Source organism: Harpia harpyja, chromosome 6, assembly GCF_026419915.1.
Source record: "Harpia harpyja isolate bHarHar1 chromosome 6, bHarHar1 primary haplotype, whole genome shotgun sequence".
Taxonomy (NCBI): domain Eukaryota; kingdom Metazoa; phylum Chordata; class Aves; order Accipitriformes; family Accipitridae; genus Harpia; species Harpia harpyja.
In genome coordinates this window covers 52,939,846-53,191,565 of record NC_068945.1, presented here as the reverse complement: position 1 = coordinate 53,191,565, position 251,720 = coordinate 52,939,846, and the positions used below count along the sequence as shown (strand labels likewise).

General features: G+C 37.3%; 1 protein-coding gene and 1 long non-coding RNA gene across 4 annotated transcripts; one reads left to right on the top strand and one right to left on the bottom strand.

Moving 5' to 3' along the window:
- Positions 1-13,391: 13,391 nt before the first annotated feature.
- Positions 13,392-24,932, bottom strand: LOC128143404 (uncharacterized). Its single transcript, XR_008235743.1, has 4 exons — positions 24,849-24,932; positions 21,695-21,860; positions 20,644-20,768; positions 13,392-16,668 (listed from the first exon to the last, which is right to left on the bottom strand). It is a non-coding gene; the product is annotated as an uncharacterized LOC128143404 (long non-coding RNA).
- A 2,137-nt stretch (positions 24,933-27,069) lies between these two features.
- TBC1D22A (TBC1 domain family member 22A) lies at positions 27,070-230,024 on the top strand. Of its 3 annotated transcripts, none has more exons than XR_008235492.1 (13): positions 27,070-27,272; positions 29,830-29,886; positions 32,081-32,421; positions 33,162-33,341; positions 57,651-57,721; positions 62,793-62,921; positions 63,895-63,957; positions 71,791-71,905; positions 98,639-98,748; positions 115,027-115,102; positions 132,374-132,501; positions 137,362-137,471; positions 184,453-184,501. XR_008235492.1 is itself a non-coding variant. In XM_052789033.1 (13 exons), the coding sequence occupies exons 1-13, from the start codon at positions 27,211-27,213 to the stop codon at positions 226,860-226,862; spliced, it is 1,557 nt and encodes a 518-aa protein (XP_052644993.1). In that variant the 5' UTR covers positions 27,070-27,210; the 3' UTR covers positions 226,863-230,024. The 3 variants fall into 3 exon arrangements, 2 of the variants coding, with proteins under 2 accessions (XP_052644993.1, XP_052644994.1); XM_052789033.1 differs by lacking the exon at positions 137,362-137,471 and adding an exon at positions 226,734-230,024 and having other exon boundaries at positions 184,453-184,548; XM_052789034.1 differs by lacking the exons at positions 137,362-137,471; positions 184,453-184,501 and adding an exon at positions 226,734-230,024.
- The last annotated feature ends 21,696 nt before the right edge of the window (positions 230,025-251,720 follow it).

Genomic DNA, 251,720 nt, shown 5'->3' with positions numbered 1-251,720 from the left:
CATGGTGTTGCCACCTTTATTGTTGAAAATAGCTAGGTATGCCACACCCACAATTTCAAGGAACACTTTGTTTCTGTCAGTTGTATTGCCCTTTACATTTTTCAATCCTTCCCTCCACAAACACCTGTAGAGCTCTTTATATTGAGGCTTAAAGTGAAGTTTGTTGCAAAAGTCTGTTGTGAACATTAGTCTGCCAAATCCACTGCTGAGCAGCCATTAGCATCTCACTGGTTCTTTGCATTCTGCCAGCTACATCACGTGTTATCATCCCTCTTACACTTGGATGGTAAGATCTCTGGACCAAGAACATCCTTTTTGTTTTGGGTTGTACCACATCTAGCACATTTCCTTTCCATTATTTATAACCACTTCTGTAAGCCAGAACAGCTGTGTAGAAACCACAGCTTAATGCTGACACTCACAATGCAACAGAGACTTTTGCTGTTGATCCCCTCAGACATGCTCCAGGAGCCAATGGATGACTAATATAAAGCTGTATTCTTAAAAATATAACACAGGGGTACCTATTTATCATTTCTCCACTGGGCAAATTGGATATAATCCTTTATAGTCTACAGTCACCTGAATCAATATTCTTACGCTGTGATCCATGCTAGTTGAAGAAGTAAAAAGTTCATTCTTTTTACCATTCTTGCCTATGATTATTTCCTTTTATTCTTATTAATTTGACAACTTTTTTTGGCTTAGCTAAGGCTAAAGCCTTCAACTGTAAAACACAGAATTGATAACATATTCTCTGGTCTACTGGAAGCCTACCAAGGTGTACTAGCACCACTAGCCGGAATGGCATTTCCCATCCACATTTCTTACTTGTTTAGACAAGGAGAAACCACTTATTTCTTCCTTGCACACCATTTTAGCGTTACAGTGTTTTGGTCCATGATTTGGGATCCTCCGTGCTACTATAGGAATGTCTTGCAGGAATTCTTAGCAGTGCTGTGTTTAGTCTGCTCTGGCACTCGCTGGTAGTCCCCTGAGTACCAACATGTGCTTCTGTCCCTAGAAAGTAAAGGTCAAATTTGAGCTAACACAATATTTTTTTCAATCAGTTTTAGTACTTTATGATTTTCTTCCCTGACACTTAACAGAGAAAGAATTTCTAAAGGATGACTGGTTCGGTAGACTAAAGCACACGCATGTCAATTACTGTTTTACTGCTTATTACATAAGCCTTTAATTACCACTGAGGGGACAGAACTGCAGATGCAGCGATGCCAGTAAACCGCAGGATTTATAGCCTAAAATCTTGGTGCTAAAGATGACTGATCACAGGGCTCCACCCTGAGAAATGGCATGGTTGTAAAAGCACCTCACTTTGTTCACAGGTCCACAGAGGCCACAGTAACGGCTGCAATTGTAGTTAACTTGGGAACAATAATACATTGCATAACAAGTACAATTCACAATGTCAAATGGGAAGAATGCAGGAAGGTAGCACAACTTACAAGGTTTATCTCTATGACCCATTTACTACCTATCTAGCAAACAACATCATAACTTTAAAGCCAACTTTCTCTCCTCAGTGTCTGATTTCATAATAGGTCATTCATCTCAAATGACACCAAGCCAAGTGGTGCAGTTGATACTCTTGAGAGAAAGGATGTCATCCAGAGGGACCTTGACAGCCTTGAGGAGTGGGCCCATGCAAACCTCATGAAGTTCAACAAGGCCAAATGCAAGGTCCCATACCTGGGTCAGGGTAATCACCCCTATCAGTACAGCTTAGGGGATGAGTGGATTGAGAGCAGCCCTGTGGAGAAGGACTTGGGGGTACTGGTGGATGAAAAGCTGGACATGAGCTGGCAATGTGTGTTTGCAGCCCAGAAAGCCAACTGTATCCTGGGCTGCATCAAAAGAAGCATGACCAGCAGGTCAAGGGAGACAATTCTCCACCTCTACTCCACTCTTACGAGACTCCACCTGGACTACTGCATCCAGCTCTGGGGTCTGAGCACAAGACATGGACCTGTTAGAGCGGCTCCAGAGAAGGGCCACAAAAATGGTCAGAGGGCTGGAACACCTCTCCCATGAGGAAAGGCTGAGAGAGTTGGGGTTATTCAGCCTGGAGAAGAGAAGGCTCTGGGGAGACCTTATTGTGGCCTTTCAGTACTTAAAGGGGGCTTATAGGAAAGATGGGGACAGACTTTTTAGTAAGGCCTGTTGCAATAGGACAAGGGCTAATGGTTTTAAACTAAAAGAATGTAGATTTAGATTGGACATAAGGAAGAAATTTTTTTACAATGAGGGTGGTGAGGCACTGGAACAGGTTGCTCAAAGAAGTTGTCAATGCCCCATCCCTGGAAGTGTTCAAGGCCACGTTGGATGGGGCTCTGAGCAACCTGATCTAGCGAAAGATGTTCCTGCCCATGGCAGGGGGGTTGGACTAGATAATCTTTAAGGTCCCTTCCAACCCAAACCATTCTATGAGTCTATGATCTCTATAAAAAGTACTTACTCGTAGCAACTTTATGTTGTACTGAACAGGATCATTACATGATAATGTAGGCAATTAATTAAGGAACACTTCTAAGCAGGTACATATTTTTAATCAACAGGAGCACACAGGTATTCTTCAGCATGACTTGCATTACCAAAATATTGATTTAAATCATTGCAAACTTGAGCTATCTCTCTTCCAAATCTTTCAGAGGTGTACTTATTCATTAGTACCCTGCATATGATTTTTTCCACAGTGAAAATCAAGCATGTCCTTGTAGTATCTTGGCAGAAGTAGAAAGTACTGTGTATACAACCGTATCTGAGAAAGTGAGTCTAAAGTGAAAAAATGTAAAATATCTTAACCAAAGTGAAAGCTGGATAATACCCACGTAAGTGCGCCGGAGACCAATGAAGAATCATAATCTATCATATTTTTGCCGCTCTACTCAGTTCTGTGTTGGAAGTTTAGAGGGAATCACAGATTTTCACCAAGAACTCTGGAAAACACAGGTAGTCACAGATATGGGATGGAGCCTTTCAGCTGCTATATGTCCTGTGCTCCCAGGGAGATGGCTCCAGGCTCAAGGACTCCTCCATGTCCCAAGAAACATCTGCAGTGGTGCTCAATCCCAATGAGGGAAGAGAAGAAAGTTGAAGATCAGTGAAGATATTCCTAATATGTCCCTTGAACATGTATTAGAGCCAGCTGTGGTCTTGTCCAGTTGACAGCTAGTACAGAACTGAACCTTTAATCTCATTGCTCAGGAATTTAAAACTGGAACAAAAATCAAGAAAAGTTTTTTACTTTTTTTTTTCATATTTTTTGCTGCCCATTGATAACTATGAAATATTTCTTTTCTTCCACAGAGAGAATGCCCCAAGAAAGTTTGTAGACAGATGCTTGGGAATTATCAAAAATTTTTATCTTGGTGCATCTCAGGCAAATCGAAATATACACATGAATCAAATTCTGTTCTCAAGTACACACATGCAAGTCCCATTAGAACAGTGTAAATACACCCAAAGGCCAAATTTGGCAATTGAAAGACTTTTGGAAATTGGAAACTAACCAAGAAAGATAATAGAACAGAGGAAAGTAATTCATTTTAAATATCAAAATACTGACTAATGTTCTAATTCCTTTTCTACTTCTCAGCAAACAAAGACTAAAGCATGACTAGAATATTCTTCCTGCTGATGGAAAGAATGACATCACCTTCTCTAGAAAAATGCCTGAGCTATTTTAAAGCACTTCTATGCTTTTATCATAAAAGTTTAAATTACAGTTATTATTGGAAATGATCTGGAAAAAAGCAGTTTTAAAGGCTTGTCAAAAAGGATGATTGCAGTCCTTTATTCTTCTATTTTAAGAGACCAATACAGGAATCTGAGTTTTGTTATCTTCTTGATGGCTTTGCATGGTACACGGTATGTAAGGAGGTATATAAGAAATGTTTGCTCTGCTCTGGTAAGAATGCTTGAATAGGTAAAGTAGGTCTTTCCCTGCAGTGCTTGTAGGCAAGGATGACTGAAGAGGCAGAACTGAAAAAATGCTGGTAACATCCAAAAGTTTCTTTCTTCTGTTCGCCCCTCAACTATGTCAGTTGTTCTAATAAAAGAGTGTATTTCTCTCTGCAAGATATGCTTTGCTGATATTCCCAGTCCTTCAAACTGCAGAAAAATTGCTCTTTACCAGGCCAATGCAGACCTTGCCTGGAGCATGTCCACATGCTTTTTTGCAGAACCATGCATATGGACCAGTTCTCAAGAAGAGCTCTAAGGATGGTAACTCTGGGTAGGCAGACAATTTTTTATAGTTCAGGTATCAAACTATTATCAAACTATGTATCATGTTCAATAGTAACCTCCATCATATATACTAACTCCTATACTTACTGAGCGTAAGAACAGTAAGATTTTGTGAACGTTTATAACTCTGCCTGGAGACTTATTTACACAATTACAGGGCATGTGTATGCCACCAGCATGACACTATTGACAAATTTCAAGTGTGGGCTCCAATCTATGCAATAAATGAGTTTCAGGATGAAAGAATTGTTAACATAAAAATTTCTACCATCACCAAAGCAACATTTTTTCTCCTAACTCATTTTTAGACTTCTAGTTTGAGCCATTTTAACTGGATCTTTTTATTCCCAGAGTGCTTCTCTGATGCTCTGCTTCAGCCATATCAGGGCTCTTCTAACTTATACCAGAAAGTGTGGCCTTCATAAACTAAAGAATAAAGTAAGATTATTCTTCCATTTAAGATGGAGAGACATATTTTTATGCTACTTTTAGCAGAACACACTGTAAAACTACTAATCAACACTCCAGGTAAAAGTATAGGAAACCATAGGAAAAAAAAATTACACAGCCTGTGGAGGCAGTAGCAACAGTTTCTTTGCAAAGAGAACATAAACCAAACCAGAAGCAAGATTCTCTGAAACAGAAGAGGAAAATCTGGAGAGTATATTTGTCAGACATAAAGTAATCAACTAAAGGAATAATTTGAAAATAAAACAATCTCAATATAGAAACCATTACACTGGAAAATACAATTTACTTTCTTCAGTTTTGGATATCCTTATTAACAACACAGGAACTAAATAAAAATAGAGATAATCAGATTATCAGCGCAGGCAAATAAGTACATATGAGAAGCACAGCCCCATTATTTATCATGACACTCCAGACCAACTATTACCTAAGATATGCTTAGATAGACTAATTAACCTAGCACACAAAAACACATAAAGTACCTAGGACTTAGACAACCATGGAAGCATCTCTTCAAGCACCAACTACGGTCTTTATCATCTTACATAAAATAAAATAAGATAAAATAAAATAGAAATTATATTAACAGCAATGTCATACAAGAAACTCAAATAACTTCTTCATTTCCAAGAATCAGTGAACATATCTGTAGCCTCCCAATGTTAATAACTTGAAAGACCATAAACAACACAGAAATCAGAATGTATCTTTGAAGAATTTACATTCTTTAAAAAAGTTTTTTGACTCTGTATAGCCGCCAGGATTAAAACTCTAGCTGATGCACACTGAATCAGATGAAACATAAACCTAATTTATATTAATATTTTAAATAATTTTCAATATTTTTTTATCACTGAGGAAATGACATTGATGTGTTGTTTCTGACTAAAAAGATAATCATGCCTGTGATCACAGGTAGATTGAGCTCACGCAGAAGCTAGTGAAATGTCTAATCACGTTACCAAAAAGTCCTTCTGCTCCTTTCTTGACATTTGGAAGGTTTTTCAATGCATTAATCAATTTTTGCCATTGGGAACTTATCACCTATCAAATGTACCTTGAAACACAAACATTCACACCAGTCTTCTTGGAAGACATCTACTTTTGACCCGATATTCACAAGCTCATGCTTTTTTCAGTACTTCTACAAGACTACAAATAACTGCAGTTAAAGATGGATCTTGAGGTCCATCTTCTTACAAGAGCAAGAGATATTCTAAGACATAGCCACTATTTACAAGATAGCAGAGTTACTATATGAGGAAGAAGGATGCTCAGAAGGGCAAAGACGTTTGGCTAAACTACAAAAATCTGACGCATTAAATTCTCTCTTTCTTGTGAATACTGTCATTTGAAGTCAAGTAGCATTAGATCACAGACTTGACTTTCCTGAAAGTCCATGTTGAGAAATTCATGATTTATACTCAAGATTTATAGTTTCATATTTTCATTCAAACTATCCCACCATTTCAGTTTCAGTAGAAAAAAGCAATCCTACACAATACCTTTATCAGAACAATATTAATTCAGAAAAGATAAGAGTATATGAAATAAAAAAAATATATAGGTTTTCTCAATCTTATCAGTCTTTGGACACAGTCTCATCAGTCTTGTTATTGATTCGTTATATAATTGGAAAGTTCACAGGTGCATAAATTAGTATTTTAATAACGTCTACGTTTGCAAAGACAAAGATCCTGGTTGTAGATTCTTTTAAAGTTGCGTTTGTGGATTTAAGGTAGAAGGAAGGGGTTTTTGTCTTTAAATGCCAGTGTATTGTCTCCTTGAAACTGGTTTAATTAATTCATTTAATTTAATTAAAAATGTTACTTTCTGTGGTTCATACAATATTTTAAAAGTACAATATAAACCTAAAGTAAATGCTTAGAAATGCAGGTGAAGTTCTCTTACAAAGACCAAGATTCTGAATGGTCAGATCAAAGATGGATTGAAGCAGTTTGTCTGAATAGAGTAATTTTCACTTTGATTGTTTTTCAGCTGATTACTGTAGTAGAGATGATGACAGCTGGTATGAAGTTGTCTGAATCAGAGATACTAGAATGCAAATACATGCTAATACTTTGCATAAAATCTGCAAAGCAGAGCTATTTCCGCACTATGCCTTTTGACATCTCAGCACGCATGTTGACTTGAATTGGTGTCCTCTCTTTTTGATTTTCTAGTATCAAAATTAAATGGGAAACTAAGAAGAGAATATAAAATGAGACACAGCTACCCAAAAAAGAGGGCAATGGAGAACAAAGAGGATCTTTCATAACTGAAGTTCAATATTTCATTCTAGCAAACAAATATATTCAAGAAACTTTACTGTACCTGACTTCATAGTTGTTCAAAGGGATGCCAATCATCCTGAGGATGAATATGTTGAAAAGAAAATTCAAAGACTGAAGAGTAACCTGATAAACATTTGTAATCTGTTTGTCTTGCCAGGTGGCAATGGCTGACAAATTAATTTGGAGCACACCATTTTATCAGAAACATATTTAGAGCTGACTAGTCTACATGTCATTCTAAATAAAATTTACAGAAATTGTAGATTTTGATGAAAGTGATACATTTTCAAGATTGCACAGGATTTTAGTCAACCAGCTCATTTAGTCAGAACTACAAATCAAACTTCACTGCAATGCTTTGAAAAATCAATCACCTCCAAACCATCTCCAGACAGTTTAATACGAATAGTTTTGCAAAAATCATGACTCTGAAAGACATAATCCTACATCACTGTGGCTAAGAAATGACAATTAGGAGTAATCAATGTTTTGAAAAAGAACCTGAGTGCAAAGGAGCCATTCAAACCAATTGCTTTTATGGTTGTATCTATAAGAGCAAGTCAACAGGAAAAGAGATTACCTTGCTAATGGCAGATTCTTTCCCCTAATTAGTAAAGGAAATGCAATAATGAGACTTGAACTAATAACATATTCATATTAGATTTAGCTGTAAGAAACTTCCTCCTCCATCACAGTAGGGTGGGCGTACAATAAACCTATGAAGGGCCAGAACAGCAACTATAATAGAAACCAGAGAAGTAGTATTGAGTTGAAGTAAATATTCAATCTAAAGTGGACTTGTACAACTTGTTTGTACATTCCTCTTGCTTTTTTTAGCAAATTTTGAGACCGTGACTAGAATTCTTAGGACAGAAACTAATGTAATGCTATGTGTGTCTTTCACAGCCAGCAACCACTGGCTACTGAGAAAACATGTGTGACTTACTCACTATACCATATGGTTGATAATCTCAACATCACAAATCATTCTGGTTTTGGAAGGAAGCGTTTTGAAACACTGTGGGATAGAACATGAAGTGAGGAGAGAGAAATAGAGAAGTGTGCTATGGACTTTCTCAGTAAAAAACAGAAACACAACTATAGGCTTAACAAAAGCTGACAGTGCCCGACTACAAACAGGACAAGAATAGGAGGAGGTAAAACCCTACATCTTCCCTTTTTTACCAGCGCAAAACCCTACTCACAATGCACTGTTTCAGAAGACAAGCAATGTTGCATGTGGTTGATTAGAGAAATGTGCATTGCAGGGTTGACAGCAACATAGCTTGAAGTTGGGTTAAAACACACAAACTGTTCCTACGCAACTGAATCAATGCCAGCATGGCTCTCTGAAAACTATCAGATAAAAAGCAACACGAGTAATGACAATACTGAAGAAAGACACTAATTCCTTTCACTCTCTGAAGACACTATGACTAGAAAGTGTATGGGTATGCATGCAGGTATGCATGTACAGCCAGGTGAAAAAACATTTACCTGAATCTCCAAATTCACTGGGTAATAATGGTGTTAACACCCCACCCACTACTTTATGCTTCAGAGTAATGGCAGTATAATGTAGCTAGACTTCTTTACCTTTGAAACTTAATTTGCTAATCCTAAAAATCTTTAAAGTTTCTCCTTCCTGTGTTCTCCTCTCTGGTAATCTATTTAGCTGTACAGAGAGTATGATATATGAGAATAAATAATGCTTGCTTCACAGAAAGTGAGATACAGCCTAGCGAGATGTCGTGGTTTAACCCCAGCCAGCAACTAAACACCACGCAGCCGCTCACTCACTCCCCCCCACCCAGTGGGATGGGGGAGAAAATCGGGAAAAGAAGCAAAACCCGTGGGTTGAGATAAGAACGGTTTAATAGAACAGAAAAGAAGAAACTAATAATGATAATGATAACACTAATAAAATGACAACAGCAATAATGAAAGAATTGGAATGTACAAATGATGCACAGTGCAATTGCTCACCACCCGCCGACCGACACCCAGCCAGTCCCCCGAGCGGCGAATCCCTGCCCCCACTTCCCCGTTCCTATACTGGATGGGATGTCACATGGTATGGAATACACCGTTGGCCAGTTTGGGTCAGGTGCCCTGGCTGTGTCCTGTGCCAACTTCTTGTGCCCCTCCAGCTTTCTCGCTGGCTGGGCATGAGAAGCTGAAAAATCCTTGACATTAGTCTAAACACTACTGAGCAACAACTGAAGACATCAGTGTTATCAACATTCTTCGCATACTGAACTCAAAACATAGCACTGTACCAGCTACTAGGAAGACAGTTAACTCTATCCCAGCTGAAACCAGGACACGAGAGTATTAGAGCATTGCCTCCTAAAATGAGTTTCAAATGTATACATAAGTAGCTTACTCTTTGGAAAGGCATAAACACCTGTGGGTAAAGCAGACTTAAAATGAAACTCCTCGCCATCACTCCCTATCCCCATCCCACTTCCTGGACAGACACCAAAATGCCATGTTTGGACAGAAGCCATGGAAGCATTGGATTTCTAACCTGGTCTGATTTGTGGAGTTCATTGTTCAAAACTCTAGGGTTTTTTCAGCTTTTTTTGTTTAGCACACACCTGGATGCTGAACCCAATTGTGATCCAGCTGCCTAAACCAAAGTGCCTAAGGCCAATCCGGAGGCCTTTGGGTAGCCCAGATGTGTGCCTGGGACAGGTAGATATGACACAGGGCCTCAGAAAAGACCCACATGCTCTGAAGCAGCACTGGTAGCTAGGATGGATACCCTACAGCTACTCTACCTCTAAAAAAAGCACTAAATGCCTAGGTTTGGGCAATGGAATATCACTCTCCACATCTGGTAACACACTCTAGCAGGCAGACTTCAAGAGTTTTGTCACCTAAATCCTGGGATTAATGTCTTAGCCAAGGGAACTTCTAATGATTTAGACACATGTTGTCCCTTACTAGAAGTGCAATGAGCAGATCAAAGAGATTGGTGCTAAGGCTCCTTACATCTCCATTATATGAGGCTTGGGAGGCTTACCCTGATTCAGATATCGGCTGGTTTCCCAGGTCAAACATCTCCACTATGTAGGTGGTTCAATTCTCAAGAAAAAAGTGATAGGCATGAACTGGAAGACCTTTTGGTGGTATAGTCCACAAATAAGTTAGGAACCTATTGCTCCTGAAGAGCACTGCAGCACTTCTGGAGCAACCTTTCTGATTTAGTTTCCTTCCAAACAGAATCAGTTTCACAGGTACCACAACTGTCCTCAGAAATGAACTAATACACAGTAAATGGAGATAACCAAGGGATTTGCTTCAAAACTGCATTACTGCTCTGAACCAAGTTGCTAATGTAGACCTGGTTACACCGTATGTTCAAAACTTAGATTTGGCCCAGGGCTACTAGGCCAGACCACTTCCATAGTTTTATCAGCTTCACTACTTGGTGAAATAGCTTCCATGGTTTAGAAAGCATTATCTTTTTAAAAAAAACCCTCTCCTGCCTTTACTTGCCTTTGTATGTCACCTGAGGAATTTCCAGGCTTCAAATCTACATGGGCAACTGGTAAAAGATACCTCCTTTGTATCAAAGGCGTTAGAGCAAATCAGGAGTTGATGGCCACTACCTGATCTTTCATAGTTTCAAGACTGCATTTCAAGTTCCTGCTACAGTACAAATATTAGAAAAAACAAACAGGTTTCAAGCAAAATGATGGCTGAATTATAATGGCCTTAAGTTGATATCTTGGTACCTTCAAGACACAGCAGCTAATGTAGAAACCTTTTGTTAACCACCAAACTAAAATATCCTGGTTTTTAACAGTTTTGCAAAGGTGAAGCTATTATCACGCCTTGTATTAACCCATCTAGGATTGAATCTACAGAGACACCCTCTACAGCATCAGTATTTGACTGTGTAACTTATGTAATGATTTTTTCTTCCCCAGTCCACCAATAACACAACACGTACTGCTTATTTGTCCACTTCTACAAATGATCTTCTACAGCACCTTATATAAATCATATAGAATCTCTAATTCCTTTCATGTCTATTTTTTATTGAAAGATGTAATGGACAGCTAATGAAATGGCAGTTCTGTGAAATCAGAATCATGTTCATCATTATCATGGTCTCAGAGTCAAAGATGCTGTTGCCATAAGGAGGTAGGTGTTAACACGCTAACACCTGTAGCTACTTTTAACCCTGTGTGGAAGACTCCTCTTTTTGGTTTAGGAATCCAGAAGCATTAGCTAGCAGTGTGCTCAGTCGAATGTGCTCCTAGGATGTCTTTGAAGTATTATCTTACCATGCATCCTCCTTTTCACATGTTCCAGCTCACTGTATGGGAATTGCTTGGTCACTTCTGTATAGTCTATCCAAACCACACCTACTACCCAGTGCTGCTGGGACATTGTTATTAATGACTCAATAAGCATTCAATCAATCCGCCTAAAACTGGAAAGGTATCATGCTATTTCATTAAGAGCAGGTACACAGAATCCTCTCATTGCAGTTTTCCACAAGCGGGAATCCATGGGTGGATGCATCTTCTATGCAAAATCTCTGACTCATACAGGAGCATGGTAAGCACACAAGTGCTATGTCACTTTAATTTGGTGAAGAAGCTACTTTCATGCTGATGCAATAGCTAAACTGCATAAGCACATCAAATTTCAAGTTTATTTCTACCAATGAATTTGGAAGGCATAATGTATTTTCCTCTTTAGCACATAATCTTTTGTTTTCCTTGGAGTCATCAATATTTGAAAGCTGATAGTAGAAGCAGAAAATCAGCCTGCAAACTAAATATCTTGTTTAGAGCAGGCTACTAGTGAATGATCAAATCCTACATGAGTTTTTGTAGCCTAGAACAGTTCAGAAGTAAACACTGTTGATTGTTTTAGGGCACTGCCTAGCACAAATGCACAAAATAGCATGAACAATGCAGTCCCTAAGATGCAATCTCACTTGCTACTATTTGTTGCAGGGAAGTGGTTGGCTTGGAATTCTGTTGACCTTTATGGCGCCTGAGGGAAGCTCTCTCAGACAGCCAGGTCCTTCCATCATGCTTTGAAATTCGGCTTATTTCTGAGAGGCCAAGAACTTTCATCAAATAAATGGATGTTCAACAGATTATAAGATTTTTCTCTTGGGTGCAAAACGATGCAACTTTAAGAATGGTTCCATGGCTTGTCAGAACATGTTTCAATTACAGAAGCTTGCTTTATTTTATTACAATATTCTACCGACATTCAGCATGAGTGCTTTTTAATCGTTATACTTCTTCGTTCCATGGGCTGCAGTGCTGTTGACCTCTCTATATGGTTGGGCACTAGTCTGAACTGCAGCAGTGCAGTTCCCATGAATAGTCATGGGGATTCTACCTTTGGCACCCGTAATTATTTTGAATAAATATAGGAAGTGCTGGGCCTACCAACTTCACAGTCTACAATCAACATTTCTACCTTATACTGGCATTATCATGTGTTAACCCCTATAATGCCCTCAGCCTAGCTTAGAATAAACACATAGTAGAAACACCAAACTGGTGCAAAATGAATAATTAGAAAGGAAAGCTGTTTCTACTCAGACTTTATGAACACTTTTTTATTAATATGTATTAATTATGTATTAATCAATACGTAGTATGTACTGTTTAAAGAGATTAAAAGCTGCCTCTTACATAAAAGTACAATTTTCACTTACAGATTTGTTTTCAGCCTGCTTCTGTAAGGCCACTAGAATAAAAATAGAACGTAAGAGATTATATTTCTGAAAATTCTAGTGTGAAAAGACAATAATTCACTGCCTTGATATTAAAAAATGTAGCAAAAAGGAACAGAAGCACTGCACATCACTCAGTGCAGATGACTTTTATATTGAAGTCTTGGGAAGAAATTAATCATTGCTGTAAGTGGGCAGAACACAGCTGGGAGTGGCTGAATTGTGTTTGCAACCAAGGCAAGCTGAACAGCACTCTGTGAAGAAGCTCAGCTGGGTTCCTGAGCAGTGAGAGGCTGCTAACCATCAGCTTTTTAAAACATCGCAGTAGTAAAAGCCCACCAAATGGCTGCAAGAAAGTGTTTGGTCTCAGGCCCAGTGGGAATTTCCTCAGATTTCAAATAGTGGAGGCCATATGCCAAGATCCCTGCAGCACTGCTTAGCTTGAAAGTAAACAGCTGAATATATTTGGCACAGTTTTTACTACTGCTGCTCAAGCAGCTTTCATATGGGTTTGTATGGGCACAGCTATTATAGCAATGGAATTAGGAAGAATCCTTTTTTACGTCAATATTCTTTTGCTAAATCTCTGGAAAGCATGTATAGGGAAGATACAAACTGACAAAAACCCACTTAAAAATAGATAAACAAACATGCAGATTTTTTTACTCATCTCAAGCAGAAATCCCCCCTCCAATCATCCATCTATACATAAGGACTTCTGAGTGGGAGATACAGTAGGATGTGCTCTTCAAACTTCATGAAGGACTGTTTTTCTCCTTTCCCATATTAACATTTCTCAATTATAATCTTAACCTTGTCAATGTTGCAGTTACTGTAATAAACTGACTTTGCCTCCTAATACACTAATGCTACTATCAAAGTAGGTAGGTTCCAAAAAATGCAGATTCACATTAGCAGCCCAGTGGTCATGCTGACATGAAAAAGGCCAGGTTCAAACGTCATGCCAGAACTCTTCGGTCTTCAGCTGACTGGCACCTGGACATGCTGCAAATGATAATTGACTTGATCTTCTAGAATGGGATTATCAAAACATTACAGCACTGAGCAGTACCAACACACCTTCTCCAACAGCTGTTTCGCTGGCAGACTGCAGGGAGACCTCTTATCATAATCTCATAATGAGGTATTAATAGCAACCTCAGGGGGAACTGCTTGCTCTTTCTCGAAGAGGGATTATTAGTAACTGCAAAACTCCATTTATTGTTATGTACAGGGTGGAAATGCTGGTGACAAGGAAAGCATTCCCTAGATCCTCCTCTGCAAGTGGGAAGACACTCCTGAGCTATATGCTTGCTTTCATAGGAAAAATCATGTGTTGAAAGTCCAATACTTGGTCAACAGAAAACTGAAACCAAGACAGTGGGCTTTGATGATACTTTAATATGAGGGATAGTAAGAGGAATTTTTATTTTTGCCTGCTTAGATGAGGAAAAGCATTGATCCTGTACAAAATGATAGTGAGAGCCACTTACACAGTGATGCTACAATGAGTTCATTGTATTGCATAATAGAGGGCAAATGAAGTAGACTAATTGTAACAGAAAAGAACCAAGTCATGAAGCCCAGTCCTCTCTCAAAAGCACATAGGGCTATTCTTTCTTGTGGCTGCTATAAAAGTTCTCAGAATATTTCAGAGAAAAAAATGTCTTTGTTCAAGGTTACAGTCCTTAGAAACCATAATATCTGTATCTGGACTGTTCATAAAAATCAGTGTTTCTTAGAGCAGTGTGAAACCTTACCACCTAGGTTCAGTTTCTCCTAGGCATTGTATATATGTATATTGAGGCCTACCTGCCAGGGAAAAATCTATAACAGTGCAGGTTACATGAGCAGGTGGCAACAGAAAAAAAGGCTGCATGGAAGAATAAACATTCAGAGAATCACAGATGCCTATTGCTGGCTGATTTCTCTATGACTCCTAGGCCTGCAAAAGATCTCTCAGATATTGATCCTTTTTCCTTGGTATCAAAGAGATGAACAATCCCACTGAAGTTTGCAGGAGTTGATGGATGCTATGAAAGGCTTTTCACAACAGCACTGACAAAGTTGCTTGCCTGTTTCTTCTGCCAGAGGAAAAGATCATATGGCTTCACCGTTGAAAGAAACAAAATAGCAAACAAACACTGAGCAATTCTTTTAAGGTGAAATAAGTATTCAGGCTGCTCTTGCCTTCTGGCTGTAGAGAATCCCGTTGTTTCTGTATGAAAAGCAGGCTCTGCATTGTTTAGGTTTGAAGAAAATAAGATGAAGCAATATCTTTGTCAATAATTCTGAAGCTCTTTCTTACAATCCAAATGTTATAATCAATGTTTAAATAGTGGTGTATAACAGTTAAATTGAGCTAGAATGGACATGAATTCTTCAATATTTTCAGTGCCCCAGAACACAAGGAAGAACCAGGGAGCATTTTTCACAAATTAGACCTGAACAAGTATGATACAAGTGATTTGACATCGTTAAGCTTGCCTTCTGTCAAGGTAAATATCTTTTAGGTTTACTATCATAACACAAATGAGCAAATTATATTAGAATGACTCAAATTCATTCAAAACTGCACTAGGTACTGAGTTTTTATCAACCATAGTATAAACAGACAATTAATGTAAAAAGTGGTATGTACATCTGTCTATCATGAAAAGATGCTGAGTCATCCCTTTGTCCTCTTCCATATCTCTTAATGTTATTGGAGTCATTATTTTCCTCTTCAAAGAAAAAAGAAAAAACCTTCACAAAATAATTCCTTGTCGTTGGGCATATAAATCCTCAAATTGGGTTACTTAGGACTTGAGCCAACAGGAGGATTAAATGAGCCAACAGGAGAGTTAAATGAAGCTGCAATACATAGCAAGGTAGTGTTTTTCCCTCAGATGACGGGCTATTCATACAGAGCTACAGGACTTCCATGCAGCCTTTCTGCTAAAGCCATCCCTGACTGCATGAAGAGGATACAAAAAGTCTAAATGGCTTGGCCAGCCCTTTCTTTTTTAAATCCATTCCACTCATGTACTGCATAATCCTTGATCATTGTATATTAGTGGTCTTATCCAAAGTGATGTCGGTTTAGCACTCTGAACAACTCTAATCTCTTCCGAGACTTGTTTCTCAGCAGAGAGCTGAGCTTGTTTCAACGGAGAGCCCTTTAGCTCTAGCTGTCCTGCCTTTCACAACACATTGACCCAGAGGCATGCGGCTGTCCTGGTTTGGCTCAGCTGGAGATCCTGAGGCAGACACGGTTGACAGCACTGGCACTGCAACCTGCCAGGGAAGCTGGCTGGGGGCAGACGCAAGGACTGCAGCACAAAACACTTTTGCAGTCAAGCTCCTGTGGGGCTGCCAGCCCTTGCACCCCACACAATGCAGCACTCCCAGGGCTGTGCGGTCATATGGACTAAATGCTAGACTTGTCTGGTGTTGGCAGCAGGAAAAAGGCTAAAACCTTTTCCTCCCTTCCCCGCTGAACTGATTGTTGGTATGTGAAGCGCTTCCTTCATGGACAGTATATTATTGAAATGGCTGAAAGGCTGAAGCCTAACGTGGGCAGAAGGTGCAATTTTTCTTGTTATCTGAGGTTGGCAGACACATATTTACAGATGAATCAACTCAGTTTCCTAGGCAGAGAGACAAATCCAGTCCCTAGAGCTTCATACCATGGGAAATGCTTTGGAAAATGTTCCAAGTGGTCCTTTATCAAATAACAAAGTGGTTTTGAGCCAGCAGCTCCTCATCAAAGTATTGATCCTTTCCTGACATTACAACATCTTGTTGAGATGATGACATAATGTTTCCAGTGGAGCCAAGGGCACCTCAGTCCCTCTCCAGACACGCTTGAGCACACTGAAAAGAGCAATGAGATGCAGAGTGCTTATGAATAGTCCTCTGCCTTCAAGAAAGGAGAACCTGAATGCAAACAAGGATTTATTAACATAAATGCTTCTTTCACATTTTGAGATGAGTGAAAACAAAAGCACATAAGCTTCAAGCTTCAACCCGGCTTATAAAACACAACAGAAGATTTCCTAAGCTAAGTTAGATAGATACTGAAAGGTTACTGAACAACAAGGGTGCTATGAAAAACATCATGGCCAAACCCAAAGCCTACTGAAGGCAGTTTTATCCTAGATCCATCATTTCTAAGCATTAGATGAAAACTGACTTCTATTTCTCTACCATAATAATCTCCTCATTAATTTTACTGGCTTTGAGCATACTGCCAACTATTAGCACTGAAATAAAGTGGACATTTTCTTCTATTGTGCAGTGTGTAACAGACAGAAAATTGGCTAATATAGCTGCTGCTGTGGTGATTTATTCCTTCACTGCTCCCATATGTTCACACTTCAACTGGCTAATTATTTAAGAGCTCTGAAGAAAGAGCCTGAGTTACCTTTTCCAAAGGAAAAGGCCCCGATACAGACCCCCTCTCATGAGCCATGTTACAGATGGAGCAAACTTTCCTGACTTCTCAGTGAAGAGAGAGCACATTTCCAGACAACAGTTTAGATCTTAGCTGGACTAAAAACTATGCAGAGGTGGCCTTCTTTCTTCACCTACACAAACATAGGAAAGCCCATTTTTAGACACAGCAATTTAAATAAATTTGTTCCATTAAATTTCCTCTTGCCACAAAGAAGAAAAGCCCACTATTCTTGGTGATACTCCAACAAAACCACATTGTAATTTGATTTCTATATAAGATTAAGCATCTGTATCTAATGTGCATTCATATATACACATATATACACATGCAATGTCTAAAACAATGTAATGTAACTGTTTCTCTATTGTAGAGAGTTTAAGTAATACAAGCCAAAAGAGAGATAAATAATAAGAAGAAATTCAAAAGGGAATAGCTTTGAGAGCAATTCATAGGTTGTGCAGCCCAAGGGACTGTTATGATCACCTCATCTGATTTTCTGTACAAAGAACATAGATTTTTTCACACAGCAAAAACCTCAATCAAGCCCAACGAATTGTAGCTGAAGTACAGCCTATTTTTCAGCAAGATATCCTGTCTTAATTTAAAGAACTAAACTTATGGAGAAGCTCCTACATCCCTTACCCAATGATGCAACTGCTTATCTTCCCTCTTTAGATAGTATTTCCCCTTAACTCCTTCTAGTATTAATTTCCAACCATTAAATCGTGTTGTGACTCTGCTATGTTCTTTAGTAGCGATTGCCATTATCATTATTTGCAACTCTCAATTTTTGCCTCCTACAAATGCACAAAACCAGTGATTTTGAATTTTTAGAGCATTAATAAGAATTTTGGCTAGCATTATCTGAGAACTGGTACAAACAGAAGTGTACCACATACTAATTAATATAAATCATAGACAACAAAGATTGTATGGGATCAGCTTGATATTAATAATATTAATAATTGTAGTATTATTAATGTGGGAACAAGAATACACTATGACATGAACTATGAATTTAAAGTTTCTGTCATGCAGTACTTACAAAACTTTATTTTTCACTATTAAAGAAATTCTTGGCTTTTTTTGGGGGGGGTTTTTTAAGGGTGTGTAAAAAAACAGGCAAAGGTTTGTCTAGTAGAACCTATATGTTCTTCCCTCGGCTATATTAGTTAGTCTACTATAAGATACTATCTCCTTGAGCAAATCTTTCCTCTCACAAACTGAAGCCAAAAAGGAGAAACACAGAAGTTTTTAAGCTTCATTAGTATTTCAATATTGTTCCTGTTCAGCAGCCCATGGCTGATTTTCAGAGTTAGAGAGACTTTTGAAAAATGATGCATAATGTATTTATTTCCTCTGGCTACCTGTGAAATCTTATTTTAATGACCATGCATACTAGAATTATTACCACTATACTTCAGGATTTCAGTAAAAGTGATTAATCCGTTGAGCTCTTTCTACTTAAAATGGCTTTAACTTCCGAGGAGCTGCCTGTGATTGCCTTATCATTTTCTCTTCAAAACTCAGGGACTCTGGTGGTTTTATGTCAGTATTCTTAGTTCATTTCTTGCACTAAGATTGCCAGTCCTAAAACAACTGTCAAGACCATTCAAGTGAAATTGCAAATTTTCATTTCAAGCTTTAGAAGCTATGCTGTTCTTTCTTTTATTACTTTACAACATGATGCTACATGCTGTGTTATACAAGAAAGTGATATGAATAGCAAAATACTTAATTCTTACTTTTTAGTCTGAGTTTTCTTTTTTCCCCTTAGCTGAAAAACTTGTACTATTCCTACCCCTTTCTCAAAAGTAACAAGGTATAAAAGAACAAAATTATGCAGGTTTTGATTTTTTTCCCAGTTCCACCAACATTCTTAAATTTGGGAAAACATTTATAATCTTCAGCTAATGAGTACTTTGTAAATCCAATTCACTAACAGAGTATATCTCTTGGATAAGGAGCAGCAACGATTTAAAGGAAATGTATAAAATACTTCATTACCTTTAGCATATCTTTTCACCCAAATATCTGGAGTTACTCTCATTTTCTTTGCAATATAATTTTGCTTATGTCTCTTTCACCAAGCTCTCAGCCCCTCTGTTGCTAAATCATAAGCCTTCCCAATGCTCTCACTAGTAAAACGGGCAGCTCAGCCAACAGCGTTACTGCAGGAGCACTCAGTACTCTTGTCTACTGAAAGCTGTGCTGGAAGGATCCTGTTACTAGAACTCCAACTGCAATATCTTCGTTATACTCATCACTCATGTTTACATTTGCTGTCATTCAAACAAGAGCATACACAAACCACAAAAACAGCAATAAAGATTCAAGTAATAAAGAACAATTAATGAGACCTGATATAGACATACCTCTAAAGTAGCAAATTCCATTCCTCTTTAAGAAAAAGAAAACATGATTTTGATACAACTCACTTGAATAATACCTATAATGTATTATACTGAAGATATTTTTGGGAATTATATCTATGCAACACACTGTAAGGCCAACTGTGAATTTATAGTCTATCCTGTATTTGTCACTACCTGAACTCACTCTACCACTAATACTTTTCTACAGAAATTGTATTAATAGGATTTCAATACTGAAAATATGTGGAACACTAAGGAAGAAGGGAAGAAGGCTGTTTTCAGTTTAAATGTACATTTCAACTGCTATACAGAGAAGCTCAGAAATGGATTAAAAAGCAAAGAGTAAAACGTAATTACCTTATAATATACATTTGGATCAAAGAAAAATTAATTGAGAGAGAAACGGGGTTGAATAGCATGGTAAAGGCTTTGCTATCCTCAAGAAACACCAACAAAAACTAATCCCTCATACAGACACAAATGACATGAAAAAGGCACTAACGGTGGCTTTGAGGCATGAAAAGAGAAGTCAGTGGGACACTTAAATTAGATATAGAGATCCAAGGAGAAAACACAAAAAGAATTGCAAAAAGCGCTTGTGATGGAGCTGGATGGTCAAAGACAAGACTAGAGCAAAAAAAACCCCACCCAACCAAACCCTGCAGCAGTCAGTCATGAATATTGTCAGAGAACAAATGTATGCTGTCAAGATAAACTGTAGATGCCAATTAACACACAGCTTGATGTGTTCTAATGCCTGAAAATATCTGCTGAAGATAATCCATCAAAATTTCTGTGTAGTATCATGTCTCCATTCTTCTTACATACATGGGAGGAGTTAAAGATTAACTTCTAAATAGCTTTTTTTGAGCAAAAAAGGAAGGGGTCAAGGACATGATTTATGGTAGTGGCATGCCAAATGCAATGTATCCATGTTGAATACATCTTCTGAGAACAATGGATCAAACAGGAGAAGAAACACAGACTGGCCAGGGAATGAACTAAACGGAACATGTCTTTTATAGACTTTTATAGGTCTGGAGGTTTTCAACACTGAAGAAGACTCAAAGATTTACATACCAAATCATCAGAGGTTGTTCTAAACCACAGGTCAGAGCAGGTCAGTATCAGCAGTCACAGCAGCAGCAGGATAACCAAAAAGTAAATAATGCTGAGAAATACTTCTCTCCATGCTGGTGCATTTCCTGAAATTTGAGATGAAGTTGTCCATTAGAACCAAAATGACCAAAACAGAGACTGAACCAAAGCACCTGAACTCTGCTGTTAAACTACTTCTTAGAGTTACAAGACACTTTGCTTCAGGTACTTTCTCTGAAAAATTCAGTAATACAAACTTTACAAAGAAGAAAAAAAGTGAGGCCACTTAGCAAGATGAGTGTGGCTGTTCTAAAAAGAAACCTAAGGGATCCAAGAGCCCTACTTACTCTCATACTACATGCCCAAATCTGGTTTTGCACTCCAGTTAATTACAGATGATACTTTTTAAAAAAATAAAAGCCAATTTGTAGATTCAGAAGAAAAGCTCCAGACACCCATCTTTTACATTCTGCCCTATTTCATGTCCAGTTTTTACATTAAAGCAACAGTAGGCAGTTTTGCTATTTGTTATGACTTTGGAAAAAAAGTGGTTCTGTGTCTGCTCCAAGGAATTGCCTACTCTTACTGACTTTAGAGAAATGGTATTGCCTACTTCCTCATCAAGCCACAGTAGGAAGCAGGTCTTCTGGCACCTCCAAAGCTCTCGCAATAACTTGAGAAGATCTTTTAGTTTGAGGAAAAATCAACTAATGCTCCAATGATTTTGCTTTTCACCTTGGTCTGACAGCAAGTTAAATGTGAAGTTTATAAACTGATTGCAATTGTAGAATTTAAAGAAAACAAATTACTATCAGCAATGAACAGAAGAGAATTATCATGGCTCAGAGCCAAATATGCATTGATTTATGTCTCTGTGTTTGAAGTTCTGTCATGCTGCAATGCTATGTTTAAACCTTCACTTTATGTACTGGAGGCATAATAAGGTGGAATTTCAAGGAACTAGAAGTATGTTGGAAAGAGGACCCGTTGCTCTTGCCAGCTTCCCTGTCTTCTACCCAAGACTTCCACTTACAAAGCATCCTTCCTCCTCCGAGTCATTTAAGCCTCAACTGCATATTGCATCAGACTTCAGAAAAGAGCAGTTTCATGTACTGGTCTGCCAGTGAGCACGCACTCCTTGGACACAGACTGCTGTTCCAGGCTACGCCCAACAGACGGTGTCAGATTATGAGTTGATGCTGTGACACAGATAAAAATAAAACTAAAAACCTTCACCTAAAAATGCATGAAATGTAAACATAAGCACTGTTACTAATATTTTAGTGAATGACAGCTTTTGAAAACTAACCACATCGATCACTCTTCTAGGAGAAACAAGAGACAAAGACATTTACCCAGAGACAGCACAAATTTATTTATGCTCTTTTCTGTTTCACAGTCACCTTTCACTGTTATTGAATTCAAAGTGTGAGTGTGCAGAATTCCATACATGTGCACTACCAGCGTAAGTGTATTTTGGCAATTCTGCTCTTATTTTCAAAATCTTGTTCAACTCATGCAATAGGGAAGGTGACTTACAGAGAAAAAGTTACAAAATGCTATGATGACTGCTTGTCTGCAATGATGACTCCTCCTGGCTATTACTCTCTCATGTTGATTCCTTCCCTGTTTTTTCCTCTGCAATTTTCTGGAGAAAAATTGCACTGCACTGAAAGAGCTGTTGTGACTATGTGATTTGCTGGACCATGTCTAACCTGTTTCAATCTAGCTGTTGGCTATCCCTCTTCTTTAACATCCCTTTGCTCTTTCTTCCATGGTTCTACGTGACTACTACTCCCATTTATGTTACCTTGCCCTGTGTACCAAGTACTGTACCCTCTGGGATTGTTGTCTTCCCTAGTGTAAGTGGCTCCCTCTGTTTCTACTACCCTTTTCTTTTTGTGCATGTGCTGGTTTTGGCTGGGATAGAGTTAATTTTCTTCACAGTAGCTAGTATGGGGCTATGTTTTGGATTTGTGCTGAAAACAGTGTTGATAACACAGGGATGTTTTACTAATTGCTGAGCAGTGCTTACACAGAGCCAAGGCCTTTTCTGCTTCTCACCCCACCCCACCAGCGAGTAGGCTGGGGGGGCACAAGGAGTTCGGAGGGGACACAGCTGGGACAGCTGACCCCAACTGACCCAAGGGATATCCCACACCATATGACATCATGCTCAGTATATAAAGCTGGGGGAAGAAGAAGGAAGGGGGGGACGTTTGGAGTGATGGCATTTGTCTTCCCAAGTAACAGTTACGTGGGATGGAGCCCTGCTTTCCTGGAGATGGCTGAACACCTGCCTGCCCATGGGAAGTGGTGAACGAATTCCTTGTTTTGCTTTGCTTGCGTGCGCAGCTTTTGCTTTACCTATTAAACTGTCTTTATCTCAGCCCATGAGTTTTCTCACTTTTACCATTCTGATTCTCTCCCCCATCCTACTGTGAGGGAGGTGAGTGAGCAGCTGCATGGTACTTAGTTGCCGGCTGGGGTTAAACCATGACAGTTCAGAATGATGGTTTTGGGTTAGCTTGCTTGGCAACTTCACTCCCTTTGCTCAATTTTATTTTGAAGTACTGCTTCTTCCATGATATTTACAATAAAGTAGATGATGGGTAAAATGGCTTGGTAGAAAGGCGTGGACCAAACAGAAAGAGCGATCAGCCACCACAGAAAGCCCTGTGTGCTGCATTCAGAAGCACTTCCACCAGTTTGTTAAACAGTAAAAACATGTGCAGAAACTAATGCTTCAACATGGAAGTGGCTCATTTGAATTCAGTTTAAATTTTTTTTCCTTATTGATTAAAGCAAACAAAAAATGTGTATAGAGAAACGTAGTATTGTTAGCTTGTAGAACAGTCAGTCTAAATGACACCTCACAGTTGCACCTACATTACAGTGTGCTGCTGACACAGCGATGTAAGGATAAGCATGAAAAAGCACACTCCCTAGCTTACACAACTTTATCAGCAAATCCTCCTGGTATGAGTGTAGCTAAGTTAGCAGGGGAGTGCTGTTGTCAGCTTAGTTAATTATGTTTAGCATCAATCTATACTTTCCCATGCATCATCAGAAAAGCTTCTTTTCCCAAAATACACTGCACTTCCACTGAAAAGTCTACCTGTGTAACCATATCAGCACAGCTATATCAGCAGATCTCTACAACAGACGAGCTGAAAAACAAACTGGTATAACTGAATGTCCGCTGAAACACCTGCATATATAGCTCACCAGCTATCACACTAAATAAACAATGAAGTGTCTACTTTGTTGAAAACATTGCTAGTGCAAGCTACAACACTCCTAATTTTGATCAGCCAAGAACATGGCTACGTTTCTACATTTTAGAACATACAGAAACTTCCTGGGCATCGTCAATAACACTTACCAACTGTACACAGTGACTTGATTCTGAAAAATGCCCATGAAAAATAAAAGCAGAGGAGAAAGAGGAGAAAACGAGGAGGAAACAAAAGAAAAAAGCCCACAAACCTCTCATTGGCTCAATACATTATTTGCCCATGCTGGCAACAGACCTTTTCCTAACTGTAAATTCTTTCATACAACTTTGCATGAAACAAAACAAATACTGCAGTAGGCCTTTTAGTATTTCTTCTTGCTCTGAAGTAACAAAAATTCCCATGCAAGTGGTAACTGAAATATTACTGCAAGTTTATACTTCAATCCCAGTAGGGCGGAGCTTAATTAATGTAGCTGCACAGACTTTAAAATAGATAGTTCGGATGTTTGAAGCAGTGTAACTATAGCCAAGCGCAACTCAACATTAACCAATTTCCCAAGTTCTTATTTAGATTCTTGGGAGTGTTTGAAGACTATGCTAATCAGCTGCAGTAGGTGAGTCCCAGTGGTGAATGCAGTGTTGTTATACTCCTTGAATGACAGCACCTGAACACTGGCAGATCTCCTTCCCAAACACAATAAAGAGGTTGACAGTGGAATCTGTGTACTCCCTCAGCCGCCCATGTTACATTTCTGTAACCAAAAAAGTTAAGCAGGAACACTGCTAAAGTAGGTGTTCAGACCACCTTCTCCTTCCAAGTACTGTATAGCTGTGAAATTACCTTCTTATGATACTCTATTAATACCATTTTATAAGTCCTTTTCAAGGACACGCTCTTTGTGGTCAGATCACCTTATGTGATGGGCACAAAGAATTGTACCTAAATTACCTGATGGGGTCTTGAACGATTCCTCCTTCCAAATCCCTTCCCTCTCCAGAACCTTGGCAACAGAGGTTTGTGTCAGGGATAAAATAAAACACAGAATAAGGAAAAAATATAAAAGTTAATAGAAAGGGAATTAAAATTCCTTGCCTTCTTGAGAGTCAACAACAGAGAGGGCCCAGTCCAGCTCTAGACGACTTCAGCCCAAGGGTCTAAACTGGCAGCAGCTCTCCACAGCAGCAGAGAGATTTTGTGACTGTGTACTTTCCAGTTCCTCTTGATACAAAGGTAGCTCCATTTGCAGGTCACACTTGTTCATGTGAACAAATGAATGCAACAGTTGTTTCCAGTATAAAATTCTGCACCACCCTAAAAACTTAAGCACAATGTAACATATACTGAATATAATGAAAACTACATAATAGTTAAATTTGTACTGACTTCATTACGTAATTCAGTAAAACCTCCACTTCTAAAATGAACCAGAAGTTCCACATGGCTACACCAGACTGACACAGAAGTTCAATGGTGTTACTTCAGGATTCAGGTCAACTGTTACAAGGATGACAGATGGTTTAGGCTATCCAGGCTGAATCTAATGAAGTTTCCCTTTGAGAAATATGAACAATGAGCAAATAAAAAGAACATATTTTCAACATCCATATTAATGCTAATGATAGAATGTATCTTTTATGGATTTATCACTTTTTTGAATGTCACAACTGAAAGTACCTCATTTTGGTATTCTAATAGCAACAGGTCTAATTTAGATTTAAATTTATCTAGCTAATACCAAGCAAAGTTCTACTCATGACCTTGCGGGTTTCATTTTCACTTTAGCTAACAGATGTAGTTCATATTACATTATGTTTCTTGTGTATTCTATTAAAGCTGCTGATACTCAAGGTCACGATGCATTACAAAAAGCCTACAGGTCCCGAATCTGTAAGAGGGATCCTACTTGAAGGACACAAGTAGAGAAGATGATACTACGCATAGCATATTTATCTATAAGTAGCATTGAAATTACTGGGACATCAGCTTTCACTCATGGACAGTGATCTAGCAAGATCTGTGAAACATTTTATTTTTGTCAGTTCTTAGAAGGTAACTGCTAAAGTAAATCCCAAAGCAGGCAGAAATCTTCATTATTTTTTATTCTTAATAAATAACTTACACATGAAATACAAACGTTGCGTTGCAGGTCAGGTTTTGTACTACATGCCAGTTTTTGAGTTAATTATGGCAGAACGTTCCCTGCACAATCTTTGACATATTAAATTAGTCTTGCATTAGGATGCAGCAAAAAACTCTGTAAGTCAGCATTGTTTTCTCAGGTGCCATGCTCCAACGAGTAACATAAAACCTTACCTATTTTGTTTGCAGAAGTGATGTATCCTTGGATCAGAATTGCTGAGAACTCTACAGATACATATAAAGACCCTCAATCTTGTATCATCTCAAAGCAAATAAATGAAGTGGATACAATGATTAGCTAAGTCCAACCTTCAGGAAAACTTTAAAGCCGAGAAACATTAAAGCGCCCCCCCCCCCAGTAGCTGAGTAAATAATTGGAAAAAAATAAAGTGGAAAAAATCTGAAAATCTGGTGTATTTTGTTATAAAACAGTGTTAAGAGCTAACTTGATTGAAGTCTTGTCCTCTTCAAATGACGTCTCCTTCCATTGACATGGCAAGTTTTGCATGTCTTCCTGGAGAGTACTCTGAATTACTCTTTATGGTTAAATCAAAAAGGATTAAAACCTGACAACATCATACTCGGAGTACCACGAAGTAAAAACCGACTTTATAGGAATGCTTTAGTTAATCACAGACAGGAACCAAGAGTGAGTCTCTGTACCGTTGCAGGCTGGTACCTCACACACCACGACAAGGCCAGGGGAGCGATGGGACGGGACGGGACGGGACGGGAAGGGGAGAGGCTCCCTGGCGCCGGCGGCCTCGGCCTGGGTTCACACAGCGGCGACAGGACCCGGCCAAGGCTCCCGGCGCCAGGCACCGCCGCTGCCAGCTGCTTTCTCGCCGCCTCCATGACGGGAGGGGCGGACCGAGCCGCCACCGCGGCAGGCGCTGCCCCAAGGACCCGCCCCACCCACCGCCCGACACTCCCTCGCTGCGATTGGCCCAACCTGACCCACCCGGCAGCACTCTCACTTCTGGTTGGCTGAAGCCTCCGGGCCGCCTCGGGAGGCGAATGAGGAGCGGGGTTGTTTCCTGGTCCCAAGATGGCGGCGCTCAGTCCCGTTCCTGTGCGAGGGAATGGGCGCGAGTGAAGCCTGAGGGAGCGGGTCGGGGCCGTGCGCCGCGCCGTGCCGCGCGGCGGGGAGGGGGATGAGGTGACGGCCGCCATGGCGAGCGACGCGGGCAGGAAGCAGTTCTGGAAGCGGAGCGGCGCGAAGGTGCCGGGCAGGTGAGAGGGCCCGCAGGAAGGCCGGGGCCCGCGGGCGGAGGCTCTGCCCGGCGGCCGCGGGCCCGTCCCGCCGCCAGCTGGAGCACCGGGCGGCGGGGCGAGCCTCCAGCCCGGTGGTGCCGGGCCGCGGGGGAGCGGTTCTGCCCAGCCCGGCCGCTGCTGCCGCCGCGGGGCCCGTCCCGCTTCCTCGTCTCCCCAGCGCCGTGTTCCTGCCGCCTCGGCCGCGGGGTCCAGCGGGTCCCCGTAGGTCCTGTGCCCTGCGTGGGGAGCGTGTCCCGTCGGTCGCTGCTCGTAGCTGGGAGGCTCCGTCCCGCCCTCGCGTCTCCCGTCAGCTCAGCGCCGGGAGCGTTTCAGCCTTGGGTGCCTCCGCTTACCCGATCGCAGATCGCTGGTGGTCTCAGGAAGCCTTAGTTATAACTTGTATCAGAAAAGTTGTTAAATAATTGTCTGCACGCGCGTTCCCAGCCTGATGTCGTGGTCAAAACAGTTCATCTGGTTTTGGGGATGTGTTCCCTGGAAAATGCTGAATGGGAGAACCTATTTGTGGCTCTTAGCAATGATACAAGTTATGATGTTTTGTGACTTGATACGAGTTACAATATCTTGAAATACTACGTGGAAGACTGCACTTTATAGGCATATAGCCATATTTTAGTTTTTGCTTGATATTTCAAAATACCAACAATTTCTCAACTTTCTTCCTGAAGTGTGAACAGCAGACCCAGTCATTGTATCATTGTTAAGAGCTACGAACATGTTCTCCCAATCAAAATTTTCCAGGGAATACATCCCCAAAGTCGCATTAACTCCTTGACCATTACATCAGGCTGGGAACACATGTTCAGGTGTTTATTTAACAATACCATTTTCTGCTTCCATCCCTACACTGCTCTCACAGTAGAGTAATTTGGTTTTGTGTGTTCTTTTTGTAAGAATGATGTGTGTTCTTGGTTCTCAGAGAACAGTAACTCTATACTTCATACCATTTACCTGAATTCAGCAAAATAATCCCGCTCATTTAACTTCTTTCATTCTCAGTTACCCATAAGCACTAACCTGTAGTGGTTTTGTTTCTCTGGTTATAAACTAACTCTTTCAGTCTGACTGTTCTTGTCTCTCAGAAGTTATTTTGTAACTCTGCTGATTCCTTTGGGGGTAAAACACTTTTGACCTTCCTTGATTACACAGGGTCTATGAATAGTTGCAGGCAACTGCAGGCATGTGGAAAAACGAGGACACTGGAGAATGTGCTTTTGATTTTTTTTTTTTTTTTTTTTTTAATGGTGTGGAGAGCATTGTTGCTTTATATTTGGGTGGATTTCCATCATGGTCATTCATAGAGCGTCTGAAGGAAAAGGCAGATTCTATCTGTATGCCAAAATGGAAGGTGACAACTGACCCTCACGTGAGCGCAGAGACTTGACCATGGAGTGTATGGTGTACAGTCATGTAGAAAGACTGGTGGTGGACTGATGTTTTGATTTGCATGGAATCACATAAATATCGATAGAGTTTATAAACCACCACTCTCAGTCATCTCTAGGGCTAATTTCACTACTGTTAATACTGCCCCTGTAGTATAAGTCTACGCCTCTCTTGAAATTTGTTATGACTACAGTCTTTTTGGCTTGGTTCTATCTCAGGTTTACTAAGGTTGGACTTATTTATATTTATGGTCTGGAGATTGGTTTTGATTTGTCAGGAGGGCATGTTTGTTTCCTTTTCTGTGGTTTTTAGTACAGGCTTAGGCAGATGTTAATGTTGCGTATGATTTGCTCCTCTTACAATCAGAGAGTTTTGTAGTAATAGTTTCCATTATGAAGCCACATGTAAATCTTGATGTATTTTCTATGGAGTTTTTTTACTTATGAAATAATTTTATAGCTGAAAACTGGGAGGAAATGAAGTTTTAGTTTGTAGTTTTTATTATTCACACAGTAACATGCTATTTTGTAATGTTAGAGATCGTAGTGAATAATTTGTCTTTGGAAGCTTATTTATTTCAAAGCATTTGGTTTTAGTACTCCCATGGCTTTTATTCTCTAACATGCCATCTTTTGCATTTGTCTTTAAATTTATCAGCCTTGTACTGTAGTAATGGTTAAGAATTGACTGGATGGATTTTGGGTGACAAGGGTATATTGAAGATTAAATCTTTACAGACATTTCTTTGAGAATATTTATTTATTTTTTTTGCAAGAGATAAATGAAGAAATGATAAATCAGAAGAGAGAAAGAATTTAAAAACAGTGTAGATTCTTATTGTGGAGTTAACTTTTTTTCCTTGTTTTAATTCCTGGTCAGAAAAATAAGTCAGCCTAAGTTAGTCTAGGCCTCAAAAAGAGTTCCCGTTTGGCAAATCTATGATTTTTATTAAGTTACTTTTTAGTATACATTTCAATTTCAGCTTTGTTATTTTTAGTGGTATGTGGGATTCTTTGAAATGGAAAACACTTGGAACGTTTCAGTTCTGTTTATTATTGACTATTTACTTAATACACAGAAAACCCCCAAATGTTTTATTATTTTTGTCATAACTCTCTTTCTTTTCCTTTAGTATTCAACATGTGTATGGAGCTCAGCATCCGCCTTTCGATCCATTATTGCATGGAACGTAAGTTAACCTAATTTTTAAATATTCCAGGTAATTTGGATCTCCTCTGCCTTCTCTCCTCTTTTTTTTCCCTGTTGACTATAAAGTTTATTGTTAGTCTTCCTTTTTCAGTTTTTGTCATAATCTTGACTTCTCTGTTCAAACTTCTCTGTTGTGACTTCCTGATAACTTACCATATTGGGAGCAACAAATGAGCTGTTCAGTTCTTAAGTAACATAGATTGCCAACTTTTTTTATCTGTTTGCAGTGTCTTATAAATTGGAAATTGTGTGGTAAATATTAACCTTAATTTAGCAGATGAAGCTTACAACTCAGGTGTAAGCAGCTTTCCTGCATGCAACTCTGTTGATGGACTGGCTTTATTTGTCTATAAAAGGAAAGAGTCAGGTTGTGGTGTAGATCATTTTGAGGCAAGGGTGGGCATTTTGCTTGTGAGTGAGAAGACAGTAGGTAGAATAGATTTTACAGTGATTCAAAAGTTTATTACCTTAGATGATGATTATTGGAGATAAGAACACAATATCCATGAAAATGGCAACATTATGTTACACACTTTTAGTAATCAAATAAATTTCATGCTGATAACTCAGAACTAATGCAAGTGAATGATTTTTATCTCCTTAGGGCTGAGGTGTTTAGCAAAATGCTGCATTCTGACAGCTTCTGCTTTTTATATTTTGCTTTATTGTCTTTTTTTTTTTTAAGGCAGTTTGTTTTAAGCTTTGTCAAGGGCGAAGTTTTTTCTGGTTTATTGGTAGATTTCACAGCTCCTTTGAAACCAGGATTGCTGTTAAAATGTTGGTGTATGTGAGAATTTTGGGAAAATTATATGGCCAATGAAATGAATGGCCCAAAGTGGTAAGGGCAAAAGATAATGTTAGAAGGAAAAGTATTGGCTTGGAAGGAGGTCATACTTCTAATAGCTTTTTTCAAGGGCTGGTTTGAAGTGGCACAAGAAGTAAACATGTGCTAGTTAATTTTCAGATGATGCAGAGTTGAAGGCAATTGAAACGTGTGCCCTTGAGGACTGAAGAAAAAGGAATGGGATGAATTGGTTCAAAATGTGGAGTTTTACAGAGAGACAAAAAGTAGAAGCTTATCGCTTGATATGATGAGAGAAGAGGAGAAAGACCTTGCTATTTTAAGCAATGATGACAAGTTTGGCGAAAGTGTCAATGTTGTAGCACCTGTTAGGAAAGATATTCCCTGTAATGCATAACATAAACATTACTAACATTGTATGAAGACTGTGCGAGAACTTTTTCTGATTTCCAATTCTGGCTGCCTTGTCTTAACACAAAAAAGGTAAACTGGCACAGGCAGAAAGACAGGGATGGTCAGAAAGGACAATGAAGTTAATGGCATTAACTTTCTTTTTCTTTTGAGAGCAGACTGGGAAACTGTCTCAACTTTATGCCTTATTTAGCTGAAATCTGAAGGGAGGCATGATTGCTTTGCATTACTGTAAGTAAGAACAAGTGCCAAGCTAGGGAGGGATACTTGGTTCATCTCTCTTACACTGTGTGTTGACAGAGGGACAAAAGTACACTTAGGGGTACACTTAGACTAGTAACTAGAGGAAGTAACCTGCTTATGAGAAGAGCAAAGTTCTGAAGCAAACTTGTGCTGGAGTGCCTGAATGGGGAGGAATGATAGATTTAATGAGTTTTAAGGTGAGACTTGATTTGTTTATGGCAGTGATTGTATTACGTGATTGCTTATGATGACTTAGGAGTAGACCTGATTACTTGATTACTGCTCCTGTGTTGTTAAGCAGTAATTGCATTGAAAGGCCTGAAATCTCTACAGAAGTTCATGAAGCAAGACAAGTGCAGTGTGTCCTGTCTATCTTGTAAACTATTCTAGTATTATTCCTTTTATTTGACTTTGGGGTTGGTCTTTTTTTGTTTTGTTTGTTTGTTTTTGTTTTATTTTTTTAAGACAAGAGAAGGAAGGATTTGTTCAGCTTCTATTCAAAGTCAAGAAGAGTCAGTTTTTACCTGCCCTTGTTCTCAGACATATTCAGCTGTATGTTATCATGGGCAGATGTAGCAGTAACATGAGTGGAGGGAGATAAATATTTGCTACCTATATAATGTTAAGCATGGACTTTTGGGCTTTTTGGCCCTATCCATAGTGTTTTGCTTACTCCATTGCTAGTTCTCTAAATACTGTTTTATTTATTTTTGAACAGCTTGATAAAACCAGGTTCAAAGCCACCTACAACTCCAGTGAAACTAAAGAAAGTCAGCACTTTCCAAGAATTTGAAAGTAACACAAGTGATGCTTGGGATCTTGGGGATGATGATGATGAACTCTTAGCAATAGCTGCTGAAAACTTAAATACAGAAGTGGTCATGGAAACAGCTCACAAAGTAATTCAGAATCACAGCAAGCTACAAGAACAGCATAAATTTCAGGAAGAACATCTACAGGAGGAGAAACAAGTAGAATCTGCAGAGCTGTCTTCAGTTGCATATGGTGATAATAGGCTTGTTAAATCAGTCAGTGAAGGTCATACATCGAGTTCATCAGGTATGAAAAAGATCTTGAAAATCAAATGAGGAGAGCTATAATATTTGCCATTTAAGAGATTAACCACTTCCTAACCTTTTCTTAATACCACAGGAAAATATTGCTAATCAATATTGATTTATCTGAGAGAGATACTGCGTGCTATACTAAACCGTAAAGCATGTGTGCGAGAAACACATGGGTGAGGGAAGAATTATTAAACTTTTTTGTTTGCAGCCTTAATAAATCCTCAATTTTGGAAGGAACGTGCATTGTTGAATGTATTTTAATGGTTAACTGCACCATGATGTATGCAATTAATAGTATTCCTACTATTGTGAAAAATTGTTATTAAAATGCTACTGTATAAAGTATCTTGAAAAACTGGAGAAAACCATGCATGTTTTATGTATAAACTTTAAAGTAACCAATTGCAATGATTTCCCAGTTTTTTGTTTTTTTTTTTTTTCTTAGAATGGTGAGGGGGATAGAAACAGCTTTCAGTAGCACAGAGATTTTAGAAATCAATTAGCCTTGCTGTTAGTATGACCTCTAATTGATGTGTTTTAATTGTGGAATACTGCTTGGAAGAGGAATTCTCTTCCTCCTAAATCCAAGTCATTTGAAGTCCAAACTTGTGCTGTACTTGAGTTTACATTTCTCCAAAACATAATTCTGTTTTAAATTTACAAATTAAATTCAAGTTGTTAGTAGCCTTTGCACTAGCTGAGGCTAACTGTTACGCTTCTTTTTCCCTTCAGATAATGCTAGTGAAAATTCTTCCATGCAGAGATCACAGTCCCTGCCACAAACTTCCACACCTCCCTTGGTGAGTGGAATGGCAGACTATAATACCTCAGTTACTCCTGCATTAACTGAAAGAGAAGCATCCCGATTAGACAAATTTAAGCAGCTACTTGCTGGCCCCAATACAGATCTTGGTGAGTATTTCTTATAGGAGCTATGAATTACACTAAATTATTCTTTAACTATAAAATTTTCCTGTTTGTTGTACTGTTCTGCCTGATGGTTTGGTTAAGATCTAATCTTTTCAACATTTAGAGCTGATCTTGCAAAAGAAAGAATAAAATTGAATGCTTGTAGTATTCATGCTTGTAATATGCAGTTTGCATACACCCTACTAATACTTAAGGTGTTAGATGGCTTCTTGTTCTTTTCTTTCTCACATTATTTCTTCCTACTGGACTAATCTCTGGAGAAAATCCAAAGTATAATTAGCTGTGCTTAGTGTTAATGCCTGATAGTGAAACAGCATGCAGTACAAGAATGATTCTCAGGCTTAGAAATATGAATGTGAAAAATGATGAGACGTGAAAGTATTACTGCTTGTCTACTCAGTGAGCATTCCTCATGTTCACAGACTGATACAGTAGTTCCGTGTCTCATCTGTGAATGCTGACATGTTAATGTGAAAACAAATATATTGTCAGATAACTTGACTGTTCCCTCTGTGCCCTGGATTGTAACTGCTGAATAGTAAATACAAGTGCTGAGAGGGTATCACAGAATCAAATGGCTTTGTATCCCGAGTGAAAATCTGGAGCGAGTAGAAATAGTACACTACTATTTGGAGAACTTGGCTGGTTACTTAGAAGTAGGAGTTTATGTCAATAATTGATAAAATGAGTTTTAGTTAAACCATTCTGGAAGATATCTACAGGAAACCCTTATGGAAGGAAGTAGAAACTGCATGTTTGCAGTTCTTGAATTGATGCTTTCCTGCCTTGTAGTTGTCGTGAGACTTCTTCAATATAATGTAGTCCAAGTTGTGGCTTTTTTTTTCTTTCTGCGCTGTGTCTTATTGTGCTATATGCTAGCGAAGTAGAACTACAGAAACAAGACTAGCTAGATGAAACTTAACACTTCAGTGAGTTATAGGACATTCTTAGAAAATGCAACTGTGAATAAACTCTGAGGTGTCAAAACAAATTACATATTTTATGTAAGCTTGAAAGTGGTAATCAAATATCACTTTTTCTCCCTTTGATCCAACAGATGTTATGAGCTATGTGATTGTGACAGACATGAAAACTCATAACTTTTAAGAATGCTGTAACGGTAGAAATCTTTGTTACGTAAAGTTATAAAGTCAGAGGGAAGACAAAGTTTAATTTAAACCTATGCATTTCACTTTTGCTGTCTAATTAGATAAGAATACTTTCCCAGTAGATGCAATTTAGGGATTCGAGTAAGATATTTTGGAAGGGAGTGAAAGAAAATTTCCACTCTTATCAGGAGTGCAGTCACCCTGACTGTGATGAGAGTTTAGTCAATGTTACTTAAAAAAACTGTTTGTTTTTTTCCCTATTGAACTTTCTAAGTCTTACACAGAAATATACATAGGAATATGAAATTTGAATATATTGCTCTTGATATTATTAAAATGTGAAAAATATCTAATAAGCTCTCAATATTCTTTCTTGTAGATATCACTAAATAATGCCTTTTCTATGTCTGTTTATAGGAAGCTTGTCCTTTCTCTTGCTGTACAAACTGTGATGAGTACAGAATTTGAAGTTGTGTGAATTAGAAGTCCAGTTTTGATTTTTTGTTACAAACTTTTTGACTTCTGTATCTGGGATATATCCAGTAGCATTTCCTAATAAATCGTGTATTATTTATAGATATTTCTTAGTGAAAGAAATGAACTCTTTATTGATGACACGCAAACTCTTGATGATCATGAAGCTGTTGGTAGTAGGCCATATGTGATGGTAGAGCTTGGACTACATTATATGTATATATTAGGGAAAGGGTGTGTATGCATATATACATATGCAAACATGTATATGCATATGACCACATGTACAGTTCATCAGAATCTGGTGTGTGCATGTATGTATGCATTTTTGGGAGATGTTTGGCTTAGTTCCCTGTTACAATGAATTCTATGTTTAAAAAGGATTCTTGATTTATAATGACAGTAGTAGCCTGGCAAACTGTTGTGGGTTGTGTGTGGTGGTTTGGTTTTGTTGTTATTGTGTGTGGTGGTTTGTTTTGGTTTTTTTTCTTCAGAGTAATACTGTGAATGGACTAAGGTAGAACTAGGTTACAGGCTTCAAGCTAAGATTTGTAAGGAGTAATGAAGGCACAGGTAGCTATTCTGTTGCAGCTAGCTCATTCTCTTTGTGTGTGTGTGTGATGTTGTGGTATGTGTGGGTCTTTGTATTGTGTTAGGTCCACAGATAGTTGGGTTTTGTTTGTCATGATGAATTGAATTACTGAGTAGTTGTCTTGGAGACATTTTAGCAAATATTTCTGTTCATTTCTGCATCTAATAGTGTTGGTTTTGCTTGGAAGTAGTAATAGCTTGGAAGTAAAGCATTTCTGTTGACTTTGTTTTCTTGATATAGTTTTGCATATTGGTGAAAGAGATTATGCGATGAGTCCTTTCAAAGCAATATGAAAATAAGTTAATCTGTGGAACTGAAACAACGTCATGCGCATTTTCAACTCGAGGCTTCTCTCTTATCATAATGTGAGAAATCAACATAGACTAAGAACACAAATTAATACAAATGACCTTGAAATCCTTTCAGTCACACCTGAATAATCATTATCCTATAAAGGCAGTGTAAAATGCAATGTTAGTCTTGTATGTCAACTAGAGGTTGTGAAAGAGTGTGTTCTTTAACAAGAAAACTCTCAAAAAGATGGATTATGCATATAAATTTGTAAGTGAAGATTATTTTAGCCATCGAAGTCCACTAATAGATTTCGGACTTGGGTTTGGTCCATAGGTTGGATACTGTGAAGTTGTAGAACCCACATATTTCTATCAACCCCATCAAATTATACACTGAGCAAAATAATATACCAGGTATAGACTGCTATTCGGATATGAATCCACTGGTAAATATTACATAAATATATCATGACAGAGTCACTTTCAAAGTTTCTGTGTTCAGTTTTATCCAGCAGATGCTTATACACACTATTAGTTATTAGAGTGAGGCACAATCTAAGAACGTGAACTAGGAAAGGAAGAAAAAAAACCACCCCAGAATTCTCAGAATATAAAAGAATTAATACTTTTAGGTTACTTAGGCTCTTTATTCATAAATAAGACTTATTTCCATGGCTCAAAGGTGCCCTTAACTCATTTTTAATATTTTGTAGAGCTGAACTAATAAACTCACTCTTGTAATTTGTAATTGCCCTTGTAGTTGTTCTGAGTCTTCCCTTAAGCCCTCCTAACACGCTTTACTTCTCTGTCCTGCAGGCATTTTTGTTGTTTGCATGATAAACAGATGCAAATAATATGCCTTATTTCCATTTGGCACTTTTTGACTGTTGCTACGCTGTTATTACCTCTAATATAAATGGGGAAAGTGTAATGTGAGTTGGATGTCAAGAGTAGTTAGCTATATGAGAAAAACCCTCAGTTCCTATAGAAATGTTACTTCTAGGTGTATGATATGTGCTGCAGGAGAGAAGTATTCAAGAGCCCTGACAATATACCTTCAAGCAGTAATATAACACAAAGAATGGGGAGATAATCTCAGGAAGTTAAAATTAGAGAATGAAAGCTGCTAAACAAGCTGAACCATGTTATGGCAAGAAATGTGGGCTAGTGGAAGGAACCTGTTGTCAGAAACAGTTTTGGTTGGAGAGGGACTTGAGGTCTGACTGCTGTCAGTTAGATCATATTGAGGTATACTGGGTGCAAATTGAGGAAGCAGGATAGAACTGGAGAAAGCAGTACAGCTGTGTTTGGTAGACAGCTGCAGAGTAGACTGTAGGGCCTATGTGTTTGCATAGCCTCCTACTCCTGTTCCTGCACGCCAGGTTATTCAGCGAGAGCAATTTATGCTAGTTGTTTTGTGCCATCAACCTGTGCTTATGCTTGCTTTGCAGTCAATTTGATGTAGATTTACTTCATTTCAGGCCTTGTCTTTCCTTGTAATGGACCTTGCGTTACTGAATGAAGATGGACTCTGTGCTTGCAGAATCTTCTGCAAACAATTGGTTGCTTTAAGAGGCGGCAAGGGGATGGGACTTTAACAAAGCAGCATAGGGAGTGTCTCTGAGAAGAAATTTCTCTTTTTATCAACAGACCACTGTTTACATATTTGAGAGGGACAGTGCTGTTATGTCTGTCTGGTTTCCAATTTAAGTTTAATTCTATTAAATTTGTTAGACTTGTGTTTTTAAGTAGCCTTGTACAATGTCTTAGGGAGCTGTTTACTATGCATATGCAATGTAAGGAAACTGTGTTGATAAAATTGGACTGACTTATAACAACAAACAAGTTGTAACCTCAGCATAGCAGATATATGATGGGTTTTGTAATATCAATTTAAAGAATAGCCTATTCAAGCACTTCCTTAACTCCCTCTTCAACTAATTTTCTGCTTTTTTTACACACATGTAGCTAATGAGTATGTAATTGGATGTCAGAAACATGTATGTTTAAATCAAACAACAACCAACAGTAAGCTTGGTATACTGTGTTCTCTTGATTTAATAAAGCTTCATAACATTGTAATGCTACTGTTACGCAACATAGCATGTTATCAAAATTTTCAAAGAAAAAACAGCTCATTTCTTAAGATGTAAAGCTGTTCTGCATGTTAGGGTGACTTTTCTTTCTACTTAGTCACAACGTATTCCAAGTTGACCAAAATAACATATTGAAGTTTTAGCATACTACCTTGGTAAAAATAATAGAATGCCCTATAAGAGCACTCATGGAAATGGTAAAGCATTCCTATCTTAAATTTACTCATATTGCTGTATCCTATATTCACCTTCAAAAGCTCTGTTTCATTGCACTTTTTTTAAACTCAACCTATTTCTCTTACTCATTCTAACAAAATCTCTAAAAAGAAAACCTTTGCAGAGAGCACTACAAGCTGCTGAGTGGGGTGCTCTCTCCTTAGCCAGTCCTTTGCTACAGAAGTAGTAGATAATGTTGTGAAGTCTTTACAGAACATATAAAGAATAGCTGAGCCTTTGATTAATCTGATAGCAAAAATTAATTCCGTAATTTTACAGGAATTACAAATTGTGTAATCTCAGATTATCTCATAACAGTAACTGGTTGCCTCTGTGTACTATAATAAAAGAATTCTAGGGTGGTTCTCTAGCAATGAAACTTAGAAAGAAAACTTATTAGATGTGTCTTTTTTTCCCATCACAGTGGTCACCCGTATTGTTGCAGCAGCTTGAAAAGTAGGATTTTCCTATTTGTGCTTACAGTTGTTTATACATTCTAGATGTATATTAAACCTGATTAAACATAGTAATTGTCTTTTATTTATGGTTCATAAACATAGTAGTCTGTACAGCAATCTGTTATGTCCTTTAAAACTGTTTGCCAAACTGATGTTATGGAAAATTTTCAATAACTTTACAAAATGTATTAATTGAAATGAATGTGATTAATTTTGTTCCTGGCTTCATTAATTTATCTGCACTGAACTGCATAGTGATTTCTCTCTATGCTCCTAGTCCATCCATATCAATTAGAATTTTATTGCCCCCTGCAGTTTTGAATTATGTAGTTGATCACATTAGTGCTTATTCTTCTTCCAGTTCGTTCATATACAGTATAAAGTGAACATGTCCTACTGCTGCTTCAAGTGACATGCTAATAGTCATATCTGTCTTTTCAAACTATTATCACCAAAAGGCGTCCTCTCTGATTCCAGTTCTGTTCTAGTTACCTAATCTGCAAAACATGCTTGCCTTTTCAACTAATAAACAAGACTAATAAAAAAAGGTCAGTACTCTACCAGTAGGTTTTGGAACATCTTTTTTTTTAATTAAAAGTCTTATGAAAGAAATCAGTGCTAAATATCTGTAAATGATTCCTTATATTAATTGCTTTTTTGCAGAATTAGTATTTTGTCTTCCTATTTTCTATGGCTTGGTCTCATAACTTGTGGTTTCAGGTCATAATCAGCATTTATTCTGATTACTGTTTTAGTGGGATATTTCAATTTAAAGGTATTAATTTATTATTTTTAATTGTAACTAGGTGGTGATAGGTTCTTGAAACAATTTTGAGAGGATTTTGCATAGTTTGTCTCCTGTGGATGTATTTATCTTCTTTTGTGAAGATATTTGACTGACACAGTAATCATTGCATTACATAAGTGTTGACATTTTAAACTGGTTTGCTCTGTATTGGATCAGTCTTTAAACTTTTTTCTTTTATGAACTTTTTATTTTCTTCCAATTTTTCCTCTCCGTTTTCTGTACCTTCTCTGATCTCAGGTTTTCAGTGTTTTGTGGGTTTTTTTACGGTTCTGCTTTTACACTCCTATTTCCTAGTATTCAAAATACCAGTTAAAGTAATTAATTTAGTAATTTGGGACTGCTGTCAATCCACTCATCCCCCGACCTGTGCTGATACTTGTGATTGCCCCAAGCCAGGTGCAGGACTTTACACCTGGCCATGTTGAACTTCATGAGGTTTGCCTGCGTGCACTCCTCAAGCCTATCAAGGTCCCTCTGGCTGCCATCCCTTCCCTCTAGTGAATCAACTGCACCACTTGGCTTGGTGTCATCTGAAATTTACTGAGGGTGCACTCGATCCTGTTGTCCATTTAATTGATGAAGATATTAAATAGCATTGGTCCCAGTGTGGACCCTTGATGGACACCACTTGTTACTGATTTGCACTCAGAATTGAGCCCTTGACTGTAATTCTTTGGACATGGCCATTCAGCCAATTCCTTACCCATCTAACAGTCCACCCATCAAACTTGTATGTCTCTAATGTAGTGGGAAGAATGTTGTGGGGGACTGTATCAAAGGCCTTACAGAATAATTGTAGTTGGAATCAATACTTTCAAGTAGGAGAAAATGTAGATTTGCATTGTTTTCTTTTAGCAAGGATTTGTTAATTTTGACTTGAGCAAAGACTCCTTCCTGTTCCATGTTCTAAACACCACCTATCATTGAATTAAGTTTTTACTGGGGGAAAAAAAAAAAGACTAAGACTGAACAGCTGCAGATCCTATTAACAATAGTCTTCCCCTTTTCTCAGTTCTCAAAAAGGAGCCTGTACCCTAAATCTTTGCCTTTTTTTTTTTTTTTTTTTTTTTTTTTTTTTTTTTGTCAGGAGCTTTGGTATTCAGATATGACTCAACGAATGGATATGGGACATTGTGGACTCCACAGAAGAGCCCTAGTTCTAAGGTTCTGGACTTCTTTCAGGAAATACTTGCCTATAAATTGAGGATCTCTTATTTGATTTTTGTTAATATTAATTGCAGCACCATGGCACAGAGAGTAAAACTGTTTCTTTTTGTGCTGAATTTCACAGAGAGCATTCTAGGTTAAAACCGTTGATCTGAACACCACTCAAAAAGAAATGTGCTCTTAGCACAGTCTTTAAAACTCCCATGTTATACTCATGGCAGTAGGTTCCTTTCAGCAAGAGTGGAGTTCTGTACTAATTCTGTTTCCAAATGGGTTTGGATGTAGAGCATTGCAGTGGGACCATAAGTTCAGCTGATGCGAAGGGGTTACTGTTTAACAACAAAAAAAAATAATCCCAGAATTATCATCCAAATTCGTGTGTACACACAAGATTACCTTGGTAGTTACCACTAACTGATCATTGAAAAAAGTAATTAGACAGCATTCTACTACAAATTGCAAAATTCATTAATTAAAAGTTTTTTCATGTCAGTTGAAGTTTTAGCTGAGTTTTTAGGAGATCATATACCTCTCGTTGTATTGATTGGTGATTAGGTGTTCAAAAATCATATTTAAGCCTGAGCCATGTGGTGGACAAAATGATTCAGAGGGATGTTTTACTCTGGATGAGCTGGGAGAAAGAAAGGTACTATATGATGAAGTATTCTCGTAGGATTTTTGTGTGTTTGTTTTTTTGTTTTTTTTTTTTAAATTATTTTTCTTCAGTGTGCTGTCTCCCTTCCTTTCTGGATAGCATCATGAAAGCTGAACTTACACAGGCACTATGTGAAATTGCATTATCATAGTAAAAGAGACTTGGGTGAGAAGTTCAGTGTTGCTTGTGGTAGTCGTAGACTCTCTGAGGGAGCAGCCTTGCCTGCTTCCCACAGCATTGTGCAGATGACACAGCAGGGGAGGAACTTATGAGGAATGGCACCAACAAGGCTTTTGAGAACTTTGAACTTTTTGTGGGCCCTGAAGCTTTTGAACATCAAGATTAGCAATTTACGTCTTGTAATGAGTGGTACATTCTGCCTGTAAGTCAGTTTACCAAGGCTCAAGGAAGTGTAATTCATCCTGTATGTTTTCTTGCCACCATCTCTTCCACTGCTAAAAAAATAGAAATGTAAGTTATAGTTAGTTACTTCATTAGCAGGAAGTCCAGAACTGGAAGATAGATATAAAAATATATGTAAAGCAGTTATTGCCTGGGAAAGTAATCACAGTGGAGCATGTTTCACTGCTGCCTTCCTGATACTGATTATTGGTTAGATATGCCCTCACATGTGTCTTAGCGATAATGGACAACTATGCTGGAGATGTAGTGCATGTTCGCAGTTAACTGAGAAAACCTTACGTGGATTAGAGTTTATGGGCTAGCCTTTTACACAAATTTGATGTAATAGAGATGGGAAATTAGGGAAAAGCTTTTAAAACCTGTCTTGAATGTTTTTTAAAAAAATGTAGCTCTTCTTGTTTTAATCGAATCTTAACTCCAATGATTGTATTGGAAATACTATTTTCAGTTTAGGTATAGATAAGGTTCTTTGACAGCTAGTTGTTTGTTCTTGGTTAATGCTGACAATTAAAATGAGAGTAAAAGGATTTCTCATGGTACATACTAGCAATTTTTCATTTTTTGTGAACTGTGAGCTAAGTTCAGCTTCTCCATCTCTTCTAGTGCTTGACCACAAACTGAAATTCAGGCTTGTAACCTCTCTTTCTAAATCTGTGAAACATTTAGGAGGAATACAGTACTGTCCTAGTAGTCGTCTTACTTTGAGTTGATAGGCAGACACTAGCTCTCCTTAGAGGCAGGAAATACTAAAATACCAGATGCCTGAAAGTGGCATGGAATGCACTATATTAATATGAACAGAAAGAGCCAAATTCAGTGGTTGAGGGGCAATCTGTAAACAATTTTGGATGACCAAGTCAATTAATTCATTTTGCAAGATTGCCTGCTTTTTTATTTGACTTTCCCAAGCTCAAATTTGAATGCATATGGAGGAAGTGATCCAAGAGTAGAACTGTAGCTCGTTAGGTGTATTCCATGTGAAATTCTTTCCCTGATCAGGATCTTCTTTATTTCATACATTATGGAGTTTATCAGCAGCTTTCCTCCTAACCCAAAGGTATTGAGGGAAATTATAAAAAGAAAGGAAGTCTTTGCTTTTCTTATGTGGTAAATAAATGGACGTTGTAGGTAGACCTACTGGTTTGGGGTTTTTTTTTTGTTGATGGGGGAAGCTCTCTAGTACTAGCTCTTGTGAATAATTGCATGAATTTTGTGGCTCGGTAATCTAGACGTGTATCTATTAATCCTTGTTATTTTAGTTGTGCCTTTCTTGTATTATAGTTTCACTATGAAGGACCAGTGTCAGATTGCATTTTTCAGTGTAGATATTGCAACAGTGGTCTGTGTTTTTTTGTTGTTTTTTGTTTTTTTTTTTCCAAAGTCTGTTTTGGAGGAGTCTTTTCTTAATAACATGAAGCTTTACTACTGTAATAAGTAAATTTATGCCTTGATTACGTGTTCTAAATGCATATGACTACTTGAAAAAAAAAAAAAGGTTTGGGGGGATGGAATACAGCTGACACTGTCCAAAAGTAAATAATTATTACTTCGCCGTTCACTTAAAAACTAGATCTTTCTTGTGATTGGTCAACAGACTGCAAAATTCCATCTTATCCCCAAACAGGAGAAATAAATACTGTCAGTTATTTCTAAATAAGTGGCAAAATTGTCTCCTTTAATTAACTGGTACTGTAAGTGGTATTTCCTATTTTCTCTATTTCTCTATAGAGAGATACCTTAGTTCTACTTAGAAGGTTTGTCAGAGACTGTTTGAATGGCTTTAATGTAAAAATAAAAAGAGTTGATGATGCACAGAAATTGAACGTTGGAAGAGAACTATGAAAAACTATAATGCCATTTAAAATCTTCTGCTGGCATAGTTGTTCTCCATTACTTATTTTCATAATTTACATTGCTGGCTTCAATTGTTGCAATTCTTTCTTAGCAGTTTTATTAATCTTCCTTTTGCCTTAGTTTTCCTAGTTTTCTGTTCACTTGCTTTCTCATACCTTCTAACACCAACCTCATCTACTTCTGCTTCTCCAACTTGCTATGTGAAATAGCGGACAAGATGTACTTTCCTGCTCTTTTCTCGCAAAGGTCCTGAAAAAGGTCTTACCCTGTATTTACAACATTGGATTGGACTTTATTTCCTGTTTTCTGCATGCATTCAGAAGAACTCTTTGTTCCATTGAGAAGATTAAGGGCAGTGTTTGCTTAAAAAAAATTTAATGAAGTGCCTAACAGAGCTATTATGCATTTTGGAAACCAGTTGCTCTGGTTGCCATAGTAATAACAAGCCCTCTATTAAAGCTATTTTCTATATGTACTGCCTGTATTATAACATGCTGTTGGGGGAGCTGCAGTTCTGTGCATCTATGCTCTTGAAAGAATTTTCCAGCTTTGTATAGTTAAATTATCCAAGGAATTTATGTTATAGGAACATAAAACATGTAAATCTAGTTTATCATATCGATTGTGGGGTTGTTCATGCAGGCCATCACTTCATGTAGCTGTTTACAGTAATCTCAATGAAATAACAGCTGTATCAAAAATGAATAATGCATACAGAGAAATTTTGAACTCCTTTAATATTTCTTGACCTATTTTTTTATTTATTTGTAACTGATAGAATGATGAGCTTGTAGTTCCAAGAAAAATACTGTAGACTTGGTTGTTTCCCCTCGTGTGTTTTAGGTGTAATGGGCAATAGCTCTAGTAATAGCTTGTGGGGTTAGAAAGCTGGTAAATTAATGGCATGTTTTCTTTGTAGAATACCCCATGAAGTATTTATGGAATATGAAGAATCTTTAAATCTACTGCAGCAAAAGGATACTGTCCTAAGATTTCTTTTAGAATAATTGCTTTCAACTTTTTCTTCTTCAGAGAGAGAAGTGTATATCTGAATGTATTGTAGTAAAGCAGATAAAACAATTTTTTCCAAAAGTAAATAAATTATATAAATTTGAAGCATTTCCATACCACATTATCCCTTCATAATAAGATATCCTAACCCAACAGTGTTTCTCCAAAAAATAAATGCTGTGTCCTAAGCAGAAGTGACAGTTGGCTAGTGCTACCAAATGGAAATATTTTTGGTCTAAAATCTATGGGGTTTTATAAATATTTTGATACTTATTGGTCACAGAATTATGTAAAATAATGAGACAACTGAAAGAGAGAGTAGCAACTGGGGTTCAAAGTGTTGCTTCAGAAAGTATCCTTTCAATCTGGGACAGAGTTTATAGGCAAGGTTTTACAAATACTGGTTTTGGATCTGGCTAATTTCAGCTCTGAATCAGTTGCTTAAACTTAATTCTGTGCTCGCATTTTTAACAAGTGATCATGTCTGTGATAAGAATGTTTAACAACTGCTCATTTTGAAAATAGTTGTTCTTGAATTTTAAGAAAACATTAATCATTTTGAAGCAAGGATTTTTTTGCAGTACTATCTTGATTGAAAATGTGTGTCTGATTGTAGGTGGCATTAAAACTCCTTTGTAGAAATCCTGTGCTGGGGAGCATGTTCTCCAGCTCATAACTAGGACATATGATGCCTTGGGAAATCTACAAGGGGAGAGAGTTAGTATAATGACAATAAATTGGAATTATGCTTTGACTAGGGAGAATGTAACATTTCAACCAATGACAAATAGTTTAATGGTTAATTAGATATTAAATAGAGGATGAGTTTCAAATATAAGCACAAGTACATTTCCTTAGTACTCAAAGTCTTGGTTGAGGATGGATTTCTGATGCCTGAATTTGAAGTGTTGCAAACTATGGGTAGACATATATAATCAAATAGGTTTTTATAAGACAGCAGTTTCCAAGTTTGAGACCTTCACACCTGTACTTCTATACTGCTGCATTATCTGCAATAAAAATGAATAAACTTACTGTGTAGTTGGAGTCTATTTGTACACTACACAGCAGAAATGTGGTAGCTTTAGATTCGTTCTGTATTTGCCCCTAATTTCAGTCTTTCATGTTTAGCTTTATTAGAAACAAAATTGAGAACACTTTAGTAGCCAAGGACTAATATGGGGAAAAAGGCATGCCCATGACATCACGGGTATAGAAATGCTTTGAATATTAAAAAAACCCAAACCCAAACAAGCACCAAAACAAAACCAAAAACCCCCAATAAAAAAAAAAAAGCCCTCAGCACTTTAACACAAGTCTTTTCTTCAGAACTATTGTGAAGGGGTGTCAGCTTGGCCAAGACACTGTTGTGAATGAAAATGGGATAAAAAAAGCTGTGAAGTTCAGATGAGCTTTTCTTTGGAAGAAAAACTAGAATTCAACCTCTAGTTGGTGTAAAATATTAGCCATTCCTACTGCTGTGTAAACAATTATAGAAATCCATTGTAGAGATCAGTAGTTAGCAAAGATTCTTCTGTTTTCCCCAATTATAGTTGCATTTGGATAGGTGCTCTAGGAATGTTCCCCTCAAAGAAGTAAGATCAAGTAAATTGGATTTTGTATTCATCCTTTGCCTTAATTATTAACAATAATTAAGTAAATATGTTTCAGAAATTAAATATAACCTGCACTTAGACTCTTCATTTTGACCATTGGATGCTTTTTCTGCCTTTGATGGTGTATAGACAAAGTTTTTTGATGGTTCTTTTCTTTTCTACTGATCTTCCTTCCTAAAGATGACCTGGAATAAGAGTAGAGTGCTTAGGTGTTAATGAAGAGAGAAAGGCCCTAGTTACACTTTCGCTTGTTGGAAATTGATCAGAGAAAGCTTGTACATTGTGTATTAACAGCAAGTAATATATACCAGGTTTATACTAAGTGCTGTAATATATAGTGTAAAATATAATTTCCCTTCTTTTGGATGTTATACTAAACTTTATACTAAAATGAAGTAAAGAACTCAAACTTCAAGGCAAACAGCTATAGTATTTTGGTATGCATACAGCTCCAGCTGCATCATTGGACTTTCTGTCTTTCAATTTACCTGCTTCATCTTAGCAAGTTATTTTTGGCATCTCTTTCCATTAGTTGGCATTCATCCTTTTGTTTTGTGAATCTATTGGAATAGTCACACATGATGGGGGGAAAAGACAAAAAATTTTCAGGAAAGGAAAGAAATGAAAACTTCTGCTGGTGGACAGGTTGAAGAGATAACAGATTTCCCATATAGAAAGCTGACAGAAGTTAGACAAGTAGTGCTTCTTTTTCCAGCCTCTCTCTCTCTCTTCCTCCTCTTTGTTGAAGATGTAGCATCTGTGGATGTAGGTGAGGACTATTCAGTCTCTTTGAAACTGTGAGATGGGTTCCAGGTTTGGAGCTTCTGTGGCTGTTAGGAGCCACGTGGGGCTGGTGACAGCTTTCAAGGCCAGACACTCAGGCATGCGTAGATAAAAACAAGGCATTCTGCTTTCTTGGATGCCAGAAAAGATTCAGTATCAGATGTTGTGTGAGCTGATGTCTTGTCTTGGTTCTTATCATGTCAAGGCTGTTTATAACAGCAGCATATCATACCTGTTTTCTAGCACTGTTTTGTCAAGTGTCTCGCTTCTGTTTCTTGGAAAGATACTGGTTTTAGAGGTCTAATCAAATAGTTTTTTCTTTGCATGACATCTTTGTGGATTTATTTGCTCTAAAGTCAAGCATCTGACCTCTGTCAGGCATTTCATATGTTTTTGTAGCTCTTTTGTGCTCTCAACAAATTCATTTCTAACTATTTGCTCCCTTAAGCATGCTGTGTGTTACATATTGGCCCACTATGGAACTTTTTTTAAAAAAGGTCTTTTTATCATGTGTTATATGCAGAAAATTCAGCCTTAAATGGATTTTCTGTTACAAGGTACTGTAGAATATGAAAGTACTTAGCACTTCTCGGTGAGAAAGTTAAATGTTTGGTAGGAAACATGGAAGGAAAAGGGAAGAACCAGGTGTTTAAAAGAAAAGCTAATTAAAATTGGATTAAAAAAACTGATACTGTGGCAACTTACAGACTAGAACTTGCATAGGCAGTGGAAGCAGGGACAAGTATCCTGGTAAGAGTATAGGGATGTTGCCTGGTTGTGCAGGGATGGGGTCAGGAAGGCCAAGGCACGGCTGGAGCTGAACTTGGCAAGGGATGCAAAGAGTAATAAGAAGGGCTTCTACAGGTATGTCAGCCAGAAAAGGAAGGTCAAAGAAAGCATATGCCCCTGATGAACACGCCTGGCAAACTGGTAACAACGGACAAGGAGAAGGCTGAGGTACTCAACCCAGAGTCCCGAGGAAATTGGCTGATGTAGTTGCCAAGCCACTCTCCATGATATCTGAAAAGTCATGGCAGTCAGGTGAAGTCCCTGGTGACTGGAAAAAGGGAAACATTGCACCCATTGTTAAAAAGGGTAGAAAGGAGGACCCTGGGAACTACTGACCTGTCAGCCTCACTTCTGTGCCTGGGAAGATCATGGAACAGATCAGATCCTCCTAGAAGCTATACTAAGGCACATGTTGGACAGGGAGGTGATTCGAGACAGACAGCATGGCTTCATCAGGGGCAAGTCTTGCCTGACTAACCTAGTGGCCTTCTGTGACAGAGCTACAGATGTCATCTATATGGACTTCTGTACGGCCTTTGACATGGTCCCCTGCGACATCCTTCTCTAAATTGGGGGGTATGGATTTGATGGATGGACTGTTCGGTGGATGAGGAATTGGTTGGATGGTCACATCCAGAGACTCAATGTCCAGATGGAGATCAGAGACAAGTGGTGTTCCTCAACAGTCTGTATTGGGACCAGTACTGTTTAATATCTTCACCAATGACATAGATGGTGTGATCGAGTGCACCCTCAGCAAGTTTGCAGACCACATCAAGCTGAGTGGTGTGGTTGACATGCCTGAGGGATGGGATGCCATCCAGAGGGACCTGGACAAGCTTGAGAAGTGAGCCCATGTGAACCTCATGAGGTTCAACAAGGCCAAGTGCAAGGTCCTGCACCTGGATTGGGGCACAACCCATGGTATCAATACAGGCTGGGGGATGAGTGGATTGAGAGTAGCCCTGCCAAGAAGGACTTGGGGGTACTGGTGGATGAAAAGCTGGACATGAGCCAGCAATGTGCGCTCGCAGCCCAGAAGGCCAATGATATCCTGGGCTGCATCAAAAGAAGCCTAGCCAGCAGGTTGAGGGAGGTGATTCTGCCCCTCTACTTTGCACTGGTGAGAACCCACCTGGAGTAATGTGTCCAGCTGGGGTGATAATCATGAAAGCTTGCTACTACACCTGATATGAATTCTTGCATAGCCTCTTTCAGTTGTAATGTGTGCCGTTTGTCACTGGCAAAATGCTAGTTAAGCTCACTGTAGTGAAAAGTTAGGACCAGAATTTTATATGATTTTTAGAGTAGTCTGAGATCTTGGAATTTTGGAGGACTGTGATGTAGGGCAGGAGTCCGTGTTGGTGCAGAAATGGAATTTTCACATACCCAGGGCTAATGGTTTGTGATGAAATTGACTTAACTCGCAGATGTGCAATCATCTGTCTATCTAACATTTTCTGTACTGAAAGTGATTACCGTACCACTTATGAAAGCAAAAACAGAAAAAAAAGCCTTGAGAAAGTTGAGAAGGATCCTGTATGACATGACAACAGAGTAGGAGAGGTTATCAAATACAATAGGAAGTTATTAAATACAATCCAAAAGGTAAAGTTCTGTGTCAAATAAGGAGAGTAGAACAGAATATAAATCCTGTCAGGGTAAATGCATGGAAGCATTTCTAAAAGAGAGTTTAAGAAACAACTTGCAAAAGGCATAAAAACTAGTGTTAAATGTTTTTTCTCAAATATGTTGGGAGAAGGAAAATTGCCAAAGATTCTGCAGGCCCCAGCAGGCAATCCAGGTGTAAAAAGCACACCCAGAGAGGATAAGGCTCTGGCAGAAGAACATAAATAATTGTTTAATTTGTGTTCAGCATGGAAGATTGTAGGGACGTATTCACTCCCAAATCCTACATTATGGAGAATTAGTCAGAGGATCTGTTTCAAATAAGCGTTATGTTGTAAAACAAAGATGTTTTGTCCTTGGTGTACATTTTTACTTCCCTGTCCAGTGCTGAGATTTTCTTCTAGAAGGAGCAGCCCTTTGAAACCCAGTGCCATAGGATATGTATGTTATTGTTCGGAATTACATGACAGCCAAAGCTATCCCTAATTAAAGGAAATGTATGTTCATTGCAGGATAGTGTCAGGAATGAAAACTGATTTCTCTTGAAACTTGCTGAAATAAAACATTATTCCTCCTTTCTCTTCAATTATCAAAGAATGACTCCTTAGTTCAGTAAGTCCTACAAATAGTTGTTTATATTTAGCCTAGAAGCGGAGGTTTCATTTGAAATAGTGTCATAATTTAAATTCTCTTTGTGAAAACTGTCTTTGCTTGGTCCTGAACATAGTAGGAAAGCTCAGCTGCATCACAGGATAGAAAGTTTTACTAGAATAAGCTATATTCCAATTTGTTTGTATAGTTCCTATCTTTGGCCTTAAATGAGTTGCTTAAGAGTATGTGGAATTTTTGTCCTGGATGATTTGTCACTGATTTAATCATATGCTCCACATTTCCGATTCTGACAGTAGATTTGCATCTTGTTTTATGTTTGCTTGTTTGTTTGTTGTGTTTTTTGGGGTTTTTTTTCCCTTCTCTTTACATGGGTTGTTTTTAGAGGTTAGCACCCATGTTTGTGCATTGATTCCTGTTTGGGTTAAGGGAGGAGGAAAAAAAACCAGTAAGGTGAAAGATTAGAGAGAGTTCAATGGGGTATACAGTTCAGAATGAGCAATTGATGTTAGTTCGAAGTAATAAAAGTAGTTTCTGAGTTGTAACTTGTTTTTTATTTTCTGCATATACTATGCTTATTACATAGTTAATAAATGGTGTGCTTGTGTGTAGCAGTAGCCAAAACTCAAAGCTTTAGCAAAATGATTGTGTAAGGAAGTAATAAACTGATGAATAAGATCTGTTTCCTTTCAGCCAGACTACTAGTGACACAAACAGATCAGACCAGGTAAAGCATGCTTGTTCATAAATACTGCATAAGGACTAGTGCAGCAGTATGATGCACAGTTGGAGATCACTTGCTTTTGAAGTCTTGGGACCTTCTTTGTTATTAAATCAACACCGGAGCTTATAATCATGTTCTGTGGTGGAGGAGAAAGACATATATAATTTGTAGATGTGTTTAGTTAAGGCAGATATTATCTCTTTTATTTATTTATTCATGAACTATACCAAATACCACTTTTCTAGTGTTGTTCATATTACGTGCTTACTTTGCCTTTACTTGTTCTGACTGATTCCTGACTTTTTGGGTTTTAGAACAATATAACCGGTGATACTGTTACTTATGATTTAGCACTTGGTAGCTTGGGGATTTACTTGACATCGAAACATGGGTGAAATTGAAACTTGTTGCAGATGCGTTAGGGCTGCAGGCAAATATCTGAGCTGCTGACTGCCCTGCTTGGAGGCTGAGCTAACTCCCTAGGGTGTGGAGAACTACTGGAGGCGATATGAGAAATTGCTGAACATAATAAACAACAGTGTGAGAAGCTGACAGAAGTTTCAGATGGCACCCTATGGGATGCCTGGATTTCACAAGTAGTAAAGGGGGAATTGTGTGAGAAATATCCAAACAGTGCCATTGCATGGAGGGGAGCACTGTGGCCACTTTGGAAGGTGCAGTGTTACAAGACCAACAGTGTCTAGGTAATCATTTCAGAAATACCAAACTTGGGTATAGCTGTAGCAAAACTGGGATCACTAAGGGAAGAAATAATTGGAGTTGATGGTTAATTTGCGGCAGAGAAAAGGAGGTGGAAGGGTGGTGGAAAAAGATTAAGTAATGGGAAAAATGGTAAGGTATCTGACCAGGTGCTGTCCGGGGGTACCTGTTGGGCAGCTTGTGCTTGATCATTGCAGCTGGAGTCTGACAATAAACTAAACCTGTTAAGACCATACAGTACAAGTCAAACCTGCTTCAGCTGCCAGGAAGACTGAGGGGAGGAGGACTTCCTTGGCTGGCAAGGGGACACCTGGGCGGGTGGATCAAGAATCCTGTTATCACTGGCTTAGTGCTTCTTCCAGGCCTGTTGTGGAGCCACTACTCCATAACACGATGGTGGCTCTGGTCATTCACTGCCTATAGTATTAGACTGGGTGGTAGTTCTTGCTTTTGACAGTCTCTTGAGAACTCATAGTATTAGAATAGTATCTTGTCTGCTTTTGTAGACTAGAAAATTGGAATTGCATGTAAATCAGATTAATGGATCCATCTTCTGGTTGCTTTGGGAAAATTGCTAAAGTTGCTATGACCTAAAACTGTAGCATAAATATGCTTTTTAATTGTAACACTGTTCTTGATCTCAGACATCTATTATGAAGTTGGTTGTTTCCGTTCTTTGGAATGCAAAGATTTTGTTTTAACTTGAACTTCTTGGGTAAATGTCTATTTAAGGCCAAGTATCAAGATCTTCTGAAGATGATCACTTAATGCCACAATAACATAGTAATTTCTCTGTTCAGGAATTCCTGTGTCCTTTGTTCTGCTGCTCACCATCTCCCCTCTCCCCATCCTGAAAAACTAGTCTCTCAAAGCTATCACCATAAAGAACAAATTCCCGAGAGCCAAAAAGCCCATTCCAAATAGTAACGTACTCAGACTTTTGTTCTGCTTTGAAGTAGCAGACTGTTTTTCATCTTTCCCTGATGTAAAAAAAAAAAATTCTATTTCTTGGTTTTCACTTCAGTAGTGTCCATCTTCCTGCTTTTCTTTGAAAGTCTCCTTAATGAAGCCTGTCCCTGTCCAGCTGTGTGCTGTACTTGAGCCTTGCTGTGTGTTGTGGCAGAGCTGTTTGCATGTTTTTTTTGTCATGTGTATTCTTGGGCTTTCTTCAGAATGCATTACAATCTATTGTTCATGACATCCTATAGCTCTTTGACTTTAGAACTGCTTCTTGTTTTCTGTTCTCAGTGTATCAGCAGCCAGTGTCTCTGCCATTGCACTTAATGCATCTCTGTGCCCAAGCCTAGGTTTTTATCATGAATGGACAATCCTGGGTGCCATTTCCTATTTAGTCTCAGTGAAATTCAGGAGTCACTTACTAAATATCAGAGAATTTCAGTTGCTTATTACATCTGTTTCCCATTGAATCCCTTGTGTTTGCGGTGACAGCATACTCATGATGAAGTATATTTGTTGTGCCAGCCTATGATATGTAGTTCAATTTAAACTTCACCCTTTCTTTTAATCAGTGTTTATAGTCTGTACAAGTTCTGCTTTCATTGTTTCTTTGAGTCTTTGGTTCACACTAAACTCTAGTAGTATCATATTTTTCTAATGCTACTGATATTCATTCTATGTTCTTCCAGTGCGTATCAACTCCTTGAGATGAAGAATAAGGGAGGAATTTATTGGGATACCACCAAATTCCTTCAAGTTATGTGTATAAGCATGCTTTCATGCTTCCTCCATCCATGCATATTTAGTGTGCAGAAGTACTGTGAGCTGCTTAATGTTTTTTGAAAGCATATGCTGCTGCTGCTGCTTATATTTTGCTTAGACTCTAATATATTAAAACTGCTTTTCCTGCTTTTGATATACTGTATACCCTTCATATGTATCTCAAAAAGCTGTGGAAGAATAATATATTTCTATAGTAAGTTGTGAAGTGAGACAAAAAAAATTCTTGTTTTGATTTACAATACAGAGAGAAGTAACGGAAACAATAGTTCTATTCAGTAACTTCCAAGCTGATGGTTAAAAACACGTGGATTTTATATTATAGAAAGAAAACTACTATAACATTACATAAGATGTCTGCTTGCTTCATAAGATAAAATACTTTTCTACAGTGGGATAAATCTTTTAAAAATAATATAATAAAAGGAATAATCATGTTTACAAATGCAAACAAATTTGAACTTTTAAAAAAGTTATTGGGTAAACAGAGTGACTATAGTTCATGACAGCAAAATTGCCTAAGTTAAAAAATTAATTTAGAATTAACTTGGGGTTACAATTAACTTGATACTTAAGACATAAAAAGCGTTCTTCCAACAAAAACTTCAAGGTAAAATTTTCTTGTGAGAAGTTTTTATAGCAGGACAACTGTGTTCAAAGTTAACTTTGAAATAAGGAGACCATATGAAAAAAATCTGCAAAATTTGCTGTCTAGACTTCATTTTTAGAAGCCCTATCAGCGGTCTGGTCTTTGTAAGTTAACAACAGAAAATAGCCCAATCTTAGGGAGGTAACATGACATCAAGAATAATCGCATTAAAACATATATCTTGTCTTTAATAATTCTGGTGTATTTAAATGTAGTTTGGTGATATACTGATCCTCTACAGTAGCTTGTCTTTGTGAAACTGAATAGAATTTTATTTTTCTGATGGGAGTTGTTGTTACAGGCTTTAGATTATAGAATAGTAATGAACATTTGGACTTTATGTTATTTTTTTCCTTTCTAATGCACATTCTTACATGTTAATTTTAAAACATCTGTGATGCAGAAAGTTGTAGTTAAATTTATCATTACGGTTTGCTATAAGTAAGAAAGCAAGAGAGCCTCAATCTCTGGGATTATTCTGAGATGAACAAAAAGCAGGTTCCTTTGAAAATATTTTAAATAATTATTTAGATTTTTTTTTTTAAGCTACAGTTCTGTTTTAAAGATGGTACCACTTTTTAGTTAATAATTTAAGGTTTTCTTAACTATACAGTGAATTCTATTGGCTAGCAATGAAGACAGGTCTGGAATTTCAGTTGATGATTTGAGGAAGGATACAGTTGAAATATGTAGGGATGAGGGCCACAAAGGAGGAAAATAAGGAAAAAGGAAGTCTGGAGAAGAGGGTGAAATGTATAAATGGGACTCAGGAGTGATCTGTAAGTAGGAAGTAGAGGTTAGGAAATTAGTGTTGGAAAGGATGAAGGTTTTCTTTTGGTTTTGTAGTCATGCTACTATCAAGGAACCTTGGTATAACAGTGAACTTCATCATTGTAACTACTATTTTGTATGTATCTCAGTAGGTGCTCCTTCTGAGGTACCTCTGTGCTTGGAGAAGGGGAAGTAAAAAGAGTTCAGTGCCTTGCCGTATCTAGATCTTCTCTGAACCTAAAGTGCCTCTCAGTCTGCCAGTTTGGGCTTCCCTGACCGAAGCTCTCTTGTGTTTTTTGTTTTGGAGCTAGGACTGGTAAAATGAGCTTAAATTTGTTTCTGCCTGATAGTGTATGGGGTTTTTTTTCCAGATTAAAGAGCAGGCAATAATTTGCCTATGCTAATTAGTAAAGAGGGAGGGGAAGAACTGTCATTACGATTTTTGTGCAAAGAATACTTGTGGTAAATGATCAGCATGTTGGATAGGGATGGACTATAAATAAGAAAGAAAATAAAATGTAGTCAGTTACAGTGAGTGTAGTTATTAACTCTGTATTATATTTAATCTTACTGTTAAAGACATGGATAGGCCTCAAGTAAAAGGAAATACAAGGCTGAGGAATCTTGTTTGCTGGAAATCAAATAAGTCAGTTCATATTTGGTGTGTTCTTGTACTTTTTCCTTTAGTATTTGGTATTCTAGTATTTGGATTGCCCAAAGTATATGACTGAATTTATCTTCAGTCATGTTAATATGATATTCCTAAATGGTTAGGTATTCTGCTGTTTTGGTACACTTAAACGGTAATACTTGTCTAAATATAAATTGTACGCATAGAAAATAACTTTGACTTATTTATGTACTCTTGCTTTAACAAGGTGTCACCTTGATGTCCTTGTATTTCTTCTATAGGAAAGATATAAATGGGTTCATTTAAAAAGAAAACTACGAACAAACCATGACTTTTAAGTCAAAAACATGTTAGGAGATTTTTTTTTTCAGTTTTTCCTATGTGTCAGTGTGGTTTGGCTTTTTCAAGGGTTTGAAATGTAAAAAAGAAAACCTGCTATTAATGAAACTTATTTTTGTCAAATACAATAGTATTTTAAAGCTTGTAGATGAAAGACAGTTTGATTGATGTTGTAAGAAAGTCATCCTTTTTCTTTAGACTGAATTCAAGACTTGTGATAGACATTCAATTTCATATGATAGGCTTTTAACATCTTGTTTCTTAATATCTGTTTTATTTTCTCTGCTTTTTCTGGGTTTCTGCTCTGGTTTGATCCTAATCCAGCATCTGGTCACTGTTTTGCTTGGATTTTGGTGACGTAGCCTCACTGTTCCAAGTGAGATCTCTGTGCAGCCACTATTGTCTTGGCTGAGGCTGCTGCTCAAAGTGAGAAGGAAAACATAACTTGTTGAATGTGTATATCCAGTACTGTAAAGCTTTTCTTACTTGAACAATTGTTTTGTAAGCCCATGTCTGTTTGGAATAGTCATGATTGGTTTGAAGTGACCACTGTAAAACCACTCATCTACCTATGACCATTGCAGTCTTTCATTTCTGCCTCCTGCCAATTTTCCTCTCTCTGTATTTTCTGTAAGAAAAAGAGATGGTAGTATGAATTCATTCAGCTGGAATTTTTTTTTTTTGCCATGATTTATTTCACTTCATTTTAACGCTGTCATCTCGTTTTAAGACAAAATAGATTTTACAAGTATCATTTCTGCTAGCATGTATCTAAAGTAAAAATAGGGCATCTTAATGATCAGGTAACTTCATACTGCAAAATCCAGGAAATCCAGGTTACTGGAGCTTTTTGTTTGCTTTAGTTGATGCTTCTTTGAGAAACTTTAATTCCTAATTAAGAAATACTTTTTTTTCATTAACTATTTAGCATTGATACACTTTTTAAATCAGATTCCTTTTTCTTGGAATATATTATATATTTTAAAAATAATGTACTGGTTTCAGTGGACTATGTTTTCATTCCTGGTTAAAAATAGTTGTGAATGTGTCTAGAAATCATTTGCTCTATGATAACGTACCACACCTAACATGATAATTTGTATTTCTTGATATTATAGATGCACATTTCTTTTAGAATTGTAGAAGGAGGGTGGGGGTGGGAGGATGAAGGCAGATGTTGCTAATAGGAGTCCTTGTCTTAACAAAAAATAAAGAGAATATGCATCTATAAATGACCAAAGTCAGTCAGTTGTGATATCCACTCAGAAAGTTCTTATTCTAATTACTTTCTTCTATGTTTCATTTTCTTGGGGTGGGTAGATCGACAGAATGTTTTTAAAGGCTTTGTCGAAGAATGATAGGGACCAAATTCACTGGAGTTGATTCAAATATATATATTATTAATTGGAATAAGTATATACAAAGTAAAATGTAGAATTTTGTTGTTCTATATTCTTTAGCAGGTTGATAATTTGAATTTGTGGACTTTTAACCTATATTTTCTACTCACAGCAAGAAGATAAAGAAAGAGAAAGAGCTACAAGTAGATATAAAAATATTGTTTCTTAGGGACACTGTTAAGCATTTTTGTCATTATATTTTCCATGATTTTTCTTCAATTTTTTTCCACATAATAAACAGTTTTCACAAAAAATGTGAAGTCCCACAGATCAGTTTAGCTGGGTATGGTATCTGACAAGCAGCTTTCAAGAACAAGGAGTACAACACGAAGAATGAGAATACGGCATGGGATTTAATTCCAGCATTCAGACATAAAGTATCATTCTGTTTCTGTAACTGCATATCTCATTTTTAATTAGGATCTGTGTAAGCATATTATACAATAAGACTTGAGTATCTCTTACATATGAACATAAGGCATGTATACTAAAAGTAATGCTGAGAAATACTCCAGAAAGTTACCTTATCACACTCAGAACCTATTATCATAGGTATCCCTATGGGTAGTAATTATCCAGTATTTTATTAATTCATTAGAATTGCCATATAATTCTGATTTCATTGGACTTTTATAGACATGATCATTGTTGTAAACAACTATGCTAATTTGAATATATCTGTGTATATTAATTGATAGTAGTTTCCTTAGTTCTCACAAAATACTTCTCTTTTAATAGAAGAATTACGGAAATTGAGTTGGTCTGGCATTCCCAAACGGGTTCGTCCAATTGCATGGAAACTTCTTTCAGTAAGTTGTATTTTTTTCTTCTTCTTCCTTTACATTTAGTAATAATAGTTTTTTCAAGCATTGCAAATAAGTTTGCTTGAGTTGTAATCTGTCAGTGATACTTGAAATCGTTGTGTCTTGTTGCTGAATTCTAGTGAAAGTTCTGTTCTTTTGCTCTATTTCAAGATTAATTTGTCAAACTGAAAGGAGGGGAATGAGAAGCAGTGGTAAATCATGTCAGCTGTATATCTTTATTTTTCAGCCTGGCTTTCTGTGAAAGAAAGGCTTATGTGATAACAGTGGGCTCTTTCAACTGATTTTGATGGAATGGTGGAGAGTTCAAAGACAAGTACGTTCTTACAGTTTTCTTGAAAATAGGCACACAGTAGAAGAAATGAAGCCTATCAGCGTCCTGTGAAAGGCTTCACTTTGCCTTCACATTAAAGTAACTACAAGAAAGGATTAACGGTGTACAGAGGAAAAACTGTGATAGGATCTTAAGGGGTTTTTTTGGCTGATTTTTCTATAGTGGTTTAAGACGAACAAATCTGAACCACTGTGGTCAGTTACCTTGTGGCATTGGCTCTCCTGATGTCAGACCTGTGAGTCAGTTCAGGCAGACAAGGTAATTAAAAAGCTAATTGCTTTTTTGTAGTGTGAATTTTTGGCTGGCTGAGGTCTCTGAACTTTGCCCAGTGGTCAGAGGATTTTGCAAAGGCAGTAGCTTGGGAGTAGGTTGACTGAAATACCATGGAACAGCACACGGAGGTGTTTCAGTCAGGCATCAGAGAAAAGCTTGTGGGAATCTGGGATTCACTGGGTTTGCTGTTACAGAACTGGATTTTATTAATCTCGGTGTTTGCACTGTATTGGAAAAGATTCTTCTGCAGAAATACAGTGTATTCCTCATAGGAGTATTTTTCACGTCAATCTTTTCAGGTATAATACTTGCAATGGCAAATGGTTGTGCATTTTAGCTGTTTTTTCTCTTCCTGTGGTTGGGAGAAGAACTTGTGAAGATGTTTGTATTAAAAAGAAGCAAAAATCTCATGCTGTCTACTCTCCAGAGGCTATGAGAGACACTTTATCAGCAAATCTTCATGCATTTAAGAACTGTTTAAAATTCTGAGTTATACACACAAGTTTAACACTACTGATTTTTTCAGAGAGTAGACTTAAATAGCTTTGCTTTTTATAGAATAATTCATTGGAGAATGCGAAGTATTTACTTCAGATTGAGACTGATTTCCAGTGACTGAAAGAGTCTCGCTGATGATTTCTACTAAATTTGCAGCTTAGTTCCTTCTAATGCTAAATGCAGATGTAGCTTCTTAATGGTGGATATTCAAATACCCTGCTGTAATTAAAATTAAACATGCAGTGTACAATTTACTGTAGTTCTGTTTCCAAAGTTGTTGTCTGAGATATTGGTAAAGAAAAGAGCATTTCTTTTTTTTCTCTTGAAGTTTAGGATGCCTGTTTTAAAACAGTCACAGTAAAAAAAATTATGGCTAACTCAAATTTGACTTCGAAACACAGTAAGCTAAAGCATAAGGATAGGTTAAGGTCTGAATCAGAGGACTGACACTGAGGTTTAGAGAATTGGAATTATGCAAAAGTTAATTACAGTCACTTTCTTACTTTCAAGTAAGAGCATGGACTTTCCATGAGCTTCAATTTCATTCCAGAAGTTGATTTTAGTTTAGTATTCCTGAGATTCCCAGGAATGGAGAAATTCCTAAGTGTGGCGTTCCCTTGTTCTTTTGTTTCAACCATTCCAGTTCAGGATCCACTCCAGTTCAGGATCCACTCCAGTTCAGTTGTTATCTTTGGCCATCTTGCCATATATCTGCAAAGAAACTGTCTTGAGGTTATTTTGTTTTACTTTAAGAACTAAGTGGATTTTTTTTTTGTGTAAGACACTTCCAAAAGTGTGGTGTGGTTTTTTTGGGGGGGGGGGGGGGGGGGAGAGGTTGTGGTTTGTTTTTTTTTTTTTCTCCCTGTCACCAAATAGCAATATTTTGAAAGTTCTCAGCTTTTCTTGTGTAACTCTTATTATGATTTCTTATTTACTAAGTGGTCCTCAATTAATAACATTCTGGAAACCCAAAGACGAGTCATCTAGTGATCATTACTTTTCTGTACTGTAAGGCAGCAGCTTGTTTCATCTTCTTTCCAAAGTGGGGAAGAAAAAGTCCTTTGAGTATTTGTGGTTATAAACTCCATGATGCTTTTCTCTAATGGTAATTCATTTTTAAGTCATGTTAGTTGTTTAAACATGTTACCTACTGCTAATGTATGTCCCAGGTAAGAGGGGGTAATGTGATAACCTTTTGTGCTATAAGGTGTACTGGGAGCTATTTGGGGAAATAAGTGTACAAAAGCAAAACTGTTTTGGTTAAAGATCAGTTGCAAAACCAAAAAAAGACCAGAAAACCAAAGAAACCAAAGCATAGTTTAGAGCTGAATTAAAAGCCTGGATGTGTTTGTTTTGGAATTATTCAGAAGTCTTACTTAAAAATCCCAAACTATGACTTATTTGGGGAACTGAGTACAATTGGTAGTATCTGAGGCAGCAGGTGATTGTCTTGTTTGTAAAATCAGCATTGAAGTTGGAAGTTTTAAAATATGATTTAAAAAATTAAACAGTTGAGATATTTATTACGTAGAAGGTTAATAATGTTAACATGTGTTTGATGAATACAGTTTTTCAAAGGGAAAGCATATGAAAATCAATATAATGCTCAGGGGCTGTTGATGTTATGCATGTCTACTGGTAACAGTATATAAAAAAATTACATAATTTATTTTTAAAATACAGCAATAATGTTAGGTATACTGTACCTAAACAGCTTGCAGAACTATTCAGGCTCACTTCTCTTATGAATAACAAAACTAAAGATATGGTTGCAAAAGCCTTTGGAGGAAATTAATGAATAAACGGATTAAACTCTCCACCAGTTTATTCCCTGATGATATGTTACAAGCCTTTCCAACTTTTAAAAATAAAACCTAATTTGTAAAGTGAACAGGAAACAAGACATGTCCAATTGAAAGATTACTTCAGTCTTTGAAACTGAATAATGGCAAAAAGACTTGCTGAGAAAATATTGGTATCCTTCGAACAATCACATTTGATCTCACAAATGAATTCTTTTCTAATCGAACTAAGATATCCTACAGGAAAAAAACCAACCGACTGTTGAGAATAAATGGGAGGCAGAATTCAATATTTATCTTAATACAAAACACTGGGACAGGATATTAAATGTCAGACTGAGTCTTGAGGCAAAAGTTAATCTGGTGTGATTTAAAGTACCTGGAACCAAACACAGGTCAGTACGTCTTGAAAGATACGCTTTCACCAAAGCAAGTACCTCTTAAGGTATCTGGAATGTAATATGTGTATTTTTTATTTTTCCCTAAATGTTGAGCAAACCAGAAGTTATAGAAGTAGGACATGATGTTGGATTGTTGCAGGAGAGTAATGGAACCTATATACTTATTCTTGGAGTGTTTAATTTTCTTGTATAATTAGCAATTTTAGCACCTTAGGTTTACCCCTTCCATTTTTGCTTGTAGTGTTTAGGACTGAATAAGAAAGTTGTTTTTGTAGTTAAAGGCACAGCATTTTATTAGTTACTTGCAGTGGCTATGGCTCATTGTATAAGTGCAAATACATGCTGCACTTCTAGTATAGGATTTTTTTGATGTTATGAGGATTATTTTTGTTAGGGAAACTTAAATCTGACACAAATTTCACTGCTTTACTGTGGAAGGAGAGCTTTTGTAATATCAGCAAGTAATATTTTAATTTGACTTGACTAGTGAATAATACGATTATTAGATTTTTCTTATATTGTGTTAGATGTCCAGATCTCTTTAAAGCCATCTATCTTCAGAATAATTCTTATACAAAATATTTTTTTAAGACTGCCATGTATGTAAAATCTGAACTAGCTTTCTTTTTTGCAATGTTATGGGATATTGGTGTTGATCGTTTGAAATCAAGCTGCTTACAAGAAAGCATTAACTATTTGTGAATATTCAGGAAACTTTTTGGTAGCCAGTTACATGAATAATGGTGTTTCTCTTAAGTGTACTTTCTATATAAACTGAACATTTAATAATATTCATGATACTTCCTTTCGTAAAATGCTGAAATAGTAACCTGAGCGTGTGTTTTTTTTAAATGGAAAGTAGGCTGAGATGACAGAAATGGGGAACAAACTGGACAAAAGAAGAAAATGAGAATGGACTATTTTTTTTTTTTTTGGCGAGCATGAGGGAAGATTGGGATTTTCAGATATATATAAGTTCAGTGAAGAACCATTCAGATATATTTTGTACTTAATGCAACAATGTATAATCCTGCATATCTGAGTGTGTCCATACCTTATGCAAAATAAGATAATATTTATAAATTGCTTTTGGGAAACGACTAAAGAAATATACAGCTAGTGCTCGTACATCTGAGAGCCCAGTCACTGGTGCTGTTGAGTCTTTTTCTGTGATGAAACTTTTAATAACCTCTTGAGATGAAACAAAAGCCTGAAGTTATTTTTTTTTCTCATCTGAAACAGTGAAATAAAGTAGCTAGAATGTTTTTAAAGCTTTTGAATTAATATTCCATTGTATTACAAGTTTAACCATAATGTAAACATATTTGCTAATATATATCATTTCTACTTGAAGGCAACTGAGATAATACGCATTTTGTTTAAAAATTTAATAAAATTGCTCCAATAATGGCCACATAGGAATGCAGAAATTAATGAACTCATATAGCATTACATTTATCTGAACTTATTTATTTGGTACTTTCTTTCCAGAAGGCAGACATCATCTTAGAATTCTTCATGAGAAATTGCTTTTTAAAGCTGGAAAAACTTGAAACTTTTTCTTAATAAAAGAGAAAAGCTGATTTTAGTAAGGTGTTTCATATCTGAACTTTTGTATCAGTTGGAATCCATGTAGGACTGCATGGCACTACATCAATTGATTAGCTTTCCTGTTACATGTAATCGAATGGCAGCGGTGCTTTTTGTAAGGCAAAGAGTAATATCCTTTTCATTTCACCGTTTTTTTTCAGGGCTATCTTCCTGCAAATGTGGACCGAAGAGAAAGCACTTTACAAAGAAAACGCAAAGAGTATTTTGCATTTGTTGAACAATACTATGATTCCAGAAATGATGAAAATCACCAAGATACCTATAGACAGGTAGAATGCCTATTGCAGTGACTTTTACCTACAGGTTATCTGCTAAAAAACTTGAAGAGATTATTTTTGAAGTTTGCTACTGTTTTTCTCTATTTTTTAATCTTATTTGATAGACAGCTCTCTAATTAACTGTTTTCCTATGGTTTAGAAGCAAAAATATAAAATATTTTGGTCTGAAATTTGAAATAGTGGATTTCTTTTAATGTCAGCTTTAGTCATGCCATGTGGTACTGCCATTCAGTGCTGCCATGGTTTTCCATTTAAGAATAGTAGGGTTTTAAAATCTTTCATCTCCTGCTCAGACCCTCCTTTAAATGAGTGAGGATAGACAGGGAGAGTGTAACAGTGACTGTTTCTTACTGGCTCCATACTTATGCTTAAGAAAGTGAAACGGTGTATGATGTGCAATAAACATAGGCGTGTCAAACTTTCTTGCCCACCCAGATAAGCAGGTAACTTTTCTTCAAGTTTTACATTAAAATGAATAATTTGTATTACTAAGTATAGACTAAGCAATACTACTTTTGCCTTCGTTAGGACAGAAGCAGCTGAGGTCGGTCTTTCAGCTTCAAGCTTCATCTTTAGCAGCAAGAAGTATATATAATAGTGTCAATTGAACATGACTTTACAGGAGTAGTAGCATGTATTTACTCATGATTACCCTGAGGTAATAAGTATTGCCAATATGAATATAATTTGCAAACAATCAAAATGTGATACAAGGATCCTAAAAAGTGAAAACAAAGTGTGTGTATGTATATATTTTTTTTCTCATTCATAGTTTAACAATGACTTAAAGATTTGGCTGTATGTTTTGAAATACAGTAAATCCATGTTACTCCAAAAATAGTGATACAATGGGATTATAAATAATACTGTAAACCCATAGGATTTACCTATGTTTTAACTATTGTGGTGTTTAAAAAGTGTACTGTTGCTTCCTTTTACAGTATTCTTCTTTCTGTCTAATTAGATCCATATAGATATCCCACGCATGAGTCCTGAAGTTTTAAGACTTCAGCCCAAAGTAACAGAGGTAAGAATGCTATCTAAAGATTTTTTTTTTGAGAAACCATTTTATTGATGAATCTAATATCAACATTGATTAATAATTAAATTGACAACACTTGCTATTGTGACTTCAGAACTAGCTTAAAGTCCAAAAAATAAGGATATACAAGTATAGGCTAAGAATAGCATTTTAAATATAAGTAGTAAAAAGAAAGGCATCTCGTTAATCTCCTGCCTTGAATTTGTCATTTTTTTTTCTTCAGTCTTGTGCCTTTGAGGTTTTTTTTACCTTTTTTTCTTTTTATGTATTTTGTTAATAATGTGTTTTTGAAGTAATCTAGAGCATAGTTCCCATGGTTCTATGTGCTTGTCAAAATCAGTCACAGTCTGGAAGTTCTTATCACAGTGTCTTCCACTTGGGAAATACTCTTATTGTCAATTCGTAGCATGACTGGTTTGTGTTCCTTATTTGATTTTGCTTCTTTGTAAGTTTTATATGTTGAGTATGCTATTTATATTCTTTTACTACTGTAGTAAATATACATCAATTGGTCTATATTGTTGGGTAATTGAATCCCATGGGGACTTCTCTTAGTAAAGTATATAGATCATAAATAGTATAGATGGTGTGGATCATCCTCTTTCAATTATTTCTTTTAATCCTTCAATTTCTTCTCCTTTCTAATGATTCTAGTTAGACCTTCAAATGTAGTTCCATGTAGTTTCTGTTGGTATCATTATAAAGCCACATAGAACATCTTCTGATAGTTCATTAGATGATATGAGAAGTTAAATGCAGAGCTAGCTTTCATTTGTTTTTCTGCTCTTGCAATTACTTCTGTAATGGAAGTGCTCCTCCACACATGTTGGAGAAATTGGTTTGAAGAAATAGCCTATTGCTGTTTTGAAAGAAAATGGTATAAAAATACTGCTTTCCATCTGCTTTCTACACAGTTGTGTTTTACCTGGGCTTTTCTAGGGATGAATCAAAGAGTAAAGTAAGAAAAATAAAGGGACAAGAAGGGGAGACAATGCCAGCAAGAAATAAACCATTAAAGAAATGAATAAGATCAGTGTCAGTGTTGTAGCTAGAAATGAGCCAATAAATGAAATTGGAGGTGAATTGTATTTCGTGGAAAAAATTACTACAGAAAGAAGAACGCTCAAATATTTCTAAGAGGAAAGAAATACTTGTGCTGTATCAGCAATAGTCTCTTAAATTATTCTAAAGATATATTTGCGTTCAACATGAAGTGGTGGCTTTTTTGGGGTGCGTTTTTTACTTCCTTGCATGATTAAACTGTTCTTAAGGTTTTAATGAACATCATCTGTGTCTCATGAATATGACTGTGGTTCAGATGTACAATTGTGTTTTTGTAGTTCTTAGTTTGGGTGAGAATAGCCCAGAATGATGATGGGTTCCCCCCCTGCCCCTCGTCTGTGTTTTAGTGAAGTAGAAATTAGAAGCTGTTTAACTTGGCTGGTGTAAGAACCTATGTATATTCTTGTTTTTAAAGGAAGATTGCAAAGTACAAAAGTCTTCAAAAAAGACTGCTAGATGGTATATTTATTTCTAAGTTAGCTGAACAATTGTAAAAACAAATTTAAAATAGAAATTCCAGGTAAACATCTTCTGTAGAATATACTTAATGTCCTTTCTTTTAACTAAATTACTTGGATGAGAAGTCAAGTAGCTTAATAAAATGATAGTAAGAAACAAAATATTCTCATGGGAGAATATTTTGAAGTAAAGTGTAATTTAGTAAAATGATGAGATTGTCAGATAGAAATAGAAACCTGTAGGATCTTGGGCTAGTTTTGTCTTTTTGTTTATTTGATTATACATGAGAAAGATATATGTCTGCTCTGAAGAGATGGTTAATACATTTCTTTAGACTAGATGCAAACTTAATAATAGTTTGTAGGAACACAACTTTGTATTTACCATGATATCTGCTTTTTCCATAATACAGTTAGAAATGATAGAGTAAACTTGTATTGATATTTAAAGAAGATACGGTCAAGGCTTTCCAACATTTGAAATGTGTATTTTTGCTATATATTTAGTGTGTTGGGAAAAGCATCCTATAATAAGACATTGAAAAGAATTAGAGTTACAGGATAGTTACAATCCCTTTTTGATTGAATGATTAACTTAGAGCTAAAGAGTTTATTTGGGAATTTGGAGAGTATATTAATGTGAAAAGGATAGTAGTGCAGTATTTTTTTACAAGCAGTCACAGCTGAAAGATTTTTTTTTTTAATAGCTGTATTATAATTAATCTGAAAATAGGCTGGTTTAATGAAAATGCTGACAGTCAACTTCAGAACTAGCAGATGCTCCCAGAATAAAACACTTATTATTTCTTGGGAGCAATTAAAATAAAAAGGAAATACTGTGCCTAGGTAACTTCTTGCTAAGTAAAATCTGGTATGTCAATAGAACTTCAATAGCAAATATTATTCAGTAAAGTTTCAATCTGGAATGCAGTTTTAGTTAATTTTGTGGGATCATTAAATACGTGAAATTATTTAGGTCTTTTTTTGCTTTTAATTGTCTTTTGGCAGATAAAAACATTGCTCAGGTAGCTTATTCTTTTAATGTGATTTATTGAGATCTCATTTGCAAGTTTCTTTTTTTTTCATAAAATTAGCGTTGGTTTCATTTCTAGTTATTTGTTAAACTTGTCCAAAGGTATGTTTTTCTAATGCTTCATTGGATATGTGCATCTTAAACACTGCCTTAAAATAAACATATTTTAAATCCACACTTTTTAGAAACTGTGATTGCTCTTGCAAGTGACATTAAATTATCTTCCAACACTAATAATTCTATTTCATGTATACAGCTCCTTAAAATAATTTAGTCTGTTCAATACAGCCCAATAACGCTGCTTGCTGATCATACTTACATTTCTTTAGTTTGAATGTTTAGTGACTTGAGCCGTGTAACAAGCGTAATTGAGCTAAATAAAGTAGATGGACATACTTCTCATTAGTGTGATCAAGGCATTGTACAACTAGAGTCCTGCTGCTTTCTTGTTCAAAAAAAAAGAAAAAAAGAAACCACAACAAAAAACAACTCACCCCCCCCACCCCCCCCAAATCCCTGTCCATACCTTATCGCATCCATCTTTCCTACTCCAACACCTTTTTTCTTCCCTAGTGAGTAGTAACGAAATGGATGGAAAAATGATAGAAAGCTTGGAGGAGTGAGATGTGACAGTTGATTAACACTTAAAAAAAAAAACAAAACCAAAGGTGTATTTTAATAATATTCTGTTAGTTGGGAGTGAGTGGTCTTGAGGTACAGAAGAATAAGAATGTGAAAAGGGTGGATAGCAGCAGTCAGTGGGATAAGGGGAAATCTAAGAAGTATTTGAGTTATAAAGAAGTGATAGTGATCTGATTTAATTTTTACTGATCCATCAGTATCCTGAACTTGACAGAGTCACAGGATTTTCATGTGTTAGATGTTTTTAGAGCTCTACTGATCTGACTAGATGTGTAGGCTACTGGCAGGATGGGCTTGTGTATGTCTTTGCCTTTGCTCCCTGTCTGACCCAAGGGAGTCAAGCCCAACTTGTTTGATGTCATCTTACAAAGACTAGTGCAAATGATGCTGGAAGGGTCATATCATCCAACTTTTCCCTTGTTTTCTCCTCAACCTTTCTGGGTTTTTGGAGCCGTACCTTAGCCCAGCCTAATCCCTTATCCTCACAGGGGATCCCTTCCAACTCCCAAGGGCTCAATGCAGACAGGGGCCTCACATTTACCCAGAGCCGAATCCCTTCTAGGGAGGGGGAAGACATCGCTGGTCCCAGGTGAGCGACAGTCACTTCCCCTTTTTTAAGGCGAGATGGCAAGAGCTATAAAGAAGAGAAGGGAATCAGAATATGGGTGAAAGACAGGTTTCAAAGGGTGGCATTGTGTGCAAGACTGTTATTGTGAATATTATGATGGGTTTTGTACATACTAATTTTTGATGCTGCAGAGATTTAGAATAATGATACCGCTACTAGGAAGAATGTTACTTAGAATGAGGTGAAGAGACTGTAGGTGACAAAGCTGGAGAAAAACGCTAGTCAAAAGACCAGAAACATAACGCGTGTGTAAACCTCACAATGTCTTCTGACTTCAATTTCCAAATGTTACTGTTCCAAAATTTTTGTTTTTCTTGGTGGTATCTGAGTCTCTGTTCCCAAAGAGCTTTTCATTAGGGTTAATGAAGCTGTTTTAATTTCTTATCTGAACTTGGAATTTGGTTTCTGTAATGTTTCAGTTTAGAAAAAGGTGTTCTGAGTCTGTTGTGTGGAAATAGCTCATTATCATATGTTCCTTTTAAAATCAGTTTAAAGTGTTTATTTTTTATGGGGGTTACGTGGATCCTGAGTGGGGGGAAGGTAATGTTGGAGCAAGGACTTAGAGGACTGGGAATAAATAAATAGTGGCCTTCAAAGAGGAGGAGAGGGGAGTTGGAGGTCTTCCCCCATATAGTTCAGTCAGGTTTATTTTAAAGACTAATGACTGTAAGTTTAGGTTTAATAAATTTGATTAGTTGCTGTGGAGTAGTCTGTAATCTATTACCAATTTCTGCTTTATGTTTAACTGAGTTGTGTTGAAATGGATAGTACATGGCTGTGTAATTCCCATCTATGCTTGCATAGTATGGGAGAAGTAATTTCAAGTAACCAACACAATTTAAAAATAGTTTATAAATTTGTCCTAATCTCTTCTTCCCCCTCCCCTTACTTGGAAAACAAGAAGCAATTTCTCAAAAGCTTTTGTGATTAAAGGTTTGGGGGCTTTGGAAGTCCTCTGAGGTGGCAAAACCCACAAAAAATTTAAAATCTGCATTTAAGCTAATGGATTCTTCTCTTTATGTATATGAATATAGTTCTTACTGTTATCATGAATGAGAGTTAAATTCAAAAGAGAATAATTGTTTGGTAATGACATCTTGTGAGATGTAGTGGTTTCTTGTAGAAAAGTAATTCCAGTTTCTGTTGCTGATTTTGAAATCAAGAAGGAAATCTTTTGGGGAAGTGACCTTTTTAGTGAGTCCTATTTGAACACAGTGATGAGTGCTGCATAGAAACTTAAATCAGTCTGCCTTTCAGGTTTTCAGTGCTCATTTTTTTCAATTCAAAACAGTAAATGAAACTTTATGAAAATGGGTAGAAAATTGAAAACACTATTTCAATGTGTGTTTGTTCAATTTCTGATTAGATGCATTTGGGGATATTAAAGCTGATGTGCCAATCACTGAGTGATCCTTCCTGCTCAGTAGTAATAAAAAAAACCCCAAACAAACCCAAACCCAAACAAAAAACCCAACCCTCCCCCTTAGTTTTAATACCTGGATTTTAAAAATGCTTTGCAATCCACAGGCATCTCAATTTGCAATGCAAACTATGTATATTATCAGGTTCTAAGGAAAGAAAAGGTTGGTGGTATGAATTTGGGAGTCGTTTGACTTGAGACATGGCTTCATGAAAAACACAGAATTTTTACTGTGGATATTTCGATAGCTGTTACTTACTGAATTACTGATTTTTTTTGTTTGTTTGTTTGTTTCTCACTGTGCATATTTTGTAACTCCATCACACTGGGAGTTTTTTGTTTAGCCTAGTGTGTAACACTATTCTACATTCAGCGATTGGTATTTAGATAGGTTTTTCTAGTCACCTCTATCTGATACTTGTTTTCAAGAAAGTTATTTGTATTTGCAGTATGTTAAACATGTCCTTTATTTGAAGTGAAACACAGAATGGTAACACTGATAATACTGAAAAACTAATGTTACTGAAACTAGAAATGGCAACTGACAGAAGCAGGAAGGATGGCTGTGAGCTAACCAACCTAGACAGATTTGCAGTTTTCCAGTAATAGTAAAAATATGACATAAACAACTGTAATTTCATAAAGGTATAATTATATAAAATGTGAAAGCAAGCTGTAAATGGCAGAACTTAAGGTCTTTATACAGTTATTGATAGACAATGCAACCCCACTGGTTATTGCTTGATGGGCAGAGGTTAGTATTTTTTCAGTTTAATATGCAGTGCATATTAAAAAACATGAGGAGACAGGACTAGCACCAAGAAGAATTTATAGCTAAAGGAATAAGCATCTTGGCTAATGAAACAAGAGGCTTTTATGGAGAATGTGCTAAATCATTACCTCCCTTTCTGCCTAATCTTTGCCCCAAAACTGAAATCACACTGAGCAAAAACTGAATCTTAATTGTAGCTGTAATGAATGAGGCACGAGCTGTGTTAAGGCTTGTGTTTCAGTGCCCACCAAAGCTTTTCATATTTATTGTTGGTGACCATCTCCCTTGTTCTGTGGATTTTCAGCATGCCAGGGAAACATAAAACCTGGAGATGAAGGAAATTTGATTCTCAAAAGAAAGCCTGTGGGAGAAAGGTAGATGTTGATATTTGGGACTTGTTTTAAAAGCGAAAGGTGCCAATCTGTTTTGGCTTCAGGTAGCTCATGTGGAAGCCTGTGATGGGACTTTCAAGCACCCAGATGCAAGTCATATATACTTAGACCTTTCCTTACTTGAAAATGACTGCAAGAGGGCTTTTAAACTAAAGAATAGTATTTTATTTAGGATGGAATTAGAATAGTCAACTTCTTAATCTAGCAAAAACTTGAAGTGAGAATGAATAGAAATAATACAGACTTCATAAACTAAACTCCCTCTCCACACTGCGTCCTTTCAGGGCAGGTCTTTTACGGACTTTCTTGAAGCCTGAGCATTCATTGACTTCTGGGGTTGCAGCAAAGTATGCAATCTCCTTGGGGTCCTTACAAAGTCTCTCATTTTTTATTAGTATTGAGGCCCGATGCTAAGAGCAACATAGTCCTTTGGTTGAGCTCTCCTTTCTCTGCTCCAGTTAGCTGCCTCTGTGTTCTGGCTTCTTGGGCAGACCTTTCAGGGAGAGAGCAAATGTTCTTTTGCTTCAGAAGATTATACCTGATTGAGTACCAGTAATTAGGGCAAAGCACGTAGAAGTTTTCACACTGCTCCTTATTTGCAGCATTTTAAAGACACGTAGCATGTTCAGACGCAAATAATGGAGAGGAAATACAGCTTATCACAGACCTAAATTGTGTCACAGAAGTTCTGTGATTTCCCTGCTCCATACTCTTCTCATGCTGTCCTTCCCATGATCAGGTATGTTGTGACCTTAGGAGCTTTTGCAGATCTTAGGCAAGGTACAGTTTACAGAGTTGAGGGGGTAAGGTTATGCGATACAGCAGGCAGTTGCCTTATTTCTACATTTCCTGATTTTTATCACATCTTTTTATTAAGCAGTATACATGCTTCTGAAGTCTAAAACCCCACACTGCAGTATTAGGCAAGCTAACTATTATGGAATCTCATTTATGGGCATGTTATTAAAAAATCTAAGCTATACAAAGTACTTCTTTCTGTTATTTAGGAATAAATAGAATTCTATATTGATAAAATACTTCTTTCAAAGCGGTGAAAAATCATGGGAAGATGATTTAATATTTCTGTCTCTTGAGAAAAGAGGAATTTTAGCTTACTGGAAAAGCTCCAGGGAATAAGTGCTACTTTGTAACTAGTGTAACTGAATTATATACTAGGTTGGTTTTAACATGTGCTAATCCCTGAAAATACTTCCTTTTGAGGAACTGGGAAGCTTACTTGGCACTGGAAGTTAATTCTCAATACCAGTGTTCATTTATGCGTTTGTATGCATGTTTTTATACTAGTAATTCTATGATATTAAATTTGTCCTTGTATAATTTTTAAGTGTCTTGTTTAAAATGTGCTCATCCCTTGATAAATTATCTGATAGTCTCTTTAACTCTTTTTCAGATCTTTGAAAGAATTTTGTTTATCTGGGCAATACGTCATCCAGCCAGTGGATATGTTCAGGGCATAAATGATCTTGTTACTCCTTTTTTTGTAGTCTTCGTTTGTGAATATATAGGTAAGATTTGTCTTAATACCGAATTATGAATTGGTACTGGTTTTGGAACAGCATCTTCATTTTAATCTGAATAGCGATTTGGATGAGCTAATCAAAGCTTAATTTGATACATTAATTTTATCGTAAATTTTTGTTATTATAAACCTGTATAGCTCTTTTAAAATATATACTGAGCAGCAATCAGATTTTGTGTAAGTAGTCAGTGGAGTTCAGGAATCTTTCAGGTTTTTATTCCAAACAACTTCCCCCCCAACAAAGAAAAAGCCAAACAAAACCCTCTGTAGAAGTTGCAGACAGTGTTCTCATTTTTCAGGTGTGAAAGCAGGGGAAATAAGCACAATCTAGGATATGCTTTCATCTCGATTTCTAGTTAAGAAGTGTTCACCACTCCTGATGCTTTTTTCTTCATAGCTGGTTTTATTCTCCTTTCTCTCTTTCTCTCTTCTAATTCACATTTTTTGTGAAAATTTCAAATTGTACATATGAAGGGACCAGGTGTTTAAAAAAAAAACAAAGCAAAACCAGACAACAATGACGAAGAAAAAAACCACACCAAAACAAAAAAACCCCCATGAAACAAGGAAACCTTTTAAATGAGTAGTGGGGAAATTAAAGTAGAGGGAACCTATTAAACTGAATCTGTGACTGAAAGAATGGCAACCTGGAATTAGGGTCGGAAAATTAAGGCAGCAGTAATCAGATTTCTCTGGTTAAGAACTCTGCTTTTCTGGGGCTTACAACACTAATACAATAGTAGTGTAAACAGCTGTATTTCTGTTGAGTTTGTGGCCTTATATGGGAGTATACTTTTTGAAAACTGTTTTATATGGCAAACTCTGATATTAGTTAAATGCTCATCTCTTACTAGAACATAATTCATATCTTAAATTCATAGATTAGTATTTAAGTCTTTATAAATATTAAGAGTATGGCTAATCATTAACAATAACTCATTGATAATTTGGTATAACTATGGATATAAAAGGTAAGGTTAAATAGTATAAATGACAATGTTCATCTGGTTTGAATTAAAACTTTTTTCCTTGTATTTCTATTTGTCATACACACATACAATGGAAATACACAACGCTTGTATAAAATTGCACAAGACGTCTGGCTACTTCAGTGAGGCTGTATATACTGGATTCTTCCTACCTTCTCTATGTGAGATACCCATTGGTGTCTTAATCCAGATTGATTAGATTTAATGAAGGACAGATTATCCTTGAGTGGATGATAGACTATCCATTTGCTCATTTGCATGGCAACACCTCTGTTGCTTTGTTAATTTCTTGTTTCATAGGGGGACATTTCATTGCTAAGCAACTAATGAGAACTACTGCTGCTTTCTCCCTAATCATCTCTTAAGTAGGGTAGAGGCCTACTCCTGAGAGTACTTGCAGTTTCTGCCTTTTACTCCCTCATTTGACAGATAATGAAAATGTTCCTAATGATCCTAGAACAGTAGGGTCTCTAGTAGACTTTAGGGTTGTTAATTGAAATAAGAAGTTCAAATGAGATGTGATTAGAGAATTGATATTCCATGTTAAATAGACCATTTAATTAATATGGTAAATAAGTTTGTCTTTACCACCAACTTACATTTGAAGACCCTGGTGATTGTTAATGTATTTGCCAGTTTGTCAGTATTTTTGTATCGGAAAGCATAGCTGTTCCAGTAAGTGTCCAGTGAAGAAAGACAAAACTCAAAACCTAACAACCGTTAAAGATCTTTTGCCGCTGAAAATGTATGAAACTCAGAAAACTGTGTTCTGGAGGCTCATTTAAAAACTAATATCTATGTAATAAGAAAAATACTAAAATGAAGGTGTTCTCTTCAATATAGTAGTGGTCCTGGCTAAGTGCTACCAGCAGTTATTTCCCCCAGTGACTTGAAAACTTTCTAAGATTTGTCTTTAAATAGCTTTTTGATTTGAGTCTTTCTAATATATTCAAGTTACACTGAGTGATGCATTCAAGTTTGAATGAATAAGAGTGTGCATTTTACTTAAACTTGAAATGGGGACATTAAATTTATGAAGTACCTCAAAAATCCCAAGATTTGTGATAGAATTATAGAAAGATTCAAAACTCAGACTATGAATTGTGCTCAAGTAATTTAGATAGAAATAAATGCAGAATTGCAGAAATTTCCTACCCAAAATGTTTAAGCTATTAGTATATTTAATATGTACTCTAGTAATACTCTGTATTTACCTTAGATTTTTACTCTAGATCTTCTTTCTTGCTCTGATTTTAAGTAAGTATTGGTTTGTACCTTAAATTGCTTTATTTGTTACTTTCTTTTAACTGTTGATTTTTGGATTTTTCTCAAGTTAACTGAAACCTTTGTGTTGCAGTTCTGAGTCACTTGGGTCCTCATTCATGCCATTGAAAGTGATAATGCCTTTTATTTTAGGTTCTTTCTGTAATTAAAAAAAAAAAAGAGGTCCTAAAGGATTATTAAAGATTAATAATAAATTCCTATTATTGCCAATGCCATTAATAATAAATCTGTGCTGGTTAGATCATCTGACAGTATATGCTGATAATGTTTATACACAGTTGCAGTTTTGTCAAATATTCTGGTGGAAGGAAAGCCATGTTTATTTTAGCTTTATGACAACTGAGAGAGCCCTTAATCCTGCATAACAAGTGTGTGACGTATTTATTCTAGTCATGGGAGTCTTTCTGCTCTGCTAAAGACATCCAGAAACCATTTGGAGAAGTGTTGTTAAAGAACTTTTGAAAATACAAATGACATGTATGGAAGTGATAATTTACTTGCCTAGTAACATTTTTTCATTCAAATCTGAATGCCAAAAAGTACATTTGTGTGTCTTTTTATAAGGACCAAAGTCATAGATGTTTTGATGGTTTAGTATGGATTGATGGATCTAATTTTAGCACATAGGTTCACACAGTTAGAATAGGTTTAGTGACTGAATGTAGGAATTGAGTATGTTAAATGTTGAGAGCATCCTTTCCACCAGTGTATGATGAAAGTGTAATTTGGTAATGTTTCATTAGTTCCCACTCTGCAATAAAAGCAGAATACTGTAATATTTTCAGCAAGATAAAACTTGGTTATCAAACCAAGCCAGGAGAGGCACAACCTCAATTAAAGAAATTTCAGAGGGGGTATATACTGGCCCCTGCTGGAATACAGTAGATTCAGAGTAGAATTGCTGGTCTAAATTAGGAGGAGAAGGAATTTAAACCTTAGGTTTCTCATACCCGGTGATTGTGTGTGTCATTCTCAACTTTTTTTTTTCTTTTTTTTTTCTTTTTTTTTTTCCCATGAAAAATGCTAAAGATCTGTAAGCTTATTCTACCACAATATAACAGCTTTGGAATTTCAAATGCTAGTGGTATGGGAAAACTATTTTGTGCTTACTTCTAACCTCCTATGTGACATAGCAGTGTTAAAACGTACGTTGTCAGAACAAATGCTACTTACTGTCAGGACAGTTTTTCTGAAAGCTCTGTGTCTTTGTAGCATATTAGTTTGTGTCGAAATTAATCTCGTCCATGTGGATGCAATTCCAGAGGCTTTTTTCTTAATGAGATAAGGTATACCTTATGACTGCTCGTTGTTCACTGACTTAATGTGGACAAGGAAGTTTTGCACTGGATTGCAAGTCCTATTTCAAGTTGCCCCACATGTTGCTCTCTTTGTACACCTTCTTGTGCTCTGAGTTCCTGTTGTACGTTGTTTCCAACTATTAAGTTGTGCTGCACAGTTGCTTGCTGTTTCTTGCGCTCATGGACTCAGCTACACTTCGCTACATCTGACATTTCAGTACTACATCTGCATTTCAGTAATTCACTGGGCCTTGTGTGTATGCCTAGAACCACAGAGAGGACCTGGATTTATTCACCGTCCAGAGAGATGAAAGCTCAAGAGAAACACCATTGCAATAAGGATGCATGTCAGGCCATTGCTGAGTGGAATGGCTGTTTGAAATCACTTTAAGACCCCTAGCAGTGGTGAATCAAGAGAAAATTAGGAGTTAGTAGGAAGTCAAGGGCAGAAAATGAACACTATCGTAGCATTTCATCATTTTATGTCGGATAAAGAATGTCAAGAAAAATGAGGCTGCTGAAGACTGGAATGGCGATTGGGATATTGTCTGCAATCTTCTTGCAATAGAGGAGCTTGAGACAATTTGAGGATGCTTACAAGAACTCATGAACTGAAAACTTTGGAAAGAGGGGTCTTACCCTTGTAAGTATTTTTCTTGTGATCTTAAATCCTTTTGTAGAAGGCATTAAATGCAACTTCTAGTGTTTTTTAAATTGATACTGCCATGACTTCATGGAATAATTAATCCAGGCCCAAATCCTAATGGGATTGGGACGGCATTTAGTCCCAGACCAGTGTTACTATGAGAACATAAAGGTTCTTTAGTCCTGGAAAAGCCATCATCTGTCTATAGCTCCCTTGCTTACCTTTCTTACCATTCCCTCTCGTATCACAGGAAGTCTTTCTGTCCTTAAAATGAGATTTCATGCTGGTTATTGCCTTCTTCCCTTCCTTTTCAGCATATCTGCTGCAAATAATTAAATTTAAAACTATTAATTTTTTTTCTGCAGTTTGTTGAATGCTGTATCTAAAATTGTTATTTTCATAGTATAATTGGAGTAATATTTCAGAGCTTTGTATCATGGCTGTATCTGAGGTAATTCCTCAGTGTTTATTTATAAAATATGGAAAAGTTGTCAATTTAGTAGAGATTTTTTTTTTTTGCAGGAGAGTTGTAATTTTTATGCAGTAAGTAAATCTGTTTAGAACGTACATGTAAAACTGAATTTCTGAATGATGAGGCAGTAAGCTAGAGAGCAAAGACTATTAACCCACTGACTTCAGAGAGCTGCTAGGAGATTTTTCCTATACTTGCAGGGTTAGAAGGTAAATTTTTGTTTAGCATGCATTATTTTCTTTACAAGACCAAGCTGAAACCTTGATTGCTGCAGTATGTATATTAATCTGAGATAATTAGTCCTGCTATCTAAACACCTAGACCTTTCTTACTTAGTTCCACCAATTCACTGGTCTTTGGAGAATTTTGAATAGGGCTCGTGCATTGGGTTTTGATGAGATAAAGTGGAAAAGGTATAACACATTTGTAGTTATTCTACTTAGAAGAGACTGAGTGATACTGAAGGAATGACAAATTGTGTTGATAAAATGGAAGTTAAACAAGGAGTTGTAACTACATTAATTGGATGCTTCTCCCTCTTCCAGGCCCTTGAAGTGGTTGGAGAATGACATCCTTGCTGTATTCTGGTTTACCAGGAAAGAAATACTGGAAAACTTCCCAGGACAGAGTGCTCAGGAATATGAGGGATTTCTTCAGTTAGAGAGATGAAAACATTTTATTTGCAGTTGTTGTATGCTCTTGAACTTTTCCGATAATTTTGACGTTACGCTTTATAACAAACTAATACTGTTTTAATGCTTTTCTTTCTTTAAATAAATACATGTTTTTGAACAATACTGTATTAAAATGTTCTTATTTACCCATTTGTTTGAAATGATTTATGAAGCTTATACAAATTAAATTTGCATAAAAGCACTGACATGAACCATAACTGACATTTTAACATTTTCTTGCAAATTGTAAAAGTATTTAAGAAAATATTTCCTCATTTTTTAAAACCATTGTAAAACTTGCATGAAAAACTATTCAAAATAATTTAAATCACTCTTGTCGTATGAAAATTCAGTGCCACAAGTTCCATTTGATCACATTAAATTTTTTCTCCTTAATGCAAATCACCAGTAATGTAGTTTCCACATACAAAGGAATATTTCAGTGCTGCTTCTTAATGATTTCCATGACTTTTTATAGTAATACTCACGACATCAGTGAAGTTGACTGAAATTCTCATAAACATGAACAATACTCTATGAAATATTCTTTGATAATTCAATGGAATATTGTTATCTGTGTGACTTGAGTAGGCAAGGAATGAAGAAAGCTTACACAAAACTTTTTTGAATTGAAGTCTTGAAAATACCGAAAACCAAATTCCATCTTCTGCATAAGTCCAGAAAACATTATACACATTCCTCTGTAAAAGATCTGCAACATACACGAGCCGCTCAGTGATCTGAAACTTCTGACTTACCTGTCAATTCTTTTTGAAGCACTCTGCTTTCACATATTATGAAACAGTTATTATATGCACACATACATATATGTAACTATAACATGACACAAAAATTCTTCAGCGTTATCTTAGCTTGCTTTGAGATAATCACCATTCACTTTTTCAGTTTCTAGGAATATGTTCCGCCACTCTCACGCTGTTGATGCGCCAATCTATTGTCCATTGAAAGTATTTTGAAAATGTTGCAGGGTAGCTGAAGAGAGGGAAGACTGTGATGAGTAAGATAAACAGCAGTTGAATTTGGTTTTACACATTGATGATTCCTGCTTTGTATCATGGAAAAGGTAAAGAAGGTCCGTAAGTAAACAGAGACCTGTGTTGTGCCCATCTGCGGTGCTGAGGATTGGTAATTCCGTACCAGTCTTCTGTGCTGTGTGGCAGCACTGATTTTGACTGCAGTGGGAAAGCAGCTAGAAATGGTAGGTGCTAAAAGAGAATTCTAACAGGGTGTTTCTTAACTCATTATTAAATAGACTTTGTGGAGCTAAATCGTGTTTTATCCTATTTGTTTCTTACGATTTGGCTTGTTCTACTTTGTTTAGGAGCTTCCTGAGATGCTTTTATAGGTCTCATTTCCTCCTTACATCTTCTGTTTTACACCACCTATCAGGTTCCTCAGCTGGAATTCAACCATTCTTTTCGTGCGGAAAGTACCGATTGCCCTATTTTTAAGTCACTGCAATTTTTAGACTCTGACGTTTATAGACCTGTTATAATTGATCTTTGTGAAGAAGCAGTGTATTCTGAGAATTTGTAATCACTTTAAAATACATGCATATCCTTCTGTAATTCAGAAGGTTGTTTGTTGTTTTTTGGTTTTGGGGTTTTTTGTTTTTTTCCTATTCATTTAAATATTTTTCAGTTGTAGTGAAAAAATCCCAAAGTTCCTCCAGGTAAATTACATTGCATCAAAGGAGACAAAACCACAGACCTAAATTTTAGTGCTTTAAAAAAACCCCTTAGCACTCTTTTGAAGCACTTGGCTAGATTATATTTTTAAATTGTTCATTTGTTTTTATGTATGTCTCACTTAAGAAAAATGAATCATTCACTATGTCTGAGCAATTTTCTTATTAATATACAACATAGTTTTTTCAGGCCTATTTGGGAAAGAAATCTTACTATTTTACATCCTTCTATTCACTTTAATCAAGGAGGAGAATTCATATGAGATGGACTAGCAGTGAATTGTTTGAATTGTTTGTCAGCTAGCAGTGCTTGCTATAATATACTGCTGTGTCGAGGGTTGGTTAATAAAGCAGCATATTTGGAGGCATTGCAAACAGAACTGTGAGGAGAATGTGGATAGTATTAAGAGGACATCTCATGCATAGTTTATGAAGGGTTAGGGAATGAGAGAGCATGAAGGCAGGCAGATATTTCTGCACGACGTGAAATGGAGAGGGTTGATTAAAGGGGGCTAATGAACTATAAATTTCCTTTAATCTTTTGATCATTTTGTTTTTGTGTTTGGAGATTTATTTTAATTATTTACCTGGACAAATTAATCTTTATCTTTCAGCATGACTTGTTGGAATATTAATTTTTTAGTTGCAGTTTGACTAATCCTATTGTAAGCACTTTGTTCTGGCTTAAGAGTTATATAACTATTTCAGTTAAGAACTATTTTTCTATGTAGTTAAAATAGTAAAAGCCCTAATGACTGTAGTTGAACTTTACCCAGGTATGGACTTTGTGCGTGGCTTGCTAGTGATAGAGTTTATTCTCTACTGTTTTTCCATAGTTGCTTAACCTACTGGAAGTCAGTGGTGGCATTTGGTATCAAATATATGAGTGAATCTGCCTGCATAAGCTCTCTCTTAGTCTGCTTTGGTCAAAATGAGGTGATTTACTTATTTAATCAGTTGATTTTTGGCTAATTGTACCAACCCCAGTAGTGCTACTGGCATTTTTTGGAGTATAGTAAACTTGAGAAGGTGTTAATAATGAGCAGCTGAGCACACATCTACAGGTAACTGTTTGGTGTAGTTGGGTGATAGTATATTGCCACGTATTTTTTACTCATTAATATATTTGATTCCCAGTAAGGGCTTGGAACTGCGTGAACTACATTCTTATGTGCTGTAGAATTAATTTTCTTCCAGATCCCATTTGCTGTTTCAAGAGATCAGTGTACCCTGCCTGTTCTAGCTTTGTTTCACTGCTCTTTAAACTTAACAGTGGAGCTGCATATTTGAGTATTTCAAATCGGGTTTAGTTGGACAGAAAGGGGTTTGCTTGCCGTGTGCTTAGATCACACAGCTAAATCAGAACTTGCTGCTGTCAAAATTGGGTAGCTTTGCTTTTTCTTTTCCAACCCCAAACGTGCATTCCTGTCTTCTCTCTTTGGTCACCATTGTCTTTTCTCTGGCACAGTGGGTCAGTTCAGTTAAACTGGCAGGAAACTAGCACCATAATAAAATGAATAATTGAACTTTCTGCTCTCATCTCGAGGATCAGAGATGAACATCAGTGCTGATGTGGGGATAGGAGCATGTTTGGGGAGAAGGGAGAAGCAAGATCTCTGTTTAATGCCAGGCAGCTCTTAGACTGCTTTAGCTGCATTATTAAACTTCATGATTGTGATAAGTCTTTGAACTCCACTTATTTTTTGCTTAGCACGTTAGGGAGTACTCATAAAATCATCTCAACAGACAGATATTGGGTATGGCAACCTGCTTTTTTAGTATTTTTACTTCCTAGTACTGTCTTGAATGGCCGGCCATGATTTATTATAATAGACAATACTGTTTTACAGAATCAATCCTTTTCTGACTCTGTGTTTCAATTTTGATTTCACTCTTTTCAATATACTGTCAGATTTTGAAGCTAATTATAACAGTTCATCTGAAATGTTGGAGGCATGGTTGCATCCAATAGACTTCTTGGAAAAAGATTTCATACTGACAGAACAAGTTTTTATCAATAATTGTGATAACCAAGCACATTGAATATAAGTTTTCTAGTTACCAGTTTCAACTTCAAGACTGATTAAAAAAAAAAAAAAATTGCAACACAGACTTTTTTTTTTTAGTCCCCCTGAAAATTCCCATGCAAGGTGGCAAAACCTAAGCTTTGCTTATCATATGTAGAATTGTTTTTAATGTTACTTCCGTCATGTTTTCTATAATCTTAGTTTTTTTTAAGTAATTCCATAGATCTTTGTAACCAAAGTGTTCGAAGTCATATCATACTGATGGGATGGAGAAAATAACTCCAGTCATCTTCATGACCTCCATTGAAACAAAATCAAGTTCTTGAAAATCCATTCGGTTAACCACACAAATTGCAAAATCAAAATTCTTATTCTTATGGACTGGCATATATTGCGAGTTTGAATAAAGTGTGGGCTGTGATAAAATATCTTCTTTAGTTTGATTATAGATGTATAGTAGTAGTAGTGCTGAGTATTTAACTCATAAGGGTGTGTTGAAGAAGTAGGATGTATCCTCAGCTTCACTATCTGTCAAGGAAAAATTAACGTATTTTAACCAAAACTTTTTTGTGGATACTTTTAAAAAAGGTTCCTATCTATTTGAAGTGGAATAAGCCTGATTAAAGTTAGAATTCTCTGGCTGCAGTTAACAATTGCTGTCAGAACTGAAAGAGAGACATTAAAATTATTCCAGTAAGTATATCCAACTGCTTAATTGTCTGTTATTTTTAGTTCTCTGAGAGAAAATTAATATTTTGAGTAATGGTATTCATTGCTCATAGTGTCTTACGAGTTTCTGTTTAAAAAACAAAACCCAAAACCCCTGAAATTTTAAAGTGTATTAGTCTTTCAGACTTTTTTTTAAGCTTTTAGATTGTATTCAAAGAAAGGGCAATCCACATAACTAAAGCATAGATTCTTGAATGTTAATATTGAATGAAAAAACCCAGTACGTAAAGTATATATGAAAGATGCCCTTGCAAAAAAAAAAAAAAAAAAAAGCCTTTAACAGGGAGTCTGTCATCATGTTGTTGTAGAACTTAAAATATGTGCAATTTTGTATGTTAGTAGAGTTACCAAGGCTGTCAGAATTCAGCTCATGAAGCCAACACTGTATTTCAAGTCATAAAATGTACAGAAGGAAAAAAACCTAAATCCAGGACCTGTTGAAAAATAATAATAATACTTCAGTTTTATTATTAAATGAACTTCTCTGTTGCATTATGAATCTAAATTCAAGTTTAGATGATAGGGGAGAAAGAGCAGCTGTCACAGTTGTATTAATCTTCTAGAGTTTTATGAAGCTTCTCTGTCACTGTTTGCATCTAATTTGAAACAGTTTGCCTTCTATTTTCAAAGAGTAAAGTAGACTTTACTAAAACTTAATAGGATTGCTGCATTGCTTTGTAATGTTACTATTTACAGTCTAGAATGGTATTTTTTGATTACTCAAACAATTTTCAGATAATGCTGTCTGAGTTTTATAGTTCTGAACTGTTATATATTCAACATATCAATGCAGATTATGCAAATTATCAAAATATAATTCAAGATGACAGTTTGGTTTAACATTTTTTTTTCATGAGCTTCTATTTGATAAATAAGAGAAGTACATATTTAAGTTGTTTTTCTTTTTACTTTGGAAAGTATTTTCTGCATTCCTTTGTGCTTATACTAATTTTATAATGTCCTAAAACAAACTGAAATGATGTATTTGTCCAAGAACAGTTTTTCAGTGTAATCTTCCTGATTTTTTTATCTGATGCAATTTGATCCAATTTTTGTAAATAATAAGTGTAAAAGGAAAGATGCTTTCACCTGTTTTAAAAGCTATTCTTTTGCTGTTCTGAGTCAAATTAAATATGGTAATAAGAGGAATAGAAAAGTTAGACAAAATGGAAAGTGGTGGATTTGTACTAAGACTACATTAGAGGTTACTCAGGTATTTCAAATTTAAAAAGGTAAATGATTTCTTACGAATAGACGTTCACATGAAAACTTGTATTAAAAAGTAACTTTCCCTTTTTTCAGGAGAAGAGGGGAAAAATGTAAAAATATGTTTATAAAGATAAAAAGAAAACCCTGCAAATGTCCTTTTTTTTTTTTTTTTTTTAAATGTCAGCATTATTTTTGTAGGTCTTTGAATAAAAGGAAAGGACTTTTATGTACTTAAGAAGAAAATATCTGAGTCGTTCAGACTTGTCATGTTAGAAAATGCTCTTCCTTTTTCAGAGTGGCATCTACATACTAAGTGGTGTGCTCTGAGTCCCAAAGCTGTCACTTTAACCTACCTAAATAAGTATTTCAAAGCAGTGATATATCTAATTATCATACTGCAATATTTTCATTGAAAGTGTAGTAAGCAACAGTTGCTGTATTCTTGATCTGTGTTTGGCTGACAAGCTTTAAAAAGAAGTGCCTAAAGGGATCCTTTTAAGAAAGATTGGCTACAGAGAAAAGCTGTAAGAGCAACTATTCAAGAAGCAAACACCTGCTATCTCAAAGATTAAAATAAGTGTCAGACAGAGGATTTATCAGACTTAACTCTTTCTGATGACTGGTAATAATTACTTCCAGGTACCACTATTTGAATACATTGTTTTTATCTTAAAGATGGTGCTGTATATGACTGGCATTCTTGTTAAATAGAGAATTAAATGAAAAGTTTTGATCTTTTTCTTTGTTGACATAAGATAGTAACTGAAAAAATGGCAATTGCCATTTCATACACGGTTTTTTGAATCATTTATGTCTGTAGGTGTAAGATTACCTTCATCTTCCTACTCTTCCTAACATAATATTTTGTCCTTATAGAAAAATTTCTTATTGCTGTTATGGTAAAAGTAACTGGATGATATTTCCTTAAGCTTACAGCTTCCTGCTCTCTGTTCTGTTCTCCACATTATTGTGAGTGGAGGCATCTGCACGTGGGGTTTGAGGTTTTGGGTTGGGGTTTTTTTGTTAATCTTTGTGCGCATGCTTCTGTATCATATGAAAGAAGAGTATGTTGAGAATACTCATCAGTATATTGCAATGTATGGCCCAGCCTCCAGTTATTGTTCATAGTAAAGGTGTGGTGTGAAGACTTTTTTGAAAAGCAGAATCAAAATTTGAAGTATGGAAAGGAGTTTATAAGCCAAGGAAGTTAAATCTTGTAGATGGCAGTCATGGTTTTACATTTTAGAGGAATAGCCAGATAGAGACTTGAAAGTTAGTAATAATTTCTTCAATCATATCAGTACCAGGAAGCCTATCAAAGAGTCAAAAAGTCTGACAGAGGTGTGAAGGGAACCTGTGAAATGTCACCCCATAGCAGGGCAGCTGTGTGGATTCTGTGCTTAGGTATTTGCTGTCAAGAAGCTTTCCAGACCCTGTATTATGGACAGAATTGGAGAAATTCTTTTGAATTGTTGCTATAAGAGATGTATAGAACAAATCTCTAAATTAATAAGAAATTTCAAAGGTCAAAGGGAAGTAATCAAAGGTTTTAACAAAATTAAATTAATGTTTCTGTAATGTGGTAATAGCTCTTTAGAGACCATGAAAGTAGCTTTTGTGTCTGTAAACTTGTCTCGTGTTCTTCTCCCTAATTAATCAGTTGGTGTGACAAGATACCTGTTCATCCTACAAACCCTGCCTTGCTTTTTTCTGACTATGCTTTTTTTTTTTTTTGGCTATATGGTTTCAGCTCACAGAGAGATTCATCCAGTCTGAGTTACTCAGCATGCTACTGTCTGTATTTTACTAGAGGAAGTCTTTAGGACCTTTAAGTTTCATTAATTTAATTTTATATTGTGATTAAATGCATGAGTTATAAAAATGCTGAACTAGCATAATTATACTAGTTTGTTTTCTATTTCTGCTGGTAGAGTAGAATTGCTTCTTAGACTACAGGTTGTCTCTGCTGTCGGTTCTTCCTGAAAGTTTATTCCACGTCATTTTACTACTACCACCACGCATTTCTGTTCTCTCCAAGAAAGTCTGTGAGGTCATAACAATTGCTCCATTGGCTATGTGATTTTTATTTTATTTTACTTTGCTTTACTGTACTTTTATTTTGCTTTACTGTAATTTAGTGTACTTTTTACTCTTACTCTTACTTTTACTTTTAAAGCATTGTTCACTGTGTGGGTGATGAGGCACTGGAACAGGTTGCCCAAAGAAGCTGTGGATGCCCCATCCCTGGAAGTGTTCAAGGCCAGGTTGGATGGGGCTTTGAGCAACCTGGTCTAGTGGAAGGTGTCCCTGCCCATGGCAGGGGGGTTGGAACTAGATCATCTTTAAAGTCCCTTCCAACCCAAACCATTCTGTGATTCTATACTGTTCTTCAGATGGAGATCCACGATCTTGCTTGTCTTCTACTTCAAGTGCCTCGGGTAGTTTAGGGCTTAATACAGATTTTCTTCTGGCCTAGTATCTAACTGTACTCTATATTAAATAATATTTTACATTTTCATAAGAAAAAACAAGCTCAAAACTTTTGTCATCAGTAATCAGAATAAGTAAGTCAGAACTAGTCTTTTCTATTGTTTTTAAGTATTTAAGGTTTTCAGCTGATTTGTTTGTTAAATCACACACAGTCTTTTTATATTATTCAAGTATTTACTTCTAGCTCTTGTTTGTTTTTATTTTCTCTGAGGTATGCTAAAGAGTACTTGAGGAAAAAGGATTTTTCTTCCTCATGTATATAAAAAAATTCTGCTAAGGAAAATCTTGGTTTAGTGCATAAGACAGTGTGTTTAGGTATATAAATATGATTACTGATGTGCATTTTAATTATCTATCTTTAAAGTTTGTGTGGCATCTGTATGTATATTTCTAAATTTTTAAATGCATCTGTCTGAACAAGATGTGTTATTTCATAATGTTTAATGCGCACTCCCAGAATTTTAAAAAATAAGTGAATTTGATAATATGAATGTTACCTTAAAAATAATGCATTTCTGTTAAGTTTCAAATACCTTTTGTGGTTTATATTGTCTCATTTTTGAAGGCAATTAAGAAACTAATAGACTTCTACTGTGAAGAAGTAGTGAGAGGTTAGTGAAAGATATTTTATTTGAAACTACAAACTGGAAATGTTGCCTCATGGGAATAAATGGAAAACAAGATCTTGAATAATGGTAGAAGCAGTAAAATGAAATTGAAGAGAAACCAAAAGATTTCTGCAGGTGTAAAAATGAAAGAATTGTGAAGAAGGAGAAAGTTAATTACAATTAATATAACTATGGGAGAGACATATTCCAAAGGGAGCAGCATATTTTAGTTCTGACTTGTGCATTCGTTTTACTCTCCCTATGGTCTCCATATAGTTATAATTAATGATCTTTCTATAGTGAAGCAGCACAGAGGTGCAGATCTAAATCTTCTCAAGCATGCTTTCCAACAGACTGGGAAATTACTTTAATGGCTTTTGGCATCCAAATATCAGAACTTTGTGTGTTTATTATGAAGTAACTCACAGGAAGAAAAGCTAAAAGAGAAAGAATTGCTTAAGGAATGATAACATGCTATATGAATGTCAGGGACGTAACTTTCAAATACTGTTGCATAGATCATTAGCATCTCAAAAGCTAAGAGAAGGTTTTAAAATTAGGTAGATCAGTGCTTTAAACATAGTTGTAAAGAGCTTTTTTGTCTTATTTTAAATTAGAAATATGGTTAGTTAATAATGTTTTATAGATTTCAAACCAATTCCAATACAGTTTTCAGAAGTCTGTATGCTGAAACTTTTTAATTTGGATAGGCTGCTTTTAGTTTAAATGCAAACCTTTTTAAATCATAGGAATCAAAAAGTAATTGGGCTTTTTCATCATCATGGGGATTTTTTTGCTTGTTTTTAATTTGGGAAATCTGAGATTTTTAATGTCTACTTTAAGATGTAGAAAACAAATTACAAAGCAGAGGTGAAAAATTAAGTACTTAAGCACAATAACCAAAAAAAGGAAAAAGAGTAAGTTTTTTTGCAAAACAATTTTTCTTCTATATGGTTTAATTGCCTTATTTCATAGAAACAGAAAATATTTAATGCTTTTATAGCACATTAGTTTTGATAAAAAACAATACTTTTAAAAAAATTTATTGACTTATGAAGGAGAGACCTTATAGCAGCCTTCCAGTACCTAAAGGCGGCCTACAAGAAAGCTGGAGAGGGACTTTTTACAAGGGCCTGTAGTGCTAAGACAAGGGGTAATGGCTTTAAACTGAAAAGAGGGTAGATTTAGATTAGATATAAGGGAGAAGTTCTTCACTGTGCGGGTGGTGAGGCACTGGAACAGGTTGCCCAGAGAAGCTGTGGATGCCCCATCCCTGGAAGTGTTCAAGGCCAGGTTGGATGGGGCTTTGAGCAACCTGGTCTAGTGGAAGGTGTCCCTGCCCATGGCAGAGGAGTTGGAACTAGATGATCTTTAAGGTCCCTTCCAACCCAAACCATTCTATGATTCTATGAATTGTATTCTCATCAAAGACATTTCTGACCTGATTTGTATGTTCTGTCCTTAGTGAATTATGAGATAAAAATTTACTTTATTACGGTACAACTCTAATTTAAAGATACTACCTTTCTTACAGGAAGATAGGGGAAGAAAAATCAAGAAACCATACTCTTATTTTTGAATAGATGGAGCAGGTTTTTCTCCTAGAGTTTGTAGCATGTGTCATGATTATTTCTTTATCTGAATGATAAAAACCTATAACAGTGTGTAAAAAGTATGATTGAATCTCATAAATAAAGCAAGCCTTGTGGCTTTTTTGCCACAAATGCATGTGTAGCAGTTTCATTAGGAAATTGAAGATCACAGCAGATTAAGATAGTTAAGGAATGCACTCAACAATTAAGCAATGTAAGAAGTAGTGTTGCATGTGCAGTCAGAGTTCATTCTCCTCAAATATGCTTTTTTTTAATTCCATATATGCAATTTGTGCTAAAAAGTGCAAATAATGGATGGTACTTATGTTCTTTTGTAAATAAGGCAAGAAGTCTGTAAGGTGCATTTCTTTATTAGCTGTGGATGACGTGGGAGATTACAAAATAAGGAAAGATGTCATTTTGATTAAGAAATTTGACCAATATTGCATAGTTTGAATTTGCAGCAAACTGCCACTATCATAGGCTTGTGTGTACCATGTCACTGAAAAAGTTATTTTTCCTGCCATCCATGTTTCTTTGAGAATTTATTTAGTTCTTCAGTTCATGACAATAACAGGTTAAAGTAAAAATTTCTTCATGAGTGGGTGAATTTATACTTACATAGAGTTATTGTCTTATGTAAATGGTTGCTGAGCTTACTTGACACGGTCTTTCATCACTGAAAAAATTAAACTTCTGAATTTTTAGAAGTTGTTATATTTACATACAATGTCTTGGATAATTTTTATTACTTTTTATTTATCCAAGTTGAAGTTGAACCTTTAGCCTGGTTAAGTTATCCAGGTAATTTATTAAACATATTACTTTTTATGGGTGTATTGGCTTTGTGTGGCAAGGTTTTGGTAGCGGGGGGTTTACAGGGGTGGCTTCTGTGAGAAGCTACTAGAAGCTTCCCCTGTGTCCGACAGAGCCAATGCCAGCTCAGCTCCAAGATGGACCCGCCACCAGCCAAGGCTGAGCCAATTAGCAATAGTGGTAGTGCCTCTGGGATAACATATTTAAGAAGAAAAAAAAGTTGCTGGGAGACAGAAACTGCAGCCGGAGAGAGGATTGAGAACATGTGAGAGAAACAGCCCTGCAGACCCCCAGGTCAATGCAGAAGGAAGGGAGGAGGTGCTCCAGGCCCTGGAGCAGAGATTCCCCTGCAGCCCATGGTGAAGACCATGGTGAGGCAGGCTGTCCCCCTGCAGTCCAGGGAGGTCCACGAGGGAGCAGATATCCACCTGCAGCCCAGGGAGGACCCCACACAGCAGCAGGTGGGTCCCCGAAGGAGGCTGTGACCCCGTGGGAAGCCCATGCTGGAGCACGCTCCTGGCAGGACCTGCGGACCTGTGGAGAGAGGAGCCCATGCTGGAGCAGGTTTTCTGGCAGGATCTGTGACCCTGTGGGGGACCCATGCTGGAGCAGTCTGTGCCTGAAGGACTGCAGCCTGGGGAAGGGACCCACGCTGGAGCAGTTTGTGAAGAACTGCAGCCTGTGGGAAGGACCCACATTGGAGAAGTTCGTGGAGGACTGTCTCCCGTGGGAGGGACCCCATGGTGGAGCAGGGGAAGAGTGTGATGAGTCCTCCCCCTGAAGAGGACGAAGCAGCAGAAAATAATGTGTGATGAACTGACCGTAAACCCCATTCCCCGTCCCCCTGTGCTGCTGGCAGGGGTAGGTAGAGAATTTGGGAGTGAAGTTGTGCCTGGGAAGAAGGGAGGGGTGGCGGGAAGGTGTTTTGAGATTTGGTTTTATTTCTCATTACCCTAGTCTGGTTGATTTGTAATAAATTGAGTTAATTTTCCCTAAGTTGAGTCTGTTTTGCCCGTGACAGTAATTGGTGAGTGATCTCTCCTGTCCTTATCTTGACCCACGAGCCCTTTGTTATATTTTCTCTCGCCTGTCCAGCTGAGGAGAGGGGAGTGATAGAATGGCTTTGGCGGGCACCTGGCGTCCAGCCAGGGTCAATCCACCACAATGGGATTGTTCAAATGAGTTCTTTTTGCCTACCGTTTACATAATTATGTGCAAGACAATTTCTGGTTTTTTATAGTTTAGGATAAGAAGTATTGATTTTCAGTATTTCTTAAATTCACCCTTGCATACGCAGATACATAGACTGTTTTTTAATCTTTTAAATACATTTTGGCCTTTAATGTAGTTGATTTTTTTTCCCTGTCCAATAAATAATTCATTTTAAAATTCACATTAATTTATAGATTCCTTCTGAAGGCTCTTCCACTTAAAAAAAATACAGTGGTAGAATGACTCTCTCTAAAACAGCCCTGTAATCAATCCCATACCTTAACACAGGCAAGACCTGTGTTCCTAAGGCTTGCTTTAGACTTGTTTGTCCACACTGTGATTTACTCTTATCCCATTCCTGCTGTTTTGTGCTCTGCGTGTTTGTGTATATGCACATACATAGGCTTGATGGTGTAAAAAATTAAATTATAAGCACAAACTAGGTAATTAAAAAATGTGATTTGGGAGACATGTTCAACCTTTAATCTTTCATCTTTCATTTCCTATTCTCCAAGCACCTTTTGGATTTCTCAGGAAACTCCCTTATCAGGCTTTCTAAGAAAATGCTCATCAGCATCCTGTGCTCATCATGCATACTGGATGCTAATTACTAGTCCGGTAATTTGGTGTCACACGCACCACTTCTCCGTGGCCATCTGTTTTGGTTGAAAGCAGCAAATGTACTGATGGGATTATTCTTAGAAGAATTTGTGCTGAATGTTGTATTCTTCATTATTGCTAAAATAAGTTTTTAAGAGCTGTCATCTTATAAACTTTGAAGACTCCTGTTTCACAATAATGTCATACTCAAAGATTTGGCTTATACCATTTTTTCTAAATGTAATCTGCATTTACTGGCCAGATTTCTCACCTGTGTAAGAGGTTGTCCATCTTGTATTTGGTATTATGCAAGTTCTGTGGGTCAAAGACCTGTTTGTGCCACCTGGTTTACTTAGTTCTCTTTCGTACCCTGTTTTGATGGTAGAGTTGTTGAAGTAGTAAAGATATTTTTCATCTTTCTCATATCTGAATTGTTGAGCAGTAGTCTCAGTCTGCAGCCTATGAGGAATCAATATCTTTTGTTTAATTTGCAACATGAGCTGAGAATTTCCCTATTTTTCAAATAAACTTATCATTCTTAAAAACAGGCCTGTTTTTGTGTAGATATGTGCAGCAGGTTATGAATAGGGATTAAGGGCATGTTCTGGACTATTAGTGTGCAGGGGAAAAAAAAAATTGCCATTAAAATATAGTCTAGAAAAAGCCTGAGTAGAAAATTCTTACTGGCAAGCATGTAGGCCCACTAAAGGAAGTCTCTCAATGATTTACTGATTACTGTTACGCAGAATCTGGAATTAGAGAATAAGTATATGAAGTATATGCTCTTTTGGGATAGAAAAAATTAAGAGTACTTGCAGGCTCATATATTAATTTTTGATGAACATAAAAATAAGGTCAACGTAATCAAGCTTGCAGTGTTTTTGGAGATGGTGATTTACCTTGTTCTCCAGGTCAAAGGAGGTTATATAATTCCTCATGTGTAGTAAAGTTATTTAGAGAATTAATGAAGTAAAATGATTAATGTTTAAAACAACATTCTTATGCTGATGTATAAAGATATTTATCTTTGTTCTTATTGCATCTTAAGGAAATTGTAGCAGATCAACAGAAAACAAGTGTAAGATTATTAACAGTGTTAAACCAGACAAGTCAACAATACATTGTCTATGTGAGAACATGAATGGTAATAGGGGAATATTTGAAATGCAATAAGGTCGTGTTTACCTAAGCCTGGACTGATGAGCTGATTGAGTTCTTTTAATTTTTTTTTAATTTTACCTTTGTGACTGCAGTATCACAAAGGGAAGTTTTTACTTTGGTAATTAATCCTTAACAGCTCAAAAGCTATTTCTATCAGATAAATATGTAATTAGGATTTTTTCAATGAGAGATGTTGATGTGGTTATGTACATATTTAATTAGGTAATTGTTACTGAATGAATTTACATTTAAATGCTCTATTATGTCCTGATCTCCTTAGAAAAACATTGTCTTAGTGCAGCTGTTACTGAATAGCTGTTTCATAAGGCTTTTTGAAAACCGAGTTTGAAGTGGAATAAGTAAGATCTAGATGTGGAAATACTACTGTGTACCTCTGCATACAGTCGTATGTGTATAGTTTTGTACACTTAGCTGGTAACTTTTAGGTTGGATGTTGTATCTTCAGATGGACCTAAAGTAGATTACAACAAAGTAAATTACAGCAAAGTAAACTTTGTACAGACAAGTACCTGTGCATGTACAGTCAGAATTATTTCCTTGCACCTCTGCAAAAGCAATATAATTTGGACTTGAAGTATATGGTAATACTTTTTATATATTAGATGAGAAATATATTTACACAAATTAGTGCTAAAAAAAGAACAATTTAAGGATGTTCAGAGAATTAACTTTTCTAATGTTTCGCTGTATTTTTTGTATTGGGTATATGTAAAGAACAATCATAATTTACTGATGATCTTACAGTCTGTTTTGGACTTCAGCAGTGGATCTTATACCATCATTCATTTTGTCCCCTACCTCCCACTCCAGTGAATTCATCAGTTTTGCCTGATTCAGAGTGCCGAGACACCATTTCAAGATAAAAAGCTAAAATTAAAACATTAATAAGCCAATTAAATGTCTGTTTCATTAAAAATTAGTTTCCTTTGAAAGAATATATGCTTTATTTGACAGAGATATTTTTTGTATGAGCTTGCTTAGTGTAATGAATTAGTAAAACCAGCAAGTTACATTCATTTCTTTCCTACTTTGTAAAGACTGAGTATTGGTGTTGGTGTAGTAACAGGTTTAGAGAAATTCTGAATGCAGGTTGCCTGTTTGTTGGTTGCATTTGAACACACTTGAATGCGGATGGCTACTTGGATGCATTGAAAGAGCTGTTAGTTACTGTAGCAATATCATTAATCCATTTTAATAATGTAATACGTTTTTGGCATTTTAGTTTTATTTCAGGACAGGATTTCTTCATAAATAAAATTCTCTCAAATTAAAATTTTCTCATTCTTTAATGCAAAAATTTCTGTTGTATGATTCCATCTGTCTGTACTGGCAGATGTTTTTACCCATGATCTGTACTGAAAAGGTGAAAATCAAGCGTTTTTAAGAAGAAATAAGATACATCTAAAAGGCAGAGATCAGATACGAACTTAATTTTAACATTTTGAACAACTTTTACCAAAATCATCAATTAGGCTTAATCTCTTATTAAAACCTATTTTTAATGGAGGCAAGCCATTATCATCTTTTTAGCATGGTTATTTTCTACTGTCATTGGAAGAATGAATCTGTAAGTAGTTGTAAGTAATTGTTTTATTTTTCATTTTATCCTTATGTCTCTGCTTTTGGGAGTGGATCCAGTTAAAGCTGTTTAGAAAAAGTTACTCTTTCGCACTGTGGGAAGTTTCAGAAGCATACACTGGGAATGAGCAAAAGAACAGCTAATACCATGCTTACAGCAATGCACATATTCAGATCAGCATGTCATTGACTCCATGCTACAGCAGTTTTCCTCCAGGCAACTATTTTACTGTCTTCTACAATTACATAGATAACATGATAAAGATCTCCACAGGAGACTGAAGAAAATGAGAAATGCTGCTGTTGGACTTTGTAATCGGGAAATTTTATGCAGTGATCTTTTTTCCCCAGATACTGATACATGTAACCATTGGCCTGCTGTTTTCCCCCATATTCTTGTTATTTAATCTTTATATTACTGTCCATTCAGATTTCACTCATTGAAAATAAATTTCAAGTTATCTAAAGCCAGAATTTGCAATTCTGTTTTCAAGCACAAGTCTTAAATTAAAATAACCATCCCAAAAGTACAAGATATTATTTTCGCTTCTTTTGTTGGTTTGTCCTGAAATCCCTTCCGCTCTTTCTTTTCTAAACTTCTCTAGTGTGTTTATTTCTTCATCCAAATAAGCCAAAAAAAAAAAAAAAGTAACACGCAGCTTGATTGCTTTTCCCCTTAAAACTGCATGGAAAAAGAAGCACTTTGCACTATGTGCCTACACAAATAAATGAATGAATGTTAAATATGTAAACTGTTATTTTGCCAATCAAATGTTTCGTAATTGGAGCTTGTCATGAAAATGGATGGCCTTTTTTTTATTTCAGCTGTAGTGTGGAAAATGGTCATCAAGATATTCAGAGTCAGTTTTGAACTTCCTCAGTACAGTGCAGCAAGTTAAGGTGAATTAATGCAGCAGAAACCATTGCACATCACTGAGCACTTGCTTGTTTGGTGGCTTTTGTGATGCTGTGCCTTCTTTATTAGATTTAGCATCTGCATGGCTTCCACAGTGTAGCTCCTTGTTCAGCATACACCACATATAAATCAAAAAGTACTAGTTAATATAACATATACAAAAATATACAGCTTATCTGATCTAGTGAAAAATGTATTTTAATATATCTCTAAGTAATTAGATTTACTCTTTGAAATATTTGGTTGCAGAGTTTTAAGCTGAAGTTCGGGACAGTTGTTTTACATAGGATAAATACTACTAGTGTATAACTGAAATACAGTTGAGTTGTCTTATATTTAATTAGACTTTTTTTGTATTTCAAAACTTCGTTATCTGACATTAGAAGAGATGACTTAGTGATGCCTGAGAAGCAGAATAGAAATGAAAATTGGACTGGAAGTAGCTTATATATTTAAAGAAGATATGAAAAATCCTGAATACTTGTTTTACATTTAAGAGGCTTATGAAAATGCTAAAGATCAGTCAGTATAAGCCACAGAAAAGCATAACGTTCTTGGATGTTTCTTCCAAAGGGATAGACAGAACAAGAAAACTGGATGAGTACTTCCTACAAGTGCTATTTTTATTTCTGTAATGGTTGAGCTTGTGACTCTGTGACATTATATTTAGGGACTATGGATTCTTTCAGTGAAAGAATTGGATGGTTTCTAAATGCTATCTGTATCTTTTGATTTATAGGACCAGCCAAACTAGAGCAAAAAGAACCTGATAATAGTTGCCTTTATCCCCCCCCCCCCCGCCCCGGGGAATAATGAGAATTCTACTTAGAATAGTGAATTTCTGTGAGACCTATGTTCTTTTCAGAAGGGCCTGTCCTGACATCCTCTTTGTGCTTGGTGAAGATACCTGTGATGAAAAGTAGTTGGAACCATTGGAAGATGTTTCTTAAAAGCTATATTCTGTTTTCTGGGAAAAAAAAAATTAAAAAATTGTCTTTTTAATTTAATAGTCCTTCCTTATTAGAACAATTAGAATCTAGTTTTTCCAAAACATTAATGCTGGGGTGGCTTTGCTGTCCAAGTTGCTTCAGCCTTGTTTCTCCAACTGCTGTTGTTTTCTCATAGCTTGTCGTGTTTGCTTGTTGCAGGTAGTTCAGTCACAGGATAGGAAGTCTTTTGATGGGCATTTAAAGTTTCAGTTCAGCTAAGTTTAGACTTTGACAGTTTAGAGGTCTGCATTCTGAGGCAATCCTTTTAAGTTCAACTTATAGCTAATATTGAGAAATAAGATTTTCTTTGGATGTGATTAATCTGACTTATTTTAGATTTCTACTTTAGAACAAGACAGCTAATACTCCGTCACTACTTGTTTTTCTGTGTTGGCTGTGAAGGGAGGTGAAGACGCCCACCTTCCATGGTTATAGGTGTATCTTCAGCTTTTTTGTTGGTTTAAATCCTGGTATAAGAATATAGTGTGAAATGGTAGATTTTGAAAGAGAAGGACAAAAAAGCGGTAAGATAAGAAAGATGAGAAAGACTTCTTATCTTCTCTTTCTCATTTGTTATCTTTTCATGCCCACCTGCAGAAGAGTTACTGTGGTGTGCTATATGGTTTATAACTTCCTTGCTGTTCAGAAATGTGATAGCAGTATCATGAAAAGAAAAGGTGCTCAAAGGCAGGACATTTGCAAAGGAACACACTATCTAAGTAGTTGTAATCTGATTCTTTCAGCAAGTGTTTTGTGACACTTCAGGGCCTCTGAAGACTGCTTCTTTCAGGGGGAATAAAGTTCAATATATGTTTGTGTTTTATATAATATAAGGACCTCTGGTTCCTTTGTTGTTTTTTCTGTAGATATTGTAAGGCAGAGAGAGAATGGGTTATTCCTTTTTTTGCTGTTTAAAATATTAAAATGAAAATTAAAAATACTAACTATACTTTTTTTTCCACTGGGGCACTGGTTTATGAATATGTAATAAACATAAACTCTGTAACTCTAAGACTTTTTTGTGAGTTAACGTGTAGGATATACCAAAAAATTCGTTTCTGCTGTAAAGATACATCATTCATCTTCTCTTCTGGCTGGAAAAGTCTTTCTCTTCTAAATTAATAGGAATATTCATCCTTAATTTTCACTTCTGAACTATTAAAAAAGGCTTCTCTGCTGAAGGTTGTGGGGGTTTCTTTTTTGTTTTAAAATCTCAAGGCACATCAGGTTGGAGGTAGATAGATAGATACTTAATATTGATTTTTTTTTTTCACAGGTTCATATGAAACTTGTCATCTTAAATAGACTTTTTTTTGTTCATGTGAAGTCTAGTAAATTTCAGTCTTTCTGTGAGTAAGTCTTGTGAGTACTCTTAGTAATTTTTCTGTTAGTGGACTTAGTAAAGACCACGTTGACAATAATAATCTGCTACTTTTTCTAGACTTGGAGGGACCTTTCTGTTGTCGTCTTTTTGAGCTGTGGAACTGCCATTTCAATTTGGATTAATTTTGCCAAATGTACATCACCTTAGCTACTTGTCTAATCTGTGTTAGGTTTCTTCGTTGCTAGATGTTTTGGTTTTTTTCTTCATGTTGGTCTGCTTGCCTTCAATCCTTTCTTGTTATCTCCATTGTATTCAAGCATCTTTATCGTGAAAAAACTTTTATATTATGCTAGGCTTTTCTCTTAACATGCTTTTTCTGAAGGGTTAGATTTAATAAATGAAATGAACCCAAGTTTGTTCGAGAAGCTGTCTTTAATGAGGGGAATCTAATAGAGAAAGTGGTGGGAACTGAACAGAATGATGTTGGAGGGGAGTGTTACCTCCCATTTACTGCCTATGTTACCCACATTTTCCACAAAGCATTGTGCAAATTTGCTGTCCATTGCTGGGAGAGGAGTATGATACTGATTTCTGGGGGGGTCTGTCCTTTTTGCTGGGAGCAATATGCTGCTGACATTGGGTAAGGAGTTTCTTCCTCCTCACAAAAGGATCTGCTATTAAAAAAATTTACTGTTGCAGTCTGCTACTCAATATTTCTTCATTGTTTTGCAAGGCAGTGTTATATCTGAGTTTATTATATAGGGTATTTAAAATACGTTGGATACTTGTTTGTTGATCTTCTTTTAGAAACTGGGTTTTTAAAACTGTACTCCAATGCAAAGGTGGTATTCCTTTAATAACCAGTAAGTGACTACTGGTGCATTGTTTCCAGTCCTGCCACCTCTGAGATCATTGTGTGCTTTTATTTTATGGAGTCTCCGCTGCAATCCCCTGTTTTACTTACCAGGTTTCCCAAGATCTTAACTAATGTTTTAGTAGCACGACCTAATCTTCTTGTCCTACAGCTGTTAATATTTCACAATCCAAACCCAATGATCCCTTAAAAGATGCACACCCACATATAGACACCCAGTGCAAACAAGAATGCTTTGGTAACACCTTGCTACCAGTGTCTACTAGTATAGTGGTAAAATCACTGGTATGTTGAAATTATTTTATAATGTGTAATGTTCATGCTTATTACCAATTGACAAATAAGTGCTTTAAGGTAGCATAATCAAATGTGACAATCTAAAGATGTACTTAGGCTTCTGTAATGACATACTGCAAAGCTATGAGACAGATAATAGAGGAGTTTTAAGATATTACATATTCTTGGTTTTCTCTTACTGTTTATTCTATGCTACCTTGCAGTTGTGTAATGGAGGAAATTCCTTCTTTGGTATATCATACTCTGTTTAAGTAGAATCAAACACCTCTCTCTTCCGCACCTCCCCCCCCATGGGAAGAAACCAGGGCTGGGAAAGATGCTGCTTTGATTCTTATCTTGATACAGTAAGACACTGAGCTGCTGCAAGAGGGTAGCTACAACATTTACTTGGAGCATTCCCAGCTCCTGTTAAACTCTCTTCTGTGGCTGTATGGGAGCTTTGGGAGTTAGCTGGCAAGGCAGCACATTCTGTGTTCTTTTCAAAATGGATTAATTCAGATGCCATGGTTTAAAAATAAAACAATGTGGCTTAGGTGGTAAAATTTCAGTTCATAGTGAAATGTGAATTTCTTTTAACACATTTGTGTGAAAGACTCGGTTTCCATGCATTAGGCATCATTGGGATTCTGTGCTTTTCCGGTATTGAGAATCGGGGTTTTTGGGGGATGGGGGGAAGGAATCATCTGTTTCCTTTTGTCTGATTGCCTTCTGATTCCAAATGCTTGCCTGAAAAACAAATCCTCCTTGAAAAGCTGTAGTCAGCTTTCTAAATAAATTTCACTGGTTTTCTAAAAAGTATTTTTCAGGGTTTTTTCTTCTGTCAAGACTCTTTTTTGCATGATGCAAATATAGACATGTTCTGCAGAGATTGTTCATACATAGCTTGAGGACTCTTGAAGTGCTTCTGATGATCCTTTTTCAGGTGTGAAATGTTTAGAATGAAGTAATTTATTATATATTAATTCTGGTTAACCAGGCATGATTTGAGATTTTCACAGTCTGCAAGAAATTAAGTATTCATTAACATGTAAATCTATTAGATGACACAGTTGAGCAATAAATGATTCATTTAGTCCCTGTTAAAGGAAATGTACGTTGAAGTTTCTGACTAGTGGTGGTTGTCTTTGTTTTCAATTATTTTCCTCATCCTTGCTTTATTTATTCTGTGCACTTCATTGACTTGTCTTTCTCTTTTCCTGAAACAGAAGAAGAAGTGGTAGAAAATTTTGATGTTTCCAGTCTGCCTGAAGAAGTGCTGCAGAACATAGAAGCTGACAGTTACTGGTGCATGAGCAAGTTGCTTGATGGCATTCAGGTAAATTGATTTTTCCTGTCTGTAAGTAGTGGAGTTAACTGATTAATGTCACAGCTTCAAACTACTTTAAGGTTGTTGAGAAACAGTACATCTGTGAAAAACAGGGGAGAAGTAGGCTTTCCCATTGGAGAAATCTGCTGCAAGTTTGGCATAGTATTAAGAAAGGAAAAAAAAAATCGTGCCACTTCTTTCATCAAAATGTCTGCACGTTTCATTGTAGTATGGTGTTCTAGAGCAGAGTTGAAATCTCCAATTCTAGAGGCATGTTGCACACCTCAGTCACCAAGCATGGAGGATATTTGCTCAAGTCTCCCAAGTAAAATGGTCTCACTGAAGTGATGAAAAGCTGGCTTGCTTACTCATTTTTAAGTCATTAATATAGCAACCTGTAAACAATTGCTGTCTTAATAGTTCCTGAAATTATCTTCATATGTTTAAAACATACATTTAAAACTTGATACTTATGCTACTTCACAAAGTGTTTGAATTTTTTTCTATGTGGAGAAGCTATAAATGCAGGCACAATTTTCTGTTAAATGCAGCAAGTTGCAGACTAAGAATGGTGGATTTGTGTGTACATGTTCGCATTCGTTGGCATAAAAGTTTATGAAGATTAGAAGGATCTACAAGAAACAGTAAATATGTAGCTGAACATCTTGCATTTAGGTGAGGGAGGAATCCATATGATCTACCATAGATTAAATGGGAGTCCAAACATCTGTATTTGGTATTTAATGTACTAAAACACTTTGTGCTGCAATGCTGATGCACCATGAAGTAGAAACTTTGGACTTTTCAGTTTAAAAAAAGTTAGTTGAATTAAAATTTATAGGCTTTGTGTTGCAATAGGCATCAAATAATATTTATCTAATACTTATTTTTCAGATCTGTGTTATTTCAGATAAACATTTTGAATCTTGCTAGAAAGTAAAAATAGTCTGATTTTGTAAACTCAGAATATATGCACTCAAATAAGTCATTGTAAATTCCTGGGTTACGATGGGACCAAAATTGACCTTTGCTAGAAATGTGAAAGTTTCTGAAAGGTGATGATTTCTATTCTGCACTGGCAACAAAGAATTGTTTTTAGCAGTGTTTGGTAGGCAGATGTTTGCACTCAGGGTTCATTTGCTGCTTTCAGTGAGCTGATTAGAAAATCAATTACGGTTACAAATATTTAGCAGATTGCTGCTTCTTTTTTTTTTTTTATGTTCATACCTTCTCTTTCTGATTATTCCCTGCTTTCAAATGAACTACTTGTATAGTGTAGAGGATCTTTTCTGTGAAATTGTTTCAGCATTATTTTAGTGACAACAGAAATTGTTACAGGGATAGCAAAACTTTGGTTAATTTATTCCCAACATTCTCTTAAAAGATGAGGTGATGGACAAGTGCTTCTACTGTACGTATTAGGTTCTATCCTTTTGATAGGTCCCATGTAACTTTGTTTTGAAATGCTTTGGACAAATGCTTGAAAACTTGAGGTTTTGTTTCTCCAAGTGGTTTTAATGTAGCAAAGGCCCTGGGAGATTGATTTTGTGTGTGTGGAAAATGGCTATCCTCCAATCATTAATAAGTCATCATAAAATGTGAATAACCATAAAAATTCCTATGAATTGAAGCTGTACTTTTCAGTGAAACTAAATTAATGTTTTCCAGGTTCTTTATTTTGATGGCATTTTTTTGGCAGTTATTTCTTTCCTTATGGTACTTAGTATTTTTAAAAGTGCTTTAAAATATTCTTGCTTATGACTTCTATTTTAATATGAATGTTTCATTGGCTAAGGCATGTTGGCTAAGGCATATTGTGAATTTAAACTTGTAACAGAGTTCATTTTTGACAAAATTGTTATAAAATTGCGTCAACAAACTTAAGTCTTTAGCTTCTTTGAAGTTATTTTAAGTGTATTTCTCCTGGTTAAAGGTCAAATGAGTAGTAGCTCAATGTTTTGTATAGCATTATTGAAAAGCATGGTTTTCTTCTCACGGTGGTTCCTGTAAAAAAAAATCTGGTTTGCTTATTTCAATCCCTCAGAACTACTACATTTTAAAATATTTCACTAAATTTTAAAAAATATGTGAAAAGTTATAAAGAAAAAAGATGAGAACTTGAAATCTACTTGAAAGGAAGAAAGCCAGGTAAAAAAAATGCAAGCCCTCCAACTATTTTACCTGTTTCTGGAACATCTTGTGTCACAGGCTTGCTGCTTTGTTTTTTCTACAAAAGGAAGTTCAGAGATTACATCATTTCTCCTTAAAATTCTGTTTTCATACAAAACCATCAAGTACTGATAAGCAAAATATTTCTGTTAATTTATTTATCGATATTGGCTTCAATTTGTTGTTGGCCTACCAGTATTGGGTAAGTTTGAAGAGTGTACTTTGATAACAGTTTGGGTCCTGTTGTGAAATTTTTTTACTAATACAAGCTAGATATATTTTTTTTGTGTGTTTGTCTTTCCAATGCGTAAGTGTAATGGAAGAATGATTGTATTTGTATCCCTTTATTATTCTTACAGAAAACTAATTTCTTTTTCCAACCCATCCCAACAGTCTCATTTTCTTGATTCCAGAATTGTCAAAGGTGTTATTAAGAAATATGTATTTCTTGGTCGAGTTTTGCTACACCTAGTATGTGTCATTTCTCCTGTCCTCAGTCATCTTACCCCCCTTTCTTCTTTAGCTAATGTGACTCTGTGTATTTTTAATATAACAGCACATCTTTGAACCACAGGGACCTATGGAATAAAAGACAGTGTTGGCATTGAGCAGCATGACAATCACTTCCTGATATGCTTACAGTTCTTAGCTTAGAGGAGAAATAAAAAACTTGGTCAAATCATCTGTTGCTTTAGCAGCTTCACTTGTGCTGTTTTTTGGTGATCTGGGAGTTTCTATGCAAGTATGTTATTGGCTCCAGTTAGAGAGTTTTGCAGAACTCTTCCAGTAGTTAGTATTTGATATTGCACAGTAGTTTAATCTATCTTGTGTTCTCAGATTACTTTGCATCTTCTTTCTCAGTTTGTTCTCTCTAGTTATAGGCTCCTAAGTGGCTGCACATATGAGTCATCACAATTTGATTTAAATTTTAAAAAAATTGATTTAAATAGAAATCTAGGAGATTTTTTTAATATAATTTTGTCTTTCTCCAAGATGTCAGTTAATCTTGTAATCTGTAGCTGTATGTACTGTCTTACAGCAGTCAATTTTGGATGATGATATGCCGTAATGGTTTTCCTTTCCAGTGGTTCATGACTATGTGCTGCAAATTTTTTCTTTAGCTTTTGTCCCAGAAACTGTACGTCACTGCAATTTTTCATATTTATTTCAGGAAAACAAATGAGAACTTCTAAAATCATAAGAACATAGGATAATTCTGGTAGGAGAGGGCCTCTACGGGTCATCTAGTCCAACCTCCTGCTCAAAGTAGGGTCAGCTCTAAGGTCAGATCGACTTGCTCAGGGCTTTGTCCAGTTGGGTCTTGAAACCTCCAAGGATGGAGACTGCACAATCTCAGGGGGTTAACTTGATCCAATGCTTTATTGTCCTCATGTTGAAAAAGTTTCTCTCTATAGCCAGATGGAACACTTCTTGTTTGTTTATGCTGCTTGTCTCTTATCCTCCCACTATGCTCCACTATGAAAAACAGAACTCTGTCTTCCTGATAACATAGGTTTTAGCAGGCTGCTATTGGGTGCCTCTGAAGCCTTCTTTTCTTCAGGCTGAACAAACCCAGTTCCCTCAGCCTCTCACAGGGCATGTGCTCCGTACCTCTGAGCGTCTTGGTGACCTTTTGCCCTTACTCCAGTTTATTCATGTTTTTCTTGTGTTAGGGTCCCAAAAACTGGATGTGGTATTCTAGATGTGGTCTTGAAATACAAGAAATTATTTTTAATCATTACAGTAAAGGTGATTGAACTCTGGAAGTGTTTGGTCAGAGAGGTTGTAGAGTCTTGGTCTTTGGAGTTCAAAACCTGACTGCACGTGGCCTTGAGCAGCTTGCTCCAGGTGGCCCTGCTTTGGGCAGGGGTTGGGCTTAGATGGTGTCCAGAGGTCCCTGCCAACCTCAGTGATTCCACAATGAGTGTTGAGTGGGGGATAATCACTTCCCTTAATCTAGTGAGCCAGGAGGCTGCTGGTCCCTTTGCTGCCAGGGCATACCACTGGCTCAGACTGAGCCTGCTGTCTGTTGAGACTTCCAGGTCCTTTTCCACAGGACTCCTTCCCAGCCAGTTTGTCTCCAGCCTGTATTCTTGCAAGATGCAATAATGCTGATTTATAAAAACCTGTTTCTGAGGGTGTGTGTGGCCATGTGCAAAATACAGCTAAATAAGACCACCATTCTTGATTATTTTCAATGCATTAGTTGGAAATTTCACATTTTTTATCTATATTACAGTATTTTGGTGCATTCCTATTGTGAATAAGAATCACATATTCCTAGGTTTTCTTTATAGCTGGTCAATTTCCAAAACTATTTTTTCTCGCATTTCAAGTTGAACAATCAAAAGGTAAAGCATTTCAGATGTCAATCTACCATGCTCATGATAAAGCTGGTTGACTTTAGAACACTTCTAAATTGTAGATGACGCATGAGTATTTTTTGCATTTTCACCTGTAGGAATAATGGCTGTGCATATGGGAAAACTAGAACTTATCTCACGAGTATTTTTTCCACTTAATTAAGTAGACATTCCCATATATCCATCGTAATTAGCTTTTTTTGTTACTAAATCGTCCTTTATAACACTTTCCTCAAAACAGGAAATGTTCAAGTAAAAAGTTCACGCTGATCTGTGCCACCTGAAAACGTAATGCTCATACATAAAATAGAGTATAGTTCTTCATTTTAAGTTCAAGTATAATGGTAATAAAGTAACCAAAGGGGAAATATATGCATTGCATAATGTCCTAACCAGATGTATTAAAAATAGCAATAAAATATTAATATCATTATTTATCAGGGCCTGGGAATTTTTAGAATAAAAGGGAGATAATTTATTTCTGGGGACTGGAGTATACTGAGGTATATATTGGCTATTTCTATGGCTGATTAAATAGCAAGATTTATGATCTGCAGAGGGAATCCTGCAAAGTTCTTTCTCGCTCCTGAGTTCTGGAAAGTTGTTGCTAATGTGTGCCTCAAGTCTGAATTATGGGTGGATGGAATGCTGCTTGGAAAGGCTTTCAGAGGTCTGCAGGAACAGATAAATAGCATGAATATGCAGCTCAAATGTTGAGAAGTATGTGCAGAAATAACTGACGCTAGCTCTTCTGAAAATTCTTCACAGGACCTTCCAAAGGTTTATTTTTAAGGAAAAAGTAGGTTGAAGATAGCTTTCTTTGTACCTTTTCATTAAACTGCAAGACAAGTTTCTTGATTATGTCTGCAGTTCATTTGGGTAGCTAGTTTAGGGTTATGATAAATTGCAGATCTGTTGTCTGAGAATATGGGTTTGTTAGCCAAGATAGACAGATGCAAGGAATATGTACTGTGTCTGCATCTGTCTGTTATCTGTCTCTTGTCATGTGAACCATGTGTCTATTGCATATGTGTTTTCAGGCATGTGTCAAGTTTCTCTATCACAGGTACTGCAGGGACTACCTGTGCAAATGCAGTGATAGCTTGTCTAGGGTTTCTGGGTATGCATCAGCCCAGCACTTCTGGTAGGCTTAGCTAAATGGAGAAAGTAGTCTTTCCTCCCGCCTTCCTCAGCTGAACGTAGCACCACAAATGCGGTGCCTTTAGGGAAAATGTGATATATGATATAACTGTCTCCCAAGCAGTCTTCAGAGTCTCCACTAACATTATATAGTTGATACTGAAAGACAATACTGCAGTTGTGCTCCAATTTCTTTATAAACAGATCCTAATGCCAGTCAGGAATGTATGTTTTAGAAATGTGGAAGTCCTGTCAAGAATTGTCAGAAATACTACAAGTAGTTATTTCTGTACGTAGTTCTTTTAACGTTTGAGCTGCATATTCATGTTCTGTGTCTGTTCCTGCAGCTGCTAGCGCTGTAACTCAGTCTGTGAGATAGAACTTCTATATGGTAGTAACTGTTTAGTAATTTTCAGAAATCCAGATTGTTCATTTAATGCTAGTGTCTTGTCCAAGTTGGATCCTGAGGATGACAAAACATGGTGGTTTTTTTTTCTTGAAGCTATGACTATTCTAAGGAAAAACAATGGATTGCTTGGTCAGAATTGTGTTTTAAAACACTTATAAAAATAACAGCTTTTTATTTTAGAATTGAAGTGCGAGTTGTGCTGTAAAACTTCATGAATGATAATAAGTATAATTATAGGGAAGACTGCTGATGATTGCAAACAGATTGCTCTGTTTTGCCGAAAGTGAGTTTATTATTGAATGGAGGCTTCTATTCTGATGAATAAACAATAGCTTGGGATTACTGTTATTCTTTTCATTATCAGTGGCTTCCATAAAGCTGTTTCTAAATTATGAATCATTTTAAATCCAAATATCCAGTTTCTCAAATTTAGGTATTAATTGGAAAGTCATAAACATGACAAATTTAATGAGAAGTAGGTTCTGCAATTAGGGTGGGCATGTGTGCTTGTTCAAGATTCTGGAATGGCTTTTCTTCTACTGAGAAATGGACAACTTCAACATTTTTAGTAGTCACTTATCAAATGATACCCCTAAACATTATTTTTCTGTTACTCCATCTGCATGTCATATGTGAGACTCAAATCTTCTGAAACATAAGCATGGCCACAACAGGTGCTTCTATCCAGAATCCTTTCTGTATTCATGTTCAGATGTCTGCTTCTATTTTACTTACATAATCTGTTGGAGGAAATGTTTTAAACTTAGAGTGAAAGAAAAGAAGATTCAAAGTAGAACAAGAGTCTAGAAATTTTTCTGTAAGCAGGTTTTACTTTTCTCAATTCAAAATAATGTTCTTACACAGAATAGATATAAATTGCTGTTAAGAATGAATACCATTAAGGGCAGACTTTTTTGAGGGCAAAACACATGCAGTATTGTGTCATTCTGTGTGACTTTTCCTTTTCCAAAGGACCTTCAGATCTCCAAAGTCTTGTTTGAAGCTTCTCTTCATAGACTTCTTTGAAGACTTTATTAGTACCTGAAGGAAAAAAACGTACGTTTTATTGAACAATGCTAGGAAGTTAATAAACAAACTCAGGCAGTAGAGTTGTAACTACGAGCTGATGGAATGTAATTAACACAATTGCTATGTTAGTCCTGCTCTTTTGATATGACAGTAATTAAATCATGTCTGCTATTGTCTGTTCAAAACTTCGAGTAGTTAAAATGTAAAAAAAGGCATATCTGCTATGCTCTTCCTGTATGGCTCTGAGTAGGTTTAGTCTGAGCAGCTAAGGACTATATCATGGTTGTTGATGATCTGGCCTCAGACAGATTGTTTCAAAGTAGATCCTGAAACTTCTGATATACCAAAACCTGAGACTAAAAATGTCAACATTTTAGATTTTTGGAATAAATCATCCTTCAAACTCGGCTACACTAAGACTGTCATTAACAATGAGCCTGAGTCATATAGCATCAGTGTCTACTTTGGAAAGTATAAATAGTACATTGATATAGAAGAATTGCAATTAAATCTATTGTTTGTGATATCACTGAACTGTATAGTACGAGTATGCCACAACAATAAGCTTTATATGAAAATTGCCGAGTTTGGACTAGCGCCTGTCCATGGGAGATCTTTTGGGAGTTTCCTGAAATTTCTAGTGTCTTGCTTGGTCGCTGGAGGACAGATAATCCTCCCTATCAGTTTGAGAAGATTGAATGTATCACTAGGATACTGTGCATCAGGATGCCTCGTAAGAATTTCAGAGGCAATGGCTAGCTCTGCTCAGTGTGAAATGTATCTGTGATTACCTCCTATGAGGGTCTCTGGTAATGGGTAAACAAGAAGATCAATGCTCAAAACTGTTTTGGTATGAGAGGTATGGAATGGGGTGGATATGACATCAGATTTTGAAAATGATTTCAAGGGGATTCAGGAGAGCACAGACAATTAGACATGCTCACCAGAAAGATTTGTAGAAAGTGTGAAAATAAACAGAATTAATGGTTAAAGGATAAAAACCATATTATTCAATATTTTCTATAACTTCTGTAAAGCAGTACAAATCTGGCAGCTTTTGGAAGGAATCGGTGAGCCTATGAACAACTGTATGGTTTAATTGCATTTCCAAAATGCATTTTGATCAAGTTCTTTACCAGAAGCTCAAAGAAGCTAAGCATCCATGGTAGAAGCATTGCCTGTTACCACGTAGGGAGGAGAAGTGTTTATGTAAGCAGTCCTTGAAAGAGAAAACATCACTTTGCTACTTTTAAAACCTAAAATGAGCTTGTGCTCAGTATGCTGTTCTAATCCCTTCTGTCCATCCCATTTTGAAATGATGGATTGAAAGTTAAAAAAATAATACTGGAGCAAGAAAAGTGTGATCAAAGGTATGGAACAGTTTCTGTGTGATGGATTATGTTCTTCAGCTTGGATGACTTAGCTAAGTGGAGGAATGTAATAGAAGTCTTTAAAATGATGAGCTGCATGAAGAAGGTGAATAGGGAGTCGTTGCTTTCCCTCTCTTCTGATGCAAGACCTGGGTAATATCTCTTAATACTGCTGAGTGATAGGCTTAAAAAAGAGTGGTTGAGTAACTAAGCTGCAGGGCTGCTTGACAAAGGATGAAAAGCATTTTACATGGGTTTAGCACCTGAATAGTTTCAAGTTTGGTTGAAGAAAAATCTTTAAACAACTTTAATTACCAAGATACCACCTTGAGTTAGGGAAGTCTCAGTGCTGCAAACTGGAAACTGAAAGAACGCTGCAAGCATTCACTGCAGGCTTATTTTACTTCTATTGTCCCCTGTGGTCCTTTGCTGCTGACTGCTCTTAAAAGGAAAAAACAAGGTGGTTCTTTTGTTTGGCCCAGTAGCCAATTTTAAGTTTGTAACAACAAGCCTTTGTTGGGATTTCAGGTATCAGAAAACTGAGGGCATCAGTAGGATTTATTTTGAGGGCTATAGTTGTTCTTCAGGACAGGTATCTTCAGAAGCTCTTAAGGGGCCTGTGTATCTTTGGAATCCAATAATGCAGTTTTCTAGCCTGTCACCGAGAGTAAAATTTTCAGGAAGAGAACAAATCTATTTGTAATTGGCTCTGTATACTTATATAAAAGGCATTGTTTTCTGTGTTTTAGATTAAATATACTGTGCCATCAGTATACCTCAGAATAAAAATATTTTTATCTTCTACCTAAGATTTACAGCATCAGCTTTTGGGATCGTAAGTGTCCATATTTATGATTTCTAGCTTTTACCTGGATTTGAACTGTTGTCCGGCCTATGCCGTAATCCAAAAATATACCCTGAGCACTTCTTTTATTGTTACTTTAACAGTTTCTGTAATTTATAATACATCCACTTGTGTAAAACTGAGGTTTGATTACATAGCCCAGTAGAAGATTGGGTCTTTGATTCTGAGACTATGGATACTATTATCATATGAGAATCAGTACCTACTTTTTAATAAGATGTTGCTTTTTCCATCCTGTTATGTAGACATAAATATGATACTGTTTTCCGTGTAGAAAATTTTGGGCTGCAACACTTTGTAAATCTCTTTCCTACTGCTTAGGAAATTTTAAGTTTCAAAAGTCAGGCTTAATAATTACAAAGGCTGAAGGATCATTTCTTTTAAAGGAAGTGTCTTGGAGTAATTATGGAACATACTATGGAATATGTGCAAACAGCATACTCCCAGCACAATTGTGCATTTGTTCTTCTGCGTGCACACTCTCTCTCTCTCCTAAACTGTATTTAAGATTGAATTTACATTATAATCTCCAGTTTCAGGAAACATTTTGGGTAAACTGTGCCTACCATTGATAGTGTTGATATATGTGTTGGCTATCATCATGTAAGTGTCATGCTTCCCTCCCACCTGCCCCCACCTTTTTGTGTAACTTTGAGAGCAAGGTGAACCAAGATTTTTAATTGGAGTTTGCTTAGAGGATTCGCAAATGTGTGAATGAAGTACTTAAATGAGTTCTAAAAATAAAATTGAGAAGATCCCTTTCTGACATAATGAGATAAATATACACCTTCAGAAAGCTTTTTTTCTTTCAGTTGTCTTTTGCTCATGTGATAATATACTTGAACATACCTAAATTGATGTATAGGAGTTCTTAAATATACATCAGTAGAGAAAACAGACATCTAGGTATGCTGTATACAGATTGCTTAATGTATTCTTTATATTTAAGAGCTCTGATCTGATTGATAAAACCTTATTAAAAGCAAGCAAACAACACGTGAAGATTTTGTGTCAAAACTTTCCATTTGCTTCTGTAAATGGTTCTGATATTTTCAACAGTACATTGTTGGTGAACAGCTTGTGTGACCTGAAAAGAATGAAAAGTACTGTGCCTATAGTTGTGCTTGGCTGCAGTCATTCTTGTCAAATTATTGACAGTGTTTTTTCTTTTCAGTTTGGCTGGCTCTATTCCTCTTTCCGTGATGACATAAAAGGTTGTTTTCCTTTCCTCTTCAGCTTTCTTCTTCTTTTAAAATTATCCCGTCAACACCTATTTATAGAAAAAGATGGGTGCCTTTTTGTTTAGCTAAAGCCTGCAAAGCCTGAATTTTCAAAATAGAAAGTATTCCTGATAATAACTGTAGTGAAGGTCATATGTGCAATATATTGCGTAGCGCAGTAAGGTTCTGTATCATTCAGAGGCCGTTGTTTCCCCAAGGTTCTTAGCTTAGAGAGTTGCAAATTTGTTTCATTTTCTGACCCTGGGAAACAATTTTTAATACTCTGAAATTCCTTCTATATATTTTAAAATAATATAAATCAGTGCAGAAGGGCAAACGATCTAAAATATTAAAATTTCTGATGTGTAGATAAGAAAAGTTGCATTTTGAAACTTGAAAATATTTCCTAAGGAATGAGTAGAAAAAGTAATATAGTGTGTTTTCATTTCTCTGGAAGTATATAAAGTGTATATATGTCTGTTTATATATACACACAGAAGGATGTATGTATATACATTACTTATAAATTTATTATATATAATTATTAATATACATACATTATTATATTTATATATAATAGTAAGTATTTGATTCCTTCTCTGCATGCTTGCAGCTGCCTTTGTACTTATGTACCAGATGGCATTCACAAATGCTGTTTACATTCCTTTTTCCACATGTAATTGAAATAATTCAAGAAGTCGGAAAGAAAGATTTTCAGATTTATTATGGACTCATTGTTATGAAGTATCTGTAGTATTTTGGAAGAGATTTAAAATTAAAACAATGAAGGTATATTGAACGTACGCAATAGTTGATTTGGAAGTACATTTAACATGCACTTAAAAAGCATCTGTGTTCTTTTTAGCACTCCATCATAAGTTAGTAGTATTTCGAACAGATAGCTGTCAGTACTGTGGCTGCCTATGGTGATTGGAAATGGAGTATACTTGTTAGAGTATGCATCAGAGTGACTAATAAGAATCTCATTGATATACATGGTTGAAAATAGTAGAATCTACTTTGGTATTTTATTCCTGGTAGACAAATAAAAAATGCTAGAGGGGTACAGTGTAGATACTGCAACATTTGGAGGATATTAAGAATGCAAGTAGGACCATCCATAGTTCACTCAATATCACTTTCTCAGTGTATCCACAGAAAAGGTTACTTTAGGACTTAGTTTTCAAGGTAAACACCTTTCCAAGGTATTGAAAATGTAAGGAATTACCTGTTGTGGTTTAACCCCAGCTGGCAGCTAAGCACCACGCAGCCACTCACTCACTCCCTGCCCCCGCAGTGGGATGTGGGAGAGAAGCGGGAAAAAAAGTAAAACTCGTGGGCTGAGATAAAGACAGTTTAATAGGACAGAAAAGGAAGGGAAAATAATAATAATATTAGAATGTATAAAACAAGTGATGCACAACACAATTACTCACCACCCTCTGACAATGCCCAGCCAATCCCTCAGCCACAGTGTCCCCTGGCCAACTCCCTGCAGTTTATACACTGGGCATGACATCATATGGTATGCAATACCCCTTTGACTCGTTTGGGTCAGCTGTCCCAGCTGTGCCCCCTCCCAGCTTCTTGTGCACTCCCAGCCTCTGCTGGCAGGGCAGTATGAGAAGCTGAGAAGTCCTTGACTTAGTATAAAAACTGCTTAGCAACAACTAAAACATCAGTGTGTTATCAACATCATTCTCATCCTAAATCCAAAACACAGCACTATACCAGCTACTAAGAAGAAAACTAACTATTTCAGCCAAACCCAGGACATTACCTAATGTTTTGTCATGTTTAGTGAAGGCTATAATTGAAATACTTTATTTTAAATTATAATGATTATTTTTTGAGAAGAAGTCCTGCCAGACCTAGTTGTAGTTGCAGGGCAGTGAGGTGGTTATACTAGCCTCTGCAGAATAAGTACAGATCACTAACACAAAAATTTGAGACTGAAGCAAGTTTTAAGCCCTTGTGACATTATGAAGTCTTAACCTTTTGTATTGTAAGGTGAAACTAATTATGTGTCAGAGTCTGAACTAGATTTTCTAACCACTCAGCTGTGAAGTAGGTTAGCATAGTATGTTGGAACTGAGCAGAACGTCAATTTAGATATTGCACACCAATGCATGAATTTTTTATGTTTATCATGGATTCTGTTGTGTATTCATGCATACTTTTTCATATGTGAATACTTACTAGAAAGTATCAAGAACAGTGGTTAGAAATATAAGGCATTTTATGTTAACTGTTTGCTGAAGATCTGTTGAGGCAAGACAATCCTGTTCTCAGTTACTTATGACTTTTTCAGAGTTTGTCTTTTGCTTAATATCAACGGTCAAAGTTACACAAGGAATAAATGAGGAAATATAACAAAAATTTGCAGGATAAGTAATGAAATGTTCTTGTGAGGACCTACAACTGTGAGTAGGAATAGTTAGAGTTGAATACTGAAACGCTTCTTTCTTTGAAAGTTAGCAGAGAACTTGTATTGGGTTTACATGGCAAGGTTTTGGTAACAGGGGAGCTGCAGGGGTGTCTTCTGTGAGAAGCAGCCCCATGTCGGACAGAGCCAGTCCCAGCCAGCTCCAAGATGGACCTGTTGCTAGCCAAAGCTGAGCCCATTGGCGATGCTGGCGGTGCCTCTGTGGTAACATATTTAAGAAAGGGTAAAAAACACTGCACAGCAGCTGTGAGAGAGGAGTGAGAGATACAACCCTGCAGATACCAAAGTCAATGAAGGAGGGGGAGGAGGTGCTCCAGGAGCAGAGATTTCCTTGTAGCCTGTGGTGAAGACCATGGTGAGGCAGGCTGTCCCCCTGCAGCCCATGGAGGTCCACGGTGGAGCAGATATCCACCCTGCAACCCACGGAGGGACCCCACACCAGAGCAGGTAGAGATCCCTTAATGGAAGCTGCAGCCTGTGGAGAGGAGCCTGCGCAAGAGCAGGCTTTCTGCCAGGACATATGGTCCATGGGGAGCGGCAGAGATGAAGTGTTATGAACTGACCCCAACCCCCATTCCCCATCCCCCTGCGCCTCTTGGCGGGGAGGAGGTAGAAGAGTTGGGAGTAAAGTTGATTCAAATTTCGAAGCTGGTGTTGCCAATCAAGTTGTATGGTAGAGGAATTAAAATCTTAACCACTGTACTTCTATATTGTCCCGAGCAAGAATTCATTAATTTCATGAGTTTGTCACATTTTTTTCTTTAACTGTGTTACAAGCTTTTTCCTCTACATATAAGCACAAAGGGAGCAAGAATAGTAGATAACAGAGTAGTTTTGATGTTTATGAAGTCCTTCTCACAGTTTTGCAAACTCCAGAAAGTCAATTACAAGTGTCATAGGAGGGAATATGTACAGTGTAGTTTAATTAGAAGAGAGGACTGGGGGAGCCAACTAAGATCTTTCCAGTTAGATGAGTCAGCACAAATAGAAGAGTGACTCCCAGCTGTGTTCATTTGCAGCTGAAATAATGAAAAGAAAAATAAATGAATAGTCAAAACATAAAATGTAGTGGAGAGCAAACTTACCTGGTTTCAAATCCAAGATGGCAGTTTTGGGTTGCATTTCCAGGTGTATACAGAGTAAATGATGCTTTGAGAAAGAAAACAGTTTCAGATTCATAGATCCCAGTTGGGAGTTGCACCACCTGGGGAGAGACTAACGATTGAAGTAGTAGTGTTTTAGCTCTGTGTTGGCTTTCAGTGTTAAATACATGAAGACACTTTTACAGAGGATCTGTTATAGATGAAATCATTGAGTACCATATTGCTGTACTTTGAGTACAGTACTACTTCTAGAAATACCAGTTAACTTTCTTTAAATAAATAAATAGAACAGTATATAAACATTTGGAAAAAAAAAAAAATTGAATACAGTTTTCATTGTTAGAGTAGGTTCTGTAAAGAAAATGAATATACTGTTTCCTGAAGGTGCAGTATCCTGGATATGATACATGACTAATACAGGAGTGTGTCACGCTTGTATAAAAGGTATTATCACAGTGCATGGGATAGTTTCTCTGTCTGAAGTAAGATTATAGTAGATCTGAATTCTGTGTGAGACTTTCCATTCTTTCTATTTTGATGCTTTATTCTATTTTGATGCTTTATTGCCCTACTGAGGATGCTCATGTTCTATTTAAGAGACAAGGCCAGCAAGATGAAATGGTTGCCTATTTTAGTTGGTCATTCCTGTGGGAAATTCCAAAATTCAGAGAATTTTCCTCATTGACACTGTTTTAGTTTATACATTGGTTTCTAATATGAAATACTGTGAAAGTGCTACTGCTAGGCCAGTAGAGAACTTTGCTATAATTTTTTAAATAGCTACTACTGTGGTCAGTTACAAGTGATCGGAGCACATAATAGACTTTTTGATACTGTAAACCACTTGCTGGCTGATGTACTATAACCAACAGAATTATTAGTGCACAATTTTCCCTTGTGAACTTTTGGGTTTCATACTTTATGGCAGCTTTATAGAATTTGAAGATGAAATTGCAATTCAGTTTCATAAAACAAATCAAAATAAACCTCCCCATGTAAATATAGTCAAGAAAGTCAACATGGCCTTTTTTTTTTTTAATTAAAAAAAAAAGTCTTAAGATACATAAAAATGAACTGATATTCATCCATTTTACTCTAAGGCCAAGTTAAAATTTGAAATCAAGTAAAGAAAAATTAATATTAGAACATCAGTGAAAATTTTTTTAGGATGATTTTTGGCATAGTTGCTCAGCTCTCCATTTGATTTTCATAAAGGAATTATTAAAACAATAGCAGTTAATACGAAAAATTCTTTACCCTGGTTTTCTGGGTGGGTAGTGGTTACATGAAAACAACTTTATATAGCAACTTTCTTTTAAAATATATATTGGCAGTTTTCTTTTCTTGAATCTCTCTATAAAACTATAACAAAATGAGTTGAGTGGAGGGATTGTCAATCAAATATTCAGAAACATTGCTGTGTATTTAAATAATGTCTTTATTTAAAAAGATCGATCACTTTGGAGTTAAAGTGGAGATACCTTTCTTTTTCTCATTATTTCAAACTCTAGTATATATTATAGAGCTGCAGTCCAAAAATAAAAAATCCAGTTAGAGTTAATACATTCAAACAAATACATGCAAATACCCTGCCATTTTAGCTATATAGCTTGCATGTTAGATTTTGATTCATGATATTAACTGTAACCTTGGGTTCAGAACAGTCATGACTCCATTGAAATAGACTTTTGATTTCTTATGCTGCTGGAAGGTGTTATTCTGAACTTCTAAAGATCAAATTCTTATCCTGTCACTGATTAGGGTCTAAATTTTCAATTTCCTACATTGTTTGTGGTAGAATTGTAAATTTAGGAGAAAAAAATCACCTTTAAAAAAATCTCTAGCGTGGCACCTTTTGGCATTTAAGATGACAGCCTTTTAAAGCTACTTGGACTTCTGCAATAAAGCTGTAACTTCAGGGGCACTAGATTAGCAAGTAGAGAGCAATTGATGCAGTAATAGCTATAGGGTATACTGTTAGAGATGGGGACTGGAAGTAGGACTATACAATGTGATGCTTTACTCCTTAACGGTAGAATTAGACCCAGGAAATGTAAAAACAAAACACAAACACCTTAAAACATAGAAAAATAAATGGATTGAGATACGTAATTGAAGGAAAAGAAACTCCCCACAACCCCAAACTTATACTTGTATATGGTCTCTTCTTCAGGATAACTACACATTTGCACAGCCAGGAATTCAGAAGAAAGTGAAAATGTTGGAGGAACTTGTTAGTCGGATTGATGGTAAGTCTTAAAAGCTAAGCTAATTTCTAACTGGTGTTTCACTGGAAGTGTTTCGTTAAAACGTTTGCAAGAAGTCAAGCGAACATCACTACAGTTACCTACAATAGTGGGGTTACATCACCTATCTCAGATGAGGTGTCATAATCAATTTGTGGCACACTGGCCTTTGCAAGATCACTGTCGTGTATCATTTAAAAGCAAGCCACTAGAGCATGAGCCACTTTCATTACTTTTTATTAAGGCAATATAATCAAAATTCACTGGCAGTTTCTTTGCAGCAGAGTAATGACCACATACAAAAGGCAGCCAGTATTCATTTCATATTAAGCTCAATGATTGTTGTAATTCGGGCAAGTCACAGTGGTTGTTTATGGTTGTCCTTCGGCACTATGTTTTGTGCCTTTGTGCTTCATTTTGCTATCTGGAATGCCTGAATAATTTCTCTGTGGAATCCAATTAATTATGAGCTCTGGAAATAACATCTTTAATATTATAGATAAATTACAGTGTGTGCAGGGGTAATTTTAGATTATGCTTTCATGTTTTAGCAGGGCACTTTGAAATATTTTCTACCTTCATCCTTAAAATAATTCCCTTCATGAAATGCTGACTGTCATATTGCTAGAAGAGAGTTTAATTAAATGAAATGCAAGAGATAATGCTTGCCCATTCTAAACATACTCTCTTGATAGTTTGTTAAATTAATGAACAGAGTATTAACAAAATGTTGCCAAGCAGAACCAGGCATATATTTGTGACACTAGCCTGTCAATGATGAGATAGAAAAAATATTTCTTGTGTAGCTTAGTATTTGGTAATCTTGGAAAGATTAATTCCATCTTTTCATTACACATACTGTGAGGTTTTTTTGTTCCAGTGCTTACCATAGCATATTTTGGGTTGGCCTGCACATATTTGCATCTTGAATATTTGATAATGCTCTTTGTGTCCTTTTAGGATGTTAAAGTATTTCTAATGATCAAAAACTAAAGGCAGGAGAACAATGTTTATGTAATATTGCACTATAAATGTAAATGTATGTAAAACTTTTTGTTGTAGATGTATTTTATGTTTAAATGAATGTGAAAAATATAAGGGAATACTTCTGTATATAGGGTAGTGATAAATTTATATTAAAAATATCTTTAAAACTGTGTTTTGTTACTTCAGAAATAGTCTAACTGCTTGCAGTGTGACTTTTTGTATATCATTTTATGCTTATATCAATGTTGGAGTTTACATTTGAATTACTTATAGAAGCAAATGATTATATACCAAATGAAGTGTATAATTATAATGCCTATACATAGTCTTCCAGAACTTGGCCAATGAACATTTATATAAACAAATTCTTTAACCAAGTTTTTAAAATGAAAAATACCATTCTGATAATCAACCTTATTGTTCGGTGTAATAAAAATTTAAATATAATACAATATATTATTGTTTAGTTTCTAAGAAAGAAAGAAATGCTGAAGGCTTATTTGTACATTCAGTGCTTTAGGGATTAAGTAACTTTTCTCAATGGTTAGGTTTGGGAAGCATTATTTTTAAGGCTTCACACTTAAAAAAAAAATAAGACAGACAGTTGTAGCAAGTAAATGTGTTTTCTTAAACTGTCCTTTACCAGGCTTTGTAACTGAAAGTAAAGTGTGGGTTCCTGATTTGTATCTGATTTAAAATAATTTTGTGAGGTCTTTATAGGACTGTATTTAATAGGACATTGTTGAAGTAGTTCCACATCAAAAACTGTAATTGTTTATCTTTCTAAATGTGGATCCAATTTTTTATTCAATGTTTTTTGATCTAAATTGTATAGTATTTAGTAAAGGAGGCAACCAATACAATGTATATTTTATGTTGAACTATATGTTATAGCAGATTTTGTATCAATGTCTGTGATTGTAGATAACTGCCAAGATTTTTTAAAAATGAAAATGGGTACTGAACTATACCTTTTCTACACTAGAATTTTTTTTTTGTAGTTTTTAATAGACATCATGAATGTTTGCTAGTTAATGTTGATTTTTCATACTGTCCTAAATACTTACAAAGTAACATCTTAGATTAATCTTAACTCTAGGTCGTTTATATGGTTGAGTAGTAGAGGATGGTTTCCTTGTTTTGAGCAGTATAGTTGGAGAAAGCAAAGCAAAATCCCAGCTTTAAGGAATTGGTCGTCTTATAGCAGGTATATTTTGCAGATTGTCTGTATGACATACCTGCTGTATAGCATATGTAGAAAATAGGTTAAAGGAAACTACTTAAAAAAATAATGGCAATTATAACACTTCAGAGCGAGGGAAATTTCATTACACATTTTTTCATTGTAGAAACTATGAAGTATTTTAAAAAGTCGTCATTGCTATTTGAAAAGGAAACCAGTAAGACTTGGATGTAGTTGACATTATGGAAACCTAGAACTATTTAGGTTATATGGAGCCTATGGAAGTCAGTTTTCCAAAGCTCTGCTCTTTCCTCTTATGAGCATTCTTGATCTAAGGGGACAGGGCCAACTTAGATAAGGCTGTGTAGGGTCTTGTCCGGTTGAGTTTTGAGTAACTCCAGGGATGGAGGTTCTGCAGCCTCTTTGGGTAGGACTGTTCAAGGGGTTGACTACCATCATTGTGATTTTTTTTTTTTTTTTTTTTAGTATACATAATTAGAATTTTTGTTTATGGAACTGATGTCCACTGCCTTTTATTTTATCTCTGTGTACCTCTGAGAAGAATCTGGCTCCATCTTCTCTATACCCTCCCATTAGCTAGTTTCAGCTGTTCATAGGCTTTTCTTTTTAAGGCTGAACAAACCCAGTTCTGTCAGCCTCCTTTCATGTGTAAAGTACTCCAGCTTCCCAGCTACCTTGGTTGCCCTCCACTGGACTTGCTCTTATATGCCAGTGTCCCAGAATTGGACATAATGCTGCAGACATGGTCTCACAAGTGGTGAGAACAGAGGAGGAATCACTTTTCCTGACCTGTTGGCTTCTCTCTTGCTTAGAAAGCCCAATATACCATTGGCCTTCCTTTCTGCAAGGACACACTGCTGATGTGGGTACAGCTGTTGGCTACCAGGACCCCCAAGTCCTTCTTGGCAGAGCTGCTTTCCAGCCAGTTGGTGCCTGGTCAGTGCTGTTAAATGAGACTATTCCATCCCAGATACAGGACGTTTGCCTCTCCTGAACTTTAGAAGGTTCCTATCAGCTATTCCTTCAGCCTGCCAAGGTCCCTCCAAATAGTAGCCCTGACTTTGAACATGTCAACCACTTCTCCCAATCTGGTATCATCCACAAACACAGAGTCCACTCTGTGCCATCATTAGTTATTAATAAAGCTGTTGCACAGTATTAGCCCCAGTATTGACCCCTGAGGGATGCCATTAGTAAATTAGCTGTCAATTTGACTTTGTACTGCTGATCACAGTCCTTACAGTACAGTGGTCCAGTTAAAAGTTTTGGAGAGTAAAAGATAGGCATTTTTCAATATTCTTAGGGCTGTTTCTTTTTGTCTAGAAGACTGTCCACTCAGTTGCTTTCTTTTGCCAGAAAAGTACACCAAAGTATGTGTAAGATTAAATAAGGTTTTAGTTGTTAAGCAATGGTGGATGTGTACTGCTGTAACTTTATATACTTTCGGATGCCTCAGGTAAGGGGTCCTGACTTGGTTGGTTTTTTGATGGAATCACAACATAGTTTGATTAAATTATGTGTTATTGTGCTTTACTCTTCTTCATTTCTTTTTGCTTTTGTATTTTTATCTTTATACTGGGTCTGCAATACTGTAGCTAAAGAGAAAAGTATAGCTGATATGAATTGTTTTTGAAAAAGAAATCTTACTATCTGTATTTACTGTAAATATCCTAAGTGCTAGTTAAGGTTATTGTAGAACAAAATAATATTCCTGTTGCTACTGTGTCACATTATTTTCTTGATGTGGGTAACTGCATGGTGAAGGGAATCTTAATGTAGTAAGTAGCTGCATGAATGGATGAAGCTTGTACAGCTTGCTTGCTAATAGTAATGGATTACCAGTGTATGAAAAGTGAGGCTCGCCCTTCAGAGAGTGTTAATGCGTTATGTTAGTGATTCAAGCAACCTTCATTAACCCAGCCTTATGGATCACGACTCCTCTCAAAGTAACTGTCCTTGTGCGCACACTGCAGAACATTGCAGTAGACTTCAAATGGCCAAGCTACTCTGTTAATTTAATCATAATCTCAGTCTGCTTGAACTCCAGAAAATAATTTTGATGAATCGTGTTTAACGGAATTTTTGAGTTTCTTAATAAAATGTTGTTAAAGATGAGATGGAATTTGAAGATAAAACATTATTCAATCTCATTTATGTCCTTATCATCATTCAGATTCTTCTTGGAATTATACAAAAATAGTGAAAGGGAGGAACAATAGGTAGTTCAATAATATAAGGAAACTGTTATAACAAATTATCTTTTCCTTTTCCTGTAATGTCAGTAGAGCTTTTCTGCGCTAAATCATGAACCATTTCTCCTGGTTTGTAAAAGGTCACAATCACGTGGCATGCTGTCTTCCACTTTTGCTTCATTTAGGCTTGAAAGCAAAGAGATGTGGTGTAGGAATGCCAAAATTAATTCAGGATTTGTGTTTCCAGAATTTACAGGTGTTTAGCATTTGGCTGGTTTCATGCTTGGGAGAGTCTCAGCTTCTTCAGCTTACTGTAAGACATCTGGTACTTAGAGTTTGAGATAGCCATTTGGAGAAGGGTGAGCATTTGTAGATAAAAGTAGTCTTGGGTTTCCATTAAACGTTGATAAAAGATGTTAAGATTGCATGGCATTCTCCCTAAATTAGCAAGAAGGCAGTTCTAGAAAAAAAAAAAATAGCCCGTTATAATGTTATATTTATTTTTTTATTTATGTTGGCTTCTTATTAGCATTACAATAAACTATAAAGGCAGTACTGATGACTCAACTTAGTATAAAGATTCTGCATCTTCTGTGAGCGTAAGTTTGGGAAGATTTTTTCTACATCTTTTATAGAACAACTTCTGGGATTTGCATCTGTGTTCTGCACAGCCTGATCTGTGCTTGTGTTTTCTTATAGTTAAATAAATTCCATGTTATTAGTGTTCCAGATTCTTTCACCAGTAATCACCAATCTTATTGCAGAATTGGCCCTTGAATCTTAGTAACAAGAAATGGAAAAACAAGAATGCAGAAAATTATTTTTAAAAAAGAAAAAAGCTCTTACTGTTGCTGTATATGTTTTTCCCCCTTCTTTTGAAAATGGAAGTAATGGAAAAATACCTAAGAACATAAAAAGAGTGCTGCATTTTGATTTTCCCATAAGGAAGTTCATTTAGAATTCAGCTACATTTTTCAAAAGTTCAGTAATATTTCAGTATTTCTGCTGTGTCCACTGTGGACACATTTTCTGGCCATCTGTTTTGGAGAGATACTGCAGATATTCTTACATATGATATTTTAATTGGGACAATTTCTGATTTATTTCCATTTTAATACTGAAAAAAAATTACAAATTTTTCAATAGAAAGGTATTTTTAGTGTAACATTAAAGTTGTTATATTAGACTTATTTTAAAGAATGACTGTTTTAATAAATACTGCATAGTAATGTTTGGGAAAATATTTTTACTTATGCCTAGGTGCAGTTAAAATATTCTTTCACCTTTTAAAACCATGTTATATTAATGAGTTTATAAGTCTTATTTTTTTATTGCTGCCATATTGTAAATGTGTTTGTTTCATTCCCTTCAAATGAAATATAAATTAGATAATGCATTTTGTTTTAATGTTCTGAACAAATGAGTCTTGGCTCCACTAATCATACTTTATTTACTTATTTCTGTCTTGGGTTACAGATGTTTTCGTTGGTCAGTTGTCTGCAGTTCTGTAGATAATGCCACAAGTAAGGACTTGTAATAAAGTACTTTCACATCATGGCCTTACATTTATACTTGGCATATGTTTTTGCTATTTAAGCATACAGAAATTTAAAATATGAATCTCTTGTATATATTTATATGTGTTGTGTTCTCATACTGAACCCAAAACATAACACTGTACCAGCTACTGGGAAGAAAAGTAACTCTATCCCAGCCAAAACCAGGACAGTGCAGGTCACATTCTTCACAAAACTTGGTCAATTAAAAAATTTTCATTTTTATATGTATTTTTGTTTATCCACAGTGAGAGAGCTTATTTAATTGTGCCATTCTGTATACTTCTCATGCTTTGAAATATTTGCTGTAGATGTGTCTAAAAGGTTGGTAGTTATAATTCTTAACATTTATGTATGATGTTATGGTTTCTTATTTAATTGGAGATGTTTATAAAACTTCCTTGATTAGAATAGGATTAGTGCCGGTGGAATTGTCCTTTCTAGTGCCTGAGTTGATTTAAGAGCTGTGTGTTCTTTCTGGGCTGCTAAAGTTTTAAATGTCCAGACTTCACTTGGGATTCCTACAGTTACTCTTCTGAACGTTGCCTTGGTGTTCGGCATTCAGCAGGTTTTTGTCCCAAGAGATATAGGTGCCTATTCCTGTAGAACTGTCCAATGCTTCAAAAACAAACATTTCATGGTTCTGCTCAGAACTTAATTTCATATGACAAGTTAAGCCCAAAAGTTACTTAGAGATACCTATTGAGTAGTTTTGATACTTTCGTAGTTTCTAAAGGACATTCAGTTTCTGTGCTGATTGATCTTTTTAAACTGCAGAGGAAAATAGTTTTGCTTTTTTGTTGAGGAAAATCTGAATCTGAAAAGGCAAAATATCAACCAAGACTAATATGTTTTCTCATTTAAACACTTACTATTGTTTAATAAGAACTCACAGAACAAGCGATGTGTTTGATATACTGTGATAGATATAGATTAACTAATTTGTTTGGTTTTTAATTTGAATCTTGGGTGTTCGTACAATGAACTGATGTTGAAACTGTGGTCTTAGGTGACATTTGGTCAATCTTCATTATGTATTCAATCATGCTAATGATTTCTTTAAAAGTATGGTTAAAGAATACTTAATTGTATGTACAAAATTATGTTTAATTATACTGTAAAACATTTTGCTGACACCTATAATTTTGAACTGGGATTGTGTTGAAGTATCTGGAAAAAAGAGCTCTAATTGTAACAGTTGAAAAGACTGGTATTCTTTAACCATGCAGAAGCATTTTGGATTGGAAATGGACGTGGAATTTATTTAGACCTTACTGCTGCTGTTGAAAATTAGTGATTAAGAAGGACCTTCTCTTTCGGTCCGTCTTTGTGTCAGCTTTGTGCTGAAGTGATTAAAAATCTTGTAAGCATTTCATAATTGTTTTAATTAATTTGTGCCATAAAGCTTTTCTCATTTTAACAAAGCCATCTTATTTAGCTCACCAGTAGTTATTTTTTATCTGATTTTATGGTTGTAATTACTGTGTTATACTTTAATCCACTCTTAAGTGCTGCTCAGTGGGCATAATAATTATTTAATATATCTTTTAAATCATATTTTTATGTTTTACCGTGGAGATTATATTTGTATGCTATTATGGAGTTCAGAGATTTTAGCAAGAGTTGAGGTTGACTGTAAAATAATTTGTAAATTCCTGACTTCTGTAAGCACTTTAACTTTTAAATAGCCAAAACTTACTATTTTTATGGCAAATCAAAAAAAGGGAAGAAAAAAGAAGTTTAACATGATAGGGAATTTAAAAAGTGTGAGGCATAAACCCTGTTATGAATGCACAGTTATGATTTAGAAGAACAGGCTACGGAAGTCCAGTGAATGCTACCTGGAAGTCAAATGTCTCATCAAATATTTCTCACTGTTGGTTGTTGCACTTTGAATATTAAGTTCAAGTTCCACCTGGAAACACAGGATGTATTTTTAACTTTTAGTTAGAACGGCAGATCTTCTTTGATTGCTGTTTTTCCTAATAGTTTCCTCCATTTTGCATTGGATGCCACAGAATTGTTACTTGCATTTGATTCCCTGAGGCAACTTGGTCTTCCCTCCTTCCTCCCTCCCCTCCTCCCCTCCTCTAGTATTTTCTTCTTTTGCTTTGGGATCAGCATCTTGGGCTTTTTAGTATTGGAGTATCGGCTGTATCTTATGTGTATGAAGAAGCTATTTCTCAGTCATAGCTACTAGCTGTACATTTAGTGAGCTAAATTCAAACAGACCATTATCTCTAAATTGTAGGCCGTGAGGAGAATATAATTTGGTAATATTTCTGGTTTTCTGCCAGTTGTCTTTTCATTTTGTACAAGTCTTTTCAAATTATTTTTTTTTATATGCTTTTATTATCATTCTTACAGTGGATGATTTTAGACAGTTATAAAAAGCAAACTAATTCTGGAACAAGATATAATCAGCATGTAAATCTTTCACTTGGATCGCAACTATTACTTGAAGCAGAAGTGTGTATCATAATGAGATCTTGTCTTCAAGTGCACATTTATGATCTTTTGAATGTCTTTTTCAGTCATCAGGAAATTCTCTTGTTATTAATGTGTATTAATAAAAATTAATATACATAACTAATAATAACTCATTGCTAAGCTGTAGTCTTGACAATTACTTCTGTTCAGACTTTCATTAATTCAGGTTGGGGGGTTGTAAGCCTTAATCTGCATCTGGCAACACCTGGTGTTGAGATTTTACTCCTAACTCTCACCTTTTTCTCCCATAAACATACTGGCTTTGAACAATGCAGAAATTATTCAGAAAGAGAGAGAATGAAATTAAAAAAATTGCTTTTGGTGGGTAGAGTACTCAAAAAGAAAGCAGTCATTTACTGATGACAAAGTTCCTTCTTTTGGACAGCAAAGTTCAGTATGTGGGAGCTATAATTTTAAGCAAACGGCAATGTTTAAAGATTCTAGGGGTAGTAGAAAAAATTTCAACATTCTGTTACTATATTGACTGAATGGATAGTACGCACAAGCTGGTGGTGGATATGTTGGTTGTGGAATCCCTAACTGAACGAATGAAGCTGCATGAACTGCTCCATGTTAATCAACTGTCTATGAGTCTAGACTGGAGCAAAATGTGCTGCAAAATGGTGGAAGGCAGGTATGGATGACCATATCCATGTGGGGGCTGATGCGATCAAAGGGATGCTTGTTCCCTAAGGACATCTGGAAGCTTGCAAGCAATACTTGTGAAAACCAGTTTTATCAAATGTTTGTGGTAACTCAGAGGTGAGCATTAAGCAGTCACTGCTTTTCAGGAGGTTCTGGTCTCATGAGTCCAAGCTTGCAGGGACAACCCTTGTTGGTAACACTGTTTCTATTAAGCAGTGTTCATCTAGATTATGTAGTTTATTTGTGTTATGATACTGTCTTTTTTAATAGCTACCCACACTTTTAGAAAGTTCAGCTAAGTAGAAATAAATGCCCATTATAGCACTGCATTAAGTAGAATAAAATCTAGCTGGTTGGTTGCTTTGCACAGTTAGGAAAACAGTACTGAAGTTTTGTAGTTGGAAACTAGTACTTGGAAGCTGTCAGTCAAGTATCAAGTCACAGCATCATGAAGAAACTGGAAAAGAAATGTTACTTTATGCTGTTTACTTAGATTGTACGTAACATCTCATACTTGTAATGGGCTGAGCTATGAAAACTTTTCTGTAGTTTAGAAGTTGCAATATTGTACAAGGAGGGAAAAGTTGTTGTTGCCTACTCAATATCACAGAAATTGTGGCAGTGCAGTTTACTGATTTTAATCTAATGGTCAGACAAATTCCAAGCTTGCAAGCACATCCCTTGTGAATGAACTTGAGATTAAACCACATGATTTTCTTTTTTAGAATTCATCCTTTTAATGATCAGTGGCAAAACTTAACTGATAATCTGATATCTCTAATAAAGGGTAAGTGTTTGCACAGTAGTGTATGGGAGAAATCTGATCAACCATGAGGTAATGAAATGCTAACCATTATAATATTTTGACTATTTGTCACGGAACATTTTAAAAATTTAAATATGGATTTGATATAACCTATGTTTTGAAGCTTCATTGTCACCATTAACTGTCAAATTGAGTGAGTCATAAATAAGTCATAAATAATAATTTCTTACTATGTTTGACCTAACATGGGATGAAAGGTGTCTGGATTTTAAATTCAACTGAATAAATGTTTTTCAAAACTGCTTCCTAAGGAAAACAACAAATTCTATCAAATTCCCATCAAATTCTGCAGCTGAAAACTTGCTGGATTTTTATCTTTCTTACCAATGGAGAGAAGACAGGAGGAGAAATTTGGATTACAGTGGTCTATTAATCAGTTCCAATCAACCTTTCAAAAGAGTCATCAGAGAATTAAAATAAAGACAGGCTCCTATTTTAATTTTGCAAGAGACTTTATGTATTTTGAAAAGAAAGGCTTTTAAGTTTTGAAACAATGGTTCTTCTGAGTGTCATGCTTTCTTATTGGGTGCCTGTGTTATTATCATTTAGTTTATAGATTATGACATTTATTTATTTCTTTGCAATGTCAGTTGTTTTTAAAAATAACAAGGTGACTACTTAAAAAAACTAAGAGAATTAGACAGTGGAGATTCTCAGCTGTAGTAGATGAGGAAATTGTTTTCTGAAATGTGTCAGTGCTTCATGCCATTTGATTTCTTTGGCTTGTCTTCCATTATGCTAGTCTCTGAATGATTAGTCTATAATGCTTGCCTTTATTGGCATGGTCCAGAAAGAAGAAAATCCTGCTAGACTGCCATCGGAATGTTGTCGGCCTAGAATTTAGTAAAGCTTTTGACACCGTTTCCCACAGCATTCTCCTGGAGAAACTGGCTGCTCGTGGTTTGGATAGGCATACTCTTCGCTGGGTAAAAAACTGGCTGGATGGCCAAGCCCAAAGAATTGTGGTGAATGGAGATAAATGCAGTTGGCGGCTGGTCACAAGTGGTGTTCCCCAGGGCTCAGTATTGAGGCCAGTTCTGTTTAATATCTTTATCAGTGATCTGGTCGAGGGGATCAAGTGCACCCTCAGTAAGTTTGCAGATGATACCAAGCTGGGCGGGAAGGTTGATCTGCTTGAGGGTAGGAAGGCTCTACAGAGGGATCGGGACAGGCTGGATCGATGGGCTGAGGCCAATCGTATGAAGTTTAACATGGCCAAGTGCCGGGTCCTGCACTTCGGTCACGGCAACCCCATGCAGCGCTACAGGCTTGGGGAAGAGTGGCTGGAAAGCTGCCCGGCAGAAAAAGACCTGGGGGGTGTTGGTCGACAGCTGGCTGAAGATGAGCCAGCAGTGTGCCCAGGTGGCCAAGAAGGCCAATCACATCCTGGCCTGTATCAGAAATGGTGTGGCCAGCAGGAACAGGGAAGTGGTTGTCCCCCTGTACTCGACACTGGTGAGGCTGCACCTCGAACACTGTGTTCAGTTTTGGGCCCCTCACTACAGGAAAGACATGGAGGTGCTGGAGCATGTCCAGAGAAGGGCAACCAAGCTGGTGAAGGGTCTGGAGCACAAGTCCTCTGAGGAGTGGCTGAGGGAACTGGGGTTGTTTAGCCTGGAGAAAAGGAGGCTGAGGGGAGACGTTATTGCTCTCTGCAACTACCTGAAAAGGAGGTTGTAGTGAGGTGAGTGTTGGTCTCTTTTCCCAAGTAACAAGCAATAGGACAAGAGGAAATGGCCTCAAGTTCTGCCAGGGCAGGTTTAGATTGGATATTAGGAAGAATTTCTTCACCGAAAGGGTTGTCAAGCATTGGAACAGGCTGCCTAGGGAAGTGGTTGAGTCACCGTTCCTGGAGGTATTTAAAAGCCATGTAGACTTGGTGCTTAGGGACATGGTTTAGTGGTGAACTTGGCAGTGTTAGGTTAATGGTTGGAATCAATGATCTTCAAGGTCTTTTCCAACTTTAAATGATTCTATGATTCTATGGAAAACAAGCATATTGCTATAGCATGTATTCATACGTTAAGGAGCAATGCACAAACATCACTGCGTGTAAATGGCAGTGCCAGTTAGCCTCTGTGGCAAAGGTTGGCTGCTTATTTTACTGTTCATTTTGGATTGGTACTAGAGGAGTTACTCTTGTAGCTAGTGTACACTTTTCAAGAAGAATTGTGTGGCTGTTCATGAGAAATACAGTTTTCTTCCTTTCATTGAACTAAAATGCCTATTCATCAGAGATTCTTAGATTAACTGCATTTGAGATATTTTTTAACATTTAATGCTTTTTATATTTACAATGAAATATTGATAAAATGGAGTTAAAAATGAAGTGCCCTGGGTATGAAATATGGGTAAAAAATGAACTTTAAATAATTTTTAAAAATGTCAAAACTAGGTCTAAAGTCAAACGTCAGAAAAGATTGCTAGGGTTGATAGGAATCTTAAAGTAAAGGGCAACCCCAAAAGGCTAATATTCTGAAGTAATAAATTATACAGATGGATACAGTGACACCATGCTGTGCCACTGTAATTTGGCAGTTCATGCATAATTTTACTATTATTTTGCAGTTCCTCTTTGCTTATATTTAACTTGCCTATGCACTCATTCTGACAGTATCCCCCAGTCAGGACAGCAGTTGAGTCATGCTTTAGTACAGGTTATTTCTGTCCTTAAGTGTGGCTTTAGTTTGTGATTCTGTAGTCACATACAACTTCAATTTTGAAATCAGTAAAACAGCATAAGAAGCTGACGTTAAACATTAACAATAAATATTTTATGTGTATAGGTCCTTCTACCATGAGAAGCTTTTTTTTTAATGTGGCTAAATGTGATCATTCAAACTAATATATCCAATAAGTATATTTATTAAAATTATAAATACCTATAAATGCTTTTTATGTACGAAATACATGTTTTTGGCAGTATGCTACTTTGGAATGCATCTGTATAATGTATTTTATTCTTTAATCAGAAGACTTGCTCCACCAAAACTTTATATATAGATTTATTGAAAGTATTGGGAAACTTATTAAATATAATTCTTCTTTCTTTTGAATTTTTGTATAAAAACTATCTTTTTCTAAAAACTGTAAAATAATTTTACTATCAAAAAATGCAGTAGAAGTATTTTTTATAAAATACTTGGAAGTCTGAAAGCTGACAGTAATTATATATCTTGCTTGTTCATTGCACACATGTACTTATTTTCATTGAAATGGAAAATTTAAATTTAGATTATGACTGTCCAAATTACCTTTATCAGCAAAATAGCCTCTACTCACGATTACTTACAAAGTAAGAAGAATTAGCTTTTTTACTCAATGCATCTTCTATTCCAGTCTTGCATCAATTGTATAAAAAGCACGGAGTTTAATAGTCTGTTTTTCAACTTGTTAGACTAGAAAGCAACTTTCAAGAAATTCATTATGCCTATTAACACCTGTAATTGAAATATCACAACTGGCACAATTTATTGTTCTTCATTACTTACTTTCAATGGCTGCAAGCAACCAAATGAAATTTGTTTCTGCTGTGTGAAGAACAAAAATGTTTGCGAGTTATTAACTTCTGTTAGAAATAAAACTTTTTTTGCATCCTGCTTGATGTGTAGTGGATTATCTAATTATAGTAGTCTGCAATACAGGTATCTAAATGTGACATTTAAAAAATAAATTTTAACGTAGTATCTCACTTCAGTATATTTAACTTGCAGCAAAATTTGCCTAGAGCAAAGGCAGATACACTATAGTAATTCTGTATTTGTCGTGAATAACTGACCTAATAATGGTATGCTGGAGGAAGAAGCAGCCTTCTGGCTGAAGGGCAGAGCTCAAAGGGTTGTAGTGAATGGGGCTACATCTGGCTGGTGACCGGTCACCAGCGGTGTCCTTCAAGGTTCACTTCTAGGGCCGGTTCTGTTCAATATTTTTATCAGTGATCTGGATGCAAGAGTTGAATGCACCATTAGCAGGTTTGATGATGATACCAAACTGGGAGGAGGCCTTGTAGAGGGATCTAGATTGATGATTGCCCAATGCTCCAATCTATGATTTATTTAACATTTGAAAATTTAACAAGAACACATACCAGATTTTGCACTTGGGACAGAGTAATGCTGGGCACAGGTATAAATTGGGAGAGGAGTGGCTGGAGAGCAGCCCTGCAGAAAGGGATCTGGGGGTGCTGGTCGACAGCAGGCTCAATAGGAGTCAGGGGTGTGCTCTGGCAGCCAAGAGGGTAAACCCCATCCTCGGGTGCGTTAAACACAGTATAACCAGCCAGTCAAAAAGAGGTGATTATCCCGCTGTATTCAATGTTGGTGTGGCCTCACCTTGAGTACTGTGTGCAGTTCTGGGCCCACAATTTAAGAAGGATGTGAAGGTCCTTGAATGTGTCCAGAAGAGGGCAACAAAGCTGGTAAAGGGCTGGAAGGAATGTCCTGTGAGGAATGGCTGATGACTCTGGGTTTGTCTAGTTTGGAGAAAAGGAGGCTGAGGGTTGACCTCATTGCTCTCTACAGCTCCCTGAGGAGGGGAAGTGGAAAGGGAGGTGCTGAGCTCTTCTCCCTGGGATCCAGTGATAGGACACATGGGAATGGTTCAAAGCTGCACCAGGGGAGGTTCAGGCTGGACATTAGGAAGCATTTCTTTACCAAGAGGGTGGTCAAACACTGGAACAGGCTTCCTGAAGAGGAAGTTGATGCCCCATGCCTGTCAAGGCATTTGGACAATGCCCTTAAGAACATGCTTTAGCTTTTGGTCGGCCCTGAATTGGTCAGGCAGTTGGACTAGGTGATTGTTGTAGGCCCCTTCCAACTGTTCTGTTCTATTCTGTTCTAACCTAACTGTTTAGAAGTTAGAGGCATGCAAGGCCTCTGTGTGGAAAATGAAAATACAGAGGCTTCTGAATCTTATACTGTCTTCAAAATGTCGACTTCTACATATAAACTGCCTTGTTTCATTTTTAAGGCTATTTCTCTAAGGTTACAGAACATATGTAGTTACCACATCCGTCTTCTGCTTCCAATAACTTTTCAAGCTGAGGACTTGCTTCATCAGCACTTTACAGAGGGAGAAGAGTCTCCACTGTGCAGAATTCCATGACTTTTATAAAGCTCATTAGTTGATTATTTAAAAAAAATAAACCCAAAAAACCCCTGACCCAGATTAGCAGTGCTGCTGAGGAAGGGCTGCAGAGTAAGGCCCACAGTTAGCTGTTGTGTTTGGAGTGCCGGCTAGATACTCGTTGCATTTGCACATGCTGCTTGCTTTATGCAGAGCTCAGGACTAGCCTTGATATTGACTGTTGTCTCTCTCCCAGCTGGGGCAGCTGATGATTTTTGCAGAAAGCCTGGAAAAGAAGGGTGTGAAGGTGATGGGAGGATATTAGGTTTGTAGAGGAAGGAAGAAGATTAGTCACAGGGTTTTGAGACTGGAAGGCTGAGGCTATTACAGGTAGTGGAAGATCCATCACAGAGTTCTCATGTAATTTTAGAAATATCAACAATATGTAGGCGTAATATACAGTGGTAATGCTGTAGTACTTTTCTTGTACATGTAATGACAGAGAAGGAGAGGGATTATCCAAGACTTGATGAGATCACTTAAAAGAGCACAAGATCATTACCTCTCCACCCTCATTCTCTACCTTTTCACATCCCATAGTAGCAGTTCAGTCTATTGTATAGCAGGAGTATCTGGTTAGTGTTATACCTAGAAATGAAAATGAAATTAATCATTTACAGATTGACACGTCTTTATATACAGCTACAACTTTAAAAAGTTCCCAGGAGAGGTAACAGATAGTTTTAAGATGTACATACGGTTTTATATATTTGTGTATATTTATATTACAGAAGGATATGACTTTAGGAATATAGATACCAGGTCTGCTGAAGAGTGCTTTAGCCACACATGGGTATAGGCTGAGAAGTGCCATGGAGAAATACCTGTGCTTTATACATTTTCATGGGTATTTGTTTTCAGACACCACTGGAAACGGGATGTTGTCATATGTGGACCTTTGGTGTAATGTGTTGTGACTGATCTTATTTTTAAAAAAGCTCACTGTTGATTGTTTTTAAAATCTAAAAATTTTCTACTTCTTGCTTCCATATTGAAACAACTGTATCATATTGACTGACACTTTCATATAGCCAGAAAATACGTCTTGAGAAAAAAAAGGATTTGAACAACTTCAGTCTATATTATAATTTAGTGTAATTGAACATCTGTTACCTTAATCTTTAAGTAGTGTTTCCTGTAACAGTGCTACCATACTCTTTGGATTATTTTTTTTGTTCATTTAGAATTTCAGTGTCTTTTTAGATCTTTCTGAGAAATGTAAAATTTGTAAGATCAGCATGTACTCATTGTTTTAGCTGATAATACGTCTCTATGAATGCGGGTGAAAGATGATCTGGGTAGCAAAATCTCCCAAGAATGTGTTTGTATAAAGACAGACAGTAGGAATGTCTTATTTAGGCTTTAACAAAGACTTCTTGTAATAAATGTATCCAAAATAAGACATTAACATTTCTGCAGTATTTGTCATTTACACCATGCCAATGTCATACTTGAGCCTGTTAGCTAAAACCTGTTAACAGAATGTCTGTGATCCTTTTTGGAGTAAATTCTAGTAAATATATAAAAGCCATGTAATAGATTAGTTCTGTTAGCTCATAACCCGTGCAAGTGATTATCACAGCTTTCAAATAGTAAACATACTACAATAAACACAGCATGTATGAGTACTGCTTTAGAAACCATTGATTTGTACTGGTTTTTATTTGTATTTATTTGTTATACCAAGAAATTATTTAAGCTGCAAATTACTTAAATTTGCTCACTCTGTTTCCTACACATTAATCTCACTTTTTTGTCTCAGTTGAATGCAACCTTTACATGTACTTTCCTTATATTTCTTTGCCTTGTTAATTTAATGTTGTCGTCTTTTTATTACCAACACTATTTTTGGAAGCCATTATGTTATTTGCATACCTTGTTTCTTGTCATCTTACCCCAAATAATTTGTAGCTTAAGAAATTAGTGAGGATATATGTACCTAATCATTTCACTTTATAACTTTGTATATTTTTTTGTGGTATATTGTAAAGCTCTGACCTTAATCTTTTCTTAGATAGCACAACTGAGAGCAGTTGTTTAAGCCATCTAGAGGCAGAAAAATAAATCCAATGTAATGTTTAACTAGTAATTTCTATTTTGGGGATTTTCATTCAGTTGTAAGAGTTTGCATGCACTGCCACATTTTATATGCTTGAGATCGGAGGAGTATTTTATTTATTCAGACAATGTATTTGATACTTAAGGACTTCAGAAAAGTTGCAGTAAAATGTCTGTTTATTCTGTCTTCAGAACAAGTTCATAGGCACTTGGATCTGCATGAGGTGAAATACTTGCAATTTGCTTTCCGTTGGATGAATAACTTGCTGATGAGGGAAGTCCCTTTACGGTGTATCATCAGGTTATGGGACACATACCAAGTAAGTACTTTTTTTAAACCTCCATAACTCTGATAATGTGTTTTGGACATGCCAGTATGTTTGTGTGTGTTTTTTTCTTGAACCTTTTGTTTTAGTGTCATCTGAGAATCATCATAAGAGAAAAAGCCTTCAGTGACCATTACCACTTAGAAACATTTAATGTCTTCACTATTCTTGCCCTTCAAAACCAAGCACTTGATGTCATGATAGTTTATAGTACTAAAATGAACACTCCCTCAAAGCATGGGTTAATGTCAATATTCCCTTCTGTCTCTTCAGAGAACCAAAACATTGAATTGTGTTTAATCAATGCCCTCCATCAATTCTGAGTTCCAGGCTTCTTACTGCCCATCTGCTAAACTACTCAGTCCAATACTAGCTTCCAGTCTCCAGTTCTCAGCATTCATCCTTCTGTCATATCTTCTGTCTTATCGTTTGTCCAGACAAAACTCCTTATGTTACTGACCTCTAGTTGAGGTAATTATTTTTCCTCAGTAATTTCTTGCCTCACTGTCAAGTGAAGGAATTGATATCAGAGAAAAACTGTTTACTCGTTCTTAGTTCTGTTACTTGATGTTCCAGTACCTTCTGGTTGCAATTTTTTACTATGTATTTAAATGCTATATCCTTATCTATCTTTGTTGTTAAAGTTAATGAAAAAAGAAAAAGGAAGAAAAATAAAAATATTTTAAATTCCATAAGAATTTTCAACTGAATTAGCTTAGTAAATATGTGAATAACTCATAATTTGTCTCGTAAAGAGACATAACATCTTTAAATATCAGTGTCTTTCCATCTAGTCATTATGTAGCAGTGTTTAGTTAGTTTTGTACACTTCAATGCTAGAATGTCCAGTTAGATAATCTATCTAGGTCTCTAATAGAGGATTAAGAATTTCTTGCTATTCATTTAATGAGTCCAGTAAGTTGTTTCAGTGAAGTGTGTTTTGTAGAATGGTATCCAAGTCTGATAAGAAAATGTTAAGAAATGAGAGATCTATCACTTCTACTGTTAATCTATCCTAAGAGGTGGTATCCTTGCAGGTTTTATTTGGTTCTTCATCTTCAATAAATTCCTGAATTGAATTTAGCTATTGTTCCATGTGGGGTCCTTTTACCTGCTTTGTCTCATTATAACATATGTTATTCATTTTAATATCTGCTATTACCTGGCATTTTCTTGCAGTGGAAAACATTTATTCTTTATAAGATCTTTCTGATAAACTGAATGATTGTTTCAGTATAGCTAATTTTTCTCATTTTGAATAATTTTTGGCTATTGCTACAGTATTTCTAACTCCGAAAGGTTTTTTTGCCATGCTAACTCTAGCATTGCATTTGGTACTTGATCATTAGTCTCATCAATGTGCTAAAATCATGTAAAAGCTCTTCCTTAATCCAGCTAACCATCCATGTGTGCCCAAGAAATAGCTGGTTTTGCCCAAACTTCACTTTGAGCTCATCTGTGAGCTATGATTCTATGATAATGTTGAGAAATTTCTTTTGAAGACTAAGCATGTGGTTACTTTCTCAAACTAACTGTTGCCGTGCTGAAAGGAACCCTTTCTCAATGCTAGCCCATAGGCACCTCTCAAGTTACACTTCAATGGGATCTTTATCCATAATAAGTGGTTCTGATTATTAATTCTGATTTTTAGCAAATTCTGCTATATTACAGTAGTTCTCTGTAGTATTTAAAATTGTAATACTTACACTTGGAAATCCAACATAAATATGTATCTTTTAAATTGAGTTTTCTTATACTTAAATACCTAAATGGGATTCTTATACCTAGAGTGGGATTATTTTTGTATATTAAACATGCTTAAGGAGTAATTCTGTGTTTTGATTCGGCAGGTGCAGCAGATCTGTACTGTTTCCTAGGTTTTGTTATTTAGCAGACTGTTCTGCATGCATTTCTTGGTGAACAGTGTATTTAAAACCAGTAAGGATATCTTAATATAGACAGTCACCTACATTACCAACCCTTTTTCTGAAACAACCTCGAATAATTCCACAAGTTGTTTATCAGATTTTAGTTGTGCTTATACCTAACTTATTATCTACTTATAATATGGATCTCCAACCTGATAGTATGGATAATAAATGCAGTGAACCTACAAGAGCTGGTAAAGTTTGTGCAAAGTTTTTGCTAAAGTGTTAAGCAATAACATTACAGATATTTACACAAATAACTTGTCACTAAGCCATTCTGTTGTGTATGATTTCTAATTTAATCATTTACAACTGTATCAGCAGTGCTGCTTTCCAAATGGAAAACACTTTAGAGATGGAATTTGTTCGGTTAGTTTTATCTTCCGATTCATATTTTTAACTGTAAAGCCTGCTATAGGCCAAAATGTCATTTAGAGATACATTGGTAAAGAAGTTTTTCAGAGGGTCTAGCTATGGATAGACCCGTTATGTTGGATTTGAAAGAGAGATGTAAAATTTGTAAAGGCAGAAATATAATAGGGGATCTTATTTTTGAAAGAAATGTAGCTTTCCAGATACAGATGGAAGGACCAATCCTACTAATAATTTCAAGGGCCTGGGTAGATGCTTAACTGCTTTTCTCACTGTGCTCAAAGGCTGATGATGCTGTTACCAGGCTTGCTTTTGGTACCTCATGTCCTAAAGCAGAAAAGTAAGAAAACATGGGGATTCTCCTTAGATTTCCACACCTATGCCTTCTGCCATTTTAGTGGCTACTCAGGATGTGCATGTACTGACTTTTCCCCTGTGATATTCTCCAACTACTGTAAACAGAAATACCTTTAACTGCAGTATAAGTTCAGAGAAAAGGTGAGCTAATCATGTTGCAATGTAATATTAGTCACAGCAGGGACTACAGGCATCCTGACACTGCTGATGTGATGCTTTTGCTCAGACTTTACCTACCTTACAGCTCTCGGGAAAGGATGGGCATTTTGCAAGGCACTGTTTACAGGCAGCTTGAGGCCCAGTGTGTGGCATGATTCAGGAACGGCACAGGAGGGTCAGGATAGGTGGGTCAGTCAGATTCCTTCATGCAGAAGGAATGGGAAGACAGGCGGGACTGTCGAATTCCTTTATGTCTGCACCGCGGGTGCATTCTGGCTCCCCCATTTCCTGCAGAAATCCAGGGTGATGGTGGATGGATTCCTTCCCGTCCCAAGGATTAGAGAACAGTGGCCTCTTTTGAAAGAGAGGATCCGGTTGATGATGTTTTCACAGAAAAAAGTGTTGTCTCCTTTGTCTTCCTCTCTCCCCATCAAAGCTGAAATAATGCTTTGCCTCGCTGAGCTGCGTGTTTTCCTCTGTTTGCAGTGGAAAGATAAATATTGTGCTGTCTCCAGTTTAAATTCCAGATTGGTCATTCTCAGAGCAGGCCCCATTTTCTCATGAACTGCAGCAGGGGTTTTCAGAGGAATGACAGCACACTTAAATAGTCTGCTGTTATATATTTCCTAGTGCGATAGGAACTGTTGTTGTCTGGAGTTGTTAGAATCACATTCTGTCTCTCAAACTTTGTTGTGGTTCTTCCATTGACTTCAGTGAGAATAGGATCGGAGATTTAAATGATGTCCACCTTTGTCTCAGTATGTACAGTAGTAAAGATACTCAGGCTGGTGTCATATTTTCTGTCTAGTTTAATTTAGGATTCATCAGTCATTTGTTAGTCTCTGAAGTAAATCATTAAACATATAATACCTGTACTTGAGCTAGTTAGAGTTTAGGGGAAGGGAAATTTGGAAAGGTTCCCAAATTCTCACCAGTAAATACTCTGGTATTCTGCAACTTTATCTATGGAATCCATTAAAATATATCACTGTCTTCTGTAGCAGGACTTTGTAAAGTAGAAAAATTAAAGACATTATGTATCTTGCTTACAAAGGATATGTTGTGAGAGCTTCTTAGCCACAAATATTTAGTTTGGTTTATTCTTTAACCTGAATTACATTTTAATGAATTATCCCACTTTTTCACTTGATTTGGGCTTTACTATTGTTTTTTTGTTGGTGGTTTTTTTTTTTTAAAGATGAATGCTGTAAATACCTTGTAAATTCTTTCAAAATGGAAATCTGTAGAACTGATTAATATGAATGTTCATAGACTTTGTCAAGTGTGAAAGATTCTGCAAACCAAAATAGTGTATAAGACCTCAGTTTTATCTTTTTATTGTCTCTTGCCTTTTATCTTACATTTTGTCATCTTTTTTGGCATAAAGGATTGGTAAAATGAGATAGCATGATGGCTGAATTATTCAGGATATATAAGTGTTTAACATATTTCTATAGACTTATGAAATGCAAGTTAGTTTTATATTTGTTCCTTGCCAGAGGGGTGTTTTGACACTAATTTAAAGATTGCTTTGTGTATTTGAAACTGACTTTTTTTGGCTTCTAACTCTGACTTAAAATATTCAACATATTGTATTAGAAATGTTGGGGATGTCTCCATGCTCAGCATCTGTACTGTTCTACTCTAGAAAAATCTTTTAAATGTTTACTATCAAAACCTCAGAAAGTATCCTTGCTTCAGTTTAAGACATTTTATTTAAGTTTGCATCAAGTTTTTCTTTGGGTTTATTTTATTTCTTAAAAGTGTGTGTTGTCCTTGTTAAACCACGACAGGCACTTTTAAGAGCCACTGTGTTTATGTAGCTGCATACTTCTCTGTTGGGGGGCGGAGGAAGCAGTGCCATTACAGTGATGGCACCCAGTCTAAGATCTTCATCCTTTACTAGAAATGGCAATACAGGTCTTGAAAGTCAGTGGTTATATACCAATACTTAGAGCAGAACAGTGTTTACTTTTAACTATCAGTATTTTAAGCTGCTTAAATATTGAGTTCAAAACTACATTTGATTTCTGGGCAGTTTGGAGCTGGAAGTAAGTCTTTAACAATGCCATCAAATCATCCTGATACAAGATAACATGGTGTTATACTGACTGCTGTTTTAAATACGATAAGAATTTTCATTGGCATGTAAGTACTTCATTTTATTTACTTTTCATGTAGAATGGAGTGCATGTATTTTTCATTACAGTGTTTTCCTTTTGATCTGATGTGCTTACGTAAATTACCTTTTTGTGTTGTCTTTTGTGCAGTGATTTCTCTGTGTAAGTAACTGTAGTAGTACATAATTTGCAGAAGAGACACTGACACAAGTTCCATAGCTAAAAACTTGCTTGGGGGCGGAGGGGTGGGTGGGGTGGAGGAGTGAAAAACATTGTAGCAGCTATGTATATTAGTTTTCAATTTTAAATACAAGGTGGCAAGTGTTGTGTGAATGTTTAGAGTTCAAGTGTACAGCCTAATATTTTCTCCCGCCAGGAAGCCTTTTTGTTTAGTACCATTTAGCTGACTGCTGTATTGTCAGCCCACCAGTAGACTGATGTAGCTGAAATGAGTCACACACTCACACTCATTGGCTACACCAAAACAGGCAGGTGAGATAAGTACTGTTTACAGTGCTCTGCTGTCCTACTTTACAGCTTTACCCTGTTCTTGTGTGAGGAAAACTTTAGTGTTACCAAGATATCTTAAGGCTTACCATGGAAAAGAAATGCAAATTAAAGTGTATAATCCTACCATGTGAAATACAAACCAGTTAGAGATTTACAAAAGGTATAGGAAAAAGCAAATAATAACACTGATAGAATTGGACAATACTGGTGGTTGATTTACTGTCTCGCTGCTGAAATAGGTTTTTTTCCTAGTTCCTGTTACCCCCTGCTCCTTGGTAGTATCTGTTAGTTTTCTTCAGATTAGCCCAGTGAGGGGGCTGATGAGTACCACAGCCAGTGCGAGGGAGAGAGGATGAGAGAGCAGAGCTGTGATTCGAACCTGTCCTGGTTTAACCCCAGCCAGCAACTAAACACCACGCAGCCGCTCACTCACTCCCCCCCACCCAGTGGGATGGGGGAGAAAATCGGGAGAAGAAGCAAAACCCGTGGGTTGAGATAAGAACGGTTTAATAGAACAGAAAAGAAGAAACTAATAATGATAATGATAACACTAATAAAATGACAACAGCAATAATGAAAGGATTGGAATGTACAAATGATACGCAGTGCAATTGCTCACCACCCGCCGACCGACACCCAGCCAGTCCCCCGAGCGGCGAATCCCTGCCCCCCACTTCCCCGTTTCTGTACTGGATGGGACGTCACATGGTATGGAATACCCTGTTGGCCAGTTTGGGTCAGGTGCCCTGGCTGTGTCCTGTGCCAACTTCTTGTGCCCCTCCAGCTTTCTCACTGGCTGGGCATGAGAAGCTGAAAAATCCTTGACATTAGTCTAAACACTACTGAGCAACAACTGAAAACATCAGTGTTATCAACATTCTTCGCATACTGAACTCAAAACATAGCACTGTACCAGCTACTAGGAAGACAGTTAACTCTATCCCAGCTGAAACCAGGACAGAACCCTAGTGTTAAACCAGAATGATTTCTTGTCCTTTTCCAGCTTATTTGCTGTCTTTTCCTAAGAAGATTTTCGTTCTTGGTAGACAGTACATTTCTCAGGTTGAATCCATTAGACAAACTTCAACAGAGAGCACACATTGCTGGTGGAACCTACTGGCTTATGCCTCTCTTCCTGAAATCCTGCAAGTGAGTCCAGAAAAATGTATTTTTCCCTCCTTGAAATTTAATCTTTCTTCATCCAGGAGACTAATGCTTCCTTTTCTCAAAATAAACGTTATCTCATTTTTCTGGAAAATGTAAGTGTATCTTCATTAGACCAAGTATTATCAGATGTACTTGACCAGCCATTTATAGCCTTTCCTTCTTCAAAGAGGGATGAAGTTTATTTTCCCTGTCTTTGACTTAGTGTTCATTTTTATTGTCATGTATCTCATGTTGGACCTCATATACTCTATCGACCAATTTGGTAACAGACATCTTTGTTTCCCATTTATTTGTTGGTATCATTCATGTAGCTCATTACTAGCTTTTGATCAAGGGGATTTTGTTTAAAAGTAGACATCTAATGTTATATTTAATAAACAACATTGGTATCATTTTCCAGTGGTGCTGAGGACCCAAAAAGCTTATTGAAGGTCATGAAACACTGCAGAAGCACAGGTTTTCTCTTTATCCAAATGTAGAAGTAGAGTTCCAACTCCAGGAACATATTAAAATAAAAATTTGGTTACAAAAATTGCAACACCACCACCTCCTACTGAAAAAAAAAAGACAGAGAAGAGAGGAGAGGGAAAAAGGTTACATGTAATAATGTTATGTGTCTGGCCATCAGTCACTGAAGTTTAAGAAATGTTCAAAAATGCAGTTACAGTTTTTTTTCCTGTGTTTCCATTTTTTACATGGACTCAATCAGAGATTTTGATTCCCTGAACACGAGAATGATTTAAGTCTGTTTTTCAGTTGAGGTGTCTTGTGATTAGTATTTATTTAAAAAAAAATAAAATCAATTAAAGTTGAAATAGGAGTGCATTTCTCAACAGACACCAGAGCATCTGTACAAGAGAGATATTATTACTACTTTGGTCTAAATCAAAGCCTTAAGCCACCTGAGACAAGAGACTCACAATACATCTACTGAAAGCAGGTTTAATTTTTCACGGCCAGAAATATTTTTCTTTTTATGGCAGTTCTAACATCTCTTTTCCATATTAAGCCCATAATATTAAGTAGACAATTGTTCTTGTCCTTTTCTTCAGCAGGAGCATAAGACCTCTCACTGTCTCAGTGGTCTGGTCTTTTTTCTTTTTTTATACAAAGCATTTTTTGGACCATAAAGATCCTTGAACCAGGTTAGGTTAGGTGGACAACAACAAACATTCAGAGTGAGAGTAAAAGAGTGGGAAAGGTATATACCCTCCCATCTTCTACTACTCAGAAGCTTTATTATATCTTTATCTGTTATACATTTTTTTACAAAAATGCCCATTGAGTATTATTAAATATGTATCTAATTGTTTTAAAATCTATAGTTTAAAACATCCTGTCAGTGATTTTTTGCAATTTCTTTATGCAGTGTGAAAAGAAATTCTCCTCCTTCGATTTAACAAAAGATTCTTTTGAATTCACTTCCACTTATTTCTTTGATTATGAGAAATTGTGTCAAATCATTCTTTATTCACTTTTTCCCCATCACCTGCTTCAAAACTGTTTTCTGTCTCTGTATGCAATCACTCCTTTTCCAAGCTGAAAATATCTGTACTTATAGAAGCCATTTCATGCACTTTTTGTGCTTAACTTTCTTCTCTGTAGTCTTTATAGTTTTATGATAAATTTTGTTTGTCATATGCTAAACAAACTTCTTTAAGAGATGAGCACACCATAGATTCATAAAGTGAGATGAAGTTGTTCTCTATTTCTTTCTTTATTTCTGCACTTACAATTTCTCATGCCTTTTCTCCTGTTTAATATGAGTGCTTTCAGGTAACTGTAGTTAGTCCAGCTTAGTCCAGTCTTAATGGTTAATGTCAAGGACAGCATCAGATGTGTATGCTTTACAGGATTTTTCCCTCTGTGTGTATATCCAGACTGAATTTAATTTGCCATTTTATTATTCAGTGGCAACTTTTTGCAGCCAGCTTTATTTTTTACCAGTAAAAGCTATCCTGGATAATTTTTCATCTCTACCAGACTATTCTTTTTCAAGACCACTTAGTAATTTAGTGAGCACCAACAGATCTTATTCCATTATTTTTATCCTTTTAGTTCATGAACACTTCCTCTCTTTTTCAACAACAACTTAATTTTAGAGTCTTGCTTAGTGACCTTGGTAAAAGTGCCTGGACATCTGAATATTTAGTACCCAATTACTAACACATGGGTAGGATCATGTCTTTAAGATTTCTAGGTATCATGGTTTAACCCCAGCCAGCAGCTAAACACCACACAGCCGCTCACTCACTCCCCCCCCACCCAGTGAGATGGGGGAGAAAATCGGGAAAAAAGAAGCAAAACCCTTGGGTTGAGATAAGAACGGTTTAATAGAACAGAAAAGAAGAAACTAATAATGATAATAACACTAATAAAATGACAAAAGCAATAATAAAAGGATTGGGATGTACAAATGATGCGCAGTGCAATTGCTCACCACCCGCCGACCGACACCCAGCCAGTCCCCGAGCGGCGATCCCCCGCCCCCACTTCCCCGTTCCTATACTGGATGGGACGTCACATGGTATGGAATACCCTGTTGGCCAGTTTGGGTCAGGTGCCCTGGCTGTGTCCTGTGCCAACTTCTCGTGCCCCTCCAGCTTTCTCGCTGGCTGGGCATGAGAAGCTGAAAAATCCTTGACTTTAGTCTAAACACTACTGAGCAACAACTGAAAACATCAGTGTTATCAACATTCTTCGCATACTGAACTCAAAACATAACACCATACCAGCTACTAGGAAAACAGTTAACTCTATCCCAGCTGAAACTCGGACACTAGGCGTTTGTCAATTTGATTGAAACTGGCCAGTGGGTTAAATGTTTCTGGAGTAGGGGAGGCAGACATAGTGGGATATAACCTTTCCTGCCCGGACATAAAATGTGAAAGTTTAGTTTTCTTAGGAAATAAAGGTAAAAATACTGTGTGACTTGGTAGTGACTCTTCTTGTCCACCTGCCATATACCATCAGAGAACCAGCTCCTGGATTAAAAAGCGTCAGTGGCCTCTGGAGCCTGTACTCAGGAAATGCCTCTCCCTTTGATTCTGCCACTTTTTTTTTTTTTTTTTTTTTTAACTTCCTACCGGAGAGCTGGAATTCACCATCTTGCTGTTTACTGAACCCAGCCTTGATCTCACACTCTTTCACTATAACTCAAGAGCACGAGCACCCTTTCACATTGTTTTCTTTAAAAGTAAATCTAAAAGTATGATTTAAATCAAATTTAGTTCTTGGACACCACAGGAAGACATGAACACATGAGCGAAGGAAATTTTACTTGCAAGACTGGCAATCTAAACATGTTCCTGTTTAAACAAAAAGTCCTTATTCTAACTCTGCATTTTTGGGGGAGTTTCTAGATCCTTTTGTGTTCAGCAAGTCAGTATTTTCCTTTATGTCAGTAGATTCCTGATACATAAAGCTTCCCTTTGACTTGAGCAGTTGAAAAGTTTTTATACTTTTTGCATCTTGGTCAGGCAACTGACTGTCATCACCTTCTACTGCATGGGTAGTTATCTTCTGGGATAACTTTGTTGCCAAGGCAACCTCCCATTGACAACAGATGTGCTCATTAGGACTTTATTGTGGCAGGCAATTATATTTCAGTGGTATAGCACTGAAGTCTGTGACCTCTTATTGTTTATCTTGTGCTAAGTGCAATCTGAAATAACATAAAACTCAAAGAAAAGAAGGTAAGAATGTTACTCAAAAAAAGACCCGGACTTCTTTATCTTGAACAGTATATATAACTTTATGTACAGTCTTTAACGTGTGTAAGGATTATGTGCACAATAGAGAAGAACCAAGTTTCTTAAACAATAATTCAGCTTTTCAATGTGACCTTAAAATACACTCATTCACATTTATATAAGCTCTCAGGTTTTCTCCTAGAAAAGAAGAAAGCCAAATGCTATTTGTAAAATTATAATGATACGTATATACAATGGTACTCTTTTGTTGATCATCCAGGTCTAGTTTGTCAGTTGTTCCTATTTATTTTGCAGTTTCTTATTGAGAGACAGGGTTCCCAAATGCCCAGTGAAAGCAGACTAAGCAGGTCCTGATTTTGAGCTGGACTACAGTCTTGCATGCAGCAGTATGCACATTCAGATCCTCACCTTCCCCCATCCTGTCTTGTATGTTTTGCTCCAACAAGGATTTAAAAAAAAAAAAAAAAAAAAGTTAATTTCCTTCCTCCATCAACTAAAGTCAGCTTTATACTTGTGCCAGCCCTTTACCTCTCCTAATAGGGATCTTAGCCATATCACTTAATACATCTCATCTGCTTAGCCCTGTCTTTATTTTCACATTCTGTCTTGTCTTTGCAGGAAGAATCAGTCTTGGCACTTCATATATCCCTGCTTGAATTCTGTGGTACAGCAGAGCATTTTGGGGACCATGAGAGATGCGTATTGGGTTACTTCTTGCGTGTAAATGCCTGTATAGTGGTGTTTACCTGAACTCCGAGAAATATGCACTTCCACTAGCAATTATAAAACTGACAGTAGCTGCCTGTATGAGATGCTTAAATATGACTCCCCATAAAATTTGAAGTTATCATCTAGCATGCCTTTGAATGGGTTTGCATATTACTCGCCAATACATGGGAATTTCTGTGTTTAGCGGTCTGTCGGATCTGGAACTCCGAGGTTCCTAGTCTCTGGCCTTCCTACTTGTGGGCTTACTGTGAACAGCAGAGGTGGGGTTCAGTTTGAGATACAAGTGCAAAAATATAGGTCTCTTACTGTAAGTTTGTGTGTATGTGTATTGCTGTGTCAGGTATCTAAGGTTCCATGATAGCTGATGGAGGCCTAGTAAAATAAACTCAGAGGAGCCTAGAGAGAGATTAGTTTTGGCTTAGAGTGGCTGGTCAGCTGAATCCTGTTTTAGGCTCCATTGAACATATTGACTACATGTTCATTACCTGTGTAGCTTAAGTACACAGCATGCTTGTAGACATTAAAATTTAGAAATCTTAATCTCAGAATAGAAGCTTTCTGAATTTCTGCAAAAAGTGAGTTAAAATTCCTTTCATAATGTGCAAAAGGACATTTTTATCGTGTGAAATTCTGGGCCACTAGATCAACTGTTTTTAATTTAAGTAAGTGTGGATTGCAAATATGTTTGCATATTGCAAATTTTTGCCCATTTTTCTTTGGTAGCTTTCATTGACACCAGTGAAGATTCAATGTGGAAAATAAAAGAAGGAAAAAGATATGTAGCCACACTACTCCATGAGGAAGGTATTTAGATGTGCAAAGCCCATACAAAATCAAAACTCAGTGATATGCATAGGGAAGCCTGTAGATTTTTTTAGCTTCAAGTTCTTAAGGCAGCTTCCAGTACTGTTGAAATACATGGTAATTTTTCTGTGCCTAAATGGAAGTTGACTGTGAATGCAGAGAGGATGACTTAAAGTACTTTCTCTTATGCTTAAAGAATGTGAGTAATCTTACTGACTTCAGTAGAGCAACTCATGAATTTAGTTAATTAAGCATGTGCTCTGAAGTGCTTTATTGATCAGGATCTTGATGCATGACTCTATAGTATGATAATAGAATGTTAGATACAGTCTAGAAAATAGTTTGTTTTGCTTCTTAGCTACTTTGAAGTAGTCAGTTTTTCTAGAAGAAAGCTTTATTAAAATTAATATTGTTCTTAAAGACCAAAGTCTGAAAGAGAATTATGTCGCTACACAAGACAGAAAGGAAAAATTGCCTTACATCTACATATGCTCTTTAATTTTGTGCATCTTTTAGATTCTGTACATATCAGACTTTCATAACACTTTTCTGTAATTTCAAAGGTAGTTTTAAAATTAGCATCTCTAGTCCCCGTGTATTCCATTAGTTTCTGAATTAAGTTTATATTTGTAAAAGTTCTCAGCAGTACCCAGTGAGAGGACAAGAGGTAATGGGCACAAATTGAAACACATGGAATTCTATCTGAAGACAAGAAAACACTTGTCCTGTGAAGGTCATCAAACACTGGCCTAAGTTGCCTAATTTGTGGGGTTTCCATCCTTGGAGATATTCAAAAGCCAACTGGGATATGGTCCTAGACAACACAGTCTAGGTGACCCTGCTTTAGCAGGGTGATTAAACTGGATGATCTTGGACGAACTCAAGAGGTCCCTTCCAACTGAAAGGATTCTGTGATTTATATTAGACATAATTTAAACGAGTATGTATTAAGAGTAGCTGCTTCACATGTGTTTTGCCTATGCAGAATGGGAAGTCAGGAACTGAGAATTTATCACATGCTTTTCAAAAATCGGTTTTCTTGCAATTGTTTGGAAGATATGTGTTCACACTTTCTACTTGAGACATCTAAATGAAGCAACCACTGACACGTATTTCTGCCTTCGCTTCCACATATGCCATTGTCCATTATTACAACTTTCCTTACACTGATCTCATGCTTTCCTGCCCCACAATGAGCTGAATCATCTAGAATGGCAAAGGTGAATGTCTTTCTGATGAGTGAGCTGTCAGAGGTTTCCTGGTATGCTGAACTGTCCATCTCTGCTGTGATTTCACTGTTGCTTTGAGATGATAAAACTTTTCTCTGTTGGGTAAGTTTTTCACCAAGATGAGTTTAATGATCTGGCTCCTTACATGTCTACATAACGCTTTATGTTGGCATAAATGAAATCACGTAAGTACGTGCAAGGCGGTGAGCTAGGTGAAACTACCTTTTCAGGAGCAGCCGATGCTTACGTTGTCCTAAAGCAGCTGTGGAACTCCATGTTTTGAAGTTTTTCATAATGCTGTCTTTGTACTTGGATTATTATTTTTTTCCCTCTGTAGGAAGTCTGCATATGTAGAAGGGATTTTGTATAGCCATATCTCCTGTTCATGTGGAGATGTGAGCAAAACCATTTAGCCCATCTGCCTCATGCTGTAGGCACAACTAATTGTCAGAGCAAGGATGCCTGTGTAGAGGTGAAGTATTATCAAGCACCATTCAAATACAAGACATTTTATTGAGTTCAATGTGGCATTAAATGACTTCCCATTACATAGCAAATAAATTATTGTAGGTGTTTCTTAATGTCATCATTTGGTTCTACTTGCAAATTTATTTTCCTGTTCCTCTAAAAGAAAAGTTAATGGTTCCTTAGTGGGGAAACTCCTTTGTTAGTTCTACTTATGTGAATAGGCCAACAGTTTCCAGATTAACTGATTTTATGCTCTGGGTACTTGAATAAATGGCATGGATAAAGAGAGCAATATACTTGGCTTAAGAAAGAAATACTAGCATCCTGTTCAAAAGTCTTGTGCACTCTTGTGCACACTTGTGCTTTATTGTTATCCTGGGTATTCAGTAAAGTAGGCTAGGTTAGTTAAATATGTCAGATTTTAATCTCCTTTGACTATTGTTTCAGCAGCTGTTGAGTGTATGGCTGTTCTCTGAAAATGGTACTTCACAGTTTCTGTTGATTGAATAGGTATTCTCTCAGTTTACTTAAACCTAACTTAAGTCCTCTGAATGATCACCTCCCAAAGTATCACTACCAGATACGACACTATCAGAATTTAATTCTGTATTTTTCGTAGTCTGAGTCAGACAGATTTGTGTAAACCAGATGCTTAAAATAAGTAAGACCAGTGCTTCTGAAAAGTAGGTCATTCTCTACATACAGTATTGTTAAATGTTGTAACCTGTTTTAGTTCAGTTATTCCTGGTTTATCTCAATGAAATTGGTCCAGTGCCTGTGTAACATACTGTTTATTTTCAGTTATTAAATTTCATTTTATAACTGCCAATACAGCAATCTAAAACTAGTATGGGAAAGTCGAAGAGGCTTCTTAATTTTAGCTATACACAATGAAAATTCTGTAAGCCAAATGACAGCTGTAGTAATAGATAACCGTAAGTTTGTCTTCAGGGCATTTGTTCGTGACAAACTGGATTGCTGTTGATGAAAAGTACCTTTGATGATGCATGAAGCAGCACAGATCCAAGCTATTGAGTGCTGTCAGCTGCGTGGTTTTTAGATGTTACTTCAAGTAAGGAGAGTAGGAGAGTAAGCTTCCTTCATTACTTTAAAAATAGATTGTTATTATTAGATCTTAAACACTTTTGAAAAAGATTTTCAAACCCATTGTAAGCATCGTTTTATGCAATATAGCAAAATAATTGCCAGTGTCTTTGCAGGGTGTTCAGTTCAAATTGATTCAGTGTAACTTATGATTGCACATCTCACCTTTTCTACCTTTAGATACTATTTAAAAAAAAAAAAGAAAAAGAAAGAAGCAAGGGAAACACTCCATTACAAGCATTCTTATCTGAAACTTCTTTGAGCTTACTGATTCAGGGTTTTCTTCTCATACTCCTAATGTTCTTAAAACATGAGAGTTAGTGGACACAGTAGTATTGCATTGTTTGTGCTTGTGTTTGTCATGGATGCAGGGACTCTCCTGTGTAGGTTGTGGGTAAGGGTGTGGAGTCAGTGTGTAATTCACAGTTACCAGGGGAAGGAGCTGGAGCACAACAGGAACTTTGCAGGGCACCCCTGCCATGCAGGATGGAGCTGCTCCTTCTTCCCACAGAGCCCTTCTTCGCTGAGCTACACTTATGTGTCTTAAGAGACTACGCTACAAGTTCAAGTTGTTTAGTTTAGTATTTTAAAACTGGAATCTTTTCTCAAGCTCCTGTTGTTAGTTATGCTGGTTATTAGTGTTCATAGAAGTGAACACTAACAACTAAACCATGACCGCCATTTGATTTTTTTTCCTTTTGTTTCTGATGTCTTATTGTTGTTACTGAACAAATGTAAAATAATCTTAACATGTTATACAGTTCTCTGGTTCCTTGTATCAAAATTATTAAAACATCCATAGCTAACACATAGTTGATATAGATTACCTTAATGTGAGAATGCGTGATGTTTCCAACTTTGAACAGTAAAATTTAAAATCAAATCAGAAGTGTTTACAGTAGATGTAATATGAACAGTTGAATAAAAATGCAAGCATTTTGTTGCTTCTGTAAATGAACAACAAAATTGGAAATAATACTGAATATATGGTTTATGTTATTATGCATAATAAATTTCTGAATAGCAGATCTCCATCCAGGTAAGAAACAAAATAAATTACCATAAAATAGACTTGAACTTCAGAAATCTACAGTTGATACCACTTTACAAAACAGGGCAGCCTCCTACTGTGTGTAAAATAATTAGTACATAGTCATGACAAGATTCATCTATGTACTGCAGAACATTCTACTACACTGCAGATTAGTAGGTTGAAATGCGTAAATTAACCTGATTTGATTTGAAGCAGACTATTTTAGTGGCAAAGCTTTTAAGCAGCCTGCACAGAAAAATTTATTAAGCTTTCAAAATAATTTTAAACTCTTTTCCACTGTGTAAGACATAGTACCTATGTACTAAATTCAAACATAACCTAAATTCAAACATAACCTCGGGGTGAGGAAGAAAGGACAAACTAGTATTCAACAAATCCAGTAAAAATAGTTTCTTTATAGTAGCATAGATACTTGTAGGGGGATTATGAAATTGGTATAATTACTGTTTGTTTCTGGAATGTACAACATCATTAGAACTACATGAAATACTGAGAACCTTGTCTTCTTTTGTCTCCCCAGTGCTTTAGCTCCTAGTAATGATCACTTCTTCCTTAATATTCTGGCCTTTCTTGTTTTTCTGATACATGACAGTCTTGTGCTTTGCTCTGCCACTTGCATTGCCCTTGACTGTCTATTTTGAGAGCTATTCTGCCCTTTCTTCCAGTCTCATGGGGTTCTTGGTCCTTTTTTACTTTTCCTTCTCCATCCTATTCATGGGTGATCTGAGGCTTTCCTACAACTTCACTGTCAGCTTATGCTGAACATTTGCATATCTACTTTTTTTTTCCTGACCTGACTCCCTTAGTTGTGCATTTCAGATAGTCCATATGACAGTTCTCCCTAGATAGCAGATGACAGTTACTTCTTTTTCCTCCCAAAAGCTCTTGTTTCACCTATTTTGTAACTTTTTACAGTAGATCCTGCATAAGATTTTTTTTTTGTTCAACATGTTTTTCTCTTACATTTTCCAGACTATCTGTACTCTACTTTCCCCTCACAGAATTTAAAAAAGCCCAATTCTTATTCTTGTTTTGAATTTTTTGTCTAATATGAATAAGATGAATCTCTTTAAATCAGATAGAATATGTAATTTGCTGCTTCTGTCATTACTCAGATCTTCCATCATTCAGTTCCTTCATTTTCTTGCCATTTTTCTCTGTAAGTATTCTTGTGGTTATCCCCCCCTTTTTTTTTTTTTCCTCCCAGCAGTAGTTCAGGAATTACTGATCAAAAAAACCTCCAACTATTTCAAAGTGTATATAAATCTGTACTAAATTTTGGCTGTTCTATGCTTAATTAGAATTAATATTTTTGTAGTGTGAAACTCAAATAATGCTAGATATAATGCAGTATGTAGGTGAATATGCAGAGGTTCTGAAGTGATGCCTAATGTGCCAGCAGTTATGGACAGTGGTTTTCAAATTAAATCTGATTTCAGCTGTCCTCTGGACTGTCATTAGTAGGCATTATTCCACTAAATCTTTGCTGCCTTTAACTTTTAAGATTCATTTCAAAACAACAAAATATTTCAGCATAGGAATCTTCAGTTTGGCACTGGTTCAGAAAGTAAGTTGTCCTTCTGGTTATTCAGATCTCTAAACAGTATAGAGTGTGCACTAGAAAGTACAATTTGTGAAATACTAGGTTGTTGTAGAGGTTATTCTGATTAAGTATACAAATCAGTTATTACTAACAATACCTGCACATTTTAACTTAATGAATTAATTTCATACTGCTATCTCTTAAATTAATTTTTTAAAAAATTTTGCCTACTCTATTCACCTATTTGAAAAGACATGTCTATGAAAGAAAATTCATTTCTATATTCAACATTTTTGGCTACACCCTAATCCATTTTCACTGTGTGTTTAATAAAGCAGTTAAGAAACTTGCACACAGGATTCAGTGGGTAAGATTAATTTCAGGTAACTCGCTTGTTTTCAACAATGTTCTATAGGGTAGTAATATCTTTCAATGATGCTAAAAATCAAAAGAAGTCTCGCTAAAGCAATCAAGACTAAGTATAATGTCTGAATCACAACTTGAGCATCATTACTGTGCTCCGATACTGTTGTGACTTTGTAAACAATGAAAGAGTTTACAAATAAAATGAAAATAGCTGTCGTGGGAAACATCTTTCAGAGACGGTGACTCCACACCTGCTGTTGCAGGTTTTGAAACCTGGTGTGTGGTGGTAATTGAAAGAAGATAAACTTCAATTCAAGCTGGAGGTACTTGGGTTAAATGCTGGAACTGTATTTTTCCACAGTAGAGAAGGAAAAATAGGACTTTATTTCCATTTATTTAAAAAGTTTACTGTAAGAAAGAATAGTGTTCTTCATATAGCTTTCTCAGTTCATATTAACTGTGATATTTGAGAACTACTGAGTTCATGCAATCAGATAGAAGTTGAATTGTGTGTTGCCAATGGCACAAGTTTGTCATTCATGTATGCTGACAGAGGTTACCAAAAATGCCTTTGGGGAACTTCATTTGAAGGTAGCTTATGAAATGAGTTAAGAAAATCATACTTTTTTTTTTTTTTTAAAGTGCCTTCAGTTGTACACTCAAAAACTAGTAATTTGTGAAGTTGAACAATACCCTTTTCTCCAAGGTATATGCTGAATTTAGCTGCTATTATTTTCAATTGTTGAATATTATTACATTAAGAATACTTCAGCCCACTTCAGCAGCGTAATAAAGTACACTTGTATTTAGTTGATTACTGAGATTTCTTTTCATTCCAGTTGCAGGGGTTCACAATACTTTAATTTCACCCTGGCTAGTTTTTATTTCTCCACTGTTGTAATCAGCACTGACAATTCACCAACCTTTCTATCTTTGTTTCCAAGTCCTCTAATTGCAGCCTTCATCTTTTTCTTTCTTTTTTTTTTTCTTTTCCTTCCCCTTGAAATTGAAGATGTTTTCTGTTACTAGAACCATTAAGCTATTGTTTAAAAGACATATTTTTTACAGCAATGGAAATGAGAACTTCCAACTTTTTTGAACAATCTTGTGTTAATAGGCATGCTGCTAGTCTTAGAGCTTTGTACTTGTAGGTGGTTGTAGGCAGTATCCCTGCAGTCATGTGAGATGACCTTGATTATATAATTTAGCATGTGCAGCTCATGAATTCTTCAGTTCCCATTTTGATATACTGATGCCTTCTAGGTTGTTTGGATTCTGTGTTTATTAGGCACTTTTTTCCAAATTCTTCTCTTGAGAAGCAAGATTTAGATACAAGTCTGCATTTTGGTTTGGAATAGTTGTGCAGTTCTGAAGCAAATTCCCCTTTTGTCCTCACTTACCTTCTATTGGTTTGGTTCACGGAATATTTTTGTTGTTAATTCCTTCCTGAGGAAATTTAATGGTAACCTCTTTTTCAGCTACACACCAAAGAGTCTCCAACACATAATGTACCCTAACAGGGACATATACATCTCAAGTCAATGACTTGGACAGCTTTGAACCACATGAATGGTGGCTACATTGTATTTGAGGACTCAAGGCTAAATCTAGTCTGAAGTAAAATCCCAGACTAAATTGATTGTAAAGTATAGACACAAATCCAAGCTGCATTTCCTGTAGCTGTAGAAGCCTCAGCCCAAACTGCTCTGATCTTCTCATCATCTGCTATTGCCCAGAGTTACTTGCTAATGTAAATGCAGACATGAGCTTTCAGATAACCCTATTTGGTCCATCTCATATAGTCCTGGATTAAGTAGGCACTATCTCAGGGCCAATAGTGCATTTTGTTATTATATGGAGATCGCTGCAGTCTATCAGATGGCTCTTAGTCTGTATCTAATGTTACTCAGTGCATCTTCAACATCTGCTGAAAAGATTTAAAAGTTGCGCACATTTTTTTTATAGTCATTTCAGACTAGTTGTGCTTGGTTAACAGAAGTTAAAATATATCTAGTTTTGCTGTATTTGCTGTATCATGATAGAATCATTTGGTATCATTATACAAGTAAAAATTCATCATGTATTTGTGCAGCCATAAATCAGAACTTAGTCCGTTGTTTATTATCATTACTATGGAAAGTAATGTTTGTACAGAAAATTTTCAAGTTTTGCCACAATAGAGAAAGTTGTGTTGTGTTGATAATAGAGTTGAAAACAAGGAGGACCTGTCCTTCACAAGCTCCAGAGTTGAAAATAAGGACCTATCCTTATTCCTACTTAAGTACCATAGGATATGTCTATCCTGCTACTAACCTCATACTCTGATCTTCCCTACACCAAGGTGAGATTGGTTATGACAGGGTGGTTATAAATCTGCATGGTTTCTGCTGTAGCTGTACCAGTTTGCACATTAATTTTATTCATGAATGGATTATGAATCATCTTTTAAAATATAAAGTTTAGTAAAACTCAGTGGGGGGAGGAATAAAGCAATGTTTAGAAAATGTTACGACTGCCAGAACAACGAATTCAAGAAGGCAAAATTATAATAGATCATTTCATTTTCTGCAGTTCTTTGAATCAGACCTGTTAACAATTGCCAGACATGCTTGGTCAGTTGTTTCATCTTTTGAACTTTCTGGATATTTCTAATAGAAAACAGAACTATAGCATTTTATATTCTTATTTACAGAATAGGATGTGGCTATAAAATATTGAATATACTTTATTTATAGAATCATAGAATTATTTAGGTTGTAAAAGACCTTTTAAGATCGTCAGGTCCAACAATTAACCTAACACTGCCAAGTTCACCACTAAACCATGTCTCTAAGTGCCACATCTACATGGCTTTTAAATACCTCCAGGAACGGTGACTCAACCACTTCCCTAGGCAGCCTGTTCCAATGCTTGACAACCCTTTCGGTGAAGAAATTCTTCCTAATATCCAATCTAAACCTGCCCTGGCAGAACTTGAGGCCATTTCCTCTTGTCCTATTGCTTGTTACTTGGGAAAAGAGACCAACACTCACCTCACTACAACCTCCTTTTCAGGTAGTTGCAGAGAGCAATAACGTCTCCCCTCAGCCTCCTTTTCTCCAGGCTAAACAACCCCAGTTCCCTCAGCCACTCCTCAGAGGACTTGTGCTCCAGACCCTTCACCAGCTTGGTTGCCCTTCTCTGGACACGCTCCAGCACCTCCATGTCTTTCCTGTAGTGAGGGGCCCAAAACTGAACACAGTGTTCGAGGTGCAGCCTCACCAGTGTCGAGTACAGGGGGACAACCACTTCCCTGTTCCTGCTGGCTACACTATTGCTGATGCAGGCCACAATGCTATTGGCCTTCTTGGCCACCTGGGCACACTGCTGGCTCATCTTCAGCCAGCTGTCGACCAACACCCCCCAGGTCTTTTTCTGCCGGGCAGCTTTCCAGCCACTCTTCCCCAAGCCTGTAGCGCTGCATGGGGTTGCCGTGACCGAAGTGCAGGACCCGGCACTTGGCCATGTTAAACTTCATACGATTGGCCTCAGCCCATCGATCCAGCCTGTCCCGATCCCTCTGTAGAGCCTTCCTACCCTCAAGCAGATCAACCTTCCCGCCCAGCTTGGTATCATCTGCAAACTTACTGAGGGTGCACTTGATCCCCTCGACCAGATCACTGATAAAGATATTAAACAGAACTGGCCTCAATACTGAGCCCTGGGGAACACCACTTGTGACCAGCCGCCAACTGGATTTAACTCCATTCACCATAAATCTTTGGGCTTGGCCATACAGAGTGTACATACTGTTTGTACACTAGTGAAGAGTATGCCTATCCAAGCCATGAGCAGCCAGTTTCTCCAGGAGAATGCTGTGGGAAACGGTGTCAAAAGCTTTACTAAAGTCCAGGTAAACAACATCCACAGACTTTCCCTCATTCACTAATCGGGTCACCTTGTCATAGAAGGAGATCAGGTTAGTCAAGCTGGACCTGCTTTTCAGAAACTCATGCTGACTATGCTGTAAATATTTCAATTTTTGACTTCAGTAATTTTTTCCCATATAACTCAACAGTTCCAAAAATTGTCATGTTATTATCTGTATGTGTAAACTAGTTACAAATTCCATGTACATTTTTAAGATATAAATGCATCTTCACAAATAAGCTTACAGGTAGTTCATTTTTGCTAAGTTATTCTTTTGGCGAGAGCAGTGTGTTTATAAATGCCATCATCCTTATTCAGTGTGTTTCAGTTCATTTTTCCATGGTGTTTTGCATTGGAAGGATGTGATATATATGCTTTTCAATTTAAATGCATTAGCATCCACTAAGGAAGTTGCAGTACCTGTATTTTTAAGGGCGGTGTATGTTGTTGAAACTGGTTGATTGTGTTAATCTAATCAAACTGTCCAAGCAATCCTTCTTACAACATTCTTCTTCATAAGTCCATTAAGCATTTGAACTTGTAAGCTTTTTATGCCTTTTCCTCAGCAGAAATTAAGCATGGATCACAGTCAAAGGGGATAGGATTTAGAAATGAGAATATTCAGAAAGATTTAACTGGCAAGCTAATACGTGGCTGTGAGAAATGAACAGGAAAACCCATATCATGCCAGTTGATCATCAGCAATAATTAAAATATAGTTTGTAAGCTTACAGCTGATACTTTAAAAAGAACTAAGAGGTTCACTTCAAATTTTGGTGTGAGGCTGTCTTTTTTCCTAGCAACTAAAATAGAGATTTTTTAAGAGGGGGTTTGGCAAGAATTCCAGAAAACTTTGTTATCATCTGGAAGTAACTAGAAAATAATAACAGCACCTATAGCATTGTTTGAGATAATTCTGTGTAAAGATTAGCTACAACAGAACTAACTCTGGGTATTTGAAAATGTCTTTTTTATCCTGCTTCTTTGAAAGTCCTCGAGTCTGGTATCATCTTTTATTACATTTTTTTGGTATTAAAATTCAGTCAACTGTAATTAGCTTTATTTTTAATTGGTAAATCTATTTAAGTTGAAAAAAAATGAGGATTTCAATGTAGGGGAAAAAATAAGAGATAAAAGAAAAAGGCATGTGTAAGTGTCACTTTATCCCAGTATACTTTAGATATACTTAGTTACTTTATTTGTCATTACTTTCTGTTGAATTACATTACTTCAGAGACAGTGAGCACAGAGCAAACATTAATAGTTGTGGTGATTTATTATTTAAAAGTGAAATTGGAGAAGAGGTGCACAGAAGTATTACTGTTGGGGACAAGGTTACAAGGTTTAAAAAAAAACCCAAAACACTAAACATATGTCCTGGTTTTGGCTGGGTTAGAGTTAATTTCCTTCCTAGTAGCTGGTACAGTGTTATGTTTTGGATTCAGTATGGGATGAATGTCGATAACACACTGATGTTTTCAGTTGTTGCTCAGTAGTGTTTAGACTAAGTCAAGGATTTTTCAGCTTCTCATGCCCAGCCAGCAAGAAGGCTGGAGGGGCACAAGAAGTTGGCACAGGACACAGCCAAGGCAGCTCACCCAAAGTGGCCAACGGTGTATTCCAGACCATGTGATGTCATGCCCAGTATATAAACTGGTGGGAGTTGGCCGGGGGAGGTTGATTGCTGCTTGGGGACTAACTGGGCATCCATTGGTCGGTGAGTGGTGAGCAATTGCTTTGTGCATCACTTGTTTTGTATATTGCAATTCTTTTGTTATTATTATTGTCATTTTATTATTATCATTATTAGTTTCTTCTTTTCTTTTCTACTAAACTGTTCTTATCTCAACACACGAGTTTTACTTTTTTTTTCCCCAATTTCCTCCCCCATCCCACTGGGTCGGGGGGGAGTGAGTGAGCGGCTGCGTGGTGCTTAGTTACCAGCTGGGGTTAAACGTCGACAACATGTTTCAGGATACTGTGCAGTTAAAGTATCTTTGGTGAACCTTTTTTTTGATAGTAATATTGACATAAATCAGTTGTTGAATAGTTATCAATTTAGAGGAGACAGTGCAAACCCCTGGGAAACATTAGTCAAAAGACATATTTTGATATAACAGTATTTCTCCTTTTTTCACTGTGAAGGAAATTACTCTGTTGATTATAAACGTAAAAAAAGTCAACCAGTTACTTTCAAATGCACAGTAGATGAAGTTGAAATAAAACAGGTTTTCCTTTTATTTCATATCGGAACAAAAGAGTATTATCTGGCAGCATAACGGGAAGAAAGTTTTCAGATTAAAATACAATTTTTAGGCTGATGAACAGAAAGCACTGCAGATATCTGTGTATTTTTGCTACACATGCTATCTGTATTTACCTTATGTAAATGTTACATAGTTAGTTTTGAACATGTCATTATTTAGTATTTTCACAAGTGGTCAGGAAAAGAAGGTGAATAACAGGATAAGAAAGCCTGCAGCTGCTAACAGCTCCTTCAGACTAAGCATAGAAACAAACTTATGAACGAAGAAAAGCAGAAAGACCTTCTGAGACAGAGTGACAGCAGTAAAATGTTGCTTGAAATGCCCATTCATGTAAGTGTAAAGTGGCATGGAAAGATTTGGGAACTAAAAAGAAATTACATTTTTGTACATAATCATTAACCATGAACTCTGTGTTGCCACTTAGGAATAAGAACTTGAGGTCATAATCTATGAAAAGTTTAGAATGGAGAATAAGAGAGGCTAATTTTGCCATTAGATGGAACAGGGTTGAGGTTGGTGGAAGTCAAGAATGAGTAAAAATTAAGAACTGCTTTTTCTGAAGACTCCTTAGTCTGGGGAAAAAAAGGTTGAAAGGAGAATATAGTACAGGTGTAGAAAATATGCATGACATAGGGAAAGGCTTAGTCACATCTAAAACCAGGTGTCAGATTCAAGCATAAGATGATACTTCTGTGCGCAGCACACAGTTTAATTGTGGAACACTTGACCACAAGACTCTGTGGGTCCTGAATTTTACAGGGATTCAAAAAGTAACTGAGCAAACTTGTGAGAGAGAAATCCATCATTAGGTATTTAAACAGATTCCAACATCTGGCTCGAGAAATCTCTGTGCCAAGATGCTAGAGAATGGAAAGAAGTTACCTAAAGCTTAACTTCCTTGAATTTTCCCTTACTGCTGACAACTGTCAAAGACAAGGTATTCAACCTAGAGTTTCTTTTATAGTAGCCATACTGGGACGCTGAAGCTATGTGTATTGGGTCTGGCTGAGATGGAGTTAATTCTCCCCATAGCAGCCCTTGTAGTGCTGTGCTCTGCATTGGTAGCTAGAAAGGTGTTGATAACATACCAGTGTTTTGGCTACTGCTGAGCAGTGCTGGCACAGCATCAAGGCTGTCTCTCCAATGTTTTTGCCCCCCTCAATGGCAGGCTGGGGCTGGGCAAGATCTCGGGAGGGGACGTAGCCGGGACAGCTGACCTAAACTAACCAAACAGGTATTCCATACCATATGACGTCAGCTCAGATATAAAAGCTAAGTAAAGGGAGACAGAAGGGGGGCATTTTTGTCTTCCGGAGCAACCACTACGCATACTGAAGCCCTGCTTCCCAGGAAGTGGCCAGACATCGCCGGCTGATGGGAAGCAGAGAATAACATCATTTGTTTTTCTTTGCTTTCGTGCGCGACCTTTGCTTTCACTTTATTAAACTGTCCTTATCTTGACCCATGAGCCTTTTGTTATATTTTCTCTCCCCTGTCCAACTGAGGATGGGGAGTGATAGAGCGGCTTTGGTGGGCACCTGGCACCCAGCCAGGGTCAACCTATCACACTATGTTGATAACATTTGGATACTTTCCACATAATGAAGGTTGTTTAGCTAAATTTGTCCAAAATAACTGAACACTTGCAAAGTTTCTCAGATGTATCATATAGGAGTTCCATAGGTTGTCCTAAAGAGCAGAAGGATTACTCTAGAAAGGGTAGAAAGGTTGAAAAAGATATTATTTTTAGCAGTTTTTAGAAACTCCATGTGATAGAAGGATGTTTGTCTTCTGCAAGGCACTGTGTTTTTTCATACCCACATCATGGTTGGAATGTTTCATGTTACACTTAGGGTCTAAAGTTGTACCAAGAAATGCAACATGGACACGCAAAATTAAGCATCGCTTTTTCCTTCACGGTATTTATTAACTTACAGTATTGATAATGAAGACTTTCTGGTAATTTACGTATTTAAACAGAAGAATATAAGATGTTGATTTGCTAGATATTGATACCTGCATTTTCCACGTAAATCTTGTTTTGTTTTAAAAACAGGACTCCAAAATGTGCCATCCTTTGTTTTTCAAGTATATTTTTTTCTGCACTTCCTTCCACATACATTTTATTCCAGCACTTGGCAATGTAACCTAGTAGGGATAGTTAACTCCTCACTTGGTCTCCAAATACATGAGGAGACCTGGCCTCTTCATTTAGTCTGGTTCAGCAGGTTGCTTGAGTTGCTGACAAATAAATGAGCAAAGCAAAGTGTCAAGAGAAAAATTGATACAAATATTTTACATAAAATCTGATTTGTATTATAGGCAAATTATGTCTTTGTTTTCCAGTTAAGCCAAGAAAACCTCTAATTAGGTAAACAATTATTCATCAAAACTGTATGGTTTTTTTAACGGGATTATAATAGGTAGACCTTTTTGTGTGAATAAACTCTTACTCAAAGTACAAGATGATTTCCTTCAGGTGTTAGTATTGCTCACAGAGACAAGGCCTGCTTTTTGTTCATCTAATTCTGTCTTTAGTGCTTCCTTTTCCTGATCTCAGCCAAACATCAGATTTGACCTCCAATGTTTCCAGTAATCCAGTTTTTCATTATTTGTATTTTATTTAGTTCCACATTCTTGCAAGATAGATATTGGAAGCATTTTATTCTTCACAAAACATTAATATCAGTCCTGTATGGGTTTACATGCCAGGAACATGTATATTTGGAAATAAATATTTCTTTAATTTTAAACATGATAGCTTTCCACTATGGACAAGACATTTATATTGTTTAACAGCATGAGCAAAAACTAATGTTATTCCTTCAGCAGGGAAGGAGCGGGGAGAACAAAGTGTAGGAGAAATAAGTTGTCTTGTATTTAACATTTCTAAATAAAACAGTTGTGTTAACATGCTTTGATCCCTTAAAGAACTGATTGTAAAATCAAGGGAAATGAAGGAAATTCTTTTATCTTTTTGAGTAATTTAAAACCTTTCTGAATTTGTTTTTCTTCCAGTTTGTTCCTTTATGTAAGAACTAAATACTGTGTTATTAAGTTTTCCATCACATTGCTAAGTCTAGGTCATTAACAGGAAATTATGCGAAGTCAGAGTAATGTTGCAGGTGCTTTTATTGTAGTAAATTTTAGTTTCCACAAAGGATTTTTTAATGAGGAATCTAACAATTACTTATTTTGGTATTAAAATGCAATGGGTATCTGTTTTCTTTTACATGTGTTTGAATTTATATTTGTGTGATTTAAGCTACTCTATGTATTTTAGCTTTTTGCAGATTAATCAGCTTGTTGCTATAAATGGTTTTTCCTAGTGTCATTTCCAAAAATTCTGATAGTATCAGTGTAAAAGTAGACTTTCTGGAGTTAAGTATTCATTAAAAGTTTTACTCACTAATGCAGTATTTTTTTTTTTTTTTCATTTTGCCCTTAGTCTGCATTGGTTTCAGGAATACAAATAAATCCTGATTCAGAAAATTCTTCATATTTAGAAAGAGTTCTTGGAAGTACAAAGATGAGCAAATGTAGAAGTATACAGGCCTGACTAAAGCACATGGTGTTAACTACAAGCCTATCCTCATGCTTAATCCTGAAACTGATGCCCAGGAGTTCATTAATGTTGTGTAAAAGCAGCGTGTTAACAACCTTCAGAGGTCTGTTGCTCATCAAGCATGTGTCTTCTTGCAATCGACCTTTGGCACAGCCTAGTTCTTTTGAGTAATGTTATTTACTGAAACCAAGTGTGAGCTATGAGTGCTTTCCTGTTCTCCTGTCAGTGGGGGGGTTGGACTTGTGGCATCTCAGCTGCCATTCATTTCCTTGTGCCCATGGCTGTGAGGAGGATCCTGTTCTAATTTAGCTTTATTGTTTATTAGACATAATTAAGCTTAAGCAAGGCATAGGGAGCTGGGCAGTTCTGTATTGTGCTGGTGTGAGAGGAGGCAGGGGATGTCTGTCTGGCCTTGTTAGAAGTAATCATTTCTGGCCCCTTTCCACATGTGATTCAGTTTTTCTGCCTTTATGTGCTAATAACTGTTTGTTAGGATGTAATTAGTCTAATAGAATAGAATTGAGTATTTCAGTTGGAAGGAACCTACGATGATCATCTAGTTCAACTGCCTGACCAATTCAGAGCTGACCAAGTTACGACAAGTTTTTGTTGCTCACCTATTGTGATGGGTTAACCCTGGCTGGATGCCAGGTGCCCACCAGAGCTGTTCTATCACTCCCCCTCCTTCTCAACTGGACAGGGGAGAGAAAAATATAACAAAGAGCTTGTGGGTCGAGATAAGGATAGGAGAGATCACTCACCAATTACCGTCACGGGCAAAACAGACTCAGTTTGGGGAAAAGTTAACTTGATTTATTACAAATCAACCGGAGTAGGGTAATGAGAAATAAAACCAAATCTCAGAACACCTTCCCTCCACCCCTCCCTTCTTCCCGGGCACAACTTCACTCCCGGATTCTCTACCACCCCCCCCCAGCGGCACAGGGGGACGGGGATGGGGTTTACGGTCAGTTCATCACACGTTATTTTCTGCCGCTTCATCCCCTTCAGGGGGAGGACTCATCACACTCTTCCCCTGCTCCAGTGTGGGGTCCCACCCACGGGAGACAGTCCTCCACGAACTTCTCCAACGTGGGTCCTTCCCACGGGCTGCAGTTCTTCACGAACTGCTCCAGCATGGGTCCTTTCCACGGTGTGCAGTCCTTCAGGCACAGACTGCTCCAGCGTGAGCCCCCCACGGGGTCACAAGTCCTGCCAGAAAACCTGCTCCGTGGGCTCCTCTCTCCACAGATCCGCAGGTCCTGCCAGGAACCTGCTCCAGCGCGGGGTTCCCACAGGGTCACAGCCTCCTTCGGGAACCCACCTGCTCCGGCGTGGGGTCCTCCACGGGCTGCAGGTGGATATCTGCTCCACCGTGGACCTCCATGGACTGCAGGGGGACAGCCTGCCTCACCATGGTCTTCACCACAGGCTGCAGGGGAATCTCTGCTCCGGCGCCTGGAGCATCTCCTCCCCCTCCTTCTTCACTGACCTTGGTGTCCGCAGAGTTGTTTCTCTTACATGTTCTCACTCCTCTCTCCGGCTGCCGAATACCGCCGTCCCAACTTTTTTTCCTTCTTAAAAATGTTATCACAGAGGCGTTACCACTATCGCTGATTGGTTCGGCCTTGGCCGGCGGCGGGTCTGTCTTAGAGCCGGCTGGTATGGGCTCTGTCGAACACAGGGGAAGCTTCCAGCAGCTTCTTACAGAAGCCACCCCTGTAACCCCACCCGCTACCAAAACCTTGCCACACAAAACCAATACATTCCACCCCTCGCCTCTGTGCATCACATTTTTAAGAACTATCATTAAAATCTACATTCATCACACAAAATCTTCACTCACATCAACAAAAAAGAATTCCCCACACCAAAATCAAAATAATATCATCACAAAACCGACAAAAAGTGGGCAATTTACACACAATCCACCCCTCGTCCCTTCACCACAATTACAACAATAAAAATTCCCTGCTCGTCATGCAGCTCTTAACTCTCTAGCTGCGTTCAGTCCATGTTTTGCCCGTTACCTCTCTCAGTTACTATCCTTACCTCAAATTCCTCACTTGCCCGCATTCTCCACCAAAAAGACTGTGATAGGTTAACCCTGGCTGGATGCCAGCTGCCCACCAGAGCTGTTCTATCACTCCCCCTCCTTCTCAACTGGACAGGGGAGAGAAAAATATAACAAAGAGCTTGTGGGTCGAGATAAGGATAGGAGAGATCACTCACCAATTACCGTCACGGGCAAAACAGACTCAGTTTGGGGAAAAATTAACTTGATTTATTACAAATCAACCGGAGTAGGGTAATGAGAAATAAAACCAAATCTCAGAACACCTTCCCTCCACCCCTCCCTTCTTCCCGGGCACAACTTCACTCCCAGATTCTCTACCACCCCCCCGCAGCGGCACAGGGGGACGGGGATGGGGTTTACAGTCAGTTCATCACACGTTATTTTCTGCCGCTTCATCCCCCTCAGGGGGAGGACTCATCACACTCTTCCCCTGCTCCAGCGTGGGGTCCCACCCACGGGAGACAGTCCTCCACGAACTTCTCCAACGTGGGTCCTTCCCACGGGCTGCAGTTCTTCACGAACTGCTCCAGCATGGGTCCTTTCCACGGTGTGCAGTCCTTCAGGCACAGACTGCTCCAGCGTGAGCCCCCCACGGGGTCACAAGTCCTGCCAGAAAACCTGCTCCGTGGGCTCCTCTCTCCACAGATCCGCAGGTCCTGCCAGGAACCTGCTCCAGCGCGGGGTTCCCACAGGGTCACAGCCTCCTTCGGGAACCCACCTGCTCCGGCGTGGGGTCCTCCACGGGCTGCAGGTGGATATCTGCTCCACCGTGGACCTCCATGGACTGCAGGGGGACAGCCTGCCTCACCATGGTCTTCACCACAGGCTGCAGGGGAATCTCTGCTCCGGCGCCTGGAGCATCTCCTCCCCCTCCTTCTTCACTGACCTTGGTGTCCGCAGAGTTGTTTCTCTTACATGTTCTCACTCCTCTCTCCGGCTGCCGAATACCGCCGTCCCAACTTTTTTTTCCTTCTTAAAAATGTTATCACAGAGGCGTTACCACTATCGCTGATTGGCTCGGCCTTGGCCGGCGGCGGGTCTGTCTTAGAGCCGGCTGGTATGGGCTCTGTCGAACACAGGGGAAGCTTCCAGCAGCTTCTTACAGAAGCCACCCCTGTAACCCCACCCGCTACCAAAACCTTGCCACACAAAACCAATACACCTATACTAAAAAAAAAAAAGCACCTCTCTACTGATTTCTGTTGATGCCTTCTTTTCTTCAGATTACTGGGAAAGGGTGTCACCAAAATATTATATACTAAAGTCTAGCACCACTGCAGATGCAATTTTCGATGTATGCTTTCACTGGGGAAGGTGTTTTGTAGAGCTCCATCCTGAGTTTTGATCTTTTACAGGCATGATCGAGAGGTGCAGGAGAAAATATTTAAAACATTCTTACTGGAAAAGTTGCTGTTTATATCACTGGATCATTGTAGCTCCTCAAGAAAACATCTTTGGTTGAGTCACTCGTTAAGTTCTAATGTATCTCCAGTAAGCTGAGATGTCAGTTCATCTTCTCAAAATAGTGTTCAGAAGCCCCATTCACTTGCCACACCAATGCCTTATTCCTGAGAAGGGGCACAAAGCTTGTTCTCTGCTTCTCCAAGCAGGAGTTGATGCTGAGAGATACTTCACAGCAGAAAGATTTCACTGTATTCCTGTTTGCTCTAAAATGGACTGTAGAGTGTAGTGCACTATTGAAATAACCTGCTTCTGGTCAGATAACACAAAGGCATTTGACAGTCTACAGGACCATACTTCATCCTTAACAGAACAGCACAGGAATTTAAATAAGGTCACATGCAAGGAAGTTTTGGGTTTGTTTTTTTTAATGTAAAAATTTTAACTGAGGGGGAAAAATCAGAATATCTTAGTGACTGTAAGGACTTAGAAGCATAAACACGTTGGTTTTGAGATTATAAAGTACAAGATTTACAGAATGAATGGACTTGCTGCCTAGTGTTGATGTAAAAGAGAATGTCCTAAAAAAGAATGAGTTTTCTTAGGATAGTTGCTGCATTTTGTTTGCCAAGCTTTCTGATGTCTTTCCTCCTTTCAGCCACTGTATCTTATATTCACAAGATTGTGTAAATTTTTCAGTATCATTATGAAAATCAGTTTTGATTGAAATCTTTTAAAAAATACCTAGTAGAAATAACCTTTCTAGAGGAAAAACACTGTTTTATAGCTGGTCAGAAAGTGGAATTTATACTAACTAACTGTTGAAATATAAATTTTTGTAAAGCATTTTATAACATATTTATTACTAAAAATCCACCAATATACTTGAGCTCGAAAGATGCACTTTGGTTTGTTCTTCCTGCGAAAGCATAGCTTACTTTCATGGTGGAGTGTTAATGATGTGTCTGAAATTACAAAAACAAAAGCAAAAAAACCTCTGAGTCCTAAAAGCAATATGACAATTTAGTTTCCTGCCTGAGTTGTCCGATAATGTTGTCGATATGGTAGTCTAGATTCTGGGGGCATACTAGTAGAGATTTCATATCAGGCTAAACCCCTTGTTTTGGCTAAAGTGATGTGCACAACAGTAAACCGTACAGGGAGGAGACAGGCCGAGCTACCAAAAGGTTCTACTTAGAATATCAACAATCATCCCTTTTTTGATCTGGACCTCATGTTTTCTTCTCTTTATTAAAAAGAGCAAGAACAAGTCTGTGTTTAGGTCCTTGCATCAGCAAAAATAAAAAGAGCTTAAGGAGAATTGAGTATTAATAGATGAGACATTCTGTATTGAAATTCTGTGTATCTTTCTCACTAGCAGAATAATTATTCTGCCCATCCCTTTCTTCTGACAAATGGAACACAACTGCTGCCAGTTACATCTATTAATTGCATCCTTTATCTCCGTTTCCAATTCTTTCTATTAAACTGTGATATGCTCTATTTAGTATATTATTCTATAGATATGTTTCTTAGCATTCGCACTCAACAGATACTTATTTTTATCATGCATGCATTCCTCTGCAAGAGTGAGGGAGTGTGAAAGAATGTGTTGAGCAGTGTCAGATGAAGCTCATTGCTATTCTAACAGCATGACTGTGCTCCTTTAGGAGGGCATTCAATCCTTGGCATTCATTCCCTCACGCTGATGTGATAACAGAATAAAGGAGCTTTACAGCTGATTGAAGTCAAGTAGTAGGGCCGTTGTAAAGGCTCACAAGAAGATTACTGATGAATACCATTACTGCTGGAGGTTGGACTAGCAATTGTGCATGTCCATGCTTTCTTATAGAGAGTGAATAATGAAAGAGAGCGGGTGTTAATAATTATGAATTAGCTATGCTTTCTTTTTCTAGAAGGAAGATGGTGGTGTCCATTTGACTTCAGAGTGCTAAGAATTATGCAATAAATGTTTACGAAGTTCTGAGAAATCTTCGGGTTTAAGTGGTAATAGGAGCTGTGTCTATATTATTTCTCTAGTTCTGAATATCAGAATAAAGCAAATTGGGCATGATATTCTGTTTTAGTCTGGAGTCAAAAGGTGTTTGACCACTTCAGGTATTAATGGAAATTCACAGTTTTTCCCATCTTTTGCACTGCAACATTCTCGTTTTTCTCGTGACAGGAGACAGATTGAAGGCTTTGAATTTGTTGCAGTATATTGAACATTCTTTGCTTATAAATGAAGCAGATGGCTGAGATAAAATCGCAGGCTCTTCTGTGGTTTAGTTTGGCTGAACATGTTTGAAACTAAAATACTTTGTGTCTGATTGTCTTTTCCTGCAGAGAGGGAGTATATGGGGAAACACTACATCAAATTCCCAGTCTGACTCTTATTTTTCTCTGTTATGCTTGTAAGTGATGATGGAAATAGAAGATAAAAAAAACTTTGCAGGAAGTCTTCCACGTGCAAGAAGATAGTTCTTAACTACCTGTACTACCTCTGACAGGACCCTGGATACTCAGTAAAACCTTAGGTGCGCTTGAGCTTGGAGGTAGGTTAACACAGCTCCTCCTCTTTACTTGAAAGCATTCCAAAAATGCTTTTTGAATTGTTTAAAGACTGGGTTTTAATAAGTAGAAATTAGAATAATTATTTTCTTTACTAGTCACAAAATTCTTTCTGTTTATGAGAGAACAGAAGTAAAAGGAGTTTGTAGGCAACTCTATGTCTATTCAATGCATCTTTGTAGGGTGGGTTTGCTTCCAGGTTTGATTTCTAACTTTGAGTGTCTGCATTGGCAAACAGTGCAGTGCAATAGGAGTGGATCTGTGGAGAGAAACTCTACAATGCAAGCCATGATTCAGTACATGAATGTACATGAGAATGTATTTCAAAAGAATGCTTGCAATCCAAACCAGAACACTGCAGTAGCTGTGCCCTTAATGACTTTCTGAATCCTAGCAAGCCTCCTAGAGCCCTCTCTGGCCTCTACAAGATTTCTTTCATCAAACTGTTTCTTTCCTGATCCTCTCATCAGTCTTTCTGGCTCTGGTTCGTGCAATTCTTTGCTGTAATTTTTCTTCTGGTCTTCATTGTGGTCACTGGAACTTTCCTTCCTAGGTGTCCTCAGTTGCTCTGAAGGGAAGCTCTTAAGGGAATCTCACTCTTTCTCCGGAGGCATCATCCTGACCTCCTGGTGTCTGTTTATTAAAAGGAATATAACCTACACAAACTGAAAACATATAGTCGTAGGCGACTCCCTCTTAAGGGGGACAGAGGGCCCAATATGCAGACCTGATCCATCCCACAGGGAAGTCTGCTGCCTCCCTGGGGCCCGGGTAAAAGACATTACCAGGAAACTCCCTGGTCTGATTCAGACCTCTGATTATTACCCATTGCTGGTTGTGCAGGTTGGCAGTGATGAGATTGCAGAGAGGAATCCAAAGGCAATCAAAAGGGATTTCAGGGCACTGGGACGATTAGTAGAAAGATCGGGAGCACAGGTAGTGTTTTTCTCAATCCCTTCAGTGGTAGGGAAATACACTGAAAGGAACAGGAAAACACACCTGGTTAATACGTGGCTCAGAGGCTGGTGCCATAGGTGGAATTTTGGGTTTTTTGATCATGGGGAGGCTTACACAGCACCGGGCTTGCTAGTGACAGATGGTGTCCAGCTATCTCAAAGGGGTAAGAGAATCCTTGCTCATGAGATGGCAGGGCTCATAGAAAGGGCTTTAAACTAGGTTCGAAGGGGGTAAGGGATAAAACTAGGTGCACCAGAGATGAGCCTGGGGACAGCGTGCCAATGTTAGGGGTGGATTCGATAACCCAGCTCAAATGCATCTATGCCAACGCACACAGCATGGGCAATAAACAGGAGGAGCTGGAAGCCATTGTGCAGCAGGATAGATATGACTTAGTCACCATCACGGAAACATGGTGGGACGACTCCCATGACTGGAGTGCTGCAATGGATGGCTACAAGCTATTCAGAAGGGACAGGCAAGGTAGAAGAGGTGGTGGGGTGGCTCTCTATGTTAGGGAATGTTTTGACTGTACAGAGCTACACGATTCTGATGACAAGGTGGAGTGCTTATGGGTGAGGATGAGAGGGAAAGCCAATAAGACAGATATTGTGCTGGGAGTCTGTTATAGACCGCCCGACCAGGTTGAAGAGACGGATGAATCGTTCTACAAGCGGCTGGCAGTAGTCTCAGAATCGTGTGCCCTTGTCCTTGTGGGGGACTTTAACTTTCCAGACATCTGCTGGAAATACAACACAGCAGTGAGTAAACAATCTAGGAGGTTCCTGGAGTGTGTGGAAGATAACTTCTTGACACAGCTGGTGGGTGAGCCAACCAGAGGAGGAGCCTTGCTAGATCTACTGTTTATGAACAGGGAAGGATTGGTGGGAGGTGTGATGGTTGGAGGCCATCTTGGGCTTAGTGACCATGAAATGATAGAATTTTCAATTCTTGGTGAGGCAAAGAAGGTGGTCAGCAAAACTACCACTATGGACTTCCGGAGGGCAAACTTTGGCCTCTTCAAGGCACTGGTTGAGAGAGTCCCTTGGGAGATGGTCCTGAAGGGCAAAGGGGTCCAGGAGGGATGGACATTCTTTAAAAAGGAAATCTCAGTGGCTCAGGACCAGGCTATTCCTATGTGCCGCAAGTCGAACCGCCGAGGAAAACGACCGGCCTGGCTGAACGGGGAGCTTTTGCTAGGACTTAAGAAAAAAAGGAGAGTTTACCATCTCTGGAGGAAAGGGCGGGCAACTTGGGAGGAGTACAGGGATCTTGTTAGATCATACAGAGAGAAAATTAGAAAGGCGAAAGCTCAGCTAGAACTAAATCTGGCCACTATCGTAAGGGACAACAAAAAATGTTTTTACAAATATGTTAACAGTAAAAAGAATCCCAAGGAGAATATCTTTCCTTTAATGGATACAGAAGGGAATGTAGCAACCAGTGATGAGGAAAAGGCCGAGGTACTTAATGCCTTCTTTGCCTCAGTCTTTAGTAGTGAGTCCAGTCATCCTCAGGGTACTCCACCCCATGAGCTGGAAGGTAAGGATGAAGAGCATAACATACCCCCCTTAATCCAGGAGGAATTAGTTAGGGACCTGCTACGCCATCTGGACACTCACAAATCTATGGGACCTGATGGGATCCATCTAAGAGTAGTGAGGGAACTGGCTGAGGTCCTTGCCAAGCCACTCTCTATCATCTATCAGCGTTCCTGGTCAACAGGGGAGGTCCCAGAGGACTGGAGGCTTGCCAATGTGACTCCCATTTATAAGAAGGGTCGGAGGGAGGATCCGGGAAACTACAGGCCTGTCAGCCTGACCTCGGTACCGGGAAAGATTATGGAACGGTTTGTCTTGAGAGCACTCACACGGCAGCTCCAGGATAAGAGGGGGATCAGGCCCAGTCAGCATGGGTTTACAAAAGGCAGGTCCTGCTTGACCAACCTGATCTCCTTCTATGACCAGGTGACCCGCCTAGTGGATGAGGGAAAGGCTGTCGATGTTATTTTCCTAGACTTCAGCAAGGCCTTTGACACTGTCTCTCATGGCATACTCCTTGAGAAGCTGGCGTCTCGTGGCCTGGATAAGTGCACTCTTCACTGGGTGAAAAACTGGCTGGATGGCCGAGCCCAGAGGGTTGTGGTGAATGGGGTGAAATCCAGTTGGCGGCGGGTCACAAGTGGTGTTCCCCAGGGCTCGGTGTTGGGCCCTGTTCTGTTTAATATCTTTATTGATGATTTGGGTGAGGGGATTGAGTGCACCCTCAGCAAGTTTGCAGACGACACCAAGTTGGGAGGCAGGGTCGATCTGCTTGAGGGTAGGGAGGCTCTACAAAGAGATCTGGACAGGCTGGATCGATGGGCCAAGGCCAATTGTATGAAGTTTAACACGGCCAAGTGCCGGGTCCTGCACTTCGGTCACGGCAACCCCATGCAGCGCTACAGGCTTGGGGAAGAGTGGCTGGAAAGCTGCCCGGCAGAGAAGGACCTGGGGGTGCTGGTTGACAGCCGGCTGAATATGAGCCAGCAGTGTGCCCAGGTGGCCAAGAAGGCCAGTCGCATCCTGGCCTGTATCAGGAACGGTGTGGCCAGCAGGAACAGGGAGGTGGTTGTTCCCCTGTACTCGGCACTGGTGAGGCCGCACCTCGAGTCCTGTGTTCAGTTTTGGGCCCCTCACTACAGGAAAGACATTGAGCTGCTTGAGTGTGTCCAGAGAAGGGCAACCAAGTTGGTGAGGGGCCTTGAGCACAAGTCTTATGAGGAGCGGCTGAGGGATCTGGGGTTGTTTTGTCTAGAAAAGAGGAGGCTGAGGGGGAGACCTTATCACTCTCTACAACTACCTGAAAGGGGGTTGTAGTGAGGTGGGTGTTGGTCTCTTCTGTCAGGTGGCTGGAGATAGGACAAGAGGAAATGGCCTCAAGTTGAGGCAAGGGAGATTTAGGTTAGATATTAGGAAAAAGTTTTTTACTGAGAGGGTTGTCAAACATTGGAATGGGCTGCCCAGGGAAGTGGTTGATTCACCATCCCTGGAGGTATTCAAAAAGCGAGTGGACAGGGTACTCCAGGGCATGGTTTAGGGGGCATGGTTAATGGTTGGACTCGATGATCTTGAAGGTCTTTTCAACCAAAATGATTCTATGATTCTATAAAACTGACAATCTTTCACAATATTCTTAAACTGGATCATCATAAATATCCATATGATTACTGTACACAGTATTGTATAACTCTTAATATATATTCCATTGTTTTTGATAGATGACAATAATTAGACACTATGCTGTGATTTTTTGTCCTTTATCTGTCTTTGAGAAGAATGACAATAATTCCGTAGATTGTGTTGATACCTCTGAATGAAAAAGGTATTATGAAATGTAATAAATGGAAATGATGCCTCCAACTTATATTTGCTCTGAATTTGTTTCTAATGGAACTTTTATGGAACACAATAAATAGTACTGAAAATGCAAGTTTTATGTAGTAACTTAGGAAATAGTAATAATACCTTGAATAAGCTAAATGGATATAAAAAGCTATGCAGAAGATTTTTTGCATTCTAGGCAGAAATAAATAGTTTATTTTGGAGGGGAAACATGGTCTAGTAGATAGGGCAATAGAGATAACAGTTGAAATGCCTGTGCTTTCTTGCTTTTTCATTTAAATACTCTCAACTTTTTTTTTTTCTCTTTTGCAAAAGTTATGGATGAAAATTTCCAGATAATGTCAAGTCTACCATTTTCTTTTTTTTCCATAAATGGAAAACAGATTGTTTGAAAGTTTTATATAAATTACTAAATACAAATCAGCTCAACAAAACCTCTATCTTCTGATTATCCTTTAATAAATTCTCATGTAGCTGAAAAAAATTCTTATATGTTGTGCTCAAATACCTTTCCACAAAATTAACTGTAGCATTTTCATGATTGAGGCTTTAAGTGCTAATAGTCTTGTTTGTTAATAAACAGGTTTTTCTTCTTTCTAACTAGATTTGTTCGTAGTAATTTATCAAACCTGCAGAAAAGCAGTGTGTTAGTGGGAAAACAAATCAATCTGTCCTTTCTGAAAGGTATAAACTTTCATTAATGATAGTTTTTTAAAGCTTAGATTGTGGATGGAGGAAAGTTGTCTCTTAGGTATGTTTTAACTTCATTTTAATATTTCAGGGAAAATTGTGTTTATGGGGTTGATGTGCTATTGGTTTAATTTGAAATAATCCAACACCTGCCTTTTAATAAAACATTTTCATAATTAAAAACTTTGATTTTGTTGAGATTTCCAAAGATACAATTTGAAATGCATTTTGTTGCATAATACTGTATCACTTTTTGAAGTTAAATATTTAAGTACAGACTAAATGTTTGTATGATTGCAGTGTATTTTTATTTCTTAAAGTTTGAAGTGTGATTATTAATATTGTCTCTGAATACCTGCTATGTAAATTAGGGATGTGGTAAAGACATTGTTGGTTTTCTGACTTGTAGATTCCCTTCCCCTGTGGTATTGAGTCCTGTTTCATTACACATGCATTCTTTGTTTCTTTTATTGTAACTGGGCTATGACTTTTTTTTTTTTTTTTTTTTTTAAATTCTCTTTGTCTCTGGTCCTGTACCCTTTATGTAAATGGAACTCTGCGGTTTGGATCCCTGTAGGCTCTCAGTGAGCAGTGCATGACAACCTTTCCTTCCTGCCTGTTTCCATAGTAGCAGCACCTTGTCATTTTTCACAAATAAGTATTAATTTGGTTTATAGTTTAAGACCCCAGGAATGCAGAGGCTTTTCACAGCCTTCTAAGACTAGCCACGCTTTATTGAGGTAACATGAAAAATAAACAGCCCTAGAAATGTTCATGATAGAGTCTTTGCTGTCTGAAAGTTATGTGGCAAATGCAGATTCTTGAAAGATGTCCAGGACCCATCTTCAGTAGCTCATCGCTAGTCCTGAGAATTGTAAAACTTCTGGAATCAATTAATTGACACCACTGTTTCTGTTCTTGCTCCTGGACAAGCAATTTCTGCATGGCTTTGGGAGTCTCTTCAGTGTGTAAATCTTTAGTAGAACTTTGCATGAGCTGATTTCTTTATTTTGCAATGCGCATTGGTTGGTTAGAGCATGTTTCTTCCAACTAATAGTACTGTATTGCCTCCATTTTGACTGGGATGAGCTACAAACATTGTCAGTATATGGTGAGCTTCATCTTTCCACAGAGCCATTCTGTAATAGCAAAGGTTTTATACTGGTATTTTTTTACTACCCTGAAAAATAATGTGTACGGAAAACAGTTTTCCGAAATGGCATTAGACGATCAGTATTGGCCATCATAAAATCTCTGCATGCGTTTTTTTTAAGGTATAGAAAATCTACAATTGCAGTAAATCTGTTTTATTCTTTATTTAATTTTTCAACATCCTTTATCATTTTGATATTAATTTAGGGTGTTTGGGAATCGAGGAATACCAATGTACACGAAGTAACGGGGGATGAATAAGCTGTGTCAAAAATCTTGTAGCTATGTACCAAAATAAGCTGGTTTTGCAGCTTAAATACTATCTGACGTATTAAAACATTGGCATTGACTTAAATTTGTTTGAATACACAGCCTGACATCCTTCTTTCCAACATTTCAGAGTATATTCTAGTCAGATTTTAAAGCCTAGAAGTTCAGAGTCTTCAGTCTTCATTGCTATAAGCAAAATCATGTGGGAAAAATCTGTTTAATTTGAAAAATATTATAAAGCTGAAGGACAGATACAGTAACAAATTACATTTTGATGATACATCTATTAATAGATAAATCTATTATTTTAGTTGAACTTGGGTATATAACATTTTCGTTTCTGTTGTAATTTTGTAGAGGCTGAATTGTTATTTTGCTAAATATTTGTTCCTTTCACATTCATTTTGTTGATAAAATTCGTCCTGAAGACTGGCAGGATGATTATGATTGTCTTATTGTTGCTTGTTACAATTTAATAAAATAGATTTGAAGAAAATTATATGGGAGTATAATTTTTTTCTTTTATAATACTAAAAACTAAATCTAGTGAGAGTCATTTATAACCTCAGTAGGCACTCTTTTGAAGGCTTGAATAAAATAAGCTGTAAAAGGCTTCTGAAAATTTGGAGCGATGTTTAGGAATTTAATGCAGTATGCAGTGCCCAGGTTGTTTCAGTAGGAGTAGTATTGTGCTTTTACATTATTTGGTCAATAGTTCTTGATTAAGGAATTTACAGAAGTACTATACTAGATGTTAATTGTTAATTTCAGCTGAAGATTCTGTGTCCAGCCAAAAAAATCAGCCAGAAAGCTTTTATTTGAATCAAAGCTATTCTCCCATTCTGAGCTGCGTAAGGCTGTGGAGGTAGTGATTAGGGCACTCTTGCTCGCTTTGGTGTCTGTCAGGATACTGGTACTGAAGACTCAGCCCTTTAAATGTCAACATGGATTAGTGGAGAGATGCTCACAAAAGCTGGTGGAAAGAAAAAAGCAAGCCATGTTTATTGACAGTAGTAAGAGATTTGAATACCTTAAACTTCGCAGTCTGGTGATGTCATGTCAAATGGGAAAAACATGAAGCTGTACTGGTCACCTCAGGCTGTCAGTATGGAAGAAGCTGTTGTAGAGAAAAGGCTTCTCAAGCTGTTCAGCTATGCTGTATCTGTGATGGAGTAAGGCTGTCCAGAAAAAAAAAACAACCCAATGTGTTACTGGTAATACCAAAATTACTAAAGTTGTATGCAGGTGGTAATATCTTAAAATATGCCTCACTTTCTGCCACTTTTTTCTTCATTTACACTGTTACAGGATATTCTCATAGCAGCTTTTCTCAACAAAGTGGTTGCAATCTATATACTTAGGAAAGCATTGATAGTGTATGATACACCTGTGCTGGAGAAAAATATATGAGAGTATTACTGTCTCATAATTGCTCAGGGCTTTTCAGGGTCAAGACAGATCTTTCAGTTCTAAGAGATGAGTAGCAGCATCAGAGTTAACCTCCAGAGAACCTTGATAAAGCAGATTGTGACAGTTCTACAGGTGTTGCCATTCCCATGTAAGTCTTTTGTTTCATGCTGCTGTCTTCAATCAGTGATCTGATGTGAAGAATGATTATTAGTGCAGACTTTGACTTGATTGTTCTGCTGTGCACCAGGTTTTGATTTTCAGCATTTTGAGAAGATTCATATCAAAGAGTTTACCTTGATTCAATGTCCTGAGAGATACGTAAATACTGAGCAGGCTGTGGCATCCATTGAGACATTAGCATCTTCAGAACAATAGTGTTATTCACAGGAAATATTTTTGCTGTAGCTAATAAAGTGGATGTAGTTTCTCATTCTGACCAGACTTCAGCAAAGCTGCACCCGATCATCACTACTATTAATCTATTTCTGTGCTAACCAGTTGGTGGATGGGAATAGAAATGGTCTGAAGAATATTTTTTGGATTAGCTTGGTGAGTCTTTTCTATTAACTGTTTAGGTAAGAAGCAGCTTATCTTACTCATCCAGACAAGATCAAGCTCCTGGTGATAGCTATCAAGTATCTAATAAATATAATTACAATACATGCGTTAATATTTCCAGCTGTGATATTGAGTGACTAGCAATTTTCAGATACTTGGAATGAGTAATGGTGTTGGCTTTTCAGTTGCTTTTGACATCAGCCCTTTTATAAACCTGCAGTTTTGCAGAATCATAACTATAGAGCCTGTGTGTTGGATGTAGCTGAAGAGCAGCTGAATAATGTTTTCAGCTGTTGTGCTTTTTCTTCTCTTTAGTCAGTGAAGATGCTGCTGCATTCAGCAGCTGCCTACTTTAGATTCTGTGGCATTATTAGTGTGTTAGTTTTAACAGAAGCCGAATGCAATGTAAAGCATGCAGGCCAAGGAATGTTGTTAAGCAGTCATATGGTCACAAAAAGCTATTATACAACTCTTATACAACTATTTCAGTATCTTTGAAATCCAGAGGCTAGAAGCTCTAGTGGTTGTCATGAGCATGGTTTATGTATTTCAGCAAAATGTGGTAACCGATGAGTATCTGCAGAAAAGGATATCATTGTGCTCTTTTTAATGAACTAACAATTTCATACAAAAAATTCAGCAGTCCCATTGTTTAGAATAAAGGGATACATGTAAATGAGGCCAGTGCTGAAATTGTATTTAAACAATGCTGACAGTTCTTCTATTGTGCCCTTTAATTAATTTCCCGGCACCGAGGTTCTCTGGGAATGAACTGCAAAAATAATTAAAATGATACATGAGGTAAATAGTTTAGAAATTCAAAAGGTGAAATAGGGAATTAGTTTAGTAAATATTAGTTATATTGCTTATTTGTGCTCATTTGCCTTCTAAAAGCAGGTTATTGAGGAAGTATGATCTGGTTTTGATTCACATGATCTGCTGAAGTTCTGCTCAAAGGTGGGAAAGTTGCCATATTCCTTTTTAATCAATGGTGCCTGTCCTGGTTTCACATCAGTAGTCTGCTTAAAGCAGATTAAATATTTATGTAAAAATATTTTGCCTCACAGCAAAGTTCTTCAGAATTAAATCAGTTGCAACATATTTTTTACTAATGATCTGGATTTAGTTTATGCTTTGTAAGGTGAATCATATCTTTAAGTAGAATTCTGTGAGTAAAAGCAGTTTTGGTTTTGGTGTGACACAGCTTTGCTTTTTTCCACCACATTTTTGGCCAACTAATTGATGTCAAGTCATTACTTGAGAAGGAATTTAAATGTTTAAGTTCAAATTAAATTAATGATTTCAGATAGAATGAATAGGATCTTAATTAGAAGGAAACTTCAAAACAAATTTCTTTCCAGCTGGACAATCGTGTCTGAATAATTGAAGCCCAACTTTAAGCCTAGCTTAAAATAAGTCTTTGCAATAAATGTTCTTTCTGTCATTGACTGTAGATGAAACAAAGATAAGATTTACATTTTGGTGTCCCAGATGCACATGCCTTTGAAAATATTTTGTCTGGAGGTTTTCACTCAAATCTGCCATGTAACCTATTAAAAAATAAATAGCCTGCAGCTTTTAGAAAGTGTTTTCTTCAACTTCACCTGTGCTGGGGAGGGGGGGAACTAGTCTGTCACTTTTTTGTCCTCATCTTACTGCTCCTCAGGCTTTCCATAACAACTCAGTCAGTACTTCCATAACTTCTCCATGCAAGAGGGATTTTAAGTTACAGTGAGGGACATGTGAGTAAATTAAAAATGCAAAATGGATTTTCTGGGAAATAACTAGAGGGTTAGACTTTTCAAGCGTGTGTACATTTTTGAAAAGACTGTTGGTAGTGTCATCTTCTCATATCCTCTTACAGCTTGTGTGATCTGACTGCCTAAGCTTTTTCCCCAAGGAAAATACTCAGGACTAAGGGGTGTAGGGAAGCGTATGCTTCAGCTTTATACTCATGCAGGAAACAAAATACATTGTATTTCTTGTGTTTCATGCTGTGAGAGGAAGTAAAGGACATAGCGTTGTTCAGTGTTAATTACATAGAGATTCTCTACTTTAAATCGTTACACTGCACCACAGCTTGGTAAGATAATTAGGAACCATATTAATGGCTCTAACTGAAATACTTTGTTCCTTCATACATTAACTATGGCGAACGAAAGAAAATATAGCTGTAAGTAATCAACCACTTTCTAAAACCTAAACAGTGTAAATTATCCACTGTTATTGATGAGGACTTACAAGTTTAGGTGACTGTTATTTGTTAATGCACTGAAACCAGCCGGGAGTAGTTCCATTAGTTCTTGCTGCTGGTTCTGCTGTTCTCATCTCCAAACAAGTTGGGAGTTTTTGATCTTAAAAACTTACATGGAAGAAAAACTTGCAGAAAGTTTGTTTGTTTGTTTTCTGCTAGAGGAGCCCAAAATACGTATATTAGATTGGGGTTTTATATCTCATCCCTGACCTTTATGTTGTTTGTTGTTAGCTAAAACTGAAGTAATTGATTATTACTGGTAGAAATCATGTTCACATTGCTACATCTCTGTTCTTGCCATGTTCTGCCTAGCCATAACTAGTAGGCAAAACAGAAGTTGTTTGCCTTCTGCTTTGTAGAAATTCAAAGCAGCAGATTAAGTAATATTTTCTCCAGTAAGTACAAAGAACAACTAACTAATAGTCAGTCTTCACGGCAGATGAGAAGAGGCTTATTAACATGGGAAATTACAGAAAATAAATCAATAAGCTTTCTGATAATTTCACTGCATAATTCTTCCGCGTCTATCTAGGTTCTTTTCAAAGTAATGTTGGAAGTGTTGCAAAGTGTAATTGTTCTCCCTTGTGTAGAGTTCAGCATCACCTTGCATATGTATCGAAGGCATTCTTCAAGAAAGCTGCCTTACTCGGCTTTCTTCTCTAAATACCCAATTCAGCAAGAAAGGACTATAAGGGTGTTGCATAAGAAGCTCCATTCCTTTGCTAAGATCTAGCAACTTTCCTGTATGTGAAGGTAATAAACCACCACCCATGAGGAAAAAAATAACTATAAAAGAAAACCACATTTCAGTATTGGATGTGAAGGTACCTCATAATCCACTTGACATCCTAGTCATGATGAACTCTTTAAAAACTTCATGATAAATTCTTTAAATGAACCAAATGAGAAACATTGAATTTTTTTCTCCACAGTTTATTCTGGAAAAGCTAAGACAAAAGGTCAAACACACACTTGAAGTTAGTTATTTTTTATTCTATTTGAATTGAACATATTAGCAAGTGAGGAGGACAGTAATTTAAACTCTGTTCTCAAAGTACAAGCTAATGTGGAAAGTTATATGAAAGATGCTTCTTAAAACTAAACGATTAATGGTAGCCTGCATAAATCAAGTAAACAGTAATTATCAGTAGCATCCATTTATATTTGATACAGATTAATAGTCTTACCATGAATTTTGCATGCCATATGGAGCATTCTAACAGGGCAAAACATTGATCAAAAAAACCCTCCAGCAATGGTCTGTGTTCCTTGCGGCTGGGATTTCGCAGCAGAGGTTTATATCACAAGTCATCTTTTGGAAACTATTGCCAGGTTGTTGTTGATGAGATCGGAGAGGCCGACTACTAAATTGTTATGAAAACTGATCTTCACCTAGTTTTCTGCATAAATCTTCCAAATCTAATAGAAAATTGTAAGATAAATAACTTTTTTGAACATTCCTAGCAGAAATAGGAAATGTGAACACAGTTCTTGTAAAGGTTTTTTTAAAATAGCTCTTCTATAAGGGACTTAGAATGAGCACTAAGGGTTGAGATCATAATTCTTGCATGGTGTTTTGGCTGTGCCACATACTTGTAGCTAGCTGTTATGACCTGAAAATGTTAGTTTTGATTACAGATTTTAAAGTGTTATGAAATGTGTTTGGATCAGATTTGTTTTTAATGCAAAGATCAAACCAACCTGTAAATGTTCATATTAGTTGATGGGTGTTTGCATTAGAAACAGCTGCTTACAGGCCTTACCTATAAGTAAGGTTGTTTTTTGGTTTGTTTTTTTTTTATATAAGCATAAATGATCCAACTTTGTTGCTGTATTTATTGTCAGATTAGGTTCAGCTTAGACAAGTGCTGTTGGTCACTTACTGCTTTTAGGATCATCCCCTTGGGAATAGTCACGGTGAAACAAAAACGATGATAGAAGACAGTCCAAAATGTGCTAACTCAATTAAAAAAATGTTTTTAATAGGTGTATATATATATGTATAACTGTAAAATACTTTTTAACATGTATCATGATTGAAATTTAAAATTTTAGCACCACAAAATGATCAAAATTTCATTATATAACTGACTGTAAAACTGACAGGCAGGAGAAGGTTATGATCCTATATGAGTTGGTAGGCTGCTGTGTACAATGAAAATAGCTGCAATCCTTGAAGTATTCCAGTACTTTTAGAATGACAAGATTTAGGTGACTTCAATACAGTGTTGTCTAAACTTAATCATAATATTCTTTCACCATGAGTAAATATGACATTTTAAGAAAGTGTTGTCATGATTTTTGTAGTGAGAAATCACACCTTGCAAAACTTTAAAAGCCAGTAAACATATGCACCCGGTTGATGTAGCCTATTGAGATTGCTGAAAACAGTGAAGAAGGTTCCTCACTAAAGGTTGTGAAAGAAAAAACATGGCCATGGAATTAAAGGGAATGCCCTTGTATGGATAACAACTGAGAGATAGAAAACAGATGGTAGGAATAAGCAGGCAGGTTTCAAAATTAAAGGAAATCACATGTAATTCTTTTAAAATTTGTGATGAGGCTTTAGCTGTTTCTGCTGAAGTGATTGGAAAAGGGATACAGGAGTAAGTGAGACAAGCAAAGTTTGCTGACAACACCATGTTATTGAGAGTAGTAAAGGTGAGAGGCTGACAGCAAGGAGTTGCAGGACTTCATGTTGCTGTAAACAACGAGGCGGTAAATAACAGCTGAATTCTGCATGGACAAATATAAAGCGATACTCTGTGTGTGTGTGTTTGGAACAATCCTAACTGTCCCAGTATAACCATGGGCTTCAACTTAGCTTTCTACACTCAAGCGCAAGAGCAAAACATAAGCTCAGTAGCAGTCAAGAAAGAAAAAGAAAAAAAAAATCAAAGGCTAGGAATTACTGCGAAAAAGGAAAGGAGAACAAAATATCATTATGCAGCTATGAGTTATGTTCTTTCTGCACCTTACGTGCCGTATACATTTTGGACCTTATTTCAAAATCGAAAAAGTACAGGAAAGGATGTTTAAGAAGGCTGAGCAAAGATGGTGGAACCGGTATAAGAGGAATGGTGGAATAGGCAAAAAAATATTCTAGTCTGCAAAAAAGAAGGAAAGATGAAAGAACTGAAGAAAGTGAGTAGGAAGTGATTGTTCATACTCTCTTTCAATGCAATAACTGAACAGCTTTAAATGAAGCTAGCAGGTGTTGGCTTTAAAACAGACATGCTATATAGCACACACTTTCATTTTAGAGTTCTTTGCCGCAGGACTTTGTGATTACCAAAAAAGCTTACAGCTGCAAAAAGCTTTGGGCAGATAAGTAAAGACAAATCCATTAACAACTATTAAATGGACATATTCTACAGCTTGTGTAAGGACATCTCTGAGAGTGAAAACATTAAAAGTTGGAATAGTGTTCTGGGAAGGTATTGCTATATGCTTGCACTCTTATACTCTTAGTCATCTGCTGTTGGTCATTCCTGGTGGCAGGATAGTTACGCTGATGGACCCCACCATGGTGTGCTCGTGCTGGGTTTCTTCTCAGACTGGGACTCTGAGTCTCAGTTTTGATGGTGGATTGAGTCTGTGCCTAGGAAGTCAGAGCTTCTGGCTGAAGAAAAAGGCAAATCTTGGAGGAGCAGCCAACACATTCCACTTTGCATGACAATCCTGTGCTAGCTTCTTTCTCTTTTTCTGCCATAGATTGCTTGGATAATTTTGGAAAAATTACTTAAACCTTTTACAGCTAAACTATCTGTTCTTTGTAATGTAGTAAAAATGGAGTTGCTTAAAGTTGCTTTATTCATCTGTAACCATAATGTGTTTGGAAGTCCTTGTGTCTGAGCCATTATTTGCGTGTGAAATGTGGTGGTTTAATACCTAACCCTGGCACAATTTCATAGTTCTAATCATTCTGAGTACTTAAAAAATAATCATATATTTACTCTATCAACAAATATAATACCACGAGATATTACCCTCCCTAAATGCTGAAGTATCCAGGGTATGGGAGGCAAGTTAGACTAATCATTGACTAGACAATAATCAGTCTAGTCATACAACAAAATTTGCATTCTTTCAGTGATTGTCTAATTCAAGAAGTTTAGGGAGTGTAGTATAAAGAATGCTTTTCATTTCAGCTGCAGAGGAGATCCAGCATTTGCAGGGCAATGAGATATTTGTGATGTTAACAATCTAAATTATTTTTATTGATAATGACAGATGGTTCTTAGATAATGTGCTCTGAGTCGTCTGTAATATGTTCAGAATAAGTCTTCTGGAAGGTTGTACATCTGTCTTGAGATCTTTTGCTAAAATATTTAAATCAAGGTCATTGTTTATATTTGATTTTAAATAGCTTTTAGCTCGTAGTCTGCATTTCTGTACATTTAGAGATCAAACTGTTTGTAACTTCAAAAGCTACAAATGGAAAAGTATAATAGGTAGCAGGTGTTAGAAAAGGCAATTATGCATTAGCTGCTTTACTCAATTTCTAAGACTGTCTAAAACTATCCATTGGAAATACTTTGTAGCCTAGACTTATCTCTGAAGCATGATGCATTTTTAAATCTATAGGGGGATATGCATTTTTTCTCTAATGAATTGCATATTTAAACCTATTTGGTTTAATTTAAAAGAGCTGAAGAAAATTGTACTGGGGAAAAAAAAAAGGTTGAACAGAAAAATCTCAAGAAAAAATACAGGTTCTTATATACTTCCAGATATTTTTTCTGCAATTCCTCAAAAACATTTTCAATTTCCAATATTGCAGTTCTGGGGTTTTTTGATTTTAATTTTTTTTTAAACCACTTATCTTGACTTTCTGGCAATGGAAGAATTTTCTCTATTATGTGATAATAGAATGAATTCTTGGGCTTAAAATCAGAATCTTAGGTTATTATCAGAAAAAAGAATACTCTGATGATCTAATTTGACTAGCTATGTAATATTGTTTTGTGAGTCAATGTAAGAGAGAGCAAAATAAACAATTTTGCCAACAGCTACTGCAAATTTACTTTGAAAGTTAAAATGCTACTTTCAGACAGATTTCTTTAATCCTGCCTCCTTCTCCTCTATGATTTTCAGAAACTTACATAATGTTGGAGGAGTGAGAAGAAAAGAGGATTAGTATATATTAATAACAAACCAAGTTCTTTTCAGTTCCCTCTTTCTTGCTCATGCCATGTAATTAAAGAAATTTAAACCTTTATTATATTCAGGTAGGATAATAAATAATCCAATACATAAAATATCCTGATTAATAATTATTATTTTAAATGAAATTTTCCTGCCTACAGACTATTCAGTCTTCCTACTTCTTCATCTGCAAAAATAGTCTTCCTCTTTCTTAATCTACCCTGAGCAGTATTTCTGTGCTTTTCTTTATCTGTTCAGCAATCTCAATCCAGATTTATTTGCCTGCATCCTGTAACCATCATTTTTCATCTTCCCTGGTTTACTGTTTGATTGCAAATGCTCAGGCTGGTGCCATGCTCTTCAGTTACCTGTTCTTTGAAGTAGATCTAAACACAGATCATAGTTCACCAGGTAATGGTGAACTGACCTGGTTCTTACAATGCCAGAAAGTCTTCCCCAGTGACAGCACATATTTCAGGGTGGGCTTCTGGGAAATGTGTTGATGTTTTCTTGTACAGGCTGTTGACTTAAGTCTTAAACACAGTCTATTTTCATTGGGCATTACTACCCTGTTTGCCCTCCAAATTTGAAGAAAGGTTGTCACTTTTATAAGATTATGTTGTATATTCCAGAATAATAGAAATCTTCCATGTATGATTAAAGGCTACTACTTGAAAGTACATTTTTAAAATTCATGTTAAAAGTGAGAAATCGATTGCAGTTCAGTGCTGAGAAAAAATAGACCACAAGTACTGACTGACTTCACTATACTTAATTTTAAAAATTTAAAGATATTTTTTCTCATTTTAGAGATGGAAATGTTATAAAAGATTATCAAAGGCTGAATTTAAGAAAGTACTGCATGTTCTGTAAATTTATTTACACATTAAAATAGGAAAAGGGTTGTTTTCTTAGAATTGGCTTCCTGCATTTTTTAGGGTTGTGTTTGATTATTTTGATTATTGCCACAATAGTATCTGATATAATAAGTGGTAGCAGCACTTTTCTTACAAGTATGTCTTCCTGAGATACCATTTTATGCTTTTATATATGTTACCTTTCCATCCCACGAGAAATACCAATACTGAAGTAAAAGACGTGGATTTTTCAGGAGGATGGTAGTAAGTGCATGATTCTGTAAAACTCTAATATTGTAAATTGGACTTTACTTTGGTTTTTCTGATTAAGACAAACTCTGGTGAGAAGTCTATTTAAAATTACCATATGCTTTGTCTGTCCTGGTATTTTACAATGTTATTCAAGTCATGTTATTCAAGTAGAGTGTTTTCCTAGAGTAGGAAAAATATCACATGATTTTATAATCAGAATCTTTCTATTCTGCTTTCAAAATTAACTAATTCCTATTTTCAGTTCCAACTAAATAACTTAAAACTTCCCTGCAAATAATTGGTATTATCTCTTTTCTTGCCTCTTACTGATTTGGTGGACAGGATGATCTGTCGTTTCTGTAGCTACTACCATGGTGTTTGTACCAACCCCTTGTAGTACACTGTCCACTTCTATCAGTCAAGGGTAGACAAGAAGGAAAAGGAGGAGGAGGAGAATATTTTTTTCTTCTCGACTTGTGATAGCAGTGAGGTTACTTTATTGCACAGTTAAAAGTGTTACGTGGAATGTTATAAATACTGTGCTCTTCTAGGTTAAACAGCAATAAAATAGATATTTTATCACGTTATGTATTACATAAGAAGTTGTTTTAGTTCACGTTACTTGAGCAGAACACTGTATTTTTCTAAAGAGTAAACTGCAGTTTTGAAATGACCAGTAGAGAATACGAAAAAAAAATTGCTATACTTTTAAAGCGCTACAATTAGATCTTATAAATTATTTAGATATCAGCATTTAAGTATCCCTACATTTGTCAGATTATGTAGCTTAATCTTACAATTACTATTTTTAAATGTTATTTTAATGAGATTTTACGTAGCATTAGTTCACAGTCATCACATTGATAATTAAATATCGTAATTATTTTTTCAGTTCTCAGTGGTATAGAAAATAAAATCTAAGATTAATTTGGTAATACAAGAAAACTTAGTGAAGTCTTTTAAAAGTAGGATCACAAATTTTTCTGAACTCTTAGGTATACTTAAAAAATCTTAATTTCTAGGGGGAGTGTTACGAAGTGACTGAATCTGCTGCCTTGAGTAGAACAGAATGCTGCAGATCCAAATACAAATCTGAGTTGTAAATATTTTGTGTTATGAGTGGATTTTCTTCCTGTAGTAAAAACCTCTAATTCAGTCAAATATAGACCAAGTTAAGCATTTAAAATGCTTAATAATTTCCTATAGCAGAATTTATAATGAAAAAGCTACTAATAGTTGTAAAGTTTGCTCTTAATAATTGAGGTGAAGCATATGTTCACACCACAATGTTGAGCCAGACAGTACAGTATTTCATGCCAGATAAAAGCCAATGGATAACTTCAGAAATGGAAAACATATCTGTAAAGAATGAATTTAAATATGAGAAATGGATTCATACCTCACCTTAATTCCTGTTACAGATAATAGCTATGAAGAGGTTTGGCATAGATGGAATGCAAACATGTTTGCAATATGAAGAGAGAGAGATTTAAATGACACTTGTAGTTAGTAGTGAATGCCATAAAAATACACTTGGGGTATATGGTTATCAAAAGTATTATCTGTATACTGAAAGGATGATATATTTTTATTTTTTCTAGTCTGAACCAGAGGGTTTTTCTCACTTCCACTTGTACGTCTGTGCTGCCTTCCTTGTCAGGTGGAGGAAAGAGATCCTGGAAGAGAAAGATTTTCAAGTAAGTGAAGGGGATATTTTTCAAGCACAGGGTAGTATTTATTAAATTTAGCCTCCTAGTGTTACTTGGGGATGAATTTATGACAAAATAGTAGCAGTTGCAGCAAGACTGACGGTGTCTGACTGTTTGTTATAGTTGCTCCAGAACTGTTAGATCTGAAGTGATGGACTGTAAGCAGTAGGAGATGTATTTTCTTTGTCCACTCTGGGAAAAAAAATGGTGTTTTAACTGAGACAGACTTTGAGAAGATGATTTCTGGAGATGCTGTTACAAGTAGAGCCTTGGTTTCTCATAGAGATTCTCTGAAAAGGTAACTGGATTTTTTTTTTTAATCTTAAATGCAACACTGGAGTTATTTATTTATAATTTCTCTTCTGTATAATATAACAGCACTCTCTTCACAAGGTGATGTTCATTCTTTCAAAAAAGCTAGGCAAGCAGTCTTTTAAAATAAGGAGCCTGTTTTTCAGCAGGAAATAAAAGGACCATAAGGGCATTTACTTCAGGTCCCTGCATTTCAAAACCTTACATTTTTCCAACAAAGAGCATATCAGGGAGTTGTTTGGAGTGGGATTTGTGTATGGTAGTAAACAAATAATTTGCATACCCCTGTTCAGTTATGCTTGTGAACTGGTGACAGTTCACTTTCATAGATATATTTTATATTTAATTTTACCCTATGATACACGTGCAATGCCTGAAAGGCATTAAAGTCCTGTTTGCAGGCTGACTGTAAACAAACAACAAACCATGCTGCAAAGCCCCCACCGTTGCCTGCCCCGGGGAAATGGCCCGTTATCAGCTTATTTTCTCTCCATCTGACTGAACTCTGTTGCCCTGTACAAATGAACCATTGTGTAAATTTGTGTATCGCTTCAGTCTATTTTATCTTTGTTCATAAAATGATTTATTCAGAGCACTTTAACTGTCATTGCCTGTCTTTGCAATACATAAATGCCTAAGGGCACAACATAACAACTTTAATTTATACTACCTGCTAACACCGTCAGATTTTCTCAATTTATGGTATTTTGTCAAAAACAACTTTAATGTCGGCAGCCATGCCTCTCAACTGCAATTGTTCACTGTTAATCCTTCCTGTTAAATTTTTTCTGTTGACTTCCTGCACCAAAGTTCATAATTTTCCTCTCTACCGACCCTATTACAGCTATGTTTAAATAATAATCCCAAGGTATAGTGCTATGAAGATTTGTTTTATTCTCCTTACGTATGTTCAGATTTGTTTACTTATTTAATAATTAAGGTATTTCTTTATGGTTTAATTTCTTTATAGGCTATGTAAACTAGACTATAAAGTATATAAATCAGGAACACACTGGAACACATTTATCAGACTGCTTTAGCTTGCTTACAACATAGAAATGCAATTAGTAATTTTGAGGATCTGTAGACTAGTGCTAGTTTTATCACTATCATATGTTATCACTAAAAGGCTTGGCCTTCTTTATTGTGTAACATGACCTTGTAAAATGACTAAACTAAAGTGTTATCAATTCTCCAAATGATGCTTATCTCCCACAGGCAAGAATAAAAGCCATTATTCTTCTGCTTTGTTAATAATAGCTGTAGACCATTGCCTAATCTTCAAAGTAGTAGCTGAAGTAATAGGCATTTAAACTGCATTGGAAAATTGGGAAGTTCAGTATGTGTTGTTGGAGTACTCTGATTGCATTGAATTCACAGTATTGAGAAGTCATAGCTATAGTACTTTTTGCACTGAATTTTTTTGCTCTGTAAACTGTATCAAGAATCATCAAAACATGCATCCAGTCATTTCTCTTGCACATGGTGTGTGCTGTATTTGTTTTTCTGCATATGACAGAGATGAGGGAAGTCTCTGCTAATTGTCAGTCAGACGGCCTGGTTCTTTAGTATTAGCTGTGAAAACTGATGCTGCTCTTTTACATGTCTGTTTGACCTCTTTCAATAGAATTAAAAACCTCATGGGAATTTTAAGGCAGAATAATTTCCCCAGAACATCAGGTCTGGTGATATGCCAGATGAGGCACTGAGCAGGTGTTGAATCAAAGACCAGTTTTAAAGGACTTGGTTATGCAATACTTGTTTCTTATTTGATGAAGTATATTATCAGTAGTGTTACAGACAGGACAATGACTGAAAATAATCTTTGCTCAAGGTATTTAATTCCATTCTCTTGAGCATGTCTTGCTGCAACCTACGCAATCAGTAAAAGTATGATGTTTATTCTTCCTCATATGAACAGATTAATTAATAGACCTATATACCAAATGTTCAGCCCTTCAGGATAATAGTTCCTTATTACAGACAGCATGTGTGTGTATGTTTCTTGGTTTTGGGGGGTTTTTTGTTTGGTTTTGTTGGGGTGGGGGTGTATGCTGTGTAGCAGAGAAAGAAATTTTGCAGTGAAAGGAGTTAGGCTGGCTGGACTAATACTATGGAGTGATACAACCTGAAAACTACTTGGTATTTGGTTTACGTCTGTAGAGTTAAATATTATGGTGTCAACAGCAGTAAGTTTTGATGAGGGAAATAGAGGAAGAAATAAATGTTCCAACTCAGGCCTCCAAATCTTCAAATAATCATGTGTATATATTATATGTATATATTATAGGTATACATGTATATAAATAAACAGGTATATATAAACTTGTAACGCAAACATATAAAACTGTGTTGATGCTAATCCCATATTTTTTGTGTTTGAAAGAACATAAAATAATTTTCTCACTGTAAGATGATAATCAAGTCATGGTGGAAGTTGTCTTCATTTTAATCTATTTTAACAAGTTATTGTTCTTACTGCCATCTATTTCATCAAGTATAAGATGTCAATGTAGACCTCCTTTGAAACATGAGATTTGCAGGTTAACATAAGTTTTAGCAACAGATAAGTCAGGAGAAAGGTGATGCTTTATATGTAAATCTAGAGCAATTTACAACGTTATTTGTAGAAGTTGTCCCATGTTTCTGCCTTATGAAAACTGCAATCTCTTGATTTTCCACAGATTATTCCATGCCACTCATCCATTCCATGTCCTTATAAATTGTTCCCGTCTGACTACTGTAAAATACAGTACACTGGAGAACAAAGGAGAACTATTTCAAACTGCAGTCTCCCAAGAGAAAACATTTGATTTTAGGAAGCTGGGGAGGGGGTAAATGTCAAATGTTTTTGTTTTGCTAGGAGTTTATAGTTGCTTACATTTTGTTCTGCTTAATAAAAGTTATCAGTAACCTTTCTAGTAAGCTTTGATCCCATTTTGAAATTGGTTATTTCATGCAACAAGCTATACGATGCAATGCTATATAATGAGGGCAAAAATTATTACATGCAATTTTCAAATTTCCCATGGTCACTTTTTGAGAGCAGTGAAACTATACCAATATGTTTTCAGGTAGACATTTTAAATATTTCATGCCCCTGTATAATACAAAAATTAATATTACTGAAAAGAACGGTAGTGTTTTAGTTATGGTTTGAGATTGTTATTCTCTCGTGGCTCTCGCTTCTAGAGAGAGAGGGTCTGCTATACCTACATAGGATGCTCCACAAACCCAGGTACAGAAAGCTAGTTTAGGTAGTTCTGTAGCTCTAGCCATACTTCAGATTAGCAGTTTTTAGTTCGCATGTCGGGGAACAGAGAACACAATGGGCAGACAGTAAATGTAAAAGCTTTTAATTCTGGCTCAGGTTTTCCTTTGTAACCGATGTGATATTTTATAGGATCGAACGGGTCATTCCTGGCTTCTGATATTTCTGTTGATGGTATAAATGCTCTGTGTTAATTCACTGGTTCCATACTAGTGTCAGATTAAAAAAAGAAAAAAAAGCAGTAAGTCGAATATAGATAAAAATACAGTGGTTTTTTTAATGTGATAAAGTATGACTTGCAATGTGAATGCAAAATGTGAAATTCATTTAATTTCTACTAAGTTTAAGTAATTAAAGATGCAAGTAATGAAGACCTTTCTATTCATCAGCATGTCTTAGACTTTGACTTATTTTTGTTCATTTTCCTAACTACAGCCATAATTCCAAAATTCTCCTGAATTCTTGAGATGTGAATGGGTTGATGCTGTTAAGTGACAAAATATTCAAGCATGATTTTGAGCATATTTAGAATTAAAATATTAATAGAAAATAATGGCTGTTGAGTTTAATGGTGTTGTGTACAGGATATCTGAAAGTTTTGTAAGGGAACAGGACTTCAGGGACTACATTCAGCTGTCAAACTGAATATAAGCTAATAGTAATGTTGGACTGTACTGGTTTAACTGTTGGATATTAGAGATTTAGTCCAAATTTTCAGTTTAAGTAAGTTATCATTTTGTTGACATAGCTGAGCTATAAAAATATATTCAATATGTTGTGGTAAGGAATCTGTCTTGCAGATTTTTTTCTTCTTGATTCTAGGATACAGGTTTTTCTGTCTAACAGACATTTTCACCCATGCTGTCATCAACTCACATCTTTATTACTGCAATGTCCTTTTCTTCGGCTTTCACAAATGCATTTTTGCTTCATTTATATTCACCCAGACTGCAAAGAAGCGGTAGAGATCATTTTTCAGTCCATCATTTTTTCTTGCTTTGTATCTCTTTTAGCTCCCTTTCCTTTATAGCACCAAGGAAAACTTAGACACTTTCTCTTTCAAGGCCTTTAATGGACTAATACCGACACCTTACATGTCATCTCATATTCAGTGTCAAGATGCTGACTGCCAGTTTATCAGCCAGTGATGACAGCCTCATCACGCACTTGAGCTCACAAGAAAGTATCTGTGCTATCTCCCAAGTTGACTGTCTTACTTAAATGGAGCTTCTAATGCAGATATTCAGTTACTTCCTTCTAAATCCTTATGTAAGTTCTGTTTTTCTGCAATGCCCAGAATAGATTTGACAGGTAGGCTCGAGTCTGTTAATAGCATGTACAGTCACATTGACTAGTTTTGTGTTACTGCTTTTTACTTTTCTGTGAATTTGTTGTCTCTTGGTTTATACTTGAGCCATAAAATCTTCAAGGAAGTGACTGTCCTTTATTCTGATTTATATAATCTTCAAAATAATGTTTCTTTAATCACTGTTTTATATAAATACTAGGGAGTAAACCTTATTGACGTCATGACCAAAATGAATGCATGCACAATTGTCTGTCCTATTAAAATTTAGATAAATACTGTTGATTTTTTTTCAGATGTTTAATTATAGTGAAGTATTAGAAGCTAATGTTAGTTCAAATGATAATGTGAAGCACCACCTTCCTACATCATATGATCAATAAAATTTTAAGGAAGTTAAAGTTATTGTTATTACTTAAGTAAATGTTTATGCCTTATGAAGTTGTTGTCAGGTTTATTCTTAGACTAAATCTTAGGTTTTGTCTATGTTAGTTTTAAGATGGATGCCTCTTCCAGAGGATAGGGAAACATTTCACAGTGCCTGCATTTGAATGAAAGTCAGATACAGGGTGACTTTGAAGTGCATCTTTTAGCTTAGTGGTGGAGTGAGCACTGTCAATACCTTTGGTTTGTTTTGCCTTTCCTTCTCTCTTTAATAATCACTTAGTTAGAATCAGTGCAGGGTTAGAAGGTTCACTACTACCTACCACTCATCCTAAATCTCAGCTCACTTGAATACTTTGCCCCCTTCTTTCACATAAAAGTAGAGGAGGCCCAGGTTAATATCTTCTGATTTATGGTAAGAATACAGTACTGATTTTTCAAGTCTCATTTAGCACATGAGCTTGTCCTTTTAGTCTTGTTCTTCACATTTGTAAGCATTTTTGGGGTGTGAAGGCAATTGTTTCTACCTGTGGTCTGTTTTCTGTGTATTAGATTCCAAATTTCCTGAAGCTTTATGTAATTCCCTGAAATAGAGGAATAGTGCTCTGTTTTTATGAGTGAACCCTTGGCATCTAACGGTTACTGGCTTGTGTTAAATCAGGCCTAATGTCAAGTTTTAAAGAAAAGATAAAAAAGCAGATTATCTTTCTTGCAGAGGACTTCATACCTATATTAAGTGATATTAATATTAAACATGAAAGTCTGAAATAATAAGAACAGTTTAAAACCAGAGCTGTTGAAAATGCTTGGTTTTTTTCCCTAGAAATGTTTTCTAGGAACATATAGGTGATGAGCATATTGTCTCCTCATTTCATTCTTGGACTTGTCTGCCAGTTTTCTTCGTTACAGTATTACAGACTTTGTATACAATCACAAAGGAGTCTGTAGCTTGCATTTATCAACATTTGGACTGTTACATTTATTACGGGTATATTTTTTATTTAATTTTCACGGGAAGTAAGATTTCTATTGAAGTAGATTCTTGTGTGTGAGCTAAAATCACTTGAAAGAGAAGGTTATAAAGAAAGACAAACCTGATTCTGTACACCTGTCAGAGTGTGTATTTGCTACAGCTACACGAGTTAAATAATGTAACTTTGCACCCTAAAAATGGGATTAGTATGTGGTTACAGAGGCGACTGAATAACAAGATGCTTGGAAGACAAATTCAGTTCACACTGCTGTCTGCAGTTTAGTTTAAAAAGTTTAATATTAATATCCTTCCTAGTGATTATCTACTATAGAAACATGTCATATATCAGAAATGTGATTTTTATACCATCTATTTATGGTTAGCTATGGTAATACAGGTTTCCTTAATCTTTTGTGATCTTGTTCCTAGCTTATGATGTGAGTTTTTAAATAGTTTTTCTGCATTAAAGTACAGGAGTTCTCACTTCATATGATATGAGGCGTAACTAATAAATATATTTTTAATTTAGCTTCTTGGTGTGTGCTGTGCTAGACATTTAGTTCCCATTGCTACTGCAGTAAAAATAAATGTTTCTCAATTAACAACAGCAGCAAGAAAAAGTAATGTTTCTGAACAGATTAGTTTTCTGAACAGAGGAGGGTTTACACCTCTTCTCTCTAAGCTCTATGGTAGATAGTTTTGTGGTTCTGGATCCTGCGCCCTCACTCTTCCACGTATGGAAGTTAACAGGGTCTTTTCTGTGAATGTACCAAAACCTGTAAAGAGTTAAGGACTGTGAACATGGAAATCTTTCTAACTTTAAAGAACCTGACTACTAAAATTGCTGTGATTTTATTCCCCACTGTGAGCACTTCTGGAAGACAGTCAATATATTGTCATGTGTTGCAAGAAACTGGAAGCTCTGCTGTTTTAGACTTTGAACATCATAGCTAGCAATCTAAAGAGGTTGCTCCTTAATCTCTGAGTACTGGTAGTAGATGACTAGGAGTTAGCACTGTTGAATCATTTCTATTCAGGAGAGCCAACTTACAGTAATAAAATTACTGACATTGTTTTTGCATGCAAAGAGCTTAATCAACAGAGAATGAGTGACTGGTAAAAGTTGTATCTAAATACAGTCTTATAGGGGAAGAAACAACAGGTGTCCATTGGTCCCAACTTCAGCTATTACAGTCTCAATTTGACTGCTCTATTAACAAGCCTACTCAACTTAGTCAAAAGCTTCTGCATCTTTTGATTATCATGAATATCTTGACTTGATCTCCACATGTGAGTATATTGTAAATTAAACACAGAGGTATTTCGTCATACAGTCTTAGAAATACAAGTTTTGTCCCACAGAAATTATTATTGCAAAATTTTAATATTAAACTACAATATAACAGATGGACTGTACCTCATCCTTCTTTTCACTTTGAGAAACTAGTGGTGCTTGCCTTGTAGCAGGAGGAGGAGTTGCCCTCTGTCTAGAAGGTTACTGAAAGATTCTGACCAGTTTATATAGTAAACTAAAAATGGCTTAAGAAGCATGAAAAAGGAAATAAAACTCCTAACACTACCCTGTCTTAGCTCTGAAGCTTCAGTGTGGCTTTCTGTGATCCTTTAGAATCATAGAATCATTTTGGTTGGAAAAGACCTTCAAGATCATCGAGTCCAACCATTAACCATGCCCCCTAAACCATGCCCTGGAGTACCCTGTCCACTCGCTTTTTGAATACCTCCAGGGATGGTGAATCAACCACTTCCCTGGGCAGCCCATTCCAATGTTTGACAACCCTCTCAGTAAAAAACTTTTTCCTAATATCTAACCTAAATCTCCCTTGCCTCAACTTGAGGCCATTTCCTCTTGTCCTATCTCCAGCCACCTGACAGAAGAGACCAACACCCACCTCACTACAACCCCCTTTCAGGTAGTTGTAGAGAGTGATAAGGTCTCCCCTCAGCCTCCTCTTTTCTAGACAAAACAACCCCAGATCCCTCAGCCGCTCCTCATAAGACTTGTGCTCAAGGCCCCTCACCAACTTGGTTGCCCTTCTCTGGACACACTCAAGCAGCTCAATGTCTTTCCTGTAGTGAGGGGCCCAAAACTGAACACAGGACTCGAGGTGCGGCCTCACCAGTGCCGAGTACAGGGGAACAACCACCTCCCTGTTCCTGCTGGCCACACCGTTCCTGATACAGGCCAGGATGCGATTGGCCTTCTTGGCCACCTGGGCACACTGCTGGCTCATATTCAGCCGGCTGTCAGCCAGCACCCCCAGGTCTTTCTCTGCCGGGCAGCTTTCCAGCCACTCTTCCCCAAGCCTGTAGCGCTGCATGGGGTTGCCGTGACCGAAGTGCAGGACCCGGCACTTGGCCGTGTTAAACTTCATACAATTGGCCTTGGCCCATCGATCCAGCCTGTCCAGATCTCTTTGTAGAGCCTCCCTACCCTCAAGCAGATCGACCCTGCCTCCCAACTTGGTGTCGTCTGCAAACTTGCTGAGGGTGCACTCAATCCCCTCACCCAAATCATCAATAAAGATATTAAACAGAACAGGGCCCAACACCGAGCCCTGGGGAACACCACTTGTGACCCGCCGCCAACTGGATTTCACCCCATTCACCACAACCCTCTGGGCTCGGCCATCCAGCCAGTTTTTCACCCAGTGAAGAGTGCACTTATCCAGGCCACGAGACGCCAGCTTCTCAAGGAGTATGCCATGAGAGACAGTGTCAAAGGCCTCGCTGAAGTCTAGGAAAATAACATCGACAGCCTTTCCCTCATCCACTAGGCGGGTCACCTGGTCACAGAAGGAGATCAGGTTGGTCAAGCAGGACCTGCCTTTTGTAAACCCATGCTGACTGGGCCTGATCCCCCTCTTATCCTGGAGCTGCCGTGTGAGTGCTCTCAAGACAAACCGTTCCATAATCTTTCCCGGTACCGAGGTCAGGCTGACAGGCCTGTAGTTTCCCGGATCCTCCCTCCGACCCTTCTTATAAATGGGAGTCACATTGGCAAGCCTCCAGTCCTCTGGGACCTCCCCTGTTGACCAGGAATGCTGATAGATGATAGAGAGTGGCTTGGCAAGGACCTCAGCCAGTTTTTTTCTTCTTTTTTCTTTCTTCTGATGAGATTGTAGGCCTATTTTTCCTATTTTACACATTGTTTTTCCTCAAAAGCTTGACTTGAAGTGTGCAAAGCTGAGAATAGAAATCATAAAAAACCCCCAACAAACAAACAAAACGCCCAATTTTTTATTTATATTTCATTCAGCTAGAAATGTGCATATTTGTATACCTAAATTCATCTCTTTTTCTTTTTTTTGCTTGAGTTTGTAAGCCAAGAGTTCATAGTAATAATACATTACTGACATCTGACTTATTTTTAAAAATAATATTTAACTGATCTCCAGTAATACAGATAAGTTTTTGGTTCTGTATCTGAATTTGAAATACGCACATCTGTTTCTGTTGCCCTCTTCCCATCTAGCTCCCTCTCCCAGAAGTCATAGTTATTCCTCAGAATATCTGGAACATTTGTACGTAGTAAAATTGCAAGTTATAGCACAAGGATACTGAATTGCAAGTAGCTTGAATACATATATTTTCTGCTGATATTCTGAAGTTACTCTGTGCTATGAACTAGTCAAATATTATCAGATAAATCACAGGAGTCAGTGAAAACGTAAGCCTTGCTCGCTCCAAAGCAACTGAGCAAAACCAGAAGTCCTCGGGCAGTATATTTAGCTGCTTATGGAAAGAGGTATATACCTAATTACTGCAGCTGTGTCTTACCTTGGGAGATCTGTCTAGTTTTTAACAGACCCATCTTCTACTCTAGAGAATATAGTTTTTAAAAAAATCATTTATATTGAAATAGGATTGCCAAAACAGAAATTTTGAAAATCCCTCCTGAAGGAGACTAGCTCTACAGGGTCAGCATACTATATTGGTAGGACTTCTTTTGGGAACACAGCATGAAAAGTAGAAAGGTGAAAACTTGGTATAAGAAACAGGACAAGGGTCTTCATGTTTTGATATTGATATAATTAAAATAAATATATTTTCTTAATTTTTTCATCTTTTATAAATATTTGTAACTGTACTCTTTGAGTGTTGAGATTTAGTAACTTTATTTTCATTTTTACCCTAACCTGTTTTAAGTGTAATTTCAAGGCACATGGCTTTTCCCAAGTCATTTATTACTCAGGAGTTTGACAAATTTGAAAATCAAGGTACTGGGACATAGTAACAAGTGCCTTTTCCCCAGGACATTAGTTGAGAACATCTAAAAGGGAACAAGGTACATCACTGTAAAAGCTGCAGGGGCTGTTTCCAGAGGAAATGTGTAAGAGATAAGAATAATATACAGAGAATTGTTTTCCAGTGATTGCCAGCTACTTTTTCTTGCAAGTTGATGGGGAGTATGCTTGAAGAGCAAGGGTCTTAAGAAATCTTATGTCACTCATCAGAACAATTTTGAGATGTATTTTGACTCCAAACACACAAGTGTAAATGTGTAATACTTTTACATTGGTTTACTATTAAAAAAAATCTTCAAGAAGGGATATAGGAGTTTATAATCTTGAATACTCTGTTTTTTCTTCCATGTAAATGTTCATGCCATTTGAAAAATTACATTTAGACAGTGTTTTTCTTCAGTTAGTTCCAAATTAAGTTACTATTTGAATAGTTTGCTTTTGTGATAGGGAATATGTTGCAATTTTAGATGACACATCAAATTAAAAAGTTTGAATGTGAACACTGAAAGTGCAGTTTTGTGCTTGGATTTCATGTGCAATATACAGTAATTCATTAACTTCTACTCCTTCTTTCATGCAGAACAAAATCTTTGACAAGAGATTTAGTGTGTTTGTCAGCTGAGGTTGTGATACCATATATTAGTGGGACCAAGTAGTAACTAATGTTTTTCTGTGTTCTTCAAAAAGAACAAAGCAACTATATGACAAAATTAGCAGTCATTTGTATTTGCTAATTCAATTATGTGTGACATTAGCTATTATTTGTCTTCCTTATTCTTCAAATATTAATCTTTTAAGTAACAAAAGAAAGATGTTAACCAGGTGCATAGTTCAGTACAAATATTACATGTCGATATGATTCATGTTACAGAGACCAGTTAGATTGAAAATGGGTTACGTTATGTAGTTAGGCTTAGGGTTTAATGAAATAAAGCCAATCCTGTGAGCCAGGTCTAAATTAGAAATAAAATCACTTTAAATTACATTTGTAGTCAGTGGAAGGACATGAGTGTGGATCAGTCACTTCTGATCTCACCCTACCCTCTGCAAATATTTGTTTCACTGTATTAATTGCAAAGGAACATGGCATAGGCAGAAATTAGAATTAATCTGTTAAATGCGTACATTTACTGGTCTGAATATTGAATATTCTTTGAAGACTTCCTTGAAGGTTTGAAAGTCTCTTTGCAAGCCCAAATACCATTTCCTGGACTGGCTGTTACCAGAGTCATTCTCAGTAAGGAGGAGGGAGGGAAGCTCTTAAGCATCCAGGAACAAATCCAGTGGAGACTGCTGAATAGAGGGAAAGAGATATTGAACGTAATTCCACTTGTAGAACTTGCTGTTGTGTGGAGAAAAACTGTGGAGCACAGTGTTTATACAATTGCTATTGCTTGAAAGATACCTTTAAATTCTGAACGTTTTCATGGGAAAGAAAAGATACATGTTTCTTTAGCATGCATTCATTCTTTGGGGCAGAGTTACTTGACTATGAGAGTCCCGAGCCCTTCCCCTTTGTGTGCAGCTCTATTTTTTTATTATTATTATTATTTGAGCTTAAGGAATTTAGTATTATAGCTTTGAATACAGTATAGTTTTGGTGGTAGCAATAGGAAGATGATTTTCAAATGTACAAACAATAAGATGCCGAGTTTCTACTTCTGAACAAGTTAGTTTTAACTCTTGTTTAGTAATGAATTTTATCCCTTTACTGTAACTGAGTTAACCCTAAAGTGCATTTTTATTTTACTTACAATTATTCTGTAAAATCATACTGTTTTCTGTATACTCTTGCCAATAGTTGATTTAATGTATTTTATTGATTTATTTTAAAGTTTTTCGTTACTACCTATTTTGTATAGTGACTAATTAGCAGAACAACCTAAAAAAGGGTATTACCAACATATCACTTGATCCCTGACTATCTACCATAATAGTCTCTTCAGAACCAGAGTTTCTTGAAGAAGGAAGTATAAAGGATTACAAAAGCCAGAGGACATGGAGAGTTACCTGAATGTAGAACTTTAGAGATCATTCCAGTAACAATGGCATAGTAATAATTTCTTTCTCAAACTCTGGGTACCGTAAAAACTGTAGGATCCTAACACTTTAATCTTGTAAAGCTGATTTCCTAGTGTTACATATCTGCAAAGTTCTGCAGTTTACCAAAATCTTTGTTTCATTATACTCCCTGAAAATTGCATATTTTGAATGTGATTAGATCGATCCCATTAACCTTACAGTGTCATTGCTCAGCTTTTCCTATTTGCCTCAGGAATTAATTCTCAATTTTTAAATGGAAATTGCTTGGTGAGATTTGTGCTAGATCAAGTGCTTTTTTTCCTCTATTGTTTTCATTAATGTTGTTTTAATTGCAGGAAGATATTTAATATGGTTTTATGTCCCTTACTTGATTGTTTTTGTTGAAGGTTGTCCTTGCAGAATGAACTGACACCCACTAAATAGGCCCAGATGTGGCAACAAAAATGAATAGTAAATGCAACTTCCAGAGTGAATGAACAGTGTTATAGAAAATCTAGTTTTCGGGTCCATATATTCTGATGAGCTCCTAAAGCATTCATGCATAAGATATTTAATGATGGATAACAACATTTTACTGAGGTGAAGAGTAGTACTTGGACTTTTTTTTTTTTTTCCAAGTCTGGAATTCTGAAAATCTAGAAAGGACGAAATGTTGGTGTGGTTAACTGATGCTGGATTTTGTAGCATATTGTGCTGTTGTTGGAGTAAACTACAAAGCAGAAATGATGCAAGCGTCACTCACTGCACCTATGGCAATCATATAACGTGATTTATCCAGTTACTTTATCAGTATTTATAGTGAGAAACTCTATAAGTTTCTGTCTTGGTCACTATATCTAACTTTAATCTATGCTGAATTATACTTCTCAATAAAAGACTTAAAAAAGTAAGATGAAATTCTACAGTAGTTCTTTTACAGCAGTGTAATAGACATTGCAGGTAAATTACTGTCATCCAATTGTTAGAGATCAGAATTTTACAGTGCTGGTTCTAATGCAGGTTAAATGTTTTATTGTTGGTTGGGTTTTTTTAAAACAGATCTGTGGATGTATAGTTACAGCTGATGGCACCCATATGTATTTTATGTTTCTCCATATTATCAGGATATTACACAGGGTGATGATAGGTTTTTTAAAAAAAACCCCAAACTGATAAAGTTTTTTCCAAGATACAGAGGATCCACAGTTTTGTTACGTTCAACTACAGAACATACAGGGCAAAATGCTTTAGCAAATCTGTAGTGTTCAGAAAAACACAACCTAATTAACGCTATTAGTGTGCAAACAACACAATCCAAATTTATGAAAATGTAATATTGTCCTAGAATTCATAAATCACTAGCTTAATCAAAATCAAGTTGTAGGAAACTTTTTTCCTGCAACTTTTTAAGAGCTAATCATACACAAAGAGGAAAAAAAACTGTTTAGAAACAGAGGACTCTTGACAGTGTCTAACAAATGTAGTCATTGTGTCAATAAGTTTATTTAAATAACTTTTGCTAAACTTTTAAAATTATGGTTTTGGCACAGTTCTGTAATTACATTTAAGTGAGAAGCTGGAATGGTTAAGTAGTTCTGATTGCATCTAAAAATCACATTGTCATAATTGAAATAGAATTCTATTTCGCTTATTCTACAAAAAAGAATGAGATGAAAAGTATATACATAAAATACAATGGGTATGAAGAATATAATTGTCTAATAAGCCTTTGGGAAAGATGCAAGGATAAGGACTGACTTTTGTTCACTTATCCATAAAGTAGTTCCTTGATAATCCTCCAGGTCTTTGAATGGCTTTAAGTGAACCAGAATAATAATACAGTTTTGGCTTCAGTTGAGTTATTTGACAAATTCAACTCACCATTTTTAGTAAATGCTACTGTCGAAGAGTTGAATTGTACACGGAGAGAAAAAGGCATAGTCTTGAATATTTTGAGTAGGACCTTGGGGAACCAGAGGCACGCTGCTGTTGCATAAATACAATCATACTTCTTTTCAAAGCATATTCACTTGGGAACATTAAGAATCAATAAAATATAAGTTCAATAAATAGGCTTGAAAACCAAAAATGTTTTGCAAATATGCAGAGCAATTCAAGTATAATTTGCAGAACATTTTACCAAGTTGTGAAGGTTTTACACTTTCCATTTTATAGTTGAGACTAACACATATCATTGTTAATACTGCATAATAAGATCCTGGCAGAAAATAAGATGAAAAAGCTGAGCTGAGGTTTTTACATCCATATTCTGTTATCATCCCTGTTTTTAGAAAGTGCTGTTTAATTCTGGGTAATGCTGTTCTCAGCTGATCTTAAGTGAGTACCAAAACCAGATAAGACCTTCTACCAACAGAAAATTAAATTAGAACCAGAAATTTTAGGACTGGCAAAACTTCAAAGGTATCGAATCTCCCTTCATGTTAAAAAAACCCAACCAACAAAAAAAACCCCTACAAAGCCCAACCAAAACCATCCAAAGCAGAAGAGGCTGTCTATGCTAGTACAATTGAGGGTTTTTTTACCAAATAGACTTTTAATGTGTTCATCTGTATACCTTCCAGCTACGATTTGTGCATTGAAACAGCACATAATGCGTAACTTTCCATGACATTTGAGTTATAACCTTTTAACAGAACAGTACACTTCTTGGAACTGGAGGGGATTTTTGGTTCTCGCAGATTCCATTGGATGTTCCTATCAGTCCAGATTTCATTTTTGCTACATTACAATCATGCTGTATCTTGAATGGTTTCATCATAATTATTTCTTTCTCAGAGTAAACATTGAGTTTGTCTTAGTTGCAGAATTACCATATTTTGTCTTCAGTAAAGTTGCCTGTCTTAATAATTCGAGCCTTAGGATAAAAATATCTACATAATAGAGGACATTTACTGTAGAAAAGCAATGCCAGACTATCAGTGTGTCAATAAATTATACTGAAACTAATTCAGCTACAGATAGTCTCTTTGGATCAAAGGAAAATAAGAACTCTGTTACAGTCTCAACTGCTGTCCTCATGTGATTAACAGCTAAACCTTTCATTTGGCAAAACATGCTTGTGTATTTGTTTAATCATTGAAATAGAGTTCTGTGTGACTGTATCTGAAACTTGTAATGCTTCTTTATCAGTAGAATTAATTTCACCTGAAGTATAGACTTTATATATTTTAATGCAGGCAAGCAAGTGTTGTTTCTTCTTGACATATAGTTCATCATCTGCTCTGGCTCTGACCGTAATGAAGTCTCTCATCATAAAATAGTGTGATAGCAGCATAAATATAATGTAATAACAGCATGATTTAGCAGCATGAATCAGCAGTGGACTGTTGTGGCTTTCCAAATCTGTACTGCAACTTCTCTATCTCAACAGAATGTAAGAAAGTAAATGAGGTAGCATTAGGGTTGGAGTGGTTCCAGTCATCCTAAGTAGACTGACTTCATGGTTGGCTGAGGCTGCAAGGGTGCAGTCTTGTCCGATTTCAGCCTTGCTGAGCGTGTTGTCATTTCCCTTGTGGCAGCATGATTACTTACCAATAAGTGATACAGTGTAGGTCATGAATGTGAAACTGTAATGAAAGAATTTGATGTTTTATTACCTTTATTTATGTTTTCTTTACTTTTCAGAAATAAATCCGTTCCAGTTAAAATTATTTTGGGTAATTTTAGCTATTTGGATAGTCTTAGATATTTAGTTTTGCTTCCATGAGGATTTTGAATACTCAATTACTTTTTGTTAATGTATCTACCACTTATAGCTTATCAGAACTCTTCTTCGTGATGGGTTTGTTCTCTTCATGGGTAGGTATTGTTGTACACTTGAGAGTGCTATCCAAAGGCTTTACCTAATTTTCAGGAAGACTGTAAATAGGGAAGCTCCAAGGTGTAAGAGGATAATACTGTAAAGAGACTGTGGTTTTCTAGTGACCACAGTGTGTCAGCTAACAATAATAATGAGAGTTATTAGTATTGTCTGCAGAAATAGCTTTATCTTTATTTTCTTTAATGGATTTTAATGGCAAGCTTGTAATATAAAAGTTCTTCCTGTATCTGTGACATTTTTGTTTATCTATCTCAGAAGACTCAGTGGGAAGAAAATAATATTGTTATGTTCATGAAAATAAAAAAGATACAGTTTTAATTATAAGTATTACATTCTATCAGCTTTACTTAGTATTTTTTGAATAATTATTATTTATCTAGTTACATATCCAATTGTCTTACTATCAGTTAAGAAGAACATATGAAACTTTTTTTTCCCCAGTGTCATTCCTAACAGCTTCATTTCAACCTTTATTCCTGAAAAGTGAATCTGCAGTAGATAACAGACAACACAGTGAAACTGGATTTTATTCTTTGGTGATATTACGTATTTGTTGATAGATGTAAATGTGCAATGTAATGATTTCGGGGGGGGGCAGGGGAGGATTGTTTGTTTTTTAAATTCTAAATAGCATTTAACAGTATCAACAAAAATACCAGGAGGACTAAAGAAACATATTTTAGTTAATTGTGTTCAACAAGAGGTTTTTCTCGTGAGCTTCTGTGGGAGTCAGTAATTGGCATGATGCTATTCAGCATTTCCACTAATAAAATAGCGGGTAATAAAAACCTGTGGATGACACAGATTTACCATTCTGACAAAGTGAGGAGAACAGAGCAGTTATATAAACCAATCTTGAATCACTTGTTCGGTTGACCTCTTCAGGTGAGCTGTATTTTGATATAGTCAAATGAAAAATTTTTGCAAATACAGGATAAGTAGAATAGGTCATATCTCTGGAGTGAGAGATTGTAGCCTGGGATGCGTGGCTTCTGAAGAGATCCTAGAGGGCATTGCTGACAGCTCTCTCAGTCTGAGCTCCCAGAGTGATGCTGTGGCACATGCGAGTAATTGGATCCTTAAATTAAAGAACCTAAGAGCTTGTTTTGCCTTTTGGTGATTTTTTTTTTTTTTGTAATACTGCATCCAGTTCTGATGTCTGAAGTCAAAGACTGTCCTGGTTTCAGCTGGGATAGAGTTAATTGTCTTCCTAGTAGCTGGTACAGTGCTATGTCTTTGAGTTCAGTATGAGAAGAATGTTGATAACACACTGATGTTTTCAGTTGTTGCTCAGTAGTGTTTAGACTAAGTCGAAGATTTTTCAGCTTCTCATGCCCAGCCAGCAAGAAGGCTGGAGGGGCACAAGAAGTTGGGAGGGGACACAGCCAGGGCAGCTGACCCAAACTGGCCAAAGGGGTATTCCAGACCATGTGACATCATGTCCAGTATATAAACTGGGGGGAGTGGGGGCGGGGGGATCGCCGCTTGGGGACTAACTGGGTGTCAGTCGGCGGGTGGTGGGCAATTGCATTGTGCATCATTTGTACATTCCAATCCTTTCATTATTACTGTTGTCATTTTATTAGTGTTATCATTAATATTATTAGTTTCTTCTTTTCTGTTCTATTAAACCGTTCTTATCTCAACCCGCAAGTTTTACTTCTTTTCCCGATTTTCTCCCCCATCCCACTGGATGGGGAAAAGTGAGTGAGCGTCTGCCTGGTGCTTAGTTGCTGGCTGGGGTTAAACCACGACAAAGACATAGAGAGGGCTCAGAGAAGCTGACTGAAGTGCTTGAAATATTTGTCAAAAAGAAAACCAGTAGGAGAGTTGATTAATATACGAGAAATTTGAAATGAAAAAAATCCTAAGACACTAACAAAATAAGTAATGAATTTCTGCAACTCTTAAGGATTTCAAATTGATGTTTTTCCTGAAAGAAAAAAAAAATAATTAGGTTTAGTTCCTATTATCTTCACAAGAGGTCAGACCAAGGTAAGTAATGATTTCTGGCTTTAACATCTATGACTCTAGGAATCAGACCAAAATTTGCATTGTGTATCTGACAAATATTACTCCCACTGACATACATGGCTCCTATGGTGCATAGATACAGAAAGCATCTGAAGTGCTCACAGTTGTTGAAACAATTAGATAATGAATTGGCCTTAGAGTACAATTTTGAAATGGCAGTCCTCATTTCTCAAACATGTGTAATGTTTTTGCCTTCACACAATTACCTCTTAAACGTTTTGATATCTAGTAACTTTTAGTTTTCTTTACCAGCTAAGAAGCACACAGTGTTAGAACCACATTGCTGTTGTAAAATATGAGTCTAAAATTGTGGATCTCTGTAAAGCCTGGTTGCAGAGAAAAAGCACTATTTTGTTTAAAAAGGCTTCAGCAGTTGTTGAGTAATCACTGCTCTTTTTCATTATTCTTTTTTAATTTTTTTCACCATGTCCAGTAACATAATTGAACTTTAGAAACAAGTTCCTTTTGTTCTGTCAGTACGTTGTGTCCTTCCTTATCTTGGAAGCCCATATGAAGTAACAGGAAATATATGTAAGTTTTCTGTTCAGAGCTTTACAGCTCTAAGGATGCTGAGACCAAACTCCCTACCAGTCCAGCAATGCATTTTGCAGGCTGGGAGGAACACATTGCAAAATTTGGGTCCCGTCATCTGCACGTGTTGTCAAGAGTTGTGTTTTGTCTGATTCCTGCTAAAGGAAGGGAAGGATGTCATGGGGGGGGTGTATAATCTGGAGACATTTCCTGTAAGCCTTGCTTTATGGCTTGTATTTTACAGAGATGCTGTTACTGTCCAAGTTTTAAATCAAATCTTCCACACAATGAAAATCTGATTTCATTGTCCTGTAAGTTTCCAGAAAAAGCACTTTGTGATTACTATAAGGTATTTTTCTCTCATAAACCAATGTTTTTATTTATTTTCAGTAAATACAACAAAGGGATCTCTGTGTTTTCTCCATTTCAGTATGAAAAGGATTTTTGTGAACAAAGAAAAAACTGTTGTTCTTCCTGACCAATTTAAGTGACCTGCTAAACTAAATGCACTGGCAGGGCTTCCATTTAGTTAGTAATTCACAGCTGTCACTGGAGACATCTCTCTACAAAGAAAACTGTTTTCTTTCCATGTTTATTTCTTCAGCAGAAACTGCTGCATAACAACGTCAATTATTGGCCTTATCAGTGTGTAACCCTGGAGAAGACTAAAATCACAGGAGCCTGTACACTTGACTACCAAACTCAATCAAAACTACTGATAAGAGAACAAAGAGAAACTAAAAGCTTTTGGAGTATGAGCTGAGTAATAGGATGAAGTGACATATGCCTTTCTTTGAGACAAGCAGATGGAGGAGGATTAATTTTCTTTCTTTCAATCTTCTGTTCTCTCCTATGGTTTTGTAAATGCTGGTGCATGTAGATTTTGCTGTCTTACAACAAAATTGTCTCATTGCGACTGCAAGACAGTAAAAATAACAAGAATTAAATGCCTATTGTTTTGTCATCTACTTGTAAACAAATTGGATTTAAAATTCTTCCAGAAATGCCATTATAGCAGATTTACATTGTAGCCTCCTAGTTAGCTCTTTCAGCTGCTGTAAAGAGCGAGATCTTTACACATGACAACTAATTTGCTCTCTGTAGTGTTTTTTGCATTAGACATCCTTTTGCAAATATAGTAAGAGCTCCCATTTATCCCATCTTAATTCATTTTCCGCACAGTAGCGTTTGCTTGCTGTTAGCTGAGTGAATAGCAATGGTTGCATCCAGTCCTCAGGAACTGATTCACTAAAGGTTTGTGTTAATTTTTTTCATCACAATCCTTACATGTGTGCTTAGTTTCAGGTGCTGATCTGCATAGGACAACAGGTTAAACAGGGATGTCTGAAATCCTTAATAGCTATTGTTCTCTACCACATCCTTTCTTAAAGATTGCCGCTCCAGAGAAAAGATGGCAGAGCATAGCATGGAGCTGCCCCTGAATTGCCAGCTTGCAGGCAAGCCTATTAAAGCGAACCAAAATTGCCACCAGTAGTAATAGACCTCTGAAAGATATATTTCATGTAGTTGATGTCTTTCTGTGAGAAAAGGCCACATCTTCCAAGCTGAGCTATAGTTTCCTCTCTTGGAGATTATTGTGATAAATACAGGAATCCCTCCTCTCATCTGCCTGCTAAGGAACAGAAGAGAGATGTAGTCACTGTGGACAAACCAGCCCATCAAACACATTATACCACATAATGCACCACTGAAGTATTTTTCCACTAGGAATGTTATTACAGTTTTGGCCAAACCCTTAAACACCTTTTGGTCATGTTCATTTATTTAATCAAAATGGCATTTTATTTGCAAGGTATGGTTTTATAAAAGAAATAATTTTGTCAAAAGCCCAATTCTCCAAAGAAAATCAATTTGGGCATAATGTTTTCCTTAAAACCTATTTGGTTTATGTGTGGGTTTGAGTCGTTAGATAATCACTTCAGACAGATTTTTCAAAGCTTTTCTCTGAATCTCTGAAGCCCACAAGGCCACAAACCTTTTCTTAATGTAATTTGAATTTTTACAAAACCACATGTGAGAACTCTGCACCTGGGAGAAATACTGCAAACTATTATTAATATTTATTTTATGTAATACTAGCATCCGTCACATGCTAAAATAATTGTTATGAAAACAATATTTCTTTCTCCATATTGATTTTCCATGCTTTTAGTAAGATTTGTCCTTACATAGTGGAAAATTAAGGATTTTGACTTGCTTGATCTTTGATGACTGATCTGGAGCTGCTTTGCAATTGTCAGAGTGCTCCTCTGCCAAACTGTGCTGTTGGGTATTGGTACCGTGACAGGGGCCACTGCTTTCAACCTGCAGATTTTTGTGAAGTTTTAGAGTGTAACCTTGTTTATTTCCTTACATGTATGGACTAGAATTACCAAGAAGAGGTACTCACGGCCTAAGCGCTTTTAGGACTTTCATCTTGGAAATCTTAAAAATCAGCAGTCGGAAAAGATTAACCCAGCCCATTGTCACCCACTGCACTGAAAAGACACTCAGTTCTTCTCTCATGTTTCTGTCTGGAGGCTGTTCTTTTGTAGATAAGCAAAGAATAAATCCTGCATTCAGCTGTTCGTTTGCAAACTTGTATTTTCCGTGAAAGTTGAGGCATTCATCATCTTATATAGAAATTTGATCTCAAATTCTGGTTGGCCAAAGCTGAAGTTGTAGATTTCTGTTTTTATCAGTATGGTGATATATAAGAAAGGCAATTAAATATTATATAAATAAAATCTGTTAGTATTTTAATTGTCTTAGAATCCTAGGGCCTTAGGATATTTGTATGTACCTTGGGGCTTCCATGTACTCCATTTAGAATTATTATTTTTCCATGGTTCCATTAATATATTCTTTGTCTCTATGCTTTTGAAAAATTGCATCTCTCTGGGACTTGCATGAGAATTATGTGTTTGGTTTTTATGCAATCTCTTCAGAACTATGTTTAACAACAGCAGTAGACTGGGAAATGAAGAACTGGCCCTAGCAGAGAGTATTAAATAAATGTAGCTTATTTAATCTAGTGAAACAAAGCTTGAGCAGTAGTATAATGATCTTCTAGAATGCATTTGGATCACTTTGTAATGGGGGTAAAGATTGGGTAAAGATGGAGGTAAAGTCATAACATAATTTTGGTGAAAGATCAAAAGGATATAAATTGTTCCACTTTGATTTATAAACCATTAGATAAAGTGAAATACCTTCTATGTAAAATATCAGGAGAAAAAGAGCAGTAAATATTTTCTGACAAAGCTTGATAAATTTGTGATTGTGTGATACAGTAGGATTAATCCTTGTTTGGGTTTTTTGTCCCCAAACAGATTGAAAGATGTCTTGAGCAAAGTTGTTAATCATATTTCTTGCATAGTATTTATACTGTTTTAGAATATTTTTATTCTTTAACTTATAGTGTACAATTGAATTATATTGTGTTAATTTGAATTAATGCTTCAGTCTGATTGTCTATGCAAACAGTTTTGGAACTTCTCTCCAACTGAAGCATCGTTTCTTCTAGGAGGTACAAAGGAAATGCAATTTCATATATTTTTCTCTTAAGGCATCAAGGAATGGATAGAGATTTGAGGCAGCTGTTGTTTTTGTATGTTGAGAGAACCCGTGCAGATTGGATGATCCCCTGTCTCGTGCCCTTGTGTCTGCGTGGTTTGCTCACCAAGGAAGCTTAAATGATTTCATAATGAGAGCAGTGGTGTTCTCCTCAGAGTTGAAGGGACTTTTGGATTAGTTGTTATTGATTTTTGTGAGGCTTCTCAGGTTAATTTGGAAATTTTCACTTATCAGATTCCCTGCCAATGTAGAGGCATAGAACTTCGGGCAGATTCTTCATCTGTCCTTTCCTTTAACTGCGATATCTTCATGAAGGTGGTTTGGTTCTTCTCTTCCATAGTCAAGTCGTCGGTTCTCTGTATTAATGTCCTTAAGTCTGTTAGAGGTGCACAAATGCTTTGTGGGTTTTGACATGGCAAGTAGGGAACATTTATTTATTATTCGTGTGGTGTGGGTGATTGAACGATGTAATGGAAATGGCCTCCTTCAGTCCTATACCCCTAGGATACTGATAATATTCCATTTGAATTATGTTTAGGAATTTATTTTTTTTTTACTTCTAAAAATATACTGGTTTAAGTAGGTGCTGCATTGTGACATATTTATTGGATGTAAAAATTATAGAGCTCAGACAGTACTACTTAAGTTATATATACAGGCAGTTTTGCATCTGCAATCCTTAATGTATGTATTCTCTAAATAAGGTGAGTTTTTACTCAGAACATTTTACAGTGTGAAATACCTTTTTGTCAAAACATACTAATTGCTTTAAGTCTGAAATATATAAAATTTTGATACACTCTTGTCCCTGTGGTTCCTTATATTCAATTGGTATTTTATGATTTTCTTTCTTTTTTTCTGCTGAGCTTTTAGCTATTCATGCTACAGTGTTAAAATTTAAGTCACTCTAGAGAGGGGAATATGTGTGAATTTGGAGGTGTACAAACTGTTCCACTTAAAATGCATTGCCAAATTATGGTCAGGAAAACCAAACCAAGAAGAGTAGGTAGCATATGGACTTTATGGAGAGGCAGAATTGTAAATTTTCTGTTGGAATCTGCTGTACAAATATTTTGATCTTGCTTGACTAGTAACTTACGCATTGGCAATTCATTTCAGAAATGAAATTCTGCCATAATTGCTGAAGTCTTAATTGATACAGCAGGTTCTATGTTTGGATGGGGTTTGTTTGGATTTTTTTTTTTTAATAGAATGACTTCTGATATTCATGGCTTTTTATACTCTGGATATTTGCATCTATTTTCCTTTATTTGCTGCTTTTTGCATGGAGCTAGTGACAAGTGATATACTTGGGCTTTTTTTTTGTTTTTAATTTATTTGCTATGATTTATGTTTTGGTGCATAAGAAGTACACATATCTCCAAATACCAGCAATATAGAAATATTTCATAAAACGATATGGCAAAGAGTATAATCACAGTGGTTCAGGACCATTCTGTTCTGTGCTGTAGCAATTGGAGTACTGAGAAATTTTCCTGGACATTTCCTGGGATATTAAATTTTCATATGAGATTTTTAAAATGGAAGTTCTGTTTCCTCTAGTTTAAGGAAGAACCCAACACTGGTTTTGTTTTACTGGCTGATTTAAGCATGAATTTACATCAGTGTTTGAGTAAGATGACTTCTTCTTCTTTCTTGAGTATTGAATATTCTGTATCACTACCTTAACTACTTCTATTTCACATGCATATAATTTTGAAGCATTTTGAGACAGTTCAGCATAAAAAGGTATTACAAAAATAAGGACTTTATGGAGTTGAACATCTTTTAGATTCTGTGCCGATGCTTGCTTTGTTTTTAAATCTATGTCCTTAACCTTGTCTTACAAACTTGTGGATAATAACATGTATGTCCTGGTTTCAGCTGGGATAGAGTTAACTGTCTTCCTAGTAGCTGGTACAGTGCTATGTTTTGAGTTCAGTATGCGAAGAATGTTGATAACACTGATGTTTTCAGTTGTTGCTCAGTAGTGTTTAGACTAAAGTCAAGGATTTTTCAGCTTCTCATGCCCAGCCAGCGAGAAAGCTGGAGGGGCACAAGAAGCTGGCACAGGACACAGCCAGGGCACCTGACCCAAACTGGCCAAAGGGGTATTCCATACCATGTGACGTCCCATCTAGTATAGGAACGGGGAAGTGGGGGTTGGGAATCGCCGCCCGGGGGACTGGCTGGGTGTCGGTCGGCGGGTGGTGAGCAATTGCACTGCGCATCATTTGTACATTCCAATCCTTTCATTATTGCTGTTGTCATTTTATTAGTGTTATCATTATCATTATTAGTTTCTTCTTTTCTGTTCTATTAAACCGTTCTTATCTCAACCCACGGGTTTTGCTTCTTTTTCCTGATTTTCTCCCCCATCCCACTGGGTGGGGGGGGAGTGAGTGAGCGGCTGCGTGGTGTTTAGTTGCTGGCTGGGGTTAAACCACGACAGTCCTTTTTGGCGCCCAACGTGGGGCCCGAAGGGTTGAGATAACGACAAACCTGACCAGAGTTTGGTAAAACAAATTTGTTATAAGCATTCATTATATCGGTCTAATTGTCGCTGGTCATTATGTTGATTTATGTGTTCTTAGAGTTGTTGCTCTGGTTTTTAAAGTTCTGTTATGTATCACCTCGCTTGCTGTATGTAGTCCCTCTTCTGCTGCTTATCATCTGTGGGAGGTGGATTAAGGTTTTCGCTTTGATGTATTGTATAACACTGGTTTATGGTATGATAAAGTTGTCGGCTGTGGGATTAATCCGGTACTTGCACTCAGCATTGTCACCTTTATACTGTGGGAGCCATCTGTGGGAAACTGTTAATAATTATACCATTTACCTTTCCTCCTTGGAAAACCAGTCTATGGGTGGGATACCTTTCTTCCCCTCTCCTTTCTCCTTCAGTCCAGTTACAATGGTGTTTGAGAATTTTGAAAAATTTGAATACTCTTGGGATGTTGGGACCAGCACGGTCCTAGCCCTACTGCTAGGAATTAGCATGCTTCTGAATGTGGTTCAGCTCTCGTTTAAGGTTAAACAACTATTTAAGAAAATCACCCAGAGATCTGCCCCAAGGCTGGATAATTATGAGTGGCAGGGTGTGTGGGGTTGTAGGGCAAGTACCTAGAAAAGTGGGCACCTCCAGTGTTTTGGAAATTCACCCCTGAACAAGTGCAGAATCCAGAAGAACTAGTAAAATATTTGGAAAAGGTATGCTGTCACCCCGGCAGCTCCAGAGAGATACAAATCACTGCAATGTGCTGGGGCCTGGCCCATGCCTATTGAGCCCTGTTCGACACCACTCAGCACCCTCAAGGGGAAGAGAAGGTCTCTGGACCTAACAACAAAACGATGAGCACTGCGGTCACTCAAACCTCGGCAACGGGCACTGCGGCCCCTCCAGCCTCGGCAATGAGCACAGCAGCTACCCAAACCTCAGCAATGGGCACTGCGGTTATCCAAGACCTGGCGAGCGGTACTGCAACTGAACCAGCGGACCAACCTGCACCAGTATCAGTTGCCCCCGTACAGAAAAAGAAATATACAAAAAAATCAGTTCGCTTAGCGAAGGATGAAGGCGAACCAGGGTCATCACGGGAACAGGAGGAAGAGGCAGAACCAGAGGTAATAACCCGGTCCCTATCCTTGAGTGAGCTGCGGGATATGCGAAAAGATTTTGGCCGCCGTATAGGTGAGCATATTATCACCTGGCTCCTCCGATGCTGGGACAATGGGGCTAATAGCTTGGAATTAGAAGGTAGGGAAGCCAAGCAGCTGGGATCGCTTGCCAGGGAAGGTGGCATTGACAAGGCAATTGGAAGAGGGACACAAGCCATCAGCCTCTGGAGGCGACTCCTGTCAAGTGTGAAGGAAAGGTACCCCTTTAAGGAAGACGTTATATGTCAATCAAGCAAGTGGACAACCATGGAAAAAGGTATCCAATATCTGAGGGAATTAGCTGTGCTAGAGACAATTCATCATGATCCGGACAACCCACAATTACCCAAAGATCCAGACAAAGTCCAATGCACACGACCCATGTGGCGGAAGTTTGTACAGAGCGCACCATCGTCCTATGCCAACTCACTGGCAATAATGACCTGGAAAGACAAAGAGGCACCGACAGTGGATGAAGTGGCTCGCCAACTCCGTCAATACGAAGAAAATCTCTCCTCCTCCCTACAAGCCTGCATTTCGGCTGTGGAGAAGCTGTCCGAGGATTTCCAGCAATTCAAAGAGGAGATGTCCTATTGCCCACCTGTAAGGACCAATGTCTCAGCTATTAGGAGTGAGCGCTCCTCTGCCCAAGAGAGAGAATATAGAAGGTACACACCACGAGGTGCCCTGTGGTTTTACTTATGTGATCATGGAGAGGACATGAGGAAGTGGGATGGAAAACCTACCTCAGTCCTAAATGCACAGGTACGTGAGCTGCAAGGAAAAACCACCACAAAAGGGGATTCTACCAGGAAAAATGCCACTCCTGTTTCCAAACAGAGTAGAAGGGCTGATCTTATTTCTGATCCTCTTGAAGGGACTTCTGAGCCAATTTTACGAGAAGTGAATACTGGATACTCTGACCAGAATTAGAGGGGCCCTGCCTCCAGCCAGGTGGAGGAAAGGGATAACCGGGTCTATTAGACTGTGTGGATTCGATGGCCTGGCACATTAGACCCACAGGAGTATAAGGCTCTAGTAGACACTGGCACACAGTGTACTCTAATGCCATCAAGTTATAAAGGGGCAGAACCCATTTGTATTTCTGGTGTGACGGGGGATCCCAAGACTTAACTGTATTGGAAACTGAAGTAAGCCTAACTGGGAATGAATGGCAGAAACACCCCATTGTGACTGGTCCAGAGGCTCCGTGCATCCTTGGCATAGACTATCTGAGGAGAGGGTATTTTAAGGACCCAAAGGGGTATCGATGGGCTTTTGGTATAGCTGCCTTGGAGACGGAGGGCACGGAACAGCTGTCTACCCTGCCTGGTCTCTCTCAAGACCCTTCGATTGTGGGGTTGCTGAGGGTTGAAGAACAACAAGTACCAATTGCTACCACTACCGGTGCACCGGCGGCAATATCGCACCAACCGAGACTCTCTGATTCCCATCCACAAGTTGATTCACCAACTGGAGAGCCAAGGAGTGATCAGCAAAACTCGCTCACCCTTTAATAGTCCCATATGGCCCGTGCGAAAGTCTAATGGGGAGTGGAGACTAACAGTTGACTATCGCGGCCTGAATGAAGTTACGCCACCGCTGAGTGCTGCCGTTCCAGATATGCTAGAACTTCAATACGAACTAGAGTCAAAGGCAGCCAAGTGGTATGCTACAATTGACATTGCTAATGCGTTTTTCTCAATCCCTCTGGCAGCAGAGTGTCATCCACAATTTGCCTTTACTTGGAGGGGTGTCCAGTACACTTGGAATCGATTGCCCCAGGGGTGGAAACACAGCCCCACCATTTGCCATGGACTAATCCAGACTGCACTGGAAAAAGGTGAAGCTCCGGAACACCTGCAATACATTGATGACATCATCGTATGGGGCAACATGGCAGAAGAAGTCTTTGAGAAAGGGAAGAAAATAATCCAAATCCTTCTGAAAGCCGGTTTTGCCATAAAAGAAAGTAAGGTCAAGGGACCTGCACGGGAGATCCAGTTTTTAGGAATAAAATGGCAAGATGGACGTTGTCAGATCCCAATGGACGTGATTAACAAAATAGTAGCTATGTCTCCACCAACTAATAAAAAGGAAACACAGGCCTTCTTAGGTGTCATGGGGTTTTGGAGAATGCATATTCCAAATTACAGTCTGATTGTAAGCCCTCTCTATCAAGTGACCCAAAAGAAGAATGATTTTAAATGGGGCCCTGAGCAACAACAAGCCTTTGAACAAATTAAACGGGAGATTGTTCACGCAGTAGCCCTTGGACCAGTCCGGACAGGACAAGATGTTAAAAATGTGCTCTATACTGCAGTTGGGGAGAATGGCCCTACCCGGAGCTTCTGGCAGAAAGCACCTGGGGAGACCCGAGGCCGACCCCTGGGGTTTTGGAGTCGAGGATATCGGGGATCCGAAGCTCGCTATACTCCAACTGAAAAAGAGATATTGGCAGCATATGAAGGAGTTCAAGCTGCCTCAGAAGTGGTTGGTACTGAAACACAGCTCCTCTTAGCACCCCGACTGCCAGTGCTGGGCTGGATGTTCAAAGGGAGGGTCTCCTCTACACATCACGTGACTGATGCCACGTGGAGTAAGTGGATTGCACTGATCACACAACGGGCTCGCATAGGAAACCCCAGTCGCCCAGGAATTTTGGAAGTGATCACGGACTGGCCAGAAGGCAAAGATTTTGGAATGTCGCCAGAGGAGGAGGTGGCACGTGCTGAAGAGGCCCCGCTGTATAATAAACTGCCAGAAAATGAGAGGCAATATGCCCTGTTCACTGACGGATCCTGTCGCATCGTGGGAAAGCATCGGAGGTGGAAAGCTGCCGTATGGAGTCCTACACGACAAGTTGCAGAAACTGCTGAAGGAGAAGGTGAATCGAGTCAGTTTGCAGAGGTGAAAGCCATCCAGCTAGCATTAGATATTGCTGAAAGAGAAAAGTGGCCAGTGCTCTATCCCTATACTGACTCATGGATGGTGGCAAATGCCCTGTGGAGGTGGCTACAGCAATGGAAGCAGAGCAACTGGCAGCGCAGAGGTAAACCCATCTGGGCTGCCGCACTGTGGCAAGATATTGCGTCCCGGCTAGAGAATCTGGTTGTAAAAGTACGTCATGTAGATGCTCACATACCCAAGAGTCGGGCCACTGAAGAACATCAAAACAACCAACAGGTGGATCAGGCTGCCAAGATTGAAGTGGCTCAGGTGGACCTGGACTGGCAACGTAAGGGTGAACTATTTGTGGCTCGGTGGGCCCATGATGCTTCAGGCCATCAGGGAAGAGATGCAACATATAGATGGGCTCGTGACCGAGGGGTGGACTTGACCATGGACACTATTGCACAGGTTATCCATGAATGTGAAACATGTGCTGCAATTAAGCAAGCCAAGCGATTAAAGCCCCTGTGGTATGGAGGGTGATGGCTGAAATATAAATATGGAGAAGCCTGGCAGATTGACTATATCACACTCCCACAAACTCGCCAAGGCAAGCGCTATGTGCTCACAATGGTGGAAGCAACCACTGGATGGCTGGAAACATATTCTGTGCCCCATGCCACCGCCCGGAACACTATCCTGGGCCTTGAAAAGCGGGTCTTGTGGCGACATGGCACCCCAGAAGGAATTGAGTCAGACAACGGGACTCATTTCCGAAACAACCTCATAGACACCTGGGCCAAAGAGCATGGCATTGAGTGGGTGTATCATATCCCCTATCATGCACCAGCCTCTGGGAAAATTGAGCGATACAATGGACTGTTAAAGACTACATTGAGAGCAATGGGGGGTGGAACTTTCAAACATTGGGATACACATTTAGCAAAAGCCACCTGGTTAGTCAACACCAGAGGATCTGCCAATCGGGGTGGCCCTGCCCAGTCAGAATTTTTACATACTGTAGAGGGGTATAAAGTCCCTGTAGTGCACATAAAAAATATGTTAGGGAAGACAGTCTGGGTTACTCCTGCCCCAGGCAAAGGTAAACCCATTCGTGGGATTGCTTTTGCTCAAGGGCCTGGGTGCACTTGGTGGGTGATGCAAAAAGATGGAGAAGTCCGATGTGTGCCTCAAGGGGATTTAATTTTAGGTGAGAATAGCCAGAATTAAACTGTATATTAGTTGCTATATAACCCTGCTACTGTATGTTATCCTCACTATAATTGTTATGTGCTATATCCATAGTACTATATTAAGAATCACTTAGATCAAGCAAGAAAAGAACTGTGATAAAACTGAGCAAAGCGCAGTAGTGATGGAACCAGAACTGACTCCAGCATGCAACAATCCAACGGTGCACACCATCCTCCTGCTGCGCCAAATGTCACCTGCTTGTCACACCGCACTGAAGCCCAATTCTGCTCTACCGACTGAGAGGACTTTGCACCATCCCTCCTGCCCAGAAAGACTGGTATGACAGATGGAGCCCAGAGTCGGAAACTAAATGAACTCAATGAACATTTTATGAACATGACCCATGAACTAAAGGAATGATATCTCTGTGTGTGTATACATATATATATATATATATATATATATCAATCATTGTTCATATGTCTTAAAGGGATGGAAAGGTGATGATGATTGATCAGGATGTAACTACAGGTATGGGAACTGTGCATGACGTCAATGGTATAGAATAAGGGGTGGATACTCTCCTGGTTTCAGCTGGGATAGAGTTAACTGTCTTCCTAGTAGCTGGTACAGTGCTATGTTTTGAGTTCAGAGCGAAGAATGTTGATAACACTGATGTTTTCAGTTGTTGCTCAGTAGTGTTTAGACTAAAGTCAAGGATTTTTCAGCTTCTCATGCCCAGCCAGTGAGAAAGCTGGAGGGGCACAAGAAGTTGGCACAGGACACAGCCAGGGCACCTGACCCAAACTGGCCAACGGTGTATTCCATACCATGTGACGTCCCATCTAGTATAGGAACGGGGAAGTGGGGGTTGGGAATCGCCACTCGGGGACTGGCTGGGTGTCGGTCGGCGGGTGGTGAGCAATTGCACTGCACATCATTTGTACATTCCAATCCTTTCATTATTGCTGTTGTCATTTTATTAGTGTTATCATTATCATTATTAGTTTCTTCTTTTCTGTTCTATTAAACCGTTCTTATCTCAACCCAAGGGTTTTGCTTCTTTTTCCTGATTTTCTCCCCCATCCCACTGGGTGGGGGGGGAGTGAGTGAGCGGCTGCGTGGTGTTTAGTTGCTGGCTGGGGTTAAACCACGACCACAAACTTGTGGATAATAACATGTAGATAGTAAGTTTCATTAAGAAAAAGATCTAACATGCAAATTCTTTTCCTGTTTTAAGATTTAGGGATGGGGATTACTTGTGGTTTTGTTTTTTGTTTTCATTTGAGAACAAGGACATAAGGCTACTTACAGCATCAGCTAAGGTGTGGTCCTTTAATGTACTTTTTTACCATTTTAATTTATATATTTTCATACCCATGTAAATGAAGATGTAAATCTTCTCTTCAGCTAAGTGAGCACAGCTTCTCTGACATAGTTCTTTAGAACCACATATTTTATGATTAGCAATTAAGGTTGCTAATGACTTGTGTAAGAGATCCATACTGAATGAAACAGAACTTTAATTGCTGTTTTAGAGGTTTTAATATGCTGAGTCCAGGAGTCTTTTTCAGTGGTCATGAAAAGAAAAACATGAAAGGAAAATGATAAGACCATCAGCTTTTTATAAGTTTTAATTTTCAGAATGTTAAAGTGTGTTTCTATGAAGTTCTTATTAAGAATATGAAATTAATTATAAGAATAGCATACTTCTGTATGTTTTCAGAAGATTAATGGGAGATTGTTCAGTTGAAATGAAGAATTAAAAATGTATATTTAAATCAAAGAATATATATTATATATTTGAATCAAAGAATAAAAAAATATATACTTGTTGAGAATCACTATGCACTTGAGTTGCTGAATGTAAGCTGATAGCAGGAGAAATTAACCTTTAACCTATTTACGTATTTTTTAAAAAGTATCCATTTTAAGGTGCAACCAGTCTAGTTAGAACTCTCAATAACCTTTTTTTCTGTAGTTAGTTTAATACTATTCCAAGTTCTGTATGCTGTGGTCTGTTGGTGAAGATGTCATGGTGTGTGAAAGAAAGGTCGAAATTAAGATAAATAAGAATGATGGTTTAATAGGCAATTCTTTGGAAAGAATTAATAACCCTTTCAAGAAATTCTAGAAGGATAATTAAGGTAATGTGCAATAAAGAAATGTACAAGGAAAAAAAAATCAAATTTAGCATTGAATCTACGAAGTTGACTTCACTATTTCAGCAAATATTTGGGTTGGTTTTTTGGTTTGTTTGGTTTTTTTCCTCTAAACTGTCACAGGACAGGATGTGAACTTTCACATTCAGGGTGGGAGTTCTTGAGTGACACTGATTTATGACTTGCCAAGAACGTCTCTCTCCTAAATCCTTCAGATTGTGTCCAGTGCAGGCTTAAATGCTCTTACCACTTAGCATAGATAAACCAGTGTTTCCCCATTTTCTGCTTATCAAAGTTTAAGTTCACCCATAATCTTTGAAATTATGAGAACAAGGAGAGCATTATTGCATCCAGCATCCAAACTGGTTTTTGCTATCTCAGCCATTGCTGCCTGCACTGTGTGTGTGCTGTGGCATGTAGCTTTCCATGCTCAGGAAGCAATGCAGGTGGTCAGCTGTACCACTGAAGGATCCAGGTCCACTTATGCCTCTTAACCTGTATCTGCAGCAAGTATTTCTTAAGCTGCAATAGATGACCTATTCCTACTCTCTCTGTAATACTAGATTTTGAAATCTTAGTTTTCTCAATTCCAGCTGTGCCCAATAGGAATGAAATGTTTTCTCTGACTCCGAGACATAGGTAATTAATAAGATGCACAGCACTCCAGAAATACAGCTCATTATTTGCAACTCCATGTAGCAGGTTAGGACAGCTGGAGAAATAAGTGGCAGCGGCGTAGGGAATACTGCTGAGTGCATTGAAAGAGGAAAAACACTACTCAAGAACGAAAAGAGAACTTGCCTCAGAGCTAGAGCCCTACTTACTTGGTGCAGTACATATCAACAGCGAGGGGCAGAGAGAAGGGAAAAGTAGCTCTAAGGCAAATGAACGAGGTCAGCTGCACCCTGCAGTGTGCACTGGACCTGTGCTTTCATGTTACCAGCCAGTGCGTTTGTTACTACTTTGATGGCAGGCTGAAGGGGGAGAAATTGGACTGAGCATGGCCGAGTCCCAACGCAGCAGGTACCCTTCCTCCTAAGTATCTGGGAAGAGGATTAGAGGTTGGCATTGCACAGCACATTACCAGCCTGGCCACTGCAGCTGTTACAGGGTCTCAGCCAGGCAGTAGCTCTGGCACATCTGCCTGGCTGCTTCACTGTGCAATGCAGGGGAGCGACCGAGTCCCCGGATGGCGTGCCCGCTTGGTACTAGCCATCCATGCCACCCTTTCCTTTCACACTTGACAATCCCAAATATGAGCAAGTGAAAAAGAATGTTGTAAGGGAAATAGGAATTAAATCATTCCTACATTAAGTATTTCTTTTGTCTGTAGAGTGGTTACATTTGGTTGGAAAAAAATTTTTGAATCATTGTCCAGTCCTGGCTATCTCTGGCTCCACACTATATACGATTTCCCATAAAATCATAAAAACATTTAGAATTCCTTGTATGTATGCATATGGTTTATTTCTGGTTTATATTATCTAAAAAGATAAATGGGCATTTTTTCTGGCAATAATTGGCTTTCTCCTTAGCTTGTCTCAATAATTCCTCTAAATAACTTCTAGTAGTATTGCACTTCATTAGTTCTTTAAAAGTAGGTACCGTGGTCTAAACTTTGAAGCTCAGCTTTTGAACTCTTGTTCAAAATATAGCTGTTGGCAATTCCCTATTAAATAATGAAAGATTATATATAAAGTTAATTTACCTTTCATTTAGTTATATGCAGTCCTAAAGTATAATATTGAAAAGTTCATGATCATAAAATATAGTAAGATTGCAGGTTCTGCCTATCAGTACAAAATAGAGCTGTGGTAGACCAGAAGTACTCAGACCATAATTACATTGCAGTTAGCAGCAGGAAGGATTAACAGCTCGCATAGAAAAATACTGTATTTTAGGACTGCCTTTATTTGTTAAATTAATAGACTGGTTCTCAGTTTTGACATTAAAAACTAACTCTATTAATTTCCTCAGTATGTTCAAGTTTGATTTTAACTTCAGTTATTGCCATTTTTATATTAACTAGAAATAAAAACACTATTCTATTACTGGTTTTTATGTTCTGTTAAGTTTCTTCTGTTAAAAAAGCCCTGCAGTTGAACTTTGTCAATAATTCACACAGACAAAAAAGTCTGAACTGAGTTTTCGGAGCAAATAAATTGCTTTGATTATCACAGAAGAGACCTTTGTGCTCTACTCATTGGAATAACATTTTTATGTTTTATTAACTATCAACATGTTATTTGTTCTATAACTGGTTTTGATGTTCCTTCCTTCAAGATCCACATATGAAGCCAGAGTGGGGGTGACAATAAATGGCATAACAACTGTAGTTAGCCATTACCAAATGACCAGTATTATTGCCAAATCTTATGCTAAAAACTGTATTGATTAAAGGGATTATAGTGGACTTCATACTATAAGGGGATTTGCTAATGAACCAGATTTCAGAACATGATATTTGCTTTCTTTTGCCTCTGGGTTTGGGGGTTTTTTTAAGATTGTTTTAATGGGCTGAGATTTCATTGGCTTACAATCTCAGTGAGGAGAAAGAAGCCGTTAACTTTGTAATAGTTATTAAAAATGTGTTTTGTGAAGTTTTATTAGTATTCAGTTTTGATTTAGTTTACAAGGAACAGACCTTGACCATCTTGATTTTAGAGGAAACTGAGGAATACACTGAAGAATAAGGGCTTTGGAAATCATCTTCTGTTTGAGATATCTATCTGGTAGTCTGGTTTGGTTTTTTTTAGATATATGTATTGGATCTTGTGTGATAAGATTTTTTTTTTTTTTTTTCCCTCTAGAATAATTTGGTATCTGACAACAGCCATTGCTTAACAGGCAGTATTACTCCCAGATCTTATTGCTGTGGTGTTTAAAACACAGACCTCATAGTTTTACTTTTCATGCTTCTAAAGGTTCTTTTATACCGCAACATTTCCAGCCAGTTTACCACTGTCTTGTCTTGGTTACATGGTGAATAGGATAGTTCTAGAATACATGTTAATTTATCTAAGGAAAATGACACTTTGAAAGTACGTGTACTTTAAAAGTACATTCTATACAGCTGCTTGTAAGTGTTTAAACATACTTTATATATTGTAGCATAGTTGAGCATGCTATATAAAGTGTTTTAGCATATTTTAGCATATCTTACAAAAACATGTATGTAAAGTATCTTGTAAATCCAAATGCAGTTAAAGTAGTGGAAATATGAGTGAAATTGTATAAAAGAGGTTTTCTGTTTGGTGATGAAAATGTTGAATTTCAATGTGCTGAAGAATTATTTCAGAATTGTGGTTTAAATACACCAACATAAGCCAGAAATCTCTTACAAATGATATTAAATACTTTATGCTTAGATCTTTTGCCATACTAAGAAATCAGTTTGATTATATAGATTTTTAATTTAGTCATAGTATGACCCAGCAACACGGCTATACCAGCCCCCTATATTCTTTCATTCCAAATAAAGAAATACATCCTTCTACTTGTTAGAAACATACCTTGATAGTTTCCTGAAATGGACCAAATGAGTAAATATGTGTAGCAGTTTTTTGCTGTGCTTTTGGATTTCTTTTCTAATTAAGCCCATGTCCTTTAGAAAAATAAAATACTGGAAAATTTCAGTGTGGAAGGGAGGTCCACAGTGCAATCTGCTGCTGAAGGCCAGGCTAGTGTCAGACCTTGAGCAGCTTGTTCAGGGGCTTGTCCAGGCGAGTTGTGAAAATGCCAGTGGACAGATTCTGTGGTCTCCCTGGCAAGCTGCTCAAGCACCCTCATTGCGAAGGACTTTTTTCTTATGACAACTTGGCTTCAGCTTGTTACTATTGCCTCTTGGCCCCTCTTCCTTCTTTAGAACCCTCCCTGTATGTAGTGGAAAATTGCTCTTGGATCCTACCTTAGCCTTCTCCCAGCTAAAAAATCCCAGTTTTCTCATGCTCTCCTGGTATAAGATCTGCTGCAGCCCCTTAACTATGTTAGTGGCCCTGTGCTAAAATCTCTTCACATTTTCTTGTACTTGGGGGGGGAGGGTGGGAAGGAGCAAATCTAAATAGTACCTTGATCCTCCTCTGCTATGGGTAGGATGCCCAGCTGTTGCTCCTGTGTATGGAGCAAGGTTTTGCATGGGATTGAGAAATTGTGATTTCTCAGAGCAGACTTGGTCAGTCAAGACTGAGGCAAGAAGGTGATCAGACTGTTATTTCATTCCTTACAATGTTCAGGTTTTTACCACTTTGAAAATACTCTTATTTTTCTTTAAATTTTAAGCAGAAGTAAAAGTAAACAGGCATTAATTTGTTGGGGGTGGGGGGTGGGGGTGTTGTGTGGTTTTGTTGTTTTTTGTTTTTTTTTTAATTTAACAAAGTTATTCCATAGATGAGGAATTAACTGCTGGTTGTACATACCTCAGATACCTGTGACTCTTCTTCACTCAGGAGGAAACATGCTACTGCTTGAATGGCAAGGAGGAAGGAAGGCTGGAAATGCCTTTCCACAGTGTGGCATGAGAGGGCAAATGCCACATACAGACCCAAATGAAGTTGTGTTGGCAGGCTGGGTCCTGCAGCTGGGCCCCAGTTCAAGAGATTAATATGGCTATTCGGTGCAGTAAGAGTCCAATGAAACTGGGGCGCTCTATCCGCCAAATGCAAAGGGTGTGATTTTGAGTATATTTGTTGTAGATGCAGCCAAAATATAAACAAACATTGGACTGGGATTTTGGAAACCCCAGCTCCGATGATGATCTACTGGCTGCCCTGATTTCTCAGCCAGGTGGCATCACAGCATCATTTAAATTAAGCAGAAAATAAAATTCTTGCAGGAATATTTTACAAATATTGCTTTTCAGACTCAGTTTTCTTGTTCTGAAATATACCAGGCAGTTTATCACTAATGAGGTTTTTATGGTAAATATTAATACAAGTTCCTGATTCATCATATTTCAAAGAGTGTCTTACATTTTAATTCTGAATGTCAATAGGAAAATGAATTTAAGCAATTAGCGTGGATGCCTTATTTGCACATGGATTCTAGCGGTTCTTGCTTTATCTGTTGGAGCAAAAATAAGAATAATCATTAAAAATAAATGAATAGTCTTGGATCACTTGTAATGATCTTTGGTCTTTTGTAAGTGTAAATGCTAAATTGAGCAGTTTTAGATAAACTTGTCGTGTGGTCTTGTAAATATTAAGTAGCATATGTTTGTCCATTTCTTCAAATCCAAAGACTGGTTTTGGGGGTTTCTTTTGGGGTTTGGTTTTTTGTTGTTGTTGTTTTGTTGTTTTCACAGAATGCTCCATATTCAGGCAGCAATAAATGTAGCATGATTTTCTTTAGCAGTTAAAGAAAATAAAATTTTCTTTAGTAGGGTTTTTGCCACGTTCTACTTTATTTTTAATAAGATATAAGTTTTATTTCTATCTGAGCCAGTTTTGAAGCTCTGTAATAGATCACAGGAAGATAAGCCTTATCTTTAGAAAATCACTCAAGTAGTGTGTCTTTGGCCAGTTAATTCACTTGGATTTATAAAACATATTCACTAGTCAGTATCAGTCTTAGACTTTGATGAACAGTTAAGGAAAGAGTCTTTCCCCTTGGTAACAGTGGCAAAATGCCCACTCAAATAGAAGTGAACTTGGACGGTCAATGGATTACTCTGCTATTTATTTATGTATTCAATTGTGATGAAAATTATTAATAAGTTTGCAATTAATTGTAGAAATATTAAACTAGTTCTTCACCAATAGTTCTATTTCAGATTTGAGCTGCACATTAAATTTCATGTAATATGGATATTGAAAATGTAGTCTTTGCATGTTCAACAAAGAGTGTAAGGTTGAATGGTTTGAGTTTTCCAGCCTTGAGCCTGGAGCACCTGATTTCTCCTGCTGTTGTGCCATGTCTCCTGGGAGAAAAATCATGTGTGTTGTCTGGTTCTCCATGGGTCATTTCCAAACAAACCTCTAAAACTGTAAATTTATTTTAGAAAATGTGGTTTGTTCTCTGAGAAAATGTACCTTCAGTGCTTTGGAAAGGTAAATGTAACAAAATTAATATGAGTGAGTGTTATTTTAGTTCCTTTTAATCACTGAGCAGTCAGATGTTTGTAAAAGTGACTGCTATGTAGAAGGTTTTAAGAAAATAAACTATATTTTTGTATTCACTTTCTGATACGCATATCCGGTACGATCACCTTACTGTCAAAACTGAATATATAAGCAGGATTTGTTTATCTACAAGAATTAGCTGTGTTTCACAAATGTGTGGCAACATTTTCTAGTTTCAAAAACATGTATGCTTGCCACAGAAACAATCAGTGTAGTGGACCAAATGTGTGACCAGTGTAGACTCCTGCTTTCTAATCTCATGCTGAAACAGTTTAGCTGTCATTCACTAGCTGTTGAATAGCTTAATAGTACCTTCTGTACAGGCAGGTGTTGGTTGGAACATCCAATTAGATGATGTTCTACAAAGTACAAGTGCTGAGGTCTGCTAGAACACTGACGGTTCTCCAGTGGCTGAAGGATTTGTTTAGGCCAAATTTATTTCAACAGTAGCCCAAAGGAAAACCAGTTTGCACCAGAAGTCTGACCCAGCGAAGTCTTAGCGCTGCAAACAGTAAAAGAGTTAATTTCACAGACCTCACTGAATTAACTGCTCTGTCTTAGAGCTGGTTGAAAGTTACTTTTGTAAAAGGAAAAAACAGCTTTCATGGAGGTAGGCAGTTATCATCCCTCCACACAACCTTCCTACTCTGCACTGCTAAGTTATTAATTACAGTTATCAGCATAACTGTCAAATAAGTAGATAGAAATAAAAAAAAAATATTTTGGCAATTGTATAACAGTTTATTAAAAATGTGTTCTCTGAAGTGTAATAGAGATTCTCATGCTAACTCTGTTGTATTACTAGTTATTATTTGTAATTAAATATATAGTACTGCTCAACTTCTATCCTTTCATGTTTCATATTTCAAGAACCACTATAGCAAGACCATGAAATAGATGAAGCCAAAATAATTCTCTCACACACAAAAATAATTTCATGTTCATTTCTGCTCTTCGCTGTTTCCTGAAATGACAGAATCCTTGGTAAGGGCTCCTACAGCCATCTTCCATGAAAGCAGGTGCAGAGGAAAGAGAAGGGGGGGTCAAGGAAAATAAGACCCTTATGAAGAACAAGAATTTCACTGTGTACTTATACATGATATTGCAGGATTATGATTTATAGCAAGATAATGGTTGTGGATTTAATTCCATTCCTGCTTACTTATTCCTGCTCTTCAGAATAAATCTTAACAAACATACTCATGTATAATATACATATGCACATGCTCACAAATACATGCACATTTACAAAATGCACAAAGTGTCTGTCTGCATTTTTTCTGCAAAAATAGAGCATCTAGAAGATACAAGCAGGCTTAACAACTGCACTCATTTCTAAGATTGCCCTATGGCTCCCATCATAAAATTCCACATTCAGTTTGTTGTGATGTAGCTCATCCAAAAACTTCCCTTTTGCTGCTTTGCCACAGCTTAAATTTTAAGGAATTTTTTGGTCAAAACAATTAAAAGCTTGAGACAGGGGATCTCCAGGTGATCATTTCTTTGGAAAGTTTAAAACATGAACTTCATATTTGGCCTTTTGGCCAAAAGGCCTGGTGGCTTTTGCATCACGTTTGAGGGTTTGTGACCTTTCGGGTCACCATTTATTTAAAAAAACCAAACTTCCTTCCTGAGTTTGGTCAAATTATGAGCCTTATAAAATTGTCATTTGCATGAACCCGGCAGAGAATTTGTGTTAGTTGATCTTCTAAAGAGTCCTCTCACAGCTGGCAAGTTTCAGCATACAGATGAGGATTTGAAGCTTTGTGCTGCTGCGGGTCAGGGTGGATTTTGGTGCTGTCATCAGAACTGAACTTAGAGGCACTGTCCCAGTGAGTTCCTTATCTCCATTCCTGGGCTTAGGCTGCTTGGAAATGAATTTTGCCTAAACCTAACACAAGAGAGAGGAAAAACTGACCCGTAGGAAAATATTTCAGGACAAGAAACTGGAAAAGAGTGAGAAAACAAGGCTAAGAATTGAGGTGGGAGCTGACTGCAACTGACTAAAATAATTTGTTTTATAACTTTTCATATATAAATAGAAAAGCAGCTTATCTTTGCATCAGTGTGAGGGACTTCTCCCTCAAATATCAGAGAAGAGGAAAACATCTGAAGTGACTGGGAAGTTTTTGTCAAAAGTCCCAGACTTGGTGATCAACCATAATTTTGAGAATGTATCCAACTGCGTAACTCCATGCCCTGGAGCACAATACTACTTTGGACAGGCAACAACACAGATAGGTATAATGCCCTTTTGACCATCCAGTGATGGCATAGGAAGCAAACATTTTTCAAGTAACCCTTTTGAAGGATCCTTCAAAGTGCCAGCAGTGGGATTTGATCGCGTGCATCACAGTTCAGCATAGAGCTACAATCCTGGAGTTTTGGCCAACAGGAGATAGGGCACATTTGCTGATACCATGTTGCTGCAGTAAAACATATGCCCTACAAAAGCATGAATCCACACTTTAAGTCCTTTTCAAATTAAATTCAAATTACCATTTGAAATCACTTGTATTGATTAATTTTATCTGTATTGCTATATAATTAATGTTGCAAGAAATTGTTTGCTGTACTATATACAAGGCATACCTAGAAAGCAGCAGCACCTGAAGTAGTCAGATATTCTTCATGTTTGCATGTGAAAAGACTAATTAGGGAAGACAACTTTAGCACTTCTGCAATGCAGTCAGCAACTTTGCTTTATCTGTAGCTGTCTACCTCTTACCTGATAAAGAGCTTATAAAAGGATTTAAGGTATTAAAAATCAAATAAGTATTTTATAGCTGCTTAAAGAGGAAGTTTAGGTATTCCTCTTGTTCATACCTAGCACAGGTGTATTGAAATGATCTGGGCAGCAGATGTTACAAACTGAAAGTAGATTGAAGATCTTAAATATGGAAGATACATGTGGAATTTTTAAAGAACTATGTGCAAAATGAAATGTGAAAACTTCTAGATCTTGGTTGGAATTGGCAAGTGTGTTAAGATGTATCCAGGTGCTAAAATAATGTAGGAAATATGGCAAATCTAAAAGAAGACTGGGTCCCATGTTAAACCATTTTGGACTTTCAGAGCTCAGAATTAAATTTCTAGTAGTTTCTAGTGACACGAATACCCATGAGCATTGTATCTCAATTACCAGCTATAAAAAGGATATGCTAACACTATTTATGTCTTAGAAGTCTAATGGAATGGTTCTGATACGTTGTGTGTGAGTTCTTGTTTGTCTGAGTACAACAAGGAATCTCCATCCATGTACCAGTAGTGGTATAATCATACAAGGGCAAGTGCGGGTACATAGAATTTACAGACTTGGTCAGTATTGCTTTCTTTCACTCATAGTATTTACAGAGCAAGTGAGTTCACACCCTTTTTTTAATTTTCTAGTGTTGAGAAGAATAAAACCATAGTTCAGCTACAATTAATAGCTAGTTTCTGACCTGAAAGATTGAATAGCAAGTATTTCTATAAAAGTTATGGGAAAATCACTAAACCTAATGGGATCTCAGGTTTGCTTGGGATACTGAGGTGCTACGTGAGTGATTGCTTATAAATAATCATTGTATAACTAATACATTGCTATTACGCTGGTATTTGAAAAAAAAATTTTTTTTTTTTTTTCCTCTCCATCTAGGAATTGCTGATATTTTTACAAAATTTGCCCACAGTACACTGGGGAAATGAAGAAATTAGTGTACTCCTAGCAGAGGCCTACAGACTGAAGTTTGCATTTGCAGATGCCCCCAATCATTACAAGAAATGAATATAAAGAGACAGAAATCATTAAGACCAACGTGTTCTGCAGTATTATGGCATCTGTTGTTCTGGTTGTGCTTTCAGCTCATTGCTCTTTCATTTGAATTAAGATGACCATTAAAATTCTGTTAGAATTTGCAGAATGAGAACAGAATACCAAAGAAATGGACAAAGTAGGATATCGAGCATTGAATGAACTTAAAAGTGAACTTTTTTGCTTGCTATGAAAAATTAGTTCAGAAGTCTATCACATAATTTTCTTCTTTTTTCCCCTTCTCTAATTAGGAGAATTGCAGTCTTTCTAATTTATGTCGAGCAATTTTTGTATGTACCTAAGACTTAAAACTACTTATGGAATCTTTTTGTCATGATTTCAATGTCATCTGCCATGACTTTATCAGCCAGTTTCGGTCAGTAAAAGTTATTTACTTTGAGTGGAAAAAAAGAACTTTTTGTAGTCGTAAAGACCATATGAGACAGCAAGGCCTGTGTTTTGAGGTCTCGTTATAACTCAGAAGACACTGGTATTCACACAGCATCTGTTGTTTTCCCATGGAATTACATTAGAATACTTCAATAATATAAGAATATGGAAGATTGCAATGGCAATTGGTGGCATTTTTCTAAACATTACTAAGTCTTGCAGGGTGCTATAGAAGCTTTTTAGCCATACACAGGAGTTGCTTAAAGCTGAAGACTTATCTATAACACTCACATAAATCCCTCTCTATAAATTTTGGAGTGTTTTTAAAATATGGAATGAAATAGAAGATGTGGTCTTGTCAAAGTAATTAAAGCTTTTCTTTCAAGGCCTTTCATTTTTTCAGCATGAAAGTTCACTTTTAAGAAACATAATAAGAAGCTTGGTTTACAAAGCAAGATACATTTTTATCTCAGTTGTTGCCTTATTCTCCATTTCTAGCATGTTAGAAAAGGAAAATTATTATATCTTTCCAAAGCTTACTTGTTAAATAATTTAGTATCTTTTTTTCTGATTATTCAAAGGAAGCGAGAAGATAGTTCCCAATAACAATAACAGTAACTATATACTCAGATCACTTCTGTGTCATTAGCAGAATAAAAATCCTCTATGACTTTATAGAATGAGAGTAATGTTTCTTCATATAATCATGGGATACTGAATAATTTCCTAAAACTTACATAATTTAAGTGCACTATTTATTTTCAAGAAATCTTTTCAGATAAGAATTCTGATGTTGCTCTATTGGATGTAAATAACTTATATTAATTTGTGCCTACCCTACGCATACAGGTTATTAAGGGTGAGAGTTGCAATAAGCAATATACTGGAAGCTCAGATTGTTATTCCTCAGTTCAGTTCTTGAGTTGCACAACGTCGCACGAAAAGTGTAGTGGACTTTTAAGTTTGGGAAATAAAAGATCTTCAAGAGGTTTTCTCTTATGACTTGTTATTAGAAGATTATTTTCAAGTTCTTAAAAATATGTAGATGCATATTTTGAAGAAAGCTTTGTATATGTGTTAGTTACATTGCTTGTTTTAGGGGCCTTAGTTCTTGAGACAGACTTTATAATAATCAGGTGTTTCAGGGTAAATAGAATAAAATACATTTTTACCAACATGTGATTATGAGATCTGTATTTTAAAATTACATGACATCTTTGGTAGAAGAGAAAAAACTGAATTAATGCAGAAGCAGGAGTGTTTGGTGACTAGGATGTATTTCTGTTCCACTGGTATCAGCTGGGGGTTTCAGTTGCAATGGATAGAAGATCAGGCCTCCTAGATTGCTGCATTTGTGCCTAGAGTGTGTAGTGGATCTGTGTTTCTTAAATGTCTGTATACTGTTTTCTGTAAGTTCAGTTCATGGTCTAATGTATAGAAATTTATGTTTACAAAGAATGTCATATTGTGCCTAACAGAATATCTACCAATAACAGAATAAAAGAAACCTGAAATTTATGACCATTTGCTTTAAACTTAATATCTACAATCATTTGTTAATAGAAGTGCATTTTATTGTAATGACAGAAGACACACAGCATTAAATGTACAATGTTGTAAGGGTTTTCTAGAATTAATTTTTTTCTATTAAGATGTTATTTAGGTAGTTACATGTAACATGGAAGGTTGACCCAAAGTTGTCTGCTGTGTCAGATGCTCCTGCATAACATTTATGGGACTGGATATATAAAATTTCCTTCATTGGGTGCACATAAGTTGTCTGCCATGTCTTCCAAACTCAACAGGTACCTCTTACTTCCCTTGGAAGAAAGTATTACCATTAGAGGCCACATTTACTATTGTGTCTGTGTCAGAAGTTGAATATTGTACTTGAGCACATTGCTTTTTAAGGATAGTGGGAAGTTTCCTAATATAATAACAATGCTTATTTATGTAGATATAAACTTTTCTGGAAAATATGATATAGATATATAAATAACATTTATATATCTATACAGATAGGGATAGTTTTCAGTAAATAGAAGGTCAACATTTATGTAAAATTTCAACTTTTCAATACTTTAAGATTTACATAAAATATTCCATTTTATTAAAAAAAAAATCCCACCTCATATTTAACAATTCTACATCTCAGGTAAAATATCATTCCAAACAAAGTATTACATAGAAAAGGAAATAATGTTATCATTATTACATCCCATGTACTTATTTTTTTCAAAATTCAAGATTCTGAATATTATAAAAATTCCTTTGTAATACATATTTTCTTATGAAGGAGGCATCTTGACACATCACTAGTGAAACCAGGCAGTAATTTCCTAGAACTCATGTGAAGTATTGACAGTGTAGTGTCTAAAATGCGTGTTAAAGAATTTCTGTAATAAAAAATTTAAACAAGAATGTACAATATAAAAAGATTTATGATTATAGTATTTGAAAAATGTAAATAATAAACAAATTAGTTAAGTATGTAAATACAGTACATGGAGTAGGATAGAAATGCAAGTTGAAATCTTATGTAACTCTGTAATATGTTATAAGAAATTAGTTTCATAATTTTTTGGCTCAGTTACTTACGGAAAGGCCCTTTTAACTTCAGATCTACAGAATAGAAGTATCTGAAGTTCCTTTGTATGCTTCTGACAACTATTAACACTGAGGCACTGGTTAAAACTGTAAAACTAATGAAAGATGAGGAAATAAATGCATATTTATGAAGTGCTATATAGAGTGGAAAGCTTTTTTTATTGTTTTCATCAAGCACATTGCATACTACATCAAAGCATGTTTTTGGTGTGTTCATGTTTTAAGTCTCAAACCCCTGTGTCACAAGAGCGAATGCAGTAGCAAAATCTCTGTTCTCAGTTATGTTTCTACAACTCTCTGCCCTTGTATCTTATAGATTTTGCAAGTTAATAAGACAGACAGCTTCTCTCTCTGTATATACCATATACATACAAGGTACTGAGCATTATCTGCAAAAAGCAGATTAAGATAAATTTGACACCACAGCAGAATTAAATGGGGGGGGGGCGAGGGGGGCACAGCTGGAGCAAATCAGGGCAAAGCAAACAAAGGAGGTACAGAATTCTGTACGTGTCTGGAAGTGAGGAAGGAGAGGAAGCTTCAGCTCTGTGAGGAGAAACAGTAAAAGGTAGTGATAGGATCAATAAGACCTGGAAACTTAAAGATGACTTAAGTAGATTAACAAGCAAGGAGAGACATCCTGTACATACAGGAAGCTCAAGTCCCTTACGTCAAGGAAGCTAGTGGGAGACTTCCAATAATCCAGATGAGTCTGCTGAGAAAATACACAAACCTGGTTATATGGAAGGCAAAGTTAATAACTTCTCTGTTTAAAACTCCACACAGCATTCAGGGAAAAAGAGACATAGGGATGCAATAGGTAATCTTTCTGTTACATGCTTGAGTGATGATGAATTGTAATCATGCTGGTTTCTCACCCTGTATGAAATTTGTGTTCTTCATCTGCTATAATCTTCTGAAGATCCTGCAGAAAATGAGTAAGGGGAGATTTTTCAAATTACTTTTTCAAAAGCAGAAGAGATCAAGAAGGTGGAGTAAAGGCCCCAAGATCTCACAAGGAATGTGCTGGGAGACATAGCTGAATTTCTTGTACAAAGCAGTCCTGGATATCTACCTTATGTCCTGGACAGATATCCCACAGATACAAATGTGAAGTGCAACAGAAAGGACTTTCCAGAAATGCGATCCTCACTTCAGGTCACTTCCTCCTTGAAAACAGAATGGAGAGGAAGGTAAGTGCTTTGTAGTGCTTTAAATTCTTTGGAGATGGGAAAAGGAGGCGAGGTGGAAAAGCTCCCAGTCCAACAATCACTCAGGCAAGATGCTGTGCCATGGGAAAGAACTCCAGCTCAAGTGCTTCTGATCACTGTATGATGGAGAGTGAAGTTCCTGAGCAATTTAATTCCAGATCATTTGCATTTTTATAAGTTAAAGCTAAAATCTTGCATCCCATCTAATTCATTAAGCTTAGTGTAGCTGAGGCAGCACTGGAGTAAATAATTAAATTGCTGTGGCACCATATCAAAGCACCTTTTAACAGTTCGAAGTCTTCTGTATGTACCCCACATTTGAGTCAAGACGTGCCAGAAATGAGAGGCTGACAGAGATGTGATACTACAGAAAGCCTCTCAGAGACAGGTGCTATGAAACTTAGGCTGGTTTTGTCCGAAAGAATTCCTACAAGCTTCCAAATGAGAATTAATGCGCACAGTCAGTAAAGCGTACTTGTTTGAACTGGACTTCCACATTTATGCTTGTGATCAAGCTTTGTCAACACAGAAAACTGAAGTCTGAATTTGCCACCAGTACGTATGGAGATCCTTGGAAACGTACGTTCCGGGCAGAAGCTTAAATGTCTGAACTACAGTACAGGTATTCATTTTGTTCCTAATACAGAATTACTTAGAAACGTAAGTCAGAAAGGGCCAAAATTTCTAGCTGAAGACTGCTTCAGTGTCTGTTGGTCTGCCTTTGTTACCAGATAAATCAAGATTTACGGTACATATTTGCTTTGATTTTCCTGTTATGTATCCTTCACAACTGAGATTTCATTTCTGTCAGATCTGGATTTTGGGGCCCAATCCACTTTATTCCAGAAATTTCTTATCCAACCATCACTTACCTGTGCCTGCTCAGAGATCCTTCTTATGGGAAAAAGACCATTCTGAATTTCAGAGCAATAGAAGAAAAAACCAAAAACAAACAGGGAGAATAGAGTTCTATTCCCATTAATTTCTCATTTCCAGAAAGGATGAGGAAATGCACCTCTTGGGGTATTTGAACAACTTCATCCTCAAACTCAGGATCCAGACTCTGTCATAGAGCTTTTTGAAATTCAGGTTATTTATTTCCATGTATTTCCATCTTCCTCCAGAAAGAACTGAGATTTCCAGTGAACAGTTCCTGCTACCAGCCCATTTGATCAATTCTGTTCACTCTTTAGGCAGCAGCAGAAATACAAAATACGTAGCTGTCATGACAGCTCATGGGATGTAACAAGATGCCCAGGCTTACCAATAGTTAGATGGCTATCTCACTCATAAAATGTCATTTTAACAACTAAGGCAACTCAACAGACTTGACAATTTTTTTTTTCTCACTTTTAGTAAAGTCAGTAACTCCAGCTCAAAGCAGTGCTTGTAGAAACACTTTTAGACTGTAGTTAACAACAGGTTATATATCTGGAGAAAAAAATTTAGTCCTATACCTACCTGATCAAGTATGCTAAGACATCAATGAGTATTTGCTGCAACCATATGGAATATACTATTTCATGCAAATAAATAATTCAGCTTTTGCATGCAGGAATGAATTAAGTTGGCATATCGGTAAAGAAAAGGTTCTGTTGTTAAATTTTTTTCCCAGATATTCTACCATTATTGCATCAGTGGAAAATTTTGTGCAAGTTTGTAAAGGGTGCTCTCCATCGCTGTCATCAAAATACTGGGCAGCAGACATCTTCACGTTCAGGTGAAGCAGCCATTACATTCTCAGTACAGAGGCTACTCAAGAAACTTTATGTGAATGTTTCAATGGTAAGGGCCAGCCTGTTGTTGAATGTGCAGTCATCCTCTGTGATGTAAAGTTGTGGTAATTCAAATCATGCTGGCTAATACTATTTCTGGTATCCACAAAAGAATAAGAAGAAAAGAGTCCATCTTTCCCCATCCAAGGACACCTGTTAGTTTGTGGAAACTTGTATTCGTTATGGAAATGCTCTGAAAATAATATCGAATATGCATCAGATCAATTCAAGTTAAAAGCAAATGTAGCCAGCAAAGGTTACCCAAATCCAACAAGCACTCCCCAAGAAAAGTAATAAGCACAAAATAATTGGCCTGACAGGGGGATGTCTGTGGACAAGATAAGAGTTAGTGTTGGTTAAGTAGTCACTTTGTTATATTTACGCAAGTTATTATCTCCCCAGTTTTACAGCATGTCAGAAATGTAGACATCTACATCTGAGCTTGGCACACACTCTTTTTGTAGACGATGGAGAGAAACAGGTCCTTCCAGGTGCCATTGCCCCTGCCTCTGAGTAGATGTCTGAACTGTGCCAAGTGAGTGGCACCAGTAAAGCTTCTCTGTCTCTCCACTGGCACTAAAGGAGTCTGGAGGACAAGCCCATAGCTAGATGTCAGCACTGTCATTTTCATATTTTGAAGTGGCTGCTAGCAATTTTAATTTGAAACAGCATTTCTGTACATACATTAGAAAGAATCACAAATTCTCTCAGATACATTTTTAAAATGCACACCTGAAGTTCAGATTTATGTTCACATGGCCCAATTAAGCTATAATCTGAAGGACACATTGACCTGTTTGTTGCAGCTACTGTACTGTAACATCAACCTTATGTATGCAAGCTTTAGGTCTAGCTAGACAGTGCTTCAGCCCATTAGCTTGCTGTTTATATTTGCTATCTTTCCTGCTGTGAATAAGCTATAGCCTTGTAGCACAGCCAGAGATAAAACTTAGTATCCTTGCATGCAAACTGAAATGAGTGAAAAAAGAAATATTGACAAATTACTTCATTTTAACATGGGATCTTTGCACTGGGATCTTCTTCCTACCACTTGTTATGTAAATAAATATTATAGGCTGCTAAGTAAAATATATAGGACACAATTTCCCATTCTGTCTAACCAAAAGTAATAGTAATCATAGGGTTTACTCTTCTCATTTAAGTATTTTCCAAACTACAAAATCTGTTTTCCAGACAGTGAGGAAGATAAAGATCCTACCTCACAGAACGGACCGTGCATTTGTCCGTGTTCTGGGCGAAACTGCTGAACATTACAGGGAAGTGTTGGCTGGGATGGTGATATCTGACAGCAAGTGAGAACTTGAGAAATGTCTGGAGGAGGGCCTGCGTAGCTGACCAGATTCCCAAACCACAAATCAGTGTGAAATTGTGTTCACTTCATATACCTGCTTATTTCTCTGGAAGACGGAAACAGTATGTCAGCAACAAAATGGCCTGATTATGTCCTGATTGAATGTGTTCTTTAAAAAAAACCACAACATGCCCACCCCCAAATTAGTAACCTACCAGTAACATATTATCAATCTACAGGATAAACAGAATAACTTCACTGTTGTGAAACTAAACTGTTTGTTGAAGAATACTGATACCAAGTGACAGTATTAGCAATTGAAAAATTGGAGGCTATTGCTTAAGTACAGCATGAGTCCAACAGCTATCTGAAAAGTACTTGCATATGATAGGAGGTGGCATACCGTGTTTGCATATCAGAGGTTAGACTAGTTCTCAAAGCTTTTTTAAACCTTGCATTCATCTTTATGAATGGGGTTGTGTTGTTTTTCCATGTCAGGAGAAAAGGCAAACTTTGGAACATAAAGCTTCAGAAATGCCAAATCTCCACGTTGTCCTCTCTTTAGTTAGCTAGACCCATCTCTGTATCAAAGAGCCCAACTAGTCCACTTTAAATCATTGTTCCTCAACTAAATTACTAACATTAATCTTTTTTCTTGCTACTTGCATATATTGATTGTATTTTATACAACTTTCTTGTGAAGTATTGATGCAGAAAGTTTCTGTTAGACAGCAATGGTACTCTCAATTTCAAATTATCTAGTAGATCTAGGGGAAGCTACATCAAATTTTATTGAGCGGGAATATTGTGAAGATGCATCTTTTCATTCTGAATTATTGCTTTCAGTTCATTACACTGCTCTGAGCTCTTCATGTAGATCCTGTTAGACTCCTTTCAGACAAGCAGGACAACCCCAACTTTCATCTAACTTAGGAGATACCAGAAATGGTTGGCAGGAAACGATGGTTAGAGGGAATAGGCGCCATATTGGTAACGTACCGTGGAACTCATCCAAGGTACCTCGCCGGTATTTCTACAGGATGGATTAATATAGCTACAATGAATAGAAGTTTGGTTTCAAACAGCATAGTTTTGGGATCCTGAGGCCCAGCATGTATGAGAATATGTATCTTGGACAATCTCTCGGTGACTAATAAATACTACCAGCTATGTTTTAAACTCAATTAAAAAAAAAACTCTGGGAAACACTTGTGTGTACTTTTGGATTTTTTGTCAAATCCAGTTTTGGACCTTAAGTGTTAGAACTGTAGAAGCATCTTCCTAGTCTGTCACATTATGTGGTAACTTTATATTGTATACAGTAAATATATTTGAGCATTTAGTAATAGCACAAACTTCAATCTCCTCTTTGACAGAGTCTTCTTTATAAGCTTTTTTTTCCTTCTGGCTTTTAAGGCATACTAACAGGAGCTGCAGAATGAGGGAAGTGATACAGCTTCAGCTTCTGGCTTATTGAAAAGCAAGTGATTTTAACTTCAGAAGTAATTGGTAGGTTTCTTTCTTGGTTGGCCTGAGTGAAAGGAAGTGTTATTTCAGAATCTGAAATCAGGTTCCAGTACCAAGATTCTTTTTTATTAAAGGAAAGAAACAAATTGGGTAAAAAAAATAAAATACTGATAGATCTGAGGCAGCCCACAGCATAAGAGCTGCCAGTGTCTGAATGGAGACTAAGTGTTGCTTATGTTTAAAGTGCAAATTAATTTCCTCTCTAGAGAAATGAAGTAGCTCAAAGCTATGAAAATCTCATATGTGAACAAGGACTATTAAAGAAACTGCCAGTTAAGACAACCGATGGAATAAATGCAGCAGTAGCAGAAGATTGACATTTATGGTGACTAGGCAAAATAGATCAATGGAAACAAAATACATCTGGAATTTCCTGAGCTACAATAGGAGATGAAGAAAAATAGCCTGAAAACCATCCAAAGACAAAAATACTACTCTTTCTTGAAGAAGAAGAAGAAAAAAGGAAAAGAAGAAAAGGCAAAAATTAATCTGACTGGATAATCCGTTGAAAGGAAAGCAGTCCAATACATCTCTAACCCAAATAAAGACACTAGCATCATTTGTACCGCCTTGGGTAGCAGTACAAAGAGGGAAGGCAAAGCATATTTTGAGGCAGCTATGTTGTCACCCAAAAAGGTATTATTCACAGTACCCAGTTTTAAGCAGCTAGCTGGCTGCCTACATTACTCAGCTGATCTCTACAGGTTGCTTCCAGGGACCATGAAGAGACAAAGCTATGGAGACAGTTGACAGCCTCTAACCTATGTCCTGCTCCCAGTCACTCTGGGGAAGAGACATGCTGAGAGCTGAAATGGATTAGTCAGCTACATGAAAATGGGCAATAGGAATACCTCCCACTCCATGCCATTTCTGAGGGAAAATATAAAGAAATAGCTGGCATAACTCTTCTGCCATTTGAACTAGAATTATCTCCAGGAGCTTTTCCTTGTCAACAAAGACACTCTCTTGGTCAGTTAGACCCCTGCATTATAGCTCTGTAACGCAGGCACCTTACAATTTACTGATATGCTCTAATACTTCAGGAAGAAACACAGACCCTTGAAAAATGCAGTAATTTACATTTTTGGACACAGATACTGATGGCCACTATTTTGATTCAATGTTTTGTGGTGAATTGATGCAGGGATAATAGTGTCAACATCAAAGTGTGTAAAAAATAAAAGATTTCTCAGTGGTTCTAGCTAAAGTCTAGTGGTTCCCTGAAATTAAAATGTACATCTGGTGCTACACTCCTTCAGAGAAGTTTATGCAAAGTGACTGTTACCTTGAAATGTTTCTTTACCCTGCTCTATTTGACAGGAATTTTACTGATTTTATGAAAGGTGGATGTGCAAAACCTTATCACACCATCCTTGGGAGCAGCAAAAACTCTTGGGGAATGTAGTCTTTTGTTTCTTATGACCTGGGTTCACTGCATAAGCAGAAAAGCCAGGTGGGGGGAGCCAGCCCCGTTATTTTTATTGCTATCTGTTTTTCAAGTCTAAGCTTCTCCATTTCTTCCAAATTAAAAATTGTATCAATAAAGTCTGGATGGTTGAAAGAGAGTGTTGGCAGAGTTGCTATTTGACGAAATATTGTTAAAAAAAGAAAAATCTCCAAATCTCTAGAGAGGTGTCTCTGGTCTCTAAATGCTATGGCTGTAAAAACACTTCGGAGCTGGTACACGGGAGGGCGCATCTATCCTACAATTGCAAAGAGCCAGAAGCCGCACTCAGCAATCAGCTCCTGAGCAGTAACCCTGTATTTCTGAGCGTATAAAAGAAGACTTCAGCAATCAAGCCTCTAGCTATATCATAAGAATAACAAAAGTAACCACAGTCCAAAGCTTACGCTATACAGGGATAGTTCCATTACAAGCCAGTCATCAGAAATTACTTGCTTTCCTTCAGTATCAGGGTCAATCAAAAGAAATTTGCTTAACCTGCCATGATGCTGTTTTCAGAACCAGCAAAATCCAGTATGTCATTTCTGTTGCTCTTTGGGGACTGATCAGATCTTACAGGACACAACTGCGGCGGGGCAAATCGTGGACTTTAGCGTACATCATGCTATGCTTTGGCATATGAGCTGAAACTCTGTATAGGAAAATAGCATACTGAAAACATCTACCGTACAGTAAAATTAGTGAAATACCAGCAGCAGTAAGACCAGAATGACATAATTCTGCGTACTAGTACTGTGTCTCATTTAAGTGGTATACTACTGGATGTCCCAGTCAGAATTAGGGGCCTCTGTGTGAGGTATTCGACAATCACTTTGCCTTGAGCAAACAAAGCTGGGAAAACAACAAAGCCTGGGATTTAAAAATCCCAGCCTAAAGCAACAAACAGCACAAAGCAGAGTCTCATGGCTTGTTGTAAATGCCTCTGATCGTGGGATTTATCGCTTTCCCACCTGTACTCTCCTAATCTAGCTACTTAGCCTCTGCAAGCTCATTCAGAGAGTGACTATCTGCATCCTTCAGCTGTTCACCTTGAGTAATACCACAGGGCCAGATTTTGCCTCTGCAACTTGGTTCAATATTGAAATGGAAGGAGACAAAAAAAGCACGTGCATAGTGTAGGGATGAATCCCAATTAACGTTTCTGTGGTTTCTTGGTTATAAAGACAGATATTGGTCAATGGTGTCACGAAGGAGAAAAGCAAAGTCACACTCCTGCCTCATTTTCTGCACAAGGCAACACCATCTCCCTGCTGCAGTGGGGTTACCATGCCAAAGTCCTTACAGAGACACGACTAACCCCTGAAAGTTCAACTATTGTGCTTATGCCACCTTTTCGAGTTTGAACTCACTTGTTCTTAGGCAAGACAATCACCTCCCATAGCAAAAATTTCCAAGCAGTTCTCTCTCAGCCTCTGAAATCCGGGGAGCTCTGGAGCTGCATTATTGCATATCAGCACAATGCGGTCTAGTACTCGGGCATTGCTCCTAGCAACTATGGCAGTGCTTCTCCTAATAAACCAGAGCAACCACTTAAAATGGCAGCAAAGGCATGCAAAACCTCCTGAAACAAACTGACAGATGAAGAAATGCAACCAGATACCAGTAAGGCCCCAGATATGTTAAAATCTGCAAACTAATTGTTTCCTTAATGAGATAATGCTTCTGAAGACTGCTGTTTGGAAATGCAATGGCCTGGAAAATAGAGGTCAATAAAACAACAAAAGGACAACCAACATAGCTGAAAGAAGAGAGCATTTGATGGAAATAATTTAATCACCAAACTAATTCCTTATCTGTTAAGTAGGGAATGCCATTTGGGAATGCAGTGGAGCATGTTAAGTCTTACAGCTGAAGTCCTAACAATGTAGTTAGTCGTGCTTTGGTGTAGCAGCACATATCCTTTGGGATGGAGCAACTCCTCTTATGTTGTTTTTCTCAAAAAAATATTAAAATGACTAGAACCACTAACAATACCTGATTTTTTGTTGTTGTTGAGGCCAGGATTATTCTGTATGTATGATACACTACCTTCATATTTTACTTTCTTACCAAGTTACCCTGCATACTGTGTACTTGATATCAGGTCTACCATAATGACCGGTCTGAAAGCTGATGACAGACTCTTTGTGGATTCCTGCACATTGCTGCTGAATTCCTCAATTGCCTAGCACAACGACACTCTATTAAGGTGAAGTTTAAGACACTCAGATGAAAGATCATCCCTTACAAAAATTCTTCCAGTCATAACTTGTCACTGAGTCCTCCTCCTCTGCTGCAGTTTATCCTGGCCTAGAAACTGCTTAAGTGGTAGCAGAGTTTGCTACCTCTTACCACCATTATATGGCATAACATCATGTAATTCAGACCAGTTCTTCAGAAAATCAGGAGACATTGCTACATAACGCGGTCAAATATAGTCTGCCTTATAAGAAGTCTCAAAGAAATAGTATAGCATCCAATGCAAAAAAAGGCTGTGGGACAATAAAATAGCCGAAAACTATATTGCTCATTGACTGGTCCAGTCTGTAGGCAGACAAGCTAATGTTACCTGGGATATTTGAGCCACAACCCTTCCCAGTGTTAGTTCTTCCGTGCTTTTACATGTTTTCCATAGATATTTTTTTTTCAAAAGATTCACTTTGAATTTGTATATAGCACTTAATCTTTCAGAAATATACAGTTAAAATTGAGCTAGGAAGTACAGCTGCAGCTGTCCCTCCCAGATAAGGGACGGGAGTATTCAGCTTTTTGTTTGCGGCAGAGAAAGGCTGGAGACCAGCCAGTGTTAAGCTATATCAATGTTGTAAGGTAGACTCTGAGGGTACCAAGCAGTATCACAAGTTTGGACAAAGTGGGTCAAGCAAAATGACCTGCACAGATTAAGCCAAGGATGTTAGGAGAGGAGAAAACATAACCATCAGATATGTAGCTAATCAGGCTCATGATATATGAGGAGTCCAAAGAGTCAAGAGTAAACAGTCAATAAATAATAAGATGCCATGCTTCAGGGTTAAGAATGTTGCTGGTTTAATATGATGTGATTTAACTGCATGTGTTTTCTGTTAACAAACCCTTTCCAGCACAGTTTGGAAGTCTGATCTTCATTTAGGTTTTCATGTTCTCTGCCAAATGATGCAAATACTGTGTGCATGGAGAAATGCACTGGAATGTGTAATACAAGCAGAAAGAAGGTAAGTTGAATAACAAAAATGCAAGATATAATCAAACTGTAATGGAATTCTTTTCCTTTCTCTTATTAATATATTTTCTCAGCTTTGATGTAGCAAATCACCTTCAAACACAGGATGAATCTTGAAAGCTGTTGCTCTGTCGCAGCTGAGGCTGTTCACTAATGATTTGCTGCTACTGTGTATTGGAGAGTACTCTCATTAAACCTACAAGTCCTCTTTCAATCAGGATGGCAACCTGGGGAAGAGGAAACACAAAACATCTTAGTTTATAAAAAAAGTCTCTCTATTACCCAAAAGGGACAAACGTGTAACTACAGGGTTGCAAAGCAGCTTCTGATGTCTGCTGGGAGGCATCATGGTGTGCTTCCATGGCAGCTTAAGGTAATCTAGGACTAGGTAACTGTAACCTGCACTTTCCCTGTGGACCAAGGCTGCACACCTCCATCCCCTCTCTTGCATTAGCCCTGGCACCTCTCTGACTTCATGCGGATCCCGCTCAGGGAACTTACCTGGCTGAAAGCTAATTATTTTATTTCATGGTAAGTTTTCAGTTTTTCCAGCTCCATGAACCATTTCACTATGCAATCAAATGAGTGCCTGTGCTAAAGTCACAGAGGAGAAGGGCATAAAAAGCTGGAAATGGGCAGGATGGTGGGGCCAGAGCAACCTGGATTTAGATTAGCTTAAAACACATGCTGAGAGCCCTCTCCTGAGGGCTCTGAGTGGAAGAGGCCACAGAAGTCTGATCTTCTGCCAGCTGCTAGCTAACCTGCGCTCACATTTTGAGAGTGTGTTCAGGCCTTTTCCTTGCTTTTTCGTCTACTGCTTTGTTCACACAGCTTAAAGAAAAGTGTTATTTCTTCTAGGCAGGCTGTCAGTATCTGCTTGATGTTTGCCACCGGTCAGAAGAGAAGCAGTGGTGCTGTTCTGTTGAACCCATGGAAAGGGCACAGCCGGTACGTGGGCAATGAGGGTCTGCCTTCTCCATGCGGCAAACAAAGATGGTCAATGTTCCCAGCGTTTATTCTTCAAACTCTAATTTACAGAGAGCAATGAACTAATATTCACTTGATGAAAATCATCAGTTTTGCACAAGAGGACAGCAGAGATTATTTACAAGGTACTTAAGGATGCTTATCTCCCCTCAGCCCTGCTCTTCCTGGTCTTTCGAGTGGCCTTCTTCTGCCTGCTCCCCCCAGTTTCCTTTACTGTGCTTCCCTCTATTTGCTGTTTGTTGGCACTTTGCTTTCTCAAGTAGGACAATGTTTGCATACTTTCTCTTTTTACTTATATGTAAATGTTTTTGTCTTTAGACTTTCAGAACGTGTTCTAAACAAATCTTTTTCAAGTCCTCGCTTGTGTGCTCATTTAAGCAGTGCCTCTTACATAAAACATTCCCCAGAAATCAGTCTCCTCTCTTTGGTTTGCATATCTTGTATTAAAAATCTTGTTTAAAAATTCACACCATAATTCTTACTCCTTGCTTCCAAAGCCAGTGGATAAATCCTGCCACAAACATGGACTCTGTTATATGACAGCACTTTCATTATGTATAATTACAAAGCACACGAGATGTTATTCAATGTTGTTAGCTTGGCTACACTGGAATTCCAGTACACATCTGTACACAATTTATAGCTGCTAATAACATATGCTAGCACACAGCGTGTGAACAGCTAGAATTTAAACTCAGCTCCTGCATGAGGCTCTTTATGAATCTACTCAGAGCTGCTGCCAGTATTGCTTGGTCTTGGAAAACAGGAACAGTGGAATTCTACTCAAGGAAAAGTGAAGATGGAGCATGAATGCCAAGGCCCTAGGAAAGGGACAGAGATTCAGCTGACTCTAGAATAACTTTCTTTTTCTTCAAATAAGGATATGGAGAACTGTGGGTAGCTTTTAGGAGTCATTTCCAAACATTCAATTTTTTATTTTTTTTTTAAAGAGAAGAGATTAATGATTGCCTGACAAAACAGGAAATAAACTCGCAAAACATAAGAGAAGGCAGTAATTATACTGTAAGTTAGAATTGCAGTGCCTATATTGGACTGACATGGAGCCTCTCAGAATATGTTCAGGGGTCTTATATTAACATTAAGCAGCTGTTGAGATCTTGTCTTTAATAATGCACAATGTTATTACTCTGAAGAGTACCAGCACTGACATCTCCAAGCTCATATTAGAAGAAGAGCAGACTACTTTCATTGTATTATTCACTATTTCGTATGTCAGCGCTGCCACTTTAGCTTTCAGGCTCTGGAGACAGACTACATTTACTTCTGCATCTTATGCTCTGTAGTAAAAACTTTCAGGCAACAGAGAATGCTATTTAAAAAGTAACCGTTCAGCTCTTCTAAATTTCATGAATAAAAGTACATTATTTCACCTGAACAGACTGTAAATATAATTTTTCAGTAGCAAACTATGCAGGTGTCTCTGTACCTTGTGAAAACCAAACACTGTAGTTTCCCAGTGTGGATGACTGAAAGTTTTTCTTCTCTCAACTACTTCAGACAGCTAGGCTACAGATTTGCTCTCTTCCATACCTTGAGTTAGCTGCATCACTTGTACCCATGCGTGGTTTGAAAGGTGCTTCCTAGAAAACCCAACCTTTGAGTGTCTGCTTTCAGAGTCCAGGAAATTTAACTGGCATCCTGCTATCATTTTTTTGATATTTTGAAAAACTATATTTAGAACTGTGACAAAAACATCAACTGAAAAAATTAAAAATGTGCCACTGAAATATCGCAATGTTTCATTCCAGCAATATGAAAGCATGTGGCTTTCAAATCAAAGTATTCCCAGGTACCTACAAAAGCTCCACTTGATAGTCTTCAAAGTCAACATTTAAAGGCAAGCTTGTAAGAGAGAGGATGATACGAGGATCCCCAAACTCACTGTCATCTCAGAGGTGGTTACCATCCTCTTTAAACTGACCGTTGGTAATAAACTGCATGTATCAGTCTGGTTGTGACATCCTATTAAATATGATTAACGAGTTGGATGTATAAGTAAAGCTTGAAGTTTACATGTGAAAAATTTATTCCTGCCTTTGCATAACATCCCTGCAAAAGTCCTTATGATAAGTTAACACTTTATTAAGGCTTAGCCAGGCATGGTTGCTTCTGGTCAGCAACAGCCAGCTGAGAGTGGCACTAGGCTTTACCTGTGCAAAGTGGTTGTAACAGGCAATGATTTTGTGTAAGGGAGGTAGAGATATTTCTGCTTGAGGTAATAAACAATAAATCAGGGAGAGTTCTGAATCTGAGTTACACCCAAAGCTGGAGCTGGGTTGTAAAAGAAACCAGGACTCCCTAAATCCCCATCCTCTTCCAAGAGTACAAATGGAGGACATGAGGTTGGATGAAAGTGTCCTCAACAGAAGGGCTGGGAGTGGCTGGCAACTTCTCAGCTGGCCCAGGCCGATGGAGCAGCCACGTGTGAGGCATGCTTCGTTTCCCTTCATTTCTGTCCAACTGTTTCCACAGACAGTGGAGTTGCTCTGCTTGAATTTGGTATATGGATTTGCTGTTGGCTTTTCCTACCCTTTCCTAAGAGTAGTTTCAGAGTAACTGGCAAAACTGCAGGGCTCCATCATTTTTGGGTGGTGATCCTAAGGACAGGAGAGCGGGCTCCTCCTCAGCCGACCTGAACCCCCACACTTATTCCCAGTGGTGAAGTGCAGAGGTCTGAAAGAACGCTCCTTTGGTGGCCAACACTAGTCAGGAAAAGCGTCTGACATGCAGTGGGAAAGTGGGAAGGATGAAGGAACAAGGGGTGTCGGTGCCACTAGGAACTGGCATCACACTGAGCTCACAGACTGTCCTGGCTGGCCCAGGTGGGACGTGACGCCCAGGCTCTTCGGCCAGGGGATCCCCATCATTCCTGCCTCCCCAGGTCATGTCTTCAAATGGTGTGTGGGGACTGATGGCTGGGGGACTCCCCAAGGAGTCCATCCTGCTGGGGGCTGAGGATAAGCTAGCTGAAAACCACAAATACTCCAGTGGAATCCAGTCTGACTGACAAGGGTCAATGGGGTCCTTGCTTCTGCTCAGTGGAAAGAGTCACTGATATTGACTTGTTTCCACAAGGAATTTTGCTTTCATTTTCTGAATGTTTTCTGACACAAATTTTTTGTAACAGAAAATTATCAACAGGCTATATAGAGTGCCAAAGTTATGCTCAACCATTGATCTACTGTCCAATGATGTTATGGTCAGAATAGATCAATATGACTGTCTTATTTGATCTGCTTTAAATAGATGCTTCTAGCCTCACCTCAAAGGCCCTACAACTTCCCTGTAACTTCTGGTCCAGTCAGAAGCTGAAATTCAAATACTTCAAGTAATGGAAAATGATATTTTCTTTTTTCTTTTCTTCTTTTCCATTGCTCTAGCAATCAGAAGTATGATTTAAAATTTTTTATGACCCTCTTTGTCATGTACCAGGAAGAACTTAGCCCATGGATCTCAGCACTGTGAAATGAATTCAGTTTTATAGCTGATGTGTCTGAGAAACAGCTATTTGTGACATTATGTTGGTAATTCTAGAAATCACTGAAATAGTGATCTCTTTTGTTAATGCACTGACCATTGCAAACCAGAATTATGTATTTTTATTCCCTCCACTTTAGGAAGCGGATCCACTGGTTAGCTATGGCTGTCATCAATGAGTGCTCTAGAATTCGTATGTTAAACAAAAAGTGCCACTCATGGAAGGACAAAAGCAGCAACCTCCAGCTTCACAAAATCTCTGCCTGCTTTTTCCAGCTGTGCTGAAAACCCTCTTCCCATTTAAGCTAGCACTTGAACTGGTGTTCATCACCAGTAGAGAAGGGCTCATTTGGAGGTAACACATCTTCTTTCTAAAAGATTTACTAGCTTAATTTTCAGAAGTACCGTGCTTTTCTGGTTTCTTCTGATGATAGTGTGGGCTGCATTTGTTCTGACACTGAGAGAACTGAAATGTCCTGAATAAAAGCACCTGTGCTGAATGACAGAATTATATCCAAATCCCATCAAAATCAATGGCAGCCTTTCCACAGACCTCCAAGAGAGTTGGACTAGATGGTTTGTGATCATATTTTATCTTCACTCCACGGTTCCTTAGAGCACATATGTTTATTCATAGCCAAACTGATTACAGGTCAAGATGGCTCCGCATAAAACTTGACCCTGCATCTGAAAGGAATTAGTTTCTCCTTGGATAGTACTTAAGGTGAATTACAGACTTTCTTCCTTCAGAGTGGACTTGCTTATCTTTAAAAAAAAAAAAACGTTTCTTTTTTATCTAATCTCAGGCCTTGCTCGTATCTCTTTCTTGAACAGTTGCAGTAAATCTTAGTAGGATTATCAGAGTTTTACAGGCTTTTGGAAGCTTTGGATTTGCCTTCATGCTGTTAGGCAGTGCAGGCGTGAGAGGATGAATCTGCATCACACCTAAACACCTGCCACTTCAAATCCTGCAGTGACAATGAGGGTGTCCCAGTAGGATCACCCAATTACTGCAGCCTACAAAACACACAATTTTTCCTGCAGCCACAAAAAATTAATTCATGTTTTGTCATAGGCTTACTGCACCATGCTATGATGCAGACAAAATATGGGAAGACTGGAGACCATGACAGAATAATAATGAATTTGCTCTGAAATTAAGTAGTACTATGATAGGAGAGAGAAAGATAATTTAAACTAACATCTTGTCCAAGGAAGAGGATTATGTATTCTTCCATGTGAGTAGAAATGCCTTTGACAGATGATTCTTAGGGCTTTGGAGAAGAGAAGGGGTATATTGATGTAGGCATGAACAGTTTTAATGGTGAAGAGCAGGTAAAACAACAGTTTAGTAGAAAGATGCTACCAATGAGCTGCAAACAGCACTAATGCTCTAAAGGAATTGCTGCTTCTGCTGTCCTGGAGGAGAATAGGTGGAGGAGTGCTGGGAGTCTGTAGTGGCACCAGTGAAGAATGAAATGTCATCTACACGTCTGCATTACTTTCCAGATCTCTAACTAGGTGACAAGGAAACACAGATGCAACAATTCAGTGACAATTTGGGCTGTTGTTTGTTTTGATAAATTTGTGCTCTTTAAATAAAAAGCTGTTATACATTTTAATTAAGAGGTATGAAGAAGTCATTTGTGAAAAGGTTCAATTATGTAAAAAAAAAACCCCACAGCAAGGCTCCAATTTTGTGCAAACCTTTGCTGGATAAAAAAGGCCAAGTATGTCTTTTAATTATAAAACTATCTGATTTATAGTTGCAGATGGATATGTTTTATAAAAAACAATTTTAAAGAAATACTTTATGCCAAGCTTTAAGAATAAGCTAATATTTAATCTTAGCAGCCAGGCAAAAAAGCTTTTTTTTTTTTTTTTTTTTTTTTTTCCAGAAATGTCTCTAATTATTGCCAGGCAGTAGCTGATTCCAGATTCTTGAAATCAGGACTCAAAGAATTTGACCAGAATTCAGTATTACCTTGAATGACTACTTGACTGCAGCATGATATCCCATTGAAAACAGCTTGAGAACACCACCTGAAAAGAACCTGAGCTTAGGTACCCAGCGTATGGCTTCAGGCAGCATCATGAGCCAAACAAAGTGGTTTAAATTTGATGGTATCCACCACCACTTCTGTGGTTCCTAGCTATGCACTGCTTACTTTGTGCTGGATCTAGCATTCACCAGACCAACCTGTGATCCAATTAAATGTACCCAGGAGAAGACTAAACCCTAAAAAAAGCTTCAAAATTACTGGATTAGTGAATGTAAAATATCTCAAACAAAAGCTGGCAGAATGCAGGGAACAGGTAAAAGTGACTCGGATCAGGGAGAAAGGAAAGGAGGAAAGCAAGATGCATGAGTAAAAAAGAAGGAAGTCTCCCTCTTGGCAAGCTGTGTATATATTCCACAGCTTCACACATTAATTGGAAGGGGGATATGGAACCCAAGTGCTTTATCCTTTTACCTGGCTGCTTTACTGTCAGTTCTTGATATAAAAAGCGTGAAGTAACCATTGCAAGCTGCATCTACCTTTTTGAGTGACTTCCTAATTTTGCTTTTTTTTAAATTCGTCTCTTTTTTCTCTCTACAGTCTCTAATTCCTGTGTGCAAATGCCACATCATGGAAAAACTTTAGAGCAACAGTTTCCATAGGTTAGGCAACTTAATAAAGATCCTGCTTTTCCTGCATGTGAACCAAAATTTCCCCAGTCCATCAGTATACTGCAGGCATCTTCATTTACACCGTAGTGGCATCCTTCTTCTTATAGTAGCTGACCAGGGTGGAAGAGAAGACAGATTTCTGAGCCCTCCAGAAGCGAGGGCTCTGCAGGCTAAGACAACGATCATCACACAATTTTTCATGATATATTTCCATGCAGATTTTCTATTGGGGTGCAAGACTTTTCACACCCAGCCTGCACTTTAAGGCACCCTTGGTCTCACTAATGCAATTGCCTGTTGACCATGATCTAAACCACTTGTGCAATAGGATCAAGGTTAATTATTTTCAAGTGCTCATCATTGTGGGGTTTTTTTTGTTGTTGTTTTTGTTTTTAAAAACACAGCCATTTTACCGGTCCAGTTTAGAATATTTTCCCAACAGATACTTGCACAGCTGATGGGTGCAGAAAATTGCAGTAGGGGAGGACAGACAGAATGGGAACTTCTTATACTGCCTTTGCTGTAGAGAACTGGCATCTAGTCACTGCCTGATACTGAATTGATGTATTTAAGCCACCTTAAAAAGGCCACAAAGGTCTTGTGAAACAGGATACCTTTTGTATACACAAGGCATGCCTTGCTAAGGACTGTGCCCCTGAAAAAGAACTAAAAGACTGATAAGAAGGGAACATCCTACCCCAGGGGTCCCAGAAAGTTGAATAATTGCTAATAGGCATGAACTCAGCAAAGATCTTTGGTAACTGGGGACAGGTAAAGGCGGCTGGGGGACGTCACAACCACTGACTCAATTCAAGCCCCAAAAGACTTACACCCCCCATCCCCTTGAGCATGTGCTGTAGAATAAAAGAACACTGCACCTTTAATTCAAAGCGAGGAAAACTTTAGCCCAATAGAAACGGTGGCAGATAAGCGACTACCAATAATAGTTTGGGGGAAGAACTTTGGAAACTAAATAGTAAAACTAAACTGTATAAATTGCTTGCCTGTTTAGGCATGAGGTGTGCTAGCTTTGTGGATTACCACCTAGCCCCCATCTTTGCACAAACGTGAATAGGAATAAAATACCTCTGCTCCGTGTGTATATTGGCGTCTAGCACACCGGGTAAACGATCCCACTTTTGGGACAAGAGGAGGACCGAGGTAACTGATTACGGCAATGTCATTCTAGTTCCCTCATCCCTTTTCTCACTAAAAAGTAGCAGTTGCAGGTCACGTGTTTCCACTCGGAGAAAGAATTTTCCATCAATATTGCTGCCGTGGCATCTGCTCTGTGTACTAGATGTTAAGAGGGGGTAGTTTACTACATGAAGTTAGAAGTGACCCTTGAGGAATATCCTATACAGCTCGCTCTACGGGAGTTTAAATAATTGGCTGCAGCTGAAGAGGTTGCTCTGCGCAGTGCTTTCTTTAGCTATGGTACATCTCAGGTCAGTGTACTAGAACACCTACCTTGGATGCTGGGCGTAGGTAGTGAGCTGCCTTGCTGAACCACTGCTAGATAGGACCTGCTTGGCAGTCGGGCGGAACAGCATTAGTACAACCCCATGTCAGCTGCAGAGCGGGGCGGGCTGGGGCTGGGTTGTTATCTGGGATGCCGTGCACAAAGGCGACTGCTATTTATCAGTTATATCAGGAGTATCCTTTTCTCAAAAATACACAGAAATTGAAAATACTTCTGCAAAAATCTGTCACGAGCATGTTGCGACAGGCTGGCTGTCTTGGACTCAATGGAGTTGCATTAGCACCTTGTTAAATACTCCATTGATTTTAGAATTGCTGTAATGGCCTATCAGTATTGCAGGGTTCTGAGTGTCTGTATTGATCTCAGTGGCTGGTCTTGCACTGAGTCTAGATGTTACACAGCAGGGGTTCTTTCAAACGATATTTGAAAATACAGGTGCAGGAGTGTGCTCTACTTGCTGAGCATGACTCTGTAGGCATTAATTTGCAACAGGAGTCTGAGATTTTGAGTCATATAAGATGTCATCTTCCTATTTCTTTAATAAGATTTTTTTCTTCTGACAGTCCTTTAGAACATGTTAGTTTACTGTTAATACACTTGAAAAATGGATTTGTTATATTAACTATATTCTCTTTGTTTAGAAGAGGACAGTTAACAGAATTGGTAAAACAAGATCTTCTTGTCTCTGCCCTTTCTTTGGCAGGACTTTCAGTTTCACTCCAATGAAATACAGCTGAATTTAGCCATTGTTTTGATGGCTGATGCTCTTATTGTTTGGGCAAGTAGCTACCAGTCAGTTAAATGCAGGGAGGCCAAACGCTGAATTGATTCCTTAACGTGTGCACTCTGGGAAGTCACACTAAATGATCTCAACTTTGCACCACAGATGCTTGAATGTGCCACTACTGATGACAAACACATTTCAAAATGACCTTGACTACACAACAGCCACATCCCATGGGACTGATTCCCTGACTAACCAGTTGACCGCCTTCAAATGCAGATGGCTGGAAAAAAGCTACTGCAAGGAATAAACTTCCTGTGTATTTTTCAGTCTTTTTGGCTATTAGCTGCCATTGCTGATCCCTAAGAAGTTTTTTTTTGTGTCTGTGAGGAGCATGAGGCTCAGATCTTTAGACTTCTGAGGTGACTCAAGGTTTTCATTCTTTGAGCAAATGATTCCTCTTTCAGTGAATAACTAGAGCTAAACGGCAAGAATTAGTTTATGGTTTCTGAGAGAGAGAATAAATACGACTATCAGGTATTCTTTTGGAGGTAGTGATGTGTTTCTATTTAGCTACAAATGACAACTGAAGCGGGGTTTCTGAAGTCCCTGCAGAACCCTGTTCTGTCCCATTCATTCTCGAGCACATCCGTCTGAAGTGCCAGCAGGGCTTGCTGGCACAGGCAGCACGCCTGGATTGCTAGTTATCACTGGATACCAGGTAGCAGATATGGACAACAAGGGAATGACTGAAAAAGACATTCCTTGAATATTCCAGAACTTGTTTACTGCCAAAGACAGAAGGAACGCTATAAAGTTCAGACTGGGAAAAAATTATGTGGCCCAGAGGCACAAATGTTAGTATTTAACAGCTCCTGAAAAAAACCCCATAGATTTCTAAGGCAGCCATAAGAAAAATCATTGTCATGGGGGAAAGATGATGAATAAAATGTGTGTGTGTATTTCTAGTGACTCCTGTTCAAGAAAGGGGATTTTTGTGTTGACTGGGTGCAGGAAAAGGCTAGTAGGATGGAGGAGTAGAAAGTCTGCTTTGGAAGATGGGAGCTCTGCTTCTTTAGCCTAGCAGACGGGAAGCTGAGAAGGGGTTTTCACTCTGTAAATTCATCAAATACATATGAATAGTCCTAGGGCAGACGCTGAACAAACAACAAACACTGAAAAATTGAAATGGCTGCTGAAAAGAACTTCAGATATGATTAGAGGCTGGAGAACAGGCCTAGTAACATCAAGTTTAAAGAGATTGCTATGGTTAGCTTTATCAAAAAGGACAGAGAGATGACTTACAGTGTGTAAGTACCTCCCAGGAAAAACACATTTGGTACCTAAGAGCTCTCTCAAGTAGCACGGGAAGATGGTGAGGGACCACCGCCTTGAACCAAAGCTGGAGAAGTTCGGACAGGAAACAGAGCTCAGCTCTTCAACAGTGGGATTATCTCTTACAGCAAACTGTCAGGGGGTGCTGAACGGTTCAGCTGGTAATACTTGTCTAGAAGACACAGTTTTAGCTCAAAGCAGTTATTACTCCATGCAAATGGCTGTTAGGTGAAATTTCACAGACTGAAAGAGGTAAGGTCTGTTGTGACTTTGAGGTCTAAGAACATATCCTACAGCAAAACGCAAAACATATGGCTCTGCAGGAAGAAAAACACAGGTAAAAAATCAAAGGCTTACAGCCAAACACATGGCCTTTCTCCTCCTCTTCTGTGTAGATTTGATTCATTGAGTCTGGCTGTTTGCTTCACCTATAGAGACTATCCTGTTCCTGAACTAACTCATTGCCAGTCTCTCGCTCCCCTGCTGCTTACAAAATTGTTAGTGCCCAACCTCTCCCTGGCAGCCATTCAGTTCAGCCCACCTGGTGGCACTGATGACATTTTACAGCTCTAAGTCACCTTCTTTGGTTCCTTCACCACTTTGTGCTACTGGAGTTTATAATCCCTTTTCCTCCTCACCTGCATAAA

What these genes read in the sequence shown, in the direction of transcription:
- TBC1D22A (XM_052789033.1), top strand. Translation starts at nt 27,211, where the DNA reads ATGGCGAGCGACGCGGGCAGGAAGCAGTTCTGGAAGCGGAGCGGCGCG. An exon ending in GATCCATTATTGCATGGAAC is followed by an intron (nt 29,887 to 32,080) that starts GTAAGTTAACCT and finishes ATTTTTGAACAG; the next exon opens with CTTGATAAAACCAGGTTCAA. An exon ending in TTGCATGGAAACTTCTTTCA is followed by an intron (nt 57,722 to 62,792) that starts GTAAGTTGTATT and finishes GTTTTTTTTCAG; the next exon opens with GGCTATCTTCCTGCAAATGT.